The 288,358-nt window shown below is 44.0% G+C and overlaps 1 protein-coding gene across 3 annotated transcripts; it reads right to left on the minus strand.

Moving 5' to 3' along the window:
* Positions 1-49,776: 49,776 nt before the first annotated feature.
* usp25 (ubiquitin specific peptidase 25) lies at positions 49,777-239,534 on the minus strand. Of its 3 annotated transcripts, XM_084320123.1 has the most exons (26): positions 239,341-239,534; positions 211,182-211,259; positions 207,838-207,982; positions 203,953-204,085; positions 201,002-201,164; positions 198,496-198,582; positions 192,944-193,084; positions 191,350-191,423; positions 178,145-178,218; positions 164,108-164,259; positions 161,386-161,513; positions 144,982-145,077; positions 138,758-138,922; positions 113,670-113,905; positions 109,605-109,675; positions 107,493-107,721; positions 103,558-103,791; positions 92,618-92,757; positions 90,483-90,644; positions 87,028-87,123; positions 81,078-81,256; positions 76,145-76,223; positions 75,429-75,508; positions 73,198-73,321; positions 62,923-63,115; positions 49,777-52,085 (listed from the first exon to the last, which is right to left on the minus strand). In XM_084320123.1, exons 1-26 carry the CDS (start codon positions 239,380-239,382, stop codon positions 51,904-51,906), a joined length of 3,483 nt encoding a protein of 1,160 aa, XP_084176249.1. In that variant the 5' UTR covers positions 239,383-239,534; the 3' UTR covers positions 49,777-51,903. The 3 variants fall into 3 exon arrangements, with proteins under 3 accessions (XP_084176249.1, XP_084176248.1, XP_084176247.1); XM_084320122.1 differs by lacking the exons at positions 87,028-87,123; positions 90,483-90,644; XM_084320121.1 differs by lacking the exons at positions 87,028-87,123; positions 90,483-90,644 and having other exon boundaries at positions 191,350-191,426.
* Between the last annotated feature and the right edge of the window lie 48,824 nt (positions 239,535-288,358).

Consider the following 288,358-nt stretch of genomic DNA (forward strand, 5'->3'; position numbering starts at 1 on the left):
TGGAACCCAGGTAGGTAATTTCATCTTTCCTTGTGATAATATTGTCACCCACTGTAACCGAGAAGCCGTCGGTCTTGCTGAGTTTGTTATTTGAACCGAAGAGAATGGACTCTGTTTTGCTCTCGGGGCCGCCTAACTATGGAATGTGAAAGGTGTCGTTTCCTTTGACCAGCAGGGGAAACTGGCCTATGGCCGTCACACTTCCCTGCACGGCTGCGGGGGTGAAAGTCAAGATCCCTGTAACATTTCCTTCCTCCTGCTGCCTACACTCAATCTCCTCCTCCTCATCCTGCAAAGTCTTACTGTGGCCGCATGCCCTGTGTTTCCCTGACGTTTGCTGGGACACATTCAGTCTGCTCCCTTCCTCTCTGTCCTTAGTTACTTCCTCTAACTCCTCCTCCTATCTGTCAAGGTCTTCTATCTTTTCTTCCTCTGCAGTCAACTTCTTATCTGTGGCATCGTTGTATGCTGTGGGTATCTTTGGATAGAGGGGGTGGGTGCTCAGCTTGGGGTATGTTGTGCCTGATCTCAGGGAGGTCCCTGGGTCTGTTTCCTCACAGTCACCTCTTATCTCCAGTCTGCCCACAGGTAGCTGCATGATATAAGGTGGAGGTGCTGTTTTCTCTACCTCCTTTTCTCTCTGATTGTTTGCCAAAACTCTCTGCCTGTATGCCTTTCCCCTGTCTGTGAATAGTTTCAATATTCCCAACTCCTCTGACCTATTTTTTAGTCTCGCTTTGCTTGTCTGGCCTGCTTTATGGTTACGAATAATAACCTTCATTTCATCACACAGGCAAAGGTCAAACGTGCCTCCGGGAGGCCATCTTGTCTAGAGTTCTTTGTGCGTTTCTGCCAGCGGACACCTATTGAGAGAATTAGATCTTTCAACAACGGGTTCAATTCTGTCAATATGTCCTCTGCTGTAAACTTAGCCGCCATCTTGTTTATTTCAGCTGGTGGGCCAGCCCTATTTATCTCAAACAGTTTTGACAAGCTTGTGTGTGTATGTCGTCAATGTATCTGTGTGTGTGGTTGTGTGTTTGTACATGTATATTGTGTGTGTGTGTTGTATTATATGCTTATTATGTCCGCGGGGTACAGTAAACGTTTCTCCCGGTACATTCTGAAGAGCACACCGCTGTATGTTGGAGAACCAGCGGTCTTCCGCTCCTCCTCACTCGAGTGAGAGCAAAGCCGCGCGAGGGGGCGGCACAGCTCAGCCCTGTATGACACGAGCAGGAAGGAGGAGATGGGAGTCCTTCCAATCGGAATATGTTGTTTCTTTACACAATGACATTGACTGCACTGCACTAGTCCGTACTGGATCTCTGCACACTTCACTTTATATATATATATATGTATTTTATTTATTGATTAATCCCCCACTGCACTGTTTTCGTTTCTTGTCTGTGTTGGTGTTTGTTTACTGTGAAAAAAGAAAGAATGCATACACTGTATTGCTGCAACAATTACCAATGTGTTTTACACAAATGGCTCAATAAAGGAATCTGAATCTGAATCTGAATATGTTGGATTATGAATATGTCTTTATAACTACAAATTAATGACTAATTCGGTCAGAAAGCAGTAACACAACAGTTGCAATGTTGTGTTACTGCTTCTCGGCATAAGCCCCATAATAAGACCATCTCTGGTTTGCTCCAGCGGACACCAGAGCTCAGCGATGCCGCTCGCGGGAGCATATTCTCCCCGCTGGCGATCGCAGCACGGAGGGTCGCGGACCAGCCTGGCAGCAGAGGGCAGAGAGGCTTGTCGCGGCTCATGCGCATGCGCGCGCTCGGCCAATCAGAGCGCAAAACGGTTACGCGGAAACCGAACGGCGTTGTATTTGGCATAGACGCGGTGGGGGCCTAATGGTTAGAGAAAACGGGTCTGTGACCGGAAGGTCGCTGGTTCGATTCCCGCCGCTGAAGTGCCCTTGTGCAAAGCACTCAACCCCCAATTGATCCAGTGGAGTTGCTCAGTGGCCAACGGTGTCAGACTGTGGTTGTACTGGGCAGCTCCCAGGTATGAATGGAAAAGTATATTTATATCAAATGTATTCAAGAATATATCTCATGTACGTTGTTCTGTTAAAAACAAACAGAACAGGGGCGGTCAGGTGGCATAACGGAGATTGCGTTCGTCACCAAACCCCGGAGCGGCTAGATTCGCCTGTTCGAATCCAGCTCACAGCTACGGGGTTGTCACCAGCTTGGCTGGCCGTTCACACTAATACAATTGGCAGTATTAGAGGGTGGGAGAAGCTGGCGGGTTGGGTCCGGGTCGTTGTGACGTGTCTTTTCTAATCGTATAGTGGATCTCTTTCTAGTACTCGGCTGTTTGTACTCACACGTTCTGTTCAATTGTCTTATAAATGATTTGGAGTCGGAGCCAGGCGCTTAAGGTACAAAGACAGTCTGGCCGTCGTTTATTGGAAGATCCAAACAGCTTAAAGTTCTTGTCAACTTTTCTATGTCTAAATCAGCGTCTGCAGCACGTCTCGATTGGATAGTTTTCAGCGTAGGTTTTGGGGGTCGTCTTAAGATGCTCTCTCCGTTTCGTCCTCGTGATCTGCTCCTGGCCTCCGTGGTGGTTTTTTATGTCTCGAACCTGTGGTAGATTTATAGGACTCAAAACCCCTCCCCCAGTGGTCGAGTCTCCGCTCCGTGATGTCACAGAAGGAGACTATTTTTCATTGGTTTAACACGATCTCTAACCAAATAAGGAAGGGACATCTATTTCAACCGTTTTCCTTCCTTCTACTGAAACGGACTAAACCTTTATTATTTGATTGACTGAATGAATAATTTGCTCACAGATTTGCAGAATGGGTACAACACAGCACAAGCACACCACTTTGCCAAAGGGATTTAGATTTGCAAAATCCCTTTTTCAAAAGTTTACATCAGGATCACCCATTTTCATTTCATAGTATTTAGCATTTTTACTAAATGAACACACTCTACTTTGCTAAAAGCTTTTTACTGTTTTACTGTTCCATTCCAGATTGTGCTAGACTATCTAAATCTTATATTATAATTCAGATTTAGATCATTTTGGCCACAGTTTCCTTATATAATGTTTGATGCACAACTCTATTATCTAATTAATGTTTTAGGAGAAAGGATAACAGTTTGTTTTAATCTTACTTTGTCTTATTTTAAGTTTCTAAATCCTGTGTTATTTAATTTAGTCTCTCGCTGGAAATGGTCTTTAACTATTATTTCCTAAATTAACTAGAATTAACAATGTTATGTTTTCTCCAAATTTGAGAGGAACCTCTGTGGTTTTTCCCTTTAACAGTGATCAATTAGTCTCCTCTTTAGTGTCATTGTGCTTGTACTGTCTTGATTTGTTCTCTACTTTATCTTTTAATTAATAATTCTTTATAGTTTCTGGAGTTTAGTCTTTTGCTTCTTAATCTAAATACTTAATCTCTACACAGCTGCGCTCAGCTATTTCCTCTTACGGCCCTGCTGACGGCCCTAAACGCCCTCCGACCTTCCTGTCTGTTGGTGCTTGTTACGTAATGTGACCAGAAGGTTCCAACTGTAACAGGGGGGGGGGGAAGGTTTGCACAAATGCTCTGGTCTATCTTTTGAACTGATCACCCACAACCTTCAGTTCTATCATTAGCATATAGTGGAGGGACTTCGTTTATGACTTTAGCAAACCACTTTGTTGGATGTCCCAAGTCTATTATTAACCAGACTGTTTGCACACTGAATCCTATTTCCCTTAGAGATGCTGTCTCTTAAATTCATTACTTAGCACTATTGTACATTTTTGATTCAATTAATTTACGACAATCCCTTCTCTGAGGGGTCTACCCTCATTATGTAACCAGTAAATTTCCAAAATCAAAAATGATATAATTTTCATAAAATATAAACAATTTTTCAAAATTCTCAAAAATTCAAAAAATCCAAAATTTCACTTACCTCTTCTTCTTGCACAGTTATACACATTATCAGTTATTATTATGACATCCAGTCTAGGTCCGTCTCTCTATGCAAAGAGATGATCGTACCATTCTCAGTTTCTTTTTGTTTACGACTATATTTTATCCATGTCCTTACTTACCACCTGTGTCTATTTGTGTAATGGCCTCTGCAAGAAAAGATTCTACTTCACACAAAAATAGAAGACTAATATTTCTAATAAACCCCCGAAGGAGACTTAAACCATAAACATATAAAAACTAAATTTCTCCTTCGCAAAAGACCTTCTGAGGTCTATTTCCTCTTAGCTGCAATTCTACCAGTTATCCTCACTGAAACCTCTGAGGTCTATTAATAACCCTTTTTGGCCGTCTCTCTTTCGTTGCAGTTGCGCTAATCGCTCTCTCCTCCAACGTCCTTGGTTCCGCTGTTGGTACTCCGCCAAAATCCACAGAGGAAAAATCATCATTTTCCAATTCCAATTCATGATCTCCTCTGTCTGGTTCCTGCAAAAATCCTTCATTTCCCCTAGAGGGACCATCATGTTCACCTCGGTCTGGTTCCCCATAATCGTCTTCATTCTCCCCTTCGTCGTGCCTTTCCTCCTGTTCTTGATCAATGAACAGGGGTTCGGATTCCAATTCTTGCCCATCTTGCAGGGCTTTTACGCAATGCGAAAGATGAAACCACATTGATGATCCTTTTACCTGTAGCGCTCTTTCCGTAGCTCTTACGACCTCGTACGGTCCTTCCCGCCGCGCTCCATACCACTTGCGTCTGAACACTTTAACATAAACGTAGTCCCCTGGTACTATCTGGGGAACATTCCGCCTATCCTCCTCCTCCTCTGTCTCTCGTTTACTAGAGACATAATCATAGATTGCCCCGTGGAGCTTTGACATGTACTTCACGTACTCACGCATCTCGTGGTCTAGAATATCCAAACTCGGACCTTTTCCTGCTGCGCGCAATCCGGGCACAACCATACATCGGCCAAACAACATTTCGTGCGGAGTTAAACGCAGGCCCCGGATCTCGCTAGATCTACAAGCCATCAATGCTAACGGTAACGCGCTCAGCCAGCTTAGACCGGTGTGTTGACAGATCTTAACCAATTTGTTCTTTAGTACCCCGTTCATGCGTTCCACAGCCCCCTGGCTCTGAGGGTGGTAAACGGACCCGAAACGCTGTTTTATCCCCATCTGTTGGAGTACTAAACGCACTGTTTTGTCCACAAACTCTTTTCCATTATCCGACGCGATTTTATCGGGAATTCCGTAACGGCTTATTATCTCACGGCATAAGAACTTAGCCACTGAGGCAGCATCCTTATGTTTTGTCGCACAAGCCTCCACCCACTTTGAAAATCGACACACCACGACAAGAATGTACCTTTTCTGGTTAATCGGTTTTATCATGTCTACATAGTCAATCACAAGTTCTCTCATTGGGCCATTTGGGGTGGGGATGTGTCCCGGAGACACAACGATCCCTCTGCGTGCATTGTTCTTCAAGCAAATTGCACATCTACTTATTACACAATCAATCTGCCGTAGCAGGTTTGGCGCCCAAAACCCATACTCCTCAATTTTCCTACTCACCTCTCTCCGGTGGGCATGACAGAACTCATGCGCAGTTTGGATCAGCAGTCCGACCAGGCCAGTTGGTGCAACCACAAGTCCCTCATGGTTCCGCCACAAACCTGTCCCATCCCTACTAGCCCCTCTTGCTGACCAGAGATTTCTCTCCACCTGACTCGCCTCTTCCTGAAAGGTCAAAACATCTTTGTAAGTAATCTTATCTTCCAACTCCACCTCATGTGTGATAACCAATACCTTACCTGCTCTGTCCGCACCTGTCACTTGCTTGGCAGCGACATCCGCCATGTTGTTACCTCTGGTCACTTTAGACTCATCAGACTGATGGGCAGCACATTTGATAATCGCAATTTGTTTGGGTTTCATTATGGCTTGCAACAAATCGGTTATCTGACTACAGTGTCTTATGGCGGTACCATCTGCTCTCTTAAAACCTCGCCCTTTCCACACCGCTCCGTAGAGAAAACTGATATTCTGTGCATAGCTACTATCCGTGTAGATATTACAGCTCTTTCCTTCTGCCATTTTGCACGCTTCAGTCAGAGCGACTAGTTCCGCCAGCTGAGCTGAACAGGGTTGTGTCAAGGCTTCGGCCTTTGCTACGACAAACCCATCACCTTGTGATTTTACTACAGAGTAACCTGCTTTTAGGTCCTCTCCAACTCTGTAACATGAGCCATCTGTCCAAAGTTCCAAATCAGGACTGCTAAACGGGAAAGCCTGCAAGTCAGCTCTAAGTCTGGAGTACCTCTCAGCTTGTTCCACACAGTCGTGAGGTTCTCCATCCTCAGGCTTAGGAAGGGTCTGCGCTGGGTTCACTGTGGAACACCTAGTCAAAGTAACATCTTCCTGTTCCAAAATCCTGTAATAGTTTTTCAGACGGGGTATCGTTAGTGCAGATTTACCAGATTCCAACAAATTTTGGATCGCATGTCCTACCATAATATTGACTGGATACCCCATCATGATACTTGCAGCTTTCTCGTACATCAGGAAGACTCCGGCGCAATCTCGGTAGCACGGAGGCATTCCCATTTCCACCTCTGAATAGGCGATGGAGTAGTATCCTATTGGTTGTGGATGGATCCCCACTCCGGTGTTTTGTGCCAGTACTGCGCATGCATACCTCTGATCTGAAGAGGAAGAGACATACAGTATGAACTGCTTGGTATAATCAGGCAAAGTCAAGGCCGGGGCAGCTAACATACGGGTCTTTATGGTCTCAAATGCCCTTAGGCCCTCCTCAGTCCAGGTTACTTTAGCACTCAACTTATCATTTCCGCAAACTTTGATCATAGCTCTTAAAGGCCCTACTAGTTCTGTATAATTCTCCACCCAAGTGGAACTATACCCGACGATTCCCAAAAACATCATCATCTGTCTTACAGTCACTGGCTTTGGAGCTTTCTTAATAGCCTCCAAATGTTCCTCTGTAATAGCTCGATGGCCTTTTGAAATCGTTTGACCTAGATATGCTACTTTAGGTTGACAGTACTGCAATTTCTTCAAAGACACCTTGTGTCCCTTCTCTGCTAGTAGTTGCAATAGTTCAATAGATTCCTTGTGACATGTTGTCTGATCGTCGGCACACAAGATAATATCATCCATATACTGAATGACTCTGGATTTTAATCTCAGGTCCAACCCGTCCAGATCCTCTCTCAAGATCTTGTTAAAGATGTGTGGGGAATGCTTTAATCCCTGTGGGAGCCTAGTGTACTCATAATGCTCATTCTTATAGGTAAAACCAAAAAAATGCTGGCACTCTTTGCTCAACGGTACGCTAAAATAGGCGCTACACAAATCTATAACTGTAAAATACTCAGCTTGCGGCGGGATGAATGTCAGTAGTGTGTGGGGATCTGGGACATCGGCGGGATAGTCAATTAAAACCTCATTGACGGCCCTCAAGTCGTGTACCAGACGGTACGAGGTGTCAGGTTTCTCCACTGGCAGCAACGGTGTGTTGCTCTTGGGGCTCTTTGTCTTTCGTAGTACTCCAGCTTCTAGAAGTCCTTTGATTTGTGGCTCAATTCCGGCCACCGCTTTTTCCTTCAGTGGGTACTGACTTTTCCAGGGCAGGGTTGCTCCTGGTCTAAGCTCCACCCTCACTGGTTGAGCAGATTTGATCAGTCCAATGTCGGTGCTATGTTTTGACCACAGCACTTCTGGTATGGCCCCCATCATCTCCTCCTGGAGGCTCAATTTCTGGGGGGTTTCTTCTACTGTCTCCTGTGACAGCTGCACCGTCTGGGGACGTCCCATCCCTGTGCCTTGAATCATTATCTTGATGAACCGTTTGTCTGGGCTTATCCATATGAGTCGGTTCTCCGTCGTCTGTTCGAACTTTATTCCTTCTGCCTCTTTCATCATCCTTCCGATGTGTTGTTGGTCGCACGAGTCGGTCACTTTTAGCGTTACGTGGGGAACACTGTCTGTGATCTCGTGTTCCTTTTGTAGATAGTTGCTTCGTGCAAGCCGTATTGCTGCTCCTTGGGGACCCATCACTATGCTGGTGGCGTTGAGCTGCACCTCCTCTGGTTGATTTCTCATCCACTCCTCGGCTTGTCTTTCATCCGCATCTTTATAGTATTGTAGAGTGCAGTGGTATGGTGTCTCTGGGTTCCTCGCCGATGGCATATTGGCGGTGATGAAGGTCTCCCATTCCAACGCTGGTCCGAGCAACTCCTGGCTTAGGTTCCCCAACCAGTATACTTCCGGGGGTCGGGGGTCTGTTCTTTGCATCATTTCGTAGTATTGGTCTTCTGGGACGTCGATCACACAACCATCCGGCGTGCATAGAATGTTCATCCCCAACATACCAAGGCCGTCTCTGCCCAGTAAGCCAATGGGTGCGGTGTCGGAGACCAAGATGGAAACCGTCGCCTCTTTGCCTCTGTACTTCAGGGTGACAGGCTCTGTCACTGGAATCAGCTTCTTTATCCCTTCAAATCCAATGGTCCGTACATATCGACTGGACATGGGCAGGTGTGTCGCATCTTTAGGTTGGACCACAGTGTACGCCGCCCCGGTGTCTGCCATCATCCTGACAGATTTATTATTCACCGCTACGTGCACTATCGGTTCCTCCCTTAAGTGTGACAATGACAGCTGGCACCCCCCCATTGAACTCTCTGGGCCTCGTCAGAATTCCTGTTCCGGCCCTCTGGACGGATTCACTGGGCCCCTGTTCTGTTGCTGGTTCTGGTCTTGCATCTGGTCCTGGTTCTGGTATTGGTTCTGGTATTGGTTCTGGTATTGGTTGGGTCCGTACCACTGCCCCTGGGATCGGCCAGAACCTCTTCGACCACCTCCTCTATTATTTCCTCGCCCCCTGCTGCTGGGTCCTTGGCTTCGCCAATCAGCCGTCGGACAGTTCCGGGCGAAATGTCCGATTTCTCCACAATGCCAACACTCCGCTGACGCTGGCCATTCCAGGGGTCCACTTCTTTGCTGTCCATTTCCTCGTCGTAACTGCCCGTTTGATCCCCTCTGATTTGGTTGTTGAGTGGGTGCCGGTGCTTCCTGTTTGGTGGGCTGTGCTGTTTCCTGGTTGTTCAGTTGTCCACTATTCCCCGTCTCGGCTCTGGGTGGTGTGGCTTGTACCAGGGCTTGGAGGTACTCTACCATCTTGACTGCCTCGACCGGCTGTTGGTACATGAGCTTTCGCTGACTTGCCGTTTCTTTGTCTTTGGCCTGTTGTTCCTTCTTCCTGTGCAGCTCCACTTGATGGCTCACGTTCTCCAGGTATGCATTTAACGGAAGGCTTCCCAGGCACACCACTTCGTTCAGTTTCTGTCTCACCTCATTGGAGAGGCCCTTCTGTATTTTCTCTCTTAGCATCGCCTCTCCCATTGGATTTTGTGCAGGGTCTTGGCCGGTCATGTCTCTCCAGGTGGCGTAGGCTTGTGCCACATACTCTCTGGGGGGGGTATCAGGTCCCAACGCACCAATGTGGATCTTATCTGGATGCATCAGGGTGTGATAGGTCTCTCGCAGGACCCGCCACAGTGCTCCTCGGTGAGCGGCGAAGAGGTCCTGGTCGTGGGCTCCAGACACCACATACCGCACCAAGGCAGCCTTGGTTAGTAGTTCTTCCATGCCAGCGACTCCTATTTTGTGAGAGAGTAGTCGCTTGACATCGCCGATAGCCAGCTGTTGGCCTACCATTATTTCCTCCAGCTTGGCAATCCATGGAAAAGCCCCATTCTGGAGGGAGGGCAACTTCTCCGATATTTGGGACATGTCTGAAGCATTCCATGGCTGGTACTCCAATCCCTGATGTCTTATCATCAAGGGTTGTATGTTGACCGTAGACTCTCGGGTAGTGGATCTGGTCACTCTTTTTTCTTCCGCCTTTTTCAACATTTTGATTTCATCTCTTGCTTCTCTCATTTGGTCTTCCAATTCTGTTCGTGCGTCGGTGCCCCTTCTCCAGCGTTCGCCGATTGCTCGGTATCCCTCGGAATCAGTGTCTTTTGCCTCTTGGTAGGCCTGTATCTGTGCTTCCAGCTCTCGGTTTTCCTTACTCATCCCATGATGTCGTCGCTTTAATTCCTCCATGGTAGCCGTCAGTTTCATCCGCCGATTGCTTCCTTCGAGGGAAGGTGAGGGCACGGAGAGTGTTGTAGAGTATCTTGGAGCAGGTAAGGTCTTCGGCGTCACTACTTTGATGAGTCTCTCCCTTCTCTCCTCTTCCTCTCGTTCTCTGTCTTTCTCCTGATACTTGGTCTGGGGCTCCCATGTCTGGTCCTCGTCCTCTGTGTCTTCCCAGTATTCACGGCCTTCGGGGGAATAGGACCGGCGATAGCTGGGAGCTTGTCTTGACCTCTCCCGGGGATAGTCTCCTCTGTGGCTGCGACTCCTGACGTACAGACTATCTATTTTGTCGTCTATCTCCCTGATGTCATCGCTTCGACGTCCCTCTCCTTCTGCCCAGAGAATTTCTTTGGCTGCGGAACTGAGTGGTGTGTATATGCCTCGATGTCTCTCTTCGTCTCGATATCTCTCCTCGTCTCGATATCTCTCCGCCGCCCTGGGATAAGGAATACTGTGGGACTGAACGTCTCGCTCCCTTCTTCTCTCCTGGTCCGTTTCGTCTACTTCAGGTGTTAGGGTGATTGTGGTCACTGCCCGTCCCATCTCTGTTCTACTGCCGCTATTATTGGTTATCTCGTATTGGCTCTCCATGTCTATTACAGGCAGGATAGGGTAGATTGGTTCCCTATTCCTGCTGGCATATGGTGGAGGTGCTATAATTACCTCAGGTGCTTTTTGGGAGATGACTATTGTCCTTTTAGGGGCCAGGGGAGTGATCAGAATGGGAGCTAGCTCCTCTATTGGCAGGGCCTCCTTATTGACAGTCAAACTGTCCTCAACCATACTCTTCCTTCTCTCAGCTTCCCGAGCGAATTTTGATAAGGTGTCCATTTCTAACATGCGTTTTTTCCCTCTCTTTGTCAGCTTTCCCACTTTTTCCTCTTCCGTTCTATATGTCCTAATTAGAGCATTCAGATCTGATATTATTTCTAAATCAAAAGAGCCCTCAATAGGCCAGGGTTTGGTGATGTGTGGCCATCTTTTATTCCATTTTTCTGATAATTTAATAAGTTTTTTCTCATAGTAAGGATTGTCCTCTGTGTAAGGATTATTTTTAGCAAGCACTTGTATCGGGGTATCCTCCATCCAACCAATTGGTGTACTCGCATCTTTATTTGCCTCTGTTGTCATTTTTCTATATCCGTTTCTTCTTCTCATGTACTTTATTTTATTTATTAAAAAATGGCAGCAGGCAAGAGTGATCTTTGTATTCCCTGTCTAAGTGTAGGTGTCTATGCTTGTGTGACTATCTCCTACTCGAACAACCGCTAACGGTGCCTGTAGCCCTGTCTATTCTCTCCTTTCCCTTTTCACTGGTGATCTGTAGTCTTACCTGACTTGTGGTGCCCTTGTTGCCTGGCAGAACTGCTGAAAAAATAGAGCACAAAATACAACAGTTCTTTTTAATTTTTCAACTGGAATTTCACTTTACTCCGTTTTTCCAGTATGAATATATCTTCTATCTAATATTCATACCACATCTAATTTTTGAGAGATTGGTTATCAACAGTATGAATAATCATTTACTTAATTCATACAATTTTTTTTTTTTTTTTTTCAAATTTCTGAGAGATGTTGTGATTGACAGTGGTGTTTGCGTTTTCGGTGTCTACTCCCTTATTTCCGCTTCTATGTTGACTCCTCCTTCGTTGAATATCCGCTTTCCGATGTTTTCCCCGTTCTCCCGCTCCAATGTTCTGTTTTACCTCGAAAATCACAAAGTTTTTGATTAGTGTCTCAGCCCTTATTACATTTCATTCAATCATCTTGTTCCCATTTTTCAATACTACTTCCCCCCAGTGGACATTTGTCCTCCTCAGACACGTGTCCACTAACTTTGTTCATACGCACCTTCCGACATCACTCCCTGCACGCCGCGAGGCCCCACCCTCTGTTTTTCGAAGCGTCCATTACAGACTCCCCACAGAGGACAGGATTACCTCACCACAGGTACAAGGTAGTTAACGCCCAGGCACCCCTTCTTGTCACTCACCCCAGGAAGCCCAGTGCCCTGCTAAACGATCATGCATAACCGTACAGACTCAGCACCAGACCCCGGAGACCTAACAAATCAACACAGTCCTCCTCCTTGTACCTACTTATGGAAACAAAACTCATTCACAAAAACAACATTACCTTTACAATATCCCCAGGCACGTCCCCCAACATCATACCCCATGCACACCCCATCCCTCACCCCTCGACCCAGACTGTCCAGCAGCCCAGATCAAAAAGCGACAGACAGGGCGTACTCATGGTACCTTTGCACCAACGGAACGCCCACCCCCGCTCGGCCCCCTTCGTCATCCTCCTTCACCGCCATTATCCTAGTCATAACAGGTGCAGCCGAGCGGAGTGACTTCTCCACCGCCGGACCGGCTGCGCAGAGAGTCCTAATCAGATACCCAAAGCATGCTCTAATCACTGACACACACACGACCAATATCACAAATATCACTACTGCACAGAGAACGTACTTAACTATCACCCAACCTATATACCCCAACTGCTCCTGACCCCAATCTTCCCACGATGTCTCCCGAGTCTCATGGAGATCCCTCGTAATGTTCTTCAAATGTTCTATCACATCTGGCATCCCTATCTCATCATTTGCTGGCACATAAGTACAGCATTCCTGACCAATCAACGCACACGTACCCCCTGAAGCTGACAACAAAAAATCCATTGCCGCCCTTGTCTGCATCTCCATTAATCTCAACGACCGCATCTCCTCATTCTCTAGGCTAAACCCCTTAGTTGTTGTGATCGTCATCTCTTCAAACAATGCAGCCAAGTGATCAATCTCCTGCCAATTAGCATATGTCCCATACGCCGGAAGTGCCACCCTAAAAAAATGATCCGCACTCACAGCTCGCGCCTTCCTAGCCCTAGGGTGCGTCGGCAAAACATCAGTTATCCTCATCGCCGGTACCAGATATCCCAACGCACACCTTCCTTTCCAACCTGCCGGTAACGCTGCATATGCATTGTCCCCACAAATCCAATACGTACCTGGGGGTGCCCGTGCCGCCACCTTCGCAGCCCCCAGGCTCACCCCTCCTACACAATTTCCCAGCGTGCCCATATATTTACCATTTTCGCCGTCTTCACACCTCGTAAACTCTTCTGGCCTAACTGCCACTGGAATAGGCGTAACATCCAACACAGCCTGCTCCGCCATTGCCCCTAACAAACCCTTTGCCTTATGATACCCCTCCTGTCTCTCCTCACTCACACCCTTACATAGGAAAGGTAGATTAAAACCCCTCAGCACAGAGTTATGACACTCAGTGATAGGGTGGGCCATCAACGGCAAACCGGCTGCAGACGACTCTGGCGCTAGGCCACACACATAACAATCAGTTTTATTTGCACTTTTCGCCACCTCCCTTGCTATTTTTATAAACATATTCGTGTGAGGCTCACGCAAGTCTCGCCTGTCCACGTCTATATTTATAAGTTCGGGTGCCTGGGGCCAAAAATAAAACAAAACTCCCGCCACAACAAGCAACCAACACGTTACCAGAGCGCCCAAAACCAACACGCACTCCGCACGCCCAGACAAACCAAGCATCCTTGGACCGGCCTGCACTCCTCTGCGTTATCTCTGCTTCCCTCCTCCTGCTGCGCGTCTCCCCACTCTCCCTGCAACGCCCCACAGACAACAACCAACAACATCCCTTATTACAAACTGTTCACTATACAACATTTGACCCCTTCCTACTTTTCCCCCTAACCAACCCTCCGATATATCCCTAATAGGAGAGTGGAAGAGGGGGGGTGGAAAGGCGCCCCCGGGCCGGGGATGGGGACACACACTGGGAAAGGCCCGGGAGGGAGGGAGCACACCCAATTCCCCCAGAGGAGAGGAGACCCGGTCTAGACCAGAGCACGTTTATGCTAGACCGGAAGGGAGGGAACGCCCCGTGAGGGAGTACACCACTAGGGAAGGAGTGACGCACCTCGGAAAGGAGCTAGGACAGGAGGGGAGGGGGAAGAAATATCTGACAAGAGGGGGGGCGAAACAACAATACCACCACATACCACAACACTACCTATGTCTAAATGGCGGTCGGCGTTGCCTCCTAACCTTCCGACTTTGGTGGAGATCTCCAGCCAAACCTATCATGGGTCTCCACCAGTGTTTTAAAAGCTGCCTCTGCCTCTTTCTGACTCAAAGACGCCCCTCCCGCTCCCTCTCCCCCCTTAACCATGCGACTCTGACCCATCACTAGACTAGTCGCAAATTGCCTTACGACCGCCTCCATGGTATAAGCGCTAGACCAACCACTTGGTGTCAATAATTCCATACATATGACCCCACCCTTGCTCACATAACCATGTTCTAACTTCGGGGAGAGTACCCTCATAAAAGGTGGAGAGAACGGAAAATCCTGTGGAAAAGAGACACCCAACAATATAAACTCCGTCTTAGCCTCCTTCATATCCTGCCACAACAAGGAGTCCACATCCAACTGAAACAACCTAATCTCCCAGCTAAACAGATCATCCCCAACCAATTCTGCTGTAATAAAACTGCCACCCAGACGTCTGACCTCCTGAAGTTCCCTCATAAGTCTTTTTGACCTGACCAGGGCACCCCGAGTCATCTGTGTTGATGCAGATGGCGCACTGGTTCCCCTCATTCTTGCGATTGTCCGTGCGAACCAGCCCTGTGGTGCAGACCGCCGTTCCACCGTCTGGCCTTTCACCATCTTTAACTGGTCAGATTAGTCATGCATTAGACAACCTTAATTGCCCAATTAATCCCCACATTCAACACCCCAACCCTGTTAGCACCCTAGACCCTGCCTACAGCGTCACAGAACCCAGACCGGATCCCCCCAAAAGGGACCCAGAGATAAGGAAGGGACGGGGGGACGGGGGGGGCAAAAAGCGCACCATTTCCGCACGGGGTCTCACCCCTCTGGCGGAGAGAACTGATATCTCAATCCTACAGCGGGGCGGGGGGCACATACCATAGCATAAACGGAAATGAGGGAACTATACATTAGGGAGGGAGGGGAGGGAGGCGTCCAGGGAAAGGGGGGGGAAGGGTGCATCACTGTAGGGGGGGCACTCCTGGGGAAAGAAGGGAAAGGGAGGGATGAAAGGAGAGAGGGAGGAATGGAGAGGAAGGGAGAGGGAGGGAGAAGAGGGGGGTTCAAGGGAGAGGGAGGGAGGAAGGGAGGGGGAAGAGGGAAGGAGGGAGGGAAGGGGGGGGGGGGGGGGGAGAAAGGAGGGATCGGGGAGGAGAGGATGGAGGGGAGGCGGGATTGGAAGGGAGAGAGAAGTTAAGGAGACAGGGAAGGAAAGGAAAGGAGAAGGGAGAAGAAGGGAGGGAGGAGGGAGGGAGGGAGGAAGGGAGAGAAGAGGGAGGGAGGAGGGAGGGAGGGGGAAGAGGGAGGGAAGGGGGGGAGGAGGGGAGGGAGAAGAGGGAGAAGGAGGGAAGAGGGAGGGAGGGGGAAGGAAAGGAGGGAGGAAGGGAGGGAAGGAAAGGAGAGAGGAGAGGAAAGGAGAGGAGAGGAGAGGAAAGGAGAGGAGAGGAGAGGAGAGGAGAGGAGAGGAGAGGAGAGGAAGGGAGGAGGGAGGAAGGGAGAGAAGAGGAAAGGGAGGGAGGAGGGAGGGAGGGAAGGGGGGGGGGGGAGGGGGGGGAAGAAGAGGGAAGGAGGGAGAGGAGAGGGAGGAGGGAGGGAGGGAGAAGGAGGGAGGGAGGGAGATTTACAAGCACCCCTCACAGCAGAGGGGACCGTGGCACAACAGAAGCTATTTTAATTCCTATGATAACACCGCCCCCTGCTGTATTTTTCCACACATCACTTCTATTGCACCACAGTACCCCCAAACATCCTGCAGGAGGCGCCCTCAACCTTCTAACAACACGTGCACCATTACGTAGCACGCCAGCCCACGTGCCCTCTCAATTTTAACCCCAACACCCAGAATCCCCCGCACCGAATTGTAGTTCGTCTTGCAGGCCGGCATCCTGCAGACGTCATCCCCGAAACTACGTCACGTCCGCCATTCCTGAGATCTCGTTGGACACCAGAATAGCAACACGCGAGGTTTCGTCACGGGACTTCATTTGTTTACAAAATTATCTGTTTCTTTCATTCATTCCTAACCTTCTAAACAACTCATCCCCATTTTCTTTCATACAACGCCACAATCACACACATACTCTCATCCAATATTATAATAACCTTCAGCCCTGGGCAGCTCAACACAGCACGTAGCCCCGCCCGGTAGCTTTCCAGCCACCCGACACGATGCTTATAAGCTCCACCGGCTCCCAGCATCACACTAGCCCACGGGTTCCAACGGTAACTTTCTATCACGGTTCCCGCCGCACCTCGTGACGCTAAATGTTAAGCTGGCGCATCAGTGTTATATCACATCGAATTAATGCATATCTCAATTTACATCCCTTACCCATTTTTTTATACATTTCTACACAGGTCTCTATTAGCCCCGCTACTAAACAGTGCTTTATATACTAACTCATAATGCTTCTAAGTGCCCTTCTTTTAATTTTATTTTAAGCGCAGTTTTAATAAGTGCTCCATCCCACGGCTTACTTTCTACTTTTTACCCCTCATCAAACCTCTTCTCAGCCTCTCTATCTTTGACATCCAAGCATCGTTGAGGAAACTATACGTCTCGCACCAATCGACCAAATGCCTTCCTATGAATCCGTACAAATTTGCGAATTCTATAAGCAGATAACGTCGGGCCACCATATCAGATCCGTCTCAAAACGTCTTTTTAAACTCGTCCGTACATGCGTGCCGATTCTAAGAGTGAAGTTCGTGATTGATTAGCACGGAAAAAGCAATTTACCTTTCTGACGATGCGGCCGAACGAACACAATCTAGTCTATTACATTTATGATTGAGTCCTGTTCCAACTGCCCGCGTCCTTCCTCCGACTCCCAGCATCTAACTCTTCATCACAACAGCCGACGCCAGACCAGTCATGTGAGAACTGGAGCCAAACGACGGCTGTTTTGATGTCATCAGATGCCTATTCACAACCCCTAGTTCATGGCTGTCCACCCAGCATCTCCCTAAACCCATCTCTCAATGACGCAACTTACCGTCTATTTTCCGCCGGCGTTTTGGATGTCCGTAGAGTAGAATGTAGAGTAGACAGTCGTTGAAAACGTCGATGCTCTGCCAATGAGAGATTTGTCTTTGAAGGATGGTATAGTGGATTTTCAGCTCAGGAAAACGGCTCCAAATTGACGTGTCTTTTCTAATCGTATAGTGGATCTCTTTCTAGTACTCGGCTGTTTGTACTCACACGTTCTGTTCAATTGTCTTATAAATGATTTGGAGTCGGAGCCAGGCGCTTAAGGTACAAAGACAGTCTGGCCGTCGTTTATTGGAAGATCCAAACAGCTTAAAGTTCTTGTCAACTTTTCTATGTCTAAATCAGCGTCTGCAGCACGTCTCGATTGGATAGTTTTCAGCGTAGGTTTTGGGGGTCGTCTTAAGATGCTCTCTCCGTTTCGTCCTCGTGATCTGCTCCTGGCCTCCGTGGTGGTTTTTTATGTCTCGAACCTGTGGTAGATTTATAGGACTCAAAACCCCTCCCCCAGTGGTCGAGTCTCCGCTCCGTGATGTCACAGAAGGAGACTCCGATCCCTATTTTTCATTGGTTTAACACGATCTCTAACCAAATAAGGAAGGGACATCTATTTCAACCGTTTTCCTTCCTTCTACTGAAACGGACTAAACCTTTATTATTTGATTGACTGAATGAATAATTTGCTCACAGATTTGCAGAATGGGTACAACACAGCACAAGCACACCACTTTGCCAAAGGGATTTAGATTTGCAAAATCCCTTTTTCAAAAGTTTACATCAGGATCACCCATTTTCATTTCATAGTATTTAGCATTTTTACTAAATGAACACACTCTACTTTGCTAAAAGCTTTTTACTGTTTTACTGTTCCATTCCAGATTGTGCTAGACTATCTAAATCTTATATTATAATTCAGATTTAGATCATTTTGGCCACAGTTTCCTTATATAATGTTTGATGCACAACTCTATTATCTAATTAATGTTTTAGGAGAAAGGATAACAGTTTGTTTTAATCTTACTTTGTCTTATTTTAAGTTTCTAAATCCTGTGTTATTTAATTTAGTCTCTCGCTGGAAATGGTCTTTAACTATTATTTCCTAAATTAACTAGAATTAACAATGTTATGTTTTCTCCAAATTTGAGAGGAACCTCTGTGGTTTTTCCCTTTAACAGTGATCAATTAGTCTCCTCTTTAGTGTCATTGTGCTTGTACTGTCTTGATTTGTTCTCTACTTTATCTTTTAATTAATAATTCTTTATAGTTTCTGGAGTTTAGTCTTTTGCTTCTTAATCTAAATACTTAATCTCTACACAGCTGCGCTCAGCTATTTCCTCTTACGGCCCTGCTGACGGCCCTAAACGCCCTCCGACCTTCCTGTCTGTTGGTGCTTGTTACGTAATGTGACCAGAAGGTTCCAACTGTAACAGGGGGGGGGGAAGGTTTGCACAAATGCTCTGGTCTATCTTTTGAACTGATCACCCACAACCTTCAGTTCTATCATTAGCATATAGTGGAGGGACTTCGTTTATGACTTTAGCAAACCACTTTGTTGGATGTCCCAAGTCTATTATTAACCAGACTGTTTGCACACTGAATCCTATTTCCCTTAGAGATGCTGTCTCTTAAATTCATTACTTAGCACTATTGTACATTTTTGATTCAATTAATTTACGACAGTTGTAAACAGCGACTCCTACAGTTCGGTCGGGGCGCCTGCTAAGCGCGGATAGGACTTGAGTGGGATCCTTCCACACGCTACGCCCTCTCAATGAGAATCCGCGCTGCCAGGTGAAAAGTGTCGGAGGAAGCACGTGATAGCCTCCACTCTCCCAGACCGACTGTGGGGGGTAAGTGCGCAGCGACCAGGAAGGGGATTGGGAATTGGCATAACGACTAACATTGGGATGGGAGAAAATCAGAGAAAAAAAAAAAAAAAAAAAAAAGAAAAAACAGAACAGGGGCTTGTTCCTCAATCCATCGACTATATCTTTATACATGTTATTCTTCTATTAGTTAAGAAACGGCGTATAGGCTTTACCTGGTAGGCGTCTTGTATCGGACTCGTGATTTTCCACAGTAGCCAGGGGCTATTCCCTTATTCAACAACAAAAAAGAAGTTTCCAGTTTACATCAGTTCAATTAATAACTATTCGATTAACTGACGTTTTCATCTAAGACACTAAACTGTATTTAATTTCTGTCTCCACAAAGACACCCAACAGTGCAGTGCAGCTGCTCTATGATCCCTGATTAAGGGATCCAAACAGCTCCTTCATTCTATGTTCGTTCTATGGTAAGCACCCAAACTATAGACCTAACTGCTCTATGAACACTGGTTAAGTGATCCAATCAGCTGGTTTGTTAAATAGATTTGTTCTATGGTAAGCAACCCAAACAAAAAAACCTAACTGCTCTATGATCACTGGTTAAGTGGTCCAATCAGCTGGTTCGTTAAATAGTTTTACTTCTATGGTAAGCAACCCAAACAAAAAACCTGACTGCTCTATGATCACTGATCAAGTGATCCAAACAGCTGGTTCATCCTAGGTTCGTTCTAGGGTAAACAACCCAAACAAAAAAAAAACCTGACTGCTCTATGATCACTGGTTAAGTGGTCCAAACAGCTGGTTCATCCTAGGTTCGTTCTATGGTAAACAACCCAAACAACAACAAAAAACCTGACTGCCCTATGATCACTGGTTAAGTGTTCCAAACAGCTGGTTCATCCTAGGTTCGTTCTATGGTAAACAACCCAAACAAAAAAAACTAACTGCTCTATGATCACTGGTTAAGTGGTCCAAACAGCTGGTTTGTTAAATAGCTAAATAACGATTATGACTTGTGAAGAAACACACTCCTCAATGTCAGTTTCAGAATTTAATAACAGACAAAGATGAAGACACCCTGAAACAGACACAGACAGCACAGTCAGCTGACAAGGTATATCTTGAATACACAATCACACTATAGTGACACATAAATATATATATCTATATAATGCATATATAATATAATATATAATATGTATGAACAGTAGAGCATCTCACATGAATGATGAACGAACGTCTCTGCAGGAGGCGAAGTGAAGAATGACAACTAAAATGGCCGGCGATAAACTCTTCAACTTGTATGTATACAATACAATGATAGAATAAACAAATGACTTATCTAGAATAAAAGGGAAAGAGAGTGAGAGAGAGCAGCAGAGATAGAAGGATATACAGAAAAAGAAGGTAATGCTTAAACCAATTCAAGAAGCAGATCAATCGCCTTTCAAATATAGATTTGGCTTTTAAAGGATACACTTTTAGTGCCAGCCCCCCATCGTCTCCATTCTTACGTGTTATTTTAGCTGCTAAACTGAGCTAGTCAGTCGGCCAGGCTCAGCAGCTCTCTCGCAGAATTACTATATCAGCAGATAATTTCTTCTAAAAGCCAAGCGCTTACCTCTGGGTTGTCGACCTGTCTGCCGATTTTTCTGCGAGAGAGTTATCCGCGAGCCGGACCGGCCGAGGAGCCCAGGACAACAGCCAGGTCAGGGGTCACCAAAATGAAGGAGAATGGAGCTTCTTAAGGAAAGCAGACGAGGCTGGTCTTAATTATTATCGACAGAAGTTTATTCAACTTAAAGCATTGGTCTAAGACAGAACAGAATTGATACAGAACAGAATTGATACAGAACAGAATTGATACAGAACAGAATTGATACAGAACCGGTGCCGGTAGAGAAGGAGGAAGAGAGCGGTCCCTCCCCTTGCCTTGGTATTTATACATTCCAGAACAGTTGATCACATGACAACATGACAGGTTTAAACAGATGTGTCCTCCCCTAACATCATACAATCTCCTGATCATGACCTTGCTTCAATGTTTCTGGTGTATGTCATCATGTAAGATAAGATAAGATAAGATATTCCTTTATTAATCCCCTTGGGGAAATTCCAGCGACACACACATACAGCTCATCGTCTCATTAATAATAATAACAACATCACAATCATTACATTTTTTACAGTAACAATGGCACAGCATAAATTCAAACAGACATGTACATTTGTTGACACATGTCATCTACAGAATGCCTGAGACGCCATATGTCCTCCTTTGATTGTTTGGTGAGGATCAACACATCCCCACAGAGGTCTGTTAAAGTTAATATATTACAGAGTTCTGTGGGAGGCTGATTTGTAGATCACTATAGTAATTATGCAATTATGATCTTTCATGATATAGAAACTATACATTTTCCACTACAGTATTCGGATTTCAGCCGTGTTTTTAGATAGTTTAGTCATTTAGCACCGGGAGCATGGTGCGAGTTGCCTACTGCACGGCCGCCATCTTGAAGTCAGAACATGACAAATTAGTGTGACATCTTATTTAGTAGTGTCAATATGGGTACAAGGCCACCAAGAGAAAGCGGCATGGGACGAGTTAACAGGTGACGTTAACGTGGTGTCAGGAGAGGAGAGTTAACAGGTGAGGTTAACATGTTGTCAGGAGAGGAGCGCACAGCGGCTGAAGTGAAAAATGAATGGGCTCATGTGAAATCAGAGTCCAAAACAAGATTCAGCAGTCCGATGTTGTGCTCGACTTTGGAACGACTGCGCTGCGCGCTTGGCTCTCAAGGCCACCTCCTGCTCTGTCTGGGGGTTGGTGATTGTGGTCATGAACCAGGGGGGCAGCACATATACGCAATCTCCTAATAAAACAAGTCATTCGAATAATAGAAGCCTACTGTTGCTGTGCACACCCACAGAGCTGTTTTGTAAGATGTAGGAGTTATGTCCACCTCCTGGGAAGTGTGAGACCACGTAGAGCAGGTGGTTGATGTGCACCATTCTGATTGACAAGCTAAAAGCAATTGGTTTTGATAGTCTATCAGTGAGCTGGATGCAATCCTACCTGGAGGGGAGAGAACAGATGGTGGAGGTAAACGGTACCCTATCCCCCCCCCCCTCACAGTGAGCTGTGGTGTTCCACAAGGAAGCATACTAGGACCGCTACTGTTCCTAATTTATGCAAATGTGACTGCAACTTGTTCCTGTTTGCGGACGACTCAGCCCTGCTGGTCTCTGACAAGAACAAGTTACAGGTTGAAAAAACCCTCAGCTCGGAACTAGGCAAAATCTGCATATGGCTCGCTGATAACAAACTATCATTACACATGGGCAAAACAGAGTCCATTCTCTTCGGTTCAAATAACAAACTCAGCAAGACCGACGGCTTCTCAGTTTCAGTGGGTGACAATATTGTCACAAGGAAAGAAGAAATTACCTACCTGGGTTCCATCCTAGAGGCAAATCTTTCCTGTGACAAAATGGCATCCAATGTAATAAAAAAAGTCAACCAACAAACTCGATTCTTGTACCGGATCTCCTCTCTGGTAAACAAGAATACCCTGAAGAGTCTGGCAGGAGCACTCATTCAAGGGTAAACTAAATTACAAACATCTCAAAACAAACTGGTCAGACTACTGCTTGACCTTACTCCTAGAACCCACCTCACCCCTGCCCACTTTGACAACCTAGGATGGCTTAGAGTAGACGACAGAGTACAGCAACTTGCAATGGGCCTGGTCTACAAGATACACTACACGACCAAGGTACCCATGTACATGTCAAAATACTTCCCAAAGGTCAGTGAATACCACGATCACAACACCAGAGGGAGCTCCACAAATCATGTTAAACCCAGATTCCGCTCAAACAAGGGACTAAACACGTTTCGCAATTATGCCACATCAATGTGGAACGCCCTACCCAAAGCTGTAAAGGAATGTGAATCACTACCCACTTTCAAAACCACTCTCAAAGAACACCTAAGGGAGACTGCAATTCGAAACTGGCCCCTGTATATGTCCTAACCCAACCCCCTCCAATGTACAGTAAATGACCAAGTATGGTTTTGTCAATATTCCAATGTACAGTTTTGCTTGTACAGTTGTACAGTGTTCCCCCCCCCCCCCCTCCTACCACTCATGGACTACACCCACCTTTTTTTGTGAACAATTGGTACTGTTCTTTTCTCTCTCCTGTCTGTCTTTTCGCTTTTGGAAGCCACATTTCTTCTTTAGGAAGCTGCTGATACACGATGCTCCACTATACTGTTCGCGCCAGGTTTGGGGGCAGGACCGAACCATTTCATGTAAATAGAGTAGGGGTGTTGGGTCTGGATGTTTATTTAATTTTTTTGCCAAAAGACAAGAAAATAAGCATTATTTGTGTATTGTAAATAGAATATGATATTAATGATGATAGGTTCATTGGTAATTTATGCCTTGTCCAGCCTGGCTGGGGTTAGCCCTGGTACACAAGCTAAACCATGATGATACAACAGTCCCAGCCAGGTGAATGGATGAATGAATGAAAATTTTATTTAACAGATTGCAGAATGGGTACAATACAGTACGGCTCAATACACACAATTGTTAAGGGGATGCAGACCAGAGAAAGACGTTTGTCTTGTTTACATCAGGGAGACTGCAATTCGAAACTGGCCCCTGTAAATGTCCTAACCCAACCCCCTCCAATGTACAGTAAATTACCAAGTATGGTTTTGTCAATATTCCAATGTACAGTTTTGCTTGTACAGTTGTACAGTGTGTCCCCCCCACCCACCTCCAATGTACAGTCCCCCCCCCCCACCCACCCAACCCCACCTACCCAACCTCCTCCAAATGTACAGTTTCTACGTCAAATGTATATACTCTCTTTTCTTGACTCTTTTTGTATCACAAACAGTACTGTATTTGCAAATCTGGTATGTCATAAATGTATAGATGTAGCAGTACTGTCTATCTGTATGTCGTGTATGTCATATATGTTATGATGAATTGAAAATGGGGGACCCTGATGTAAACAAGACGAAAGTCTTTCTCTGGTCTGCATCCCCTTAACACTTGTATGTATTGAGCTGTACTGTACTGTACCCATTCTGCAATCTGTTAATAAAGTTTTCAATCAATCAATCAATCAATCACATGCCCAAAGTGGACAGTACCCGGACGTGTGGTGGCACAGTGTTACGTCCCCCCCTGTGGTCACTCAGTGGAAGGGCGCAACCGCAACGTAAGGCAACAGACATGGTCGGTGAGGGAGCAGCGACACAAAACCAAGAACAGATTATAAAACAATAATGTTTATTTACAAAAAAAGGCAACACAAGGATCAAGGAGGACTATCGGTGGCACCAAATTAAATAATAACCCACTTCCCTTGACAGGTGCTAAGCACCCATAAATCCAGTGGGTGGTGCTCACTCTAACCTAGGGTTGTAACAACAGCTAAACCTACGTGATGCTAGACCCCAGGGTATCTTCCTATCCTCACTTGTCCCTGTGTGCAAAAACAAGAGTGAATACACAGAAATATAACTACAGTAGGCTGGGTAACATGAAGGCCAAACAAATATACAAATGTTAGCTTAAAACAATAATGAGTAAATGGATAACAAACAGACAGAAGCTTCACCTAAATAACACAGCACAAATAATCACAACGGGGGAAAAAACAGAGCTCTGCCACCAGCTTTACACACACAACCCCAAAAGGAAGAGAGAGAACTGAACACAAAGGGGACTATGTATAAGGTGTGGGAATGCATGATTGCTGATAGGGAACAGGTGGTGGACAGGGCCGTAGCCAGGGTTTAGAAATTAGGGAGGTCCATTTATTTTTTTGGCCCAGACCGGCGCACCATAATTGGTCAGACACCACCCACCAGTACACCATCCTTGCGGTCCCCTTAAATATGAGTACCTACTGTACTATTCCCCCAAACCACTACAAAGCTGGGTAGTACTGTAAGTGCCATGGACCAGTGGACCAGTGCACGTGGACCAGTGTACTCACTCTCTCTTGGCTGAATCTTGTTTTGGGTGGTGATGTAAAATCACCTGCATCATAGCAGGCTCAGGATGGGCAAAGTAGTCTATAGCCTGTTCATCCCTGTCTCTCTCCTCCACAACCTGGCTTGACTAGACATAATGAGAGAGATGATTACAATTAACTGGTAGATTCAGGTCCAGCATTGTTGGAATTCCCTGACAAAGATGTGCAAAAAGCTGTACAATTTAAACAATACCATACTGGTAATGAGCAAATAGTTGTTTATTCAATTAATGCATGGAGCTGTTCCATCTTATTTCATTTGATACTAACTACTCAGTTCATACAGATTTCAAGTATTCAAATATCAATGATGAATATTGCATAAGGTTTACACAGTTAATAGATCACCTTTTTGTTTTATATTCATGTTCAGAGAGGAGTAAGTTAGATCTTTGTATGTGATTTATATGGCAATTAAATCAATGGTGTGCTTGTTTGTTTGGGAGTTTGACCTACAGTTAATGTGCCTACCACGTGAAGGTGCATGCTCAATGGACAGCACAAAAACTATTTGTGTAGGTGGAGACTAGAGCTACCACAGATAGTAATAAGTTATAACAGTAAGTAATCCAGCGGGAGGGGAGTCGATGGGGTGGTAGTCTGGTCGTTGTAAACAGCAACTCCTACAGGTCGGTCAGGGCGCCTGCACAGCAAAGACATGAAATGGCGGGGGCAGTGTGAGCCTCCCACACGTTACACCTCGCCAATGAGAGTCCACGCTGGCAGGTGAAAAGAAGTGACTGGCTGCCTCCACATGTATCGGAGGGGACATGTGATGGGCTTCTATCCTCCCTACAACCGGCCAGTGGGGGGCACATGCAAGCAACAATCAGGACAGGGGAGGGAGAATTGGCACGAGAGGAAATTGGGATGGGAGAAAAATCACAGAAAAAATTAGGAGAAAAAGTAGATAAAAAAAAAAAACAGTAAGTAATCCATACCATATATATCCTAATAGTTACCTTACCACACGATGACCATACTTGGCTGAAAATAAACGTTGCTGCCTGTTGTGAATGTGTTTTTCCCCTGTAGGCTAATACATAAGTAGGCATACATTTTTGCAGTTGAGCAAAATGCTCTGTTTTTATGTCTTCCATCGAGGACCCCCTTGGAAATAAGTGTTTTAATTAATGCTTTTATATGTGATATCCTCAGGAATAAAAATTGGTCATGATAATTAGTTTTTATGATGTGTTTGTAATTTCCAAATAAAAATGTAATCAAATAAAAGGAAACTACCGCCGGCCACTAGGGGGCAGCGTCTCGTTAGTAGTGCTCAGGCTGCTGTGATTTTATTACATTTTGCAGCATCCACCTCTAGATTTTAGTTTTTTTTGCCCGCAATTTCTCCGCACCCCCTTTACGCTTCTTCTGTTTGTCAATTTTTTTTTGCTCTAAACCGCATCTGTTCTTCTCACACGAGAAACAGGTGAGAGAGGAGGGGGGGGCTTATGTAAGAGATGCACTGGCGGACTCAGGGGGGGGCTTATGTAAGAGATGCACTGGCGGACTCAGGGGGGGGCAATCGCCCCCCCCTGGTGCCCCCACGGTTGAAAAACATGCGCTAAAGTGCCCTTTTGAGTGGCAAAAGATTTGAGGGTGTGCCCTATTGGTGCTTTTCCAATGGTCTAAACTTGACCATGTGCCCCACGGTCAGGGGCGTAGCTGGGGGGGGGGGGGGGGGGTAGGTTAGGATGATTCCAAGGGCCCAGGACTGCGGGGGGGGGGGCCCAGAGAACACTATTATTATCTTTTTATTAATATGGTTTTATTATTATCCTAAAGTAAGTTAATGTAGTTGACTCAAAAGTATAATTGCCTGTATTAAAGAAAAACATCACAAAATAAACAAACAAGTGCTTGTTACTCTGTTTGACAGAATGAGCACCCCTCCCTTCATTCAATGCATGATGGTTCAGTCAAATAACTATGTACAAATACCGTGATGTCCCACTATGTTACCTGTTTATTGTACAATGTTGTCTATTGGATTCTATTATATGTTGTACTACTGTATTGCACATCGTTGCGGGCAAGACCACCCGCATTTCATTGTATACTTGTATGCCGTGACAAATAAAACTCTTGACTTGACTTGACTAGTCCATGCACAGCACCGCGCCAGCAGCTTGCAGCGTGAACAGTCAGACTGACAGGAAAATGTCCTCTCTACAGCTCATGAATCAGGAGCTCAGAAACTAAAGAAAAAACGTCAGCATTGCAAGAGGAAAATTATAAAAGAGGTCGACAGTCACCAAGTATTTTCACAAGAAAGGTATTTATTCACAGAACTTGTTTTGAAGCCCATAACAGCTTGGCCAACATTTTGTGGCTGACGTTAGCTACCTGTTGCTATAAAAAATTAGATGAGTGTAGATGAGCCCAGTGAATTTGTATCCAGCAGCTATGCCCTTTTGCTATGGCTAGCTAACCTAACCTGTATAATGTTACATGCTAATAACATCTGCTCTAATGCACAGATGTGGTTTCAGGATCAGTACCCCTTGTCCCCTTCCCTCAGGCCAGCTCCCAGTTGAAGGCGAGGGAGGTAAGCAGCAGAGCTTGGTTAACACACAGATTTTAAATATGCTTACCATGCATTGAATACAACTTTAGGTAATATTCACATTTAGTTACTCTAGTTCTTCCAGTAATTGCAATACCATTGACCACTGGCACATTACATTGAGGTTGTTACAGTAGCTATAGCTAGATTTGAGCAATTGGAAAAGATCTATACAAATTATTATTATTATTATAACAATTAAGAGATAGCTCGAGCTGTACTGTGTTATTACTATTATAGGGCATTTTATAAATTATGTACACTATGGATACTCTAGAGCCAGGGCCCTCGAGCAAGGCAGCCAACGAGTAGAGCAGAGGTGAAGAGGCAGAAGTACCAGTACAAGAAGAAGTTGAGGACCATGAAAGCAGCACAGATGAGGAGGAAGCAGCTATGGACAGTCAATGTCAGGGACAACGTGAGGCTCTGACACAGGATTCCACAGATACTGAGCCACCTCACTGTAGTGGTGTCTGAGGTAGAAGATCTGCTATTGAATTCAATTGAAAACCTTTATTTATCCCAGAGGGGAGATTCAGATGTTCATTACAGCATAACAGAAATTTAAAAACAGTTAGTGGAAACAGTTAATACATAACATACACTTATTAGTATGTGTTAAAAACAAGATGGACAAATACATAGGGATAAAAAGAGCTAAAATAGGGCTAAAATAGAGCTAAAAGTGGTGAAAATTAAAAGAAACAAGTCCAATCATGATTGTAACTGAGGGGTTACAAAACCCGGACTGTATTAAAGATTGTTTAGATTAAACCACTACTAAATATTATTACTTGCCAGACAGTACAGTTAAATATGGCAGACACTCAATTGACGGCACGGGACAAAGAGATCACGTTTACAGTATTTTAATAGCAATATCAATATACAACTGAATTAGTACGTTGCTCTTTTAATAGTGAAATGATAGTAGAATGTCAGAGTATCAAAGTCAAGGGGAATGAATAATTCCTAGGTTAAGAATACTCGACCGGAGCTCTGCATGGAGTGAGAAGGCGATACAGGGCAAAGCGAGGGGTATAGCTGGAGACAATGATTTCCCCCACGGAGTGGTAAGCTCCAGAGGAATTGAAGAATAGTCGGATACTCCTGCGGTCACTGAAGAAAAGGGGTTCTCGTACGGATCCAGTCCTTGTAATCCAAGTGCCCGATGGCAGGGTAATAGCTCTTAATCCAAAGCCCGACGGCAGTGATGATAGTTAGCTAGCTTCGTCGGTCCTAGAAGCTAGCCCGATGAAGGTCTTCAGGTGTAGTTAGATCCAAGCGCAGATGGTCTTAACTATGCTCTTCTCCATGTTACTTCGCTTACACAAGTCACTATAATACACCAAGAATGGTTCTACAATATTAGGGTCGTATCTAAGTAGCTACTAGCTATCCGTAACGATACACAGCGGGTAGGCTTCCACTGCTCACATGTCCACTCGTTCTGCTGTTAGGTTACTTCTCGGTTCACTGCTTTCACTTCACGTGTTTAGGTTTCACTGCTGTTCACACACACCGGCTGCTTGCGCCATCTACAATATATATACTCAGAGTGATTTTTAAGGCGCCACCGAATTACTTGTCCGGAATCAATGCGCCTGCTTAGGGCATGTCTGAACTTGCCCGGACACGTCTTTGAACTTGTCTGGGGGGCGCGACTGCTGGCGCCGCCAATGTCAAGGGCGGGGCCCAATGAGGCGAGCGAATAATACTATGATTCAAACGGAAGCTTAAAGGTATATAGCTTATATATATAAATAATATACAAGTTATACAAAATAATAAACGTAGATTCTCAGTGTTAATCTGGCCCTTCAGAACAGCCGCCTCCTAATTAGTCCGCACCTAATTAGTAAATAAATGGGCACAGATTAATATTAATGTCAAGTCAACTTCTCCATACTGTGTTATGGGGAGTTGGAAACACAATCTACAAAGTCAGTGGGTCATAATCGTCATCAGGGGAGTCAGGGATCTCCGGCAGCTCTATCAACTTAGCCACAGGTCTGGTGTAGGTCCGCCCTTGGACGATGACTTCTGCCGCTCTGACCTTCCCATCGGAACCAGTAATCACTCTGCTCACACGGCCGGCCGGCCACGTAGCTCGGGGTAGTGACTGATCTATTATCATTACGACGGTATTCACTTTCAGGTTGTCCCTGTCCTTTACCCACTTCTGACGGGCTTGAAGGGATGGTAGATAGTGTAGGAGGAAGCGGGTCCAAAACTGGTCGGCCAGTACTTGGCTGTGTCTCCACATTCTCCGGCCGTTCATCTCGTCTTGTCTGTACACCGCCTGAGGAAGGGCAGGGTCCAGCCGCCCCATCAAGATGTAGTTTGGGGTGACGGGGTCGATGTCCGCTACGTCGCTTGAAACGTAACCGAGGGGCTTAGAGTTCAAGACGCCCTCGATCTCCGTGAGGACAGTCATCAGGACTTCCTCGCCCACGGTCTGGGCCCCAAGTACGGTGTACATAGCAGTCTTTATGGAACGGACCTCTCTCTCCCACATTCCCCCGAAATGGGGGGCGTTCGGTGGGTTGAACTGGAAGGTGACCTGAGCAGGAGCGAGGCGGGTCTTGAGTTCTTCACCGATAGCCAGGAAGCTCTCTCTCAGTTCTGTATCTCCTCCTCTGAAGTTTGTCCCTTGGTCGGACAACAGCACTGATGGGGTTCCTCTCCTAGCTTGGAATCTCCGGAAGGACATGAGGAATGAGTCCGTACTCATGGTCTGGAGGATTTCAATGTGAACAGCTCGGGTGGTCATGCACTTGTACACGATGCCCCACCTCTTCTCTGTCCCTCTTCCTTTCTTGACGTTGAATGGGCCGAAGCAGTCCACGCCCGTGGAGTGGAAGGCCCGCTCGCCGAGTCGGAGGCGGCAGGGAGGCAGGTCGGCCATCATCGGAATACTAGGCTGTGCCCTCCACTTGCGACAGGTTGGGCAAGTCCGTTGGAATCGACGTACAGCTTCTCTCCCTTGGAGTATCCAGAAGCGCCGTCGGATCTCCGCAAAGACTCTCTCGGCCCCCGCGTGGTGCACCACCTCGTCGTACTTCTGGATGATCAGCTTGGTTATCTTGTGTCGGCTGTTGAGGATGATGGGATGCTTCGCATCTTCGGTCACGTCCGGGGCCCGTCTCAATCGACCACCCACCCTGATGAGGTGCTGGGCGTCGAGCTCTGGGGCCAAGGTGAGGAGTCGACTGTCTGAGGGGACTGGCTTTTTCCCTGTCAGGCAATCTAGTTCTTCTGGGAATGAGTCTCTTTGGGCTCTCTTTAGCAGAAGAAGTTCGGCTTCTTTGTAGTTCGATGCGTCGAGGTCTGTGGTGGGGGTGAGCTCCGGGTGGTGCCATAAGAATGTCCTTTTCTGAGCACTCTCAAAAGTTAAACAGTCGTCTAGGTTCGGGTCCGTTGGAGCCGGGGCTTGCGTCAGCCCGCAGAACATAGACTTCTTGATCTCTGACTCATCTTGGTTGGCCTCCCGTGGTGTGGGGGTAGGCCACTTCTCCTCCGGGAGCTTGAGGAACTCAGGACCGTCACTGTAAGGGTTAGGACGTGTGAGGTCGTCTAAGGACATCCCCCGTGTGATGACATCCGCTGGGTTCTGCTTGGTGTCAACGTATCTCCAACATGCTGCTCCTACCAGGTCTTGGATCTCGGTGACTCGGACTCAGACGAAAACCTTGTACCGACAGGAGTCGGACTGGATCCAGGTGAGCACGGTCATAGAGTCTGACCATAGGATGGTCTCACGCACCGGTATGGTGAGTTCACTTTGTATCATCGTTGCGAGTTGCGCGCCTACCAGAGCTGCGCAGAGCTCTAGTCGCGGGATCGACTGCTGCTTGCGGGGATCTATCCTCGAGCGGGCCAGGACGAAGGCTACATGGACTTCTCCTCACTCTTCTCGGGCTCTCAGGTAAGCCACCGATCCGTACGCCACTTCAGAGGCATCGCTGAAGACGTGCAGGTCTATCTGGCACGTCTCCAGCCGCACTGTAGGAGGGAAGTAACTCCGTTGGATGGTCACATCTCGGAGTGAGTCGAGTTCTTCCTCCCATTCTCTCCAGGTGGAAGCCAGGTGCTCGGGTATGGTGTCGTCCCAGCCCTGCTCCTTGTCCCACAGTTCTCTCACCAGCATCTTTGCCCGAGTGGTGTAAGGGAGGATACATCCCATTAGGTCGTACTGGCTGGCGAGTGTTCGGTACACACTCCGCCGAGTGGTCGGTAGAGTCTTGGACCTTCCCTGATCCGTGGTCAGGGGTGTGTGTTTGTAATGAAGCAAGTCCGTTTTGAAACGCCAGACGAGGCCCAGTGTCATTTCTTGCGCTTCACCTGGGGTGTGCGCCATCCAGGTCTCGCTGCTCGCGGCCTTGGTCTCTGGGGGGAGGCTTCGGAGGACTTGAGGGTCACTGCTGGCCCATTGCCTGAGGTCGAATCCACCTTTGGCCAGTGAGGCTCGTAGCTTCAGTAGGATGCTCTCGGCTTCTTCTGGCGTAGGTACGCTCTGTAGGCAGTTGTCCTCGTAGAAACTCTTTTCCACGCTGTGTCGGACCTCCTCGTCGGCTCCGGGGTCTTCGGCCACGTGCTTCTGTAACGCGAACGTGGCGCAGCACGGGCTGCAGGTGGTGCCGAATGGGAGTACCTCCCATTGGTATATCGAGGGTTGTTCGTCGTCGGGCCTCTCTCTCCACAGGAACCTCAGCAGAGGCTTGTCTTCCTCCATCAGTCGTACTTGTAGGAACATTCCCTTGATGTCGCCGCTGATGGCCACTTTGTCCTGGCGGAAACGTAGCAGTACGCCGAGGAGGGAGGGGCCGAGTGTCGGGCCGGGCAGGAGCAGGTTATTCAGATTCTGTAGTCCAATCTGATAACTGCAATTGAACACGATGCGGTTCTTTCCGTTGTGGGTGACCTTATTCTGTAGTCCAATCTGATAACTGCAATTGAACACGATGCGGTTCTTTCCGTTGTGGGTGACCTTGTGGTGGGGCACGTACCAAGACTCGTCGTCTTGTCTGCCTTGTGGTCATCGATTTTCTTTATATGGCCAGCCGTGATTAGCTTTTCGATCTCGGCGCGATATATCGTGGCTTGGGGGGGGTCTTTGGCGAGACGCCGCTCAGTGTTCTGTAGATAGCGTTGTGTCACTTCCTTCGACGCGTGCAGAGTGGGCATCCCTTCCCGCCTCAAGAGTGGGGTCGCGTATCTTAGCACTCCGTCGACCTCGACCCTCGTGGTCTTCTGCTCGAGTAGAACTATGGCATACTTGTCCTCCTTTGACCGAACCATTTTGCGTTCGTTCTTGAATGGCAGCGAGTCTAGTGTCCATAGTCTCTCAACGTGCTGCAAGAGGGTAGTGTCTTGGTCGCTCACCTTGGTGTAAAGGCAGCGTGTGGACGTTGGTCGGTTGGAAGGCCCGGAGAGAGGGCCCTGGAGCGTCCAGCCTAGTCGGGTCTTAACCGCGGCTGGGCAGCCTCTGGGTCCGATGTGGACCGCGTCCGTTGGGACGATAAGGTCTGCGTGGTCGGAGCCTATGAGCAGGGTCGGTGTAGCGCCATCGATGAGCGGTATGGGCAGTCGCCGTAGGTGTGCGTACTTCTCCCTCAGCTGTGGGATGGGGTAGTCATAGCGTGACAGACCTATGTCGTGGCTTGTGAACGCCTTGTTGATGCTGTACCGCTTCTCGGGCTGATCGATCGCTGCTATGGTGAACGAGACGTTTTCACCCTTTATTGTCTTTAAGTCTCGACGAATGGTACGGATTGTCATGGTCTCCTCTGGACCCCGCAGGCCTAACTGGGTCGCGGCGGAAGCGAGGAGGAGAGTCTTCTCCGACCCGTCGTCGAGGACGGCGTAGGTGTCGAGTACCTTGTCCCCGTAACTGAGGAGTACTCGTACCACCTTGAGGAGCACCCGGGAGCTCCCGCTCTTCGCAGGGTCTATGTAGAGTACTTCTGCTCTCGAGCTGCTTTGTGGGGCGGGTCTCCGTTTGTTGCTCTCGTGCAGGGCTTCGAGGTGGGCGCCGTCACACTTGCCGCACTTCTTCTTAAGGCGGCACTCAGCTGCCATGTGGCTGCGCGCGCAGCGGAAGCAGCGGCAGTTGGCTTTAATCCACTGACTCACGTCTTCGGCGGTCAGTTTCTTAAATGCGTCGCACTGTGACAGCCAGTGTTCGTTGTCGCAATATTGGCATGCGATCTTCCATTTTCCCTTAGCGGGGGGGGGGTTATGACTCTTCTGTCGTGGCACCGACTCGGCCTGGTGCATCACGGTGATGGGCCTGCTTTGGTCTTTAAACCTTCTCGGTCCCTCTTTAATGTTCGAGCCACCCCACGCGAAGGTGTCGATCCTTAGGCTGCTGACCTCCCTGGCTAGGAAGTCAGCAAGGTCCAGGAGTGATTGTTCTGGGCCATTGGGGTCACAGTGATTTCTTTGCCGCCGAAAACGTTCTTGGCGGGCTGGGGGGAGCTTCTCTAATATACGCTCCACGTTTGGAGTTGGCGTACAACTCGTACATCCCCTTCTCTCGTTGTGACCCGAGCATCCCTACCAGGGATTGTACTTTGATGGATAGGTCGTCCAGGGCTTGATTGTCTTTAGCAGGGGGGAGACGTTCAATCTCACGTATCTCCTGAATGACATAGTCCCATGTACGTCCGTAACGTGCGTCGAGGGCCACCAGGGCATCAGAATAGGGAGTCTGTGAATTAGAGTATGCCAGCGCTATGTTGTGCGCTCTGGTTACCTTGAGGTGCTTAAGGAGGATGGCATACTTGTAAGACTCGTCCTGTACTCCGGACATAATTGTCTCTAGGCACATGCGCAGTTCGGTATACTGCGCTCTGTCTTCTCGCGTGAAGTCCGGGAATGTGGGTGTCCCAATGTAGGATGCCATGGATGGGTGTGACACTGATGCGCGTAGGGGGAGAGGCCTCCTTGGCGAGTCTCCCCGTACGTGGGGTCGTGGGTTTGTGCTGGGAGGGAACCAGAGGCCGGGCCCCCAGGTACTACTCCTTGGTGCTGTCTGTTGCTCAAACTCCCCCCTGGGACGGGTTGGGGGTTCATAACGCAGCGTGTCGGGGCTGAGATCGGGGCTGCACTGTTCCTCCTGGTCTGAGATGTGTTCGTGCGTGTGGGCTTTCTGTCCTCCCTCGTCCTCCGCTAGGCTTTGTAGTCGCTTGGTTAGTTTCTCTGCAACGTAAGCAGGTTCTTCCGGTAGGCTGGGTCCCGTGTAGCTTGGTCGGGGAGGGGAAGGTGCCCTCGACCCTTGTCGTGATGATCTCCGGGAGCTCCGGGTGGAGGAGTGGGGAGTCACCCTCTGGAGCGCTTGCTCCATCATTTGCGCTTGTAGACGGTCTCGTTCCGCTTCGCGCTGTGCATTGGCGGCGTCGCGCTGTGCATTGGCGCAGTCTCGCTCCATGGTTTCTTGAGCCTGGAGGCACCTCTCTTCCAGTCTGGAATGTTCACGCTCACTCTCTCGTTGCGCTTGGAGACGTTCTCTTTCTGTTGAAACGGTCAGCGTGGCGATCAGGACTTGTGCTAACCTCTGGTCGGCCTCGCTTGGGGATGACACTGATGATGGTGATCTGGAGTTGACAGGGCTTGGCGGTGACCTGGTCTCTTTACGCGCTCCGAGGTCCATCTCGGGGGCGCTGTATTTTATCTTCTCCCGCGCTCCGAGGTCCATCTCGGGGGCGCGGTGCTCTTTTCTCTGGTGCGCGCCGAGGTCCATCTCGGGGGCGCATTCTTTATCCTCTTGCGCTCCGAGGTCCATCTCGGGGGCGCGTTCTGTACCTTCTTGCGCTCCGAGGTCCATCTCGGAGGCGCAGTCTTTATCTTCTTGCGCTCCGAGGTCCATCTCGGGGGCGCGGTGGTCTTTGGGCATAGTCAAGTCATGTCCCGCTTGTCCCCCCCCCGTGAGCTAAGTCAGTTTCACTTAAACTAGCTTGGGTCTCTACCGGTGGGGTTGACAGGTCGTTAAGGTTGGGCATACTTAAGCTACTAATTTTATCCTTGCTTAACGTCCTTTTAGATAAGCTAGGAGGTAGATCTACAGCGTAGTTCTCCAAGTGTGGAGGGGGCTGACGCGGGCGCCTAGGGCGCTCTAGTGGGGGAGAGCCGATTGGAGAGTGTCCGCCGCTGGCCATATTATTATTAATATGATTATTATTACTGATACCATCCGGCTCGAAGGACCAATTGTAACTGAGGGGTTACAAAACCCGGACTGTATTAAAGATTGTTTAGATTAAACCACTACTAAATATTATTACTTGCCAGACAGTACAGTTAGTTAAATATGGCAGACACTCAATTGACGGCACGGGACAAAGAGATCACGTTTACAGTATTTTAATAGCAATATCAATATACAACTGAATTAGTACGTTGCTCTTTTAATAGTGAAATGATAGTAGAATGTCAGAGTATCAAAGTCAAGGGGAATGAATAATTCGTAGGTTAAGAATACTCGACCGGAGCTCTGCATGGAGTGAGAAGGCGATACAGGGCAAAGCGAGGGGTATAGCTGGAGACAATGATTTCCCCCACGGAGTGGTAAGCTCCAGAGGAATTGAAGAATAGTCGGATACTCCTGCGGTCACTGAAGAAAAGGGGTTCTCGTACGGATCCAGTCCTTGTAATCCAAGTGCCCGATGGCAGGGTAATAGCTCTTAATCCAAAGCCCGACGGCAGTGATGATAGCTAGCTAGCTTCGTCGGTCCTAGAAGCTAGCCCGATGAAGGTCTTCAGGTGTAGTTAGATCCAAGCGCCGATGGTCTTAACTATGCTCTTCTTCACGTTACTTCGCTTACACAAGTCACTATAATACACCAAGAATGGTTCTACAATATTAGGGTCGTATCTAAGTAGCTACTAGCTATCCGTAACGATACACCGCGGGTAGGCTTCCACTGCTCACATGTCCACTCGTTCTGCTGTTAGGTTACTTCTCGGTTCACTGCTTTCACTTCACGTGTTTAGGTTTCACTGCTGTTCACACACACCGGCTGCTTGCGCCATCTACAATATATATACTCAGAGTGATTTCTAAGGCGCCACCGAATTACTTGTCCGGAATCAATGCGCCTGCTTAGGGCATGTCTGAACTTGCCCGGACACGTCTTTGAACTTGTCTGGGGGGCGCGACTGCTGGCGCCGCCAATGTCAAGGGCGGGGCCCAATGAGGCGAGCGAATAATACTATGATTCAAACGGAAGCTTAAAGGTATATAGCTTATATATATAAATAATATACAAGTTATACAAAATAATAAACGTAGATTCTCAGTGTTAATCTGGCCCTTCAGAACAATAATGTTAAATAATTAAATTAATTGGTTACAGTCCACAACCCAGCTCCTCCAGTCCACGGCAGTTGGCCTGTCCTGGCCCTGCCTGGTTGTGGAGCCTGATTGCCACCGGCACAAAGGACTGCCCGAAGCGCTTTGTGGTATGTCGGGGGGAGGGATAAGTCTGTGGCTAAACGTGGACCGCATTGCGGTCAGCTCATCATGGAGGGGGTGGCAGGGGTTCTCAAGGATAGCATACAGCTTCCTCCTCGTCCTCCCCTCTGCCACCACCTCCAGACTGTCCAGGTCCGCTCCCACCACAGAGCTTGCTTTTTTGACCAGTTTGTTTATTTTGTCTGTGTTGGTGTCAGAGCATGTGAGTGGCGCGGCGCGGGAGCGGCTCGGGGAGTGGAGCGGTGGTTTTGAAGTGAGCGACGGAGTGGGTTTTAAAATGGGTCGGTGCGACTTCCGGAGCGAGAGCTCTCCTCCGCTCCAATCCGCTCCGGGCCGCTCAGTGCACACGATCACACAGAAACTGATGTAATATACATGTATTACAATGCCAAAGCAACAGGTGGCAATGTACAAACATTCCACCATTGTGGGGCAAGGACTGATAATAGGCGGCTTCTCTTTGATGACCCTCCCGGGGCTTGGATAGGAGTAGGTCTGAGGCGGCCAGAAGATGCAGAGCGTAGGGGTCTTGAGGGTGTGTAGTTAGAGACCATTGACCGAAGGTAGGCGGGAGCGGTTCCCTTTGCCGCACGGTATGCTAGGTCGAGGGCCTTGAAGCGGATTCGTGCAGCAATGGGGAGCCAGTGCAGGTCCCTAAGAAGTGGGGTGACATGGGCCGACTTCGGTAGGTTTGAGATCAGGTGGGCCGCTGCGTTCTGAATGAGTTGAAGAGGCTTAGTGGCAGTGGCCGGGAGGCCAGCGAGCAGTGCGTTGCAGCAGTCGAGGCGGGAGATGACTGTTGATTGGACGAGGAGTTGGGTGGCTTCTTTTGTCAGGAAGGGGCAGATCCTTCTGACGTTGCTCAGGAGGAATCGGCAGGTTCTGGTTGTCGCTGCGATGTGAGCAGAGAAGTTCAGCTGGTCGTTGAGGACAACACCAAGGTTCTTGGCGGTCGGGGAAGCGGTCACAGCTGCATTCTCGATTGTGATGGAAAGGTCGGTCAGGGCGGAGGATTTGGCCGGCAGGTGGAGCAATTCTGTTTTGCTTAGGTTCAGTTTGAGGTGGTTGGTCGTCATCCAGGCGGAGATGTCGGACAGACAGGCCGAGATCCGCTCAGAGACGTGGATATCTGAGGGAGGGAAGGAGAGGAAGAGTTGAGTATCGTCGGCATAACTATGGTAGGAGAAGCCATGAGACGTGATAATGTTACCCAGTGATTTAGTGTAGAGGGAGAAGAGAAGGGGTCCTAAAACCGAGCCCTGGGGGACACCCGTCCGCAGGGGGCGGGTGGCCGACAGGGTCCCTCTCCATGACACTTGGTAGGAGCGGTCATTGAGGTATGATGACAGCCATGTCAGCGCAGAGCCAGCCACTCCCATTCCTGCGAGGGCCGCGAGGAGGATCTGGTGGTTGACTGTGTCGAAAGCTGCAGATAGATCTAGGAGAATCAGGACAGAGGAGAGGCCTTTCGCTTTTGCTAAGTGAAGTGCATCTGTGACCGCAATGAGGGCTGTCTCTGTGGAGTGACCAGTCCTGAAGCCTGACTGATTAGGGTCTAGGAGGTCATTCTGTAAGAGATAAGCAGTAAGTTGGTTGGATACAGCACGTTCAAGTGTTTTAGAAAGGAAGGAGAGAAGAGAGACAGGACGGTAGTTGCCTATGACGGTAGGGTTCAGGGTTGGTTTTTTTATGAGCGGCGTGACGCTGGCTTGTTTTAGGGAGGTGGGGACCACCCCCGAGTTGAGTGAGGAGTTGATGGTTGCAGTTAGGAATGGGAGGATGTCTGGTGCTATGGTCTGGAGGAGTGGGGAGGGTAGCTGGTCCAGCTGGCATGTAGTCGGACGGTTCGACGTTACCAGTGTCAGGGTCTCGGCTTCTGTAATGGGAGAGAAATATGACAGATTGAAGGATGAGGTTCTCGATTCAGCATTTGGAATGGGTGGGGGTTGGGAGAAGGAGCTGCGGATGTTCTCCACTTTTTCCTCAAAGAAGATCGCAAGGTCTTCGGCAGAGAAAGATGAGGGGGGGGGGTGGGGGGGGAGTGAGGAGGGAGGACATGGTAGCATGCAGTTTGTGAAGATTCTTGGCAGAGGCCTCGATCCTATGGTGAAAGAAAGAAGCTTTGGCATTAGTAATGGTTTTGGAGAATGTTAACAAGAGGTTGTGATATGTGTCGATGTCAGCAGTGAGGCGTGACTTTCTATACTTCCTTTCAGCTGCTCTCAGGACCTGTCTTTGTTCTCTCACTGGATCTGTCAGCATGTCTGGCAAAAGGGGGCGTGGCATTTTGCACACATACCGTTTATACCGTATACCGTTTATACCGTCCACCCCTAAGCAGGACCTGTAACTCACGGATACATCTCTCGGCCAATAAGAAAACACGAAGCCTGTGACGTCTTCAATGGCCAGGGATCCCCCAGTTCCACCCTCCAATTCGGTGTGGGCTAAACGGGGAATCCCCCCCCCCCCCCCCCCTGCGACGAGCGAGGATATAAACACGTCGAGGAGACCGACAGGACAAGCCCTGCTTCCAGCAAGAGAAAGGGGCGTTCGATTTTCGAACCACAACCTCCCGGTCCAAAGTCAGTTTTGTAAAGGATAATCATATCCATGGGGGGATTATTCTCCACCCCTCATTAACTACCCCACATTTGATACGAAACAGCAAGCAAATGAAGACAGAGACGCGGCCGCCAGCCGTATGGCGTGTCATACATGAAAAGCACATACAAGCGTATCCGCCTCACATTTGCACGCCAAGTACAGCCGTTAACCCAGTCTGTGTAAGAGACGGTTCTACCCACGGCTCTGAATCAACCACGTAAAGTGAAAAACACAGGTGAAATAAAGAGAGGGATTTACATGCCATATGTACAAGCTCTGCAAGCCAACAAATAGCAACACCAGTTGCAGATTTCAGAGGCTACGTTTATAACCACATGAAATGCACAACACTCTCTTGATACAAGGAACACGTCGCCTGTCAGTACTTTAGCTGCAGGCCTATATTGCTTATTTCGCACCCCCACCCCAAAATACAGTGAACAATCACACGTTTTGTTACAACAAACAAAAGTTGCCTCAAAGGAGGGACCTTTATTTCAACAAATGTATTGGGGGGGGGGGGGGGGGGGGGGGGCGGTAGGAGGGGAGAAATAATAGAGTGTTAAACAGTCGGAGCCTCGCGTAAAATACAAATGTATGAGGCCTCTTTTTTGGAAGCACGGAGCGGCGCTTAGTAGCCGCGAGTTGCATCTTACAATGAAAAGACATCATGAACAAACATAGCAGCCAGCAACCGTGAGCACAGAAATTGCGCCTGTTCAAAAGGCGTGTTTCCCGAAGCCCCATGTTCTCTGTGTCACCTGCGAAAGACTTGTCGAGTCATGCCTTTTCACATTAACACGTGAAAAAATACACAGACTGAATGAAAAAGAGAGGGGCAAAGCCCTTGCCATGTGCTATGTACCTTGCTTGCAAGTTAACATAAATAGCAATGTCAATTGCGAATTCAGAGTCTACGCCTGTTTTAAAAGGCGCATTCTCAATGAATCCCAAACGTTCTCACACACAAGAGAACGCCACCCGTCAATTTGAGCTGTTATCAACAGAAAAAACAACGGGCCCTCATTACTCATTTCATACGAGAGCTACCTCAAAATACACAGTGAATAAACACACGCACGTTAACAACTCGTCGCTCCTTTAGAGGGACCGGAGGGCCGATATAGTCAAGCATTAGGTCACACAGGTCATCAGGTCAGAGTATTTCTGGGTTGGTCACTCGATCCATTGGCACAGTGGGTGAGATTATGCTCTCACCAGAGCTAGATCTTAGATCTAAGGATCTGTAATCCTTCAGTGAAATATTAATGAATATACATTACAATGTACCCTTCCTCCTATTGCCGACCACCTTACTCGTCGGGGGTCCGTTTGATGTTGACGCCGGAGCCGACGGCTTCTGAGCAGTACCACACTCTGCGCCGTTCGCCATAGCTGGGAGAAGGAAATGCTGGTGAAAACCACCCGACCACCAGTCACAGCTGCTCACCGAATGACGGGAGCAAGCAGCGACGGGGGGCTTGCGCCGTAAGTCAACCCCGGAGGGGACACCGGAGTCGGAGAGCCTCTCACTGAAGAGGGGCGCTCAACGGCCTCTGGCTCGCACCCAGCTCTGAGCGCCGCCGAAGCTCACCCTCTCACCACGAAAGTGGAGTCAGGGAACCTCCGCGGCCCATAGAGGTCGGTGGTGATGTCGTCTTAACTTTTTCTTTAAAGGCAAAAAGAAGGGGAGCTCCAGTAGCTCACCACGTACCGCGAGTGCTATTTCAGCGCCGTGGACAACCGTGCTCGTCACGGATCTGGGGCTGAGCGAGTTCGAATCCCGGACTGCAGCCGTGCCTTTCCCAGAGTGTCTTCCCCCCCATCTGAACCCTTTCAGCCTGCTTCTGTCGGTCGAACTTGACCAAGTATAAATGCGATAAACGTATAAAAGAGCCAGGGAAATGGCCAAAGTTTTAAAAAAAAAAAGGCAAAAAGAAAAGACAGCTACATAAATGACTAACTAACTAACTCACTACTTTCAACAGCTGAAGAAGGTGCAAGTCACAGACTTCCATGTGGTGAAAGAAGGGAAGGAGCTTGAGTGCGGCCATGCCCCTCGCTTATATTCGTGGGCGGATGTGGGCGTGGCCGGACAGATGTAGGTGCATGGTTGCTGAAAGTTTTCAAAATCATATATGATAGGGAATATTCCAAAAGTGAGCGGAGCATGAACCAATACGCTATATAACACATGGATTGGGGAGAATCAAGCAGCGCCGATTAATGTTCTTTGGTGGATTATGTTGGCAATACGATCGACATCAATACTTGGAATGACGATCAGATCATTGGAATATTCTTTTTGCAGTACATCCCAGTCAAGGTAAGTGCTATATGGTATCAATCTTGCGTTGATCCAATAATTCCTTCCCCGTGATCGGAGCGTGTCTGTAATGTACTGTGTAACGTATTCTGTTGGTGACAATCGAAGCATAGAACCCCCCCCCCTTTCATGAAACATAATACCGATAATATAGCGTTGATTTCAGATTGATTGTTGATCCAGGCGAGAAATGGCACGGTTTCTAGTGAATGCACTAAACGCTGCTTAGCGGCGTTTCCTGGGATTACACAGAATTACTCTAAAACTATACTCATATTCACCACGGTATAAAACGGGAAAGTATGGATGGAATTTTTTTTTTTCACAAATTGAATGATAGATACTCGATGTCAAATGGGCAATAGTTTTATATCCATAGCTATGATATTTAAAGGGGACATGCATTATAAATGGCTTTTTTCTGTGTTTAGCATGGTTTTATAGTAATACGGGTTAGTATCAATGGGTCTGTGTCTCTAATTACCATATTGACTCATCAGTCTAGTCTCGAGTTCACGAGATCCTCCCTCACTCAACTAAGCTGTTCTGATTTGAAGGTTTTGCTGACATTAATATAGCACTGATTTGCAGTAACGCCCCCTCTATGGTTGTAGTGCAGTGTAACTCGACACTTCCTCAAACGGGTTTTCACAGGCAGAGAACGAGCGAGAGGAGAGAGAGAGAGAGAGAGAGAGAGAGAGAGAGAGAGAGAGAGAGAGAGAGAGAGAGAGAGAGAGAGAGAGGGAGAGAGAGAGAGAGATTGACGGCGGGAGGGACTGCAGAAGTGTGTGTAAATGTGTGTGCGCCATCTCTCTCCCTCGTCGGACACACACACAAACTTGACTGCGTGTGTGTCGGGGACGTAGGCATAGTGTAACCCGACACTTCCTCAAACAGGGTTTGACAGGCAGAGAACGAGCGAGGAGAGGGAGGGAGAGAGAGAGATAGAGAGAGAGGGACGGTGGGAGGGACTGCAGAAGTGTGTGTAAATGTGTGTGTGCCATCTCTCTCCCTCGTCGGGGACACACACACACACAAACTTGACTGTGTGTGTGTCGGGACGCATCTCTCCTCTCGCTCTCCCTCGTCGGAGCATTACACACAAACTTGACTGCGTGTGTGTCGGGACGCATCTCTCCTCTCTCTCTCTCCCTTTCTCTCTCGTATGTATCACGCTGTGTGGGTGACTGTCACTGAAAGCGCTTATGGGCGGAGCCCATCCAATAACAAGCTGAAATCCTGAGGAAAATGATGCTTTTGAGTACTCCATTAGAAATATAAAACAATGATTTTTTTTTTTTTTAAATAAACCTTACAGATGTGTTCAATAGACTCACAGGAATTGTGTAAAGTTGCCCAAATAGTGCAAGGAATAGCAATGCATGTCCCCTTTAATATAGTTTTAGCCCTGCAAACACCGGCATGTATCCCCATTCATTAAAGCGCTGGCACACACGGCCCACAGCGACCTCTGACGCTGAATGTGTTAAAAGTAGTAGTATACTTACTGGTCACAGGAGGCTTCAATAACGTTTGGATGGTAATCCATTTTGTGGATACATTTGTTGAAACATCTTTGTTGGCTGACGGCTCCTGCCATCTTAACGTTAAAAGCTAAACGTGCATAGCTTAACACTTTGATTGCCACACAGTATGCCCATCCTTATACCCAGTCTGCCACCGCTGTAAGCCTATGGAGATGTTTACCTTCTTTGCAGGGCTATAACTTTTAAAATATTATAGCTATATTGACATTACTATGGCCCATTCAACATCGGGTATCTATCGTTCCGGATGTGGGAACGTTATATTTTTTCATTGATACATTGTTGTGTTAATACCGTCGAGAATATAAGTATGTTTTAAGCTTTTCTGCTGTAATTCCAAAAACACAAGTTATAGGCCCTGAAGCATATGATAGATTATCGATTGGCGTTTCTTTCCTATACACGCTATATTAAAATATTCAAATGTATATGATCGGTATACATTATGCTTCATCATGCGTGAAGGAAAGGGGGGGTCGTTTATAATTCCTTGATCGTCAGTAACGGCTTTATTTAGTATGGGTTGATACATTGATTAGATGGATTGCAAACAAAGAAATGGACAATCAAGCTGAAAATAACGTTATATTCCTCTTACCGTTCGCCGATGAGACTGGAGGAAAGATATTCCAATTATTTGACGTCTATCTGCTAGACCCATTTCCCGTTTGTATGATGCAATAAACGCCGAAATCATATAGATTATTGCATTTCGAAAGCGATCCCAATGCACTCGAGTCGATTGTGTCTCTTGATTAGGCTGACCAGGTCAAAATGGTCGCAGGACAGCAGCACTGCTCTTGCGGGACAATGCGGGACACGTATGGGGGGGGGGGGGGGAGATATATATTTTTTCTTTTGCTAATTAAAATTAAAGAAATGTATTTATTATTTAAATGCCTTTATTTCATATTCGACACAGACGGTAGGCTATATATAGCACATTTTGTTATTAATCTCACCTTCTCAGCCGCTATGTCTATGTCACCAACATCTTTATTTAATCACACTTTCATCATTAAGCAGGTAACCATCAATCTTGGTAAGCTGATAAAATCACTCCATTAATAGAAAGAGCAGGAGCTAAGTCTTTTCAGCCATCTGTTCCTGAGCATTATTAGCAGTGAAGTGTAGAAGAGAGGAGACGGAATGTGATGGTTGATCTTCACAATATAATAATGTTTTTATTAATGATTTTAAAACAATAAAGCCATAACCATGTATAAAAATACTTAACATATGTTAACTTAACTGTTAATCAATTACAACGAATACTGCAGATTAATTATCTATTGAATGGTGGTGGTGGTCTCTCTCTCTCTCTCTCTCTCTCTCGATTATGCCGTGCGCAACCAATATGAGTCTATCTGACCGGTTTAATGTTGGCATTATTTTTACGGAACGACAGCTCCGTAATAAACTATCAATTTATATGCAATTATTGTGTCTTGGCTCCTTTCAACAAGACGAAAGCAATTGTTTGTATTGAGCCGTACTGTATTGTAGTACCCATTCAAATCTGTTAATTAATAAAGTTTACAATAAAAAAAATCACCTGTATTTCACTTTTGATGAGCTCAACGCTGCAGCGGTTCCTTTGGTCCACGCGTCCAGGCCCCCACCATCAATGAGAACAGTCTCTCGACAAAAGCGTTGGTGACCGGGATGCTTAATGCAAAGGATACCAACATAGTCGTGTTCGGGGTAATTGCATTCTTGAGCAGCGCCGTCCACTTTTTACAGGATCTCCTGTCGCTGCGACTTCGGTCACCCGTGGCAACAGAACACAGAACTCATCGTACAATTGGTCCATGTCCAGTTTGCTGCTGATGTTAAGAGCTTCAGCTGCTTCGCGAAGCTCTTGTGACTGACGTCAGTCACGTACTCACGTCACACACACAGCTGCCACGGCCTCGCGGCTCGCTCGGACAGGTGACAGGCAGCGCTGCGCTACTCGCGAGACTCGAGTGAGCTGCTCTGGCTGCGCAAATGCATTGGTTTGTGATGCCGCCCGATTTTTTTATTTTAAATATAAGAGGGTATTGGAACGAGGCATTAAATTAACAACATTTAAAAAAATATTGAAATAATAATCTTTGAACGATTTTTTTTTATAAAAAAATTAAAATTATAATAAGACAGGTGGTCACCCTATGATCCACATTACAAGATATTACTGCCGGAGGAATTTCCTCGATGCACCAGCGCCACTTCCGGTTTGGCTTGGAGTGTAACTCGCCCGATCATCCACCAGGCGGCGGTATTGAGGCGTTGCAATATCAGACAGGGTGCAGCTGCAGTCCCGCAGGGAGGCTGGATGAATTATGAATGCCATGGCAAAAAAATTAAATATTGATCCCAACAACGAATTATCACGTTGTTGGCGTTCAACGCATGGCGGGCAATAACGAATTATGACGTTGTTGGCGACCAATGTGTTAACGAGCATAACATAACTGTGTAACGTTAAGTAACTTGTGTTCCGCTGGGAAAGTTCAGCATCACTGCATACACTTGGTTTAATCCAAACGTCCATTCGGAAATGTTTTATTATGAAACAAGATGGGTGAGTGTGAGTGAGTCACTCTCCCTCTTTTTTGCATAATTGATTAATTTCCTGATAATGTATGACGGACCGGTGACCCTCATCTCGACTCGACTGTCGTGTCTGTGTTCGTGCGTGACTTTCATGATTGTAAACACAACATAGTACTGTGATATTCTGATATCACATTCTGATATATGTTTTGTGTAAAATAAATAAATCAAAAACGAAACATTTTAAAAAGCGGAGGTTTGAACCCATTAATTATGATTAGTGCCAAGTAACGAACAAAGGTCGATTGAATGTTTGGGCTCAGCCCCATTAGGGATAGCCTTAACACTAGCACAGCCATGGAGAAAATGCCACTAATTCCGGCCAGAAACGGGTCAGATGAACCGACAGCTTATATGAGAAAAATAAACAGTGTAAACTATATAATTACCTCTGAATATAAAAATATGAGGTTTACCACAATGAAATGTAGGTTTGAGTGACATAAAAGAAAAAGAAAAAATATATATATTTTTTTTATCCACTTTTTCTATTTTTCTCCCATCCCAATTCCAGTGTGCCAATTCTCCCCTCCCCTGTCTTGAACGTTGCTCGCATATGCCCCACACTGGCCGGTTGTAGGGAGGATAGAAGCCTTGCATCACGTGTCCCCTCCGATACACGAGGAGGCAGCCTGTCACATCTTTTCACCTGCCAGCGCAGACTCTCATTGGCGAGGTGTAACGTGTGGGAGGCTCACACTACCCCCGCCATTTCCTGTCTCTGCTGTGCAGGCGTCCCCAACCGACCTGTAGGAGTCGCTGTCCACAACGTCCAGATTACCACCCATTGACTTCCACCCGCTAACTCTGCCAATTGAGTTAGTATGACGGCTGGCCCAAGCCGGAGGCAAGCCGACAGCTGAAGTCGAACCCGGTGTCTCTTGCATTAGTGAATGAATGAATGAATGAATGAAAACTTTATTTAACAGATTGCAGAATGGGTACAATACAGTACGGCTCAATACATACAATTGTTAAGGGGATGCAGACCTGAGAAAGACGTTTGTCTTGTTTCCATCAGGGTCCCCCATTTTCAATTCATATAGACATTTATGACATACACAACATACATGACATTTATGGCATAGGGACATATAGGTATTTAGTACTGATACATTTGTGACATAGGCGGTATTCAAATATACAGTACTGTTACCCCTAGATCCTGACAGAGTATATACATATGATGGGGAGGGGACTGTACATTAGGAGGGGGTGGGTGGGTGGGAGGGAAATATACATACGGCGGGGAGGGAATATATACATGCGGTGGGGACAAGACTGTCTATTAGGAGGTGGTGGTGGGGGTTTTGGGCATTTACGGTGGCCAGTTTCGAATTGCAGCCTCCCGTAGGTGCTCTTTAAGAGCGGTTTTGAATGTGGGCAGGGATTCACATTCCTTTACAGCTTTGGGTAGGGCGTTCCACATTGTTGTGGCATAATTGCGAAACGTGTTTAGTCCCTTGTTTGAGCCGAATCTGGGTTTCACATGATTTGTTGAGCTTCCTCTGGTGTAGTGGTTGTGGTATTCACTGACCTTTGGGAAGTATTTTGACATGTACATGGGCACCCCGGTCGTATAGTGTATAGTGACGAGCGCAATGTCCGCTGTGCCACCCATATTTATAAATATATTATAATATTTCTTTTTTTTGGATGGAAGAGCCACACATTGACGGGGAAAGAGCCACATGGAGCTCGCGAGCCACGGGTTGGCCACCCCTGTGCTAGACGCTCGCAAAGTGCTGTGACTTTCGTCTGTTCCAACGGCCCATATGTGGAATAACGTTCTAATTACATTTTCCTGAAGTCATTTTGAAATTTCCGAAACCGTGCCAGATAAAACGGGTACTTTTAGGAAAAGTCATTGAGTGACAGAGCTGGAGCTCGACCGAGTGACGAGGATATTTATTGAAAATGCCTAGGGGTCATTTGACCCCTTGTCGGCTGTGCTAGTGTTAACCAGGACCTCTAATATTGCATAGTGCACCTTTAACTCATTGACCACCGGGAATTAGTCAGGCCCCGTTCTAGCACTGCCACGCTTTAAGATAGGAGTGCGTCACCTTGTTTGTAGAGCTATAACTATATTCTATATTATAGCTATGGATACAATACTATGGCCCATTTGACATCACCTATCGTTCAATATGTGAAAAAGAATAAATGTTTCCATCCATACGTTCCCGTGTTATACCGTGGTGAATATAAGTAAGGGATAATGTATAGCTACGAGGTCATTGTGGCAAAATAATTGACCGACACGGAGTTTAAAATACAGAGGCGCCTCGGCGAGGTGTTTTAAACGTCAGTGAAGGTCAATTATTTTGCAATGATGACCGAGTATAGCTATACATTATGCCGCTTATTACATGGCTAACTTACTAACAATATACCTAATTCATTTTACAAAATCGACAAGACGAGATCAAATGCAGACGCAGTTGTTCTGTGGCTCTGTCAGCCCAAATAAAGTGATTATTATTATCGCAGGCAGCCCGGCACGTGTGTCTGATTGCACTGAAACAGTGTGTCAGTGGGGCTTGATTACTCCAGCTGCGAAAAACAATAATCACCGGTGGTTATCGAAAAATTATTCACCGGTCGGGGGCTATTGACCAATCACAATCAAGCATTTCGGCGAATGTTAAAACGCCATGTAATAATTATCGTTATATCGTGGTCTGGGATAATTCCCGAAAGGCTGAGTAATAGGCTTATACATCAATTCTACTATAAACGTTGCCGTTTCTTGCCTGTACACGCTATTATTCCCAAATCACATCTATGTCATAGGTATTATGTTCCATCATGAATCCATGAAAGGGGGGGTCATTTCTGATTATTTGATTGGCAGTAACGGCATTCGTATTGAACACTAAAAACGCTTATCAGCCCGATCGGTATAAAAGCATCGCACGATCAAGCTAAAATTGACGTCAGATAGTCCTTACCCGTGATCGGGAGTATTCCAAAAATAATATTCCAATTGTTTGATCGCCATCTGGTACATCCGATGTCCATTTGGTCCACGGCATAACCCACCACAACATATGGATCGGGGATATTTGACACGCTTCAATGGAACCGGGAGAACCACTCCATTCGCCCGACAAGGAAAAGTGAGACCGGAGACATTTGGCCGTTACACAGGCCAAGATATAAGGTTCCAAAGGGTGCTCGATACCGCCCTCTAGCTTTGGCGATCTCACTCATTCCCTATGGTAACAACGAGGTCCCCGGATGAATAATAATCTGAGAAAAAAAATTAAATATATCAAATATCAAATAACGTATATACGTGGTTGGCGTTCATTGTCGGCCAAACACGTATATAAACGTTGTTGGCAGGGATTGAGTTAAGGACAGCATTAACCAGGGCAGTTAATACAGGAGGCTGACTATTCATGATACTTGCCAAAATATACAAAGTGAAATATTACACAACAAAACTTTAGAAAGTTAGTGTAAGGCTGGATACATTGAAATATTGTTAAACTGAAGGAATAACAACAGATAGACAAAACAATTACTTGCCATACATTTTATTAATTCAATTTAATTCCCTCAGTTAAGGATAACACTGGTCTAATTTTACCTTTGGCTCATTGCCAGCATCAGACTGCACTAGTTGTGGTGACTTTCACATAAATACTGCGCATTCTTTATCAATTTCTCATCCATTATGTTTCCATAAATTAAGACTTCCCATCATATTCCTAACTCAACCAAAAACAACTTGCAGACATAATGTAACCCATTAATTTGTTGCAAAAACAAGGAATAGGGTGTTACATGAACTTTCTAATGCTAATATTATTTTATTTTTAAATGGCACACTTCTGGAAACATGGCAGAGGGGAAACGGGAGAAAGGAGGTATGTAAAAGTCACCTTCAATGGTTTACACTAGAGCGGTCTGATAAAGTAGATAGTTATCTAAAACCACAGATAAAGTTATACCGGCATTATCATTTAAACAAGCCCACCATATCACTTCAGTATGTGTCTCTCTCTCTTTTTCTTCTTCAGTCCAAAAAAGACACGAGACGGACATACTTAAAAGCGGCTGATAAAATCTCAAGGCTCTCCTTTCCTCACTTCCTTTAGAAAAATAAAACAACAACTTCAATAATACTTGTACCAAACCGCTGGCAGACGCAGAGAAGGGGAAGTCGAGGAAGGGCTTATATGAGGGGTGGGGTTTATACCAGAAGAAAAACAACAATAAAACATTTAAATAATTTTTTTTAACTCTAACCTCGTTTTGCCAAAGCTGAAGCAGAAATGCGCCGGCTTTCAAATCAAGGATGCAGAAGTTGGTTCAGGCAGTCGACTCGAGTGGTGACGTGTCAGCTAGCCAGGGTTTCCAGACAGTCAAATATATTTCACGGACTTTCAAGTACTTTTCCAAGCACCTTTTCATTTTAAAAGGGCATTTAAAAAGGATACAATTCACTTTTAAATGCCGTTTTATAGAAAAAAAAATCAGATCCAATAATTATGGCTTAAAACCAATTTCCGACAATTAGTTACACTTGATTAAAATATTATATTTCTTGATTCAGAACTTTTTATCATGGATGAACAAAACTTTCAATGCGAATGGTTGATTTGAATTCCAAGGACTTTTTAAGCACCTTGTTAAAAAATGGGCTGTTTTCAAGGAATTCCAGGCATGGACTTTTTTTTGTAAAAAAATCAAGCACTTTAAGGACCGTGTGCGAACCCTGGCTAGCCTATCACACCAGTCTGCAAGCTCCGGGTTTCATTCTCTGCTGCTTGCTTTACCTGCTGCCTCCACCCTGCCCCTTCATGCTTGCTGCTGCTTGCTCATGCTTTTTTCTCCCACCACCACCACCACCTCAACATCCACCTGTGGGCTCCGTTTCTCTATAGTCCCAAGTAGAACATGGCTTTATATGGTTCCCTCTAGGTTATTTTTTTTGTAATCGATCACTCCCTGCTCTTGGCCCGGCTCTAAACTATGCTTAGCAAGGGAGTGATTTAGAAACAGAAGCTTGACGCCAAAATGAAACATGTTTACAGTCACTCAAATTAAATTCTTATTTCAATAGCGTGAGTTGTTTTGACTGAACTGCCTTTTTTTCCTTCCTCTGTTGCATTTTGCATAAAGCTGCACTATGTAGTTTTGTTTAAAATTAAATAAAGTTATTACATAATAATCAAGTGCACACACCTAAACACCTAGAACCTGTTTAGAATCTCATCACATACCCAAATTATTGAAACTTTTAAAGTGAACCAATGTTAAAACATGGGTGATTGTAATGTAAAGGTGGTGGGAGGTCAGGACCACCACGGCCAAACAGCTACTTCTAGCTTCAAACAATCTTCCACACAGATCCAGTTTTCCTCCAACAACACTTCCTTTATTTAGTATTAAATCATATACCGTAAAGTTTTTTGTGACATTCTAGGAGGTTAAAAACTTCATAGAGCAGCTTTAATAAAGTATAACTGAAATAATAATATGTAGTAATAATAAACCCTATAGCAGCAAAAGATAAACAGAGGAATGACAGCTATAGCGAGTGACCCCTGGTTTATAAGGAAGGCGTGGGGGGAAGAGAGGTTCATGGGTTGGGTTTGTGCCCACAGCTGGAACTGTGATGAAAAGGGGCTGTTGCTCCGTCTCATCGCTGGCTCGTCCCCTCTGTGTTCACTCTGTGCAAGGAGGCCATGACGCGGTGGTATCTGTCGCACAGCTCCAGGGTGGAGAAGGTGGGCACCTTGGGGGGGTCATGAAAGCTTTTTATCTCTATGGAGCAGTCCAGTAACTTGGGGAGGAAGTCCGTCAGCTTCTCCTGGAGGTTGGCTATAGCACCACAGAGAGAGGGAAGATAAGAGGACGAGTGATTAGATTCAAGAGATTTATTCTTCACATACATACACGAGACGTAGTGAAATGAAGGTGGCCATGCCCGCCTTGATTGTGCAAACAAATACAAATAATTATAGAATAGATAATAAAGGTACTAAGATAAAATACTATACAATGCTAAGCTTACAAATAAAAGGTAATGAGTCCTATATACACTACTATACAATATACTATATACTATACAATATACAGTTATGCTATATGTACCTATACAAAAACATACATTTATGTATTTTTTAAAGTGACCTTTGCTTTTTCCTAAAGTGACCTGTAGTGTGTTTGTGTGTGAGAGTGCAGGATGTGTGTGTGTGTGTGTGTGTGAGTGAGTGAGTGAGTGAGTGAGTGAGTGAGTGAGTGAGTGAGTGAGTGAGTGAGTGAGTGAGTGAGTGAGTGAGTGAGTGAGTGAGTGAGTGAGTGTGTGAGTGTGTGAGTGTGTGAGTGAGTGAGTGAGTGAGTGAGTGAGTGAGTGAGTGAGTGAGTGAGTGAGTGTGTGTGTGTTCATTGTGTGTGGAGAGATCAGTGTTCTGATGGCCTGGACTCATCTCAAACCCTGCCTTCTTGATCCTCCCAATCACAATTGTTACTTGCAGAGGATCAAGAAAATAGGGCGGGGGTTTGAGATCGGTAAATTATTGTGACCTTTTCTTTTTTACAGTACTGGAAATCCAGTTAACCAAACAAGACATTAGAAGCTAAATATGTTTGCTGTGCTCCAGGAGAGGACAAACATGTTTTAAAATGAAAGGAGTCAGGGAGGGCCGGTAATAGTTCCTGTTACGAAGGATCAGATTAAACCGAATATATATATATTTATTTATGGATATATATTGAATAGTATTTGTATGTCGTTTGATATCCCTTGTATATTCCTTGTACATATGCACGGAATATCCCTTTAGCCTACTATAGCCCATAATAGTTCATTCTCTTATTGGACAAAGGACCAGGCGCCAGGGGACCAGCCCCTGGCGTCAAGTTCAAAGGTACCGACGAGACATGTCCGTACTAGCCCCGGCTCCGCTCAGGGATACGGCTACCGAAATGAGAGTGGCACTATTTGTTCACCGTGCATATAAATATGGCGCAAGTAAATGTAGAAGTCCCTTACCCTTCTTCCCAACTTAGTAACAGAACGTGAAGCCTCACCCACGATACAACGTGCGTGAAGTATGGCCTGTTTGGCCTTAGAATAGCATTGAGACCTCGTGCAAATTAATAACTGAATTGTCAGAGTTTGGCACTGTACCGTCGAGTGCGACGTATTTCTATCAAGTAATAATAGTCTATCGTGTATGGTGCATCGTGCGGTTAGAGTTCTAAAGTGACCAGCATCTCCAACGCTTCCTCGTGTTATCTAGAGTCTTATCCAGGTTGGGCCGACCACATGGCGCTTTCATCCGAGGAGATCTAGGCGAGGACCGAGGGACATGTACACTGGATTACCTACCCGACGACTGCTGAGCCCTATGCGGCTGGAATATATATTTGCTTTGGTACTGTGATTTGTGGAGCGGATAATCGCCGACGCCTGTGAGTGTTGGATTTACCCCCGAGAGGAGTCAAGTTGAGTCGGCGCTCAGAGAGACTGAGGTCGCCTAGCTTCTTCTTCATTGTGGAGCTACAGCCTACAAGAGAACCAAGGTGTATTCATCTGCGGATCAAGAGTCTATTGCACTGTCTTCTGTACTTGAAGTCTCCATAGATATCGTTGACCAGACGGTCTACTACCGACGGCTCTCCTACCCCCCCTACCGGCTTACAACCGGGAGGACCCCCTCCAGAATATCCCGCTATATCATTAAGTGTACCATAGATATAATTCCCTAAGAGCCAGGTTGTATACTTGCTTCCTGCGTAACCAGAGATTGGACATTCAGTGTTGATTTGCCTACGAGTACTCCTTTGCCTTACAAGTGCATTCAAATGATAAATGTAAGATAAATATTCTATGTACCTTTTGCTCCATTAAATATTTGATTATTACCTTTGACTGGAACCGATTTCATTGTGGAAAGTGTTCATCATATTTAGATATCGTGTACTGTATGGCCAGTAGTTAAAGTACATAAAGCGGTAGTGGTTTAATGATACCATACTTATCAATACAGTCAGGGAATTGTACCCCTCAGTTACAATTGGTCCTTCGAGCCGGAGAATAACTAGTGTAATATTAATATAGTGGTATTAATATTGAAATGGCCTATGATGAACACTCCACAAAACGGTCCTCCTAAAGTAGATCGCCCGCAGCGTAGACGGCAGCCACCTCAGTACTTAGAGGATTACGCTGCCAGTATACTACCTAGCCTTCTACAAACGGTAAACGCGGTTAAAGTAGAAAGTAAAATTATGTCCGACCCTATCAACCAGGATACCCCGACCACAGAGGCCCTAGTGGGTTCTAATGTAACTGACCAAGCTCACGGTGGGGACCAGGAGGGAACTGACACGACTTTACCCCCCGCCAAGACCGAAGAAGTAGTCCCCGGAGAGCTCCGGGAGGAAGACAACCCTCCAGAGATGGAACTCTGCACGGAACAAGATGAGGAGAGCGCCGAGGAGATAGAGCTCCAGGACTCCCCGCAGGAGAACGCATCCCCAACGAGTACTGCCAGGAGCGGATCACCTCAACCAGCGTCTTCCCCCAGCGAGGCGGACAAGATGCTGGCACAGGCGTTCCTCGCCAGCCTAGCAGCCTCCACAGAGCGCGATCGGCTCTAAGCACAGACGCTTAGTGAGCGCGAACATTCTACCATGGAAAGAGAACGCATTCAAGCGCAGCAACGGAGCGACGAAGATCGTATACGTCTAGAGATTAGACGCCTTCAGACGGAAGAGAATATGGTAAGAGACCACGCCGAAGCCCAGCGCGCCGCCGCCGAAGCGCAGCGCGCCGCTGCCGGTGCCCAAAGAGAAGCAGAGCGCGACATCGCTCTCACCAAGCGCGAAGCCGAGCGCGACCGATTACAAGCGCAGCTAATGGAGCAGCTGATCGCCAGGGCAACACCCCCTCCCTCGACACGGGGTTCCAGGGCCTCGTCAAGACACGGGTCAAGGGCACCCTCCCCTAACCGATTAAGCGACCCTGAGCCCGACCACCAGAGAGAGCCTATACCCCCCTCCGAACTCCTTCCCCGACTGGTCCCAGTGAGACCCAGCTACAAGGAAGGAACGGCGTACACCGCGGAGAGGCTAAATAGACGACTACAGGATCTAGATGACCTGACAGAGGAAGAAGAGGGAGAGGAGGAGAGTCAAGCCCGACAGCAGCACAGTACTCCACAGGACCAGGAGGTCCAGTACAGCCCAGGCTATACCCCCGCGGCTCTGCGCTACAGACCCCCGACTCTATTCACGGGTGAGCATGACGCACGACCAGTCCCGAGGAATAGCACCTGGACCAGCGGGCCATGGTACCCTGCCGGTACCAGCCCACCGAGAGGCGTAAGAGGAGACTCGCCTGGGAGGCCTCTCTTCCAACGCTCACCGATGTGCCAGCCATCCACGGCATCATACATTGGCACACCGACGTTTCCAGACTTCACCCATGAGAACCGAGCACAGTACACGGAGCTACGGATGTGCTTAGAGACAATGATGGTGGATGTAGCTGATGAACGCCACAAGTATGCTATCCTATTGAAGCGCCTGAAAGTGCCCAGAGCGCACAACATAGCGCTAGCTTATGCCACCTCTACGACCCCATACACCGCGGCTCTAGCAGCACTAGACCAAAGATATGGACGTATATGGGATTACGTAATACAAGAGATAAGGCATATTGACCGCCTACCCCCAGCAACAGACAATCGCTCACTAGACGACCTGTCTATCAAAGTACAATCCCTGGTAGGGATGCTGGGGGCGCAACGAGAAAAGGGTATGCACGAACTATACGCAAACTCGAATGTCGAGAGGATTTTAGAGAAGCTGCCGCCCGCCCGACAGGAGCGCTTCAGGCGGCAAAGAGACCACCGTGATCCTAACGGTCCCGAGCCATCCCTCCTAGACCTAGCCGACTTCCTGGCGAGAGAAGTCAGCAGCCTACGGTTGGATACGTTCGTGCGGAGCACGCCAAGCTCCAGAGAGGGACCTAGGAGAGCAAACGATGGCCGAAGATTGGTGACTGTCATGCACCAATCAGAATCAGTACCGAGCAGCAAGAACCACAGTACCCCCTCGATGAAAGAGAAGTGGAAGATGGTGTGCCCGTACTGCGAAAAGGAACACTGGTTGTCACAATGTGACCTGTTCAAGAAGATGACCGCTGAAGGAGTGAGTCACTGGATAAAGTCCAACAGGCGCTGTTACCGATGTGCGCGCAGTCACATGGCAGCCGAGTGCCGCCTAAAGAAGAGGTGTAGTCGGTGTGACGGAGCCCACCTAGATGTCCTACACGACAGTAACAGAAGAAAGCCTGCACCATCCAGCAGCACAAAGGCAAGTGTTATGTACATTGACCCCGCTAGCAGCGGGGGCGCCCAGGTGCTCTTAAAGGTGGTCCGCGTAACACTGAGTTACCAAGATAAGGTCATGGACACTTACGCCGTCCTTGATGACGGGTCAGAGAAGACCCTTCTCCTCGCGTCCGCTGCGGCCCAGCTGGGGCTGCGGGGGAGCGAAAACCAGATGACGATTCGGACAATAAGAAGAGATCTAAAGACGATAAAGGGCGAGAATGTCTCCTTCACTATCGCAGCAAGCGGGCAGCCAGAGAAACGGTATAGGATTACTAATGCTTTCACCAGCCAAGAAATAGGACTATCGCAGTACACCTACCCCATCGCCAAGCTGATGGATAAATATGTGCACCTGCGTCAACTACCTATCCCGCTCATAGACGGTGCCACCCCGACCCTGCTGATAGGCTCCGACCATGCAGACCTCATAGTCCCGATAGACCGGGTCCATACAGGACCCAGAGGTTGTCCTGCAGCAGCCGAGACCCGCCTAGGATGGACATTACAAGGCCCCCTCGCCAAGTCTCTTAACCGAACAGCAGCCACTAGCTGCCTCCACTCCAGAGTGACAGAAGAAGACACCACTCTCCTGCAGCATGTCGAGAGGCTATGGACACTAGAGACAATGCCCTTTAAGAACGAAAAGAAAGACATTCGTTCTAAGGAAGATATTTACGCTATAGCCCTCCTCGAGCAAGGGACAAAGAGAGTCACAGTCAACGGAGTGATGAGATACGCAACTCCACTCCTGAGGCGAGAGGGAATGCCCACCTTTCACGCCATAAAAGAAGCGACGGAGCGGTATCTATTGAACACAGAGCGGCGCCTAGCCAAAGACCCCGCTCAAGAGACTGTGTACCGCGCTGAGATTAACAAGCTAATCACAGCGGGACACAAAGAAAATTGACATTAAAGAGGCCGATCAGACGACCGAATCATGGTACGTGCCGCACCACAAGGTCCACCACAACGGCAAGGATCGTATTGTGTTTAACTGCAGCTACCAGATCGGATCACAAAATCTGAATAAAGAGCTCTTGCCCGGCCCAACACTCTGCCCCTCTCTACTAGGCGTGCTACTACGCTTCCGCCAGGACAAGGTGGCTATCAGCGGCGACATCAAAGGGATGTTCCTGCAGGTGAGACTAGTGGAGGAGGACAAGCCCCTGCTGCGGTTCCTATGGAGAGAGAGGATCGGAGATGAGCACCCAGCCATCTATCAAAGGGAAGTCCTCCCTTTCGGAACCACATGCAGCCCATGCTGTGCTACGTTTGCACTACAAAAACACGTCGCAGAGGACCCAGCAGCAGATGAAGAGGTCCGACAAAGTGTGACAAATAGTTTCTACGTGGACAACTGTTTACAAAGCGTCTCGACGCCAGAAGAAGCCGAGGCTCTTCTACTCAAGCTCCGCGCCTCCCTGATCAAAGGCGGCTTTGATCTCAGGCAGTGGGCCAGCAGCGACCCGCAAGTATTGCGCAGCCTCTCCCCCGAGGACAAGGCAGCGAGCAGCGAGACCTGGATGGCGACCATCCCAGGAGAAGCCCAAGAAATGACACTAGGACTAGTCTGGCGCTTCAAAACAGACTCGCTCCATTATAGACACAAACCCCTGACCAAGGAGCAGGGAAGGTCGACGGCAATACCGACCACCAGACGGAGTGTATACAGAACACTCGCCAGACAATATGACCCGTTGGGATGTATTCTACCTTACACCACCAGGGCAAAGATGATTGTAAGAGCGCTATGGGACAAGGACCAGGGCTGGGACGATCCCATACCCGAACACCTTGCATCCACATGGAGAGAGTGGGAGACGGAACTCCGCTCACTCCCAGGTGTTAACATACGCCGCAGCTACTTCCCACCCACAGTGAGGCCAGAGACATGCAAGATGGACCTGCACGTATTCAGCGACGCCTCCGAAGTAGCCTACGGTTCGGTGGCCTACTTGCGTGCCCGAGAGGAGGGAGGAGAAATACATACTGCTTTCATCCTGGCTCGCTCAAGAATAGCCCCACGAAAGCAACAATCTATCCCGCGTCTAGAGCTCTGCGCAGCCCTAGCAGGAGCGCAGCTCGCCACGTTAATCCAACGTGAACTCACCATCCCGGTGCAAAGAACAATCTTGTGGTCAGACTCCACGACAGTACTCACATGGATCCGGTCTGATTCGTGCAGATACAAGGTCTTCGTGGGAGTCAGAGTCACCGAGATTCAAGAGTTAACAGAAGTAGCGAGCTGGAGGTATGTGGACACCAAACACAACCCAGCTGACGTCATCACCCGGGGAATGTCCCTGGATGACCTCACCCGTCACCACCTCTACAGTGACGGACCAGAGTTTCTCAAGCTCCCCGAAGAAGAGTGGCCTACACCCACCCCAGGCGAGTAAAGAGGAGGCCGAAAACAAGAAACCTATGTTCTGTGGATTGAACACACTCGTCTCCACAGACCCCGACATAGACGATTGCCTCACCCTACAGAGTGCGCAGCTAAAGACATTTCTGTGGCACCACCCAGAGGTTCAGCCCACGACTGACATTTCAGCAGCTGACTACGAAGAAGCAGAACTTCTTCTACTACAACGAGCCCAGAGAGACTCGTTCCCCGATGAGCTAGACTGTCTACAGGGAGCAAAGCCCGTCCCATCAGACAGCAGACTGCTCCACCTAGCCCCCGAGAGCGACGCCCATAGTCTCATCAGAGTGGGTGGTCGTCTGCGGAGAGCCCTAGACTTACCGGATGACGTCAAGTACCCGATAGTCTTGAACAGCCGACACAAGGTCACAGAGCTGATCATAAAGAAATACGACGAGGATGTGCACCACGCAGGGGCAGAGAGAGTCTTCGCGGAGATCAGACGTCGTTATTGGATACTGCAAGGGAGAGAAGCAGTGCGGCGCTTCCAGCGAACCTGTCTAGACTGTCGTAAGTGGCGAGCCCAGCCCAGTATACCCCGGATGGCTGACCTACCTCCCTGTCGCCTCCGACTCGGCGACAAGCCTTTTCACTCCACCGGTATGGACTGTTTCGGCCCGCTGTATATAAAGAAAGGAAGAGGAACCGAGAAGCGGTGGGGTATTGTATTCAAATGCATGACCACCAGAGCGATACATATCGAACTCCTTCCAACCATGAGCACAGACTCATTCCTTATGGCCTTCCGAAGATTCACATCACGGAAAGGAAAACCGTCTACATTATTGTCTGATCACGGGACAAACTTCAAAGGCGGAGAAAGAGAGCTGAGAGAGAGCTTCCAAGCTATGGGCCCAGAACTTAAGACCCACCTCGCTCCATCCCAGATTGACTTCCAGTTTAATCCCCCGAACGCACCTCACTTCGGTGGAACTTGGGAACGAGAAGTACGTTCTATAAAGACAGCCCTGTACGCCGTGCTTGGGGGCCCAGACCGTGGCGGAAGAAGTCTTAATGACAGTCCTCACGGAGATCGGGGGAGTATTGAACTCAAAGCCCCTCGGTTACGTCTCAAGTGATGTAGCAGATGTCGACCCAGTCACCCCCAACACACTCTTGATGGGGCGGCTGGACCCCGCGCTACCCCAGACAATGTACAGGCCTGAAGAAGCGAACGGCCGAAGAATGTGGAGGTACAGTCAAGTATTGGCTGACAAGTTTTGGAACAGCTTCCTACTCCACTACCTACCGTCTCTACAGACCCGCCAGAAATGGGTGAAAGAGAGAGACAATTTGACAGAAGGAACAGTCGTCATGATTATCGACCAGTCACTACCCCGAGCTATGTGGCCGGCTGGCCGCGTAAGCAAAGTGATCACCGGTGCCGATGGAAAGGTCCGAGCAGCTGAAGTGCTCGTCCAAGGGCGGACCTACACCCGACCCGTGGCGAGGCTAATAGAACTGCCAAGGCTCCCCGATACTATCGATGACGACCATGACCCCATGATTTTGTGAACTGACTGACCCTCACAGCGGACATTGAGTAGTGGACAGTGCGGTTAATCTGTCTCTGCTTAGCTAATTAGGTGGGACTAATTAGGGGGCGGCTGTTACGAAGGATCAGATTAAACCGAATATATATATTTATTTATGGATATATATTGAATAGTATTTGTATGTCGTTTGATATCCCTTGTATATTCCTTGTACATATGCACGGAATATCCCTTTAGCCTACTATAGCCCATAATAGTTCATTCTCTTATTGGACAAAGGACCAGGCGCCAGGGGACCAGCCCCTGGCGTCAAGTTCAAAGGTACCAACGAGACATGTCCGTACTAGCCCCGGCTCCGCTCAGGGATACGGCTACCGAAATGAGAGTGGCACTATTTGTTCACCGTGCATATAAATATGGCGCAAGTAAATGTAGAAGTCCCTTACCCTTCTTCCCAACTTAGTAACAGAACGTGAAGCCTCACCCACGATATGACGTGCGGTGAAGTATGGCCTGTTTGGCCTTAGAATAGCATTGAGACCTCGTGCGAATTAATAACTGAATTGTCAGAGTTTGGCACTGTACCGTCGAGTGCGACGTATTTCTATCAAGTAATAATAGTCTATCGTGTATGGTGCATCGTGCGGTTAGAGTTCTAAAGTGACCAGCATCTCCAACGCTTCCTCGTGTTATCTAGAGTCTTATCCAGGTTGGGCCGACCACATGGCGCTTTCATCCGAGGAGATCTAGGCGAGGACCGAGGGACATGTACACTGGATTACCTACCCGACGACTGCTGAGCCCTATGCGGCTGGAATATATATTTGCTTTGGTACTGTGATTTGTGGAGCGGATAATCGCCGACGCCTGTGAGTGTTGGATTTACCCCCGAGAGGAGTCAAGTTGAGTCGGCGCTCAGAGAGACTGAGGTCGCCTAGCTTCTTCTTCATTGTGGAGCTACAGCCTACAAGAGAACCAAGGTGTATTCATCTGCGGATCAAGAGTCTATTGCACTGTCTTCTGTACTTGAAGTCTCCATAGATATCGTTGACCAGACGGTCTACTACCGACGGCTCTCCTACCCCCCCTACCGGCTTACAACCGGGAGGACCCCCTCCAGAATATCCCGCTATATCATTAAGTGTACCATAGATATAATTCCCTAAGAGCCAGGTTGTATACTTGCTTCCTGCGTAACCAGAGATTGGACATTCAGTGTTGATTTGCCTACGAGTACTCCTTTGCCTTACAAGTGCATTCAAATGATAAATGTAAGATAAATATTCTATGTACCTTTTGCTCCATTAAATATTTGATTATTACCTTTGACTGGAACCGATTTCATTGTGGAAAGTGTTCATCATATTTAGATATCGTGTACTGTATGGCCAGTAGTTAAAGTACATAAAGCGGTAGTGGTTTAATGATACCATACTTATCAATACAGTCAGGGAATTGTACCCCTCAGTTACAGTTCCCTTAGGTTAATAGTCCGGCACAATCTGTTTTTCTATAATAAATTTAAAAAAAAATCCGGAATGGAGATAAACTACATACTTTTCTCAGATGGCATCTCAGTAATTGGTCTCCAAGTGGTCTGACGACCTCAACGTTTGGTACGACTAAAAAGGGATGCACTACTAGATGACCCCCCCCCCCCCCGTCATCCTCTCAAACCATACGTCATATCTAATAGGATCATCTAATTCAGGGGTTCTCAAACTTTTTTATACCACGACGACCCCATTTTATTTAGGAACTTTTTTTTGGCGACCCCCACACCTAATGTATCACGTAATTTCAACGTGGAATTAAGGAATATCAAAATAAAAGCACACATCGTTGAACTTGATCATGCATATTTATTAGACATTTTTATTATAGCACTATGTTATCAATACACATTTATAAAACGAGGCATATTTAGCCAAAATATGTTGCCAGAATCATTCTTTTACTTGCCAATGCACTGTCACCTATCCAGGTCAAGTCAAGAGTTTTATTTGTCACGGCATACAAGTATACAATGAAATGCGGGTGGTCTTGCCCGCAACGATGTGCAATACAGTGGTACAACATATAATAGAATCCAATAAAAACAACATTGTGCAATAAACAGGTAACAGGTAACATGGTGTGACATCTCGGTATCTGTACATAGTTATTTACAGAGCATATAACATAGTGCAATACACTGTTACTGTTGTTATACTAATTTAAAGTGGCCTTTCCTTTTGGCCATAAGTGGGTGTGTGCGGCATGAGTGTGTGCCCGCTCATGTTAAAGTGTTAAAGTGGCTGCTAGTGTGTGAGCGTGCACAGCGTGCGTGTCGTGTGTGTGCTTGTAGTTTGAGAACCGCTGATTTAATTGTTTTCCCCGACATGACTCACGTTCCATCTCCTGGCCCAGGTAGGAGCACCAGTGGCTCCTCATGTCCTCCACAGCGAGCAGGTCCTTCTCCGTGTCGTGGGCCGTCAGCAGGGGGATGCAGGGAACCACCAGCTCGTTCATGACGCTCAGCCCCGTGGTCACCTCCGGCTCCTCCCCGGACTCGAACATGCCGGCCGCCTGCTCGTTCAGTTTCTGCACGGGGGTGGGGGGGGGGGGGGGGGGCATGAAGACCAGTTTATATATGACCCTACTTGTTCTCATTACAGGGTTCCCACAAAATGAAATTCAAGGACTTTGAAGTACTTATTTTTTTTATTATTACATTTTTTTAGCATTTTTACAGCTTTTTATTGGTCACGCAGGACCGACAGAGGAGTGGGCGAACGGGAGGAGAGGTGGGGAGGACATGCGACAAATAACGACGGGAGCTGGGATCGAACCCGGGTCGGCCGCGTAGGTGCGCTATGGTATCCCCCACGAGGGCGCCCCTGAAGTACTTTTCTAAGCACTATTTTCCATTTTAAAAGGGCATTTAAAGGGATACGGTTAGAATATTTATGGCTTAAAACCAATTTCCGACTATTCGTTACACTTTAGATAAAAAAAAATTATATTTCTTGATTCAGAAATATTTTATCATGGATGAACAAAACTTTCAATGTGAATGGTTGATTTGAATTTCAAGGACTTTTTAACCACCTTGTTAAAACATTTGCTGTTTAAGGAATTCCAGGCCTAGACTTTTTTTTTCTTTTTTTTTTTACAAAAATCAAGCACTTTAACACTTTGGTTGCCTTGGGTTAAATTAATGATATACCATACAGTAGGTTGCCGGCTCTATTTGTCTATGGAGAAGTACCCCTTCTTTGCATGGCTATAACTTTTTAAATTCTATTGCTACATTGCCATTATTAGGGCCCATTCAAAGTCCTATATGTATTGTTCATTGTGTAGCAACGTTAAACTTTTTCATTCACATATTCATAGTAAAGTATGGTCTAATGTATAAGTATGTTTTCATCTCTTTCTGCAGCTTTCTCCAGAACGTGATCTATAGCCCCAAATGCATTATATTGATGATGCAATACAGTTTTATGGCAATCAGCGCGATATAAAAAATTCCAACTAGACGTACTTCTAGAAGTTACTACACGTCATCTGATGTTGACCGGATGGGCTAGGGGGCGTTTATAATTCCGTGGGCAGCGTTATACCAATCATCTAATGTGGGTCAAATGTTGATAATAGCAGTTAGTATCGAAGACGGTAACGTTACACGCTGAAACTCACCCCAGTCTCTGCGCGCCGTTGGGCGATCATCGTCGAGTTGAAATCTTATCATTATGGGATGTAAATTTACCCGGTCCATCTCCAGCTTGTATAATGGTATATACGTCCAAATCATGTTGTTTATCGAGTTATTGGCAATCGATCACTGTGTAGTGTGACGAGCCAGAGTCGCGGGACCTATAGCGAGCGCCGGAAGTACTACGGTCGTCTAGGACAACCTCTATTCAACATCCTGTTTGGTGATTGCGCCGATCGGCCACCAGATGGCGCTCCTGAACCGCCAGAGAGCTCAGTGGGTCCTGCTGGTGGATCTCAGGCCAGCGGAGGGGACATATGAATCCGATCGCAGATTTTTGAAATATTGATATAAGGACGCTGTACAGCGTCCCCCGGCAACTTGAGCATGGCCAGCAATGACGTGAAAAGATGTTTCATGGCAGTCAAAGTGTTAAGCACTTCAAGGACCTTGTGCGAACCCTGTTATTAACTATACAAATCCTGTCAAAGTGTGGTCGCGGACTGTACGCTGAACGTGACGTTAGAACTGTGTCTGTACAACAAACGGTTTGTGAGATATGAAAGGGGGGCATGGCAGTGTGTGAGTTGAGCAGAGACAGACTGCAGTGTGTGAGTTGAGCAGAGACGGACTGCAGTGTGTGAATTGAGCAGAGACAGACTGCAGTGTGTGAATTGAGCAGAGACAGACTGCAGTGTGTGAATTGAGCAGAGACAGACTGCAGTGTGTGAATTGAGCAGTGTGTGTCTGTGCCTTTAAATGTGCTTCTGATCTGCCTGTGATCTCGCTTGGTCGCTGAGGGTCGCTAACTCTCACTCTGGCCTGCAGAGACGACGCAGCAGCACACATGTCCAACTAATGCAGACTGTGGGAGAACGAAACGCGTCAGAGAATTTTTTTTTATCTTGCGAGTGAGTTGAGAAGTGTATAAACTAGAGGTAGGCATAGATAATTTTTTTTAATCTAGATTAATCTATCTGCAATCCTGGAGTTAATCTAGATTAAAATGGCTCATTTGAAGTCTGCCGAAGGCATTCAAAATGTCTGTTCTATGCAGTGTTGTGCTAGTTACTGAAAAATAGTAACTCAGTTACTTTACTAGTTACCCAAATACGACATGAGGCCTTTATGTAAGAGGATAACATTAAATCAAAGATGGCAATGAAGAACCCACAGAGACAGAGAGAGAGAGAGAGCGAGCACTTAGGTTCTAGGTTGAAAATAAAACAAGTGCACGCTAGGTTGAATGAATTGATGAACAATTCATGTCGCCGTTGGAACGTTTCATTATAAGCGGCTTGCAAGTTGCAATGTTGGTTAAAGGAAATCTCCAACATTTTGGGAAATTAGCTTATTTAACATCTTCCCTGGAGTTAGACAAGAAGATACATACCTTTTTGTGTCTCTGTGCATGCATTTATCTTAGGGAACAGTCGCTCCGTTAGCGTAGCTTAGCTTCATCACTGGAAGTGGGGGGGGGTTTAGAGCCTGACGTTCCCTAGTGCCCTACAGTCACCAAATACACTCCAAATACAACTCCAAAACGTTCCTGTAAACATGTTGTGACCTGTGTATTTACCACGTGGAGAAATAAAAAATTATTGAATTCGACAATTACGTTTTCTAAGCAGATATTACTCTGAACAATTTTTTGCCTAACGACTCCTCTCTGAGCGCAGTCAGTGATTTCTATGTGGAAGCCGTGTTTGTTTACATTCTCATTCATTCAAAGGATCCGAACCGATTGAAGTTTATGGATACCATGACTAAATGATTAAAATCCTCTTACCTTGACGATTAAAAGCCTCCCCAATTTAGAAAACAGTAATCCAATGGCTGGTATTGATAATATACTACTAACTACTGCACGCTCGGAGCTAACCGGAGCTAACACTAAAGCTAATATAATGACTTCCTTTCTGGGGGGTTTCAAAATAAAAGAGCGACGTCTATAGCAGCGGAATACGTTTATTTTGTACATTATCTAACGTTAACACAAACCTAAACTAACTTTAGGTTAGTTGTAACCTAAACACGGCTTCCACGTAGAAATCACTGACTGCACTCAGAGAGGAGTCGTTCGGCAAAAAATAGTTCCGAGTATATCTGCTTAGAAAACGTAATTGTCGAATTCAATTATTTTTTATTTCTCCACGTGGTAAATACACAGGTCACAACATGTTTACAGGAATGTTTTTGGAGTTGTATTTGGAGTGTATTTGGTGACTGTAGGACACTGTAGGGAACTTCAGGCTCTAACCCCCCCCCACTTACAGTGATGAAGCTAAGCTACGCTAACGGAGCGACTGTTCCCTAAGCTAAATGCATGCACAGAGACAAAAAAGGTATGTATCTTCTTGTCTAACTCCAGGGAAGATGTTAAATAAGCTAATTTCCCAAAATGTTGGAGTTTTCCTTTAAGATATGATAGCTAGCTTACTTACAGAGACTTGTGGTGGAGGTTCTAGCTGTGTTCAACTTCGAACGAGCCTGCCAGCTTGATTTGAGCCAGGCAGAAAACGGGTCCAGAAACGAACGTTTTAATCCACACCACAATATGTAAACAAAGGTTTTAAACTTTTAACCATCCACAACAGAATACTGCAGTCCAAATGTATTTCCGATGCTTGATTCTTCTCTCAGACCGACGCAATGTCTTGAACTATTATGTTTATTGGCGACACGAGTGTAGTAGCAGTGTGTAAATAAACACGCCCACAACGTGTCTCCGCACACAGGAGTTCTACGCACACACAGAGTAATTCGACCAGGTATACATCAGCTAATGTAATTGGCTCCCAGACCCAATTTTGAGAATAGATTAACGGCGGCAATTCTTTTATCGCGCGATAATAGTCTGCCGTTAACTTAGCCCGGTAAATGCGGTAACGGCCCGGCCTTAGTATAAACGTTTTGAGCCAAAAAGGTCAGAGATTGAGGGTATGGTGGCAAAACTTCGACAAGAAGCATCTCTCTCTCCCCCATCAAGCCGGTCACGTTGACACCCTTCTGGTTTCTGTGCCGCACATACTTTGGGTGGAGTAGGACACCAACATTAGATTTTGGGAAATAAAGTACTGTGGTTGCCTTGAGGAAGCCCCACTAAAATAGGAAATTATGTTTAGTAATATATCTTATTAAAACGTGAAAAAATGCTATTTTCTCAGTACAGGTATTGATTGTTATCGATTGGTACTCTATCGATTGCCAGTTAGTCCACAACAGCTGGAGGAGACTGACTCCACACCACACACACACCAATGTCAAAGCATTGTCCTACAGCCCCTGGAGCGGATGTCGGCAGTGACGTACTTAGCAGCGTTTCCGTTAGCCGGTAATTACCGGTATTTGACCGGCAAAATCTGTTGAAGTCCGACATATTTAATCTCTCCGGTCTTAATGTCCGGTGAAAATAATTCCCTGAGTCTAAGCACAATTTGATTATTTGAATTGTATTAAAATAGGCTAAAATTAAATAGCCTATGCGATGAACGAAACAATCATTACATTTGTTTCATTGTTGCTTCACCAAGCAGGTATAATAATGTTGTCAGCGAGAGCTTAGTGCTGGGTTTTGCGAGTGCATGTGTAGCTGCAGAGCCGGAGCAGCAGCGGCCATTACAGCGGCCATTGCAGTACTCCAATTCAGCCATTGGCAATTCAATGTTGGGTGGGGGGCGCTGCTGTGCGGTCCCCAGATAGAGCCAGAAAAGAGCCAATAACAGCTGAATCTGCTGCTCTGCATCGACATACTCTCGCAAATAAGTCGTTGGGAGGTGGAGAGAGAGAGAGTCTTCACGCAAACCCACGATAATGTTGCCGTCTCTCTCTGCCAAATTTCTCAGTTCTTCGCTTGATATAATTAATACAAATGTCCAATATAACGAAATTCGTTAGCTCATAAAAATGTGATTATAACAGACTGCTGTTTATTATTGTCGGGCGACTGCCCACAGACACCTATTTGATTTAAAGTCGGCAGCAGCATGGAGTCTCGGGACTTATTTTATTTGGAATATAATGGCTTTATACGCAAAAGTAGCCTAGTTTTAAGTAAAAATATTATAAATCTACATGCCTTGATGATGTCATTCTTTTGTTTTGTTGTCATTCTTTTGCCTATCAATTGTTTTTAAGCTCGATAAACTCTGACCGGAATTTCTCTCATTTGACCGGTAGATTGAAATCTACCGACACTGAGGCCGGCAACAATTTTTTCTAACGGAAACCCTGGTACTTAGTGATGCATGTGGAAAGACACTGTATCGCCCCCCCCCCCCCCACACACACTCCCCCGTTCTTGGCCACACCACCTTGCTGCCTGTCACAGACAAACTCTGTGACCTAGTAGTGGAAAACACCTCTCATCGCGGAGCCACAACAGCATTAAGCGACGACAGGGTGGATTTGAAACACATACAAAATTGTGTTTAATGTTAAGAGCAGAGCAGAAGGTAGACAGCTAAGCAGGTCTAGAGATTCTGGCCAGAGATCTTAGATGGCCATTTTAGCTGCAGAGAGTGCTTGAGGTTAGCTGAGGACGTGCTTGTGATTCATGGTGATGTGTTTCTCCCTGGGCCTCCTGCTTCCTATTCCCACTCCAGTGATTACATTATGAACACAATGTTGGGTGTAAGGTTACAGAGTGCAGCAACAACAGCACCGCTACAGAACACTTCCAAGCTGCGTGCGCCAAAAACAACCCCAGACCACAAATGGTACCAGAGCACAGCTTGAAATGAAAGCAGGGCTCTCTGATCAGAATACTGAAGAGATTTTGATCTGCCAGGCTGAGGGAGTATTGGCTGAAAAAGGCTAAGGAAGCCAATGTACAGGGGCGCAGCATCCTATAAGCGACATAGGTGGTTGCCTAGAACGCCACCCAGAGGGGGTCGCCAAAAAATGCACCCAGCAAAAAAAAATTATAAAAAAATTACATTTACATTTCTTCTTAACACTATGGGTGCCGGCCAGAAATCCGGAAAATGACTGTGGATTGCCAGCGCTATTTGTCTATGGAGAAATTCCCCTTCTTTGCATGGCTATAACTTTTTAAATTCTATTGCTACATTGCCATTATTAGGGCCCATTCAAAGTCCTATATGTATTGTTCATTGTGTAGCAACGTTAAACTTTTTCATTCACATATTCATAGTAAAGTATGGTCTAATGTATAAGTATGTTTTCATCTCTTTCTGCAGCTTTCTCCAGAACGTGATATATAGCCCCAAATGCATTATATTGATGATGAAATACAGTTTGATGGCAATCGGGGCGATATAAAAAATTTCAATTGGACGTACTTCTAGAATGATCTACGTATGATCTGATGATGACCGGATGGGCGGGGGATCGTTTATAATTCCGTGGGCAGCGTTATATCATTCATCTAGTGTGGGTGATATGTTCATCATAACAGTTTATATGGAATACGATAAAAAATAACGCTGAATCTTACCGTATCCTCCTCGCGCCGTTGGGCGATGAGCGTGGAACAGTCATTTACCTATTATGGTATGTAGAAATATCGGGTCCATTTCCAGCTTGTATAATAGTATATATGTCCAAATCATGTTGTTTATCGAGTTATTGGCAATCGATCGCTATGTATTGTGTCGAGATCGAGTCCCGTGAGCCAAACAGAGTGCCCGGAAGTAATATGGTCGACCAGCACAACCTCCATAGCACTTCCTGTTTGGCGATTGCGCCGATCGGCCACCAGATGGCGCTCCTGAACCGCCAGAGAGCTCAGTGGGTCCTCGTGGTGGATCTCAGGCCAGCGGAGGGGAAATATGAATCCGATCGCAGATTTTTGAAATATTGATATAAGGACGCTGTACAGCGTCCTCCGGCAACTTGAGCATGGCCGGGAATGACGCTTTAAAGCGTTTTCCGGCAGTCAAAGTGTTAACACTTTAATCGCAGAAGACGCTGGGCAGCGTCTTTCCCCGCCATGCTTATTCTGCCGAAGACGCTGGGCAGCGTCTTTGATATCAATATTTCAAAAATCTGTGATCGAAATCATATTTCTCCCCCGGAGACATGATATGTACTGTTGAGCCCCTCTCAACTCTCCAACGGTTCAAGAGCGCCATCTGGTGGCCGATCAGCGGATCGCCAGGGCGGAAACAGGAAATGAAAGCTGGTGCTCATTTCAATTCGGTCCGATCACTCTGTAATAGTCTCAGGACTCAAGCTGATCACAACGGATAGCAATCCGTTACCAATAACTCGATAAACAACATGATTTGGACGTATATACTATTATACAACCTGGAAATGGATCGGATATTTCTACATCCCATAATAGGAATATTTCAGTTCCACGCTCATCATCCAACGGCGCGAGGAAGATACGGTAAGATCCAGCGTTATTTTTCAACGCGTTCGATACTAACTGCTCTAATGATCATATCACCCACACTAGATGAATGATATAACGTTGGCCACGGAATTATAAACGACCCCCCGCCCATCCGGTCAACATCAGATCATACTTAGTAACTCCTAGAAGCACGTCCAGTTGAAATTTTTTATCTCGCACAGATTCCTATCAAACTGTATTTCATCATCAATATAATGCATTTGGGGCTATAAATCAAGTTCTGGAGAAAGCTGCAGAAAACGATAAAAACATACTTATACTTTAGACCGTATTTTAGTATGAATATGTGAATGAAAAAGTATGACGTTGCTACACCCTGAACAATAGATATAAGACGTTGAATGGGCCATAGTAATGTCAATTTAGCAATACAATTTAAAAAGTTATAGCCCTGCAAAGAAGGGGAACTTCTCCATGTTAAATAGGGCTGGCGAGGGATGGTAAATTATGAATTTAACCCTGGCGATCAAAGTGTTAATTTTCTTTGAAAGCAAATTTGCACACTCTTTTATCGTTTGTTATTGTTATTATTAATATTATTATTATAATTGTTTGTTAGCAACGTTGTTTATTTGTTTTAATTCTTTAGTGTGCAATTTACATTTATTCTTAGCTCTTGTTCTTGTTTGTAATAAATAAAGGTGCAGTACTTTACTGTATAACTGTTAACACTTTAAGTGCCGAAAACGTGTTTAGGCGTCTTTCCTAGCCATGCTAAAGTTGCCGAGGACGCCCTAACTCGTCTTTAATATCAATATTTCAAAAATCTGTGATCGGAATCATATTTCCCCTCTGCAGCCTTCACACACAGTTCTGAGCTCCTCTCAATCCTCTAGCGGTTCAAGAGCGCCATCTGGTGGCCGATCGGCAGAAGCGCCAAACAGGAAGTCATGTGGATGAAGTGGTGATCACCCATATTACTTACGGGCACTCGCTATAGGTCCCGGGACTCGAGCTCGACACAATACATAGCGATCCGTTGCCAATAACTCGATAAACAACATGATTTGGACGTATATACTATTATACAACCAGGAAATGGACCGGGTATTTCGACATCCCATAATGGAAAACTGTCTACCCCACGCTGATCGCCCAATGGCCCGAGGAGACTGGGGTGAGTTTTAGCGTGTAATATTACCGTGTTCGATACTAACTGATCTGATGAACATATGACCCACATTAGATGAATGGTATAACGCTGCCCACGGAATTATAAACGCCCCCTCGCCCATCCGGTCAACATCAGATGACGTGTAGTAACTTCCAGAAGTCCGTCCAGTTGGAATTTTTTATATCGCGCCGATTGCTATCAAACTGTATTTCATCATCAATATAATGCATTTGGGGCTATAAATCACGTTCTGGAGAAAGCTGCAGAAAGAGATGAAAACATACTTATACCTTAGACCATATTTTAGTATGAATATGTGAATGAAAAAGTTTAACGTTGCTACACCATGAACAATACATATAGGACCTTGAATGGGCCCTAATAATGGCAATCTAGCAATAGAATTTAAAAAGTTATAGCCCTGCAAAGAAGGGGAACTTCTCCATGTTAAATAGAGCTGGCAACGGATGGTATATCATGAATTTAGCCTTAGGCAATCAAAGTGTTAAGATGTTTTGATTGGGGGGGGGGGGGGGGCAGTGGTGAAGCTTGCCTAGGGCGCCAAATGTGCTAAGTCAGGCCCTGCCAATGTAATATCTCAGCAAACTCAAGTTGATTATAACATCTTAGCTCAGTCGAGGCTAAGGTTCTAGTAGAAGAAGTCTGATACAAGGGAAGGGAGTGTATATATATATACAAAGAGATTTGGGTTGCAGAGAAGAACTGCTGTGAACTGAGGTTTCTAGTTTTATTTAATTGTAGACATAATATGACCATGGATGGAAAAAAGTATCTACTTTCAATGTCTCCCGTATTACAGCGCATATATGTCCATCAGTTACAGTTACAAGACTTAAGATGAAGGTTTGAATAAAATGAGGGGACATTTTGGGGGATTTGGTTTGTTTTATGGGGGAAGTGTAAAAAGTACCCAGAAATTAAAGTATGGGTACCGTCTCAAAATCGTACTCAAGTAAAAGTCAGAGTATCTGGCTAAAAACACACTTGAGTAAAAGTAAAAAAGTTTCTACTTTTAAATGTACTTCAAGTTAAAACTTTTTTTTTTATTCCGGGGCAATGAAATGTTCTGTTTCGTCCTCGTACTATCGTTTGTGGCCATCTTCTGTAGCTTGTCACTCTGACTGTCTATTCTTCTGATAGCAGGTGTTTAATCAAAGATCCCCACTTTCTAGTTCTGCACAAGGACCAATCAGCATGGGTATGGGCGGGTTCATTTTCCATTGATGGGGATTTGATTGGCTGTAGGATTAATAACGTTAACGTTAGTTCGGCCAGAGAAACAAATATACTAATTAAAATAGTTGGACCTGCGAGATTTGTACTTTGTAGATGTAATTGAGTAAAAGTACAAGTATACAAAGCTAATAATACCCGTACAAGTACAAATCCCCAAAAACAGTACTTAAGTATTGTAACTCAAGTACTTTCCACCCCTGATGGTGTCTCACCAGTAAGCACTCTCTGCGGTAGTGGCTGAGCAGCGCCTCGTCGTGGCCCCTGAACGGCCCCTTGGCCAACAGCTCCCTGTTGTTCTGGTACGAGGAGATCAGGTACATCAGGGCCTCCTCGTAACTGGAGAGAGGGAGAGTAGAGGTATGAGACACAGGGTTCCCACAGATATTGCAACATTTAATTCAAGAACTTTCAAGTACTTTTCTAAGCACTATTTATTTTTATTTTAAAAGGGCATTTAACAGGATACAATTCACTTTTAAATGCGTTTTTCTTTTGGAAAGAAATCGGATCCAATATTTATGGCTTAAAACCAATTTCCGACAATTAGTTACACTTTAAATAAAAAAAAATCTATTTCTTGATTCAGAACAATTTGATCATAGATGAACAAAACTTTCAATGCGAATGGTTGATTTGAATTTCAAGGACTTTTTAAGCACCTTGTTAAAAAATGGGCTGTTTAAGGAATTCCAAGCCTTGACCTTTTTTTGGTAAAAAACCAAGCACTTTAAGCACTTCAAGGACCTTGTGCGAACCCTGTATGAGACATAATACTAGTCGATGGCTTGGTGCACTGAATTACTCACGTGGTGCCCATGAATCTACCTCAGGCAGTTACACACTGTGTCAAAAAGCAACAATACGGTTTAACACTAAATATCTATATCTAAAAAGGGGGCGTAAACACAAAGTGTTGGACAATGTTATGAACAAAATGAAATTCAAAAGGTTCTCCAAGTACATTGTGTATCCCAGAGTAAGATGCAGAAAGGCACAGGAATTCTACATCATTTGCTGCCCTCTGCTGGTCACTTTTTGAAGGTTCACTGGTTTGCCATATGGCTATAGGCTACTCAATAACATACTACCATTTGAACGAGAGTAAAAAACATCTCACACAAATCTGAGAGACAGAACACAGGCGAGCCATCATCAGCATAGACGCCTACATAATGGAGCAGTCGAAGCAAGTGCCCCACCAGTATTGAGCTTGGGGGGGCAAACATCTGATTTTGCACCCCCACTTTTTGATCATATGAAAAATATGATATACCCCCCCCCCCCCCCCAATATATAAATCTAACCATAACTACGTAATTTCAATCAAATTAATAATACGCAATGACACTTAATAACAAGTTTTTAAGTTTCCAAAGATTGCGAACCCCCCCCCCCCCCCCCCCTGCCCCATTATGGTTTGATCCAGTGCCTCCCATCTCCAGCGCTTAGACCTTGGTGCAGCCTGCAGGTAGGCTGAGTGTAAATATCAAAGCCCACAGAGTGTGTCATAATATTGGTGGCAGGCAGGCAGGCTTTTCCAGTAAGTTGTTCAAATAAAAGGATTATGTTAGACATGTCTTTACTATTGATTGGTAGAACTTCTACGGTTCTACCACGCAATACAATAAAAGTGTTTCACGGTCCCGAAATGCGATCTGGTCATACGGTTTCCTCTAATAAATAATAATAACGTTTCCCTCTCTGGTTGGCGTTAGCTTTAGTGCTAGCCGCTAGCTAACGTTATCTAGATATGTGGTGTGAGCTGGATGACGTTGACTTCATTTGCAAACGTTAACGCTATCTATATGGCAGACGAGCAGGGCCGGATTAACGACGGCCGCGGCCCGTGGGCCTTTAGTGACGAGGGGCCTCCATTTTTTTTTTTTTTTTTTATTTTTTACTTTTTTTTTGGAGATCGGTGTCATGACTGTGCACTGCAGACTCAGGGAGGAGGCAGAGAAGGAGAGAAAGAGACACAAGAGTTACAGGTAATGGAAATATATCTTTTTCTCTTTCTTATTAAAAACTTGGCCTATTTGAAAGGAGATTGATTTAATAAAAATAAATGAGCGAAAAATCAATATACAGTGTATATACAGTATATATATATTAATATATTATTATTATAGTAATTGGCCATCATACTGCAATATAAACTGAGTTTTATAGTGAAAAGAGCAGCTTTATTGGTCAAGATTGAAGGCTCTATATTGCAGGAAATTGCACGTACAGGTTCATTAAATTATAAAAAAAAAAATCTGCCATGGAGGGGGTCGTGCCGGACCCCCTCCAAACCACCCCTTGCCTGTCCAAAGAAATTATTAAAAAAAAAGAAAAAATTAATGAAAAAAAAAATCTTGCACCCCCACTTTCAACTATAACTAGGCGGCCATGATCATCAGTATGGCACGGACACTAGGAATAACACAAGGTGTTACTGTACTTAGCCTTCTGGAACAGCTCCAAGCCAATCATCAGCAAGATGCTTGTCTCACGGAAATTCCTGTAGTCCTGATGCCACATCTGATCAAAGTAGAGAATGGGAGAAGGTTACTGACAATGAGTTCTAAAGGATGGATATTTTTTTTATATATTCTTTAATTTTTCTATTTATTTATGGTCTTTCTGTATTTTTTACCCATCCCAATTTAGTCGTTATGCCTATTCCCTTCCTGGTCGTTGCGCGCATTGCCCCACTGTCAGCCTGGGGAGGGTGTAGAACTACCACATGCCTCCTCCGATACATTGTGGAGTCGCCAGACGCTTCTTTTCACCTGATAGCAAGGGGTTTCACTGGGGGAACGTAACTCGTGCATAGGTTCATGCCATTTCCCCCAGATCCCCTCCCTGCTGAACAGGCGCCCTGACCGACCAGTAGGAGTCGCCGTTTACAACGACCAGGACACATACCCCACCGGCTTCCCACCTGCTAACACTGCCAATTGTGTTAGTAGGGACGACTGACCAAGCCGGACGTACCGCTGACAGCTGGATTCGATCCCAGAGTCTCTGCGGTGGTAGGCGAGTTTAAAACTGGATAGGGATCTTTTAAAACTGATTTGATCTATTCAATAGGAACTTGTTTCTTTTATTTCATTTTAAAAGCACATTCTAATGAGAGCTCAGGGGCCAGGGCCCAGAACTGCAGTCATCGCTGACCTCATACTCGTCCAGGTTGACCTCCTCCGGCTCAATCAGGTCTAGTTTGGCACGTGCCACGTTCATAATACTCTTACATCTGGACAGAGAGATAGAGAGAGGAGAGAGAGAGACAGACAGACACAGACATAGACATAGAGAGAGAGAGAGACACACAGACAGAGACAGACCGACAGAGAGATAGAGGCAGATAGAGAGACATAGACAGACAGAGAGGAGAGATAGAGATACAGAGACACAGACAGACAGTGAGAGAGAGAGAAGAAAAGAAAAGAAAGAATTATAGAAAAAAAGGACAAAAGAAAGACAGGAATAGAGAGAGCGATGGATAAAGAGAGACAGAGAAAGCATTAGTGTTGTGCTGGTGAGTCACTGGGTTCTCCAGGAGAGATGGTGCTCCCTGCCCCCAGGCCTCAGCCTCCGGAGGGCTGCTATTGAGGCCACATGCACACAAATCTAATTATCCCGCTCAAAATAGAGGAAGGGAGAAAATCAATGTTTCACTTGAGAATATGTTATCGAGGCCAACATGCACATTTGAAAACTTTTAGGAGGTAGAAAAAATATATGAATAAAAAAAATACAACTCGACACCCTGATAATTAGAAAGGATCAGGATATGATGGAAGATGGAAGGCTGCCTCCATGTCTGATGACCAGACTATTGTGTTGTTGTTGGGAAGTGTCTCTTAAAATTAGGGCTGTCAGTTTATCGCGTTAATTAGATTCATTAATTACACAGCAAATTATCGCGTTATGAAAATTAACACAAAATTAATTATAACTATATATATATATTTATTTTTTAATATATATTTTCTTTTTTTATCTCATTCATTCCATAAGAACGTAGAATACACATTTACAGACTTTTTTTTTATATGGTCCATTTGCATGTTCTTGGTATCTGATTCTAGGGACATCTATGGATCTCAGGGAATGTATTCCCAGTGTCAGAAATACTGTGTCTGTTACTAGGCCTGAGTAAATTTTAATGAACCAAAGGAGAATATCAATAACATTTTTTTTTATCTTTGACTGTGAATAACACTATGCTCAAATTGACCAGACCTGAAAAATCTAAGCAAATTAATAGATGGAAGATGATTAAACAGAAGGTTTTGTAGATACAGTACTGAATTCTGCCATCCGGACACATGCAATTTGAAATATGATTATAGAATATAGAATATCAGGCATAAAATGGTTATGCGATTAAAATGCGATTCATTAGATTAATTAATTACAAATCCTATAATTAATTAGATAACTTTTTTTAAATCGCCTGACAGCACTACTTAAAATATATGTTTCTGTGAAGGTGGACGTCTTATATGTTGCTGTGAAGGTGGAGGTCCTATATGTTGCTGTGAAGGTGGAGGTGTTATATGTTGTTGTGGAGGTGTTATATGTTGCTGTGAAGGTGGAGGTCCTATATGTTGCTGTGAAGGTGGAGGTGTTATATGTTGCTGTGAAGGTGGAGGTCCTATATGTTGCTGTGAAGGTGGAGGTGTTACATGTTGCTGTGAGGTGTTATATGTTGCTGTGAAGGTGGAGGTCCTATATGTTGCTGTGAAGGTGGAGGTGTTATGTTGCTGTGAAGGTGGAGGTGTTATGTTGCTGTGAAGGTGGAGGTGTTATATGTTGCTGTGAAGGTGGATTTCCTATATGTTGCTGTGAAGGTGGAGGTGTTATATGTTGCTGTGGAGGTGTTATATGTTGCTGTGAAGGTGGAGGTCCTATATGTTGCTGTGAAGGTGGAGGTGTTATATGTTGCTGTGGAGGTGTTATATGTTGCTGTGAAGGTGGAGGTCCTATATGTTGCTGTGAAGGTGGATGTCCTATATGTTGCTGTGAGTCGAGTATCATCCCAGACTACATTATATAGTCAAATGTTTTGCTCCCCTCTGCTGGTGATTCATGGAGGTTCAACAAAAAAGCCCCAAGCAGTTCTCTCTGCACTGATGGGCGTTGTCACACAAAGCAGGTGGGAGGTGAGAATGGCCCATCAAGTCTGAGCAATATGGACAACATGTCCTTTCAGTACTGTATTGTAAGCACACATTTACCTGCAGCATTATGTAACTTCAGTGCTGTATTGTGAGCACACATTTACCTGCAGCATTATGTAACTTCAGTGCTGTATTGTGAGCACACATTTACCTGCAGCATTATGTAACTTCAGTGCTGTATTGTTAGCACACATTTACCTGCAGCATTACACAGTCTCCCATTGGAATTCACAGTGATGACCAATCTCGTTCTACAGGGTTCCCACAGACATTGCAAAACTAAATTCAAGGACTTTAAAGTACTTTCCCAATCACTATTTTTCATTTTAAAAGGGCATTTAAAAGGATACAATTAACTTTTAAATGCGGTTTTGGGGGGGGGGGGGGGTCGGATTCAATGTTTATGGCTTAAAATCAATTTCCGACAATTAGTTACACTTTAGATAAAACAAATGTTTTTTTTTATCATGGATGAACAAAACTTTCAATGCGAATGGTTGATTTGAATTCCAAGGACTTTTTAACTCTTTGGACGCCAGACTCTAAGATAGTTGGGTTATCACGCCGACCGTTCAGCACCAGACCCGAGTATACGGGTTTTCATCGTTATTTCTTTTATTCGATATGTCCCTTCATTACAGGCACACAGACTCGGGGTTAACATGGGGAATCATCCTGAGAATGCCAAAGTGCAATACCGGCCGCATCCACCCAGGTGGCAGCATCGAGCACCCTTTGAAACATTATATCTTGGCCTGTGCATTGATCAAATGTCTCAGGCCCACTTTTCTTTGTCGGGCGAGGCGGGCGGGTATCCCAATCCCATTGAGAAGAGTCAAATGCCTCCGATGCATCTGTTGTGGTGGATTATGTTGGCGACACGATGGACACCGGTACTTGGACTCGCGATCAGACAATTGGAATATTCTTTTTGGGGTACCTCCTAGTGAAGGTAAGGATTAAATTATATCAATCCTGCTTTGATCCAACCATGATTTCACCTCGATCGCAACGTGCGTCTGTAACATTACTCCACAACGTATGTTGTTGGTGATGATCAAAGCATCAAAAAACGACCCCCCCCCCTTTCATGCATTCATGATGAAACATAATACCTATTTTATATATTTGATTTGGAAATAGTAGCGTGTCCAGGCGAGAAACGGCAACGCTTTTAGTGAAAATCACATTTGACTGTATATCGTCGTTTTCTGGGATTAGACAGGATCACTCTAAAACTGTATTCATATTCACCAGGGTTGGGCATCGTTTGGATTTGAACGATTCCGGTTCCGATTCCGATTCTCCATTTCGATTCCTGTTCTAAACGATTCTCGATTCCGATTCTTTGAGGTGTAGGTCAAAACAGGTCACAGCTTATTTCGCAGGAGATTTTTTTTTTTTATCTTAAAAAAATGTCAGTTGACTTGATACAGTTTAATTTGGTTGCTGTACTGTAACTAGGGTATTAATGAACAAAGTAAAACATTTTTATTTTTTTAAGAATCGAAATTAAGAATCGAAATGTTAAGTTAGGAACCGGTTCCTATTAGAACCGGTTCTCGGTGCCCAACCCTATTCACCACGGTATAACACGTGAACGTATTGACGAAAACATTTATAATTTTTCATATATTGAACGATGGATACTGATAGGTGATGTCAAATGGGCCATAGTATTGTATCCATAGCTATAATATAGAATATATATATAGCCCTGAAAACACCACCACTTATTCCTATCTTTTAGACCGTTGGCGTGGTAGGAACAAATATGCTCTAGGCTTCCGGCGCTGATTGAGTTAAGCACCTTGTTAAAAAATTTGCTGTTTTCAAGGAATTCCAGGCCTCGAAATTTCTTTGTAAAAAATCAAGCACTTTAACACTTCCAGTGCCACTGGTTAACATGGTAAAACGTGGTTGAATGCCACCACCCACTTCAATGATAGCGTTGTGAATGCATAATCTCTGTCTTAAATTATGGCTATGTGTCTAATCTGCCCGTCGCTTATCAATGACTTGTTTGCAGTCAACATTGTCGAAACGGATTTTTTTTTTTTTAATCGCTTCATTTCCGTTTTATAGCATTTTGAAAAGCCCTCGTTTTCATGGAAAATATAAAGATTGCGTGATAATCTGCATTTACTGGAATATTTTGACATAGACAAAAACGTTGTCATTTTTCTGCCTATTTATGAATTGTTTTCAAATAAATGCTAGATTATCGATCGTATATGTGTACTTATGCACGCTATAGAAGCGGGCTGAAATATCTATTCTCTCATTTCCTGATCAGCGATCACAGCCACACACACACATACATAGGGCAAACGCTGATATCTCTGTGAAAACAGCTCTGATTATCCTAAGATTGGTAAAATAAATTCCTTACCTCAGATCAGATGTTATCCAAAAAGATTATTCCAATTCCTGATCGCCATTCCAAATATCGATTGCGTTTATTGATTCAGCGTTGGGTACTGTAAATACATAATCCACGCATTTTCCGGGCCGGCGATCACAATGGATTCTTCAGTTGGCTTGACGGAAAAGTTAAATGAGGAAACTGGCCCCCCGCCCCCCCCTTCATCAGTCTAAAGTAATGGGGTGCAGTTACACAGGGAGAGACGATAGGGGCAATATCTTCCCAATTGAGCTCAGAGAGAGTCTGCAACACGAGGCTCGATTGATGAAATATGAATTCAAATCACCAATAAAAAAAAATACGACAAACAAACGCTATATAGCATTGGCGGCACTCGACGGTCGGCATGAACTAACGACAAAACGCGTGGCTGGCACTCAAAGTGTTAAGCACTTCAAGGACCTTGTGCGAACCCTGCTTCTATTCTATGGACAGAGTATTTCTAGACGTGAGTAAAGCAGAACAGCTGCAGAGCACAGCGGCGTGCCCATCGTACCTCTCGTCGAAGGCCAGGTTCCTGTTGGTGAACTGCATGAGGAGGGTCCTCTCCACGATCTTCTTGGGGGTCTGGTTCTGGATGAAGTAGACGATGACGTGCTGCAGCCGGTAGTCGTTCCCCGGATCCGTGTCCTCCTGGGCACACCTCAGGAGACGAGCGTACTCCACCTTTATGGCCTGGGGGGGGGGGGGGGGGGGATAGGGAGAAAGAGAGAGGGGGAGAGAAAGAGAGGAGGGGACAGAGACACGGAGAGAGAGACGCAGAGAGAGAGGGGGCAGAGAGAGAGAGAGAGGGGGCAGAGAGAGATAGAGAGAGGGGGAGAGATAGAGAGGGAGAAAGAGAGGGGGAGAGAGAGGGGGAGAGAGTGAGAGAGAGAGAGGGGGGGAGGGAGGGAGAGAGAGATGGAGAGAAAGGGGGGGGGGGGAGAGAGGTCTGATTGAGGATGAGGCATAATGGACATGCTTACTTTAACACTTGATGATTTTACACCTGAGCCAAGCACTGAATAATAAAAGGTAAGTTGTGTAGGATTTTCTACAAACTCATTCCTGTCAAATTAATTGTGATAATGTAGTTGCTTTTTAACTGCTGTATTTCATTATTTGCTCTTGTGGTCGACTGACATTATTTTCTTCTTCATCTGATAAAATAATAATAACAAATAAGAAACAAAATTGCGGAACTTAAGTTCACTAATGTTAGCCATATTAGCTAGCTAGCCTAGCTGGTTGATGACGGCTAGGTTTGCACTCACCAACATTAGCCTAAATAAACATGGAGTTCGCTTAAATTTAGCCTGACAAAATATTGATAACCTTTGGATATAAAATAGTGCAGAAAATATTGATTATAATATTTGTACCCTTCAAAATATTGGTGAACTTCGTAGCCAAATGTAGCCCCTTTCCAGAGAAGCTAGCATGACCAATGGATTCATTGTGATCTCTAGTTTCATATGATACAATAACTTTAACTCTAGCATTAATATTGAGACCGTCGCACAAGATGGTATTCGATATCAATCGACCGTCTGCACATATCCGCCCGATATATCGGCTGACAATTAATTTTCCCTCCCGCTGCTTTTGATGTGTAATTTAGCAATGTGTTGAAGGGACATTGCAGGGAACAGAGCAGCCTGAAAACGACTGTGCTGCGCAGATTATCAAGGCTACCGTTTGCAATAGCCAGTTACTTTTTCAGATAGTATTCAAATGTTTCACAATTAATTTCACAGAAATATATGGATGAAAAAGAAATCCTACATGTTACATTACAAGTATAATTTCAGATTGATGGTGTAAATGGAAACAAAGAAATATCAGCCTTCACATGGAAAATACATGGTAGACGGATAACTATAAGCGTATTTACTAAAATGGTAAAATAAGTATCAAAACAGAAATATTCCGATTATGTACTTGACAAAATGTGATTTCACAAGATCCAGATGGCTTGCATTGCACTTTTTTTCCTTATTGCTAGGTTTTTAGTGAGTTTTTCCTTACCTTCGCGTGGGGTATGTGTGAGAGTGTTGCATTAATTTAAATTTGTTTGGACATCATGGTGTTTTTGTTTTGTTCTTGATTTATTGTGATGTTTCTTCTTGACTTGTTTAAAGAAGACGTGTCCGGCCCATGGGGACATTAACCCATTCAGTGCCAACCACGAGATTAGTCGGGTTAACTCGCCATGTGTTGTGTGCCAATCATGAGTATACTCGGGTTTTAATCGTTATTTCTTTTATTAGCGATATCTATACATTTTTCATCCATCCAGCCTGACGTTATCATTGGGAATGGGTCTGAGCTTGCAAAGGGCAAATACCGCCGGCTATTGTCTCCCGGATGGTATTGCACATCATTGGATTGGATTGGCTGGGACTGTGCACCAGAAAAAAAACTCCGGTCCGGGGTTTCCCTTCTTGGGCAAGCAGTATCGTGTTACCACGTTCACTGGCAAGGCTGGGAGCAGGGTCGATTATGTGTTTTGGACTAGAACGTTGGATCAATAAACGCCATCAATATTTGGAATGGCGATCAGGAATTGGATTAATCTTTTTGCAGAACATCTGATTCTATTTTACCAGTCTTGGATTAATCAGATGTTTTTTTCTCCGCCATCGGAGCGTGTGTGTGTGTGTGTGTGCGTGACGTTAGCGCTGACCAAGTCATGGATAATCGATTTTTCAGCCTGTTTCTCTAGCGTGCATAAGGACACATATACTATCGATAATCTAGCGTTCATTTGAAAATTATTCATAAATCAGCCGAAAAATGACAACGTGTTTTGTGTATTCCACTAAAGGGCTATTATCGCGGATTTCTCTGGAATTACTAGAAATCTCCAAAACTATACTCGTATTCAAAACGGTATAAAACGGAAATGTACCAATGAAAAAACAATCCGTTTCGTACATGTTGACTGCAAGCAAGTCATTGATAAGAGACAGGTGTATTAGACCCATAGCCTAATTGACTTCAGCGCTGGCACGCTAGACCTAATTTGGTCATATGGGCGTGGCCCGGAATGAGTTAACGTGTGTTGGCGGGCCTTACAAATACATTTGATTTGATTTGCATGATTCTCAAGACCATGCATATGTAGCCTAGACATACAAGTCAATGTATCATATTAACACATCCTTCATAGCTTGTGTATATATATATATATATCAAAAGCAGGTAGGAACACAATGTCATAAATAGACTAAATTACTGTTAAGTAAATAAGCTAATGATCAACCACAGTCAAACAATAATTTGCCTGTGCAATAACAACTAAAAACATATCCTTGTGAAAAGAACTCAGTTTTGTTTCCTTGTAGTTCTGCATGCTAGTTTAGTTTAGTTACAGTGTGTCCAGTTCCTAACGCATCTTTTAAAGACTGGGGAGTGTTCTGTCCTTGAAGCATTTGTAATTGAAAAGACACTACAGTAGTGACATCAAGGTGTGCGTTAGGAACCAGAGACTACAGTAGTGACATCAAGGTGTGTGTTAGGAACCAGACTACAGTAGTGACATCAAGGTGTGCGTTAGGAACTGGCGACTACAGCATGGACCGCGGAACCGGTATGGCCAGTAGGGCCGCGGCCCTACCAACTTTTGGGGTGTAAAAAAAAAAGTTTTTAATTTTTTTTATTTTATTTTTTATTTGTTTTGCTCTGCGCAGTTTTGGCGCCCTCTATATCGGCAACCATTATTTTTACATAAAAAATATTCTAACATGAGGGAAAATGAGCCAAAAATCTAAAACGGTCGGTCGATCTGAGCCTCAGCTTTAAGTGTTCACAGTCTTTCTTTCTTCTTAATTTTCTTTGAAAGCAAATTTGCACATTCTTTTATTGTTTGTTATTGTTATTATTATTATTGTGTGTTAGCTAAGTTGTTTATTTGTTTTAATTCTTTAGTGTGCATTTTACATTTATTCTTAGCTCTTGTTCTTGCTTGTAAAAAATAAAGGTGCAGTACTTTACTGTATAACTGTTAACCCTTTCACTGCCACACGACGGAGGGTTAAACCTTTATTATCACACAACCGACGGTCGTGAAAGGGTTAACCTTCTGTGTATTGTCGCAGTGAAAAGGGTTAACCGGTTGGTAGCGCAGTGGTGAACCTCGCCTAGGGCGCCAAATGTGCTAGGTCCGCCCCTGGGTGTATCAAACTCAAACATTATGTAAACATTAATAACTTTAATAATAATAATAATAATAATAATAATAATAATAATAATAATAATAATAATAATACTAATAATAATAATAACATTAATTAACATTAACAGTCAAATGTATATCAGCAAATACATTTACGTCCGCGCAGTGTGCAGTGTGAGTGCTGCAGGGATCTATCAAAGTCCAATCAACCAGATGACCCCGCTGTTCTTGCAGGTACAAAACGGATACTCATTCCAAATGGTTCAAGGACCACAGATGGCTAACGTTTTGCCAAACAAGAGCAAAACTGTTCTGTACACAATGTCATCTTTGGACAATGAAAGGACTCGGTTCTGGTTTACACTCCAACTTTTGGTGTAAAAAAAAAAGAATAATAATAATAATTTTTTATTTAATTTTTTTTAATTAATTAATTAATTGGCCATACCTATTCCAAATGCGTTCCGCGGTCCATGGACTACAGTAGTGACTAGGGATGCACGATATTGATTTTTTGACACCGATATCGATAACTTTATGCTCCTCAAGCCGATAACCGATATTTATTGTATTATAATATTTTTTTTTAAATGTATATATATATATATATATTTTTTATCAATTTTATTTTTTTTAGTATTTATAAGCTCCGACGTCATCGGTACTGCTATCGGTACCACACACACACACACACACACACACACACACACAGGTGCTGCGCTGCCGAGTACAGACAGCTCTGCTCTCATAATGGCGGACAGAACGAAACGTTCAAAAGTCTGGGTCTATTTTACTAAAGTCGATGCTGACAACGCTCGTTGCCACAAGTGCAACAAGACATTTGCCAGTAATGTATAAGCGCTGGTACTTGTCAATGTGGCTGGCGGGGAGATAACGTTAGCTCCGAGTAGAGTAATGGCTGACAATCCGGAGGTAAATAAACGAACGAGAGCTTCTGATTGGTGGTAAGAAGAAGAGGTGGGTGCAAGCGGTGGGACGTCATTGGCAGATCGACTGTCTGTCTCCGAATGTAACGCAACTACGTCACAGCCAAGAAAGGGAGCGCTGGATTTGTGAAAAACTCCATGTTCCTAAACCACACGCTATCAGTTTTACCACAGTACTGGCAAAACGGGAGGAGGCTATAATAAAAACAAGCGCCCTTTATCCAAATCCACCCACACCGGATTTCTTTTAACCAAAAAATGTATTATATGTTATCGGAGCTATCAATAACGTTATCGGGTTTATCGGGATGACATCATAATTGCTGATATCGGCCCGATAATTATCGGCCCGATAATTATCGTGCATCCCTAGTAGTGACATCAATGTGTGTTAGGAACTGGAGACTACAGTAGTGACATCAATGTGTACGTTAGGAACTGAAGACTACAGAAGTGACATCAAGGTGTGCGTTAGGAACTGGAGACTACAGTAGTGACATCAAGGTGTGCGTTAGGAACTGGAGACTACTGTAGTGACATCAAGGTGTGCGTTAGGAACTGGAGACTACAGTAGTGACATCAAGGTGTGCGTTAGGAACTGGAGATACAGTAGTGACATCAAGGTGTGCGTTAGGAACTAGAGACTACAGTAGTGACATCAATGTGTGTTAGGAACTGGAGACTACAGTAGTGACATCAATGTGTGCATTAGGAACTGGAGACTACAGTAGTAACATCAAGGTGTGCGTTAGGAACTGGCAACTACAGTAGTGACATCAAGGTGTACGTTAGGAACTGAAGACTGCAGTAGTGACATCAAGGTGTGCGTTAGGAACTGGAGACTACAGTAGTGACATCAAGGTGTGCGTTAGGAACTGGAGACTGCCGTAGTGACATCAAGGTGTGCGTTAGGAACTGGAGACTGCCGTAGTGACATCAAGGTGTGCGTTAGGAACTGGAGACTGCAGTAGTGACATCAAAGTGTGCATTAGGAACTGGAGACTACTGTAGTGACATCAATGTGTGCATTAGGAACTGGAGACTACAATAGTGACATCAAGGTGTGGGTTAGGAACTGGAGACTACTGTAGTGACATCAAGGTGTGCGTTAGGAACTGGAGACTACTGTAGTGACATCAATGTGTGTGTTAGGAACTGAAGACTACTGTAAATGCTTCAGACCCCAACACTGGGTTATATTACCAGTTTAAACAAATCCATTCCACTAAGAATAAAAAGGATAAGAACGAAAGGGGGAGGGGGTGACGTAAAAAGGAAGAGAGAAAGGGATGGAATGTTTTGAGAAGTAGAGAAAAGGAGGAGATATAGAGAAGGAGATGTACCTGAAAGAAGGCTGCCTCAGGCCCAATCTTTTCATACACACTGTTGGATTTGCCAATGGCCATAACAATACCCTGCATATTTGGAGTCATCATTGCCTGCCCGAGAAGTGAGGGGGGGGGGGGGGGTTAATCATGAGGATACATCCCTGGGAAAACCATCTACACACTATAGTGGTAACACACTGCAACAGGGCAAGCTAAGGCATGCCGTACACCACTCCATGCGCAAGCTAGGAGTCACATGACTGTAGGGGAGACACAGGCAGCTGAAGGCCATGCCGATACTCAGGGGTGTAAAGTACTTGAGTAATTGTACTTCGTTACAATACTTAAGTACTGTTTTTGGGGATTTGTACTTTACTCGAGTATAGTATTATTAGGTTTGTATACTTGTACTCAATTAAATTTCAGAGATTTTTTTTTGTTTTTTTACTCCTTACTCCTTAAAATGCAGACATACAAAGTACAAATCTCACAGGTCATACTATTTTAATTAGTTATTTGTTTCTCTGGCCGAACTAACGTTAACGTTATTAATCCTGTGGCCACACTTAATTTAAAAACAGCCCATCAAATCCCCATCAATGGAAAATTAACCCGCCCATATATACCCATGCTGATTGGTCCTTGTCCAAGACTAGAAAGCGGGGATCTTTGATTAAACACCTGCTATCAGAAGAATAGACAGTCTGAGTGACAAGCTACAGAAGATGGCCACAAAGAGTGACGAAGAGGATGAAACGGAACATTTCATTGCCCCGGAATAAAAAAAAAAAATTTACTTTTACTTTTTAGTACTTAAGGACATTTAAAAGTAGAAACCTTTTTTAGCCAGATACAGTCTTTGACTTGAGTACAATTTTGAGACTGTACCCATACTTTCACTTAAGTATAATTTCTGGGTACTTTTTATACCCCTGGCAATATACTATAAAACACACAAGGATAGGATAGTCTGTGAAAACCAAGGCAGCCAAATAGGACCCAACAGCAAGCTGATGGCGTGAGAGGAGAGGCTAAGGCCCAGGTTACACGAGGGGAAAACAGGAACGTTGTATTTTCTAATGATTCCATTTGCATGTCCAAGTTAAATGGCAATGGCGTTTTAGCGGGCATTTTCGTTTTCCTAGCGGCAACGCGCCATGGGGGTTTTCGTTCTCAAAGTCCCTTGGAATGGTGCCATGTAACCTTGTGCGAGCCGGAGCTGTTGCTGTTCACGTCCAACACCCATGCGCACTACACCGACGTCCACGTGCCCTCACCAACTTCCGGTGAGAACAGGATCCAGCCATATTTTTCCAGCACTGGATTAGTCAACATGAACGACCAAGTAGCTCAGGTGTTTGCGGCCTTTATTAGTTTTAACTTCTTTAATTCACATTTTCTTTAGTTTGCAATAATGCAACTGCAAGCCGATGTTCCGAGACATATTGCCTTTTATTTATTTTTTTTATCCACTTTTTCTCCCATTTTCTATTTTTCTCCCATCCCAATTTTCGTATCATCCAATTCAACCCTCCCCTGTCTTTGAACGCTGTTTCATGCCTCGCACATGCCGGCTGCAATGTGGACTAAGTCATACATAGCACGAGTCCCCTCCGATACTCGAGGTAACGGCAGTGGCATCTTTCCACCTGCACGGCTCGATCTTTCAGCGTCAGGGGTCTGGGCTTTGGAGGGGCCCCGCCCCCGTCGCTTCCTGATTCTACTGCGCAGGCGCACCAACCGACCTGTAGGAGTCGCTGTCCACAACGCCCGATCCCCACCCATCAGTTTCCCTCCCCCTAATACTGCCAATGTGTATTAGTGCGGACGACCAGCTAAACTGAAAGCAATGTGGAGCGCTGGGCTCGAACAGGGAGGCGTTCCTGTTCGAGCCCAGTCTCCAGTATTCGTGGTGAGCGCCTTGCCCACTGCACCACGTAGCCGCCCACATATTGCCTTTTATTTGTAATTGTTAGGCTATTTGAATCCACCATTTAGGGCTAAACGGTGTATTCAAATAGCCTAACAAATAAAAGGTAATATGTCTCGGAACATAACATTGATCAAGAAGTAAAATATGCTGTAAAAGATAGCCACTTATACGTTATTCTGAGGTGATAATTCATCTGGATAACCAAGGCACGGATTTTGTCGAGGCAGGTAGCGTTATGTCGGGAAAATTGATATCTATAGACTGGTGGTATTTCTTTTGTCCACGAAAAATGGAGCCTCTAATAAATATTATTACTCGAGACGTAAAAGATAGCCACTTATGTTATTCTGAGATGATAATTCATCTGTATCTGGATAACCAAGGCACGGATTTTGTCGAGGCAGGTAGCGTTGTCGGGAAAATTGATATCTATAGACTGGTGTATTTTTCGTCCACGAAAAATGGAGCCTCTAATAAATATTATTGCTCGAGACGTTAAAGACGCTGTAAAAGATAGCCACTTGCCCTGATGCCTGGCAGTGTATAGGCAGTGTAAAAAGGTCATGGTGCAAGATGAGGGTATATATGTCCTCTGTTATATTTGCCCTATAAATATATATATATATATATATATATATATATATATATATATATATATATGCGGTAAATATATAAATGTAAATATTATTAATAACATAAATATATATATTTAATTAAACTGAAGCATTTCATTTAAACATTTTAATGGCTAGGCTATTTAAACACAAATGGAAATCGTAATTTAATTCTCTGCTTATTTAATGCTTCAATTCATTCAGAAACGTTGCAGCAAACAATCCATATGTGCATTTGTTTACAATGATAACGTACATAAATAACATATTATTGAGGGAAGAAAAAAAGGAAACTGATAGCCTAACACCCCTTCCTGACGGGCAGCGACGCGAGCGAGCGTGATTGCGAAAATGATTAAAATGTATTCGTTTCAATCAGACTATCCTGACCTGCCGCGAGCGACAGCGAACTGAGCGGCGATGTCGTTCCCCCCTCAAATATTCGCTCGCTGTGTCTCTAGTTGAGCGATTACGCGGCCGAGTCCCGCCCCTAAACACTTTTTATTGGTCAAGAATCGCAGGCTGCTTTGCCCCCGTGTGCTTCCAGGTAACACACACAGACACACTCGGACACGTGCCGCCTCATATCAGGACAGTGTTGTGCGCGATTTCGTCTCCAGTTCGCTCGCTCGCTGCCTGTCAGGAACCGGTGTAATGTTTCACCCTGTTAGTCATGTTGAACAAGTTGAAACTTTATCTCTGGTGCATATAGATTAAAGTTGCAATGCTACAGTAAAGGCCTTTATCTCTGGTGCATATAGACTAAAGTTTCAATGCTACAGTAAAGGCCTTTATCTCTGGTGCGTATAGACTAAAGTTTCAATGCTACAGTAAAGGCCTTTATTTCTAGTGCATATAGACTAAAGTTTCAATGCTACAGTGTCCATGAACAGAGAGAAGACCTGTTACAGACGAGAGCTAACCTCGTCGTCGTAACCCCCGGCCTCCCACTCAATGACAAAGGTTCCCACGTGAGGGATGGCCACCTCTACGGTGCGCTGGGCAGGGGACTCATCCTCCACTGGGGGGTGAGGAGGAGGAGGAGGGGTGACAGGGGCTTGGACCTCAGGCTGGGGGGAGGGGGAAGAGGGGTAAAGGGGAGGAGACTGTGGAGAGAGAGGTAGAGAGGTGGAATGGAGAGAATAGGCATGGACTGTTAAAGGTGGTGTAGTGATAGTTTTAAGACTTCATAGTCTTAATGGCTTTCAGTTATTTAGAGCAACATGGATGAATGGTTACCTAATGGAGATAAACAAATAAACATGTGTTTTTGAGATTTCTTAAAACAGCGTTTGAATTGCATTGAGCAGGCATTGGCATTTCCTTTCACCGAATTATGCAACTAAGGCTGAGACCACTTATCGATTTATCGATAATTATTGATAACTGCGTGAAATCGATAAGTGGCGTAATTCTTTTGCATGTATAAAAAAGAAATACCTTTTTTTAATACTTTATACTATACTAAAATACTAGGTATTGTGGCATGTTTTAGTTAAAACATCCCCATTTCATGTAAATTCAGTTGAATTGCAACTCTGCATTCAATATGCAGTGCACTCCTCCATCACATCCAGAGACCACCGACTATAAAATGAGAAGGATCACTGTGGTAGTTTTGAATGGGGAAATCTGTAACACTAAAGATGGCGGCAACGACAAAGAATTGCTGCAAAATAAACATACATTTGTTGTTTAAATAATAATACAAAAAAAAAATATATATATATATTAAGGCCGGGCCGTTAACGCCGGTAAGTTAACGGCGGACTCTTATCGCGCGATAAAAAAAAATTACCGCCGTTAATCTATAGACCACCGCAACACTTCCGGGATTCTGAAATCAGGGAGGAGATAGCGGGGGGAGCCAGCCTGTTTGTGTCCCCTGCTCTCAGCGCATCAAGGCTCTCAGCCACATTCATTAATTTGCTCCCCCCGCTATCTCCTCCCTGATTTCATTGTAACGCGGAAGTGCAGTGGTCTATTCTCAAAGTTGAGACTGGGAGCCAATTACATTAGCTGATGTACCGTAAATCCTCTAATAGTGGAGGGTATTCAAATGTTTCCCTCTCGTTGGCGTTAGCATTAGCGTTAGCTAACGTTGTCATAGCTAAATCTGTGGTGTCGGCTGGATGACGTTGGCTTTGTTTGCAAACGTTAGTTAACGTTCGCTATCTATATGGCGTTGGCAGGCGGGGCTGGCGTTATCCAGTTGACATTACAGATCATGATTCTATGATAGCGTTAGCTAAAGCTATTGCCTGCATGTTATGGCTCTGGACTCAGGTAGAGTCAAGAAGGTACCACACGCAAAATTGGCCGTGCGGGCCCCGCAACCTAGTATAAACAGTTCCAACTTCAGTGTGTGAATTACGTTAATCCACCACAGTTTCACAATTACTCAACTGCACTCAATATTTAAATACCAATGTCAGTCTAAATAAATGTAGACAGACAATGTACGTATTAAAAAATAGAATGGATTATGTCCATGAGTGTCATTTTTAGAAATTAAGGCCTGCCTCTTATATAAGCCTCTCTCTAATAAAGGCCTGGTGCTCTTTGCAGCTGAGGTAAATACAAGACCGTCCAATATTAGAGGATTTAAATTGTAAAACAATTTATTAAACACAAGTACATCTTATTGAACGTTATTTTGATATTTCATTACCAATTATCATAGCAAAACAGCTTTTTCAAACAGTCTGTAATGCATTTTGGAAACGGGAGATGGGCCCATGGTGTAATGGGCCACCTGGCCTGAGAAACGTAAAGAGGAAAGAAAAAGTAAGGACTTACTTCTGGTCATTATTTGGGTAGAACACACATATTTTGAATGCCTTCGGCAGACTTCAAATGAGCCATTTTAATCTAGATTAACTCCAGGATTGCAGATAGATTAATCTAGATTAAAAAGAATTATCTATGCCCACCTCTAATATACTAATAAAAATATCGATATTTATCGATAATTTTGACCTGATCCCAAATGAATGGCATATCGTCTCAGCCTTACTCACTACCCTGTGTCTGTGTGTGTGTCTGTGTGTCTCTTTACAGCGCTCAGCAGGGCCTCTGGGCTCCTCTCCTCCTGATCTGCAGCAGCCTTGGAGATGGCTCTCTCCATGTCCTCCTGGAGGTGCTTGGAGTCGTCTGTGGGTGATGGCTGTTCCATGTACTCTGGCTCATCCTGGGGTGCTGGAAGGGGTTAAAAAAGAATTAAATTAAAAAATAAAACATTGTAATTGATCATATCAACACACCGGCCATTTTGCTCCTATATGGTAAATGGCTACATTTATATAGCCCTTTTATCCATAGCGCTTTACAATTTGTTAAAGGACACTTCGACCAGGGATTAAAGCAAAAAGAAATCTCCTGACTGAACTTATTTTAACCTCCACTGTATTTTTTTTTAATAGCGTTATTGCCTACTTGTTTCGGTTTCGTCGATAATCCAATGTAGTAATTCTGTGTTTAAAAAAGGCTGTTTTTGAAACAGTTTGTTCCTCTCCACAGAGGAGAGGTGGGGGCTGGGTTTATTTTTGCATCTGAATAGAGCTGCGTGTTAGGATTCAGATTCACTGAGCCAGGTAAAGGCATTCACACAGAGAGAGTCATTAACGTTAACAATGGATGCATTCAGGTGAGGGTAGTTGTCCACGCCCCCCCCCCCCCCCCCTCCCCAAACTAGCTGAAGTGTGGACATCTTTGAGAGGCGTTTTCTCCCCTTGAGTGTTTTAGACAACAGACTGAGTTACAAGATTTAAATGAATATATGATATTCAAAACATTCTCAGATTTCAAAGTATGACACATCATTTGAAAGCTTACATTCTGTACTTTCACAATCTGGAAAAATCTGGAAAATGAAAATGGAGACATGTAGGCACAAACCCTGGACTCGGTCACATATGTTATGATGAATTGAAAATGGGGGACCCTGATGTAAACAAGATGAAAGTCTTTCTCTGGTCTGCATCCCCTTAACAATTGTGTGTATTGAACTGTACTGTATTGTACCCATTCTGCAATCTGTTAATAAAGTTTTCAATCAATCAATCAGACAAATGTATAGAAAAGCTTTTATTATAACCATATGTAGCCACCTGGAAAATATATCTATTATCCAGATGTGCTGACTTGCCTTTCTATCTCCCCTGATGCACCAAGACATTCTAATTAGTCTCAGCTAATATTCTCTCGAACAATGATGCTCGCCCCTCCTTGCTCTACTCACTGGAATATGGATTATAAACGGCATTACTGGATTCTATTCTACCATCCTTTTCCCTGTGTGGCTAGTTGGTGGCCAGCAGGGGGCGGTGGCAGGCAGAGAGCATACGTGAGAGACGGAGAAGGAAGTGGACGGGAGTGAGAGGAAGCAGCCTCTTCGAGATTGAACTTGGACCGGAGCGGTCGTGTCTGGAGAGCCCCGTATTGAACCTGAGGATATTACGGGTTATCCTATGAATGTACTCGTAGTGGAGCCTTGCATGTTTCTCCCTGAATATCCCTAGTGATATACCACGAGTTATCCTAGAATAAGAACGGTATAGCCGAGTTGGGCTAACCCTTAGGAGTCAATGGGGCGTATTGCTCCCGTGGGCGGAGAACAAAAGAATTAGAATGTCTTCTAAATGCTCTAAACGTACATATTTTCAGAAATCGATAAAAATAGAAAAATGACAATTTCGAGTGCTTTGAGATGTGCTATATATGTCTCATTACTTGCTAAACATAATACGACTTGTAAATACATTTAATTCTTGCTAGATGGTATGCTTGTAATTATTTCCGTTTGCGAGAGAACTACAGCGCGTCACGAAACACACATACACGCACGCGCGCACACACACAAGAGAAGCGTGTGCGCTGTGAATAGGTGTTAGACCCCCGCGCAGAGGTGAGAGGTATCAGAGACTCGCTACCCCCCATCCAAATTCTAAACAACAGATCGGCATCGGCTTTTCATAATATGTATGAATTATCTCTTGCAATAATATCCACGGGACACTGAGCTGCTTCGCAGAATAATGTGGTGTGCGTGTATGTGTGTGTGCGCTGAGACGCAGCGTCGAGACGAAACTTGTCGAGTCTGCTTCTATGTATGCTTCTTCAGCGCGTCCTGCATTATTATTATTATTATTATTATCATTCTCTAGAATACACGGGACCCGACGGAACGTTAATGTCGAGTCTGCTTCTATGTATGCTTCTTCAGCGCGTCCTGCATTATTATTATTATTATTATCATTCTCTAGAATACACGGGACCCGACGGAACGTTAATTTATGTATTAAAAGTAGTCTAACATGCTTTTCATCAACATAACTGGCAGAGACAGAGTGCGTGTGTGTACGAGTTATGAGTTATCTCGCAGTTCATTCAAGCGCGCATCACGGTGATGACAGCTCTCTAGAGAAAGGTGCGCTCACAGGGGCGTAGCTGGAGATTCTGGGCCCCATGAAAATAATCAATTTGTGGGCCCCCAATCTATTAAAAAAATGTGGGGCCCCCAATCTATAAAAAAATTTGGGGCATTTGCTGGGCCCTTGGAATCATCCTAACCCCCCCCCCCCCCCAGCTACTCCCCTGCACACACACACACTCTCTCTCTCTCTCTCTCTCTCTCTCTCTCTCTCTCTCTCTCTCTCTCTCTCTCTCTCTCTCAAAAAGCGATATATAGGGTTGTTCATTGTACAATACAATTGATACAGTTGATGTTTCTTGTTGATTATTATTCTCTATGTGTATATGAGCATTTTTTCAATACCCAACTATGTAGTGGCCGCTTGTCGCTAGGCTAGGCCTCCTGCTGGGTCCATTCACTGGAATAACAAAGGAAATAAGGAATGACTGGGCCTTTGCTCCAGGTGTGAAATGGTTCTAGTGACAATGATCACATTGAATTCTGGGAGTGTAGTTCTCTCATCAGATAGCTGAATGAACTTGGATCTAGTTCAAGTCCTATACTGAAAAGTTGTTAGGATTTTACCAGAATGTTTGATAGGACATTGATTGAAAACTATCGTCTCAAATTTGACAATTGATGGCTTATTTTGAAGGTATGAATCTGTAATTTTACATTATGTAACAAAAAAAAAGAGAATATTCTGAGAAGGTGGAGCTAGAAACTTTAGATAGTTATTCCCTCTAGCGAGGCGTCCCCGCCAGCGTGGCGCGAAGAGAACCGGTGCTTAGGAGCACCCTGCGTTATGATATATCCCGTCTAGCAGAAGGGCTGTTTGGGACCCAGAGTTTAGCTGCAGTGTGAGTGAGGGCAAGGTAGATCCGCGTGTCGACCCAGCACCAACTCTACAACCAGATCTGCCCCGGCTGCCTTCAGAGACCAGATCTGCACCCGGCTGCCTTCAGAGACCGACAGAGGTCGCTATCCCCCAGCACACGCTCTCAGCCCAACACTGCCCTCTGCTCCAACTCCCCCGAGGGCGTTCGACGCCATCTTGCCTCCCGGACGACGGTGGCGCGGCGAGGCCGCCATTTTGGATGAGTATAAATGAGCATCGATGCTTCGGAGCCTTACACCATACACAGTGTGGTGCAGCCTGCGGGCGAAGTCAGCGTTGCTATTACAGTTCATAAGGGGAACCCCAAACAATATATGCCGGCATTAAGATAGGACTTTTGGTAAGGTATTAGTGGGCCCACCCTTTTGCTTTCTTTTCATTTCCTTTGAGTGTGATACCGTGTTGGTGGTTAATAATATTTTCCCATCTAGTTAACCCTTTCTCTGTGGAGAAGTTACAGACCTGGTGTTATAATTAAAGCCTTTCGAGGTATTATACAGAGTGAAGACCCAGACGTGGGCGATGAGTCCAACACAATGAAGTATATTATCCCTGACAGTAACCCAGAAGTGGGTGTATAATATACGTGTTCATGAGGTATGGAGTTACAAGCAGCACTGTAGTGAGACTTCAGTCCAATTGGTCACTTATATTAAATCATTGTAACAAACCAGCATGTAAGTAACATTAAAGAACTAGAGGGGAGATTTGTGTGTGTGTCTATCCATGAGCCGTTTGACAACCCTTTTGGTGTGGGTAACGTTAATATAATTAACCCCTTCCTATTCCACCTTTCCCTTTTCATTGTAAGGTTTCTAGGGTCATTGAGGGAGGGTACTGCTTGCGGGGGGAACCCAGGGTATTTATTTACAATTCAGTCACTAGGTGTGGGAGGGTTTAAGGAGCCACCGGGGGAAGTGGGAGCGTGCTGGGGAGTACTGCTGACCGCCCTGCTGCAGGGGAGGAAGACCAGCGTACCAGACCAGGTTGGTAAATCCCGGGCCCCATCCACTCACACTACCAGCCTCCAGTCGACGCTCCAGGCCCAAAGACGAGGGTGCAGTCAGACGGAGCTCTACTGTGTCCAGTTACCTTGTGACTGCCAGCAACCGTTCCCACGAAGCAGGGATAATCCACCCTGCTACACATAACAAAAAATTATATTATTGTTTATGAAAATGTTTTAGCCCTATGCTTGACTATTATTTTAGGCATGGCAACAAATAAAATAATAATAATAAAATGAATAAATAAAATATTAAATAAATAAATAGGCTACACGTCTCTTTTTGTGTTACAAATTGTGCTCACCGATATGAACATAGGCCTCTTTACTTACTTATGGTACTTTATGGTATTCCACCATGCCATGTGTGTTTTTATTTTATAATGCTCATAAGTCATGATTATTGCTGAAGTCTGAGTCATACAATACTCACTGGCTTTCATAACCTAACAGACTGACTTGCATTGAAACCCCAGCTCATCCGGTTGAGTGAGCTAGGAGATGGCAGCATAGGAAAACATGCTCTCGACCAATTAAGTTAAAAGTAGCCCAATACGACTCAAATCAACTAAAAGTTTTGAGACAACTGGATGCAAGATTGGGCGCCTTGAGAATGCCTAGAAAGACGAAGAATTCAACGCAGATTGAAATACGTTAGGCAGAACGAGAAGACCAGTTAGCTCCCGAGGCTAGCAGGGCTATGGAGGGGAATGACCCACCGGCCAGCAGTGACACGGAGGATAATGATACGCTGGACGGCGACGGAGAACAAACAGACCTCATACTGAAAGAATTGAGAGAGTTCAGGAAAGACAACAGCCAGCAGCTGAAGAGGATTCGGGAAGAAATAAAGAAAACTAACACGAGAATCGAGGTGGCGAAAGAGAGAATAGAGACGGCTGAGACACGGATACAAGCGGCGGAGGGGGCGGTATCTGAACTGTTGAAACTCCAGATACAAATGCACGCTAAACTGACTGACTTGGAGGGTCGCTCCAGGCGTGAAAACATTAGAATCCACGGAGTTAAAGAGGGAGCAGAAGACGGTTCTCCGTTAATGGTTTCCTATGTAGAAAGCCTGTTTAGAGAACACCTGGAACTCCCGGTCTCGTTCGAAATACGAGTTGAAAGAGCGCACCGCGCCATGATGCAGAAGCCGCCCCCAGAAGCGTCTCCGAGGTCCATAGTAGTCAAACTGGCCAGCTATGGCAGAAGCGGGGATTTCAACTTTTCGGGAGAAGGGTAAACCTCGACCATGACTATGCCCCTGATGTCTTGACAAGGCGAAGGGAATACGGCGAAGCGAAATCGGTGCTGAAGGAGAAGAATATTCGTTTTCAAACTCCGTTCCCGGCCAGGCTGAGAGTTTTCTACCAGGAGGGGACAGTGCTATATGGATCAGCGGAGGATGCGACCAGCGACATGGCCAAGAGGGGGCTCCAAGTGACCGTCATCAAACAACCAGAGTCTCTGTTGGAGCAGGTCCAGCGCTTATCGTGGAGCACGAGCAGGAAAACAGGGAACAAGGAAGCTGCTGACGGGAGGGGAAACTACAAAGATAAACTCCAGGCTTTCAGGCGATAGGACCAGGACTCGGAGTGACTGTAAGTAAAATGGAAAGTGATGGAAATTGACGTTTACTGGTGAGCCCACTGAAGAGAGGGTGAGTTTCAATATAAAAAAAGCGAGCTGAGCTCAGGACATTCGGGACAGACTGTGAATAATTACTGCAAATGAGAAGAGTACTTTGTTGGCAATAACTAACGAATATACATGTGTGGTCGGGGCTGTTTCCTTAGCCTGCACATAACCTAATGGACAGCAGCATGGACTGGAAAATGCTGACAAGTGAAGGCCCTCTCCCACCTATAGGGGGGAGAGGTTATCCCTCAAAGCCCTCTTACAGTCGGGGCTCAATTAGGGTCATAAGGAAGACCCCACACATGGAAGTCATTTTTGTTGTTAATGTTTGTATTGTGATTTTGCCCATTTACGTTTTTTTTGTGGCTGCTGTTCTTTGCAGCCCCAGGGGGGTTAACTTTGATAAAGTGAGTTCACTATCGATAATTGTGTTTAATTCTATTGGACAATATGCAAGCAGTTAAAATTGTAATGTATAATGTGAACGGTTTACTCAATCCAATCAAAAGAAGCAAGATATTAACTAAATTGAAAAGGGATAAAGTGGAAGTGGCCTTTTTGCAGGAAACGCATCTTACAGACATAGAGCATGCAAAATTGAAGAGAATGGGCTTTAAATACCAGTTTTCATCCTCATATCCGGCGGGCCACAGGAGGGGAGTGGCGATACTAATTTCCAGCAAACTTTGTTTTTAACTCACATTTGAAAAAAAAGATACGGAGGGGAGATATGTTTTGATAAGAGGAAATTTAGGCGGGACATTGATAACTTTACTAAACATTTATGCCCCACCTAACTCGAAATGGGAATTTTATAGGATTCTATTTGATTTGATAATAGCAGAGACTCAGGGGGTCCTGATTTGCGGGGGGGACTTCAACATTAGATTAAATCCTAATCTTGATACATCCAAAACACGCATAACTCAGCCAAAACTGACAAACAAGAAAATAAATACTGCAATGAAGGATATTGGGTTAATAGATGTTTGGAGAGAGTTGAATCCACAAAGGAGGGACTACACATTTTTCTCCAACCCACATTCGATGTACTCAAGAATTGATTACTTCTTTGCTTTTGGTAAAGACTTACACATGATTGGTGGCTGTGAAATAGGCACTATGGACCTTTCGGATCACAGCCCTGTTTATTTAAAAATGAATCTAGTACAGGATCAGAGAAATACTCTGTGGAGTAGCGACACTACATAGCTTAACTACAATTCTCAGTAGCATGATGGTAGCGTCACTACTTTTGAACCAAGTAGCGGTGTCTGTAGCGCAGCTATTTTTAGAACGAAGTAGTGACGTAGCGACGAGGAAACGCTACACGCTACTGTCGGGAGAAACAGTCTAGACTATGAAGATTTGTGAGGAGAAAAAAAAACTCCCTGTGGAAAACCCACTATGATTAGTTGGTTGGTTTAGATATGAGTATGACGACTCACGATTGGGTATGGTTAGGCCAAAACATTACGGGTAGGCCAATCAGAGGCAGGATAGGGCGGGACTCCAACCCGCAAATCAGGAAGTGAAAATCGAAACGCAGACCTCTGAATGAGAATGATAACAGATTACATGAACCAGTCCGCGCGAAATAATGGCAGAAGGATTCGATGTTTCCACTGATGGCATTGATGAAGATGATGATGTCAACAATGCCTCTCCATGGCCCTATCTGGACACATTTATGAGTTTGACTGAAAAAACGCCTAAAACATATGCTGCTCTCAACTTCCCACATGGCCAGCACTAACTTGAGAACACATTCAGGTGAGCTGATGAAAATCAACTGTTCCCAAACAGCACACAAGTCAGTACACATTTTGTCAACAGCTTTAACTAACAGATAGCTGCTATCATGATGATGTTTCACTGTAGGCAGAAAATGAACAATATTATGGGGGTGGAGAAAAGAAAAAAAGAGGGAAAAGATCACCTAGAGCAGTGGTTCTCAACCTGTGGGTCAGGACCCCCAGGGGGGGGTCCCCACATGATTTTGGGGCCATGGAATGTTTTGTGAGTTACATATTTAAATACATTTGGTCATTTAGCTGACGCTTTCATTCAAAGCAACTTACAAATTGTGTACAACAAGTCAGCAGGAGTGGTACATATCTAGCAGCCAAGGATGAGTAGTATTGTTTGTCAGTGTCAAGCTTGAGTGTTATACTCTGAGTACATACTGTAGTAGTATAGACATATTAGCATAGTTGGTACTGGTAGTAGTATATACATGGTAGCATAATACTAGTAAAATGAAGTAAAACAGTTACAATTCAGATATTGAAGAAGTGTGTTTTTGGTTGATAAAGTGGGCAGGTTTCAGAAGATGCAGAGTTTAGGGATAAATAATACATAAAGATAGAATAGAAAAGAAAAAGACCATTACTGCACCAAAAGTAATCAACAAACTATACTATAAAAACTGATCAAACCAAATGGTCTCTTTCTTTTCTTTTATAGAGGCTGCACCCAGCTAAACTTGCCTTCCTGGATTTTGTACATAATACAAGTTCATGTTAAAAGGATGACACAAAAAGCCAGACCGAGGGCTTGTTTCAGTTTTATAATAAACAATCAAACTGAGCATTTCTTTTGCCTGCCTATTTGTTTGGTGGAAACTTGATCACGAAGTAAAAAAAAAAAAAAAAAAAAAAAGTGCCTATGTAGCTAGCTATTTTTGCCATGTTCTTGTAGTGTAGCTTGCTACATTTCTCTGGGGATAGCTTCCATTGTAGTTGAGCTATATTTAAAATCGAGAGTAACTTGTAGTGTAGCTTGCTAGATTTTCCAAGTAGCTTGCCCATCACTGCCGATACCGATATACCGATATTGTCCAACTCTTAATTTCCGATACCGATATCAACCGATATCAACCGATACCGATATATGCAGGGTTTCCCCCCCCCCAAAAAATGGAATAATTTCAGGTAATTAACATTACATATCTCTTGTTGTGGAATTAACACAACATTATGCATACTTTTGACAATAAATAAAATCTGAATTTGTTCTTACTTGCTTGCCTGGGTAAATAAAGGTTATAGAAATGTAAAAAAAAAAAAAGAAAAAAAGAATTGAAAACAGATACCGATATTTTCTGATATCACATTTTAATGCCGATATCGGCCGATAATATCGGTAGGCCGATAATATCGGACATCCCTAGTTTCAAGTATTCCAAAAAAAAGTACAACTTATCCAATCTTCTCAATCTTTAGCAATAACATTTCAGAATGGGAGCTCATAAAGTGCGTAAAATTGGCTATAGCCATTCTACAACAATTTAATAGGCTGAATCGTTTTTTCAAACTGTTATTCGTTTTAATAAGGGATATGTACATGTACATTTAGTCATTTAGCTGACGCTTTTATCCAAAGCGACTTACAAGTTCAGAAAGTTACTGAATTTGCTCATTTTCTCCAGAATAAACTTTTAATTCATAACGTTCGGGTCCCTGAGGAGCTGGAAACACGGCGTGTATTCTCGAGAATGATAATGCAGGTTATATTATCCTGACTAAACTTGGAATACCAGAAAATAGATCTTATAGACGGTATGATTTGTTGGAGAAATATGCAGCCCCATGGCGAGATATCCTCGCGAGTGAGAGAGCTTTTCAGCTGAGAGCAGTGAGTTCAACGACAGACAGCGACAATGTGAGAAACACAATCCCTCCCCCCTCTCGCTCTGAAGAATGATATGCATATTGCTATCACTTAGTGATTTAACAGCTATCAGCGCACACGCCGCTGTTTGTGTGTGCGCGCGTGCATGTACGTGCCGCGTTGTAGTGCCATGAATACGGGGATAATTTAGAGCTATCAAGTCAAGTCAAGTCAAGAGTTTTATTTGTCACGGCATACGAGTATACAATGAAATGCGGGTGGTCTTGCCCGCAACGATGTGCAATACAGTGGGTACAACATATAATAGAATCCAATACAAAAAAAATTGTGCAGTAACAGGTAACATGGTGTGACATCAAAAACGGTATCTGTACATAGTTATTTACAGAGCATATAGGACATGCTAGGTAGCTTTGGTAGTGCAATACACTGTTACTGTTGCTAATACTGATTTAAAGTGGCTTTTCCTTGAGTATACAATACAATACAATTTAGCAAGAATTAAACATATTTACAAGTCGTATTACGTTTAGCAAGTAAGGAGACATATAGATTACATCTCAAAGCACTCGAAATTGTTTATTTTTACCGATTTCTGAAAATATGTACTTTTTGAGGTTCAAAAAGCCCCTTGGGCTCTCAAGGGTTAAAAGTTAAAACGGAACAAAAAAAATACTATTTCTTGATTCAGAACAATTTGATCATGGATGCACTAAACATTCAATGCGAATGGTTGATTTGAATTTCAAGGACTTTTTAAGCACCATGTTAACACTTTGGGTGCCATAGGTTGCCGGCTCTATTTGTCTATGGAGAAGTACCCCTTCTTTGCATGGCTATAACTTTTTAAATTCTATTGCTACATTGCCATTATTAGGGCCCATTCAAAGTCCTATATGTATTGTTCATTGTGTAGCAACGTTAAACATTCACATATTCATAGTAAAGTATGGTCTAATGTATAAGTATGTTTTCATCTCTTTCTGCAGCTTTCTCCAGAACGTGATATATAGCCCCAAATGCATTATATTGATGATGAAATACAGTTTGATGGCAATCGGGGCGATATAAAAAATTTCAATTGGACGTACTTCTAGAATGATCTACGTATGATCTGATGATGACCGGATGGGCGGGGGATCGTTTATAATTATATAATAATAGTTTTCCGGCAGTCAAAGTGTTAAAAAATTTGCTGTTTAAGGAATTCCAGGCCTCGACTCTTTTTTGTAAAAAAAATCAGGCACTTTAAGCACTTCAAGGACCTTGTGCGAACCCTGGATTCTACCTTTAAGGTCATTGAAGTGTTTCTACCTCAGTGTAAATCTGCCTACAAACCATTGATTGGCAATTGAACATTCTACTCTGCATCCCTCCAGTGTGCCCTTGAATAGAGTGGTATCTAACCTGTGTTGTCAGGTGGACCGGACAGTGTGGTCGCAGGCGGCGGGGGGGAGGAGTAGGAGGCGCTGGAGGTGACCAGGCCCAGCTTCACCTGCTGAGCCTTGCGGAGCTGCAGGGCGTCCCACTCCTCCATCTCCTTCTCAAACAGCTGGTTGTCCTCCTTCACGTACTGCCGCAGGTCCGGAGGCAGCTTGTCCAAACCACTCAGCATCTGGCCTGTCTCCTTGTCGAACTCCTCTGTGGAGAGACAAGGGACCCACAAAATGGCTGCATTTATATACAGGGTTCACACAGACATTGCAAAATGAAATTCAAGGACTTAAGTATTTTTCCAAGCACTCTTTTATTTTAAAAGGGCATTAACCTGTTAAGCTGTAGCCCTATTTTCAGAGATTTCACCTAAAGGTACATGCCCAAGTAAATGGAAAATTGCTCCACTTCTACACGGTCTGTGTAGAGACATGGGGGACATAACAGACACACTGTCAAACACCTCTGTGTAGAGACATGGGGGACACACACAACAGACACACAGTAAAACTCCTCTGTGTAGAGACAAGGGAAACACAACAGACACTGTCAAATTGGATACTGGGCAGTGATTCCCATAGGCGGCCCACCACAATATCAGACAGACCACCACAATATCAGACAGACCACCACAATATCAGACAGGCCCACCACAATATCAGATAGACCACCACAATATCAGACAGGCGCACCACAATATCAGACAGACCACCACAATATCAGACAGGCCCACCACAATATCAGAGACCACCACAATATCAGACAGACCACCACAATATCAGACCACCACAATATCAGATATACCACCACAATATCAGACAGGCCCACCACAATATCAGACAGACCCACCACAATATCAGAGAGACCACCACAATATCAGACAGACCACCACAATATCAGACAGACCACCACAATATCAGACAGGCCCACCACAGTGATGCAGTAAATTATAAACAGTGCCTTGCTTGTTGCATATAGCCTGCTATTCCATAGTGTTTATTGTATTGTAGCGGTTTGACTATTTGTGCATACCAGGCAGCCTCATACCAGGCAGACTCATTTCTGACAAGGTTAACTTAGTCAGGATCGTGTCATTTGTCAAACCGACAAAACATACACGCCCATAACCCTGGAAGTTCATATTAGAACTTAAACCTCTAAAGAGACCCTCAACATAGAATATGAATATAATAAATAACATATGGAAACAAACACACTCAACACAAGATTTCCAGCAAGAATTGTATTAGAAAGAAAATAATCAAGAAAACAAAAATAATACGAGTTCAACTTCAGTTCAAATTAAATCCATTCCAGGTTTTCCAGAATCAAAACAAAACAAGGAAGCGAGTCAAAATTCACCTCAGGTTTTGCAGGAATCCCAAAATAAAAACCAAAACAAGTCATTGATACATTTCAACGATCCCGTTGTCTTCTCAATATAATAATCTCCAGGTTTCGATTGATCTGTCAATCCATAATAATACTCTCAATACTAGTTTTTTTTGTCCCGTCAGACTAGCAGTAGCATTAGTCACGAATCCACTCTCCACACAATTCACACAGACTCCTGTCATAATGAAAAACGGAGTGGGCTGAGCTCAGTCAGAGGGGTGAAACTGAAGTCCTTTTTCTGGCTGTGAGGAGAGCTGTGGGTGGAGGTGTGGGAGAAAGAAGCATGGTTATTATTAGCTCTATTGACGACCTTTGTATGCTTTACATACAAACCCCTATAACAAACGGCAGCGGATTCTGAGGGTTAAGTCAAAACTCGTCCTACTAATTCATCTAATTATTGTTCACATTGTGTTTTTGAAGGGATCAACAGAAAGCTCAAAGAGTCTCGACAAAGACCGGTGGGGTGAAAACACAATCAAACACATTTCTATCACCATTAACCTGTCAGGTCACGGTGCTGATCTGTAACTGCACTGTATAATAATAAAAAAAAAAAAAAAAAAAAAAAAAAAAAGATTTTATATGTCTGCACTCACTTTGTGTGCTCATTTCATATCTATTCTATTCTACTACTTATTGCACTATTTTACTCTGTCTATTCTATCTTACTCTTTTTTATTATTGTCTATTTTTAAAACTGAATCAAACCATACAAGGTGGCCTGTTGGGATGTTAGATCCTAATGTGAAAAACTGTAATTTTATATTTTCCTGTCTTTTTCTGTAATTCAGTCCTCCTAGTCTAGCCCAGTGTTTTTAGTGCAAAACACCATTATGGGTTAGCAAACATTAGAATTGATAAATGCTAGCTAACATTACAGTGAACGCTAGCCAACGTTATCAAAGACGGTGATGTTACCAAGCTTAAGCTAATGTTACTTTACCAGTTTTAGCCCTTCTTATTTTTATTTTTTTTTAACTATTTTACTAGTTTTAGTCTTGCTTATTTTATATATATATATATTTTTTTAACTCTTGCTAGATTTTATGTTCTTTTACAATGTAGCACTTTGAGATTTGCTCCACAACTATAAAGCGCCCTACAAATCAAATATATTATTATTATTACTAGGGATGCACGATAATTATCGGGCCGATATCAGCAATTATGACGTCATCCCGATAAACCCGATAACGTTATTAATAGCTCCGATAATATAATATATTTTTTGGTAAAAAAAAATGCGGTGTGGGTGAATTTGGATGAAGTGCGTTTGTTTTGACTGTGGGCTCCTCCCGTTTTGCCAGTACTGTGGTACGACTGATAGCGTGTGGTTTAGGAACAGGGCGTTTTACACAAATCCAGCGCTCCCTTTCTTGGCTGTGACGTAGCCACGTAAGTTTCTTGAAGCAGCGCGGATGTCAACAAAGATGGCGATGCTAGTGGGGATTGTTTCAGAGGGAAAAAGTTTGCTTGCTATTTGTAATAAATGCAATGCAGAAGTTCCACGAGGAGGGAAAAGGGCAGCGGCTTGTGATACATCCAACCTAGCCGGTCACCTGCGGCATCACCACCGCTGCGATGGTGTGTTATTGTGTTAACTTAAAAGCCTGCGACGACGCGGGGAGCTAAGCAAAGCTAGCCCCTTTCATGGCTGTGATGCAACCCTTGATTGAATTCACAGTCACTTATTGCTCCGTAGTAGCCAGGTTCATTTGCACCACCAAGGACTGCTTAAAAGCTAGCGGCTTGAGCCCTTGGGTCATTTCTGTCAAACTTCTTTAATTTAGCAAACGACTCGTCAATAGGTACAAGCGTGCTCGCGCCGTCGTCGTAGGCTTCTAACACCATCGCAGCGGTGGTTATGCCGCAGGCGACCTGCTAGGCTATGTGTCCACTCAAAGCCTTTCTTTCAAGGCGGACAGCTTTGAAAAAAGAAGAAAAAAAAGCGTTGAGCATCTTAGGTTGGATGTATTATAAGTTGTTGACGGATTGTGAATTTTCATTTGGAAAAATAAATATGGTCACTTTATCAGTCAAAACTGTTGTCTTGGCTATTGTTTCTGTTGTCTGGTTAGGTCAAAACTAGTTTCAAGTTTCAAGTTTCTTTAATAGTTGTCATACAGAAGTACAGAATACTTTCATACAACTACAGGAATATACATTTAAGTTGGTGTTAAGTTATTGTCCTGGGAAGTCTTTTTATGTATTATTATTATTGTATTGTGATATGTTTTGTTTCATGTTGGAAAAAAAAAGAAAAAAAAATTGATAAAATATATATATATATACATTAAAAAAAAATATTGTAATACAATAAATAGCGGTTATCGGTATCGGTATCGGTATCGGCCTTGAGGAGCATAAAGTTATCGGTATCGGTGTCAAAAAATCAATATCGTGCACCCCTAATTATTACTATTACATTTTCTCACAGAATTATCTGAAAAACGGGGGAAGACATGATTAGCACCACTGGCCGTCTGTGACACTCTGCACCACGTTTGTACCTTCGATGAGGAAGGGCTTCTTGTCGTTGATGTACATGAGGCAGTAGGCACTAGCGTTGCGGTAGCCTCCGAACGAGTCTCTGACCAGCTCCTCCCAGGAGGACTTGGTGACGGAGATGTCGTTGTATTTCATCCAGCGCCGCTGGTGCGGGTCATAGATGTAGGCCCAGTAGTGGCCGGCGTTGGCCTGGCCCTCATGCACCAGCACGGCATGCAGCCGGTATGGAACCTAAAGCGACGGAAATAACATTTTAAAATGTTGAAAAGTATACAGATTACTAGGGCTGACCTCAAAATAGTCGACTAAACGATCGAAAGGAGCCGTAGTCGACTGCCAACCTCTTAGTCGAATGCAAAACTATTTTAAATAAAAGAAAGTATAATATATATATTTTTTAATCATTCTTTCCAAAAGCAAGAGGCCTAGAAGCATGGCTAACGCTAAAGAAACGGGGCACAGAGGCACTGAAAGAGGATTTCCCCCGCCTAAGGAACACACTAGACTAGAGAAATATCAAGATGTATCCATCAGTGGACCAATTGCATGCTTTCGCAGAGGACAAGAAGCCTTCAGTCGACTCCTTCAGACATTAAGCACCCCCCACAGCCCAAATGGAATGATAAAAATATATACGTATATATTAGAGCTGGGCATAGATTACATTTTTTTATCTAGATTAATCGACCTGCAATCCTGGAATTAATCTAGATTAATCTAGATTAAAATGGCTCAACATTTTTTTTAAAGTCTGCCGAAGGCATTCAAAATATGTGTGTTCTACCCAAATAATGACCAAGTAAGTCCTTACTTTTTCTTTCCTCCTTACGTTTCTCAGGCCAGGTGGCCCATTACACCATGAGCCCATCTCCCGTTTCCAAAATGCATTACAGACCGTTTGAAAAAGCTGTTTTGCTATGATAATTGGTAATGAAATATCAAAATAATGTTCAATAAGATGTACTTGTTTAATAAATTGTTTTATTCAGAAGTTAACACAAATAAATAATATTACCAGTACAGTACACACTCAGGAGCAAAACAGAAAGAAGCATTTCAAACTTGAACTTGAACTATGTGACATGGCTTGACTCAATCAGTCCAATCTCTATTTCTCCTTCTTCCACCAGTCACTCAGGCAGACCAGCTTGTTCACATTGGCTGGTGACAAACTAGCTCTCCTCTTCTGCACAATATGGCCTGATAAAGAGAACAGTCTCTCGCAGACTGGCTACTCACACACACTGCTGCAGAAGCAGGTTTCTCAACAAATTAAATGTCCCGGGCCCAATTACAGTCAGAAATGTGGGAACTACTTTGTCCTCTTCAATTCCATTAGCTATAATGAAGTAATCAAAACGCTCAGTGTAACAGTTCCATAACTCCACATTGTCATCAAACGGTCCAATATTTCCAATAACCCAAGCCATTTCTGTTGTAAACACTCACGATAGTCCAGTCGATCCTTCCTTTAGTGTGTAAAGTGGATTTCCTCTTCTTGTAGATGTTTCCAAGTGCCGGGCCACAACGTGAGCTAACATGCTAACTCGCTAAGCTAACATGGTAAACAAAGGTCCCGACGGACTTCTCTTGCATTGCGCAGATTCAGACGTCCTCATCGCCGAATTGTGTTATATCCTGAGGACTTCTTAACCTCACCTGTATAACAATGATTACCGGACCACTACTTTAGTTTGACACATTATTCAGACTACAGCTCATGTACATACGTGCAATCACTTCCGGGTACCACAGCACTACGGCAAGTATTTAAGGACAATACATCACACTCCCAGACCCAACTTTGAGAATTAGATTAACGGCGTCAATTATATTATCGCGCGATACTAGTCTCGCGTTAACGCAGCACGTTAACACCGTTAACGGCCCAGCTCTAGTATATATACCGTATATATATAATTTTTTAAATTGCATATCCAGTCAAATTGCATATCCAGTCAAGTATCGGCAAATTTGGGCCAATCAAAGTCGACTATACAAATCCTTAGTCGGGGACAGGCCTACAGATTACAAAGAAGAAGAGGTGGCTTTTTCCACCTTACAACCTATGTGTATTTGAAGGTGCATTGTAGATATTCAAAAGTATTGCATACCTGCACCATGGACTTGTCAGAGTACATCAGTTCAATAGTTCTGTGGATTCTGGATATACTGCCCTGGAGATCTGGAAGGAAAATTTACTTTTACTAATCGTTACAAAGTGACATTCTACACATTGTCGATTCCATCTCTACCGATTCAAAAATGTATTTGCAAATTCCAAAACTCGATTCATACTCAAATTTCTTTCAGTCTTGAAATTACTTATTTTGGAAAAAGTCCAACTGGAAGTTTTATTGTTGTTGTTGTTGTGGAACACACAGGCTGCTTGATGAAGGCAAGTGTTGACAGAGTCAGCTATGGGGCAACAATAATATGTTCATCTTGGTTTCTATCTTTAGCCATTAAACGGCGTGGTTTATTTCACATTGGTACACAGCAGTACATGAGACATCCTTCTCTTAGGAGAGCGACGGTGGAAGAGACAGAGGGGGAGTCGGCATCTCCTTATATACCCTCTACCTGGCAGCATTAACGCTCCGCCTATAGCGCCCTCTAGTGGAAACAGTTATACACAGTTAGACAGTTACTCAGTTACTTGCAATCATACATAACCTCTAACTTTAACAGCAAGCGTTCAATGAAAGACACACTTCAGTACCACCTCCCTGAGAAGGAGGAGCTTAAAAACGATGGTGAAATGTTTTGGGAATACTACAAGCCCCACTCACATCTAATGCTTAATGCAGTCATCATGCAGTGCAGGGAGTCAGAACCCCGGTAGAAGTCCTTTCTGTGTGGAGCATGTTCTCCCTGTGTTTGTGTGGGTTTCCTCCCACAGCATTCATGCTAGGTACAAACATTGTAGCTGGAGTTGATCCCCGGGTGCAGAACTGCTGCCCACTGCTCCTAACTAGTTCCTAATGATCTGGGATGGATTAAATGCAGAGAACGAATTTTGGGTATATGTAAAAATGGGCTTGATAAATAAAATATATTCTATTCTATCATCCAGAGACGAAAGACTGGAGTAACAAGAAACATTCCAGTCAACAAAACGTACCCTGCACCACTTTTATGAACTTCCAAGCAAACTCTGAATGAGTGAAGAAAATAGCCTATTTCATTTAACCCCCTGAGGTCTAAAGTTTCTAGCTCCACCTTCTCAGAATATTCTCTTTTTTTTGTTACATAATGTAAAATTACAGATTCATACCTTCAAAATAAGCCATCAATTGTCAAATTTGAGACGATAGTTTTCAATCAATGTCTTATCAAACATTCTGGTAAAATCCTAACTATTTTTCAGGATAGGACTTGAACTTGATCCAAGTTCATTCAGCTATCTGATGAGAGAACTACACTCCCATAATTCAATGTGATCATTGTCACTAGAACCATTTCACACCTGGAGCAAAGGCCCAGTAATTCCTTTGTTATTCCAGTGAATGGACCCAGCAGGAGGCCTAGCCTAGCGACAAGCGGCCACTACATAGTTGGGTATTGAAAAAATGCTCATATACACATAGAGAATAATAATCAACAAGAAACATCAACTGTATCAATTGTATTGTACAATGAACAACCCTATATATCACTTTTGGATTACAATAGTAATACAAGGTAATGTACTGATTTCTTTTGATTTCTCTGTTTGAGAGAGAGAGAGAGAGAGAGAGAGAGAGAGAGTGTGTGTGTGTGTGTGTGTGTGTGTGTGTGTGCAGGGGAGTAGCTGGGGGGGGGGGGGGGTTAGGATGATTCCAAGGGCCCAGCAAATGCCCCAATTTTTTTTATAGATTGGGGGCCCCACATTTTTTAATAGATTGGGGGCCTACAATTTGATTCTTTCATGGGGCCCAGAATATCCAGCTACGCCCCTGTGAGCGCACCTTTCTACTCTAGAGAGCTGTCATCACCGTGATGCGCGCTTGAATGAACTGCGAGATAACTCATAACTCGTACACACACGCACTCTGTCTCTGCCAGTTATGTTGATGAAAAGCATGTTAGACTACTTTTAATACATAAATTAACGTTCCGTCGGGTCCCGTGTATTCTCGAGAATGATAATAATAATAATAATAATAATGCAGGACCTCTTCAGATTATATTATCAACGACAGACAGTGAGAAACACCCCCTCTCGCGCTGAAGAAGCATACATAGAAGCAGACTCGACACAAGTTTCGTCTCGACGCTGCGTCTCAGCGCACACACACACATACACCACATTATTCTGCGAAGCAGCTCAGTGTCCCGTGGATATTATTGCAAGAGATAATTCATACATATTATGAAAAGCCGATGCCGATCTGTGGTTTAGAATTTGGATGGGGGGTAGCGAGTCTCTGATACCTCTCACCTTTGCGCGGGGGTCTAACACCTATTCACAGCGCACACGCTTCTCTTGTGTGTGTGCGCGCGTGTGTGTATGTGCGTTTCGTGACGCGCTGTAGTTCTCTCGCAAACGGAAATAATAAGCAAGTAATGAGACATATATAGTACATCTCAAAGCACTCGAAATTGTCATTTTTCAATTTTTATCGATTTCTGAAAATATGTACGTTTAGAGCATTTAGAAGACATTCTAATTATTTTGTTCTCCGCCCACGGGAGTAATACGCCCCGTTGACTCCTGGTTAAGACAACCTGCTCCCCTAGAGCGCAGGGCTCTACAGTGCGACCATATTGCTCGCATTTGCCCCTAGAAATATGTGTGCGAGAACCGGAAAAATCAATTACTCGCACGGTGTGCGAGTGAAGATTACAGCCTCAGTCGTGCTTTTTTCTCTCCGCTGATAATCGTTAAAAAACTACAAGCAAATAACGAGGGTAACTTCCGGTCGGGGGGTTCCAAAATAAAAGAGCGACGTCTATAGCACCGGAAATACGTTTATTTTGTACATTATCTAACGTTAACACAAACCTAAACTAACAATCGGTATCGGTGGCAAATTTTCATATCGGTGCATCCCTAGCTATATCCATTCATAATTCATCCATCCAGCCTGATGTTATCATTGGGAATGGGTCTGAGCTCGCAAAAGGCCAATACCGCCGCCTAACGCCTTCCGGCACATCATTGGAATCCCTCCCCCTTGAGCTGTACGCTGATCTAAGAAGTCCGGTCCAGGTTTTCCTTCTCGGGCATGCAGTATCGTTATAACACATGGACTGGGGAGACTGGGAGCAGCGTGGATTATGCGTTTTGGTGGAGAAACGTTGGATAAATAAACGCGATCAATATTTGGAATGGCGATCAGGAATTGGATAATTTTCATAATCAGATGTGAGGTAAGGACTCTATGTTACCAATCTTGGGTTAATCCGATGTTTCTTTCGTAACGATCACGCATGTGTGTGTATGTGTGTGTGTGTGTGCGTGCGGTTGGCGCTGACCAAGGCACGGAGAATCGACTTTTCAGCCCCCGCTTCTGTTCGTGCATGAGGACACATAATACCGATAATCTATTTTCAGAACGATTCATAGATCAAGCAACAAATGGCAAGATTTCTAAGGAAATGCATTGAAGCGCGGTTTGCTTGAGTTCCTTGAGATTAGACAGAATCGCTCTGGAACTATACTCATTTACCAAGGTATAAAACGGAAATGTATGTATGAAAAAAGTATCTGTTTTTTGCATGTTGACTGGAAGAAACTCACTGACAATCGACGTGTTTATTAGATCCCTAGATATAATATTTAATATAGTTTTAGCACTCGCAAACACGACATTCTCCCCATTGCATTACAGCGATGGCATTCTAACCAGAAGGTAAACAGCGACCCCTTGGCGTCCATTGAGTTAAAAGGATACAATTCACTTTTCACTTATAGAAAACATTATCTGATCCAATATTTATGGCTTAAAACCAATTTCCGACAATTAGTAAATTTCTTGATTCAGAACAATTGTATCATGGATGAACAAAACTTTCAATGTGAATGGTTGATTTGAATTTCAAGGACTTTTTAAGCACCTTGTTAAATTTTTAGCTGTTTTCAAGGAATTCCAGGCCTTGACTTTCTTTTGTCAAAAAGCAAGCACTTTAAGCACTTCAAGGAAATTGTGCGAACCCTGGCCCCATCAATAACACTAAACATATAAAGGTCATACCACGGGTGTCATTCTCCACCTCGCTCCTCCAGCGATGCAGGCAGCCCTCCAGCACCCTCAGCTCATCCTCCGTGATGTGGCGCGGGGCAGGGTGCATGGGCAGGTCGTGGGGCAGCCGGGACTGGGTGAAGGGCTTGTGGAGGGGCATCCTCTGCTGCAGGGCCGTGGGGGCAGCGCTGGGGGCTGCGCTGGGAGCCTGGGCTGTGGCGGAGCCCTCCTGAGAAACCTCGTCTGTGCTGAAGCCGTTAAGGGACAGAACAAATAATTTAAATAAATAAAACTTAATTTCTAAATAAAAATGTATCCATCTATCGCTGCTTAAAACGCACCTCTTTTCCCTGGCCTTTGATCAGAGTTAGCCTGCCACCTGTACACTACGTTTTGCTGTTACTCTGGACTTTTTTAACAACATTTAACAACGTTGCTGACAGACAATATATAACAGTTTACAGACAATAAAAGAGACATGGTTGAATATAAAATCAGTCACACATCAACCATCAAGTCCAGAACACTTAGTGAAAACAATGGCAGCCTGATGAGTCTGCCTCCAGTGTATTCAGAATGGATTTAATTGCACCTAATGAGACCAACTCACAGGGTTCCCACAGACAGCAAAATGAAATTCAAGTTTCAAGTTTCAAGTTTCTTTAATAGTTGTCATACAGAAGTACAGAATACATTTATACAAAATGCTTCTTACTGTTTCGCTCCAGAGACTGTGTTAGACAAGATAAGTATGAAATAAAATAGTATAGCATGTAAAATAGAAGTAAAAATAGAGGTCACAGTGTTCAGTATAGACATGTACAATGTTCAATGCAGAATAGAAGTAACTGAGTTACCATACAATATACAATACTATGCAATGTACTAATATACAATACTATATAGTGCAGAGCAGAAATGGGATGAGGTACAATTTAGGTACAATTTACAGTAAGGTGTACGAGTTGTAGTGCAAATCCTTTACGAATAAATATAAAGTGTGGCTTTCAAGGACTTTCAAGTACTTTTCCAAGCACTATTTTTCATTTTAAAAGGATACAATTCACTTTAAATACTGTTTTTTATAGAAAAGAAATCTGATCCAATATTTATGGCTTAACACTTTCAGTGCCCACCACGTGATAACACGTGTTATCAGCCCGACGCCTGAATGCCCACCACGACAATTATCGTTTTTTATATATATTTTTTTTAATTCGCTTTTCAGGAACTAGAGACCAATGGCCCTCTTGCTACCAAGATTTTGAACGTCTAGAGGAAGAGGCAGATGAGGAGGATGTCCCTTCCTTTTTTTTTTTTTTTTTATTGATCTTTTCCCCCCTCCTTTTTCCTCCGATTTTCTCCCATCCCAATGTTAGTCGTTATGCCAATTCCCAATCCCCTTCCTGGTCGCTGCGCACTTACCCCCCACAGTCGGTCTGGGAGAGTGGAGGCTACCACGACCACGTGCTTCCTCCGACACACGTCCAGCCAATCAACCGCTTCTTTTCACCTGGCAGCGCGGATTCTCACTGAGAGGGCGTAGCGTGTGGAAGGATCACACTATCCCACTTAGATCCTATCCACGCTTAGCAGGCGCCCCGACCGAACTGTAGGAGTCGCTGTTTACAACGACCCGGACCCACCCCGCCAGCTTCTCCCACCCTCTAATACTGCCAATTGTATTAGTGTGAACGGCCAGCCAAGCTGGTGACAACCCCGGAGGTGTGAGCTGGATTCGAACAGGCGAATCCAGCCGCTCCCGGGTTGGTGACGAACGCAATCTCCATTACGCCACCTGACCGCCCTAGGAGGATGTCCCTTCTAATTAGAGGGGTAAGTTAGGCATCACTATCTCACACTGACTCATTCACTCACACACGTTTCTAACTATGTATTATATGAATGTGTCTACAGTATAGAGTGTACATGTACATGGTATGCTAGTTAGTTATTGTAATATTTTCATAATTTACAGGCCGGGGCAAAGGTCGGGGCAAAGGCCGGGGCAGAGGCCGTAGAAGCAGGTCAGCTCCTCGTGGGAGCCAGGATGAATGGAGCTCTGGCAATTTTGTGCCAACAAAGATTGCCTTCGATGCAGAGCCAGGACCACTCCAAGATGCGGCCACCATCGCATCAACATTTACATTTACATTTAGTCATTTAGCTGACGCTTTTATCCAAAGCGACTTACAAGTTCTGTACGACAAGACAGCAAGAAGGGTACAACTCTATCAGCTGAGTAACAATGTTCATCAAGTGTTGCGTGTTACAGTGTAGGTTAGTTTATTAGGACAAGTGCATGACAGTAAGGTTAGTCAGGGTTAGATTTTTTATTTTTATTTTTATTTTTTTTCATTTCAGATAATGGTTGAAGAAGTGAGTCTTTAGTCGACGGCGAAAGATTGGACGGGATTCGGCTGTCCTAACTGGGATGGGTAGTTCATTCCACCATTGTGGGGCAAGGACTGAGAATAGGCGGCTTCTCTTTGATGACCCTCCGGGAGCTTGGATAGGAGTAGGTCTGAGGCGGCCAGAAGATGCAGAGCGTAGGGGTCTTGAGGGTGTGTAGTTAGAGACCATTGACCGGAGGTAGGCGGGAGCGGTTCCCTTTGCTGCACGGTATGCTAGGTCGAGGGCCTTGAAGCGGATACGTGCAGCAATGGGGAGCCAGTGCAGGTCCCTAAGAAGTGGGGTGACATGGGCCGACTTCGGTAGGTTTGATATCAGGCGGGCCGCTGCGTTTTGAATGAGTTGAAGAGGCTTGGTGGCAGTGGCCGGGAGGCCAGCTAGCAGTGCGTTGCAGTAGTCGAGGCGGGAGATGACTGTTGATTGGATGAGGAGTTGGGTGGCTTCTTTTGTCAGGAAGGGGCGTATCCTTCTGACGTTGCTCAGGAGGAATCAGCAGGTTCTGGTTGTCGCTGCGATGTGAGCAGAGAAGTTCAACTGGTCGTCGAGGACAACACCGAGGTTCTTGGCGGTCGGGGACGCGGTCACAGCTGCATTCTCGACTGTGATGGAGAGGTCGGTCAGGGGGGAGGATTTGGCCGGCAGGTGGAGCAATTCTGTTTTGCTTAGGTTCAGTTTGAGGTGGTTGGTCGTCATCCAGGCGGAGATGTCGGACAGACAGGCCGAGATCCGCTCAGAGACGTGGATATCTGAGGGAGGGAAGGAGAGGAAGAGTTGAGTATCATCGGCATAACAATGATATGAGAGGCCATGAGACGTGATAATGTTACCCAGTGATTTAGTGTAGAGGGAGAAGAGAAGGGGTCCTAGGACCGAGCCCTGGGGGACACCCGTCCGGAGGGGGCGGGTGGCCGACAGAGTCCCTCTCCATGACACTTGGTAGGAGCGGTCGTTGAGGTATGATGTCAGCCATGTCAGCGCAGATCCAGCCACTCCCATTCCTGCGAGGGCCGCGAGGAGGATCTGATGGTTGACTGTGTCGAAGGCTGCAGATAGATCTAGGAGAATCAGGACAGAGGAGAGGCCTTTCGCTTTTGCTAAGTGAAGTGCCTCTGTGGAATGGCCAGTCCGGAAGCCAGACTGATTGGGGTCTAGGAGGTCATTCTGTAAGAGATAAGCAGTAAGTTGGTTGGATACAGCACGTTCAAGTGTTTTAGAAAGAAAGGAGAGAAGAGAGACAGGACGATAGTTGGCTATGACGGTGGGGTTCAGGGTTGGTTTTTTTATGAGGGGCGTGACTCTGGCTTGTTTTAGGGAGGTGGGGACCACCCCCGAGTTGAGTGAGGAGTTGATGGTTGCAGTTAGGAATGGGAGGATGTCCGGTGCTATGGTCTGGAGGAGTGGGGAGGGTAGCCGGTCCAGCTGGCATGTAGTCGGACGGTTCGACGTTACTAGTGTCAGGGTCTCGGCTTCTGTAATGGGAGAGAAAGATGACAGAGTGAAGGATGAGGTTCTCGATTCAGCGTTTGGAATGGGTGGGGGTTGGGAGAAGGAGCTGCGGATGTTCTCCACTTTTTCCTCAAAGAAGATCGCAAAGTCTTCGGCAGAAAAAGATGAGGGAGGAGGGGGTGGGGGGGGAGTGAGGAGGGAGGACATGGTAGCATGCAGTTTGCGAAGATTCTTGGCAGAGGCCTCGATCCTATGGTGAAAGAAAGCCCCCTTGCCTTTCTGCGTCTGTTCCTCACAGACGAACTCATGGGTAACATTGTACAGCAAACTAACTTGTACGCCCAACAGACAATGACCCTCATTGATCCCGACCGGGTGAGTAACAGGCTACGAAGGTGGAAGCCTGTCACCGTTGCAGAGTTATGGAAGTTCTTGGGAATACTCTTCCTGACGGGGATCGATCACAAGCCATCACTGTATATGTACTGGTCAACTGTAAAATATTTCTATTGCCCCCATTTTTCAAACACAATGTCACGCAACAGATATCAGCTAATTTGGAGGTTCCTACATTTAAGTGACAACCAGACTATAGACATTGCTGATAAACTTTACAAAGTGCGCCCAGTCCTAGACTACCTTGTGAACCGATTCCAGGAGCTCTATCAGCCCAGCCAGGATATTAGCATAGATGAGGGGATGCTGGCCTAGCGTGGACGCTTAGTGTTCAAAGTATATAACCCCCTGAAGCCCACGAAATATGGCATCAAGTCATATGTGCTCTGTGAATCTCGCACTGGTTACTGCTTTGCACTGCAGCCATATTGTGGGAACCCAGGGAACCTCAAGGACACGGTCGTGGCGCTCCTAGGACGTTTGGCAGATTGTGGCTATCGATTGTTCATGGATAATTTGTACAACTCAATGGCCCTGTCTGACATACTCCTACAGTTGAGGACCCACGTCTGCGGTACCTTGAGGAAGAACCGTGGAGAACCGGAGCAGCTAAAGCAGCTAACCAATGCTGACCTTGCGGTGGGCGAGACCATGGCCCTGCACAACAAATGGGTCATGGTTCTCGCCTGGAGAGACAAGAGGATTGTCAAAATGATCAGCAGCTTTCACCAGGGCACTCTAGTGGAAACACGCGTCTGGCGGAAAGGTGCAAGTGAGAGGGAAAAGGTAATGAAGCCGGACTGCGTGCTTGCATATAATTTGTCGATGAACGGAGTGGACAAGTTGGATCAACATATCGCAAACTATCCTTTCATTAGGAAGACTGCAAAGTGGACCAAGAAGTTCGTAGTCTATTTGATTCAAATAGCCATGGCCAATGCCTTTGTTCTGTACAGAGCCAGACACCCAACAGGACCCTGCAAGACACTCATGCAGTTCCAAATCGGTGTAATCGCTGACTTGAGTGATGAGGCAGAGGCAGGTCACAAAGTGGCAGGTGTAGCATGTGCCGGTGAGGCAGACGAGGAAGATGAGGCAGATGAGGAAGATGAGGCAGATGAGGCAGATGCAGGTGCCGCAGGTGGGAGGGAGTGTGATCCCAAGGCCCCAAGGACAGATCCGCAGTGCAGGTTGGATGGCAACATAAAAGCACATACTATGCTGAAGTACGCATGTTGTGAAGGGCCAGATTAAACCGAATATATATATTTATTTATATATATATATTTAATTGTATTTGTATATTCTCTAATATTCCCTGATATCCCTTGTATATTCCTTGTACAATATGCATTGAATATCCATTCTAGCCTACTGAACATCCCATAATAGTCTCCATTCTACTATTGGTCGAGACCTTGGTGCCAGGCTGCCATACCCCCCAGACCCAGTTCAAACGTACCGCTCAACATGTACGAACAAGTCCTAGTTCCGCGTAGGAATCTGGCTACCGCACCACTAATGGTACTATTTGTTCATAGTGCGTATATATACTGCGCTACTAAAGTAGGACTTCCCTTTTTAGTCCAGTTTCTTACCCTCCAATAGAGTGACAGACGTAAAGCCTCCCCGTGACGCGACGTGTGGGAGTAAGGCCAAGTTCGGCCTACCATCGGTATTGAGACATCGTGTATATTAATATGTGAATAGTCATATTTGGCACTATATCGTCGAGTTGGACGTAGTCTATTAAGCTAATAATAGTCTATTCATATGTAGTGCTTCGTGCGGTCAGAATACTATCGTAGTCAGTACCCCCATCGTTTCGGGTAGAACTGGCTGCTTATCCAGGGTGGCCGACCCCATGTGAGGCTGCACCCGAGGAGCCCCAGAGCCGACGAGCGAGTGGACCTGCATACCGGATTATTCTACCGACGACAGCCCGCCTTCCCAGGCACGGATTATGCTTTGTATACAGTGATTATTCTATGGATAAAGACCAACACTGCCGTGTGTTGGAAAACCCCCCCCCCCCGGAGAGGACGACAGGTGAGGAGACGCTCTACACGACGAGGTCGCTTCACGTCTCTCCATCGTGGACCGGAGGAAGCTGGCCCACAGAGAGTCCAACTGCTTTCATCTGTGGATCGAGGATCGCTGAGGCACCGAGCCGCACAACCGTGGGTTCTCCCAGGATACCCTCGGCCAGACGGATACAGCCAGACTCTACCCCCCCCCCCTTCTCCAGTTGTCTTACAAGCGACCGGAATTCCCCCCTAGTGTATCCAGTTCTATAATCATTAAAGTATCATTGCTATTATTCCTTAAATATTCCAGGTTGTATATTTACCGCCTGCGCCACCAGAGATTGGACGTTCTCTATTGATATACCAACGAATACTCATTTGCCATAAAAGTGCATCCTATTTCAAATCATAAATGTAATTAAGTGATTGCTCTACATACCTTTTGCTATGTATTAATTATTATTAAACGCAGACTTTCGACTTGGTACATTTGTGTTGGATCGTTTCATCTACGTGGGAGTGTTTACCATAATTATTTATGCCTAGTACTGGGTGGCCAGAGTCTAAAGTACAAGAGGTAGTGGTAGTAAGTATCATATCTAACAATACAGTCAGGGAATTGTACCCCTCAGTTACAATTGGTCCTTCGAGCCGGATGGTAATTAGTGTAATATTAATATAGTGTTATTAATATTGAAATGGCCTATGATGAACACTCCACGAAACGATCCTCCTAACCAACGCCCGCAGCGCGAACGACGGCTCCCTCAGTACTTAGAGGCTTACGCTGTCAGTCAACAACCTAGTCTTCTACTAACAGTAAACGCGGTAAAACTAGAAAGTAAAAGTATGTCTAACCCCAACGCCCAGACTACCCCGACCATAGAGGCCCCTACGGGTTCTAATGTAACTGACCAAGCTCACGGTGGGGACCAGTGGGAACCAGACATGACTTCACACCCCGCCAGTACTGAAGAAGTAGTCCCCGATGAGTCCCGGGAGGAATACAACGCTACCGAGAGAGAACTCGGCACGGAAGAAGACGGGGAGAGCACCGTGGAGATAGAGCTCCAAGGCTCCGCAAGGAGTACCCCGAGGGAAGGCTCCCCTATACAACCGCCTTCTCCCAGCGAGGCAGAGAGGACCCTACAGCAGGCCTTCCTCATCAGCCTGAACGCCGCTGCTGAACGCGACCGACTGCAGATCCAGCAGCGGAGCGAAGAAGAGCATATACGTCTAGAAATAAGACGCATTCAGATGGAAGAGAATGTGGCCCGAGACCGAGCAGACAACCAGCGAGCAGCTGCTGGTGCTCTACGGGACGCAGAGCGCGACTGACAGCAAGCGCAACTAATAGAACAGCTGATCAGACGGACAACACCCTCTCCCTCCGCCAGAGGCTCCAGGAACTCGTCTAGACACACCTCCAGGGCGGCATCCCCTAGCCGAGTAAACAACCCTGAACTTGACCAACAGACGAGGTCTATACCCCCCACAGACCACCTCCCCCCACCGGTCCAAGCGAGACCTAGCAACCGGGAAGGAGCAGCATATCCTGTGGAGAGGCTAAACCAGAGACTACAAGCACTGGATGACCTAACTGAAGACGAAGAGGAAGAGGAGGAGAACCGCGCCCGACGACAGCACAGTACTCTACCGGACCAGGAGGTCCGGTACAGCCCAGGCTATACTCCCGCGGAGCTGCGCTACAGACCCCCGACTCTATACACGGGTGAGCACGACGCACGACCCGCACCGAGGAACAGCACCTGGACAAGCGGGCCATGGTACACTGCCGGTACCAGCCCATACCAAGGAGCGGGAGGAGACTCGCCTAGGAGGCCTCTCCCCCAACGCTCGCCGATGTATCCACAGTCAGCGTCATACAATGGCACGCCTATGGTACCCGACTTCACCCAAGAGAACCGGGCCCAGTATACAGAACTCCGCATGTGTCTGGAGACCATGTTGGTGGATGTATTGGATGAACGCCATAAATACGACTTCCACCACCCCATACACAGCAGCGCTGGTAGCATTGGACCAGAGGTATGGGCGCATATGGGATTACGTGATCCAGGAGATCCGACACATCGACCGCTTACCCCCAGCAATAGACAATCGAGCACTGGACGACCTGTCCATCAGAGTGCAGTCCCTGGTAGGGATGTTGGGAGCGCAGAGAGAGAAGGGGAGGCATGAACTTTACGCCAACTCAAATGTGGAAAGGATCTTGGAGAAGCTGCCGCCCGCTCGACAGGAGCGTTTTAGGCGGCAGAGAGACCACCGAGACCCGAATGGCCCCGAACCGAACCTCCTCGATCTAGCAGACTTCCTGGCGAGAGAAGTCAGCAGCCTACGGCTAGATACATTCGGACGGAGCACCCCTGGCTCCAGAGAAGGAACCAGACGACTAAATGATGGAAGAAGATCGGTGACTGTGATGCACCAATCGGAGTCAGTACCGAGCAGCAGGAGCCACAGTACCCCCTCCAGAACGGAGAAGTGGAAGATAGTGTGCCCCTACTGTGAGAAAGAACACTGGCTAGCGCAATGTGACTCCTTCCCCAAGCTGAACGCGGAGGAAGCAAGTCAATGGATAAAGTCCAACAAGCGCTGTTTTCGCTGTGCGCGCTCACACATGGCAGCCGAATGCCGCTTAAAGAAAAGGTGCACCAAGTGCGATGGAGCCCATCTGGACATACTTCACGACAGTAACAGACGGCGCCCTTCACCCGCACCATCCAGCAGCAAAGCGAGCGTCATGTACATCGATCCCGCCAGCAGCAGTGGAGCCCGAGTACTCCTAAAAGTAGTGCGTGTGACACTAAGCTACCAGAATAAAGTCCTGGACACTTACGCCGTCCTCGATGACGGGTCAGAGAAGACCCTTCTGCTCGCCTCCGCTGCGGCCCAGCTAGGGCTGCGGGGAAGCGAAACCCAAATGACAATTCGGACAATAAGACGAGATTTGAAGACGATAAAGGGCGAGAATGTCTCATTCTCTATCGCAGCAAGCGGCCAGCCTGAGCGACGGTACCAGATTACAGACGCTTTCACCAGCCAAGAAATAGGACTGTCGCGGTACACATACCCCGTCGCCAAGCTGATGGAGAAATATGCACATCTGCGCAAGTTACCGATCCCGCTCATAGACAATGCTATGCCGACCCTGTTGATAGGCTCCGACCATGCAGACCTCATTGTCCCGATAGACCGGGTTCATACCGGACCCCGAGGCTGTCCTGCAGCAGTCGAGACCCGTTTGGGATGGACTCTCCAAGGCCCGCTCGCCAAATCTCTCAACCGAAGTACAGCCACTAGATGTCTCCACTCCCGAGTCACAGAGGGAGAAACCGGACTCCTGCAACACGTAGAGCGGCTATGGACCTTGGAACAAATGCCCTTTAAGAACGGAAAGAAAGACATTCGCTCTAAAGATGACATTTACGCCATTCACCTCCTCGAGACAGGGACCAAGAGAGTCCCGGTCAACGGCGTGTTGAGATACGCCACGCCACTCCTGCGGCGAGAAGGAATGCCTACTTTCCACGCCAAGACAGACGCCACAGAACGGTACCTGCTGAACACGGAGCGGCGCTTAGCCAAGAACCCCGCCCAAGAGAGTGTATACCGCGCCGAGATTGAGAAGCTCATCATAGCGGGACACGTCACAAAGATGGACATTAAAGAGGCTGACCAGACCACTGAATCGTGGTACGTGCCTCACCACAAGGTCCATCACAACGGTAAAGACCGCATAGTATTTAACTGCAGCTACCAGATCGGATCCCAAAATCTGAATAAAGAGTTACTGCCCGGTCCCACACTCGGCCCCTCCCTACTCGGCGTTCTACTCCGCTTCCGCCAGGAAAAGGTGGCCATCAGCGGGGACATTAAAGGAATGTTCCTGCAGGTGAGATTAGTAGAGGAGGACAAGCCCCTGTTACGGTTCCTATGGAGAGAGAAGCCAGGAGATGAGCACCCAGCCATCTACCAATGGGAAGTCCTCCCCTTCGGAACGACGTGCAGCCCCTGCTGTGATACATTTGCACTACAGAAACATGTAGCAGAGGACCCAGCAGCGGACGAAGAGGTCCGACACAGCGTAAAGAACAGCTTCTACGTAGACAACTGTCTACAAAGCCTTTCAACCCAGGAAGAAGCCGAGGCTCTCCTGATTAAACTCTGCGCCTCATTGATCAAAGGCGGCTTTGATCTCAGGCAGTGGGCCAGCAGCGATCCGCAAGTACTGCGCAGCCTCTCCTCCGAGGACAAGGCAGCCAGCAGCGAGACCTGGATGGCTACAATCCCGGGAGAAGCCCATGAGATGACCCTGGGATTGGTGTGGCGATTCAAAACAGATTCGCTTCACTACAGACACAAGCCCCTGACTACGGAGCAGGGAAGGCCGGCGGCGGCGCCGACCACCAGACGGAGTGTGTACACAACACTCGCCCGACAATATGACCCGCTAGGATGTATTCTACCGTACACCACCAGGGCAAAAATGATTGTACGAGCATTGTGGGACAAGGACCAGGGCTGGGACGACCCCATTCCCGCACACCTTGCATCCACCTGGAGAGAGTGGGAGATGGAGCTCCACTCACTCCCAGGCGTTAACATGCGCCGAAGCTACTTCCCACCCACGGTGAGGCCAGAGACATGTAAAATGGACTTACACGTCTTCAGTGACGCCTCAGAGGTCGCATACGGATCAGTAGCCTACTTGCGGGCCCAAGAAGAGGGGGGAGAGATCTACACAGCATTTGTCCTCGCCCGCTCGGGAATAGCCCCACGCAAGCAACAATCTATCCCACGTCTAGAGCTCTGCGCAGCCCTAGCCGGAGCGCACCTAGCCACGCTCATCCAACGTGAGCTCACCATACCGGTGTCTAGAACAATCCTGTGGTCAGATTCCACGACAGTACTCGCCCGGATCAAATCGGACTCATGCAAGTACAAAGTCTTCGTGGGAGTCAGAGTCACCGAGATTCAAGACTTAACCGAAGAGTTAACCGGAGAAACAGAGTGGCGCTACGTTGATACAAAACAGAACCCAGCTGACGTCATCACCCGGGGAATGCCCCTAGATGACCTCACGCGTCGCAATGTCTACAGTGACGGCCCAGCATTCCTAAAGCTCCCGGAAGGAGAGTGGCCCACGCCTATCCCGAGGGAAGCAAGTCAAGAGGAGGCTGAGAATAAGAAACCTATGTTCTGTGGATTGAGCACTGTTATCTCCGCAGACCCCAACATAGATGATTGCACTACCATAGAGAGTGCACAACAAAGGACAAACTTCAAAGGCGGCGAAAGAGAGCTGAGAGAGAGCTTCCAAGCTATGGGCCCAGAACTTAAGACCCACCTCGCTCCAGCACAGATTGACTTCCAATTCAACCCCCCAAACGCACCCCACTTCGGTGGTACTTGGGAACGGGAAGTGCGTTCCATAAAGACAGCCCTGTACGCAGTACTTGGGGCCCAGACTGTGGCGGAAGAAGTCCTAATGACAGTCCTCACGGAGATTGAGGGAGTATTGAACTCTAAGCCCCTCGGCTACGTCTCCAGCGATGTGGCGGATATCGACCCAGTTACCCCCAACACACTCCTGATGGGGCGGCTAGATCCCGCGTTACCCCAGACAATGTACTGGCCTGAAGAAGCGAACGGCCGACGAATGTGGAGGTACAGCCAAGTATTAGCCGACAAGTTTTGGAGCAGTTTCCTACTGCACTACCTACCGTCTCTACAGACCCGCCAGAAGTGGGTAAAGGAGAGAGACAATTTGACAGAAGGAACAGTCGTCATGATTATTGATCAATCACTGCCCAGAGCTATGTGGCCGGCCGGCCGCGTAAGCAAAGTGATCACCGGTGCCGACGGCAAGGTCCGAGCAGCTGAAGTGCTTGTCCAGGGTCGCACTTACACCCGTCCCGTGGCGAGGCTCATAGAACTGCCCCGACTCCCAGACACAATCGATGATGACCATGACCCTATAACCCTATGACTTTGTGAAGTTGACTGACCCCTACAGCAAACCCTTATGTGTAAATAGACAACGCGATTAATCTGTCTCTGCTTAACTGATTAGGTCTGGGACCAATCAGGGGGTGGCTGTTGTGAAGGGCCAGATTAAACCGAATATATATATTTATTTATATATATATATTTAATTGTATTTGTATATTCTCTAATATTCCCTGATATCCCTTGTATATTCCTTGTACAATATGCATTGAATATCCATTCTAGCCTACTGAACATCCCATAATAGTCTCCATTCTACTATTGGTCGAGACCTTGGTGCCAGGCTGCCATACCCCCCAGACCCAGTTCAAACGTACCGCTCAACATGTACGAACAAGTCCTAGTTCCGCGTAGGAATCTGGCTACCGCACCACTAATGGTACTATTTGTTCATAGTGCGTATATATACTGCGCTACTAAAGTAGGACTTCCCTTTTTAGTCCAGTTTCTTACCCTCCAATAGAGTGACAGACGTAAAGCCTCCCCGCGACGCCACGTGTGGGAGTAAGGCCAAGTTCGGCCTACCATCGGTATTGAGACATCGTGTATATTAATATGTGAATAGTCATATTTGGCACTATATCGTCGAGTTGGACGTAGTCTATTAAGCTAATAATAGTCTATTCATATGTAGTGCTTCGTGCGGTCAGAATACTATCGTAGTCAGTACCCCCATCGTTTCGGGTAGAACTGGCTGCTTATCCAGGGTGGCCGACCCCATGTGAGGCTGCACCCGAGGAGCCCCAGAGCCGACGAGCGAGTGGACCTGCATACCGGATTATTCTACCGACGACAGCCCGCCTTCCCAGGCACGGATTATGCTTTGTATACAGTGATTATTCTATGGATAAAGACCAACACTGCCGTGTGTTGGAAACCCCCCCCCCCGGAGAGGACGACAGGTGAGGAGACGCTCTACACGACGAGGTCGCTTCACGTCTCTCCATCGTGGACCGGAGGAAGCCGGCCCACAGAGAGTCCAACTGCTTTCATCTGTGGATCGAGGATCGCTGAGGCACCGAGCCGCACAACCGTGGGTTCTCCCAGGATACCCTCGGCCAGACGGATACAGCCAGACTCTACCCCCCCCCCTTCTCCAGTTGTCTTACAAGCGACCGGAATTCCCCCCTAGTGTATCCAGTTCTATAATCATTAAAGTATCATTGCTATTATTCCTTAAATATTCCAGGTTGTATATTTACCGCCTGCGCCACCAGAGATTGGACGTTCTCTATTGATATACCAACGAATACTCATTTGCCATAAAAGTGCATCCTATTTCAAATCATAAATGTAATTAAGTGATTGCTCTACATACCTTTTGCTATGTATTAATTATTATTAAACGCAGACTTTCGACTTGGTACATTTGTGTTGGATCGTTTCATCTACGTGGGAGTGTTTACCATAATTATTTATGCCTAGTACTGGGTGGCCAGAGTCTAAAGTACAAGAGGTAGTGGTAGTAAGTATCATATCTAACAATACAGTCAGGGAATTGTACCCCTCAGTTACAACGCACCCACCCCAAAGAAGAAGCATCCCATGAGAGTGTGCCGGGTCTGTACGAAAAACGGCACTAGGCGGGAAACCAGATCATACTGCTCAAAGTGTGGAGTCCCCCTGCATCAAGAGTGTTTCACACTCTACCACACAAAGAGAGATTATGCTAGCTGAGCATTATCTCTAGCATAATCTCTCTTTGTGTGCTAGAGTGGAAACACTCCATGAAATATATATATATATGGATGGATGCGTACTTCCCTGTAGTATGTGTTATGATATCCGAGTGTATACATTTACATTTAGTCATTTAGCTGACGCTTTTATCCAAAGCGACTTACAAGTTCTGTACGACAAGTCATCAGGAAGGGCACAACTCTATCAGCTGAGTAACAATGTTTGTCTGAGGCGGCCAGAAGATGCAGAGCGTAGGGCTCTTGAGGGTGTATAGTGTATAGTGTCTTGTAAATAGTGTAAGTATTTCACAATATAGGTATTACTGGTTGTACAGAACAAAGGTGTTGGCACATGGATATATTTGGAACACTATTCTTGGTCCACTTTCAGAGTAGCAATGTTGGTCTCACTTGTCAATGCCGTTCATCAGTGTCCTGGTGTTAGCTGCTGATCATTTTCAGAGTACATATGGCTCACTTTACTAACTAACACACTTTACATGTACATATGTGTTCTGATGCACAAACACAATGGTTATCGGCCATTTTGCCAGGTCGAAACTAATGCACTTGAATACATTTACTGTGAATGTTCTAAATGCACAAACTGGTTATCTGCCATTTTGTCAGGTCAAAACTAACATACTTTACATGTAAATATGTGCATCTGCCATTTTGCCAGGTCGAACCTAATGCACTTGAATACATTTACTGTGAATGTTCTAAATGCACAAACTGGTTATCTGCCATTTTGTCAGGTCAAAACTAACATACTTTACATGTAAATATGTTCATCTGCCATTTTGCCAGGTCGAAACTAATGCACTTTACTGTGAATGTTCTAAATGCACACATTCAATGGTTATCTGTCATTGGGCTAGGTCAGTGCTTCTCAAACTTTTTCTGTCAGGCCCCCCTTTGGCGGACCAAAATATTTTGGGCCCCCCCCCCTCGCCCCAACAAAATAGTAATGAAATGGGCCATGTTTAAATTTATTGAAATAACACCAATATCGTGACCTTTCAAATTGTGCAACCACTTTACAACTGTGCAATTGTGCAACAACATAACAATACAGTCCAATACACACTCAAAGACTGTGCTTTTTAAAAAATAGAGACATCTTGTAACATTGCAATACAATTCAATTGACACTCAAGACAGCTTTTTCAAAAATAGAGACATCTTGTAACATTGCAATACAATTCAAGGACACTGCTTTAAAAAAAATAAAAATAGATAGAAAACTTTGTGAAAAAAACTTGTGAAAGAACTTTGCAATTTGTGCAAAAAAAGAGAAAATGTAAGTAAATTATGTGAGTCATCACAGCATTAGTGGCTGCAATGAGCCTGTTTTGCCTGCGCACCGTCAGAGCAAAAGCCCACACAGTTCTCCCATTTCAGTCCATGTTCTGTCAGGTAACTGTCAATCATTTTGAAGAGCTCATCAGCGGTCGCTCTGTTTTTGACATATTTGCAAAACAGCAGATCTTCACTCAGTGACTGGGAATTTACAAAGCGAACATAGGAAATAAGCAAACAGTCTTTATTGCTGTCAGTCTTTGACAAGGCAACACGCATGTCATCCTCAAGGCTCAACTTGGCCCTATATTTTGTTTTCAGAGCGGTCATGGATGAAAAGCCAGCTTCACACAGATACTGTATGTGGTGCTGAATGGTATCAACACCTCAACTGCTGCATCATGAGATACTTGGTACTCAGCACCACACTCTGAAACTAGCTCTCCAGGTGGTATCAGATGAGATTTCAAAGAGTTCTTCCAAGAGTTTGGATGGAGATGCGTCAGGAAGCTTTGTCTCAATGTTGTCTGTAAAGTTTTTTTTTATCCAGAGTAACTTGGTGATCCTTTTCTGTGTTTTATTAAATAATGATTTTCAGATTTTGAGAAATGGTATTTTCATGGAGAACAGTGCAGCTGCAACAGATAGCACTTTAGTGATAATTTTCTGTAATAAAAAAAAAAAAAAAAAAAAAACGCTAGGCCAGCATCCCCTCATCTATGCTAATATCCTGGCTGGGCTGATAGAGCTCCTGGAATCGGTTCACAAGGTAGTCTAGGACTGGGCGCACTTTGTAAAGTTTATCAGCAATGTCTATAGTCTGGTTGTCACTTAAATGTAGGAACCTCCAAAAATAAATCTCAAGGCCCCCCCTGTCATGCCTCTGCGCCCCCCCTGGGGGGCGCGCCCCCCACTTTGAGAAACACTGCGCTAGGTCAAAACTAGAGATGTTCCGATACAATTTTTTCCTTTCCGATCCGATTCCGATACCTAAGCTTTGGGTATCGGCCGATACCGATACTTATCCGATACCAGTGCATACATTAAAAAAATTAAAAAATATTATATAAATTATAAAACTTTTTTTTTTTTTTTTTTAAATACAACTACTGTTTATATACTGTTTTTTTTTTAGTAATAACTATAAAGTTTTATTCAACAACAGGTGATTGTATAGATTAGTATTAGTATCAGTAATTGAAAACTATCTCAATGAGTTCACCCACGGAAAGGTTGTTGGCACATTAGTTCCACACGGACATTATTCGTTGCTGCACTTGCTTCCACAAGAAGGCTCCGTTTAGTAGCAGATGCTCTGTTGTTGTGATTTTTGCACAATAAATATTCAACATTCTCTTTTGAGACTCCGCCTCAGACTCTTATCATTTGGCACTAAAAGCTAAACATTGTCGCCGATATGGCTGTCCGCAACATGTCATTAATTGTGTACGCGACGTGCAATTGTGCAATGACGACGTTACCGTGAGCTAGGTTAGCTAGCATCAGAGCTACCGGTATATGGAAAAACTAACGTTACTGGTGACATTGTGATTTAACTTGGAATACTCCTTTGCCAACCTGCTGTACTTTGCTTGCAGGTCTGCAGCCATTATTGTTGGATTATGAATAGCCCCAACTTTAGCCAAGGTAACGTTATGGCTAAACCTTTAACGTTAGTTAATGCTAGCTTTCAGTTAGCTGTTCAGCTAATGCTAATAACATCAGAACTCCCCGTCAACAGCGCTCTGCCGGGACGATGGCATTTTAAGAAAGTATCTGCTCTGCTGTTAAAATGGCAATTGACACTTTAATTCACGGTCGATTAAGCACACGTTTGTTTTATAATGCTCACTCAGCGAGTAGGGTATATCTACAGAGCCCAACGTCCGCAGTGTTGCTGATAAATTACGTCATATGGTATCGGAGCGCAACATACCGATACCGATACCAGCATTTTAGGCAGTATCGGCGGCACTCTAGTCAAAACGAATGCACTTTACATGGTGCACCCAATGGTGCTTTATCTGAAGTGAAGACATCTTTTCCACTTCAAGTGTCAAGTGTTTATATACAGAATACATTATTATGCAATGCTTTTTTATAACGTGTGTGCCGAGTATGGGTTGAACACATGGTGCACTTGCTAAATGTAATGCACACAACTAACAGTACATGAATGGTTATATATTGTATGTCGTTTTTGCTAATTTATATATTGTATATATTTCCAGGTCAAAACGAATGCTCTTTACATGTGAGTTCTGAGGCACAAACTCAATGGCGTTTTATCTGAAGTGAAGACATCTTTTCCACTGCATCAAGTGTCAAGTGTTTATTATATACAGAATACATTATATAATTCAATGCTTTTTTATAACTTGTGTGCCGAGTGAACCTATGGTGCACTTGCTAAATGTAATGCACACAAGCTAACAGTACATGAATGGTTATATATTGTATGTCGTTTTTGCTCATTTATATATTGTGTGTATATATATATATATATATATATATATATATATATATATATATATATATATATTTCCAGGTCAAAACGAATGTTGTTTACATGCGTGTTCTGAGGCACAAACTCAATGACGTTTTATCTGAAGTAAATACATTTCCAAGTGTCAAGTGTTTATTATATACAGAATACAATGCAATGCTTTTTTATAACTTGTGTGTCTTAGATTAGAATATACAGAATACATTATAATGCAATGCAAAAATAAGATAAGATATTCCTTTATTGATCCCCTTGGGGAAATTCAGGCATCATAGCAGCATAGGAAAGGGGGGGGGGGTACAGGTAGTGTCAGAATACCTGTCGGACGACTACACCATGATACGCAGGTAAATTCATCACAAACAGCTGAGTATGGGTTATATATTGTATACTGTCAAAAATGTTGTTGTAGTTGTCGTAGTTGTTAGGGTCAAATCGTAATTTAGGTAGTTTCTGCTCATTTCTATATTGCATATAGATATTTCTATATTGTATACATTGCATATATATATATGCAATTATACAATATAGAAATGAGCAAATAACGACAACCACCTATTGTTTATGATTTATGAAATGCAGTAAAGCTTATATGGACATTTTGGTAAATGGCTGCTTTTTATATAGATATTTTGATTTATGTTGAATATGCCTATATATAGTATTGCTATGTAGCCCCTTTCGTGACTGCGTGTAGCCTGGGGCTGTACCGCAGTCACTCTCACGTAGACCGCAACCAGTGTCATAATAAGGTACCAAGCGTGGACGGGGGGCTCGCAGTGGGTCAAAAATATATCAGATATGAATTTCAAAGATACCCAGCGTACAAAAGTGGTACTCACAGAGCGAGCCGTGTATTTCCGTCTGTAATGCCTGGACCTGGCAGCGAAATGCCTGGTGCGCATGCGCGGTGACCCCAATGGCGGAAATACGCGGTTCGCTCTGTGAGAACCACTCGTGGAATAACAATGTTTTAAACTGTTTATTAGCAACTCCGAGCTTCCAGACCACACTGTAAAGATGTGTTAAACCCATATTGTACGCTGGGTATCTTTGAAATTCATATCTGATATATTTTTGACCCACCGCAAGCCCCTCGTCCACGTTTGGTACCTTATTATGACACTGGTTGCGGTCTACGTGAGAGTGACTGCGGTACAGCCCCAGGCTACACGCAGTCACGAAAGGGGCTAATTGCTATGTTGAGATATGTATGCAGTAAGTGTGTGACATTGAGGCTATATATATATACAGTAATTGTAAAAATAAATATAGGCATACAACGTAATCGATAAAAATATCCCTATATAATATCGGTTGCATTTAATGAATGATAAACAACACTATGTGGTGTGTGTACAGTGTGTGAAATTATGCACTTGGAATAGTGTGTTTATGATTTATGAAATACAGTAAATCTTATGGACATTTTGGTAAATGGCTGCTTTTTATATAGATATTTTGATTTACGTTGAATATGCCTATATATAGTATTGCTATGTTGAGATATGTATGCAGTAAGTTTGTGACATTGAGGCTATATATATACAGTAATTGTAAAAATAAATAGGCATACAACATAATCGATAACAATATCCCTATATAATATCTGTTGCATTTCATGAATGATAAACAACACTATGTGGTGTGTGTACAGTGTGTGAAATTATGCACTTGGAATAGTGTGTCTCAGACGAGAAAATATGATTTGCGCTCCCCGCAGAAAACCCTTCATATCTCCGCTTCCAGGAAATCCGCTTCGATTTCGGCTAGTGTTTACCTTTTTTGGCGTGGAATTGTGAACGAACGACGGCATGTATAAACAAACGGCTTTTGGCGTATTGTACAGCAACTCGTCTTTTGTCAAATGAGCCCAACCATTTCCACATAGCTAAAATATAGAAAGCGCTCCGCGGAAATCATGAAATATCGCTAAATGCCGGCACTCAAGGGGGTAATTACGGCACCCCCTGGTGGATCTGAAAGTGTTAAAACCAATTTCCGACAATTAGTTACACTTTGATTCAGAACAATTTGATCATGGATGAACACAACTTTCAATGTGAATGGTTGATTTGAATTTCAATTACTTTTTAAGCACCTTGTTAAAAATTTTGCTGTTTAAGGAATTCCAAGACTTGATTTTTTTGGTAAAAAATCGAGCACTTTAAGCACTTCAAGGACCTTGTGCGAACCGAACCCTGAACTCATCAAATCATTCTGAAGTAGATTTGAAGCAGAGGGAGCAACATACATTAACACATTGGGTGCCAATGACGAGAAATCTCGTTATTTAATCGTTATTTCTTTTATTAGCGGTATCCATTCATTTTTCATCCATCCAGCCTCACGTTATCATTGGGACTGGCTCTGACCTCGAAAAGGGCAAATACTGCCCCCTATCGTCTCCCAGATGGTATTGCGATCGATATTTGGAATGGCGATCAGGAATTGGAATAATCTTTTTGCAGAACATCTGAACTGAGGTAAGGAATCTATTTTACCAGTATTGGGTTAATCAGAGTTTTTTTCACAGCGTTCACAATATGTCCCCTATGTGTGTATGTGTGTATATGATGTTAGCGCTGACCAGGTCATGGATAATCGATTTTTCAGCCCGCTTCTCTAGCGTGCATAAGTGCACATATACTATCGATAATCTAGCGTTTATTTGAAAACGATTCATAAATACGTGTTTTGTGTATTCCACTAAAGAGCTATTATCGTGGATTTTTCTGGAATCACTAGAAATCTTCAAAACTATACTCGTATTCAAAACGGTATAAAACGGAAATGTACTGATGAAAAAACTATCCGTTTCGTACATGTTGACTGCAAGCAAGTCATTGATAAGCGACGGGCGTATTAGACACACATCATTTAAGATATAGTTCATGCGTTCGCAAATGTGCTCGCCCTCTCATTGATTAGAGTGGTGGCATCCAAGCGATAAATCGTGCTGGCAACCAAAGTGTTAAAAGCAGGGGTGTAAGAAGTACCCAGAAATTATACTTAAGAGTGAAAGTATGGGTACCGTCTCAAAATCATACTCAAGTCAAAGTCTGAGTATTTGGCTAAAAACACACTTGAGTCAAAGTAAAAAAGTTTCTACTTTTAAATATACTTAAGTACTAACAAGTTAAAGTAAAAAAAAAAAGTCTGACTGTCTATTCTTCTGATAGCAGGTGTTTAATCAAAGATCCCCGCTTTCTAGTCTTGCACAAGGACCAATCAGCATGGGTATGGATTGGGCGGGTTCATTTTCCATTGATGGGGATTTGATTGGCTGTTTTTAAATAAAGTGCGGCCACAGGATTAATAGCATTAACATTAGTTCGGCCAGAGAAAGAAATATACTAATTGTTGGACCTGTGAGATTTGTACTTTGTAGGTCGGCATTTTAAATGTAAATGACAAATGGCTGCTTTTTTACATAGCGCTTTTTTACATCAATTTGTTACTCACATTTTTACCCATTCACTCACACATTCACACACCGACAGCGGTGGCAACCATGCAAGGTGCCAACCTGCTCATCGGGAGCAATTAGGAGTTAAGTGTCTTGCTCAAGGACACATCGACACGCTGCCCGGGAGGAGCGGGAATCGAACCGGGAACCTCCGGATTGCCAGACAACTGCTCTACCTCTCGAGCCACTGTCGCCCCAAATGTAAGAAGTAAAATGTATGTTTTTTTTCTCTGAAATGTAATTGAGTAAAAGTACAAGTATACAAACTAGTAATAATACTTGAGTAAAGTACAAATACCCAAAAACAGTACTTAAGTATTGTAACGAAGTATTGTAACACCCTTGATTAAAAGCCCCTTTCCCCAATTCAGTACAGCAGGGATCGGCAATAGGCGGCCCGCGGGCCGACATTGGCCCGCCAGCAATAATTTCTGGCCCGTCAGATTATTTTGAGAATATGATATTTATTTTACGCGCGGGAAATATTCACTCGGGACGCCAGGGTGTCTTTTATTGTGAAGCTGTATCTATCTACCGGTAGTCATCAAAAGCATGTCTGTCACTATAGCCAATTGAAATGCTAGAAATGGTCACGTGGACTGGGAGAACCAATGGAATAGTCCCACCGGGCCACGTGTATATTTCCCTAACGCACTTTCACTTCCGCGTTCGAGATGGAGCGAGTAACAAAATGTGTTAAAAAAACAAAAATAAACATCTTTGGATAGCTTCTTATATAAAGCTTCTTTTAATAAACAGGAGCCATACTTAAAATACGGGTTTATCGCAACAGGTCGGTGATTCTTGCGTGCCGAGCCGACGTCCTCTCTGCATAATATGTGGCGACAACAACAACAACAACGAGGAAATTATGACAACTGTGTTCAAGTTGGCAGATAAAGTAGCTGCATTCAACGCCAATCTGGAATTGGAGGGCGGCGAGTGGATATGTGACATGTTTCAAACATTAGCAGGGATTTTGGAGGACTTAACAACAAACAAGGTATGGTGAGTCGTGTTTTCATGCATTCTGTCTTCTGATCTGTTCATCACGCGCCGCGGTGATCTGCAACAGCTGATCTGCTGTTCATGAATGAATGAATGAAAACTTTATTTAACAGATTGCAGAATGGGTACAATACAGTACGGCGCAATACACACAATTGTTAAGGGGGTGCAGACCAGAGAAAAATGTTTGTCTTTTTTCACTATATTAAATTAGCCATTGTTTTTGATCCTGGCCCGCCAAGCAATGGCGTGGGGAAAATCTGGCCCGTGGCCAAACCTAATTGCCGACCCCTGCAGTACAGGCTTTAGGGACTGGTAGCGAGAGAAATCCTTAATTTCCCCCCCATTACCTACTTCCTCCATCTATGACTCACACACCGATGGCGGAGGCAACCATGCAAGGTGCCGATCTGCTCATCAGGAGCAATTAGGGGTTAAGTGTCTTGCTCAAGGATAGTTTTGACACGGAGGAGCAGGAATCTAACTGGGAACCTTTCTATTAGACCAGTGGTTCTCAACTGGTCTAGCCTCGGGACCCAACATTTTCCTTAGTCATTAAGTCGTGACCCCAAATTTTTAACCACTATGATTTATTTCAATTTTTTTTTGCAGTAATACACAATCTTTCATGCACTGTTAAAAACATTAATAAACACAAAAAGTGCAACAAAAGTGCAACTAGGGCTAAAAACCCAATGAAATAAAATAATAATAAATAATATATGCTTCTTAGCAGATTTCTTAGCTTAACATAACAAGTTTGGGGGAACTGCGGTTGCAACAAAAGTGCAGCTAGGGCTAAAAACCCAATGAAATAAAATAAAATAATAATAATAATAATAATAATAATAATAATAATAATAATAATAATAATAATAATAATAATAATAAATAATAAATAATAAATAATATATGCTTTTTAGCAAACTTCTTAGATTAACATAACAGACCTACAGTAAATTTGGGGAAACTAATGGGATAACTGGGGTTGCAACAAAAGTGCAACTAGGGCTAAAAACACAATGAAATAAAATAATAATAATAATAAATAATATATCCTTCTTAGCAGACTTCTTAGCTTAACATCCCAGGGAACTAATGGGATAACTGGGGATGTTGTTTGCTCCTGACAAGAGTCTCAGGGCGCGTTCACACCTACCCTGTTTGGTCCACTTTAAGTGGACCATGGTCCCTTTAGATCAATAGTCCGTTTCGTTTGTACAGGTGTGAACACAAACCGAACTATTTTGAGGACCAAACAACCGAACCATGGTCCTCTTGAAAAGTTGGGACTCGGTTTGTTTCAAAGTGGACCATGGTGCGTTTGCTGTTGATGTGAACACGATCAAACTTTATATAGTACCTAATGTAGAGCAAATTAGTGACAGACGCCTAGTGGTGGCTGGCGCGCGACCCAACTTGACAGCGCCAAGTGACAGCTTGCGCGCGACCCAACTCAAATGAATGACGGGCGCGCGGACAGTCTCTCTCTTTCTTTCTCTCTCTCTCTCTCCTCTCTAGACTCGCGCTGCGCGCGGACAATCTCTCTTCCTCTCTCTCTCTACTCTAGACTCGCGCCGCGCGCGGACAGTCTCTCTCTTCCTCTCTCTCTCTCTCTCTCTCTAGTCGACTTGCGCCGTGCTCGTAATAGTATCTGTCTCATTGCGCTGTCGGCAACTGTTTACGTTTGTGAGTGCTATAGTGCAATAGATGAACGACTTGGCGACTGTATGTTCTTTGTTTACAAATTAGATCCGCACCAAAAAGGGTAGTGTGAACGCAGACCAAAATCAAACAATGTATAATTTTCACATTTGGTCCACCAGAAAGTCCGGACTATCCGCGGATAGTCCGGACTATCTGCGGACTTTCAGGTGTGAACACGCCCTCAAAGTCTGGGGTGATGGTAGACAAAGCAACTCTGAGGTCATGCTCAATGTCCAATCTGTTCCTCTGCTTTGTCTTCAGCTGGACCAGAGCTGAGAAGCCACTTTCACAAAGATAGGTAGTGCAAAAAAAAAAAGTTAAAATATATACCGTACTTTTCGGACTATAAGCCGCGGCTTTTTCCCCCATTTTTCGACCCTGCGGCTTATATAACGGTGCGGCTTATATGTGGACAAAACCCGAAAATCGAAATATTGCTTTTTTTACTGCATTGAAATGTTATTTATCTGTTACCTTATTTGCTTAATACAACTTGTAAATGAGTTAATTCTTGTTATTTGTCCGACAGTATTGTGTCCCAATGGGAGTCATTCTCTGTAGAGGTGGGAGTCATTCTCTGTAGAGGTGGGAACTTAAAGCTCAATATAAGATTGCACCACCACCCACAGAATCGAGAAAGAGCCATCAATCTGTCAATCCTTTCCGTGTCCGGGCCGGGTGAGGTTTCCCATGTTGAGTCAAATTAAGCCGCAGGCTCCACTCCTTACATATGGTAATTAAACATTAAAACACATGCGGCTTATAGTCCAGTGCGGCTTATATATGTACACATCATTCAATTTAGCTGCTGCGGTTTATAGTCAGGTGCGGCTTATAGTGCGAAAAGTACGGTATATATATATTTTTTTTTTACACACATCCGCGACCCACTCAAAATGGCCCCGTGACCCACTTTTGGGTCGTGACCCACCAGTTGAGAAACACTGTATTAAACGACGCTCTACCTCCTCAGCCACTGTTACACAAGGCTCTTGCTATTTAATTTTTACTACTGGATAAATTCCGATACAGAATCCTATATTGGTATCAATGCATTCATAGTGAAAATATTAAGTTATGCATTCGACAAAATAAACAATTTATTTGCCACTTGCCTTGTGGTGGGCGACTGTTGCCCTGTCGTGCCACCGGGGGGCGCTGATGTGTCTATGTCATCCACAGGAGAGGTGCACACTGGTTCGCTGGAGGCAAACTCCATGGCGTACTGGAGGACATCTGCCAGAGGAAACCTCTTGGGGCCTGAGCCGTAACTCACATACCTGGGGGGAAGGGAGAGGGAGAGAGCCAGAAAAGGGTGAGAGAGAGGCAGATGTAGCGGCACGGTGGTGTAGTGGTTAACACTGTCGCCTCACAGCAAGAAGGTCCAGGGTTCGATTCCCGCTTGGGGACCAGGTTTCCATGATGCCAGGTAGGGGTGGACGGTATAAACGGTATACGGTATAAACGGTATGAATTTGCTCTACGGTATGGATTTTTACTATACCGTGTAACCGGTAGGGCAGCTCTAAAATAGCAATGACGTCATGTAACCACAGCGCGACTATTTCAATCGCATTTGCCCCTAAAAATAGATCGAATTAGTCATAGATAATAGATATGTGCAAACTGGAAAAAGTTATTTAGGAGGCTTCGCGCAGTGGGCGCACTGGGCGTGTCAACACGCAATTGTCATTTCATAATAAACACATATCACCGCGGCACACAGCAAGTTTCAATTTCAGTTCCTGGCATTTTTAACCAGTGGAGAAAGGTAAGAGATCGTACCTATCGTTTTTCTTATATGAATTATTCTACGTTAATAAAACATACCTGGTGATCAACTACAGTTTGCTGTAAACATTATGATATGTGTGTAGTGTTATGATAACGACGGGAGGACGGCTGCTGCAGCAGTGGATTTGCGAAATAGCATGCAGCTGCAGAGCCGCAGAGCCAGTGGCTCTTTCAGGTCTGGTCACAGGCCCGCTCAACAGCGCCCCCCCACCAAACGGCTGAACGACCTGAAAGAGCCACTGGCTCTGCGGCTCTGCAGCTACATATGCTTCTAGCAAAATCCAGCCCTGCTGTTTGCAATGGGAGCAGCACGGAGTCTCGACTCGGGACTTATTTTATTTGGAATATAATGACTTTATACGCAAAAGTAGCCTAGTTTTAAGTTAAAATATTATAAATCTACATGCCTTGAGTATGTCATTCTTTATATAGCCTGCCTATCAGGCAAAAAAAATTATTCTAACGGAAACACTGATACCGTGATATATACCGTTACCGTCTATGCTTCAAATTATACCGTGATATAAATTTTAGACCATACCGTCCACCCCTAATGCCAGGTACCCAGGTGGGGTATCTCCCAGGCCTTTCTGTGTGGAGTTTGCATGTTCTCCCCGTGCTCGCAAGGGTTTCCCCCCCGATAAGATAAACCCAATGGAAAAACATGCACAACAACAGATCGCTAACGCTGTGGCGTCCTTGACAAAGACGGGCAGGAGCACTTGGATTGGTCCCCGGGCGCGGCCCTCGCAGACGCCTGTCTGCTCCCGGATGCCCTTGGGGGGAAGGACGACGGGATGGGTTAAGCACAGAGACTAATCTCATCGGCGATCGTACAAAGACAATGCATGCGTGTGTGTTCCGGTGTGTGTGTCAGGGTTAAAAAAAAATAAATAAAAAATCAAGGGCTTTTTTTGCCCCCCTTAATTGATTTTCGGGGGCTTTTTTTTGTATTTCGGGGGCACAACATTTTTATAATGAAAATTAACACTTTGAGTGCCGGGACCCGTCTTTAGACGTCTTTGCTGGCCATGCTAAAGTTGCCGGAGGACGCGTTACGTCGTCCTTATATCAATATTTCAAAAATCTGCGATCGGATTCATATGTCCCCTCCATGAGATCCACCAGCAGGACCCACTGAGCTCTCTGGCGGTTCAGGAGCGCCATCTGGTGGCCGATCGGCGCAATCGCCAAACAGGATGTTGAATAGAGGTTGTCATGACGACCGTAGTACTTCCGGGCGCTCGCTATAGTTCATGGGACTCTGGCTCGTCACGCTACACGGTGATCGATTGGCAATAACTCGATAAACAACATGATTTGGACGTATATACCATTATACAAGCTGGAGATGGACCGGGTAAAAATATATCCCATAATGATAAGATTTCTACTCGACGATGATCGCCCAACGGCGCGCGGAGACTGGGGTGAGTTTCAGCGTGTAACGTTACCGTCTTCGATACTAACTGCTATTATCAACATTTGACCCACATTAGATGATTGGTATAACGCTGCCCACGGAATTATAAATGCCCCCTCGCCCATCCGGTCAACATCAGATGACGTGTAGTAACTTCTAGAAGTACGTCTAGTTGGAATTTTTTATATCGCGCTGATTGCCATCAAACTGTATTTCATCATCAATATAATGCATTTGGGGCTATATATCACATTCTGGAGAAAGCTGCAGAAAGAGATGAAAACATACTTATACATTAGACCATACTTTACTATGAATATGTGAATGAAAAAGTTTAACGTTGCTACACAATGAACAATACATATAGGACTTTGAATGGGCCCTAATAATGGCAATGTAGCAATAGAATTTAAAAAGTTATAGCCCTGCAAAGAAGGGGACTTTCTCCATAGACAAATAGCGCTGGCAATCTATGGTATATCATGAATTTAACCTTAGGCAGCCAAAGTGTTAACATAAAGATTATAAAACATTGTTGACACTTTTTTTTTACAGTCTTCGTCCCTATGTTTGATAACGTAATGTTAATGTATCCATATATAGGGCTCTATGCTAATCTTTTTCCCAAGGAGCACATGTGCTCCTAAATAAAATGTTAATAAATAAAATCTAAATACAAATTTAGGAGCACACAAAGAAATTTAAGAGCACAGTGACAATTGTTCAACTAACACACACACACACACAATGTGTGACATGGCTTGGTTTCATGTTTTGAGGTACCTTCAATTATCTGTAAATAATACATACTCTATCTAAATAGATTAAATATGATTGTCCCTGTGGGCAAGTTGTGTTGTTGTCTTAGTTGATATATCTACAAATAGCAGACGATTATTTCATAATACAAGTTTTGAATGGACGTTTGGATTAAAATCATCCCGAAGACAGCACTGGAACGTTTGTGAGTATAGGCTCTGGCCAGATCTATCAATGAGATACCGATACGTTGCACGCTCAGCGCTGTGGAATGAAGGAAATGCGCATCGGGATCAGATTTGGATGTTATTCTTTGAAGTTGTGTTACAAATGGAACGGTCTTTCCCCGCTGAACACAAGTTACTTAACGTTACACAGGTCGCGCTATGCAGATGCTTAGCTTGCTAACGTTAAGATAGCAGTGTAACTTAATGTTACACTATGCATGCTTGATGAAAGCAGAGCTCTCCGTCTGTCTGCGTTCGCACCTCTCAAGTACCCTGTAACACGCAGCGGGCCCCGCCTCCCTCCCTCCTTGCAACAAACCTTGCATTCCACCCAAAAACTGAATTTCAGTCCAGTTTCTGAACTATTAACAGCGGAGCCGTTTTGTAATCTTCACTCGTCTCGCACACTGCAAGTAAATGATTTTTCCGGTTCGCACACACACATATTATTAGGGGCAAATACGAGGGAAATGCTCGCACTGTAGAGCATATATATAATTATATATATAATTAGTAAACTGTCGGGAGCTTTTCTTGCTCCCCTTAACTGATTTTCGAGGGCATTTGGTAAATTTTCGAGGGCATTTTTGCCCCAAGCCCCCGTTAATTTCTAACCCTGGTGTGTGCGCTAACCGTGTGTGCTAGCCGCTAAAACATTGAGGATAATTGCATGCCAATTAAAGACCTCTGAACAGGTCCTGCATTATTATTATATATAGCGAGAGAGAGAGAGAGAGAGAGAGAGAGAGAGAGAGAGAGAGAGAGAGAGAGAGAGGCAGAGGTAGAGAGAGAGATATGTAGAGAGAGAGAGAGGCAAAGAGGAGAGAGATATGTAGAGAGATAAAGAGATGTAGAGGAGAGAGAGAGAGAGAGATAGATGTAGAGAGAGGAGGTAGAGATAGAGAGAGCAAGAGAGAGAGAGGCAGAGGTAGAGATAGAGAACGAGAGAGCAAGAAAATGGTGAGAGGTAGAGATAGTGAGACAGAAAGAGACAGGGAGAGTATGAGACGGGATGAGAGAGAAAGAGGATGAGAGAGAAAGGGGGATTCACGTTAGATCAATCGTTGCCACATTTTGGTACCTTGAGAGCTGATAGATTAACACTTTAATTTTCCAAAAACGACTTAAGTCGTTCAGTGCCAAAAACAACTTTTCTGTCGTTTCTGGGTCGATTTTTTCGATATTTTATTCATTATCCACCCAGGGAGCCTGTTGATACCATATGGAATGAGTCTGAGGTCCCCAACGTGCAATAACGGCTGCATCCCGCTAGACGGCGGTATCGAGCACCCTTTCTAACCTTGTATCTTCCCCTGTGGGAATTTTGGGATAATAGCGTATAAAGGCAAGAAAGGCAACATCTATAGTGGAATCGATGTGTAGGGCTATAACTCAGCATTTCATGAATTACCCTAGACCGCTCTAAAACCATACTTATATTCACCACGGTATAACACTAACATATGGATGGAAAAATGTATTCTTTTTCACATATTGAACGATAGATAGGTGATGTCAAATGGGCCATAGTATTGTATCCATAGCTATAATATAGAATATAGTTATAGCTCTACAAACAAGGTGACTGATCCCTATCTATTTAGTGGTGGCGTCACAACAGACGGCTTCGTCTAATGGCTGGCACTCAAAAGTGTTAAGACCCGCCCAGTTAGAAAACAAACCCAATTTCAATGACGCGCAATTGTCATTTCATAATAGACACAGACCAGTGCGGACTAGGGCTGTCCCCGACTAAGGATTTGTATAGTCGACTTGTAGTCGACTAAATTAGCCATAATAGTCTACTATGAAAAAAAAAAAATATATATATATATATTTTTTTCCCCCAATTTGGGCTGTGGGGGTGCTTAATGTCTGAAGGAGTCGACGGAAGGCTTCTTGTTCTCTGCGGAAGCATGCAATTGGTCCACTGATGGATACATCTTGATATTTGTCTAGTCTAGTGTGTTCATTAGATGGGTGAAATCCTCTTTCAGTGCCTCTGTGCCTGTTTTCTTAGGCAGTTAGCCTCTGGTATGCGTGCCATTAGCATTAGCCACGCTTCTAGGCCTCTTTTATTTTGGAAAGAATGATAAAAAAAACGATTTACAAAAAAACAAAAAATAAAATAAAAATGTATAATTTATATATATAATATTTTTTTTTTCATTCGACTAAGAGGTTGGCAGTCGACTACGGCTCCTTTCGATCGATTAGTCGACTATTCGACTAATAGGGGTCAGCCCTAGTGCGGACCTTCAATTTTCGTTCGACAGCCCTGTGACAACTCCTCTCGTGAGTCGTGCTGTTTCTATGTGCAGTGAAAACTCCTTCCAATATTGAGGAAAAGGGAAGTGCTGAGTGGGTCTCTTTGGAGAGACCAGATGAGGTCAGAGGAAGTTGATAGTATTTACTGAGGATGGCCAGATAATGTTGACATTTAAACGTAAAAAATAATACTCATGCTACATAAAAAAGAATGGTTGTAGAGGAACGGTTTGGGAGAGGGAGGGAGGGAGGGGTTTTAGTTTGTCTGGTGTGAAATTGGGAAGTTTAGCCTTAGTTTACAGAGAGAGTGAAGTACCGAAAAAAGGTTAGATTCCCAGGTACCGGTTCCCAACCCTACTTTACTGGCTGAATCAACAGGTGTAGTACAGGGTGTAGTAGTACAGGGTGTAGTAGTACAGGGTGTAGTACAAGGTGTAGTACAGGGTGTAGTACTGTACAGGGTGTAGTAGTACAGGGTGTAGTACAGGGTGTAGTAGTACAGGGTGTAGTACAAGGTGTAGTACAAGGTGTAGTACAGGGTGTAGTAGTACAGGGTGTAATAGTACAGGGTGTTAGTAGTACAGGGTGTAGTAGTACAGGGTGTTAGTAGTACAGGGTGTAGTAGTACAGGGTGGTGTAGTACAGGGTGTAGTAGTACAGGGTGTAGTACAGGGTGTAGTACAGGGTGTAGTAGTACAGGGTGTAGTACAGGGTGTAGTAGTACAGGGTGTAGTAGTACAGGGTGCAGTAGTACAGGGTGCAGTAGTACAGGGTGTAGTAGTACAGGGTGTAGTACAGGGTGGTGTAGTACAGGGTGTAGTAGTACAGGGTGTAGTACAGGGTGTAATACAGGGTGTAGTAGTAGTACCTCTCCAGCCGCTGTTGGAGCAGAGTCAGGTGCTCCTTAAGCCTCCTGATCTCCTCCCTTTTGATTCTGGTGATATCTCTGTTCCTGTCCATGTACCTGGTAATACACACATACACCACAGCATGAGCTCAGGGTTATGTGTGCTTCATTCGTTCAATTAATTTAAAAACCAGGGTTCCCACAAACGTTGCAAAATGAAATTTAAGGACTTCAATTACTTTTCCAAGCACTATTTTCCATTTTAAAAGGGCATTTAAAAGGATACAATTCACTTTTAAATGCAGTTTTTTTATTGAAAAAATAAATCTTGATTCAGAACTATTTTATCATGGATGAAAAAAACATTCAATGCGAATGGTTGATTTTAATTTCAATTACTTTTTAAGCACCTTGTTAAAAAATAATTGGCCGTTTTCAAGGAATTCCAGGCCTTGACTTTTTTTTGGTCAAAAATCTAGCACTTTAACCCTTTCACTGCCACACAACAGCAGGTTAACCCTTTCACTGCCACACTACAGAAGGTTAACCCTTTACTATCACACTACCGACGGTAACCAAAGTCGACTATACAAATCCTTAGTCGGGGACAGGAGTAATATTTTGTGATAATGTCTGAACCAGAATTAAAACCTGATTTGGGCGCAAGAGCCTCGTAAAACCAGAGCCCCATTCATTGTCTCTGGAGCAGCCCCAGATTTGACATCCCAGTTTGTAGGATTCAGAGAGGGCTCTCTCAGATTTCTAGCTTCTAGGAGAGTGGTGCGTGTTCACAAATACAGACTCAAGTGTCCTCAACATATGTGAATTCAATTCAATTAGTTATTCCCCTTTTATCTCCACACCATAATGCCACTTTAAGATATAAAGCATGTTAACCTCAAGCCCTAGCCATATTTTCTGAAAATTTGCCTAAAAGTACATACCCAAGTAAATGGAAGATTGCTCCACTTCTACAAGGTCCATGTTGCATGTTCTTTGTATCTAGGGACATCTATGGACCTCAGGGAATGTATTCCCAGTGTCAGAAATATTGTGTCTGTTATGCCTGAGTAAATTGTAATGAACCATGGGGGATATAAATTATTATTAGTTTTTTCATCTTTGACGGTGAATAACACCATGCTAACATTGACCAAAAGTTAAACTGAGCTCTGGCTCATTCAGCACCTTCCTGAGATCAAGTGTACTAAAAATCTAAGCAAATGAACAAAGGGAAGATGATTTACAGGTTTTTTGTAGATACAGTACAGAATTTTGCCATCCAGACATATGCAATTTGAAATATGAATATAGAATATCAGGCCTATAAATGGATCGGGCCAAATCTCCTCTTTCCAATAGCAGAGTTAAATCTGGATTTTAGTACCACCAGGTGCCCATTACAGCAAAAATAGTTTTGTATAATGTCCATAGCTCCGCCTTCTTTTTCCGGATTGCGGCGCAGTTTTTTTTCTAGATGTTCACAGAAGGGTAAAGAAACAATATATGTTGTATTTTATAGCAGAGTTAAATCTGGATTTTAGTACCACCAGGTGCCCATTACAGCAAAAATAGTTTTGTATAATGTCCATAGCTCCGCCTTCTTTTTCCGGATTGCGGCGCAGTTTTTTTTCTAGACGTTCACAGAAGGGTAAAGAAACAATAGTTGTATTTTATGGCAATAACGTTGAGGTTTGTTTGACCCGTGAGATATTAACACTTTAATCGCCAAAAACACTGGGACACATGCTTATTCTGCCAAAGACGCTGGACCACGTCTTTGATATCAATATTTCAAAAATCTGTGATCGAAATCATATTTCTCCCCCGGAGACCTGAGATCTACTGTTGAGCCCCTCTCAACTCTCCAACGGTTCAAGAGCGCCATCTGGTGGCCGATCGGCGGATCGCCCAAACAGGAAGTGATGCGCCGGATGTGGTGCTCTCCCATATTTTGTCCGGGCACTCGCTATCGTTAGCGGGACTCCATCTTGATACACTGGACATCGATCGGTTGCAAATAACTCGATAAACAACATGATTTGGACGTATATACTATTATACAACCTGGAAATGGATCGCATATTTGTACATCCCATAATAGGAAAATGTTCCACGGTCATCGCCCAACGGCGCGAGGAAGCTACGGTGAGTTTCAACGTTATTTTTCAATGTGTTCGATACTAACTGCTCTAATGATCATATCACCCACACTAGATGAATCATATAACGTTGGCCAGGGAATTATAAACGACCCCCCCCCCCCCCATCCGGTCATCATCAGATCATACGTAGTAACTTCTAGAAGCATGTCCATTTGAAATTTTTTATCTCGCGCAGATTCCTATCAAACTGTATTTCATCATCAATATAATGCATTTGGAGCTATAAATCACTTTCTGGAGAAAGCTGCAGAAAACGATAAAAACATACTTTAGACCGTATTTTAGTATGAATATGTGAATGAAAAAGTATAACGTTGCTACACCCTGAGCAATAGATATAGGACGTTGAATGGGCCATAGTAATGTCAATTTAGCAATACAATTTAAAAAGTTATAGCCCTGCAAAGAAGGGGAACTTCTCCATATTAAATAGGGCTGGCGGAGGATGGTAAATTATGAATTTAAGCATGGCGATCAAAGTGTTAATACGAAAATCACATCAATATTTGGAAGAGAAAAATGGTTGTACTTCCGTTTATTATTATATTTATATTTATTTATTGCTTATTACCGTTGGCTGCGGTGGCTGGTGTGAGCTGGGGTAGTGTAGTTTTATGAAATTTAGATGTCCATCGAAAGCCCTGGGTCTCCCATTTCTTAGGACTACAATGATTTCATGAGTGCTTCTTCTCGCGTCTAAATCGTCCGTTTTCCCGTGCAATGCGCAGATATTTTTATAAGCTCATATTTCACTAATAACACTTAAAATTAGGGCTGGGCGATTCTTGCTCAAATGTGAATCACGATTTTTCTCTCTAAGAATTGAGATCACGATTCTCTCACACGATTCTTATTTTTTCAATAAAATCATTTATTGCACTCTCTTTTTTTTTCTTATTGGTCTTTTTCCCCCTCCATTTTCCTCCGATTTTCTCCCATCCCAATGTTAGTCGTATGCCAATTCCCAGTCCCTTCCTGGTCGCTGCGCTTTACCCCCCACAGTCAGATCATTTGGGAGAGTGGAGGCTACCACGTGCTTCCTCCGACACACGTCCAGCCAATCACCGCTTCTTTTCACCTGGCAGCGCGGATTCTCATTGAGAGGGCTTAGCAGGCGCCCCGACCGAACTGTAGGAGTCGCTGTTTACAACGACCCGGACCCACCCCGCCAGCTTCTCCCACCCTCTGATACAGCCAATTGTATCAGTGCAGACGGCCAGCCAAGCTGGTGACAACCCCGGAGCTGTGAGCTGGATTCGAACAGGTGAACCAAGCTCACAGCTCCGGGGCTGGTGACGAACGCAATCTCTGCTCGACCACCTAACCGCTATTGCACTCTTTCTTAACACATTGACCGCCACAGCAAGGGGTGCTAATACCCCATTAATTGCCAGGTCTTTTTTCAATGGATATAGTTTTAGACTGGCATTTGCGAGTGCTTAAAATATATCTTATATTATATCTATGGGTCTAATAACGCCGTCGGGTCTCAGTGAGCTGCTTCTAGTCAACATTGCAGAGACAGATTGTTTTTTTATTCGTACATTTCCGCTTTATACCGTTTTGAATAGAGTATGGTTTGGGTGTTTTTCAGTAATTCCAGGAAAAGGCGAGAAAAATGCATTTTTACTGTAATCCAGTCCACTGATTATCTAATCATCCTGAAATCAACGCTAGATTATCACTATTATGTCTCCTCATCCATACATGAAATGACCGTCGTAGCGGGGCGCCCCCCCCACCCCCAAACTCGTTATTGGCGCTATTCGATTGGCGGCCAGAATGTATATATATTAGTGCTGTCAGGCGATTAAAAGAATTGATCTAATTAATTACAGGATTTGTAATTAATTAATCTAATTAAAAATAGATTCATAAAAGGGAGACAGGGATTTCACAATGTCAGACGGGTCATCAACATCCTATACAACCAAAAAGGAGAGAGGGACACAGGTCTTCTCTCGCTCGATGTGGAGAAGGCCTTCGATAGGGTGGAATGGGCTTATCTTTTTGATGTTATTGATCGATTTGGATTTGGAAATTACTTTTGTAACTGGATCAAATTACTACACCTAAACTCTGTAGCTGAGATACTAACAAACTCTAGGCGCGGCCAAACACATATACTATCACTTTATGCAGAAGACCTGATCCTGTACCTGTCCGATCCCCATGTTTCCATCCCGAAGGCACTGGATATTATCTCAAACTTTGGCAAGTTCTCAGGATACAAAATTAACGTCTCTAAGAGCCTGTTGTTTCCGGTTAATGATTTAGCTCGAAAGATGTTGTTCGGGGCATACCCACTGTTGTGAAGGATCAGATTAAACCGAATATGTATATTTATTTATATATATATATTTAATTGTATTTGTATATCGTTTGATATCCCCTGTATATTCCTTGTACAATATGCATTGAATATCCCCGTTTCTACTAAACAGCCCATAATAGTTTCATTCTACCATTGGACTAGAACCTGGCGCCAGGTTGCCATACCCCTAGGTTCAAGTTCAATCGTGCCGCCTAACATGTCGAGGCAGCCCCCGGTTCCGCGCAGTAATATGCCGGGCGAAATACGTGTGGTACTATTTGTTCATAGCGCATATATATATGACGCTCGTAAAGTAGAACTTTCTTTTTAGTCCAGTTCTTTACCCTCCAACAGAGTGACAGACGCAAAAGCCTCCCCACGAAGCACGTGCGGTGTAGTAGGGCCTACTTGGCCCAGAATAGGCATTGAGATATCGTGTAGATTAATAGTTGAATGGTCATAGTTTGGCACCATACCGTCGAGTTGGACGTATTCTATTAAGCTAATAATAGTCTATTTATGTATGGTGCATCGTTCGGTTCGAGTTCTACAGTTATCAGTACCCCCATCGTTCCTGACGTTATCTGGACGCTTATCCAGGCTGGTCAGACCCCTAGTGGTGATTGCATCCGAGGAGCTCCGGGTCAAGAGCGACTGGACCTGTATATTGGATTACTCTACCCGACGACGGCGAGCCTTCCACGGCTCTTGGATTATGCTTTATGTGCTTTGATTATTCCATGGATAAAGGCCAACACTGTCGAGTGTTGGAATTACCCCCCGGAGAGGACTACAGGTGAGGCGGCGCTCTACACGTGAGGTCGCACCACGTCTCTCCGTTGTGGACCGGCAGATACCGTTCCACAGAGGGTCCAGCTGTGTTCGTCTACGGCCCGAGGTTCTGTGGGCACTGGGTCTAAGACTTTGGATTCTCCCAAGACACCGTCGGCCAGATGGGATACCGCCAGCGACTTCTCTAACCCCCCCCCTCCTACTGTCTTACAACCAGCGGGACCCCCCCCCCCCCCTTAGTGTATCCAGCTATAATTATTTAAGTACTATCGCTATCGTTTCCTAAATATTCCAGGTTGTATACTTACTCCCTGCGCAACCAGAGATTGGACATTCAATGTTGATTTACCTACGAATACTCATTTGCCATAAAAGTGCATACTTAACATTTCAAATCATAAATGTAATTAAGTGAATATTGTGTACACCCTTTGCTGTATTAAATATTCGATTTGGTCCATTTGTGTTGGTTCGTTTCATCAGGTGGGAAAGTGTTCATCATACTTATATCTTGTACTGGGTGGCCAGAAGTTAAAGTACATGAGGTAGTGGTATTAAATATCATATCTAACAATACAGTCAGGGAATTGTACCCCTCAGCTACACCCACTGAAGATAATATCTGAGTCTTTTACATACCTGGGAGTGACTGTGACACGCAAGTATAGGGATTTATTTAAGCTAAACCTTAAACCAGCCCTGGATAAGGCTAAACAAGATCTTGCTCGCTGGGCAACACTTCCCCTATCACTAGCCGGCAGGATTAACTCAATTAAGATGACAATTATGCCCAGGTTCCTATTTTTGTTTCAAACAGTGCCCGTCTTTATCCCAAAATCCTTTTTCAAATAATTAGACACATTTATTACAACCTTTATCTGGAATAAGACCACCCAGCGTATTAGAAGGGCATTCCTGGAAAGACCGAAAGAGGATGGAGGATTAGCACTCCCAAATTTTCTACAATTCTATTGGGCGGCAAACATCCATAAATTGACATATTGGATGGCTGCATCACATGGGGGAGGCGGAATGGTGTGTGTAGCTGAGGGGTACAATTCCCTGACTGTATTGTTAGATATGATATTTAATACCACTACCTCATGTACTTTAACTTCTGGCCACCCAGTACAAGATATAAGTATGATGAACACTTTCCCACCTGATGAAACGAACCAACACAAATGGACCAAATCGAATATTTTATACAGCAAAGGGTGTACACAATATTCACTTAATTACATTTATGATTTGAAATGGTAAGTATGCACTTTTATGGCAAATGAGTATTCGTAGGTAAATCAACATTGAATGTCCAATCTCTGGTTGCGCAGGGAGTAAGTATACAACCTAGAATATTTAGGAAACGATAGCGATAGTACTTAAATAATTATAGCTGGATACACTAAGGGGGGGGGGGGGTCCCGCTGGTTGTAAGACAGTAGGAGGGGGGGGTTAGAGAAGTCGCTGGCGGTATCCCATCTGGCCGACGGTGTCTTGGGAGAATCCAAAGTCTTAGACCCAGTGCCCACAGAACCTCGGGCCGTAGACGAACACAGCTGGACCCTCTGTGGAACGGTATCTGCCGGTCCACAACGGAGAGACGTGGTGCGACCTCACGTGTAGAGCGCCGCCTCACCTGTAGTCCTCTCCGGGGGGTAATTCCAACACTCGACAGTGTTGGCCTTTATCCATGGAATAATCAAAGCACATAAAGCATAATCCCAAGAGCCGTGGAAGGCTCGCCGTCGTCGGGTAGAGTAATCCAATATACAGGTCCAGTCGCTCTTGACCCGGAGCTCCTCGGATGCAATCACCACTAGGGGTCTGACCAGCCTGGATAAGCGTCCAGATAACGTCAGGAACGATGGGGGTACTGATAACTGTAGAACTCGAACCGAACGATGCACCATACATAAATAGACTATTATTGGCTTAATAGAATACGTCCAACTCGACGGTATGGTGCCAAACTATGACCATTCAACTATTAATCTACACAATATCTCAATGCCTATTCTGGGCCAAGTAGGCCCTACTACACCGCACGTGCTTCGTGGGGAGGCTTTTGCGTCTGTCACTCTGTTGGAGGGTAAATAACTGGACTAAAAGAAAGTTCTACTTTACGAGCGTCATATATATATGCGCTATGAACAAATAGTACCACACGTATTTCGCCCGGCATATTACTGCGCGGAACCGGGGGCTGCCTCGACATGTTAGGCGGCACGATTGAACTTGAACCTAGGGGTATGGCAACCTGGCGCCAGGTTCTAGTCCAATGGTAGAATGAAACTATTATGGGCTGTTTAGTAGAAACGGGGATATTCAATGCATATTGTACAAGGAATATACAGGGGATATCAAACGATATACAAATACAATTAAATATATATATATAAATAAATATACATATTCGGTTTAATCTGATCCTTCACAACAGTGTGGGTTGACATGGAACAACACTCCGCCCACCCGGTATCGCTATCCTCACTAGTGTGTGCTCCACTGCCACTCAGTAAAAAGCGCCTCACAAATAACCCCATGGTGATTGGCTCACTCCGTGTATGGGCACAGTTTAGGACTCACTTTAAATATAAACAAGCCTCACCCTATCTCCCAATTGCATCTAATGCACTTTTTACGCCCTCACTCATGGATGCAGCATTCAAAACATGGGCCGGAAAGGGGCTAAAGAAGGTGAAGGACCTGTTTAAAGAAGGGCTTTTCATGTCCTTTGAACAGTTGGTAGGTGGGTATGACATCCCCCGCTCACATTTCTTTAGATATCTACAGGTGCAGGGTTTTGTAAAGAAATATTTCGCTTCTTTTCCTGTACTTCAACCAGACAGGTGGCTGGATAAGTGGCTGGAGGGAGACCCAAAACAAAAGAGGATAGTGAGTTCACTATACAGGGATATCCAAGAGATGGCATCCCCATCACTGGACCGTATTAGGGAGTCATGGGGTAAGGATATGGGACTTGAAATCCCTGAAGATTCTTGGCAATTGGCAATTAAAAGAATACATTCATCATCTGTCTGCATCAGACATGGATTACTCCAATTTAAGGTATTTCATAGACTACACCTCTCTAAGAGCAGACTTGCCGAGATCTACCCGGATGTGGATCCGACCTGCCCCAGGTGCCATCAGGCTCCAGCCACTCTCTGCCATATGTTCTGGTCATGCCCATCACTATCCCGATTCTGGCTTTCTGTTTTTGAAACATTTTCATTCACGTGTGACAGGGAGATCAGCACCAACCACTTGGTTGCAGTTTTTGGAGTGCTCCCTGGCGAAATCAGGGTATCTGTCGCTCAAACAGATGCGGTGGCCTTCTCCTCTTTGTTGGCTAGACGCCTTATTTTGCTTAATTGGAAGTCAGCCATCCCTCCATCACATCGACGCTGGGTCGAAGATGTGATGGCACACCTAAAACTTGAGAGACTTAAATACTCCACCAGGGGCTCTACCCAGAAATTCTTCCAAGTTTGGCAGCCATTTCTGGATTATTTCAATCTAAAATTCCCGGCAGAGGATGCTCAGGCATAGGATAGGCAATTTCTATATGGCAAGTGACAACCTCTATGGGAACAATGCAATTTTCTTTGATTATTTTTACTATTTTTATTTTATTTTTGTCTACTTTATTTTTCATTTATTTTAGGTATTGTGCGGTTATATGTAGTCATGTATTGTATGTATGTGTGTACGTATGTATATAATGTTGTTGAATGTTTAAAAAACCAATAAAAAACCATTTAAATAGAGATACTAACAAACGAAGTGACATCTAAACCCTTTAATATCACCAGGGGTTGCCCTCAAGGCTCGCCTTTATCACCGCTTTTGTTCATTTTAGCTATCGAACCGTTAGCAATAGCAATCAGGGCTAACAGACTGCTACATGGGATTGAAATCGGGAATAACGATCACAGAATAGCCCTTTTTGCGGACAATGTAATTTTGTTCCTAAAAAACCTAGATACATCGATACCCGCACTGCTTGACATAATTGATCAGTTCGGTAGTATCTCCGGATATAAACTGAACGCCTCAAAATCATCACTTATGCTGCTTAATGACAATGAGAGACAAACCGCTGACCAACAAGAATTCCCTTTCAAGCTCTCGAACAGTTTCACCTATCTGGGCATCAAAATAATACCGCAAATAGAAAATATAGCATCAATAAACTATGAACCTATGATAGACTCTGTATTCAAATCCATAGAGAGATGATGTTCTTGCCCATCTCTGCGATAGGGAGGATAAACATACTAAAGATGTCCATACTACCAAAGTTCCTATACTTATTTCAAAACATCCCTCTGGCACCACCGGTAGGAATGTTCGGAAAGATTGCGTCTCTCATCTCAAAATGTATATGGCGTAAGAAATGTCCTAGAGTCCGCCTATCTCTGTTGTACCTTCCATTTGATGCAGGGGGGTTGACCTGTCCTAACCTTCATTGGTATTACCTGGCTGCACAATTGAGAACTGTAATGTTTTATTTTTCTAAGGAAGACCCACCATCATGGATGGAAGTGGAAGCATACCCAATGCAACTACCACTACATTTATACATGTATTCAGCTGAGCCAAAATATTTAAGAAAACATACTACACACCCCATAGTGCTTAAAGTGGAGATGAAGCAGTGAACAATGTGATCCTAGTTTGTTTGTTGTGTACCTTGTGTAAGGCAGGGTTTTATAATAAAATGTGAAATCTATCTTATTTGTCTGAAAAATCAAATATAATATCCCTGTTTTCAACATGGGCGCCGCCATTTTGTTGCTGACGTCATGGCTGACGTCATGGGGCTTGTTTGGTGTATACACTGCTGGTTAGCTGCCTATAGTGAATGGGTCAGTCAGTAAATAAAATGTTGCCTACAAAACAACGGGACCGCGGTGGTTCTGTTTGTATTGCTCCTGGCTGTTCAAACTAATTTTACCATGTGAGAGAGAGGAAAGTTGGTTAATTTCCACAAACTACCAGTGAAAAAAACAGTGTTGTTGGCACGTTGGCTCAGGCTGGCTGCACTCAGGCGGCGCGACCAGCCTGTTGGACAGGGAAGGAGGATCTGCAGCTGACAGACAGACCGGCCCAGGCAGTTCAGCGTTGCGGAGCATTCAGCCTGCTGGCTACCTAGATCCACTTCAACCAGCCGAGCGTCGGGAGCTCCAGCAGCTCGTCGATGTGCTAATAGCCTGGAGCCAGCTACCGTTAGCTTGCCGAGGCTCCAGCACACCGACAAGCTGTGTAGCCAGCTACCGTTAGCTTGCCGAGGCTCCAGCACACCGACAAGCTGTGTAGCCAGCTACCGTTAGCTTGCCGAGGCTATTAGCACACCGACAAGCTGTGTAGCCAGCTACCGTTAGCTTGCCGAGGCTATTAGCACACCGACAAGCTGTGTAGCCAGCTACCGTTAGCTTGCCGAGGCTATTAGCACACCGACAAGCTGTGTAGCCAGCTACCGTTAGCTTGCCGAGGCTATTAGCAGACCGACAAGCTGTGTAGCCAGCAGGCTGAATGCTCCGCGACGCTGGTTGAAGTGGATCTAGGTAGCCAGCAGGCTGAATGCTCCGCGACGCTGAACTGCCTGGGCCGGTCTGTCTGTCGAAGACTGAGGGAACCGCGTCCGGCTTCAGCTGATTAGTGGTCTTCTGGACAAACATCCCACCCCAACAACATAATCCGAGGCAATGAAGTGTTCGCTGCAGATCCTCCTTCCCTGTCCAACAGGCTGGTCGCGCCGCCTGAGTGCAGCCAGCCTGAGCCAACGTGCCAACAACACTTTTTTTCACTGGTAGTTTGTGGAAATTAACCAACTTTCCTCTCTCTCACATGGTAAAATTAGTTTGAACAGCCAGGAGCAATACAAACAGAACCACCGCGGTCCAGTTGTTTTGTAGGCAACATTTTATTTACTGACTGACCCATTCACTATAGGCAGCTAACCAGCAGTGTATACACCAAACAAACCCCATGACGTCAGCAACAAAATGGCCGCGCCCATAATGATAAATGCTTCAAAAATGCACATAACAAATCGTTTTTCTTAGAAACTGCTTATTTTTATAACGTGATTTTTTCTGTGGCTTATCTAAATACTAATGTGATGCTATGAATATGTATTTATCGCACTGCTTCATCTCCACTTTAACATGATTAATGTATGGTATGAGGTAAAGAAATGTATGAAAATAAACAACTCCATGTCGCAATTCAGCCCAATCTGGGGAGGCAAACTAGATGCCGGATTCAATCTATGGACAAAAGAAGGAATAAGTAAAATATCTGACCTTTACAAAGAGGGGGTCTTTATGTCTTTTGAGGAACCATCAATAAAATACAGCATCCCAAGGAAGCATTTTTTTTTTTAAATACTTGCAACTGAGAAGTTTCATTTCCTCTCTGCAAAACCAATCACTGGCAATTCCTACAATTTCATCTTTAGAAAAAATTATCATCAAGAACTGCAATAACAAAGGCCTGTTATCAATGTTCTATAACTGGCTTGTATCTGGTTCAGATGAGACGTCAATATCTAGATTGGAGTCATGGAGGCTGGACTTGGGAGAGGAGATCTCAAACAAGGACTGGAACAGAGCATGCGAGGAGGCTCAGACACAAACAGCCAACACTAGCTTAAAACTACTTCAATACAAATGGCTGATGCAGACTTATATAACCCCTGTCAAACTGAATAAATACAACAGCAACACACCAGACAGTTGCTTTAAATGTACAGAGGATCGGGGTACTTTTATACATTGTATTTGGGAATGTGACAAAATCAAGAAGTTCTGGGGGGAGGTGGTGAATAAAATCAAAGATATCCTGTCAGTGAATATCCCACTAGACTCAAATGATATTGCTACATTTATATCCAATAAATCTGAACCTGAGAACCAAACAATTAAAATGTATTGATGTTGCTATATTGCAGGCAAAAAGAACAATAGCTTTCAATTGGAAGAAAATAGACGCACCCACAATCGGTGCTTGGATTAACACTTTGGTTGCCTAAGGTTAAATTAATGATATACCATAGATTGCCAGCGCTATTTGTCTATGGAGAAAGTCCCCTTCTTTGCAGGGCTATAACTTTTTAAATTCTATTGCTACATTGCCATTATTAGGGCCCATTCAAAGTCCTATATGTATTGTTCATTGTGTAGCAACGTTAAACTTTTTCATTCACATATTCATAGTAAAGTATGGTCTAATGTATAAGTATGTTTTCATCTCTTTCTGCAGCTTTCTCCAGAACGTGATATATAGCCCCAAATGCATTATATTGATGATGAAATACAGTTTGATGGCAATCAGCGCGATATAAAAAATTCCAACTAGACGTACTTCTAGAAGTTACTACACGTCATCTGATGTTGACCGGATGGGCGAGGGGGCGTTTATAATTCCGTGGGCAGCGTTATACCAATCATCTAATGTGGGTCAAATGTTGATAATATCAGTTATTATCGAAGACGGTAACGTTACACGCTGAAACTCACCCCAGTCTCCGCGCGCCGTTGGGCGATCATCGTCGAGTAGAAATGTTATCATTATGGGATATATTATTACCCGGTCCATCTCCAGCTTGTATAATGGTATATACGTCCAAATCATGTTGTTTATCGAGTTATTGGCAATCGATCGCTATGTAGAGTGACGAGCTAGAGTCACGGGACATGTACCGAGTGGCCGGAAGCAATACGGACGTCTAGCAAAACCTCTAGTGCGCTTCCTGTTAAGCGCTTGCGCCGATCGGCCACCAGATGGCGCTCCTGAACCGCCAGAGAGCTCAGTGGGTCCTGCTGGTGGATCTCAGGCCAGCGGAGGGACATTATGAATCCGATCGCAGATTTTTGAAATATTGATATAAAGACGACGTACAGCGTCCCCCGGCAACTTTAGCATGGCCAGCAAAGACGTCTAAAGACGGCTCCCGGCACCCAAAGTGTTAAGAACATGGCACAATGCATGTCTATGGAGAGAATAACATATATCCTGGCACAATGCAGGTCTATGGAGAGAATAACATATATCCTCAGGAACAATATAGAGGTTTACGAGGATATATGGAAACCATTTAATGAATATCTGAGAGGGGAAGATATAGGAGGGCTGCTATAGGATGAGTCCCCCCGCTCTCTCCCGCGGTCAGTCGTGACCCAGACCCCGGGAAAGAGCGGAGGCACGTCAGTGAAGGTGTTATAAAGATGTCATTTATTTATATTTATTTTTTATTTACATTTTCTTTTCTTCTTTTCAATTATTTTTATTTATGTACGAGCTATTCTAATGGAGGTACCAATGAATGTACGTATTATTTCTGTATGACAACAGTAAAAACAAACTAAAATACGGTCTAAAGTATAAGTATGTTTTTATCGTTTTCTGCAGCTTTCTCCAGAACGTGATTTATAGCCCTAAATGCATTATATTGATGATTGTATACAGTTTGATAGCAATCAGCGCGAGATAAAAAATTTCAAATGGACGGGCTTCTAGAAGTTACTTTATCATTTGATATCGACCGGATGGGGGGGGGGGGGGGGGGGGTCGTTTATAATTCCGTGGCCAACGTTAGATGATTCATCTAGTGTGGGTGATATGATGATCAGAGCAGTTTATATCGAACACGTTAAAAAATAACGCTGAATCTTACCCCAGTCTCCTCGGGCCGTTGGGCGATGAGCGTGGAGCAGAAATATTCCTATTATGGGATGTAGAAATATGCGATCCATCTCCAGGTTGTATAATAGTATATACGTCCAAATCATGTTGTTTATCGAGTTATTGGTAACGGATTGCTATCCATTGCGTCTAGCTCGAGTCCTGGGACTATTAGCGAGTGATCGGACCGAATTGGAATGAGCACCAGCTTCCATTTCCTGTTTCCGGTCTGGGCGATCCGCCGATCCGCCACCAGATGGCGGTCTTGAACCGTTGGAGAGTTGAGAGGGGATCAACAGTAGATCTCAAGTCTCCGGGGGAGAAATATGATTGCGATCACAGATTTTTGAAATATTGATATCAAAGACGTGGTACGGCGTCTTTGGCAGAAAGAGCATGGCGAGGAATGACGTGGTAAGGCGTTTTTGGCGACCATAGTGTTAATCGCATTTTTATCGCATAACCATTTTTGGCCTGATATTCTATAATCATATTTCAAATGGCATGTGTCCGGATGCCAGAATTCAGTACTGTATCTACAAAACCTTCTGTTTAATCTTCTTCCATTTATTCATTGGCTTAGATTTTTCGGGTCTGGTCAATTTTAGCATGGTGTTATTCAGTCAAAGCTAAATATTTTTTTATTAATATTCTCATTTGGTTCATTACAATTTACTCATGCCTAGTAACAGACACAGTATTTCTGACACTGGGAATACATTCCCTGAGATCCATAGATGTCCCTAGAATCAGATACCAAGAAAATGCTAATTGCCATATTTAAAAAAAAAAAAAAAGTCTGTAAATGTGTATTCTACGTTCTTATGGAATGAATGAAATAAAAAAAAATAAAAAGGATTATTGTTTTTTTTGTTTTTTTGTTAACCCATTCTCCGCCAATTACGTGTGTTAAGGCGGGTTTCTCCGCCATGCGTTGTCTGCCAATCACGCCGTAAGGCGTGTTTGAGGTCAATATTTCATATTTTCGTCATGGTATTCATATTTCACCCACGGAGTCTTGGCTGATGCTGTCTGAGCCATCACAACTCTGCAACGCTTCAATACCGCCACCTGGTGGCGGATCGGCGAGTTGCCAAACCGGAAGTGCCCATTGTAGCTCGGTCCGTCCCCTATTTTCGTCCGGCCACTCGTTTATCGTCCCGGCTCAATACAGACTAGTGCACTGCAACCTTGCCCAGGCCCGACGGGGCCCGGCCCGGCCCGGCGGGTTCAGGCTGGGTAGGGCTTTTTTTTTTATAAATAATTCGGGCTCGGCCGGGCCCGGGCACCGCCGTTTTTTTTTTTTTGTGTTTTTTTTTCTTCATATAACTAGGGTTATATGATAACCTTCGTTTTAAGATTCGCTTTCTCTTTTGCGCCAGAGAAACATTTGGATGTAATTACTGCAGCGCGCAGAGAGAACTCAGGGGACAAGTTCAACTTGATTGGTTGTGTTGGAATATAGCCAGTTGGCGAACGTTTTAATTTGTTCTTGGGATGTATGTAGCCGGTTTTGTTAACGGTGTTCAATTTTTAATATAGCATGGATCGGTATCAAACTGCATTTGATAATCTAATATATGCATTTATGCCTATATCTCACGTTCTATGAAATACTGCAGAAAACGATAAAAACATATTTATACTCTAGACGGTATTTTAGTATGAATGTGTGAATGAAAAAGTAAAACGTTCCTACATCCTGAACGATAGATAATTGATGTTGAATGGGCCATAGTAATGTCAATTTAGCAATACAATTTAAAAAGTTATAGCCCTGCAAAGAAGGTGAACATCTCCATAGACAAATAGAGCTGGCAGAGGATGGTATAAGAAGGGTACAATGCCTGGCGAAGAATGGGTTAACGCCACAATTTATTTTTAACTCACGATTAACTTTTAGAATTTTGTGTGTGTGTGTGAGAGATATGGCTTATTTTGAAGGTATGAACCTGTAGTTTCATATTATGTAAAAAAAAAAGTGAAAATTCTGAGGGAGGAGGGGCCCAACAGCCCAGACTCTAGAGGGTTATTAAAGAGCTCTTCCATGTCAAAGAGCCCTTCCATGTTAAAGAACTAGGGGTGTAAATATTTGGCCCCAGAACGATTCAATTAGATTAGGATTCTTCAGGCAACGATTCAAAGCATCATGAAATCTCTTCATTTGACCACGATTCGATTCATTCGATACATTTTCGATCAGTTAATTCCCCCCAAAAATGTGGATACACAAATGTGGCTGGGGGAACTGATTCACTTAGCATGAATGGACTATAGGTCAATAAAAAAGTCAAAAAATAATAATCTATAATAATAAAAAAAATATATATATAATCGATTCTAACATTTTCAAATCGATGCATTTGAATAGTCACCTTAGGATCGATGCATTGCGATGCATTGTTACACCCCTATAAAGAACCCTTCCATCCTGACTAACAACGCTACATTTCATTTTACCTGTCCATATACAGCATAGAGGGGAACTCCAACTTATTGTGGATCTTCTCAGGCCGCCCCAGTGCTTGGTTGAACTCAAATCTGGACAGTTCAAAGGTCAACACAGGAGGCAGCTCAGTGAACCAATGCTGGAAGAAATATGAATGGTGATATTCAGTTTAATTTATTAGTAATTATAACAAAAATGTACACAAACATTCCCCTAAAGTAAGTGCCTATTTCTCAAATGTCAAAATAAGTCTTGTGCTCCAAACTTCACTGACTTAGCAAAACGGTTTTCAGCACAATACTTTTATTTTGATATAGAGCTATGCAGTTGACTCCACCACTTTCCCCGACTGGTCCCAGAAAACAACCGGAAGATACGAATTTTCTCGATTAGGCTTTTGTCAGTCACCCTCTGAGGATATCGTAGTTCTCTTGCTCATCACGGATATCGGAGTTATCTTAACCCTTTCACTGCCACGCGACAAAGGGTTGACCCTTTCACTACCACACTATAGAAGGTTACCGTCTGTAGTGTGGCAGTGAAAGGTTAACTGTCTGTAGTGTTGTAGTGAAAGGTTAACCGTCTATAGTGTGGTAGTGAAAGGTTAACCTTCTGTAGTGTGGTAGTGAAAGGGTTAAGATATCCGCGATGAGCAAGATAACTATGATACCCAGAACCCCCTGGTGCATCAGGTCATGCTCGCATGCAGTAGCTTCTCAACTCAATTCATCTCACACTAAGATTACTTTGAGCCAATGTTCCACTGCAATTCTCTTTCAGACAAGGACAGTTCCTTTCCGAGTACCCAAATGATGAGTTAATTTAGCTTTTATTTGTTTTATTTCTTTAACACGCTCTTGTTGGTTATTTGTTTATAAATTATTATCACCATTATTTTATAATTTGATAAAAAAAAAACACATTGGATGTTTTGAATGTTAACTTGGTCAAATGAAATTACTTATTGAGCCCATAGCCCGGCCATGAAAATGAAAATCTGAAAAGTGAGACCAGCGGTGCATCACCAAATATGGCAGGACTGTGGAGCTCTATTTGACATACAGCTGGAGACCAGCCATCATTGTGCTCCACCCCACCCCAGCTAGTAGTTGGAACTAATGCAAAAGGGCTCGGTCCCATCTGTGTAGGTGCCTGGTTAATTAGCTGCTCCCAGCTGCTGGCTGCTGTGGGACAGCCTGGGCATGGAGGCTAACACCTAACTGGAGGTCAAAGCTAGACTAGTGGGGTTGTAGACCAGGTCAGTACCACAAAAAACCTGTTTCAAGACCATGCTGTTTTCTACAGTAAGCACTCTTAAGTTCTCCCAGGCTCTGGGACTGGTGAATGTTTTTGTTTTTAATCCTCGTCTCGGGGGCCAACAAGCTATGGTATACACTGTATGACCTAAGGCTGAGACCATTCATCGATTTATCGATAACTGCGTGAAACCAATGAGTGATTATTTTGCATGTGTAAAAAAAAAAAGGGTCTTGTGGCATGTTTTAGTTAAAACATCCCCATTTCATGTAAATTCAGTTGAATTGCAACTCAGCACTATGCATTCAATATGCAGTGCACTCCTGGCTGCTGAGTGGCGCAGTGGGCAAGGCGCTCGCCACTAACGCAGGATATGCTGGTATCGAGCCCAGCTCTCTGCGTTCATACTAACACAATTGGCAGTGTTAGGGGTGGGAAAGCCAGTGGGTGGGGATTGGACGTTGTGGACAGCGACTCGTACAGGTCGGTTGGTGTGCCTGTACAGCAGAATCAGGAAGTATCGGGGGCAGCGTGAGCCTCCCACGCGTTACTCCTCGCCACTGAGAGATTGCGCTGTTCAGGTGAAAAGATTAGACAGCTGCCTCCTTGTGTACCGGAGGGGATACGTAATGCAAGGCTTGGTCCTCACTGCAGCCGACCAGTGGGAGGCATAGTCTAGCAACGTTCGAGACAGGGGAGGGGAGAATTGAAGGGAGAATTGGCGAGGTGAAATTGGGATGGGAGAAAAATAGAAAATAAGGAGAACAAGTGGATAAAAAAAGAAATATGCAGTGCACTCCTCCATCACATCCAGAGACTAGAAAATGAGAAGGATCACTGTGGTAGTTTTGAATGGGGAAATCTGTAACACTAAAGATGGCGGCAACGACAAAATTGCTGCAAAATTCTTGGAGAATCAACTAGAATTAAATATAATTATATATACATTGCCCTGCCTCCCCCCCCCCCCAAACAGTTAATTTCCCCTGTGCTATGATACAATAATTTTCACTACATGCCCATAGTGACAATTAAGGATGTTTTTATTTATTTTTTGATTATATGTTAGATTAGATTTAGATGATTAGATTATATATTTTAACTATATTTATTGTAGGGCAAAATAACAGAGGGCATACATACCCTCATCTCGCACCTTGTTGCCCATATGTGCATGTCCAGAGTTAATTATATTGTATATTGTTTACACTGCCTTTTAATTCCATTTCTATTTTCTTTTACTTCTCCACTGTACTATAATTCTGTGACCTGTACCTGTATGTCTTTTACTACCTGTACCCCCCCCCCCTCCCCCATGCTGCTATGATACCGAATTTCCCCAAGGGGATCAATAAAGGAATATATTATCTTATGTAGATTTATATCATGTTACACATTTCTTGGTATATGGGATTTTAATATTGGGAAAATTCTCCAATTAACAATCTATTTTAGCAAAAGACAAGTCACACTGACCTCCTGACCAGACCTGGCAGGGTTCTCTGCTGAATGCAAGGACTCGATCTCTCCCTCGATCATCGCTGCCTCAAGACACTCATGGAGGTCCTTGAAGCCGTCCACCTGCAGTGGGTACTGCCCGAACATCTCTGTGTTCTCAAACTTCTCCCCTAGGAGGAATCACACACACACACACACACAGGGTTCCCACAAACATTGCTAAATGAAATTCAAGGACTTTCAAGTACTTTTCCAAGCACTATTTTTCATTTTAACTCGATTAGCGCCAGACCCGAGGATAGTCGGGTTATCCCGCCATGCGTTGAGCCAGGACGCTTGAAGCCTTTTTACAACGCATCCGCGTTTCCAGGTTCCCGTTTTGCGCTCTGATTGGCCAGGTCATGTGACATGAGCGCCAATCGTGGGATGGCAAGTTTCTACACTGGTTAAGCTTAGGCACTCTTCGAAGTTGGTTAAGGTTAGAGTTTGTCTTAGAGCGTGACGGCAAGTTCTTTCGCCGGTTAAGCTTAGGCACTCTTTCGAAGTTGGTTAAGGTTAGAGTTTGTCTTAGAGCATGGCGATAGAACGCCAGGTAGTTTGCAGGCTGTTCGACGCGGAAATGGGCAAACACGCTATTGGGCGCACATGTCACATGACCTGGCCAATCAGAGCGCCGGAAACGCGGATGCGTTGTAAAAAGGCTACACGCCGCCAGGACCCCCGAAAACCTGAGTATAGTCGGGTTTTCATCGTTATTTCTTTTATTCAATATTTTTTTTTTTTTTTTTTTATTTATCTTTTTTCCCCTCCATTTTCCTCCGATTTTCTCCCATCCCAATGTTAGTCGTATGCCAATTCCCAGTCCCTTCCTGGTCGCTGCGCACTTACCCCCCACAGTCAGATCATCTGGGAGAGTGGAGGCTACCACGTGCTTCCTCCGACACACGTCCAGCCAATCACCGCTTCTTTTCACCTGGCAGCGCGGATTCTCATCGAGAGGGCGTAGCGTGTGGGAGGACCACACTATCCCCCTCAAGTCCTATCCGCGCTTAGCAGGCGCCCCGACCGAACTGTAGGAGTCGCTGTTTACAACGACCCGGACCCACCCCGCCAGCTTCTCCCACCCTCTAATACAGCCAATTGTATTAGTGCAGACGGCCAGCCAAGCTGGTGACAACCCCGGAGCTGTGAGCTGGATTCGAACAGGCGAATCCAGCTCACAGCTCCTGGGTTGGTGACGAACGCAATCTCCGCTCGGCCACCTAACCGCTGCTTTATTCGATATTTCTATTCATTACAGGCACACGGACTCTGGGTTAACATGGGGAATCATCCTGAGAATGCCAAAGTGCAATACCGGCCACATCCTCCCAGGTGGCAGTATCGAGCACCCTTTGAAACCGTCCAATGCGTTAACACTTTGAGTGCCAGCCACAGCATTAGTTATTTCATGCCAACCGTTGAGTGCCAGAAACGAGATATGCCGTATTTTTTATCGTTATTTTTTTTATTAGCGATTTTCATTCATATTTCATCAATCTAGCCTCACGTTACCACTGGCACTCTCTCTGATCTCGAATTGGGAAAATACCGCCCCCTATCGTCTCTCCGGATGGTACTGCACCCCATTGGATTAGACTGAATGAAACGCATGGGGGAAAAAAGTCCGGATTCCACATTTTACTTGTCAGGCAAGTAACCGGAGATGATCCCAGTCATTGCCCACCATCAGAACAGCGTGGAATATATGTTTCCAGTACCCAGCGTTGGATCAATAAACACGATCGATATTTGGAATGGCGATCAGGAATTGGAATAATATTTTTGGAGAACATCTGATCTGAGGTAAGGAATCTATTTAACCAGTATTGGGATAATCAGAGCTGTTTTCACCTATATATCAATGTGTCCCATATGTGTGTGTGTGGCTGTGAGTATGTGTAGCTGATCAGGAAATAAGAGAATCGATTTTTCAGCCCGCTTCTATAGCGTGCATAAGTACACATATACTATCGATAATCTAGCGTTTATTTGAAAACTATTCATAAATAGGCCGAAAAATTACAACGTGTTTGTGTATTACAGTAAAGCGCGATTCCTGCAGAATAATTTTTTTTGACAGTTTCAAAAAACGAGCGTTTTTCAAAATGGTATAAAACGGAAATGAACCGATTAAAAAACAATCCGTTTCGACAATGTTGACTGCAAACAAGTCATTGATAAGCGACGGTCGTATTAGACACATAGCCATAATTTAAAAAAAATTGAAATTTCGCCCCGCCCCCTCCCCCTCCCAATGTAGTCTCCTCCCCCTCGTTAAATTAAATTAATCAGATACCTGGTTGAAAGTGAAATGCTGTGAACATCCCTGCATTAAATGAATGCAAGTGTAAGACAAATTCAGTATAAATTCACTTTATGTAGTAGTATAGCATTAACATGTTCATATTTATTGAAATCTTACAATGTACCGTACTTTTCGGACTATAAGCCGCGGCTTTTTTCCCCATTTTTCGACCCTGCGGCTTATATAACGGTGCGGCTTATATGTGGACAAAACCCGAAAATCGAAATATTGTTTTTTTTACTGCATTGAAATGTTATTTATCTGTTCCCTTATTTGCTAAACTTAATACAAATGAGTTAATTCTTGTTATTTGTCCGACAGTATTGTGTCCCAATGGGAGTCATTCTCTGTAGAGGTGGGAGTCATTCTCTGTAGAGGTGGGAACTTAAAGCTCAATATAAGAACGGCCATGCACCACCACCCACAGAATCGAGAAAGAGCAATCAATCTGTCAATCCTTTCCGTGTCCGGGTGAGGTTTCCCGTGTTGAGTCAAATTAAGCCACAGGGTCCACTCCTTACATATGGTAATTAAACATTAAAACACATGCGGCTTATAGTCCAGTGCGGCTTATATATGTACACACCATTCAATTTAGCTGCTGCGGCTTATAGTCAGGTGCGGCTTATAGTGCGAAAAGTACGGTATACATAAATGTTATGATTAATTGAAAATGGGGGAAGAAGTCCTTCTCTGGTCTGCATCCCCTTAACAATTGTGTATTGCGCCATACTGTATTGTACCCATTCTGCAATCTGTTAAAGTTAGCAATCAATCAATGTATTACCATAGTGTCTTTATACCTTCATCACTGTAGGCTACCATAATACACCATAGTGTCTTTATACCTTCATCACTGTACATATTAATACTACAACTCAAGAAGAATCAAGAGGTTTATTTTTCACATACATAGTGAAATGCTGATTGATTGTGCAAAATACAATAAAAAGGCATAGAAAAAAGAATAGGTAACACAAGATATGCATGATAAAAAAAGACATGCCAAGTTCATGAAAAACTGGTTCCTATGTACATTACAATACAATTGTAACTCTTAATGTATCTAAACTATACAATACCTCCTTCCTTTAAAGTTTTTTTTGTTTTGTTTAAAGTGATCTGTACTGTACATACATCTGATTAGTATTGTATATTACTATTGCACTTTACTGTTACATTTGCACTCTGGTTGGATGCCAAATGTCTTCGTTGTACTGTATAATGACAATACATTTTATTCTAATCTAATTAGACTGTTTTATCACTCTGGAATGGATGGGGGATACCACTTCATTCCCTGTGGGGGTCTCTTGCATCGACCAGGGACCTGTTGTAGGTATAGGTTGCAGACCTCGCATTTCTCAACACCTTCTGAGAAGGAGTGTATTTGTGAAAAATTTTCATAGCCTCTATGCCTCGCCGATTGGTCATGATGACTGACGTCGCTTTTTCCTCCGTGTGAGACATTGAAATCAGCGCGGCATAATTTACAAAAAGCATTGTGTTGAAACGTTGCTTTTCGTGAGGTACGGGAACGTCTCCTCCCACATGGCGAGATATTTGCAGCTCTTATTGGCTTTCTTAGCCACACAATCCTCTCTCAAGTCCATCGTAGAATGTAATACATTTCGAGCTAAACCCCTCCTTTATCCGGATTCCGGTCGCTGTTCTTCTTCTTCGGGTCGCAACAGTCTTCCGGTCTGACTTCCTGTGCTAACGTTCTAATCTACACTGCTGCCACCTGTCGTCACGGAGGGGAATTGCAGCCATTTTGTAAAAACGTATAAACATTTTTAAAAACGGGAAAAATCCGGGAACGGGATGACGGCGGGAAGGAAGGTTGAAATTCGGGACAATCCCGGGAAAATCGGGATGGTTGACAGCTATGGCCCTATGTGTCTGTGTGTCTGTGTGTGCGCGCTGATCAGGAAATGAGAATATATTTTAGATCGCTTCTCTAGCGTGCATAAGTACACATATACTATCGATAATCTAGCGTTTATTTGAAAACGATTCATAAATAGGCCGAAAAATGACAACGTTTTTTGTGTATGACAGAATATTCCAGTAAAGGGCGATTATCACGGAATCTATATATTTTCCTGAAAAACGAGGGCTTTTTAAAATGCTATAAAACGGAAATGAACCGATTAAAAAACAATCCGTCTCGACAATGTTGACTGCAAACAAGTCATTGATAAACGACAGGCAGATTAGACACATAGCCATAATTTAAGACAGAGATTATGCGTTTAGAGCGCCATCATTGAAGTGGGTGGTGGCATCCAACGATAAATAGTGCACGCCACGCTGGCAATCAAAGTGTTAAGCACTTCAAGGACCTTGTGCGAACCCTGGGAATCGCACACACACAATATAGAGAAGTACCAACACAGTAACAGTGACACACATCATATTTGGTGACCTACTTATATAAAGAGACTATGAGAACAAGCACAGTATATTCATAAAGGCAGTTGTGTGTCCTATATTATGCAATCTATTCCTCAGAGGTGTGCCCCAATAGCTGTGTGTGTGTGTGTGTGTGTGTGTGTGTGTGTGTGTGTGTGTGTGTGTGTGTGTGTGTGTGTGTGTGTGTGTGTGTGTGTGTGTGTGTGCGCACCATATGTGTAGCCCTAGGAAGAAGTGGGTCAGGCATGAGGGAGGGTAGGAAAAAAGAGAGAGAGGAATGATGGGAGTAATTTCACACTAGTTTGCATCCAAGCTGTCATTCACTCTTCATAACCACTTTGAACAGCAGTGCAGAACTCTCCGTCTGCAGAGCAGCCAACACAAGTACTGTGTTTTACAAGCAGTTAGTGGTGAAAGGGTAAGGGTGTGTGTGTGTGTGTGTGTGTGCGTGTGCGTGTGCGCGTGTGTATGTGTGTGTGTGTGTGTAGGGGGGCTAAGCGGACATGCAAATGAGGCATTAAGGTCATTTAACGAGCAGAAGTGTCCGTCCGCCAGCCCAGCGCTTTTTCTTTAGGTCTGGTGGCTCTGGGCCAGTATTGTCTGCATAATAAGCACAATGTCAATCAGTCGTCAAGGTCCTCCGGATCAATGACGCCGCCCTAGTCCACTTTTACATGGGCCACATCTCATTAAAACAAGGTCACCTTTCATTACTGGGGGCAAGGACTCGCATGCTTTCTGGCTGCTGTGTCGGACTCAGGCTTATAGCCTTTATCTCTCTCTCTCTCTCTCTCTTAAACTCTCTCATTGTAAAGTATCATTGTATAATACTTTACAATGCATCACTGTGCCTGCCTCACTGCATCACTGAGCACAGGGTGACAGTTACCATCTTCCTGGACTTTTAAAACAACATTGTTCAATATTACACTTACTGTAGATTTCTGCATATTTTATATTAGAATGTATATACATAACATAGGAAATGTAAATCCCGGACCATATTTTATTGTTATTATTTTATTCTTAGGCTTATATTTTATTCTTATTCGTGACTAATTGTTTTGTGTACCTTGACTTATGTACCTTGTGTACCCTTGACTTATTGTTAAGTTTCTTCTTGACTTGTTTAAAGAAGACGTGTCCGGCCCATGGGGACATTAACGTGTGTTGTCGGGCCTTACAAATAAATTTGATTTGATTTACCTAAATGTTTACTGTGAGCAATTTGTAGTGCCAAATTTCCCTCGGGATGATTAAAATATTTCTATTCTATTCTCTCCTTCTTATGAGGGCCATTTTAAAAGACTGATCTGCAATTGAAATGCAACGTAACACTAGCACAGCCGGACAAGGGGTCAAATTACCCCTAGGCATTTTCAATAAATGTATCCTCGTCACTCGGTCGAGCTCCAGCTCTGTGACTCAATGACTTTTCCTAAAAGTACCCGTTTTATCTGGCACGATTATTGAAATTTCTAAATGACTTCAGGGAAATGTAATTAGAACGTTATTCCACATATATGAAATATATATGTGGAAAGTCACAGCACTTTGCGAGCGTCTAGCGCAGGGGTGGCCAACCCATGGCTTGCGAGCCGCATGTGGCTCTTTGCCTGTCAATGTGTGGCTCTTCCATAAAAAAAAAAAGAATAATAATAATTATAATATTTTTTTTAATTATTATTATTATTATTATATATATATATTTTGTCACTCAAACCTGTGGTAAACCTCATATTTTTATATTAAGAGGTAATTATATAGTTTACACTGTTTATTTTTCTCATATTCTCCTATAAGCTGTGGGGTAGGGCTGTAACGATTACTCGACATAATCGATGACGTCGATCATAAAAACTCGTTGACGCAGAATTTTTGCGTCGATTCGTTTTTTTTTTTTTTGCACTACCTATCTTTGTGAAAGTGGCTTCTCAGCTCTGGTCCAGCTGAAGACAAAGCAGAGGAACAGATTGGACATTGAGCATGACCTCAGAGTTGCTTTGTCTACCATCACCCCAGACTTTGAGACTCTTGTCAGGAGCAAACAACATCCCCAGTTATCCCATTAGTTCCCTGGGATGTTAAGCTAAGAAGTCTGCTATATATTTTTTTTAGTTATTTAAACACTTCCACTTTAATTTGTATTATTTAATTTATTCATCTTGTTATGAGTGATTGTTGTATTATTCAAATACATTTTGATTTAAAGTTGCTTAAGATCCAAATTCAAATGTTTCATGAGTAATTATTTAAATTAGCTATGGGATCATCATGTTATGTTAAAGTGGAGATGAAGCATAGCGATAAACACATAGTCATAGCATCAAATTAGTATTTAGATAAACCACAGAAAAAAATAACGTTATAAAAATAAGGCGTTTCTAAGAAAAAACTATTTGTAATGTCCATTTATGTAGCATTTATGAACATGTGCGCTGCCATTTTGTTGCTGACATCACGGTGTTGGTTTGGTGTATACACTGCTGGGTAGCTGCATAGTAAACATGGACTGTCGGGTCAGTCAAATGTTGCCTACCAAACAACGGGACCGCAGTGGTTCTTTTTGTATTGCTCCTGGTTGTTCAAACTAATTTTACCGTGTGAAAGAGAGAGGAAAGCGGGGTGCTCCAGTAGCACACCATGTACCGCGCTGCGTCGCGGAATACCGTGCTGCGTCACGGATCTGGTTGACTCCGAGTTCGATTCCCGGACTCGCCGTCATTTGCCGAATGTCTTCCCCTGCTCTCTCTCCCGTTTCACCCTACAACTGTCGGTCATGCTTGACCAGAAAAGCGATAAACGCAAAAAAAAAATTAAGTTTAAAAAAAAGAAGAAAAAAAAGAGAGGAAAGTTGGTTCATTTCCACAAACTACCAGTGAAAAAAACAGTGTTGTTTGCACGTTGGCTGGCTGCACTCAGGTGACGCAATCAGCCTGTTGGACAGGGAATGAAGATCTCCAGCGAACACTTCATTGCCTCGTATTATGTTGTTGGGGTGGGAGGTTTGTCCAGAAGACCACTAATCAGCTGAAGCCCGATGCGGTTCCCTCGGTCTTCGACAGACAGATGCAGGCAGTTCAGCGTTGGGATCATTTAGCCTGCTGGCTACCTAGCTCCACTTCAACCAGCGCTGGGAGCTCCAACGTTAGCTTGCCGATGCTACCAGCACATCGACAAGCTGCTGGAGCCAGCTAACGTTAGCTTGCTGATGCTACCAGCACATCGACAAGCTGCTGGAGCCAGCTAACGTTAGCTTGCTGATGCTACCAGCACATCGACAAGCTGCTGGAGAGCCCAACGCTGGTTGAAGTGGAGCTAGGTAGCCAGCAGGCTAAATGCTCCCGACGACATCGACAAGCTGCTGGAGCCAGCTAACGTTAGCTTGACTGGTTGCTGGCTAACTAACGTGGCTACTCGTCCCGGGAGATAACGGCGCTGCCTGGCTGGTTGCTGGCTAACTAATGTGGCTACTCGTCCCGGGAGATAACGGCACTGCCTGGCTGGTTGCTGGCTAACTAATGTAGCTACTCGTCCCGGGAGATAACGGCGCTGCCTGGCTGGTTAGCGTTAGTTAGCCAGCAACCAGCCAGGCAGCGCCGTTATCTCCCGGGACGAGTAGCTACATTAGTTAGCCAGCAACCAGCCAGGCAGCGCCGTTATCTCCCGGGACGAGTAGCTACATTAGTTAGCCAACAACCGCCAGGCAGCGCAGTTATCTCCCGGGATGAGTAGCTACATTAGTTAGCCAACAACCAGCCAGGCAGCGCCGTTATCTCCCGGGACGAGTAGCTACATTAGTTAGCCAACAACCAGCCAGGCAGCGCGGTTCGAGTTTTCCCGAACCAGAAACCGTGGGTTGACAAATCTATCCGAGTGGCCCTGAATGCTCGCACCACCACTGCTTATAACCTGGGCAGAGCATCAGGAAATATGGATGAGTACATATGAGGCTACAGTCTATACTCTGCGCAAGGCCGTAAAGCTTGCTAAGAGGACATACGCTGGCAAGATGGAGGCACAAATGGCCCAGAACGACACAAGAGGTTTATGGCGAGGACTACGGGCGATAACTGACTACAAAGTCAGCGCCCCCTCAATCGGGAGTGCCGACGCCTCTCTCGCGGATCAACTCAACTCCTTTTACGCGCGGTTCAGTGCAAACAGTGGCGACACTAGCTCACCGGCTAACGACGTCACTGACGCGCCGGCCGTCGTGGAGGGGGGGGGGGGGGCATCCGGGGGGGGGGGGGGGGGGGGTGGGGGGAGCACTCTCTCTTTGACGGAACACCGTGTGAGAAGAGCATTAATGAGGGTGAACACCAGAAAAGCAGCTGGCCCAGATGGGATAACAGGACGTATACTTAAGTCCTGTGCTAACCAGCTAGCCCCAGAGTTCACCAGCATATTCAATCTATCCCTGGCTGGTACCCGCCTGCTTCAAAGTGTCCACCATAATCCCGGTACCAAAAAAAATCCTCTCCAGCAGGCCTCAACACATCCACCGCCGGAAACTGCTTACGACGTGTTTCAAGGTCATGCGAATTCTGCCATTCCACGGCGTACAACGTTATTGAGATCATATTTAATTTTTTCGCCATTGTATTTATAATACCCTCACCGAGCCTGGTCTGATACAGTGGGAGCCTGCACAACAGTGCAACACTTCAATACCGCCGCCTGGTGGATGATCGGGCGAGTTACAACCGGAAATGGATCGAGTCGATCTCCGTGCATCTGGGAAATGCGTCCGGCAGGCACATATTGTTGCGGGACTCTAGACACACATCCGTGTATATGGATCGCTGCCATAACTCAATAATCGATATGATTTGGGCGTTTATTTCACAATACAAACCGGAAATGGATCTAGTAGATCGCCGTCAAATAAGTGGGATCTTTTTCCTCCAGTCTCATCTGCGAACGGTAAGAGGACAGTAACGCTACTTTCAGCGCGATTGTTTAATTATTATTAATGCACTCTGCTCTGATCAATATATCACCCATACTACATAAAGCATTTACTGACGATCGCGGAATTATAAACGACCCCCCCCCCCGTTCATCCGCGCATGATGAGTCATAACGTTTAGGATCAGTACAGTTGACATTTTTAATATAGCGTGTATCGGCAACAAACGGCAGTTGATAATCTATATATGCGTTTATGCCTATAACTCACGTTCTAGGAATTACTGCAGAAAACGATAAAAACATATTTATATTCTAGACGGTTTTTTCGTATGAATCTATGAATGAAAAAGTATAACGTTCCTACATCCTGAACGATAGATAATCGATGTTGAATGGGCCATAGTAATGTCAATTTAGCAATACAATTTAAAAAGTTATAGCCCTGCAAAGTAGGTGAACATCTCCATAGACAAATAGAGCTGGCAGACTGGCTACAAGGATGGATATAAGCGTGGCAGAGAAAGGGTTCAAATAAAAAAATAAAAATAAAATTCAAAGTTTCAATATATATATATATATATATTTTTTTTTTAATATATCCTCAAACTAAATCCTCAATTTGAATAAAGTGATTCATCTAATTAAATTAGTCTCTTTTTTTATTAAATCAACTTTCTTTTAAGAATACATTTTTTTTTTAATACTATAATATTAGTGTAGCCTAATCTTTATCTGCAACTGTGAAGAAAAACCACATTGGTTCAAACAGAATGAATAGACACATAAAAAATAATAATAATAATAATAATAATAATTATAAAAAATTTAACATTTGAATTTTGATTTAGAATTAGAATGTTAACATAACGAATGAACGTTCGAACGTTCGGGCTCAGCCTTAATGTATACGCTCACACACTAACAGTCACTTTAGCATGAACACACACGGTCACTTTACACAATGAAAAGGTCACTTTAAAAAATAAAAAAAATAATGCGAGTGGTTCTTAGTAATAGATGGATATAGCAAGATAGCATAAGGATATATAGTATAACTGTATATTGTATAGTATTATATAGTAGTGTACATAAGACCCAGTGCCTCATCCGTAGCTTAACACTGTATTGCACTATCGCAGGACCTTAGCATGTCTTTTACCATGCATTTTTTTTACTTTATGTACATTATACCCGTTATGTCTTATTCTTATTACTTGTATTATTGCACAATCGCTGCGGGCATGACCACCCGCATTTCCCTGTATGCCTTGTATGCAGTGACAAATAAAACTCTTGACTTGACTTGACTTGTAAGGACGTGATACACAGACAAAAGTGCTATCTCACTGTATACTTACCGGTAATGTGAAAAGTGATGAGGAATTGTCTAGTGTCCTAGCGAGTTAGCTAGTTGCCAAACTGAATGAGTAGGAGCCAAACTTCAAAACGAACCATGGTCTTATCAGCAAACATTAAATACGTTTGCTCGCTGCAATATCCCGTTGACAACATCCAAACAGAAATAGAAAGATGTTAGTGTCATGCTAATTGAAATCAGTTAGCGGTCATGATTTCATCTGAATGTCATGCTGATGATTCCCTGGTTTGTGAAAGCCTTTGTACAAAACATGTAACCTAAACATTCAAAAGAACGTCACTCCTCTACACTGTTAACACTTTGAGTGCCAGCCACGAGAAACTCGTTAGTTCATGCCATACGTTGAGTGCCAATGACGAGAAATCTCGTTATTTAATCGTTATTTTTTTTATTATTTCCATTAATTTTTCATCAATCTAGCCTCCCGTTACCATTGGGACTGGCTTTGAGCTCGAACAGGGAAAATACCGCCCCCTATCGTCTGCCGGATGGTAATGCACCCTTTGGAATAGACAATGAAAATGCATGGGGAAAAGAAAATCCGGAATCCACATTTTACTTGTCAAGCATGTAACCCGAGCCGATTGCAGTCATCGTGGTCCCTCAGAACAGCGTGGAATATGTGTTTCGAGCACCCAGCGTTGGATCAATAAACGATCGATATTTGGAATGGCGATCAGGAATTGGAATAATCTTTTTGGAGAACATCTGATCTGAGGTAAGGAATCTATTTTACCAGTCTTGGGGTAATCAGAGTTTTTTTCACATATATCAACGTGTCCCCTATATGTGTATGTGTGTGCGTGTGTGTGCTGATCAGGAAATAAATAGATTTTTCAGCCCGCTTCTCTAGCGTGCATAAGTATATACTATCGATAATTTAGCGTTTATTTGAAAACGATTCATAAATAGGCCGAAAAATTACAAAGTTTTTTGTGTATTCCACTAAAGGGCGTCTTTTTAATTTTCTGGACATTTTAAAAAAACAAGCGTTTTTCAATATGGTATAAAACGGAAATGTACTGATGAAAAAACAATCCGTTTCGTACATGTTGACTGCAAGCAAGTCATTGATAAGCGATGGGCGTATTAGACACATAGCCATAATTTAAGATATAGTTTATGCGTTCGTAAATGTGCTTGCCCTCCCATTGACTACAGCGCTGGCACTCAAGCGCTAAATCGTGCGCCCCCTGCTGGCACTCAAAAGTGTTAATGGTGTATGAATGATGCGACAATAGAATCTGAATCCAGGGTTCCCACAGGCATTGGAACATTTTATTCAAGGACTTTTAAGTACTTTTCCAAGCACGTCATTTTAAAAAGGGCATTTAAAGGGATACAATGTGCAGTTTTTTGTAGAAAATAAATCCAATATTTATGGCTTAAACCCAATTTCTGACAATTAGTTACACTTGAATTAAATAAAAATAAGTATATTTCTTGATTCAGAACTCTTTTTTTTATCTCTCTTTCTCCGATTTTTCTGTTTTCTCCCCGTCCCAATTTAATCGTTGTGCCAATTCCCCCCCTCCCCTACCTGGTTGTTGTGCTCATGTTCTCCTACTGGTCGGTACAAGGGAACCCTGAAGTATCCGCACGCTTCCTCCGACACGTGCGGCGACAGCCAGTGGCTCTCTTCTTACCTGGCAGCGAGGGCTCTCATTGGTGAAGTGTAACGCGTGGGAGGTTATGCTGCCTTCCTCAAGTCCTGCCTCCGCTGAGCAAGCGCCCAGACCTGACCTGTAGGCGTCGCTGTCCACAACGCCAGTTTCCCACCCACGGCTTCCCTCCCCCTAACCCAGCAAAACGAGTTAGTATAGCGATCAGCCCAAGCCAAGGCAATGCTGACTCCGGGAGTCAAGACCGCAGCCTCTTGCATTGGTGACGAGCGCAATCTCTGCTACGCCACCTGACCGCCCCGATTCAGAACAATTTGATCATGGATGAACAAAACTTTCAATGCGAATGGTTGATTTGAATTTCAATTACTTTTTAAGCGCCTTGTTAAAAAAAATCTATTTAAGGAATTCCAGGCCTCGACTTCTTTTGGTAAAAAAAAAACAAGCACTTTAAGCACTTCAAGGACCTTGTGCGAGCCCCCTGTGAATCACTGGCTATGCTAACCTTCACCCACTTCTGTTCTCAAAGAGGATCTAAGCTCCTGGTGAATGTAGCTTTGATTCTGATAATTGTCAAGACAAGACAAGACAACAGGTCGTGTGTTTTTTAAGTTCTATTTGCTGTATTTTGTGTCTGTGATTAACTCATTGGACGCCAGACCCGAGTATAGTCTGGTTTTAATCGTTATTTCTTTTATTAGCGATATCCATTCATTTTCATCCATCCAACCTGATGTTATCATTGGGAATGGGTCTGAGCTCGCAAAAGGGCAAATACCGCCGCCCATCGTCTCCCGGATGGTATTGCACATCATTGGAATCCCTCTGGCTGGGGCGCGCCGGTTTAAACAACATTGCATGCGTGCACGATGAAGGACAATAATGATGATCTAGCGTTTATTTCAGGAAGATTCGATAATCAGCCGGAAAATGACAACGTGTTTTGTGTATTCCACTAAAGGGCTATTATCGCGTCTTTCTCTGGAATTACTAGAAATCACCAAAACTATACTCGTATTCAAAACGGTATAAAACGGAAATGTACCGATGAAAAAAATATCCGTTTTGTACATGTTGACTGCAAGCAACTCACTGATAATCGACGAGTGTATTAGACCGATAGCCATAATTTAAGATATATTTTAAGCACTCGCAAATCTCCCACTCCTCCCATTGATTAAAGCGGTGGTGCTCTACCGCCCTCAGGCACACTTAAGCGGTGGCGTCCAATGAGTTAAAAGGTTTGTTTACATCGGAAATGTTTGTGATCACTGGAGTACAAACACACATACTGGGTTTAAGAGAGTTCCAGAAGGTTCATAGTCTACAAAGCAAAAACCTGGACCAGAGCTTTTAACATGGTTCCACCTGGTCTTTACCTTCCAAAACGCCCACTGCCAGGAAGCGACCGTAGAACAGCTCCACCATGGGGTTCTTGGGCTTCTCCCCCTCCCTGCCAAAGATATAAACACACACACTGGGGTGAGTCACTGTTCACACATAGCCTACAAACCAGTGGCGGCTGCTGACCAATTTTTTTGGTGAAGCACAAATTATTATATTATATTATATTTATAAAACATCCCCCAATGTGTGTGTCAGTAGTGGCTAGTGAGTTAAAAAATTGGGGAGGACGGGAGAAATAAAATAAAAAATGTAATAAAGAAGTACAGACACAGTGTGGTTATGAAGACAGCACAGACACTACAGTTAAAGACAACAGGCACTAGTAATAAATACCTTGGAGTAACTCTTGACACACACCTCACTTACACACATCACAACAATAGCTTAGTCAAGAAGGCAAATCAAAAACAATTTGTTTACAGCAAGATCAGACCATTTCTCATCCTCACTGTTTCAAACAAATCTACATGCAATTTGTTTGCAATTTCATGCAAAAAGAGCTTATAAAATGCATGGTAAATGTCCATCATGGACTCACCACTGTACTGCACTCTCACACTTCCCTGCTACAACCTTTCAGAACTACACAAAAAACACTTCCCCAACACTCACAGCTTTACTGCCAAGACACAATAGGCTACAAGTCAAGAAGTATCACCACATCAATCCCACATGCACTCATTCCAGTACCGGCTTACACAAATAATTATGGACTAAGATCATTCTTCCACACAAACCGCAAACCTCCATCTCACACTTCAAACAGGCCTACAAACAACATCTGCACTCACTGGTGTCATTTAGCCCAGACCCAATAGCATTGATTACTACAGCACACATACACACACGGCCACAGCGGGCCAACAAATCGCAGCAGCTATTTACAATGCAATACACAAATATACAAAATAATGCTCAAAATATGCACACTTTCTACCTTATTTATACATGAAGTCCATCCTCCGATCATTCTTTGTGAATTCGGCGATGACTGTCATAAAAGCTGTCGGATGTCTTCATTCTAATCTGTGCAGCATCTGTGCAGTCAAACGCCGCTGTCCAACAACAAGTTCGGGAGTTGGACGTCCTCTTGCAATAATAATCCTTTTCTCTTCAAAAGTCATAATTGCATGCTTAATCAGCGCTGGTCTCCTCCGTCGTAAGTCTGGTCTCCTCCGTAAACTGGATGCTTGCAGACTGCAGAGGGGAATTCCTTGCGTCACGCATATATGGACCAAGTTGCCAACTAAGATAGTCTCGAAATGTCCGCAGAAAGCAGTAGCACTCACTCACCAAAGCTGTGTGCTGCTCACATGAAGAGGAAGGCAGCACAGCGGTTCTTCCTCTGGGCGAACGTTTCGATGACTTTGGGAACAAAAATTGAGAAAGACAGGATAGGAGCTTACTAAACTACTAGCTTGCTAAGCTAGTAGCTAGCTACAACAAGTTAGCTTACTACAGAGTCCAAGACGGCACGCTCACGTGAACTACACTACTGTCTTCAACTGAGATAAAAAAAAATATATATATATATCATCAAACGATGCAGTGCACAATAAGTTGATGAAGTTCAACAATTGAATAAAGATCTTAAAATATGAATTATTATTAAGGCGGTTAGGTGGTCGAGCGGAGATTGCGTTCGTCACCAGCCCCGGAGCTGTGAGCTTGGTTCGCCTGTTCGAATCCAGCTCACAGCTCCGGGGTTGTCACCAGCTTGGCTGGCCGTCTGCACTGATACAATTGGCTGTATCAGAGGGTGGGAGAAGTTGGCGGGGTGGGTCCGGGTCGTTGTAAACAGCGACTCCTACAGTTCGGTCGGGGCGCCTGCTAAGCGCGGATTGGACGTGAGGGGGATAGTGTGGTCCTCCCACACGCTACGCCCTCTCAATGAGAATCCGCGCTGCCAGGTGAAAAGAAGCGGTGATTGGCTGGACGTGTGTCGGAGGAAGCACGTGGTAGCCTCCACTCTCCCAAATGATCTGACTGTGGGGGGTAAAGCGCAGCGACCAGGAAGGGACTGGGAATTGGCATACGACTAACATTGGGATGGGAGAAAATCGGAGGAAAATGGAGGGGGAAAAAGACCAATAAAAAAAAATATATATATATATGAATTATTATATTAGGCAAATGAATCTCTCCTTTTCTATGTCAGTCTCTTTCAAGGCAAATTGCACACAGTCAACAATAGGGTCCAGCCGCAGCGCCGTCTCATTAGTTGGCGCCAATCTGTGATTGGATCTTAAGTTTGTCAACACAATGTGGCACGGCATGAACGCCAATCAATCAAGTGCGCTAAACCTCACTACCTGCCTTTTTTAAACTCAAATACCCTATTTTGATTGGATAATTATTAGGGATGGGTACCGAATTCGGTACTTTTGAGGTACCGAACCGAAACACGTCGGTACTACCGAGTATCGAATCAAGTGAGATACCAAAAAAAAAAAAAAAAAATTACTTTTTTTTTTTTACTTTTTTCTTTTCATGTCAACGTTCACACGCACAATATATGCTTACCTAGGATTTGACTTGATTCAACAACAAAGCAGTCGGAGCAATGGCAAGCCGAAAACTGTAGAAATTGTAGTTATTTGAAGTTTGGATTATTTTTTTTCACGACTCAGGTAGGTAAATTACATTTCTTGAGACTAAAGTACCAAAAAAAGGTACCGTTGGGTACCGGTATCAATTCACAGGTACCGGTATCGGTTCAAATGTGAAAGGTACCCATCCCTAATAATTATATTCTTAAGCCAAGCCTGTGCACTCTTTTTGCAGTGAGTGATTGACAGCTGGCCATCAAATGTGTTATGGGATCAGGCCAGGTCAGAGAGCTCAGAGCTGTCACTTGGACATTTTTGAAGGAAAAAAAATGCACTTGCATTGTTTTTTTCACAGAGGAAAACATTTCTAATAAAAAAAAATATATATATATATAATAATAAAGAAATATATATGTATATTAACACTATGGTCACCGAAAACGCCTTTGGACGTCTTTCCTAGCCATGCTCATTCTGCCGAAGACGCCGTAACTCGTCTTTGATATCAATATTTCAAAAATCTGTGATCGAAATCATATTTCTCCTCCGGGGACCTGAGATGTACAGCTGAGCTCCACTCAACTCTCTAGCGGTTCAAGAGTGCCATCTGGTGGCCGATCGGCAGATCGCCAACAGGAAGTGACTCGTCAAACAGGAAGTGCTCATCCATATTTCGTCCGGGCACTCGCGATCATTAGCAGGACTCTATCTCAACACACTGGATAATCAATTGCTCGCCCTAACTCAATAAACAACGTTATTTGGACGTATATAGTATTATACAACCTGGAAATGGTTCATCAGGATCAACATCCCATAATCGAAAACTGTCTACTCCACGCTGATCGCCCAACAGCCCGAGGAGACTGGGGTGAGTTTTAGCGTGTATTATTACCGTGTTCGATATAAACTGCTATGATGATCATATGACCCACACTAGATGAATCATCTAACGCTGCCCACGGAATTATAAACGACCCCCCGCCCATCCGGTCAATATCAGATGATACGTAGTAACTTCTAGAAGTACCTCCAGTTGAAATTTTTCATCTGGCACCGATCGCTACCAAACTGTATTTGATCATCAATATAATGCATTTGGGGCTATAAATCAAGTTCGATAAAAACATACTTATACTTTAGACCATATTTTAGTATGAATATGTGAATGAAAAAGTTTAACGTTGCTACACCCTGAACAATGGATATAGGACATTGTGGGCCATAATAATGTCAATTTAGCAATAGAATTTCAAAAGTTATAGCCCTGCAAAGAAGGGGAACTTCTCCATAGACAAATAGAGCTGGCTAGGGATGGTAAATTATGAATTTAACCATGGCGATCAAAGTGTTAACAATTTAAAAAAAAATTGGCTATATATTACTAGTGAAGCACTGCCTCACTAGTTGTCATGAAATAACCTCCACTGCTACAAACCATGTACCATGAGAAAAACATTTAGTTTCACCTCCAATGTTGCCCTAAAAACCATCAAACACAGACTATGAGGAGTTACCTTTCCTCTAAAAACCATCAGACAGACTATGAGGAGTTACCTTTCCTCTAAAAACCATCACACACAGACTATGAGGAGTTACCTTCCCTCTAAAAACCATCACATCATCATCATTAGGTGGCTTCTTCGTTCCGAAGGTTGCCTATCACTCTCCAACCCATTCTGTCCCCACTTCTTCTCTCCAACTCCGTGACTCCGCCTCTCACTCCACTCCAATCACAGACATCGTCTACCCAGCCTCTTCTTGGTCTTCCACTTCCTCTCTTTCCATCCACCTTCCCCATCACCACCTTCTTGAACATCTCCCCGCTGGATCCTCTCAGAACATGCCCGCACAACTCCATCTTTCTCTTTTTCAACCTCTCCAGCAGCTGTCCTCCTTGCATATCCGCTCTTCTCAGTACCTCCTCATTCTTGATCTTATCCTTCCATGTTATCTTCAGCATCTTCCTCAGTGTCCACATTTCAAAGGAGTCTATCATCCTCTTTGCCTCTTCATTCAGCGTCCATGCTTCTGCTCCGTATGAAAAGACTGACATAACATACGTTTCCAAAATCCTGGTCTTCGTTTTCCAACTTATGTTTCTTCTCAATAATTCTTTATGGTTCCAGAATGCGCCCTTTGCAATTCCGGTTCTTCTCTTAATGTCCATGTTAGCTCTTCCACCTTCACTGATCCAGCTTCCAAGGTACATGTACTCCTTCACTTGTTCAAGTTTTTCTCCATCCACCTGTATTTTACAAACAGTTCCTGGTGTTTTTTCAATGATCATTACTTTAGTTTTCTTTGTGTTTAGTGACATTCCATAGTTTTTGCATTCGACATTCAGCTTATTCATCATGTCCTGTAGATCTTCTTGACAGTTACAGACTATAGCAGTGTCATCCGCGTATCTTATATTGGTGATGTTCTCTTCGCCAAGTTTTACTTTTTTCCCTCCTCTCAGACCTTTTTTCATCAGTGATTCACTGTACATATTTAAGAGTACAGGGGACAAGATGCATCCTTGTCTTACACCCTTCTCCACCGAGAAGTCTCTTGATTTCTCCTTTCCTATTCTAACATTAGCCTTCTGCCTCCAGTATAAGTTGGCAATTATTCTTCGGTCAGAAACTGGTATTTTGAATTCTTCCATTGTTCTCATCAATGTTGTATGTTCAACTCTGTCGAAGGCCTTCGTGAAATCGATGAAGCAAATATACAGCTTCTTCTGTTGGTCTATCGATTTTTCACCAATGATTCTGAGTTGGCAGATTGCATCTCTTGTTCCTTTTCCTTTGCGAAACACATGATATAAATATGATAAATATAAAATATATAAAAATAAATTAACAGATACTATAAAAAAACGTAAGAAAGATTATTATAAATAACTTACTAGAAATGTATTAAAATGATATTAAAGGAACATGGAAAATTATAAACACAATAATTTGAAAATCAAATAACAAACCAGGCTATGTTGATCATTTTTCTGTAAATGGAACGGAAATAACCAACATGCATAATTTTTGTAAATGTTGGCCCAGATCCTGCAAGGGAGATCAAGCCTCCACAAGGGGGAGCCATTGCAGAACAATACATTGATAGGAATCCATCCACAATCCTTTTGTATGACGTATCTAGTATGGAAATAATTGATATTGTAAACAATCTCAAGAATAAAACATCTAGATGTGAATGGGATAGACATGTCTCTTATTAAAAAAAAATCAAAGAAATTGTAGATCCCATTACTTTCATTATGTAATCTATCTTTTAGGATGGGGAACTTTCCAACTAAAATGAAAACAGCCAAAGTAATTCCAATACATAAAGCAGGAGAAAAAAAATTATTTACAAATTATACTTCCTCAATTTTCAAAGATTCTGGAAAAAAGATGTGTTGCACGTCTGGACAGTTTTATTGATAAGAATGAGATATTGATTGATAGCCTGTATGGATTCAGAACTAACAGATCCACATCAATGGCTCTCATGCAGGTAGCAGAAGAGTTAACAAATTCAATCGATAATAAACAGTATGCAGTTGGAGTTTTTATTGATCTGAAAAAAGCTTTCGATACCATTGATCATGACATCTTACTCAGGAAACTTGAAAAGTATGGAATTAGAGGGGTAGGGCTCAGTTGGATAAAAAGTTACATAGAAAATAGGAAACAACGTGTGCAGATGGAGAGACCAGATCATCATGCAAAGAGATAACATGTGGGGTACCGCAAAGATCCATTTTAGGCCCGAAATTATTCATATTGTATATCAATGATATCCTTGCTGTTTCTGATAAACTTACATTTGTAATTTTTGCAGATGATACTAAACATTTTTGTTCAGGTGCAGACCTTCAACAGTTGCTAACAAATATTACAGGTGAACTGGGGAAGCTGAAATGTTGGCTTGATACTAACAAACTCTCCTTAACACTTTGAATGCCCATCACGACAACTCTCGTGTTATCAGCCCGACCCCTGAATACCCATCACGAGAATTCTCGTGATATTTTTTTTATTAGGGATCTGAATTCATAACTCATCAACCGAGTCTACCGTTGGGAAACCAGCTCCACCAGGAGCTCAGATGTGAAAAAAGCGCCCCCTATCGTCTCCCAGATGGTAATACACCCTTTTGGAATGGACTCAATGAAAATGGATGAGAAAAAAAAACTCCGGAATCCACATTTTACTTCTCACGCATGTAACCGGAGATGATCCCAGTCATTGTGGAGCCTCAGCACAGCGTGTAATATGTGTTTTACAGTATACGCGTTGGATCAATAAAATTATCGATTTTTGGAATGACGATCAGGAATTGGAATAATCCATTTGGATACCATCTGATCTCAGGTAAGGAATCTATTTTACCAGTCTTAGGATAATCAGACCTGTTTTCACGGAGATATAAGCTTTTCCTCTATGTTGTGAAGGGCCAGATTAAACTGAATATATATATGTATCGTTTGATATACTTTGTATATTATTTATATATATACACAGAATATCCCTTTACCTGCGTACAGACCAGAGTAATATTCGCTCTCCTATTGGACAGCGCCCCCAGGCGCCAACGCGCAAGCCCCCAACGGCAAGTTCAAAGACAACTGCAGGCATGTCAGAACATGCCCAGAGTCAGCGTAGTAATACGAGACAAGGACTGAGGTTGGGACTAGATATTCACTTAAGTATAAATACGGCGCAGGTGTAAACAGCAGTAACTTACCTAAACCTTACCCACCTTCACCACGAGTCAACGTGAGCAACCTTGCGTCTAAATAGAGCATTGAGAACCGCGTGCGAATAGAATGTTAAAGTGTCAGAGTTTAATGAAGTAACGTTGAGTTCGACTTAATCTAATGTGAAGTCAATAGTCGATCATTTATTGTATATCGTGCGGCCACAGTTCTTCCGTGTGTAGCATTACCCATCGGTTCGTCGTGTCTTTAGCTAGTGCACTTATCCAGGCTGTGTGGCCTAAATACGTCGCCCACACCCGAGGAGTCCTAGGCGAGAACCGTTGGACATGTACACAGGAGAATCGGCGCCGGCGATTGCAGAACCATTCCTGGTTGGATTATATTGATTTGGGACGTGACTACCGGAGAAGAGCACCGTTGATTTCCACTATCGTTTGGGATTTAACCTCGTGAGGATTACCACTCGGGCCTGCCTCGTGGACGGGGCTGGCTAGCTGTCGTCAATGCTGTCGAGCATCTTGGATTACAACTATTGCTTTTGTCTGCTGATCAAGGGAGTACAAGCACCGACTCCTGTACCTGGAGTCTCTTTATTCCCCGTTGACTCAGACGGAGTACCCGAACATTCTTCTACCCTCCAGGCCTTACACCCCGGAGGGAACCCATTGTCTCCAGTTGGTACCGGTGTTGCCCTATATAATTGCTACTATACAACAGGTGGCGTCAGCTTAGACCCATCGTAGGATTCCTGCTATTCTTAGTGACTTATGCTCTTGACTGACTTTACGTATATTCTTCGCCATACAAGCGCGACCCTAATTCTCATTCTGTAACCGAACGTTGCCTAATAATAATAAATTACCCTCCAATAGTATTTCTGTGTCAATGCCGTGTTCTTGTGGGTGTTCACCATCTATATTTGATGTACTGTTTGGCCAGTAATTAAAGTACATAACTAGCAGTGGTTTAATCTATCACAATCTTTAATACAGTCAGGGTTTTGTAACCCCTCAGTTACACTCTATATGTGATATGGCTGTTTGACTGTGCGAGCGATCAGGAACTAAGAGAATCTATTTTCAGCTCGCGGCACCAGCGTGCATACGTACACATACTATCGATAATCTAGCGACTATCTACTATCTAGATAATCTTATTTGAAAACGATTCATAAATAGGCAGAAAAATGACAACGTTCTAGAATATTACAGTACAGGGCGTTTATCACGGATTATTTTTTCCCCCTTGAAAACGAGGGCTTTTCAAAATGCTATAAACGGAAATGAACCGATAAAAAAAACAATCCGCTTCGACAATGTTGACTGGAAAATGAGTCATTGATAAGCGATGGGCAGATTAGACACATAGCCATAATTTAAAACATAGATTAGGCGATATTAATGCTAACATTGAAGTGGATGGTGGGCATTCAAGCACTAAATGTGCACCCCCTGCTGGGCACTGAAAGTGTTAAATATAAGTAAGTCTAAATTTATTTAGTTTGGTAATACAAAAATACATCCGGATACTCGAGTAGTGATATGCATAGATAATGTTCATCTTGAAATAGTAAATTAATATACTTTTTTTGGGTGTCGTGATAGACCAAAACCTCTGCTGGAAAACTCATATTACCGGTAACTATGTAAATAAAAAAAACAGCGCATATCTTAACCCATTCTTCGCCATTGACGGATTAAGCCGTCATTCCTCGCCATGCTTAATCTGCCAATGACGGATTACGCCGTCATCGAGATCAATATTTCAAATTTTCGTCATGGTATTCATATTTCACAGACGGATCCTTGACGGGTGCTTTGGATCTCCACTAAACTCTCCAACGGTTCAATATCGCCACCTGGTGGCCGATCGGCCAACCAGAAGTGGGGAAATGGGGCCGGAAGTGCTTAGTGTCCCCCCTATTCCGTCCGCCACTCGCTATCGCTCCCGGGGCTCCATCTCGACACACTGGATAATCGATCGGTTGCCATAACTCAATAAACAACGTTATTTGGACGTATATAGTATAAAGGCCTCTGCATGCTACAGAGACTGCAACGCAACTGCAACACAACATCAGCACGACTTCAACGCAACATGTTGTAGAGGGTGTTGTAGAGTGTGTTGTGAGGATGTTGCGTACCTCTCCCCAAAATCTAATCTGAACAACCTTGCGTTGATGTTGCATAGCAGTGATTGGTTGGTTAGCGAATGGGGGCGGGGCTGTCATAGAATAATATTGGTCCCGCAGCAAGGAATACCACCCTCCATTGTTGTAGCCAGCCAGCTAGCGTCGTTGATGCTATTCAATGCTCTATCATACCCAACTAACGTTAATGCCATTCAGAATTTATTAACATAGCTACAACAACACAGTAACGTTAATATAATTACATGCATCATTGTTTACAATGAACGGTGGGGCAGTTCGAAAGGACTGGACACGGACAAGTTGTTAAACAGCAATCAATTAATTTAATATAACAGGTCGTTCGAGCTGCATTTTCGTGCCTACAACCACAGGGATATATCCAGCTTTGACGAGCTCTCTCTCCTCCTGCCGATTAAATTCAGCAGCTCTTCCTCGACCTCGAGTGCCTGTAGCTGCCTGCATTTGTACAAAGGCGTCCATCCCTGCTGCTAGCTAACGTTAAAACTAACCTAAAGTTACACAAGCAGAATACATCACAAATACTTCCGGTCGGGGGATTTCAAAATAAAAGACAGACGTCTAAAAGCACCGGAAAGACGTTTATTTTGTACATTATCTAACGTTAACACGAACCTAAACTAACTTTAGATTAGTTTAGGTTCGTGTTAACGTTAGATAATGTACAAAATAAACGTATTTACGGTGCTTTTAGACGTCGCTCTTTTATTTTGAAATCCCCCGACCGGAAGTAAAAATAATGCTTCTTTTTCTGCTTGTTATCAATGGGTTGGTTGAGAAGGGAAATTTCATCTATCTAGGGAACCTAGCTACATCCGGGGTACAATGTTGCATAGGCTGCACATCCATGTTGTCACACACAACGGTGTCTGCAACACCGTTGCTTTGTCGATGTTGTGTGGCAGTTGCTTTGCAGTTTCTGTAGCATGCAGAGCCCTTTATACAACCCGGAAATGGTTCATCTAGATCAACATCCCATAATAGCGATCTTTTTGCTCCATGCTGATCACCCAACGGTAAGAGGAAGCTGCGGTGAGTTTCAGCGTTTTTGATTATTATTATCCATACAAACTGCTATGATCAATATATCACCCATACTACATGATTCATTTAACATCGGTCATTGCATTGTAAACGACCCTCCCCCCCTCCGGTCACCAGCAGATGATGAGTCATGACGTTTAGGACCTTGTACAATTGAAATTTTTTATCTGACGTCAATCGCTAGCAAACTGCATTTGATGATGTAATATATGCATAAATGGCTATAACTCACGTTCTATGAATTACTGCAGAAAACGATAAAAACATATTTATACTCTGGACGGTATTTTAGTATGAATGTGTGAATGAAAAAGTAAAACGTTCCTACACCCTGAACAATAGCTAATCGATGTTGAATGGGCCATAGTAATGTCAATTTAGCAATACAATTTAAAAAGTTATAGCCCTGCAAAGTAGGTGAACATCTCCATAGACAAATAGAGCTGGCAGAGGATGGTATAAGAAGGGTACAATGCCTGGCGAAGAATGGGTTAAGAAAAACCAGACACTAGGGATGTCCGATATTATCGGCCTACCGATATTATCGGCCGATATTGGCATTAAAATGTGATATCGGAAATTATCGGTATCGGTTTAAAAAAAATATATATATATATATTATAATTTCTTCTTCTTTTTTTTTTACATCTATTTAACCTTTATTTACCCATGCAAGCAAGTAAGAACAAATTCTGATTTTATTTGTCAAAAGTATGCATAATGTTGTGTTAATTCCACAACAAGAGATATGTAATGTTAATTACCTGAAATTATTCCGTTTTTTTGGGGGGGGGAACCCTGCATATATCGGTATTGGTTGATATCGGTATCGGAAATTAAGAGTTGGACAATATCGGTATAGGTAAAAAATCCAATATCGAACATCCCTACCAGACACATATTAAATTTGAGATTATACACAATTTATTGTACTCTTTTATTACCATATCTAATAGGGGTGTAAGGGTACACAAAAACCACGGTTCGGTACATACCTCGGTTTTGAAGTCACGGTTCGGTACGGGTTTTCGGTACAGTGGGGGAAAGTTTGGCTTTCCATGTTCCACCCAGGGGTGATGTAGTGTGCAGGAACTAATTGTACTTGTAGGGCTCTATTCTATATTGAAATTAATAATCGATTTGTTAAATAATTTTTTTTTATAAGATTGTGAAAAAAACAGCCCCCGGTGGGCGGTTGTTAGTGGTTAACATACCGCTGTATTCGTTCGGTATACAGCCATACTGAACGGTTCGGTACAGTTTGGTACGGTTCGGTACGGATACGTGTACCTTTACACCCCTAATATCTAACTTACTGTATAGAAACACATACAAAACTCATCTAAATCCTATTATTATCTTATAGAAAAAGGCAATAAGGGTTGTGAACAATGTTAGTTATCTCCATCCTACAAACACTGTTTTTTTAACTAAGGGCATTAAAGTTCCTTGACTTAGTTGACCTTAAAACAGCAGAGATCGTTTTTAAAGCTAGAAGTTATCAACTGCCAAGTAACTTACAAATTTAGTTTAAAGAACGAGAGGCGAGGTATAATTTAAGAAGAGCACTCAATTTCAAACAGCCTAGAGCTACAAAAACCACACTTAAAGTATGTCTGTCAGTTAAAGGAGTGAAACTCTGGAACAATCTACCGGATGAAATAAAAAACAGCAGGAGTATTTTTAAGTTTAAAAATATGTTTAAAAACAGGGTTCTAGAATCTTAGTCAAATTTAACGTAGAATCTGTTTTCTATCCATCACACAGACTATGAGGAGTTAACTTTCCTCTAAAAACCATCACACAGACTATGAGGAGTTACCTTTCCTCTAAAAACCGTCACACAGACTATGAGGAGTTACCTTTCCTCTAAAAACCATCACACAGACTATGAGGAGTTACCTTTCCTCTAAAAACCACCACACAGACTATGAGGAGTTACCTTTCCTCTAAAAACCATCACACAGACTATGATGAGTTATCTTTCCTCTAAAAACCATCACAGACTATAAGGAGTTACCTTTCCTCTAAAAACCATCACACAGACTGATGAGTTACCTTTCCTCTAAAAACCATCACACAGACTATGCAGAGTTACCTTTCCTCTAAAAACCATCAGACAGACTATGAGGAGTTACCTTTCCTCTACAAACCATCACAGTCACAGACTATGAGGAGTTACCTTTCCTCTAAAAACCATCACACAGACTATGAGGAGTTACCTTTCCTCTAAAAACCATAACACAGACTATGAGGAGTTACCTTTCCTCTAAAAACCATCACACAGACTATGAGGAGTTACCTTTCCTCTAAAAACCATCACAGACTATAAGGAGTTACCTTTCCTCTAAAAACCATCACACAGACTGATGAGTTACCTTTCCTCTAAAAACCATCACACAGACTATGCAGAGTTACCTTTCCTCTAAAAACCATCAGACAGACTATGAGGAGTTACCTTTCCTCTACAAACCATCACAGTCACAGACTATGAGGAGTTACCTTTCCTCTAAAAACCATCACACAGACTATGAGGAGTTACCTTTCCTCTAAAAACCATAACACAGACTATGAGGAGTTACCTTTCCTCTAAAAACCATCACACAGACTATGAGGAGTTACCTTTCCTCTAAAAACCATCACAGTCACAGACTATGAGGAGTTACCTTTCCTCTAAAAACCATCACACAGACTATGAGGAGTTACCTTTCCTCCTCGGCCTTCATCTGGAAGGCGTCTTCCAGCCAGTCCAGCAGCTTGTGGGTGAACTCACTCACATCCTGCTGGTCGGGACACAGACAAAACACAACAGACACACAGGCAAGTAAGACCAATTACCAGGCTGCTTTTGGGACAGAGCAGCACGGGGCAGCTGAGGTCAGGAGAGTTAAACAGGCTTTAACTAGGCCTGGGAGAAAAACCGACGCAAGACTGTCAAATCAATCGGGGGAGCTCCCGTAGCTCACCGCATATCTCGGCGCTATTTCTGCGTCGGGGAAAACCGTGCTTGTCACGGATCTGGGGGACACGAGTTCGATTCCCGGACCCGCCGTCATTTCTCAGAATGTCTTCCCCTGCTCTACATCCCATTTCAACCTGTTTCTGTCGGTCATGCTTGACCAGAAAAGCGATAAACGATAAAAAAATAAAGTTTTAAAAAAAAGACTGTCAAATCAGTGGGAAAATGTGTAACCTGGGGGACATGACCGAGTTTTGGAAAACGGGCTGACTCATCCGAGCAAACGAGTTCAGTGGTGGTTGAAACCTCCTAGAGGCGGTGAATAGACGCAGAGGGCACTCCATCACACAAATCAATGCCACCTCCTCTAATGCGGCTCACTAACCTGGCTGATACACAAAGCAGAGACCTGACCGATGAGTACAGTGGTGGTCACAGGGTTAACCTCTGGGCGACCTTCACAGAAACATTAGCTTAGCGTTATTGCTATCTGGTAGAGGAGGGAGTGGGTGAGGGGGTTGGGCATTTTGTACATTTGTCATATTAACATTACTGCACATTAGCATACGTAGGCTAATCCCAGGGCGATAATATTTCTTTGCATAGTTCAGTGGGAGCGTTGTGGGTTCTGGGGATTAACGTTTATAGACAAGCGAGGTTAAGCGTCTAAGCGTGGGAAGAGCCAGGGATAGAAGAGACACCCTGCTGAGTCAGTAGAAAAGTGATGGAACTGAGGGGAGGTCACATCATCAGACAAGAGGACAAGTCACAATAGAATCAAGTCTTTCAGATGCAGACAAAGCAGAAGGTTAAACAGAATACAAATGGCACAGACACAGTTCAAGTCATAAAGGTGATCTATTTGAATCCTTTACATTCCCTGCTCAGAAGCACACCAGCGGTAATAAATGTTATTAATAATGAACTGATAATGAATTGGTAATGAATTGATCTGATTGTAATTGATCATTAGACAATGGAAAACAGGAGTGGAACTGATGATCCAATCAGACAATGGATTACAGTTCTTCGGGCAAAGATTTGAGGCATCGTAAAACATGTTAAACCACAGTTATCTTCAGTTTGATTAATTTTTAAAGGTGATAAGTATACAAATGTGTTATGATTAATTTAGTTAGGCATGAATATTAAATATAATAATTGAATAATTATTTTACATTTATTTTACATGAATAAACATTTTGAATGTCGGTTTTGCAGATCAATGTACTAGTTGTATTTCCACACTCATATTGCTGCTTTCCGCCACATATTGTAAATGTTGGGTGAATGTTATAGCCTCTAGTATAGGCCAGTAGGTTATGGATGAAGATCGCTTACCTGCTGCTGAGACTCACTGGACTTGAAGGCATCTTTGAGGATCTCCACGGCTCTGGACGGGTCTGCATACTTTCTCTTGGAACCCACCATGAGGGAGAAAAGGTGCCTCAATTCCTGCATGAAGGGCAGGTTCCTGTGCTCCTGTTTGGAGAAACACAAACGGCGGCTCTACCATAACCAATAGGAACTGTGTTTGAGCAACAGAAAATATATTCAAAATTGTTGTTATGATGAAGTTCGCCATGAAGTTCGCCTTTTCCCCATATAAATAATTAGGCTGTTTGCAATTTCCTCCGTCTAAAAGCAGAAATGAGGAAGCATATTTCTGGTGCCGTGTAGTGGTGCAGGGTAGATGGGATGGAAACATTGAGAGAGCAAAGAAAATGGCAACATTGCAAAGCTTATATGAAGTAGAAAATGTATTCAGCTCGTAGACTATAGAACAGAACAGCGAACAATTTAAAAGGTTAAAGGCATAATATTTAACATGTTATATATTTTGTTGAGTTGTGTAGTTACATTATCCAAAATGTTTCCAACAATGTTCAAACCTAGAGAAATACGTAATTAGAATAAAAATAATTGAGCCTTTAGTTTGGTCACCTGTAAATGGCGTACATAATTTTTGCTATGCTACACCTTTGAGCTACTCAGCAACTGTGATTAATACAGATGTGGGTGATGAGCAGAGTCTTTTGTTATTGTTTTGATTGAGAGAAACATACTGACCCCTAGCAGCAGAAATTACATACTGTGCGTTTAACACAAACATACCAGTATACATAGTGATTTATAATGCGTCATATCCAGTACAGTGACCCACTAATAAAGATCACAATGAGACACAGGACATATGATGGTAAAGTAAACATTTACAACCAAAGCCCAGACTTGTTGAACACAGACGTTGTTTTTCTGTGCTACGGAGAGAGAGCGGGATATTGATGTCAGATTAGGAACTAAGCCCTGGAAGTGTCCCACTGTTGGTGGAGTAGTATAGTAACATTAAGACTGAGAGGGACTAAAGCCAAAAGATGACTGGTGCAGGCTCCACAGCCTCGACAGAAGGCTTAGACCAGCTTAGTGAATGGGTGCTAACCCTACGGTGAGCTCACTTTAGAGACGAGGAAGGGAAAGCCCCTCTTTTTGAGAACTACACTGACAACGCAACCCAGGGAGGCTTGGCTTAGCTAAGATGCTCAAAGTCGCAGGATCACTGCAGCTATGATGAGAGATGCCCACTATGTGTGTGTGTGTGTGTGTGTGTGTGTGTGTATTGGTGGAGAAATCCCATGGCTCCAGTAAAACATTTCACAACATTGGAGATTTATTGGCTTGCAAGCACTGAACTGCCTGGGTTGTGTGGGAGAACATTCTGTGACCTGAACAGGAAGGGAGATGACCTAGCAGCTGAAACGCTCCCAACAACATCCTGCACTATTTGATCCTGGGGGCTCCCAAAAGTCTTTTGAGAAGAGTTGCCCAAAGTAGGGACTGCGGGCAAAATTCTGTTCGCCACAATATTATTTCTGGCCCTCCAAAAGGGTACCAGAGAATGATAAAAGATATTCTGGTTGGTCTATTTTGATGCAATGTATCTACTTGAGGGGATTTTCTTTAAACTAGCTTGACTAGTTTAAACACACTGACATTAGACCACAGACAATGTTATTTACTTCTTACACAAATTAGATTATCAACGTCCAGTGCATTATTTGGCCCACAACCCATGTCAAATTTCATCCCTTGGCCCTCTGTGTCAAAAGGTTTGGGCACCCCTTTACCCTTTAGTGGGTTAAGCTGCTTTAACGGGTCATGCTTTCAGGGCGAAAACTCTGCTGACCCTGGCGGGCTAACGAGCCATTACAAAGTAGCTAGGGCATTGTATAGTAACGGCGGACATAGTTAAAACGTTTCACTTTCAACACATTTTAGTCAGAGATTAAACAATCGCCAGTGCCCTGTAACACTCAGTGTATGCTGCTTACTGTATTCAGTGTTAACTACCTCAACACAGGGTTCCCACCGATTTTGCTGAATTTAATTCAAGGACTTTTCCAAGCACTATTTTTCATTTTAAAGGGGCATTTAAAGGGATACAATTCACTTTTAAATGCTGTTTTTTTATAGGGAAAAAAATATCCAATCCAATATTTATGGCTTAAAACCAATTTCCAACAATTAGTTACACTAATGAACCATCAGTGCCACTGGTTAACATGGTTGAATGCCAGCACCCACTTCAATGATAGCGTTGTGAACGCATAATCTATGTCTTAAATTATGGCTATGTGTCTAATCTGCCCGTCGCTTATCAATGACTTGTTTGCAGTCAACATTGTCTAAACGTTTTTTTTTTTTTTTTTTTTTTTTTTTAAATAATCGGTTCATTTCCATTTGATAGCATCTTGAAAAGCCCTCGTTTTCTTGAAAGTTTCAGGAAAATATAAAGATTCCGTGATAAGCGGCATTTACTGGAATATTCTGGAATACACAACATTTTTTGTAATTTTTCTGCCTATTTATGAATAGTTTTCAAATAAACGCTAGATTATCGATAGTATATGTGTACTTATGCACGCTAAAGAAGCAAGCTGAAAAACCTATTCTCTCATTTCCTGATCAGCGCGCACACACACACACACACACACACACACACTAGGGTTGGGCACCGAGAACCGGTTATAATAGGAACCGGTTCCTAACTGCCGGTTCTGGAACCGGAAGTAACATATTTGCATTTCGATTCTTAATTTCGATTCTTAAAAAAAAATTACTTTGTTAATTAATACCCTAGTTACAGTACAGCAACCAAATTAAACTGTATCAAGTCAACTGACAATGTGAAAGTATGAAAAAAATTTAAGATTAAAAAAATATATATATAAAATCTCCTGCGAAATAAGCTGTGAGCTGTTTTGACCTGCACCTCAAAGAATCGGAATCGAGAATCGTTTAGAACAGGAATCGAAATGGAGAATCGGAACCGGAATCGTTCAAATCCAAATGATGCCCAACCCTAACACACACACACACACACACACACATGGGGCAAACGCTGATATCTTTGTGAAAACAGATCCGATTACCCCAAGACTGGTAAAATAGATTCCTTACATCAGATCAGATGTTCTCCAAAAATATTATTCCAATTCCTGATCGCCATTCCAAATATCGAATGGTTTATTGATTCAGCGCTGGTTTTCCGGCTGGGCAATCACTTCGATCCTTCAGATGGCTTGCCGGAAAAGTAAAATGAGGAAACTGGACCCCCCCCCCCACCAGTCTAATCCAATGGGGTGCAGTTACACAGGGAGAGACGATAGGGGGCGGTATTTTCCCAATGGAGCCAAGAGAGTTTGGAGCACTAGCGTGAGGCTCGATTAATGAAATATTCATTCAAATCGCTAATTTAAAAAAAAGACAAACAAACGCTATATAGCGTTGCTGGCATTCAACGGGCGGCATGAACTAACGACATAAAGCGTCCGTGTTAAATAAAAATAAAAATGTATTTCTTGATTCAGAACAATTTTATTATGGATGAACAAAACTTTCAATGTGAATGGTTGATTTGAATTTCAATTACTTTTTAAGCACCTTGTTAAAAATTGGCTGTTTTCAAGGAATTCCAGGCCTTTGAAAAAAATCAAGCACTTTAACTCATTGACCGCCGGGGATTAGACAGGGCCCCGTTCTAGCAATGCCACGCTTTAAAGGGGAACTATTTTACTATTTCTTTCACTATTTGGGCACTTTTACACAATTTCTGTGAGTTTATGGAACACCTCTGTAATTTTGTATTTTTTTTTAATTCATTGTTTTGTATTTCTAATGAAGTCCTCAAAAACAGCATTTTTCTACCTCAAGATCTTAAGCCGTTTTGAGCCTGGGCTCCAACCACGGTGGGAACTGTGTGGAGTGTGTGAGAGTCTCAGCAGAGTCTCATGCAGCTGAGTCTCTCTGACATCACAAATCAGCACATTTTCAGATGACTCAGTTCAGTGAGGGTGAATATTGTGAGAGAATTGGAAGAATGCGGCAATATGAGAATTAGAGACCTAGATCATATTAATATAAGTCCACATAGCTAGGAAACAATGCTAAACACTGAAAAAGGCCATTCATAAGATAGTTCCCCTTTAAAAGATAGGAGTGCGTCACCTTGTTTGTAGAGCTATAACTATATTCTATATTATAGCTATGGATACAATACTATGGCCCATTTGACATCACCTATCTATCGTTCAATATGTGAAAAAGAATACATTTTCCATCCATACGTAAGTATTGTTATAGTGTGGTTTGGCGATCTCAGACTCATTCCCTATGGCAGTGTTTCTCAAAGTGGGGGGGGCGCCCCCCAGGGGGGGCGCAGAAGCATGACAGGGGGGGGCCTTGAAATTTATTAAAAAAAGAAAAGAAAAAAAGTTTTTTTTTTTTTTTTTTTTATTCCAGAAAATTATCACTAAAGTGCTATCTGTTGCAGCTGCACTGTTCTCCATGAAAATACCATTTCTCAAAATCTGAAAACCATTATTTAATAAAACACAGAAAAGGATCACCAAGTTACTCTGGATAAAAAAAAACCTTTACAGACAACATTGAGACAAAGCATCCTGACACATCTCCATCCAAACTCTTGGAAGAACTCTTTGAAATCTCATCTGATACCACCTGGAGAGCTAGTTTCAGAGTGTGGTGCTGAGTACCAAGTATCTCATCTCATGGCCCACCAAGTATCTCATGATGCAGCAGTTAAGGTGTTGATACCATTCAGCACCACATACAGTATCTGTGTGAAGCTGGCTTTCCATCCATGACAGCTCTGAAAACAAAATATAGGGCCAATTTGAAAGGTCGCGATATTGGTGTTATTTCGATAAATTTAAACATGGCCCATTTCATGACTATTTTGTTGGGGGGGGGGGGGGGGGGGCAAAATATTTTGGTCCGCCAAAGGGGGGCCTGACAGAAAAAGTTTGAGAAGCACTGCCCTATGGTAACACCGAGGTCCCCGGATGAATAATGAATAAAAATATTGAAAAAAAGGAAAAACTAAAACTATCAAATAACGTATATACGTGGTTGGCATTCAAAGGATGACGCCCAATAACGTATATAAAAGTTGTTGGCGGTGAATGAGTTAATCACTTCAAGGACCTTGTGTGAACCCTGTGTACCACGTGTGCGTCATATTGAGGAACTTCTTACACTGTTGATTTGCGTTTTGCACCACTGACACTGTCTCCAACATCAAATCCTGTACATTTATTGCATGTCAAAATGTACCTCTTTTCTTGATCCTCCAATCACACAACTGTTGCTTTGTCGAAAGGGAAGCAACGGTTGTGATTAGAGGATCGAGGAAAGAGGGCAGGGTTTGAGATGGGTGAAATTAGGTATTTCAGATTCAGATTCTAATCTGCTTCCAAAGAGACTTTCTAAACTTGAAAGACTTTCTAACTTGGCATCGACTAAGGTCACACTATCTATACTGCATCCACCCTTCTATGGAGACCTAGGGATGGAGATGGGAGGGTGTCACGTACCTTCTGGTTGCGAGGCAGGGCCTGAACCCTGGCCGGGGGGGAGTAGTGCAACACCAGCCTCTGGAACTCCAGAAGGTTGAACAGAGACTGAGGGAGACATGTGGAGGAGTTCAGTCAAATAAAAAGGAGCTCAACATTATTCAACACACATTCACAATTTCACATTCAAACATTTCCCTAACTGTAGCAACAAGACTGGTTTATGGCCTTCATGACTGCAGCCTTTTAAAAAGTGAAATAAGTCGTTGTCATACGGATTTTATGGTCATATTTCACTCAATAGTATATTCGCCGGATGAGAGCGCGAAACGGACACAGTGGTGAAAAGCGCCATGCTTCGCGGGGGCGAGGAGGCTTGGAGGTTCGTTTTGGAGGAAGATTTACTTATCTTTGTAGGGAGAAGAAAGTTGTTTACTTGTTTTCATTGCCTGCCTTAAATCTCCCCGAGGGCACAGTACTACGGGCAGGGACTGTGCCTCCTACAGGGGGTTGCATTACACACAGGCACCATGTGATGCTGTATCCAGTGTTCAGACAAACATCAGCTTAGTTTACATCCTACCAATGACTCAATGTTTTCATACTCTTCCTACCACTTGCAACTCATGTGGGGGGGGGGGGGGGGTGTAGCTTTAACCGTTTAAAGTGTCCCCATGAAGTGGCTTCTTGGGGATACAACTAACTACTAGTGTTACAAAGGATCAGATTAAACCGAATATATATATTTATTGATTGATATATATTGCATAATATTTGTATATCGTTTGATATCCCTTGTATATTCCTTGTACATATACACGGAATATCCCTTTAGCCTAGTACAGACCATAATATTTCATTCTCCTATTGGACAGCGGTCCACAGGCGCCAAGGCCATGCCTCCAGAGTCAGGTTCAAAGCCACCGTCAAGACATGTCTGTACATGCCCGGCCTTGCCCAAGAATACGAGACAGAAATGAGGTTGGCACTAGATTGTTCGCCGTGCATATAAATATGGCGCAGGTGAATACAGAAGTATGTTACCCAATAAGTTGAAGCCTCACCCACGATACTCTGTGCGGTGAAGTATGGCCTGTTTGGCCCCAAATAAGAGCATTGAGACCGCGTGCGAATTAATAACTGAATTGTCAGAGTTTGGCGCTATACCGTCGAGTGCGACATATTTCTATTAAGTCAGTAATAGTCTATTTGTGTATAGTGTATCGTGCGGCTAAAGTTCTACAGTGACCAGCATCACCAACGCTTCCTCGTATCAGCTAGAGAGCTTATCCAGGCTGGGCTGCTTTCATGGCGCTTTCACCCGAGGAGCCCTAGACGAGAACCGTGTGGACATGTACACTGGATTAATCTACCCGACGACTACATAGCCCTTTGCGGCTGGATTATATTTGCTTTTAGTCCTGTGATTAATGGAGCGGAGAATCGCCGACGCCTACACGTGTGTGGGATTTACCCTGTGAGGAGCCACGTCGAGTCTGCGCCTCAGAGAGCCTGAGGCAGGCTAGCTTTCTTCCCTGTGGATCTACAGGCTACAGAGAACAGCTGTATTCGTCTGTGGATCAAGATCTTATTGCACCGTCTCCCGTACTCGGAGTCTCCTTATCATCGTTGACCCAGACTCTACTACCGACAGATCCTCTACCCCTGCTGGCTTACAACCGGGGGGACCCTTCCAGTATCTCCCGCTATATATTACTAGTGTACCATAGATATAATTCCCTAAGATTCAGGTTGTATAATTACCTCCTGCGTAACCAGAGAATGGACATTCATTATTGATTTGCCTACGCACATTCCTTTGCCTTATAAGCGCATCCAAAGTAAAATAGAGAAATATATTATGTACCTTTTGCTGCAATAAATACTTAATTACAACTTTGTGTGGAACCGATTCATTGTGGGAAGTGTTCATCATATTTATATATCATGTACTGTATGGCCAGTAATTAAAGTACATAAGACGGTAGTGGTTTAATGATACCATACTTATCAATACAGTCAGGGAATTGTACCCCTCAGTTACAACTAGGGTTGACCTCGATTAGTCGAATAGTGGGCTAATCGATCGAAAGGAGCCGTAGTCGACTGCCAACCTCTTAGTCGAATGCAAAAAATTTATTAAAAAAAATAGTATAATTATTTAAAATTTTTTGTTATCATTCTTTCCAAAAGCAAAGACGCTAATGGCGCTGAGGCTAAATGCGTAAGAAAACGGGCACAGAGGCACTGGAAGAGGATTTCACACACTAGACATATCAAGATGTATTCATCAGTGGACCAATTGCATGCTTTCGCAGAGGACAAGAAGCCTTCAGTAGACTCCTTCAGACATTAAGCACCCCCCACAGCCCAAATGGAATGATCCCCCAAAAAGAAATTGCATGCGGTAGTCGACTCTCTGCAAATTTCGGTCAATCAAAGTCGACTATACAAATCCTTAGTCTGGGACAGGCCTACTAACTACTAGCGTGCGTGCGTGCGTGTATGCACCCGCACGTATATCCACCTGAATGACAGCACTGAACCAGCATGTATTGCCCACATTCTTGAGTCCCACAGGGCAGTTGTCCATCCTCTTCCTGTCATGGGGGTTGGGGCAGTCGCTCCATACCTTTGTGTGGGTACGCTTAAGGCACGCCTTGTTCTCCGCTATGCTGGCTTCCAGGACTCTGAAAAGGCACATCACAAGCCCTAAAACGGTGGAACCTAGATACCCCGTAAGAAGTAGGGCTGTCAAAATTGGCAAAAAATTACATTTGAATATTCCTTGAAAAAAAGGTGATATTCGACGATATTCGAATATCTATTGTTGGGCAAATATATATATATTTTATTAATAAAAAGAAATTTGTAATAATTTTTTTTATTATCGTGTGTTATTTCCGTTGTAGTTATTGTTGTTGTTGTTGTTACTATGTCCTGTGAAGTCCTGTTTCTTGTTGTTATTACTGTATTGTGTGGTCTTGTTTAACTCATTCAGCGCCGGAGCGATATGCCCGATATAGGTCTAGAACGCCACCGCTTTAATCAATGGGGGGACAGAGATTTGCGAGTGCTTAAAATATATCTTAAATTATAGCTATGGGTCTAATACACCCGTCGATTAACAGTGAGTTGCTTCCAGTCAACATGTACAAAACGGATTGTTTTTTCATCTGTACATTTCCGTTTTATACCGTTTTGAATATGAATATAGTTTGTGATTCTTAGTAATCCCAGGAAAAGACACGATAATAGCCCTTTAGTGGAATACACTAAACACTAGGGCTGTCTTAAATACTTCGAAGCTTCGTTGGATGGTACAAGCTTCGAACATAAAAAAAGCGAAGTAAAACAAAATATATATATATTTGCCTCCAAAATCTTGCGCCTCCATTCCAATGAAACGAAAGTAAGCAGCGCTTCGACTCCACCTCTCTACAACAAGCACGTGGAGATTATCCGTGTTGAAAACAACAAGGACATGTGCAGCAGACATGTCGACGAAGAAGTCATCAGACGTGTGGTTACTCTTTAAAATATGCAAAGACAATGCCCAAAAAGCCGAGTGCCAGATATGCCAGAAGAAAATGGCATATCACAACTCTACAACAACTTTGTCAAATCACCTAAAAAACGTAAGTATCGTTGTACACGATGGCGACGCCACACAAAACATTAATAAGGCTATGCTTATGCTGCTATGACTAATGTGTTACCAAGTTGGCTAATTTAATTGTAATCATCTGCTTTTGTAGGTGCATTGTCTGATATAATTATAAATAATAAATTAAATATAATATAATTGTTTGCTTGATAGACGAAGGTTGCAACATAATTATGTAATGTCATGTCGTTGGCTGAGAGCAGCCCTCTGCACCCAAGCAGCGCAGCCGAGTGAAACCTTGTTGGCTGCGTCAGTCACGAAAGGGGCTACTTAATTAATTAATCCAATCCACTTTATTTATAGAGCACATTTAAAAACAACAAAGTTTACCAAAGTGCTGTACATGTCCTACAACATAAGATAAAAAAAAGAAGAAAAAAATATTATAATTTATATATATATATTTTTTTTTCTCTCGAAGCTTCGAATTAAAATCGAAGCTCGGCCCCGAAGCTTCGATTGCCAAAAAAAGCTTTGAAGGTCAGCCCTACTAAACACGTTGTCATTTTTCGCCTGATTATCGAATCTTCCTGAAATCAACGCTAGATCATTATTATTATCCTTCCTTGGGCAAGAATGAAAAGAGCCTCGTAGCACGAGGCTCCCCCCGTCCCCTCCTGCACTCAACGGCACACAGCCACACACACACAGAGACAGCGTTGATCGGGGTACGAAATAAATATCAGATCAACCATCAAATCTATAGTGTTCTTACCTTGTATCTGATGTAATGCAAAAGAAATAATCCAATTATCTGATCCGATTATAAAATGTAACGTAATCTAATTCAACTTCGTGGTCCCAGCGTTCTGATGGTGAAACACACTTGTATGTGGCATCAGCTGTTGACTTTGAACCCCCACCCCCCCCTAAGATCCCCTGTCCCCAACGCGTCTACCTTAATGATAAGCAAGCAGTGCAAAAATGCGGAAGCATTCGTCACCGCACGCCACTACGGTAAAGCGCCTTTCTTTTCAGGCCCGCTTTGGGAGCTGTCGCGCGGAAATAGGCTGTCTATTGCCATTCTCTTTGACAAACTCTAACCTTAACCAGCTCCTTAATAGCGCCTAAACTTAACCGTTCTAACCTTAACCAACTCCGAAACAATGCCTAACATTAACCTTAACCATGCCTAACCTTAACCATAGAAATTATATTGCCATTCTCTTTGACAAACTCTAACCTTAACCAGCTCCTTAACAGCGCCTAAACTTAACCGTTCTAACCTTAACCAACTCCGAAACAATGCCTAACCTTAACCTTAACCTTAACCATGCCTAACCTTAACCGGCGAAAGAATACACGTTAAAAAAAAAATCACGTTAAAAAAAAAATATATTAGATGGGATTCGAACTCGCCAGCAAACGAGCCATAGGATCCACAGCCATGTAGTCTTGCCAATTGAGCTATTTCTAGATACTGAATAAGGGGCGGTGACTTATATATATTGAGCTCCGCTCGGATCTCATGCGCATGCGCGGGCACCTCGTGCGAGCACGCCGGCGCACGCACGCACCTGAGCGAGCACGCCGCCGCCGGTGCACGCACGGGCGCTGGGCGGCGGAAAATGAAAGGCGCATTACCGCACGCCACTACGGTAGAATGCTTCCGCATTCTTGCACTGCTTGCTTATCATTAAGGAAAAGGCGTCCCCAACAACCACGTCAAAAGGGGCTTAGGTTTCTGAGAGTTAAGGCAAAATAAGCATGAATTAAAAATATTATAAATATATATATATTTTTTTTTTATTAAAAGAAATGTCTTCCCATTTTTTATTTTTCCTGTGAACATACTAGTGTGTCAGTTTCACCTGCTGATGTCCTGCTCCTCATCAGTGATGCCCGTTTCCCTGAAGGCCCGGTTGGACTCCTCCAGGCTGAGAGCGATGGCTCTCTGCAGGTCATCCTTGTCATCCCCTGTCAGGTCAATGGAGTCTGCAACAACTGGTACCAACATGTTCCTCAATGGTTTAAAAGAGATTTTGTACCAGCAGTGGTTCATTGTTCAATACATTGTGTATGTATTGTGTGTTGTGCGTGTGTACGTGGAGGATGGCTATCTCAGTTTCCTCCTTGGTAGGATCATTAAAATGCATATCTTCTCTTAACACATTCGGGGCCAACCACGTATATATACGTGTTTGGGAGCCGACGCTTGAAGGCCAACCACGTATATATACACGTGTTAAACTCGCTTTTAGCTTTTATTCCATTTTAATATCCTACTCAATGTCACAGAGCTGTATGTTGGCTGGAAAATGCCTTTGGGATTCGGAAAAGTGCATTACCGGCCAGATCCTGGTAGTGGCGCTGTCTCAAGAATGGAGTAATCCTTGTTTCAGGCCTGGTGTCACTTTTTTTCATTCCGGGGTAAATTTTCTGTTAGCCTGAAGCTATCAGCTTCAACCGATCGCCTGGAATACTTATTGCGACACCGAATTCAGTATGCAGTAAAGGAATATAGCATCAGCCAATGGACATATCGATCTACCAGATGGTGATCAATAACTGGGAAATTCTTTTTGGAATCCAACCGGCCACAGGTAAGAGCAATTTGACGTAAATTTCAGCCTGATCGGGCCTTGTTCTTTTATAATATTTTATTTTCAGCTTTTATAGTTTCACAAACACACATCAAGACAAATCACAAACACAAAGAAAATAAAAAATAAATAAAAAGAACACAAACAGTATGTTGCCAGACACTGTCACATCAATGAACAAACATACACCATGTCATATGCTATACACTAAGGACGCAAGGGGCTGATTCTCTGACATATATACACACATTACATATATACACATACATATACACATACATATATATATACATACATATATATATACACACATACATAGTAGTGTTGTCAAAAATATCGAAAAATCGATTCTGAATACCCAAAACTGTTTCAATACTAATTTCCAGAAATATCGACACCTAATCATTCATAAAAAAAATTAAAAAAGGGAAGTTCAGCCCGTCAGGCACATGCAACACAGACCACAGTGTTTACATCTGTCTGCCTGAGAAAACACCATGTTCTGCAACAAAAACGATTGAAGTGAGATGAACAGTTATTTCCAAATGTGTGATCTAAAGATAAACAAAGGGTTTCAAAAGTGCCATATCTATCCTCTCCTACAGTACCAGAAAGAAGCTGAGGAGAACCAACCAGCAACAGAAGCAAAACGTATCAAAAAAATAAAAATTAAGATTGAACCTTTTCCCCGTGGTATCGAAAATGGTATCGAACATCGATACTCCCCAAGGTATCGCATCGAAGCTCGAAATTCCAGTATCGTGACAACACCAATACATAGTACAGAAAATACACAGGAAGACATTGAGAAGCACTTATGTTCTAGCTAAGCATTCCAAAAAGGGACCCCCTATCATTTCAAATTTGTTCGAGGTCTCAGACCTACTGTGACGGATGCTTTCCAGCTGCAGAGAGGAGACCATCTCAGTGAGCCATCTTTTAAAACTTGGAGACGACGTGTCTTTCCATTCCTTAAGGATAATTCTTTTGGCCACAGCCATACCAAACATCAGGGCCTCCTGCTCATTGTAAGGTAATTCTGCAGTGTTAGCTGAACAGCCGAGTAGAGCTAGAAGGCAGTCTGAGGCAATCTCTCTTTTATACGCCTTGGTGTACCAGTAAAAAAATTCTACCCAGTACTTAAATAGCTTGGGACAAAACCAAAACATATGTGAAAGATTACCCTCTGCGGACATGCAACAATCACAGAGAGGCGATACAGAGGGATAGATTCTATGCAGTTTGGTTTTAGAGTAATGTAGTCTATGAATGACCTTAAACTGTATAAGTTGGACTCTGGCAATAGAACATTGTTCTTATAGCCAACCCCCCCCCGATCAGCGCATGTTGTTGTAATAATGAATGCCGTTATTGGTAATCAATAATCAGAAACGACTTCCCCCGTCCACCCCATTTCATGCATTCATGGTGGACCATGATACCGATCATATGCATTTTGATTTTTAACTGTAGCTTGTGTAGGGCCGAAACGCCAATCGATTTAACGTTATTAGCTTAGCGCCCTATAACTAGCTTTGCAGGAATTACCCTAGACCAATGTGTTATAACGTTCATATTCACAACGCTATAAAATGGCAACGTATTGATGAAAAAAATATTTCTTTATGGCATATTGAAGGGAAGGTTTATACTGTCAATTGACAATGACAATGGACACATAGCAATAATATAAAATATAGATTTAGCTCTACAAACAACCTCACGCACAGTGAAACGTTATTTGAAGCTGGCCTCATAGAGTGAGATTAGACGGATCCCAATGGCCGGGAATGTGTTAAAAGGTAGCCTAGCATAAACTTCGGGAGAGGTGTTAGTTGGCCAACACCTAGGCTAACCGGTACTGACCGCTTCCATTCATTGTGCAGCCGGATAGCTTTCTACTGAACGCACAGAGAGAAAACTGGTATCCATGTTCTTGTCTCACTCTGGAGAAGACGGTAAGCTCACACAGGGGGTCCCCCAAGGCTCAGTCCTTGGCCCCCTGCTCTTCATCTGCTACATTCTCCCCCTTGGTCACATCATCCGTAAATACCACCTCAACTTCCACTGCTACGCTGATGACACCCAAATCTACATCAGTACACAATCCCCCCACAGCCCACCCCTCAGTCACATCGAATCCTGCATTACCGAACTCCCAATACCTGACTGATCTCCTTCTTCCCTACCGCCCCACCCGTTCCCTCCGGTCCTCCTCCACTGCCTCCCTCACTGTCCCGACATCCAAGCTTAAAAACTTTGGAGATCGGGCCTTCTCTCGTACTGCACCCCGACTCTGGAACTCCCTCCCCCAGTCCATCAGAGACTCCCCTACACTCTCCACCTTCAAAGCTCGCCTCAAACCCCACCTGTTCTCCCTTTCCTTCAACCCCCCCCCCCCCCCCCCCCCAACCTGATTGATGTCGGTCTCCAGTCTTTTTGTGCTATCATGCTGTCTTCCCTGTTCCCCCCATGGTCTCATGTTCCTTTTGTTTTTGTTCCTTTGTTGTTTCTTTGTTTTTGTTTCTTTGCTTTTGTTTCTTTGTTTTTACTTTTGCTCCCAACTATTGTCAGCGACTTCGGGTTATTGAGAAGCGCTATATAAATTAAATGAATTATTATTATTATTTCCCATAATTGTGGTGAGTTCCTTTAATACACAACCATGATGATCTCTCTGACACACATGATGCAGGGTTCCCACAGACATTGCAAAATGATTGCACAATTCACTTTTAAATGCTGTTAAGCATCTTCTTGGCCTGCTTGCCAGCTAGAGCAAGGTAGAGCATCACACGTGAAGAAATGAGGAAGAGCAGTTGGAGCGCACGAGACAGCGACTCGTCAGATTTGGTTAAAACAGAAGAAAAATAAACAGTTCTTGATTCAGAACAATTTGATCATGGAAAACAAAACATTCAATGCAAATGGTTGATTTGAATTTCAATTACTTTTTAAGCACCTTGTTTTAAAATGGGTTGTTTAATAAGGAATTCCAGGCCTTGACTTTTGTTTTTTTAAACAAATCAAGCACTTTAAGCATTTCAATGACCTTGTGCGAACCCAGATGATGTCAATGAAAAGGTCCAGTAAAGCAGGCTACATGGGTCTGCAAAAGGACCAGTTGAATGAGTCCAGTAGGCTGTTACTCACCCTGGTCCGCCTGGGTGCCAACGCTGATGTATCGGTCGTTGGCCACTTGGGATGTCTGGTAGTAGGTGGCTTCATCTTGCTGAGGAACCTTAGCGTTCTTCTCCGTCAGGAAGGCCACCGCCTCCGCCAGGTCTCCATTGCTCACCTGGGACAGAAGAAAAGACAGGTAAGACAACAAGAACAGGGGGTGAACTAAGTGTCAGGACTCCCTAAGATGTGACAAAATATCTAAGCTAGCATTTCTACACAATGATTTTGGTTGGATAAGAACACAGAGTGGACTGAAAGTGTGTGTGTGTGTGTGTGTGTGTGTGTGTGTGTGTGTGTGTGTGTGTGTGTGTGTGTGTGTGTTACATTTTATTTGTATAGTTCCTTCCTGATGACTTGTCGTACAGAACTTGTAAGTCGCTTTGGATAAAAGCGTCAGCTAAATGACTAAATGTAAATGTATAGTGCTTTTCTAGATTAAAATCACAAAGTGCTTTACAGGCAGTAAAAATGTAATCAAAATAACATAACCACACACGTTACATCTAGGGCTGGGCGATATGACGATATTATATAAATATCGGGTACAGTTCATTAACGATACACTTTTTAAACGTATCGTGGATATCGTGATGTTTTGCCCAAGAGGCTTGTGTCGCGTCAATCTGGTCCACACGTTGACACTTTTGAACAGCGCCGCCCCCACACACACACTACTGCATCAAAAGTTACTACTTATGATAACAAAGGCATTCGTTGTGGCATTAACGTTATATAGTTACACTTTCAATAACATCAGCGTATTTACATAGCAACGTCCGAGGTCGACCTAGATATAGCAAGCATTAGTCGTTCATATCTCAGCCCGTGCTGACTCAGTTGTGCCCATTCTGCGGTCTGTTAATAAAGTTTTCAATCAGACAGATGTATGGAAAGGCTTTTATTATAACATCCGTTGCAGTAAAATCATTATGCCTCCAGTCGTTTAGTCATTCTGCGGACCTAAAAGCTAAACGTCGGCCGCGGCGAGCTACCGCTGCCATTGTTGTTGTCATTGAGCTCTCCAATGGCGGAAGTAGAAAATGAATACGCGCTTGCCGATTGGTGCTAAGAACAGCAGGGCGGGTGCAAGCGGTGTGACGTAATTGGCAGACGCGACTGTCAATCAAAATGATTCTGTTTGCCGTCTGGATAAATGAAAACGTTATTAACAGATTGCAGCATGGGTACAATACAGTACAGCTCAATACAACAACAGTCAACAGTGGACTGGAGGATGCAGACCAGAGAAAGACTTTCGTCTTGTTTACATCAGGGTCCCCCATTTTCAATTCATCATATTTCATATCTAAATCATATAATATCTCATTGCTAAATATATGCAATATATAATCTAATAATCCAATAATCTAAATCTAATATATAATATAAAAATGCTAAATGCATGGGTATTTTATTTTGTCTTTAATGTTAGCTTGCAAACTCAAATACTGTCTTGGTAAGCCTCATAATGAATTGTTTGGGGAAAAAAAGAAAAACATCGTGATGCGTATCGTGTATCGCCGAAAGGTCAGAAAATATCGTGATATCATATTTAGGCCATATCGCCCAGCCCTAGTTACATCACATAAATTAAAAGTTTGTCAAATACTTTACAAAAAAAAGTTAATTCAAATAACAACCACATACACAAATGTTACACCGCATACATGATCAATTAAAAGCCTGACTGTATAGAAAGGCTTTAACCTGTTCCACCCGTGGAATATTTTCTGAAAGTCCGCCTAAAATATATACCTAGGTAAATGGAATATTGCTTCACTTCTACAAGTCCATTTGCATATTCTTGGTATCTAGGGACATCTATGGACAGAATGTCTATTACTAGGCTTGCTTAAATTTTTATGAAACAATGGAGAATATGAATGATTTTTCTTTGCATTTTTGACAGTGAACAACACCATGCTAATAATGACCAAACATTAAAAACTGCCACTGATCTCGTTCAGTACTTTCTTGAGATCATGTGTACAAAAAAATCTAAGGAAATTAATAAAGGGAAGATGATTAAACAGAAGGTTCTGTAGATACAGTACTGAATTCTCCCATCCGGACGAATGAAATTTGAAATATTATTATAGAATATAGAATAGGAGGCTTATAAATTACCTTATTATAGCTAATTCGCACATTTATATATATACTGTATATACATATATTATCTTTCAAATGCCCAAGTTCAATTTGGATTTAGTATCACCAGGCGTGCATAAGAACAGATAATGAAATCTACTGTAATCTACTGTACTTTTTTTATTTTCACCACAGTGCAACCATTTTGAAACTAATTTCAGATCTAATTGTTGCTACATGTCTCTTTTGTCTCTTTTATTGCACTTTGCCCTTGCTTTCTTATATGTACTGTACTCTTTTTTGTAATTCTAGTGTATTTTTATTGCATTGTATGTGTTTTTACCATGTTGTGAAGCACTTTGGTTTGGCTGTTACTCATTTGTAAATGTGCTATATAAATAAAACTGATTTAACATGCTAACAATAGGGAGGAGAAACTAACTGTGTTTCAATATTTGTCAAACTTTACCTTTTGTGGTAGAATTATCCAGAATATTAACAGTTATTGAAATAATCCATACAGAACTTTGAACCCCATAGAAATTTACAGGAAGTGTCGTTTTGAAAAATGCCAACGCTGATCAACAGATAGCGATGTCTATTACAAAATGGCTGCAAAAAGACTACAATTCCCATGGTTAAAAATGTCCAAAATGGTCGCCCTCTCGGAATAGACTTGACCAAATCGAAAAGTTAAATCTATCTAATGACACTTTTAACCTATTGCTAAACTAACGTATTGATGATAATATACATTCTACATGCTGTTGTGACATGTTTATGATGTTAATACTTGAATACGTTTGAAATAAAAACTTTTATACAACAGTCTAAAAAATATTGATTTATGACCAGATGTCATTTCGGGACCGGTATCGGCCCCGTCGGGTGGAAGAGGTTAAGACCCTGTTTAAAGGACCCCACACTATCAGCAGACCTGATTTCACAGGGTAGCTGATTCCATAATTTAGGTGCTACGACTGAAAAAGCTCGGTCACCTTTGGTCTTAAGTTTGGTCCGGGGGACGATGAGCACCCCTTGGTCGGAGGAGCGGAGAGCCCTACTGGGGCAGCAGGGGGTTATGAGCTCACTAATGTAGCTTGGGGCTTCACCCTTTAAAGCCTTGTAGATGGTGAGCGCAATTTTTAAATCAATCCTGTATTTTACAGGTAGCCAATGTGTGTTATGTATAGTGTGTCAGTGATATGTTGGCAGCACTGTACCTGCAGGGCCTTTTTGAGGAGTTGGAGGTCGGTGGTGCCGGTGATCTCGCTCAACTGGTTCAATAGAGTCTGCAGGTGCTACAGGGGAGAGAAACAAAGGGTTAACATATTACGTTTCGAGTGTAGCAGAGGAGCAACAGAGAGGAGAGTGTGAATGAGTTAACAGAGCAAAAACAGTAGGGCTGTACCGAATAGTTCGAAGCTTCATTCATAACGTTGACATTCGAATTCTAAATCAATTTTATAAATGTTTTGTCTATTCATTCCGTTTAAACCAATGGGGTTTTTCTTCACAGTTGCAGATAAAGATTAGGCTACACTAATATTATAGTATTATACTATAATATAGTATATGACTCGTCATCATTTTTTTTATAAAACATTTATCATAAATGATGTAGACTATGTGCATCCGCTTGGTGCTCCATCAAGACGTCACCATCACTTTCGTACCAACCGTGCCCTTATTGGATTATTTATGTTGACGAAACTGACGAGTTATATTCATTAAAGAAAGTTGATTTAATAAAAAAAAAAAGACAAATTTAATAAGATGATGGGTCACAGTCCCAACATTCTCACCGAAGTTTAAAGAAATGTAGTTGGCTTCATGAGAGCATTATCAGCATGGCCTGCTGTTGCATGTCAAGTCCAGTTGGTGTGCATCATGGGCTTACCCAGCACAATACCAGAGTCTAACCAACAATGGCCCAGTGCATCACCCAGATGGAGTGTATGTGTATACTACATACAATAAGGGACTGCACTTACTGTCAGCAGCACCCAGGGCACAAAGGACACTTTTCATTAGGCTAGTATTGTAAAAATGGGTCCATGCTTTTACAAGCAGTGTGCAATAGACTGGATTAGGCATGGGCAGTATGACGGTATTAAGGTATACCGGGGTATTTAGAGATACCGACGGTATTGAAAATCAATACCGTCAAAATCACAGATCCATTTCAGTTTATATTACAGTGAAACAGAGTTTTAACAGTGGTTGGTTGTAGTGCACTGCACACATGCGCCAGCAGAGGGCGAGACCAGTCCTCGAGTCACTAGTGGAGCGAGGCAGCGAGCCGCAGAGCTGGTTGTCTATACACAGGAGGAGGAGGGAAAACCCCGCTTCACTGGAAATTAAATGAGAGTCGAGACACGCTTACCGTTGCTGCCTGGTGCTGCGGGCTAACTGGCTGTTCTGAGAGCTAACTGTTGTGTATCACAACTAGGGATGGGTACCGAATTCGGTACTTTTGAGGTACCGAACCGAAACACGTCGGTACTACCGAGTATCGAATCAAGTGAGAAACAGAAAAAAAAAAAAAAAAAAAAGATTATTATTTGATTAATTTTTTTTCTTTCATGTCAACGTTCACACGCACAATATATGCTTACCTAGGATTTGACTTGATTCAACAACAAAGCAGTCGGAGCAATGACAAGCCGAAAACTGTCGAAATTGTAGTTATTTGTGAAGTTTGGATTTTTTTTTAGACTGAGGTAGGTAAATAAAATGTCTTGACTAAAGTACCGAAAAAAGGTACCGTTGGGTACCGGTATCGATTCACAAGTACCGGTATCGGTTCAAATGTGAAAGGTACCCATCCCTAATCACAATGGTGGTCACTAGGCCTGCCACGATAACACATTTTGCTGGGCGATTAATTACCCCCGAAAATATCGCGATAAGCGATATTATTGCGACCGGTTAGAGAATATTTTTTTGGAGAAATTTATTTCCCAAAACTTTTATTTTGAAGCCCACCGCTCCGTCTTTTCCGGTGTTTTAGACTTTTATTTTGAAGCCCACCAACCGGACCGGAAGTATTGTTGTGATTATCAGGTACTTTTTGGGTACTTTTTTAGTCCCTGCTCTGTCGTGGTTCCAAGCGAGTAGAAGTGGTACCAGAAAAGTCACGTGAAACACTGCAGACCACTGATTGGTCAGAATAGAAACGCGTCACTCGTTGGAGAGTCTGAACGAAAACAGAAAGCCGCCATCTTTAATGTCTCGCATAGGATTTCATAATCATTATGTTTGCAGCAGGCACAAGTGCAATAAACAAAGGATACAGTCACTGTGTATTCTGCCTCATTTATTGATTAAACAAAACCGACATCAACACAATTTGCCACCGAGCGGAGAGTTTAGTCTCGCAAAAAGATCGCTGACTTGTTAAGGCTTGTTGTTAGGTTAGGTGCTAATGTTGTGCTAGCGTTTTAGCATGGCTATCGTACATAGCGTGATCAATATAACTCGCTATTGATTGTTTGTATGAGTAACGTTAATGCTAGTAGAATAGACACAATGAGGGGTGACGTTAGCCCCACGGAGCTCCTGTGCTGTGCTCTGTAGTAAAGCCAGCGGCCCGCCTCCCAACACGGACAGTGACTGACAAGGGGCACTGGTTCCGCCTCATTAAAACAAACGCGCAAATAGCAATTAATCGCGCCCGTCAAAATCATTGCATTCATTTTAATTATCGCGGCAATTAATCGATTTATTGCTTATCGCGGCAGGCCTAGTGGTCACGCTTTACGGTAATGTTGCGACAGTGCTGTGAAAATACCGTAAAACGTTGTGGTAACGAGAGTGTGTGTGGTTGTGGACTGGTGGAACAAGCAAATAAACGGTAAAACGTTACGTCGCAGTCCGGTGTGTTTTTGAATACACAATACTAACGTTACTAGTACTAGGGTGCTGCGGGGCTCTTGGCTACCATTCTGAGAGTTAACGTTAGTATTACTAGAATGCTGCGGGCTTCTGGCTAGTGGCTCCATTCTGAGAGCTAATGATAGTAGCACTCGGATGCTGCGGGCTAACTGGCCATATCCGCGATTTGTTTACTTGGTAACACGGGTTGCCCCCCCCCCCCCCCCCCCCGCGCTGATGAAAATGAAAGTCATACCGTTCAATACCGTACACCGGGGTATTAAATCAAGGTATAACGGTATGAAAAAAGTGATACCGCCCAAGCCTAGACTGGATAAGTGACATTTCTAGGGGTCTTGGCTGGATTAAAAAAAAGTGTGTGTGAGCGAGGGGGGATTCATTAGTAAACAGTCTATTATGAAAATAAGAAAAATCTAGATTCAAATTGTGAAACAAGAAAAGTTTTTTGCCATATGGCCCAGCCCTACCCTGGCCCAGCCTTACCCTACCCTAGCCCAGCCCTACACTGGCCCGGCCCAGCCATAGCCCATTCAGCCTCCTTTCTCATCCTCTCTGTATTTTACAGGTAGCCAATGTGTGTTATGTATAGTGTGTCAGTGATATGTTGGCAGCACTGTACCTGCAGGGCCTTTTTGAGGAGTTGGAGGTCGGTAATCCAGTTATCATGTTGTCATTTTTCGGCTGATTATCTATTCTAATCATCCTGAAATCAATGCTAGATTATTGGTATTATGTCTCCTCGTGTATATATGCAATGTTGCTTCGACCGCAGGAATATGGATTCCGGATTTCCGGCAGCGTGCGCACAGCACCGCTGTTGAATTTTTTTTCAGGGGAAACACTGAAATAGATTTACCAAACTGAAACAATAAGACTTTGTTTAATTTCAAATCCATTGTGGTGGTGTACAGAGCCAAAATTATGTAAATTGTGTTGATGTCCAAATATTTATGGTCCAGACTGCATATGCAGAAGGGGGACGTCATTGAAGCTTGTAGGCCTAATATTTACTCACATACAAGCTCCTAAATAATATTTCTGCACACATCTATTTTTAGTTGCAAATGAGTGAAACGCTTGCACTCTCGAGTCCTGAGCTGTCCGCATGTTCAAAGTTAATTTACTATTGACCAGAGTCAAAGTATTTTCCTTATCAATTGAAACCCAGCTGTATGACCTCTAAGCTAAGCGGGGGGACTTCGCTTAGCATGAGAGCATTAAAATGGCTATAGGGCAATACACTCATCAACAGTAGTTTATTGGGCCATCTTTAATGCTTCAGTGATGTTGAAATTGGAGCTGTCACCAAACTCGTCAAAATCTTTAATTAGTGGCACTGTTCTGTAGCATTGTTTGCATACAGTATGGACTTGCTGGAATCCTTTTCCTTTCCTTGTTCATTAGCCTCAAAGTATTTCCTGACGTTTTCTTTGTCAATTAAAACCGGTTGCGGGGGCTCCGCACTTTAGTAATCAAGTTACTGGTAAAGCCCTAGAGTAAAGTCAACCAACATACCATGGTGACTGAGGTTGTGTCTCGTCTCTCATCCCGTAGTGAATTCCTGCTGCTGTAATCACATTCAAGTATAGACGATTTCTCTGTTTATCTGTGTGTTACCAAGGCAACGGGCTGTCATTGTGTGCATAGAAGAATTTATATTGAAGTTTAGGTCCAGGTGTGAAAGTTTGATTCACAGTGGGGAGAACTGTTGGCTAGTACAGAGAGTAGGGTTGCCATAGTGATGTGGAATTTCCCATGACTAATAAACTCATGACACCGGACAATGACATTTTACAAAATGATGTTCAATCTGTGGAGTACTTTGATCTTTAACGTTAGGGCTCGTGTCCAAGTCGAGTTCTCTTTCTGGGTGACAGTGTCTTTTTTTCAATTGTTCCCAATGAGGAGTGAGAACATGCAGCCACCTAGAGGAAAGGTGCTGCACCCAGCTTAGTTTTTCAGAGTGCTCCTCCTTATTTGTGTGGCAAACTCGAAGTGTTTCTAGTTGAAAATAGGGATGCACCAATCCAACTTTCAGTCCCAATACGGATACCTGGGCTTTGGGTGGCTGTGGCTAGCGTCATATATAGCAAACGTTAACTTACATTTGCAAACAAAGCTAACGTTATCCAGTTGACATTACAGATCATAACTATAATAACGTTAATGAAGTGAGAGTAGTGGAAACAAAAAAAGGGAGTCTATGGCATTAGTTATAGAGGCTAGCTATCTGTGACGTTGGCTATGGGCTAACGTTAGCCATCTGTGGCGTTGGCTATGGGCTAACGTTAGCTATCTGTGATGTTGGCTATGGGCTAACGTTAGCTATCTGTGACGTTGGCTATGGGCTAACGTTAGCTATCTGTGGCATTGGCTATGGGCTAACGTTAGCGATCTGTGGCGTTGGCTATGGGCTAACGTTAGCTATCTGTGGCGTTGGCTATGGGCTAACGTTAGCTATCTGTGACGTTGGTATGTGGTCCCGAGTGAGGAGGGGACGGCAGAGAGGCAGCACCCAATCTGCATGTAACGTTAATCAATAAGAATAGAGAGCTGCAAACGGAAATTAATGCCCAGTTATTGAGAGAACTGTTTACTGGTCTACTGTCACCACCTTACAGAGGGAATTACCCCGAAGTCCGGCTACTTTATAACAAGCAAGTTACATGACCGGCGCTCCCCTGTACTCTACTGCGGTTCAGATTAATACAGGAAAGGTACATTGGGGGCTGGTTTCTGGGATATGAAAATAAATCCTGATTTCATCTGTGAGTTGTAAACTGTATGGAAACTAGGGCTGTCTTAAATACTTCGAAGCTTCGTTTGATGGGCATGGGATTAGAATATGAAAATAAAATTCTATACTAAAAAAAATAAAAATATATGATTTATTTTTTGTGCAAAATCAACTCTGCCTCTCTTTGTTAACTACAACAAGCAATGCTGTTTGTTATTTAAGATGAGGTCGGACTCGGCACTGACAGATGTGTTCATTGTGCTGCTTTTATAAAGCCTCAAATGACGGCTTACAATATTTCATGAAAGCAAAGTGTTTTGTTTGTCTAATATTTAAAAAAGGTTTAAACTTTACAGCACTGACAAAGTTGAACAAAGTGCTGTACAAGTCCCACAACATAAAAAAAAATTAAAATAATAATAATAATTTATAAAATAAAAATATTTATCTCGAAGCTTCGAATTAACACTTTGACTGCCGGAAAACGCTGTACAGCGTCATTCCCGGCCATGCTCAAGTTGCCGGAGGACGCTGTACAGCGTCCTTATATCAATATTTCAAAAATCTGCGATCGGATTCATATTTCCCCTCCGCTGGCCTGAGATCCACCAGGAGGACCCACTGAGCTCTCTGGCGGTTCAGGAGCGCCATCTGGTGGCCGATCGGCGCAATCGCCAAACAGGAAGTGCTATGGAGGTTGTGCTGGTCGACCATATTACTTCCGGGCACTCTGTTTGGCTCACGGAACTCGATCTCGACACAATACATAGCGATCGATTGCCAATAACTCGATAAACAACATGATTTGGACATATATACTATTATACAAGCTGGAAATGGACCCGATATTTCTACATACCATAATAGGTAAATGACTGTTCCACGCTCATCGCCCAACGGCGCGAGGAGGATACGGTAAGATTCAGCGTTATTTTTGATCGTATTCCATATAAACTGTTATGATGAACATATCACCCACACTAGATGAATGATATAACGCTGCCCACGGAATTATAAACGATCCCCCGCCCATCCGGTCATCATCAGATCATATGTAGATCATTCTAGAAGTACGTCCAATTGAAATTTTTTATATCGCCCCGATTGCCATCAAACTGTATTTCATCATCAATATAATGCATTTGGGGCTATATATCACGTTCTGGAGAAAGCTGCAGAAAGAGATGAAAACATACTTATACATTAGACCATACTTTACTATGAATATGTGAATGAAAAAGTTTAACGTTGCTACACAATGAACAATACATATAGGACTTTGAATGGGCCCTAATAATGGCAATGTAGCAATAGAATTTAAAAAGTTATAGCCATGCAAAGAAGGGGTACTTCTCCATAGACAAATAGAGCCGGCAACCTATGGTATATAATGAATTTAACCCATGGCACCCAAAGTGTTAAAAACGAATCTCAGCCCCGAACTTTCGAATTCCAAAAAAAAATCTAAGGTCAGCCCTAATGGAAACGTGAAGTTAGCTCATGCACTTTAGTTTAATACATGAGGCATTGTCTAACGTTATCTAGCTGGCTAGCTACTGATAGCTCCTGATATCAACGTCTGATATCATTTTGGCATGTTTTCGCAGTAGTTGGCTAGTGTTGGCTAACTAGCTATCGTTGTTCCGTGAGCTAACTAGCTAACGTTACTGTTTAAACAAAATGACCCAGTCAACTATTCACTTTAGTTTAATACATGAGGCATTGTCTAACGTTATCTTGCTGGCTAGCTACTGATAGCTCCTGATATCAATGTCTTATAACATCATTCGTTTTTGCAGCTGTTGGCTAATTAGTTATCGTGTTTCATAGCTGTAACTGAACACTGAGAACATCTTATAAGTTTCAGTTCATAGGAAAATACTTTGACTATAATGGTCAGAAGTAAATTAACTTAGATACTGTTATGCTTAACACCCAGTACCAGGGCACGAAATTAACTTTGACTCACCGGCCAGTGGCGGGTAGATGGGAAAAATCTACCCGCCAAGCATATTTCTTACCAGCCATTTTTTTTTAATAAAATATATATAATCATACTTGTAGTTGTATTATCTGCGAGACATCGCCACCACGCAACAAGTCAAAATGCTCGCTATCTGCAAACAGCTCCACTGTCTGTGTGTATACTCGAGTAGCCTCCAGCTCCAGCAAGGATTCTCCGGCGCTGCAGCTGGACCCTAGGTCAAATCACATTCAGCATGCCCTCATGCGATGGAAGCCAGGGGCTCGAATACGCATCGAATCAATGTTATAAGACATTGATATCAGGAGCTATCTGTAGCTACTGCTAGCCGGCTAGATAACGTTAAGACAACGCCTCAGTGAACTATTTAGTTTACTGGGACATTTCATAGTGAGCTAACGTGAGCTACCTAGCCAACGGAGGTATCATGCACTACTAGACTATTGCTGGAGCATTTGTTGATATCAGGAGCTATCAGTAGCTAGTAGGGCTGTCTTAAATACTTCGAAGCTTCGTTCGATGGCACAAGCTTCGAACATTAAAAAAAAATCAAAGTTTAAAAAATATATATATATATATATTAATTTTTTTTCAAAAAAATATTCAAAAAAAATTTTACTTCGATTTGTGTGTGTGTGTGTGTGTGTGTGTGTGTGTGTGTGTGTGTGTGTGTGTGTGTGTGTGTGTGTGTGTGTGTGTGTGTGTGTGTGTGTGTGTGTGTGTGTGTGTGTGTGTGTGTGTGTGTGTGTGTGTGTGTGTGTGTGTGTGCACGCGCATGGGGCCATTGGGTGGGGCCGGGGGACAAATACACTGGAGGAAAGTAACCCAGCTCAACACTGCCCAAATTATATCATCACTATTGCCTGTTTGAAGGATATCATCCTCAAACACATATACTCTACATGCAGGGAGCGAAATTAACTTTTTGACTCACCGGCCAATCTACCCGCCAAGCATATTTCTTACCTGCCAACTTCTTTTTGATAAAAAAAAATGTATTATTATTTTATATAGATTTTTTTTTAATAAAATATATATATTATATAATCATACTTGTGATTGTGTTATCTGCGAGACATGGCCACCTCGCTGTCTGCAAACAGCTCCACTGTCTGTGTGTATACTCGAGTGGCCTCCAGCAAGGATTCTCCGGCGCTGCAGCTGGGCCCTAAACGCTACATTCAGCATGCAAAAGGATTCTCCTGCGCTGCACCTGGACCCTATTCAGCAGCCCTCACTCATGCGATGTAAGCCAGGGACTCGAATACGCATGTTGTTGTTGTAGGACATTGATGTCAGGAGCTTTCTGTAGCTACTGCTGGATGGCGTTGGGACAACGCCTCAGTGAACTATTTAGTTTACTGCGACCAGGGTTTCCGTTAGAAAAAATTGTTGCCGGTCTCCGTGACCTGCAAGATTTCAATCTACCGGACAAATGAGATTAATTCCGGTCATAGTTTATTGAGCTTTAAAACAATTGATAGGCAGGCTATATAAAGAATGTCATGTAGATTTATAATATTATTACTTAAAACTAGACTACTTTTGCGTATACAGTCATTAATATATTCCAAATAAAATAAGTCCCTCGATACTCCGTGCTGCTGCTGACTTGAAATAAAATAGACCGTGTATGTGGGCAGTCGGTCCGACACTAAACAGCAGTCTGTTATAATCACATTTTTATGAGCTAACAAATTCCGTTATATTGGACATTTGTATTAATTATATCAAGCGAAGAACTGAGAAATTTGGCAGAGACGGCAACATTATCGTGGGTTTGCGTGATGTATATCTCCACCTCCCAACGACTTGGTGCTGGTCATAATGTCCGGTGAAAACAACTCCCTCCAAGCACAACTTGACCACCCGAACCGTACCAAAACAGGCCAAAATTAAATAGCCCATGCGACGAACGATTCATTACATTCGTTTCATCGTTGCTCCACCAAGCAGCCGGTCCAACAATATCAGCGCGAGCCGGCCGCAGTTAGTTTGCAAGAAGCATCCAGCTGCAGACCCGCAGAGCAGCTTTCCAGGTCTGGGGACCGCACTGTGCCAGCAAAGCTGGTGGGTTATGTGGGTCTGCAGCTGCATGCCTTCCGCAAATCCAGCAGCAAGCTCTCACTGACACAGCGTCGTCATTACCAGACCGGCTGCTTGGCGATGCAACGACAACAAACGCAATGATTGTTTCGTTCATCGCATAGGCCACCCAACTCCAGCCCATCCAAATACAATTCAAATAATCAAACTGTGCCCAGAGGGAACTATTTTCACCGGACACTATGACCGGAGAGATTAAATTTGTCGGACTTCAACAGATTTTGCCAGTCAAATACCGGTAATTACCGGCTAACGGAAACGCTGACTGCGACATTTCGTAGTGACTAGTGAGCTACCTAGCCAACGGAGGTATTATGCACTGGACTATTGCTGGAGCAGTTTTTGATGTCGGGAGCTATCCGTAGCTAGCCGGCTGGATACCGTTACACAATGCCTCATGTATTAAACTAAGTGAATAGTTGACTGGGTCATTTTGTAACGGTAGCTAACGTTATCTCACGAAGGTCCCACACTGACTAGACTAATGTCACAGTGACTGTCGGAGGCAATAGCCTCTGTTTACATGCAGGCATACAGAAACAGGTGGGGAGGGGTAGCAGCAGCAGCAGCAGCAGCAGCAGCAGCAGCAGCAGCAGCAGCAGTGCGCGGTGCGCTGTATGTCTGTGCTGAGACAGCGAGTGAGAACTCCGCTAAAGAATTGGATCATGATTTTCGGTTTTCACATGACTATTTGATTGCCCGCCACACGGCGGTCAGACCTCTCAGTGGGAGGCGCCAAAAGTAAAAACTGAGCGCAAATGGCGGGTGGCGCTCTCTAGTTTCGGTCCCTGTCTACATGCCTTGTAGAATTCCACACATAAGAAAGAAAGATACTGGGATGAATAAACAAAATAGGAAATAAAATGTAGAAATGCATGCAATACATAAATAAATATGAATCTCCATATGAAATAGAACATTTAGATAAGGTGCTACTGAGATGTTTTGGTGAGTTCTTTGTTTTTTTGTGGAAGTAGCTAGTGATGCACGATATATCGGCAGCCGATATAATATCGGCCGATATGGCCGTTTTTTTACACATCGGTATCGGTCCGATATCAAGATAGGGCCGATATAAAAAAAATAAATAAATAAAAAAATCTTTTTACATGTTTTGGCCTTAAATAGTTTCAAAATATCAGTCATTTCTGAAAATAAGTTACAAAAGTAAAAAAATTATGCGTTTTGGAAAATAGCTCTTTATTTGATTATCATAAAAAAGTGTTTTCTATACAGAGATATCGACATCTGTAAATATCGGTATCGGCCAGAACAGCAATATTAATATCGGTTATCGGTATCGGCCACAATTTTCACATCGGTGCATCACTAGAAGTAGCCCTTCTTAAAAATGCATAAACATTCACTGATAATTGGTCTGTAGTGGAGTCTACAAGGTCTACATTGCCGGACCATGTAGAATCCGGACCTTGTAGACAGACATAATTCTGTGCATAGTTTAGTCTACACAGGCCATATTTCAAATAATCAAAATCTTACTTCATTCATCTTAAACATTCTTGATTTGGGGGATTGGTAGTTCCCATGAAATCTGAAGTTGTTCAAACGACAACAGCGATCCACCTTGAATTAAATCACACAGCCGAGTGAAACCTTGTTGGCTGCGTCACAGTCACGAAAGGGGCTACTTAATTCATTAATCCAATCCACTTTATTTATAGAGCACATTTAAAAACAACAAAGTTTACCAAAGTGCTGTACAAGTCCCACAACATAAGATAAAAAAAATAAAATAAAAATCCGAAGCTTCAAATTAAAATCGAAGCTCGGCCCTGAAGCTTCGATTGCCAAAAAAAGCTTCGAAGGTCAGCCCTAGTAGCTAGCCGGCTAGATAACATTAGACAATGCCTCATGTATTAAACTAAAAGTGAATAGTTGACTGGGTCATTTTGTAACGGTAGGTAACGTTAGCTCACAGAGGTCCCACTAGACTAGAGCAGTCAGCAGACTGTCCGAGGCAATAGCCTCTGTGTTTACACGGGTTTGGGAGGGGCAGGAGGAGGAGGAGCATTGCGCTGCAGGTCTGTGTGCTTGAGACAGAAATCAGCGAGTGAGAACTCCGCTAAGAATTGGATCATGTTTTTCGATCGGTTTTCACATGACTATTTGGTTGCACGCCACATGGCGGACAGACCTCTCAGTCTCACTCGCCAAACCTAAAATCTGCCCGGCAATGGCGGGTGGCGGGCTCTAATTTCGTGCCCTGCCCAGTACTATTCACTTTACTTAATTTCTAAGATTAGATTAGATAATTTAGACAGGACTTTGAAAATGCCTGTGTTAGACCTACAGTATAATACTGCCAGCTGCTATAAGAAAACCAAAAACGATCGGTATCGGCAGTGTATCGGCCGATATGACTCAGACGATCGGTATCGGTGGCAAAAAACGTGATCGGGGCATCCCTAGTCATTTCGATTATGTATTTAATGTGTGTCTGACCAAAAGCTCTTTGTCACTTTGTACAACATGTCTCTGATTATAAACTGACCACGCTCACTTTCTGGTCAAACGTTAGCATGTCTGATTATAACCTGAGCTCTGTTAATAAACTATGTTTCTATATTTTTATAACAGCTGACTCTATCTCAATTTCTACAGCTTACAGTCATGGCTCGTTTTAAATATTCCACAACAGAACTATTCGGTACTAGGGATGCGTGGGTGAATTCGAATGAAGTGCGTTTGTTTTGACTGTAGGCTCATCCCGTTTTGCCAGTACTGTGGTACGACTGACGGCCTGTGGTTTAGGAACAGGGCGTTTTACACAAATCCAGCGCTCCCTGGCTGTGACGTAGGCACGTAAGTTTCTGAATCAGCGTGGACGTTAAAAACAAAGATGGCCGCGTCGGTACTCGGAATTTCAGAGGAAAAAGATCGCTTGCGATTTGTAATAAATGCAATGCAGAAGTTCCACAAGGAGGGAAAAGGGCAACAACTTGTAATACATCCAGCCTGACGGGTCACCTGCGGCATCACCACCGCTACGATGGTGTGTTATTGTGTTAACTTAAGGTGCTCCCATAGTCGAGCAGACTGTACACAGAGCAGACTCCGCGGAGGTCCGCGCGGCTCTTTGAGCTTTCATAGTCGAGCAGATCTCAGCGGACGTCCGCGGTCTATTTCCTACATTTCTCGCACCAGTTTTACTACATTTCCCACAAAAAAAGTTTTACGCACTTGAATAACAGGTAGCGAGATGCAATGTACCGTATAGGCTTGAGGTGGACAGCGCGTGGTGCTGAAATGAAACAGCATTGCATGAAATAAAAGCACCAGTTTTATTTAAAAATATTGGAAACGGAGATAACATTCTATGTTATCTCCGTTTCCAATATTTCGAAATAAAACTGGCAATTTTACACACTTCATTTAGAAAAGCCATTCAAACATCTCTCTTGGCACGGAGCGAGTGGTCAGAGTAAAATGCAGATCGGCGTCACATTAAATGCAGTTCGATGTCAACCAAAACGCCGAGCAGCGTTTTGTGTGACACCAAGTCAGCGGCGCGGATGTCCGCGCGTCAGAAAATAGTAGCTTCGCACCTGTGGGTCTGCTGTCCGCTGAGATCAAAGCTCAAAGAGCCGTGCGGACCTCCGCGGAGTCTGCTCTGTGTACAGTCTGCTCGACTATGGGAGGGCCTTTAGAAGCCTACGACGATGCGAGGAGCTAAGCAAAGCTAGCCCCTTCCATGACTGTGATGCAACCCTCGGCTGAACGCAGTCACTTATTGCTCCATAGTAGCCAGGTTAATTTGCACCACCAAGGACTGCTTAAAAGCTAGCGGCTTGAGCCCTTGGGTCATTTCTGTCAAACTTCTTTAATTTAGCAAACGACTCGTCAATAGCTGGCTTTGGATTCACAGCAGCTTCTAGCTTCTAGCTTCTAGCTTCTAGGTTCTAGCTTCTAGCTTGTTGCAGGTGACTTGTTGTGGTGGTGGTGTCCACTCAAAGCCTTTTTTTCAAGGCTCCGCTTTGAAAAAAGAAGAACAAAAAGCTTTGAGCGTCTTAGGTTGGATGTATTATAAGTTGTTGACGGATTGTGAATTTTCATTTGGAAAAATAAATATGGTCACTTTATCAGTCAAAACTGTTGTCTTGGCTTTTGTTTCTGTTGTCTGGTTAGGTCACATTTAAGTTGGTGTTAAGTTATTGTCCTGGGAAGTCTTTTTATGTATTATTATTGTATTGTGATATGTTTTGTTTCATATTGAAAAAAAAGATAAAAAGAAATATATACATTAAAAGAAAAATGTATAATACAATAAATATCGGTTATCGATATCGGTTATCGGCCTGAGGAGCATAAAGTTATCGGTATCGGTGTCAAAAAATCAATATCATGCATCCCTATTCGGTACAGCCCTAGCATGTTTTGATATTGTCAATTATCTCACTTTTACTAGGTGACCAACTCAAATATGCCACCAGAAAAAAAAGGAAAATGGACACAGGGAAGTTTTTTAGTCAAAGGGCACTAGGGCAGCAGAGACAAGTGATACAGGGACACAGGTATGGTCTTACAATGGCTTAGTGATTATAACAGTGCAGTTCAGCATTCTGTAACCCATACTTTTTGTGAACGTGTTTTTGATATTACATTCTGTTGAACACACACCTCAGAACCGTACCTAATTAAAATTGTCTCAATTGCAAGAAATATAATAGACAGTTATGATATTACATTCTGCTCAGCATAATTTGTATGCAAAATATTGTGGTTCCCTGCTTTAGTCTGTTGACACATTTCTATACTACCATAATTTTCGCACTATAAGCCGCACCTGAATATAAGCCGCAGCAGCTAAATTGAATGATGTGTACATATATAAGCCGCACTGGACTATAAGCCGCAGGTGTTTTAATGTTTAATTACCATATGTAATTAGCATTGGGACACAATACTGTCGGACAAATAACAAGAATTAACTCATTTACAAGTTGTATTAAATTTAGCAAATAAGGGAACAGATAAATAACATTTCAATGCAGTCAAAAAAGCAATATTTAGATTTTTACATTTTCGGGTTTGGTCACGTCGAGTCACATATAAGCCGCACCATTATATAAGCCGCAGGGTCGAAAAATGGGGAAAAAAGGCGCGGCTTATAGTCTGAAAATTACGGTAAATGCTTTTTTGTCCTCTGGTGTGGTCCCGGCACTTTTTAAACATGCGGTTGTGCAGCCCCTGATCAAGAAGCCTGGGCTTGATCCTGCAGCCATGTCAAATTTTAGGCCCATCTCTAAACTGCCATTTTTATCAAAGATCCTTGAGAAAATTGTCTATACTCAGCTAATGAATTTTTTAAACGAGCACAATATTCGAGGTTTTCCAATCTGGTTTTAAATCCCTGCACAGCACTGAGTCGGCACTTTTAAGAGTTTTTAATGACATCTTTTTAGCTACTGATTCCAGTGACTGTGTTGTCCTGGTCCTTTTAGACTTGTCGGCCGCTTTTGACACAGTGGACCATGACATTTTAATTGCCCGCCTTGAACAGTGGGTGGGCATCAGAGGCATAGCCCTTGAATGGTTCATGTCCTACCTGGCAGATCGATCCTTTTGTGTCAAGCTCGAGGACTCCGTGTCCTCTACTGCCCCCCTATTGTACGGTGTACCCCAGGGCTCGATACTTGGCGCCGTCCTGTTCTCTATTTATTTATTGCCCCTTGGTTCCATCCTCAGAAAGCACGGCATTCCTTTTCACTGCTACGCTGATGACAGCCAGATCTATATGCCACTAAAAAAGTCTGGCTCTTTTTCCATAGAACCGCTGACCAAATGCCTCGATGACATTAAATCCTGGATGGCATTGAATTTTTTTAATTTTAATGACAAAAAGACGGAGGTCATGGTTTTTGGTGGCCCCTCTGTGACCTCACTGCTAGATCTGGGTTCGCTGGCACAACATGTCAAACCAATAGTAAAGAACCTAGGTGTAAAGATCGACCCAGACCTTAAATTTGACAGCCAGATCAAGGCCGTGGTTAAAACGAGTTTTTTCCAGTTGAGGCAGCTGGCCAAAATTAAGCCCATCCTACACTCCCAGCATTTTGAAGCAGTAATCCATGCATTTGTGACTACCAGGCTGGATTACTGCAATGCACTTTATATAGGGGTGAGTGGATCCTCAGTGGCTCGCCTTCAGATGGTGCAGAACGCCGCTGCTCGTCTTTTAACTGGCACTCGTAAATACGACCACATCTCACCGATTTTATTTTCACTCCACTGGCTCCCAGTGCACTTTAGGATTAATTTTAAAATTATTTTATTTGCTTTTAAAGCTCTTCATGACCTTGCTCCACCCTACCTCTCTGAGCTGTTGCAGGTCTATACACCTTCTCGCTCTCTCAGGTCAGCTGACCAGCTGCTCCTAGTAGTGCCTACAACTAGGCGTAAGCTCAGGGGGGACCGTGCTTTCTCTGTTGTCGCCCCCAAAATGTGGATTGAGCTGCCACTGCAGATTAGGCAGGCCTCATCACTGCCTCGTTTCAAAGGCCTCCTTAAGACCCACCTTTTCTCTCTGGCTTTCGACACCATGTAGCTTGTTGATTTTATGATCTTATTGTCTTACTGTTTTGTTGTTGTATCGTTTTGTTACTGTGTCCTTTGCTTTTAAATATATATATATATTTTTTAAGTACTCTGATCTATTTAAATTTGTATTGCTGCCTATATTTACCTAATGTTTTTTATCTCTGTTTTGGTACTCTTGTTTTTTTAATCTATTTTTAGTGCTGCTAATAGTTTTTAATATGATCCCCCTGTACAGCACTTTGTGCCCCTGTGGCTGTTAAAGCGCTTTATAAATAAAGTTGGATTGGATTGGTTTGTAGTCCTGTGTCATACCTAAATGTCACCCCCCCACCACCCCTTGCTTATTTTAAAAGCCCAATGTTGACAGCTATGGTCTGATTAGAACAGAATATATGTACTGGGATGTAGTAATAGGAAACATGGATTGAAATCATGAATAATATATTATATCTATATAGATTTGAGACCAGCAGAAATCGGGTCAGGACCAGCTTGATTCTGACTTTGGAAAAAAGTTCCTAATGTACATAACCACACACCCCACCGAGAGCTGTGCCATCAGCTGAGTACTGAATCATTTTCACAACTAACGTTAGCTAGTTCATAATAACTAGCTAGCTAGCTAGTACAACCACAACCTGAATAAAGACACCAATTGTTGCAGTAATTAAATAAATGTAGCAGTACTGCTACATCTATACATTTATGACATATCAGATTTGCAAATACAGTACTGTTTGTGATACAAAAGTGTCCAGAAAAGGAGTGTATATACATTTGGCGTAGAAACTGTACATTGGAGGAGGTTGGATGGGTGGGGTGGGGTTGGGTGGGTTGGGTGAGGGCTGTACATTGGAGGTGGGGGGGGGGGGGGGGTTGGGTAGGGGACACACACATTTTACACTGTACATTGGAATACTGACAAAGCCTTACTTGGTAATTTACTGTACAACTAGGTTAGGACATTTGTAGGGGCCAGTTTCGAATTGCAGTCTCACGTAGGTGTTTTTTGAGAGTGTTTTTGAAAGTGGGTAGTGATTCACATTCCTTTACAGCTTTAGGTAGGGGCCAGGGGGCGAAATTAAAGCCCGCCGCCCGCCAGGGGCGCTCAGTTTTTACCTTTGGCGCTTGCCACTGAGAGCCCTGCCCGCCGTGTGGCGTGTAGACGTGTAGTTCATAATGATACTCTTATTTTGAAGATCTGTGCGGGTCTCATTTCCGGCCCAAGCGCAGCTAGAGTCATAATATCGATGGCTCCGGCAGTTAGCAGCATTCGGTTCGTATGATATTCTTATTTTGAAAAAAAACGTGGCAACGAGTCATATCCGCCCAGCCGGGCCAGCCCCCTGCAGCGGGATACTATTGGCTTCTGCTCGTATCAACACAGAGCGGCCCGCGCCCCGCAGCTCTAGTGCCACTGCTAACGTTAAGCTCTCAGAATGGTAGCAGCTCGCCTGCAGCATCTAGTGCTAACGTTAAGCTCCCAGAATGGTAGCAGCTCGCCCGCAGCATCTAGTGCTAACGCATTGTCTAACGGTATCTAGCTCAGGGTTTCCGTTAGAATTTTTCTTTGCAGGTCTGAGTGTCCGGTAGATTTCAATCTACCGGACAAATGGGAATAATTCCGGTCAGAGTTTATTGAGCTTAAAAACAATTGATAGGCCTATATAAAGAATGACATCATCAAGGCATTTATAATATTTTAACTTAAAACTAGGCTAGTCATTAATATATTCCAAATAAAATAAGTCCCTCGAGACTTCGTGCTGCTGCCGACTTGAGGTGTCGGTGGGCAGTCTGCCCGACCTTAATAAACAGCAGTCTGTTATAATCACATTTTTATGAGCTAACGAATTCCGTTATATTGGACATTTGTATTAATTATATCAAGCGAAGAACTGAGAAATTTGGCAGAGAGAGACGGCAACATTATCGTGGGTTTGCGTGATGTATATCTCCACCCCCCAATGACTTGGTGCTGGTCATAATGTCCTGTGAAAATAATTCCCTCTAAACACAATTAGATTATTTGAATTGTATTAAAATAGGCTAAAATTAAATAGCCTATGCGATGAACGAAACAATCATTTGTTTCATCGTTGCTTCACCAAGCAGCCGGTCTAATAATGATATCCTGTTGTCAGCGCGAGCTGGCTGCTGATATATTTACGTGAAGCATGGAGCAGCAGTGTTTTTAGGTCCGGTCTGGAAACCGCTCAGCAGCACCCCCACCCAACAGCTGAATTGCCAATGGCTGAATTGGAGTACTGCACCCTGCCGGCCAGCAGATGGATGCTTCTCGCAAATATATCAGCAGCCAGCTCGCGCTGACAGGATGTCATTATTAGACCGGCTGCTTGGTGAAGCAACGATGAAACAAATGTAATGATTGTTTGTTTCGTTCATCGCATAGGCTATTTAATTTTAGCCTATTTTAATACAATTCAAATAATCTAATTGTGTTTAGAGGGAATTATTTTCACCGGACATTATGACCGGAGAGATTAAATATGTCGGACTTCAACAGATTTTGCCGGTCAAATACCGGTAATTACCGGCTAACGGAAACGCTGATCTAGCTGGCTAGCTACTGATATCAACAAATGCTCCAGCAATAGTCTACTCGAGTGCATAAAACCTCCGTTCCCTCGTTAGCTAGCTCGCGTTAGCTAGCTCACGCTAGATAGATCTGTCCCAGTAAACTAAATTGTCTTAACGTTATCTACCGGGCTAGCAGTAGCTACAGATAGCTCCTGATATCAATGTCTTATAACATTGATTGAATGCGTATTCTAGCTGAGGGCATGTTGAATGTGATTTGACAAAAGAACGGTAACGTTATAAATATGTCCAGCTGCATCGCCGGAGAATCCTTGCATGCTGAATGTAGGGGCTAGCTGAATATAGGGTCTAGCTGCAGGGCCGGAGAATCCTTGCTGGAGCTGGAGGCTACTCAAGTATACACACAGACAGTGGAGCTGTTTGCAGATAGCAAGCATTTTGACTTATTGCGTGGTGGCGATGTCTCGCAGATAATACAACTACAAGTATGATTATATAATATATATTTTATTTTAAAAAAATAATTTTATATAAAATATATATATATATTTTTTTTAATCAAAGACATTTTGGCAGGTAAGAAATATGCTTGGCGGGTAGACTCTTCCCATCTACCCGCCACTGGCCGGTGAGTCAAAAAGTTAATTTCGCTCCCTGGGTAGGGCGTTCCACATTGATGTGGCATAATTGCGAAACGTGTTTAGTCCCTTGTTTGAGTCGAATCTGGGTTTTACATGATTTGTGGAGCTCCCTCTGGTGTTGTGATCGTGGTATTCACTGACCTTTGGGAAGTATTTTGACATGTACATGGGTACCTTGGTCGCGTAGTGTATCTTGTAGACCAGGCCCATTGCAAGTTGCTGTACTCTGTCGTCTACTCTAAGCCATCCTAGGTTAGAGTTAGGGGTGGGAATCACCAGTTTCATCATGATACGATACGATATCGATTCTTTGGACAACGATACGATATTTGCCGATATCACAAAGTCTCTCACGATACAATACAATACGATTAGATTCAGGTGCCTGCGATCGATATGAGATGATATCATATGCCCATTTAACACAATCAGTAACATTTAGATCAACAAAAAAAAGGTAATGAAAATATCATTTGACATTTGTATTTTTGAGCTCTTCCAGACATTTAAAGGAAAATCAATCTATTGTTTTTAATACAAATAGACCTCCTGTTCACTGTAAAGTGCCACGTTTTTATATATTGAGCTTTAAACTTTAAGCTACATTTTTTGGAACTCAAAACTCACAACCTCCCTCTCCCAAACCGTTCCTACAACAATTTGTTGATGTTGCATGATCATGTATAGGCCTACATTTATTATGTATTATATTGTTTATGTTTAAATAACATTTAAACATCAAACTCCTCTGACCTCATCTGGTCTTTCCAAAGACGCGCGCACACACACACACACAGAAAGGGAGAATGCTATGCTGTAACATCTACACACACGGAGCTACTGCTGTTGTTCTTGGGCGGATATGAGACTCGCCACAGGATTTTCAAAATAAGAGTATCGATATGAATCGATCTTATTACATCGCATCGATCCGATTCGATTGTTGATAATTACATCGATGTATCGATCTGGATCGATGTATCGTCCCACCCCTAGTTAGAGTATGTTGTTACAAGAGAATGGGATGTTGTGTTATGGGTTGGGATTCAATACAGATGCACAGTGGATACGCTCTAGTCTCCTGTCTCGTTATTTAACACAAACATGGTGTCAGAAGTGGCTATAATTACGTGAGTAATTATACGGATATGGTGCGCTACGGCACAGGAAATCGAGGAAAAGGAGAAGTCGGGGAGTGAAGCAGTGAGCGTTTGCGGCGAGCTAAGCTACAAACAAAAACACAGCATCACCATGGCAACAGCAATACCGCCACCAGAGGAGATGAAGATGAGCGGCGATCTCGCAAGTAACTGGGATAATTTCCGATCGGAATTTGAGGACTACATACTGGCAGCGGGATTGGAGGACAAGGTAAAAGAAGTGCAAGCAGCAATCTTGCAACGGGTGATGGGCAGTGAATGTCGCCATATATACAGACATAATTTAGGACTTACGGCGGACCAGGGGAAGGACGTGGCGGTCATCATTCCTGCTTTAGAGGCATATTTTAAGCCAACAAGGAACATTATTTTTGAAAGATATGTGTTTGGGAAATGCAATCAAGATGAAGGGGAACCCATAGATTAATTCATAACAAGGCTGAAGGAGAAGGCGTCTTCTTGTGATTATGGGCAACTCAGAGAGCAGTTGATAAGAGACAAAGTAGTGCTGGGGGTGTGTGATGAGAGTGTGCGCCGTCGTCTACTCAGAGAGAAAGATCTTACACTGGAATCAGCCATTGAGATATGCCGGGCTGCAGAAATGACTGATATTAGAATAAAGGCAATGACACAGGATAGACATCAGACATCAGCAATGATACCAGAAACTGTACATGCGTCAGATGGCCGGCGGCCACGAGTTCTACCCAGGCAGGAACGATCTGACAGGTCTCAATATCAACCTAGGCAGGAACCCTCTGACAGGTCGCAATATCAACCTAGGCAGGAACGTTCTGACAGGTCGCAATATCCACCTAGGCAGGAACGTTCTGACAGGCCTCAATATTACGCGCCAGGCGCGAATTCAAGCGCTGCGTGTAGGTTCTGCGGCACTGCGCACAGGCGCGGACGGGAACAGTGCCCAGCCTATGGCAAGACCTGCCGTATTTGCGCAAAACTCAATCACTTTGCTGTAGTATGCATGCAGAGAGGCCAGGCCACCAGACAGCTACATACAGCAGACATTGACACTGAATACCTTGAGAATATGTACAGTGGAGAGGCAGAGGCTCACATATACACGGCAGAGAGCATAGGGGCAGTTCAGGGAGGTGGAAAAAAATGGTTTGCACATTTAAAGATTAACGGAGGGTTGCAGAGGTGCCAGTTAGATTCAGGGGCAACCTGTGATGTGATGAGCATAAAAGACATGAGGAGGCTGGGCCCTGGAGCAAGGCTATTGCCCAGCCAAACAAGGTTGGTGCTGTATTCAGGTCAATCAATTCCCTCATTTGGCTTATTCAAAACCGAGTGTGTAGTGAGAGGGAAGACACACAAGCTGACCTTCGAGGTAGTAAGAAGCAGCCAGAGACCCCTTTTGTCAGGTGAAACCAGTGAGCGCCTAGGCTTAATGCGCTTCACCATCCCTGAGGAGCTGTTGATGGTAGGACATAGCAGCTCAGTCCCACTAACCAGGCAGCAGCTTGTCTGTACGTACGATGAGGTTTTCAACGCCCCTGTGGAATCAGTCCCAGGTGAAGTTCATTTTGAGTTGGACAGTAATGTAGCCCCAGTGCAAGCTGCTCCACGTAATGTTCCAGTGGCACTTAGGGAGGCAGTGAAGGCACAATTAGATAAATATGAGAAAGATGGCCACTTGGTTTCAGTGTCGGAGCCAACAGAATGGATCAGCAATATGGTGATTGTCAGACGGCCAGAGAAGCCGATCAGGATATGTATAGACCCAAAGTCATTAAATGTGGCTTTAAGGAGATCTCACTACTTAATGCCGACGCTGGAGGATGTCCTATACAAGCTGCCCAGGGCTCGCATTTTCACTCTAGTGGATGCACGGGATGCTTTCCTACAGTGCAGGCTAGACGAGGAAAGTAGTTACACCACCACATTTTGGACACCTTGGGGCAGGAAGCGTTGGTTAAAGCTGCCATTTGGGGTGTCTGTGGCCCCAGAGATATACCAGCGAAAGCAGCATGAGCTTTTAGCAGGGCTCAGTGGAGTAGAGCCCATCGCAGACGATATACTGGTAGTGGGCTGTGGGGAGACAGAAGAGGAGGCTATACAGGACCATGACACTAAACTGATAGCACTCATGGAGAGGTGCAGAGAGGTTAGGTTGAGGCTAAGTTTGAAGAAACTGCAGTTCAGGCTCAGAGAAGTCAAGTTTCATGGACACATCCTGTCAGCAGAGGGGCTCAGGGCAGACCCAGAGAAGGTCAGGGCGGTCCAAGACATGCCACACCCCACGGACGCCAAGGCGGTGCAGCGGTTTATTGGGTTTGTGACATACCTCGCAAGGTTCATGCCCCGCCTCTCTGAGATATGCGAGCCACTGAGGAGGCTGTTGGACAAGGCCGTCCCATGGCACTGGCTTCCCAAACATGGTGCGGCGATCGAGGAGATCAAGCGTCTGATCACAGTGGCCCCGATCCTGAAATATTACGACGTGACCAAGCCGGTCACCATCCAGAGTGATGCAAGTCAGAAAGGACTTGGCTGCTGTCTGTTCCAGGAGGGTCAGCCAGTAGGGTACGCATCGCGGGCACTGACTCAGACAGAACAGAACTATGCACAGATTGAGAAGGAGTGTCCGAGTATTGTGTTTGCGTGCCAACGCTTTCACTATTATCTGTATGCACGGGGGGAGATTGTGGCGGAAACGGACCACAAGCCACTCATTTCGATATTCAACAAACCCCTCCTCACTGCACCCAAACGGCTCCAGAGCATGCTGCTCACGCTGCAGAACTACAACCTCAAGGTCACATACAAGCCAGGCCCGGACATGCACATCAGTGACACATTGAGCAGGGCCACGGCTCCACCACAGAGGACTGACACGGGATACATGAAACACACAGTCTGCAACCTGCAGAGGGCACAAGAGGACACTGAACAGATTAATCAGGCTGATTATCTGAATGTCACCAGCCAGCGGTTGAATCAGATCAGGCAACACACTGGGGGAGATGAAACCCTTCAGTTGCTCAAAGCGGCAGTGCTCCAGGGATGGCCAGATCACCGGGAGGAGACTCCCCTGGCGATCAGAGAGTATTGGTCAATCAGGGACGAGATCAGCGCACAAGATGGGGTGCTCTTCAAAAGTCAGCGAGTCATAGTGCCGAAAACGTTACGGGCAGAAATGTTGAAACGCATACACGCCAGCCATGTAGGAGGAGATGCCTGCTACAGACAGGCCAAAGACACACTGTACTGGCCCAACATGCAGGGTGAAATCAAGGATTACGTGAGCCAGTGTTCAGCGTGTAATGAATATTCTCATGAGCAGCAGCGGGAGACAATGATGTCGCATGCACTCCCAACACGGCCATGGCAGATTGTCAGTATGGATTTGTTCAGACAAGCGGGCAAGGACTTCCTACTCATGGTTGATCACTATTCAGATTTCTGGGAAATAGAGCTACTCCCTGACCTCTCAGCAGACACCGCGGTGTTAAGGTGTAAGGCCCAGTTTGCACGCCACGGGCAGCCTGACCGGGTGGTAACAGACTGTGGATCTCAGTTTGACTGTGAGAAATTTAGAAAGTTTGCAAAAGAATGGGATTTCGACCATGTCATGTCCTCGCCCAGGCACCCAAGGTCTAATGGAAAGGCTGAATCGGCAGTGAAAGTTGTGAAAAACCTGTGCAAGAAAGCAGCTAGTGCAGGTAACGACCCATGGTTGGCAATCTTGCAGTGGAGGAACACGCCCACAGAGGGCATGCTCAGCAGCCCAGCGCAGAGACTGATGTCCCGGAGACTGAAGACCCCACTTCCGGTCGCTGACTCGCTCCTGGGCCCCAGCGTGGTCACGGGGGTTCCTGAGAAGCTGCGGGTTAAGCATCAAACGGCCAAGCTGGGTTACGACAAGTCGGCCAGAGATCTGCCCGAGTTGTGTATCGGCCAGGACATAAGAATGAAGCCCCTGCCTGGAGACAGGACGGGCAAGTGGAGGAGAGGAGTGTGCCTGCAACCGGTGGCCCCCAGATCGTACTTGGTGGATGTCGAGGGGACATTCTACCGGCGGAATCGGGTGGACCTGCGACCAGCGGAGGGGGATGTGACTGGACGCCGCCCGGAGCAACACAGAGTGCAGCACAGCGGCCCACCTGAGGAGCCACACAGCAGTCCGCCCAGCAAAGGGATGGACAGCAGCGTTTCCGTTAGCCGGTAATTACCGGTATTTGACCGGCAAAATCTGTTGAAGTCCGACATATTTAATCTCTCAGGTCTTAATGTCCGGTGAAAATAATTCCCTGAGTCTAAGCACAATTTGATTATTTGAATTGTATTAAAATAGGCTAAAATTAAATAGCCTATGCGATGAACGAAACGATCATTACATTTGTTTCCTCATTGCTTCTAATAATGACAACGACGTTGTCAGCGAGAGCTTAGTGCTGGGTGTGCGAACTTTTGTGAAGCTGCAGAGCCAGAGCAACATCAGCACAATGCAGTATTCCAGCAGTACTCCAATTCAGCCATTTTCAGCCAATGTTGGGTGGGGGGCGCTGCTGTGCGGTTCCCAGAAAAGAGCCAATAACAACTAAATCAGCTGCTCTGCAGCGCCATACTCTTTGCAAATAAGTCAAGTCAAGTCAAGTCAAGTCAAGAGTTTTAATTGTCACGGCATACAGGTATACAATGAAATGCGGCTGGTCTTGCCCGCGACGATGTGCAATACAGTGGTACAACATATAATAGAATCCAATAAAATACAGTGGTACAACATATTAATAGAATCCAATAAAACAGTGCAATAAACAGGTACATGGTGTGCCATCTCGGTATCTGTACATTAGTATTTACAGAGCATATAGGACATGCTAGGTAGCTTTAGTAGTGCAATACACTGTTCCTGATGCTATACTACTTTAACACTTTGGTTGCCTAAGGTTAAATTAATGATATACCATAGATTGCCAGCGCTATTTGTCTATGGAGAAAGTCCCCTTCTTTGCAGGGCTATAACTTTTTAAATTCTATTGCTACATTGCCATTATTAGGGCCCATTCAAAGTCCTATATGTATTGTTCATTGTGTAGCAACGTTAAACTTTTTCATTCACATATTCATAGTAAAGTATGGTCTAATGTATAAGTATGTTTTCATCTCTTTCTGCAGCTTTCTCCAGAACGTGATATATAGCCCCAAATGCATTATATTGATGATGAAATACAGTTTGATGGCAATCAGCGCGATATAAAAAATTCCAACTAGACGTACTTCTAGAAGTTACTACACGTCATCTGATGTTGACCGGATGGGCGAGGGGGCGTTTATAATTCCGTGGGCAGCGTTATACCAATCATCTAATGTGGGTCAAATGTTGATAATATCAGTTATTATCGAAGACGGTAACGTTACACGCTGAAACTCACCCCAGTCTCCGCGCGCCGTTGGGCGATCATCGTCGAGTAGAAATTTTATCATTAAGGGATATATTATTACCCGGTCCATCTCCAGCTTGTATAATGGTATATACGTCCAAATCATGTTGTTTATCGAGTTATTGGCAATCGATCGCTATGTAGTGTGACGAGCTAGAGTGCCGGAACCTATCCCGAGTGCCCGGAAGTAATATGGCCGACCAGCAAAACCTCTACTGCGCTTCCTGTTAAGCGGTTGCGCCGATCGGCCACCAGATGGCGCTCCTGAACCGCCAGAGAGCTCAGTGGGTCCTGCTGGTGGATCTCAGGCCAGCGGAGGGACATTATGAATCCGATCGCAGATTTTTGAAATATTGATATAAGGACGCTGTACAGCGTCCCCCGGCAACTTTAGCATGGCCAGGAAAGACGTCTAAAGACGGGTCCCGGCAGTCAAAGTGTTAAGTGGCCTTTCCTCTGGCCATAAGTGTGCGTGTGTGCGGCATGAGTGTTAAAGTGGCTGCTAGTGTGTAAGTCGTTGCGAGGTGGAGAGAGTCGTCACGCAAACCACGATAATGTTGCCGTCTCTCTGCTTTCTCAGTTCTTCGCTTGATATAATTAATACAAATGTCCAATATAACGGAATTCGTTAGCTCATAAAAATGTGATTATAACAGACTGCTGTTTAGTGTCGGACCGACTGCCCACATACGCGGTCTATTTTATTTCAAGTCAGCAGCAGCACGGAGTATCGAGGGACTTATTTTATTTGGAATATATTAATGACTGTATACGCAAAAGTAGCCTAGTTTTAAGTAATAATATTATAAATCTACATGCCTTGAGGATGACATTCTTTATATAGCCTGCCTATCAATTGTTTTAAAGCTCAATAAACTATGACCGGAATTAATCTCATTTGTCCGGTAGATTGAAATCTTGCAGGTCACAGAGACCGGCAACAATTTTTTCTAACGGAAACCCTGATGGACAGTAACACGGGCAATGACACTATCACCCAGGAAGTCAGGCCATTCAGGCGGAGCGACCTGTACCAGCCTGTGGTGGACCCTCCACCGGCACCAGAGTACAGGACGGCCAGTGGTAGGCTGGTGAGAGTGCCACAAAGACTGGACTTATAGAGACTGGTTAATGGGTATGGTATGGTGTAAAAAAAAGAAGAAAAAAAAATGGAAGAAAATGCACAGAACAGATGGTTGGGGTTTTAAATAAGGACGTTTATGGGGTTTCTTGTAATAATAATAATGTGCACTAAGGGATGCCGTAACTATTGTTATCTAAAAAAAAAGGAGATGTTACAAGAGAATGGGATTGTTATATAAACCCCCCCTCACAATGGTGTGTGTGTTGGTACGGTCCAGCAGGGACCAGGATGTAAGGTACGCTGTTGTGTTATGGGTTGGGATTCAATACAGATGCACAGTGGATACGCTCTAGTCTCCTGTCTCGTTATTTAACACAAACATATGTCATGTCATATATGTTATGATGAATTGAAAATGGGGGACCCTGATGTAAACCAGACGAAAGTCTTTCTCTGGTCTGCATCCCCTTAACAATTGTATGTATTGAGCTGTACTGTACTGAACCCATTCTGCAATCTGTTAATAAACTTTTCAATCAATCAGACGTTAATGTTATTATTAGCTGTCAGACTTGGCTTGCTAGCTAGCCAGCTCCAGTCATCACCAAGTAATAACAACAAAGCCTAAAGGCACAACGTTACAGTTGCATCATGTCTAGCTGTCGCCGCTGGCTATGACTTGTAAACAAACATATCACATGCGTTGGGAGTCATCTGAGATTGAGAAACGTCTGTAAGCCAGTACCAAGCACACAGCCAAACTTAACTTATGCCAGTGGCTAATCTTGTAACGTTAACATTAGCGAGGAAGGATAAAGCAAAATATTGAACAATTAAATAGTCAGTTAGCATAACATTGCCGTCACGAAACACTAATCTGTTTACCGACCTGCGTGTTTATTTTATTTTGCTTTTTGTTCATTCGAACGTCAGCATTGGCGATTCACTCTAAAGGCGTGCCACACAAAAATGGCAAACTAATGTTTGTGTGCTAACATAAGCTAGCAGTTAGTTAACGCTAGCAAGATAGCAGACAACACAGGCACTCTACAATGTAACATTGACGTTACCCTAACGCTGCCGTTAGCAACATCTACTCATTACCTATTTTAAACAATACTGCAGGCTAGCAAGGTGCCTCTAACGTTAGCAACGAGACTACAAGTCGAGTCTGAAAACATGTTAGCTAGCCCCACAGTTAGCTATAGCTAACCACCAAGTTAACATTAGCTTCTAAGCTCCTACCTTCTGTGAGTGCTGCTGGAGGACATTCTGCTCCACGGTCATGGCCGGTTGAGGGTGGAATAAAGTTAAACTAGACCAGGGTAGCGGAATGCACAATTTTTTTACAGAATTACATAAAATAATAATTACGACGTCCCCCTCTTTACCAGTGAGACAGCGGGCGCCATGGCACCAGTGTCATCATTATGCCAGACAGTGAGTGTCAAAACCAGATAGAATAAGGAACGACTTCCGGTGGCATGTTTTTCAAAATGAAGGTCTTGTGACAACCCATTTTGGTTTTATGTTTGTAAACACGCTGCGCTCAAGCCAATCACCGTACGACCCCGTTGAAACCACTGACTGTTGGAACAGGTGACCGAGCCATTCCTTGAGCTGCTCATCTGTAGCCGGTCTACTGTGCTACAAAAGGTACAACAACAATAATACATTAAAACAAATTGGACATGACTAGGCTACCAATATGTAGATATATCCTGTCAAGATTGTGTGAAGATTCCTTTCAGTTTTTTCCCCAGTGATGCAATGTTCCAACAGGACACATAGGGGAGGCCTACAAAACAGCACATCTCATAACCATGGTTACACTGGGGTTTTTGTTTTTGTTTTTGTTGCTGAATGATTACGTTTGCATGTCCAAGTTAAAAAGAAACGCCGTTTTGGCAGGAAAACGCGTTTCCCTAGCGGGAACGCTGAAAAGGTGTTTTCGTTTTGGAAACTCGCCGACAATGGTGCCATGTAATTTGCGCGAGCCTGATACGGAGCCGTTCTGCCCCATGCGCAGTAGAGACCGACGCCAAATTCTCCCCCTCCCAGACCCATGTCATGTCAACAAACCCTACCACGCAAGAGTCGACTGCATGAGCAACTTAGAGCTCCTCTTTCAACATAACAAGCATTAAACAAAATGGCCCAGTCATCTATTCACTTTTGTTTAATACATGAGGCGTTGTCTAATGTTTAGCTACTGATAGCTCCTGATATCAACGTCTGATATCATCAGTTTGGCAGGTGCTGGCTGGCTAGCGTCGCTCGTGAGCTAATGTTAGCTACCTAGCTAACGTTACTTTCAGACCCTGTTAGTCAAGTTGAACTATCGCTCTGGGGACGCTGATTAATATAACAAGCTACAACAGTCTGCATTCCCTTAACAATTGTTTGTATTGAGCCGTATTGTATTGTACCCATTCTGCAATCTGTTAAATAACGTTTACATCCATTCATTCTGCTAGCATTAACGTTACTTCGCTGCTAGCCACAATGCTATACTGTTATACTGGCATATCCCAATCACGTTAGCACGTAAGCTAACAAACGTCGCTGCTAGCCACAATGCTATACTGTTATACTGGCATATCCCAATCACGTTAGCACGTAAGCTAACAAAATCTGCGATATTTTTGTGAGACTAAACTCCGCTCTTGGTGGTCAATTGTGTTGATGTTAGTTTTGTTTCATCAACAAATCATCAACAAATGAGGCAGAACACACAGTGAATGTATCCGTTTTTGTTTATTGCACTTTATTTCTTGCTGAAAAATAAATGGTATGTGGCTAAATGGCTCATGCGAGGTATAAAGATGGTGGCTTTTGAGATTTTGAGCAGGATGTGGAGTGTCTCGTTCGACCTTTCTGATTGGTTGAAAATGGCCTTCATGTATGAACTACATCGCCACCTACTGCTTTGGCATTGTACTACATGTATATAGTAGACGAGACAAAATGACGTCTAACTTAACTCTTACTTGCCTGCCAATACGCAGCGTTCTGAAAAGCTAAATGAAACGAAAATGAAATGGCCCTAGTGTAACCGCAGCCGACTATACAATGAATGCAACATAATAAGCATATAAAGAACTTGTTGTGATTGTTGCATAGTATAGTTAGTAACAGCAAGTATAGCATAGGGACATAGAAGAAAAACTGCACATTGTATAGGAGTGTACATAGGACCCAGTGCCTTTAAGCGATTTATTAACATGTCTATTTACCATGTCTATTTACCATGTCTATTCTATTCTCTATCTTTTTATTATTATTACTATTACTTGTTTTATTGCATAATCGTAGCGGGCATGGCCAACCGCATTTCACTGTATGCCCTCTGGTATGTATGTGATGAATAAACTCTTGAATCTTGAATAAGCTATGTACACACATACAAAACATTTCTCACCTAAATTATATGCATATAAATATCTCAAAACTCAGTCATTGTGGCCCTGTGGAGCACTATATGTTCAGTCAGGAGCCTTTGTTCAGTTGGCATAGGACCTTGGGTCAGAGGAGAGTACGTCCAAAAAAACTCAGCTGCGAGGGTCCTCACGTGCACCAAACCCTGGCAGCACATCACCCCCACCCTGCAAAAACTCCACTGGCTCCCCATCAACTACCGAAACCCCTACAAGATCCTCCTCCTCACCTACAAATCCCTACACGGGTTGGCCCCTTCCTACCTGACCAACCTACTCCACCCCTACTCCGACCTCCTCACCATCCCCCGCACCAAGTGTTCCACACTGGGAGACCGAGCTTTCTCTGTAGCTGCCCCCAGGCTGTGGAACTCCCTCTCACCCTCCATCCGAGGCTCTGACACCATCAACCTCTTCAAAACCCACCTACAAACACACCTGTTCAAACTTGCCTTCACGCAACACGGCCATGCTCCCAAGTAGCTCACCCCCTGACTCTTTTCTTTTAACTCATTCAGCGCCAGCGTGTATCCCCATCCCTGTGGTCAATGGGCCACGCTTTAAAAGATAGGCATTTTCACGATGCGTCACGATGTTTCCAGAGCTATATCTATATTCTATATTATAGCTATGGAGACAATACTATGGCTCATTTGACAGTCACTATCTCTCGTCCAACATGTAAAAAAGAGTAAAAAGAAATGTCATGTATACATTTGCGTGTTATCCCGTGGTGAATATTGTATAGTTTCAGAGTGATTCGGGCTAATTCCTGGAAGCTGAGTTATGGAGCGCTATGTGCATTTTGCGAAAGTCGTTCGCGTTTCTCGCCTGGACACGATACTATTTCCAAATCAAAGGTATATAATAGGTATTATGTTTCATCATGAAGGCATCAAAGGGAGGGGGTCGTTTTGTGACGCTCTGATCGTCAGCAACGGCATACGTTTTAGAGTACGTAACATATGATCGTTGCGATCGATGTGAAATCATTGTAGGATCAAAGTAGGCTTGATGTCATTTAGTCCTTACCTTTGTTAGGAGGTATTGCAAAAAGAATATTCCAAATGTCTGATCGCGATTTTCAGTATTGATGTCAATCGGGTCCCTGACATGAAATGGGACAAACTATGCATGAAGTGTGCTGGACACGCAGGGGCTCGAATTAAGCCTGTCACTTGCCCGCGTACCATTTATCCGCCCGGACCATATAAAATGTAACACACAGTGTGAAATAAGGTTTCAAAGGGTAGGCGATACTGCCACCTAGCAGTATGCTGTCACAATTGTCACAAATGGTATCCCCAGATGATATTTCATAAAATTAACATATTCTGACAACATTTATTTGTATATTATGATGGAAATATATGTGCAAATGCTTCAGAAGTCAAGGCTCGACAGTCTTGTCCTTGGATGTTTTGACACTTCAGATAGCAGAAAAATTACCAATAACTAAAATGTTTGGTGGAGTTAGAGTGGGTATGTACATGGGGAAGGTATTAGATATACATGTTATCTTTTTATGTATTTTGATTTTCTTAAAGGAAAACTCCAACATTTTGGGAAATTTGCTTATTTGGCATCTACCCTGGAGTTAGACAAGACGATACATACCCTTTTTCTTCTCTGTGCGTGCAGTAGGAAGACACGCACCGTTAGCCTAGCTTAGCGTCAGTCACTGGAAGTAGGTTCCTCCATTAGCCTAGTTCCAAACGTCTTCCTACTCCTACTGCATGCACAGAGAAGAAAAAGGTATGCATGTTCTTGTCTAACTCCAGGGTTCCCAAAATGTTGGAGTGTTAAGATACATACCTTTTTCTTCTCTGTGCATGCAGTAGGAGTAGGAAGACGTGCACCGTTAGCCTAGCTTAGCGTCAGTCACTGGAAGTAGGTTCCTCCATTAGCCTAGTTCCCAACGTCTTCCTACTCCTACTGCATGCACAGAGAAGAAAAAGGTATGTATCTTCTTGTCTAACTCCAGGGTAGATGGCAAATAAGCTAATTTCCCAAAATGTTGGAGTTTTCCTTTAAGGTAAAAAAAAACTCTGTTGGACAGAAAAAGTAGGCTTCATGTCATTGACCCTGTTGTACATATCTGCTTATTTTAGGTATGTATTCATAGGTCTATATTTCCTACATGCATCAAGATATTCACTTCTATTTCCTTTTCTATTATGTAGAGGAATCCTGACTACGAGCATGTCAATTCTGAAAGCTCTCAGAGCTTGTGTTATTATTAATACATTTTGCAGTAAAATAGTTGTATACAAGAATCCATTTCATATATGGGAGACCTTAGAGATGAGAAAAAAGAAGAGATTGTTGTGTTTTGTTTCTACTTCTGGTAGAGGTGTAACGGTTGTGACATCGTCACCACTTCAATGCCCCGAGGGAGTTTCGAACCCGGGTCTCCCACGCCACGGGCAACAACACAGACCGCTATACCAAGAGGTGAATTCACTGCTTTGTAACGTGTATATGTGTCTTTTGAGGATGAGAGTGAGTTTAACCCATAGTACCGCTACTCACCCCAGTCACTTCACAACATCTGAAGTCCTTCGTGACTGCGCTTCGCGGTACCATCCGTTACAGAGGTATCTAAAAAACGATGCCCCTTTTTTTTTTGCTCCCATCCCAATTTTAGTCGTTATGCCAATTCCCTTCCTGGTCGTTGTGCGCATTGCCCCACTGTCGGTCTAGGGAGGGTGTAGAACTACCACATGCCTCCTCCGATACATGTGGAGTCAGCCAGCCGCTTCTTTTCACTTGACAGCGAGGACTCACTGGGGGAATGTAACACGTGCAGAGGTTCACACTATTTCCCCCAGATCCCCTCCCTGCTGAACAGGCGCCCGACCAACCAGTAGGAACCGCAGTTTACAATGACCAGCCAGGACACATACCCCGCCGGCTTCCCACCCGCTAACACTGCCAATTGTGTTAGTAGGGACGACTGACCAAGCCGGAGGTACCGCTGACAGCTGGATTCTAACCCAGAGTCTCTGCGGTGGTAGGCGAGTGCATTCTCCACTGCGCTACCCAGCCGCCCCTACGATGCCCTTTTTGACACAAGGCTATATTACTCCCTGGTCTGTCGCACAGGCTTTGCTTGTTGCTCTTTGGGAAATAAATTATTCTATTTGCATTCATAACACAGAGGGTATGAGTTGTGCTGTAATGTGTTTACTGAAATTGGAACAGGAGTAAACAGGTGTGTATTACACATTACTTTCTATTAATGTGACTACCCAACACTGCTGTAGTTGGGGAACCTGCCTATACTGCAAGGTTGGAGTACCAACATTTATAAAAAGATCATATACCTGGCGGCTAGGTGGTGTAGTGGGCAAGGCACTCGCCACCAGTGTGGAGACGCTAGGATTCGCGTGTTCGAATCCAGCTCTCCACATTGTTTTCAGTTTAGCTGGTCGTCCGCAGTAATACACATTGGCCGTATTACGGGGAGGGAAAACTGAAGGGTGGGGATCGAACGTTGTGAACAAGCGACTCCTACAAGTCGGTTGGTGCGCCTGCGCAGTAGAATCAGGAAGTGTCGGGGGCAGCGTGAGCCTCCCACGCGTTACTCCTCGACACTGAGAGATCGAGCTGCGCAGGTGAAAAGATGCGACTGCTGTTACCTCAAGTACCGGAGGGGACTTGTGCTATGTATGACTTAGTCCACATTGCAGCCGGCTTGTGGGAGGCAAGAAACAGCGTTCGTGACAGGGGAGGGTTGAATTGGATGATACGAAATTGGGATGGGAGCAAATATAGAAAAATGGGAGAAAAAGTGGATAAAAAAAAAAAAAAAAAAAGATCATATACCTAAAAAGATCAATTTAATTGCCCTGATTACAGACCAATCCATCAGCCACCAATCAAGTTGTGCAGTTGAGCAGAGAAGGAAGTTGTGTTTCAGTGCAGAATCATCTACATTTAATATACTAACTATTACTCTATTGGTTTTAACATTTTGAAATGGCATTACATTAGTAAAGAAGGCATTAGGACCTGTTTAGTTTCAGACTTGTGACTTGCTTGAGACGTGCCTGTCCTAACTTGGGACTTGACTTGGTAATTGCCAGTATTTACTTGGGACTTATTGAGTGTAAATACTTGAGACTTACTGTACTTGGGACTTGCAACAATAACTTGGTTCCACCTACTGTATAACATAAGTCAAGGTAGGTTTGCACAATAAAACCTTAACAAAGAGTTATCAGTGGTGTTAGGAAGACAAAACAAGTAATGGGCAGGGCTTTTATAAATCTCTTCAAGTGCGCACCTGACCTACAAGGAAGTGCGCACCTGACCTACAAGGTTCATGCGATAGCTTTGACCAATCTACACCAGTCTCATTCCATATTGTCCCTGGAATATTATTCATCCCAACCACCACGATGTCCTCTGCTTGGTGCAAACCATGGTGTGAAAGTGCTACAATATATATATTTTCTTTTTCACATTTGCGGTGAGCATTCATGACCCTAACTCCTGAGCTTGTCCCGTCGCAGTTGGAGGTCATACTATTCATAACTACATCTCGAAGACACTCTGATGTCACGAGACCGCCGCCATCTTGGTATAGGGGGGCCATATGGATTTCAACCATCAAATGCATGTGTTACAGGTACCAGGATATGGCACCTGATAGCAGATATATGTTTAACCTATGAAACAGGTTGTAGTTAATCATTTGACAAAGGAAGGTGCAGACACGATGTTACTGACTCTGGGTCCTCCCGGTTGTCTTTCAACAACGTTTATTTATTCCACAGAATAATCAATCAATCATTGTATCATCATTGTATCATCATTGTATCATCATTGTATCATCATTGTATCATCATTGTATAATCATCCAGTTCAATTAGTTACATTACTTTAATACATTCAATTATAATCCCATACTTGTTATTAATTCAAAAGCATATTCATCATTGCAACACACATTCTACCCTTTTAGGATACCCTGGTTCACTTCAATAGCATTTTCCTTTTAAATGTAGTTATCCAGTATTATATACTGTACATTGTGATTACTTATGTCTTTATACATATTTGGCGTCTTAAATATAAGCACGTGAGAAGAGAAACATTATCCTGTTAACCTCTGTCTAGACATGTCTAGGCATGTTGGAAGGGACCATCGTATGTCTTTTAACCAACACTGTCATTCTCATTGTCTGTCAAACAATTCCTTAAATCACCAATAAGTGTTACCTTTATCATCAGTCACTTATCATCAGTCATATCCACTATTCTCTAGTATACAGAAATACCTCCACACCTCAGTGTTATCCATAGTTGTTGAGAGAGAGAGAGAGAGAGACACGCTCCGGTGTTTAGCCATCTCCCAGGTAGTGTAAGCTAAAGTAATTTCCCTCTAACCATCTTGTACACAATATACACATTTACTACACAGCAATTCAACCCAAAACAGTATGTATTTCAAAACATAAACCTTTATAATCCCCTTGGAGATACTTAACTTCGACACGTTAGTGCTTAAATGGACAATTGTGTTCCAACACTATTTAAATGTACCACCGAAACGTGGCGCCATCAATAGACGGTCTGCTTCTCAACCACGTTACTTGTCGTCTTAAACTTCTTAAACTTGACTCAAACATCGACAATAGTTACTTAATTTGAACCCTCGACATTGCATGTATCCTTGTTAACCTTTATGTGTGTTTTGTAGTATATTACCCACCTATGAAACAGGTTGTAGTTAATCATTTGACAAAGGAAGGTGCAGACACGATGTTACTGACTCTGGGTCCTCCCGGTTGTGAGGCTGAGATCGCCTCGTGCGTCCCTAAGCACACGGTACGGTTCCCTGGAAGGCGAAGCCACTAAACACCAGTCCTATACCGCCACCTATTGACCAGATTATGTTAATGTCTCCCATTACATATAAATGACTGTTCTACCTTGTTTCTGATGGAGGTAATCCTGTACCAATATGTTCACACTGTTTTGACACATAATCTAAAGATATTAACATGATACCACTTCTAGTGGGCATCACACACTCCCTGACCTTAAAAAAATGGCTCCTGACATTTCCGAAAATCACTAAATACACCCATCCAATATCACCCTCAGGCGTGAACCCCTAACAAACTCCCCATGGGTGGACCGTGGGTGACGGCTGGACGGTAAGCATACTGGCCATGTTGTGGAAGGCTGTAAAAAATTGGATGCAACCATGGCATTACGAAGGGTATCAATTGATGTGGTAGTGGACTGTGGTGTGGTGCGGGCACCATCGGTGCCACTGTACTACTGAATTCACGGTCACCTTGTTCTGCACTGACGGTTCACCTAGCATATCATACGTGAGACATTGTTTAGGCCTTCTGTCACAGGCAGACCTCCTAACCTCTGACTGGACTTGTTCTACCGGCGAGAGTGGAGGGGTTCGGAGATTGAGCTGGGCTACGGGGGAGTGAGCTTGGGGTTGGGGTTGGGCTATTGGAGAGTGAGCTTGGGAGTGGGGTTGGGGTATTGGAGAGTGAGCTTGGGAGTGGGGTTGGGGTATTGAAGAGTGAGCTTGGGGATAGGGTTGGGGTATTGGAGAGTGAGCTCGGGGGGTCTCCCTTTCTTCTTCTTCCCCTGATTCACTAACATCTCCCTCCGGTCTGGCCAAGACAGGCAAATTTCCATCCGTGTTTCCTCCCCTGTCGTCTTCACTCTCAGGGCACAGGCCTGGCATGACTTCAGGTCGTCGTTCACGGTGTCCAAGTGATCTTTCCTCTGTCCTTTCAACAGGTATCCTTAGCCAGTATCCTCTGTCACTGTCATCATCCGAATCACTGTCATTGCTGTCCCTTGTCTCTACTTGTCTTTGTGTGTCTGACATTCTTCCTTGTCTTGGTCTGTCATTCGTTTTCTTCGCAGGGACAGTTCTGGCTGGTGGTGGAGTCATTTCCACGGGCAAATCATTTACCAGCAGTAAGAGATTTCGGTGTAGTGTTCTGGTCTTTTTCTGGTCTCCATGTTCAGGGCAGACAATGTATACTGGACTCTCAGCGAGCTGGCTTTTGACCACGTAGATCGCCTTCTCCCAGTACGATCTCAACTTGCCTGGTCCTCCACGCTGACTGAGGTTTCTCACCAGAACTCTGTCTCCTGACTGCAGTACTACTCCTTTTGTTTTCTTGTCATAAGTTACTTTTCCTCTTGCACTGGACTTTTTGCTATGTTCACAAGCAATCCGATAGGCTTCAGACATCTTCTCAGCCCATTGCTCCGCGTATCCTCTGGGTGAGTACGGTTCCTCTTTCTTCGTTAACCCAAACAACAGGTCAACGGGGAGGTGTGGATGACGACCGTAGAGGAGGAAAAAGGGTGAGTAACCCGTTGATTCATGTTTGGTACAGTTGTACGCGTGTAACACATGCGGGAGGTGGTCCTTCCACCGCAATTTCTCATTTTCAGTCAATGTCCTCAACATCTGTAGTATGGTCCGATTGAGCCGCTCCGCTGGGTTGCTCTGTGGATGGTAGGGTGATGTTCTAGAGTGGCCGACCCCAGACAGCCGTTGCAGTGCTTGGAACAGTTTATTCTCAAATTCTCGACCCTGGTCGTGATGTAATTTCGAGGGATAACCGAATTTGGGTATAAAGTCATTAAAGATACGCTCTGCAGCTGTTTTCCCACTCTTGTTCTTGGTGGGGTATGCCTGGGCGAACCTAGTGAAATGGTCGATCACCACTAGGATATATTCATACCCTCCACGACTGGTTTCCAGATGTAGATAGTCGATACACACAAGTTCTAATGGGAAGTTGGAGGTAATGCTGCCCATGGGAGCTCGGACATGGGTGACCGGCTTCTTAGACTTGATACAAGGACATCTTCGGGTCACATATTCTTCAATCTCTCTGGACATGAAAGGCCAGTAGAATCTTTCACTTGCGAGGTGGATCACTCTTTCTGTTCCAACATGACCCATCTCATTATGTAGATGTTTCAGGGCAAGTGTTCTATACTTTACAGGGAGGACCAACTGTTGGTATTGATTGGTCTTTCTGTAAAGGAGATCATTTTCAATATGTAATCTGCTCCATTCATGAAGTAGCTTTCGGGTTGCTGCGCTTACGGTTCTTCGTACGTCGTCTGACAATTTCGTGTTCGACTCTTTCAACTCCCTGATCGTGTTGATGGCTTGGTCCTCTTTTTGGGCCTTCACCAGTTCATCGTGACTGATTGTTTGTAGGTGTGGGTGAGACTGCTGGTTTGAGTCTGGGGACGCGATGTTGAGCGCCGCAACCCATGCCACGTCTTTCCTTTCAGCTGCTTGGCTTCCTTCCCACGTTGCTCGTACTGCTTCATTAGAGAGCTCTTCTGTGCAGGTCCTTTCATATCTCTCCATATCCAGGGGAAGGCGGGAAAGAGTGTCTGCATCTATGTTGGACTTTCCGGGTCTGTATTTGATGTCAAACCGGAAGTCTGCCAGTTCTCCAACCCACCGATGACCGACTGCATTGAGCTTGGCAGTACTCATTACATAGGTCAGCGGGTTGTTGTCGGTGTAGATAGTAAAGTGTGGGGCATAATACAGGTAGTCACGGAATTTCACACACACAGCCCATTTCAATGCAAGGAACTCCAGTTTCCCACTGTGCATATGGCAATTTCGTTCGGCTGGTGACAATGTTCTTGACCCGTACCCGATGACTCTCAGTTTTCCATCTTGATGTTGATACAGAACAGCTCCCAGGCCTTGGTCGGAGGCATCCGTGTGCAACCTGAAGGGTAGGTTGAAATCAGGATATGCCAAGACAGGGGGGTTTGTGAGAAGGTCAATCAGTTGTTCAAGTGCTCTCTGCTGTTCCGTGGTCCACTCTATGGGCTCTCTGGAGGGCAACTGGGGGCGTTTGATGTTCTTACTCCGCGCTGGGGCTGGGGTCTTTCCTGGCTTGATTTGGAGTAGCTCGTAGATGGGTCTGGCAATTCGGGAAAAATCCTGAATGTATGAACGGAAATATCCCAGGAATCCTGTTATTTTCCTCACTTCGCCGACAGTTCTGGGTGTCTTACTTGACAGGGCTTTCACGGCTTCAATGTCTCGTGGGTCTATCTTGACCCCTTCTGCTGACACAAGGCGACCCACGTATCTGACTTCTTGCTTGAAGAGGTCACACTTCTCAGGTCTCAATTTCACTCTGTGACGTTGAAGGGCTTGGAGAACCTTGCGGAGGGTCTCTACATGTTCTTCAAATGTCTTTGCGTAACAGAGTACGTCGTCAAGATACGGGATACAGCATTCGTCCCTGAGGGGACCTAGCATCTCCTCCATGCTCCGTTGGAACGTTGCAGGGGCATTCGAGAGTCCAAATGGGATGCGCACCCACTCGTAAAGACCCCATGGAGTGATGAAGGCGGTGAAGGGTCGTGAACCCTCGGCGACGAAGCCCTGGTGGTAGGCTTTCCCTTGGTCTAGGATACTAAACCAGGTATAGCCTCCAAGCGTGTCAGTCAGGTCTTGTATTCTAGGTAGTGGATGACGATCGGGCACAGTCTTTTTGTTCAGGAGGCGGTAGTCGATGCATAGCCGTAGGCTGCCGTCCTTCTTTCTGACGCAGACTACTGGGGCAGAATATGGAGACTTTGACTTGACTATCCAACCTTTCATAAACAGTTCCTGTATGTACTCTTTTACTTCTTTAAACAGTGGTTTTGGTACTGATGAGTACGTCTTCTGGACCGGGACAGTATCATGGAGAGCGATTGTCATCTGCAGGCTCGGGATGCACCCAATGTCACCACTGTTTTGTGCAAAGGACCCAGCCTCTTCACAAAGCATCCGGTTGACTATTGTCTGTTGTTCGTCGTCGAGGTGACTGAGATCGACGGGGGGTTTGAACAGGATGGAGCTGGGCACAGCTGTTGTAGCAGCACGGTTGGGGGGTACCGTAGGCTGGGAGATTTCAGGTGAGTAGGTTGGGATGGGGGTTTGCCGTGGGGAGTCTGTCGTGATGACTTTCCCAACACAATGGATGCTGCCCAGAGCTGTCTTCCTGGAGAGAGTGACGTTATGCCTTGTGTTGTTTCCCACAGGCACGGTGAGATACGGCTTCCTGGGGTTTTGCGCTTGCAGCAGGCCTTCTCCAACATCCAGTTCTGCCAGCGCTAAACTGCTGTCATCTGGTTCGAACAGGAAGGTGGGGTCAGACAGGTCCACGTGGGGGGGGATTTGGCACTTGACCCAGGCCACTTGACCGGCGGGGATGACAGTGGCTTGTTTACCTGTTCGTAGGCGACCAACCTGGACAGGGGGTCTTTCAGTCTGGATATAACTCACCAGGAGTTCTGCCTTCTCGGCTGGTATCACCATGGCGTTACAGAGCAGGCTGGTGAGAGTTGGGATCAGTCTTCCAGGTTGTTCCTGTATCATCACTTCCAGCACATTAAAACCCAGTAGGGGTCTCTCAAGGACAAGGCTGCTTACAAGGAAAGGCACAGTGATTGACAGGTTAGGATCTTCATTCCCCTTTAAGTTCACTGTAAGGGCCACCCAACCATCAAATGGAAGGACCTCACCGTTTACCGCGTAGACTTTCAACTCCTCTTCTTCTTCGATGATTTCGCTAAGGGGTCTGACTGGCATGTCAGGTAAGTATCTATTCTTCCAAGTTCTGTCAATCATGCTTACTTGGGCCCCTGTATCAAGCAGGGCTTGGACTGCTAAACCGTTTAGGTTACAATGGGTGAGAGCTCTTCTCCCTACGAGCTTGGCGAGGCATTCACTCCTAGTGTTTGGTAAATTAGGGGGGTCTGTGTGCTTCTGTATCTGGTTTACCGTCTTGGTTCCTGTTCTAGGTGCAGTCTTCTCCTCTCTTACTCTTTCCTTCTCAGGCTCACTAGTACGATGGTTGTCAGTTTGGGACAGTAAAGGGGAACCGGTCAATGGTTGTCCTCCTGCAGTGACCGGCCTCAGTTTCCCTGACGTGGTGGTCTCTTTTGGCAGCCTAACGCTCTATGGCCTTCTTCGCCACAATGGAAACAGTGAGGGCAATTAGGTAAATTCTGTGCTACACATTTGCTACAGCCATATGGCCTGTCCCTCTGCCTATTTATCCTCCCTGTTCTGACCTGGGGCTGTTGTTGCAGGAGATCCACTAGATTGGTAAGTTTCTCTACTTTCTCTGTTAACTGCTGGATCGGGTCTAGTTTAAGTTTCTTTCCTGTATTTTCTTCCCTAGTGGGGGGGGGACACTGTGCTCCCTTCACCTCAGCACCTGCACTATGTACATGGGGGGGTCTATTGCGATTGGTAGGCCCTAACCGTCGCTGTCTTTCACTCTCATCGCTCATGACCTTTTTCATCTGTCTGAGAATGGCCTCATCAGGTACTCTGTCTTCAAGTAAGGGTTTGAGTTCCCTACGAATGTCATCATGTTTGTGTCCTAAACCTTGATATACAGTGTGGAGAAAGACATCCTGAACGGTTCGTTCGTTGTACTTAACGTCAGTAGCAGCATATTTTGATGCTAGTAAAATCTTCTGCTTGAGTCCTATGACTCTATACAAAAACTGCTGTGGTGTTTCACTATCCTTTTGCTTTGTACACATGAGTTCTTGAAACAACTCGGTATTACTTTGTTCACCGAGGTGAGAATGGAGAAAACCCTTCAGCTCATCGATAGTCAAATCGTCTTTTACCATTAACATATCCTTAAAGCTGCCAGCTTTGATCACTCTCAAGACTGCTCTAACAACCTCTGCATCGCTGAATTGCTCCTTCAGACCTTCGTCGATCTGTTTGCAGACACTGTTGTAACTAATGTCTGATCCCTGGTCTCCTATCTGACCTCCCTGGAGCTTAAACTCCCTGCGGTGAAGGTACGACAGTTCTCTTAAAGATATTAGTTTATCTGGCGACACACCAGGGGTTTCCTGTTTACTTTCGGTGTCTGGTACACTCTTATTCAATGGCACAGCCTGAGCTGTGGGTGGTAGTACACTGGGCAGGCACTGTAAAACCTGGTTGCTTACTTTTGGAGTGGGCACACCCTCAATGGTTTCACTTACATCATAAAAGACGCTAATGGGGTCGACTGGTACTGCATCACTTTGACTGGTGGACCGTAGGCCCTCGGTTTTACCCTCTTCTAGACCCAACACCTCACTCTGCATAAGTCCATCAGTCACATCTTTTATCTGTAATAAATAAGACAACCCTGTATCCTCTAACTCCAGTAAAACCTTACTGTACAGGTAGTCGTTGATAAAGTTGAAGCACCCCTCCACGTCGTCTACGGTAAGGTGGGTTCGGTCAGACGTCTCCAGTCCTGGTATCAGTTCCAATGCCTCGGCAATGCGAAACAGTTCATCCGCAGGTAGAGTGAGCAGGCTCTTCTTGATGTCCCACACCAAGCTTTTCCTCTCGCTGTCTCCCATGGCTGCTTCCCGATTCCTCGCACTTGGCTCTCAGTTCAGGATCACTGTGACGACTTTCCGTGGTGGGTGGATCTCCTCTACACGACACCGGTCTTCCTTCTCGTCAGGTAGAGTAGTGGACGCAGCTCTCGTTGTCGTCTGGCATCAGATGAGGCACTTCACCGCTGTCGATACTGAGCAGATCAATCCCTCATTCGACGACCTTTACACCGGGCGTTGGTTCCTGGTTCATCATCCAGGTGTCCAGGTGGTCCAGGTGTCAAGATCTCTGGATCAGCTCCCATCCAGCAGGTGGCGCTGATCCCGGACGAGCCCCCAATAAACTGTTACAGGTACCAGGATATGGCACCTGATAGCAGATATATGTTTAACCTATGAAACAGGTTGTAGTTAATCATTTGACAAAGGAAGGTGCAGACACGATGTTACTGACTCTGGGTCCTCCCGGTTGTCTTTCAACAACGTTTATTTATTCCACAGAATAATCAATCAATCATTGTATCATCATTGTATCATCATTGTATCATCATTGTATCATCATTGTATAATCATCCAGTTCAATTAGTTACATTACTTTAATACATTCAATTATAATACCATACTTGTTATTAATTCAAAAGCATATTCATCATTGCAACACACATTCTACCCTTTTAGGATACCCTGGTTCACTTCAATAGCATTTTCCTTTTAAATGTAGTTATCCAGTATTATATACTGTACATTGTGATTACTTATGTCTTTATACATATTTGGCGTCTTAAATATAAGCACGTGAGAAGAGAAACATTATCCTGTTAACCTCTGTCTAGACATGTCTAGGCATGTTGGAAGGGACCATCGTATGTCTTTTAACCAACACTGTCATTCTCATTGTCTGTCAAACAATTCCTTAAATCACCAATAAGTGTTACCTTTATCATCAGTCACTTATCATCAGTCATATCCACTATTCTCTAGTATACAGAAATACCTCCACACCTCAGTGTTATCCATAGTTGTGTTCCGGTCTCAAGTTCTATTGAAACTCAAATGTGCAATGCAAGTACATTTATATATATATGTATCGGGCCGTTCTCAACCCTACTAGGAATTTGCTAAACCGTGACCATGGTATAACTCAAGGGAATAGATTTATATTTACATTTAACGGAGGGCGCAATAGAGAGAGAGAGAGAGAGAGAGAGAGAGAGAGAGAGAGAGAGAGAGAGAGAGAGAGAGAGAGAGAGAGAGAGAGAGAGAGAGACACGCTCCGGTGTTTAGCCATCTCCCAGGTAGTGTAAGCTAAAGTAATTTCCCTCTAACCATCTTGTACACAATATACACATTTACTACACAGCAATTCAACCCAAAACAGTATGTATTTCAAAACATAAACCTTTATAATCCCCTTGGAGATACTTAACTTTGACTTTTAATGTTAGTGCTTAAATGGACAATTGTGTTCCAACACTATTTAAATGTACCACCGAAACGTGGCGCCATCAATAGACGGTCTGCTTCTCAACCACGTTACTTGTCGTCTTAAACTTCTTAAACTTGACTCAAACATCGACAATAGTTACTTAATTTGAACCCTCGACATTGCATGTATCCTTGTTAACCTTTATGTGTGTTTTGTAGTATATTACCCACCTATGAAACAGGTTGTAGTTAATCATTTGACAAAGGAAGGTGCAGACACGATGTTACTGACTCTGGGTCCTCCCGGTTGTGAGGCTGAGATCGCCTCGTGCGTCCCTAAGCACACGGTACGGTTCCCTGGAAGGCGAAGCCACTAAACACCAGTCCTATACCGCCACCTATTGACCAGATTATGTTAATGTCTCCCATTACATATAAATGACTGTTCTACCTTGTTTCTGATGGAGGTAATCCTGTACCAATATGTTCACACTGTTTTGACACATAATCTAAAGATATTAACATGATACCACTTCTAGTGGGCATCACACATGCGTTGAGGTCCGTTTTTATTACATGTTTTATCACATTCTTGTTCATTTCATAACATTTTCATACGATTTGTTTTGAAAATATTGAGGCCAACATGGCATTTCACTATTTCGAACGCCTTTCTGGTGATTCTAAGGCGAGATATGATTCAAAGAAGCTCCCCCTGATTGACTTGACATAATGTCCATACAAAACACATACAGACATGGCCATCTCTCGAATACCCAAATTGAAGCTGCTATGTTATGTTTTGTACTAATAACAAAACAAACACAGAAATCCAAATCGCAAGTTTTATACCATCACGGAGGAAAAAGTGTCTGGCGGCTAACGTTTGGCTAACTAGCTCTGGTGGTGTGGTCGTGGTAGCTACATGCTAAGCTAATGTTAATCACATCATATCAAACCGATAGGAGCTTATCTTATCTAATCTTACATGGTGGTACCATGTGTGCCACTACCCGATCAAACATCCACGTAATATTAGATAAGATAAGCTCCTATCGGTTCGATATGATGTGATTAACGTTAGCTTAGCATGTAGCTACCACAACAGCAGAGCGAGTTAGCCGAACGTTAGCCACAGCCACTTTTTCCTCCGTGATGGTATAAAACTTGCGATTTGGATTTCTGTTTTTGTCATTAGTACAACGCGTAACACAGCAGCTCTTTGGCATTGTGAAGGACTGAAGAAAATTCCGCTTGATTGTCTTTAATTTGCCGCTTTAACAATCCGTTTCTGCACTAAATGAACCGTACACAATGTACCAGGCTGGGCAGTTTCCCCCCACGCTGCAGTTGCGTAGCAACAACAGGCAGGAAGTTGACTTCGAGAATTAAATCTCCACAAAACCAACCAGCCACCACCAACTGCAAGCCATTTAGTTATTGGCCAATAGGGGGCGACACAAATGAGGAAAATACGTGTGTCAACATGCCAGACCAAATATTGTGACATTTGCTTTAGGTCCAAATATTAGTCAATATATTAAAATGAGGAATGAATGTGTACATGGCCTGTTACACAATGGCTTATAGGTCAGAGGGGCTTCACATCAGTAAACTGAAGCGGGTTTGAAGCGACCACCGCTGAATTGATGTGACTTGCTGTGAATGTCACCAGATAACTTTAACCCTTTCACTACCACACTACAGAAGGTTAACCCCTTCACGACCACACTACAGACAGTTAACCATCTGTAGTGTGGTAGTGAAAGGGTTAACCTTCTGTATTGTCGCAGTGAAAGGGTTAACCCTTTGGTAGTGTGGTAGTGAAAGGGCTAATGCCGTTTCCTGCACAGCTCTCAGAGCCCTGACAACCTTACATGTTTAACAATTCCATGTGTTCTTGAATCCCATATTGGCTCCTTGCAGCTACACTGTTGCTAATTTAATACAACTATGGCAGTGTTCTGTCGGGTCCTATGCTCCCTGGTTCAACATCACACAGTGCTGAACATGTGGTGGCCTGGTTATTCCTTACAGATGGCACAATACCTGCTGGTATGTCAAACACTAGGCATGCTGTCAATCATAAATGGTGGAGGAATCAGAGGAATGAGGAGACCCATCTTCCAATATGTAACTGGGTCATTCATATGATATATATCATATATCATATATCATATATAATAATATATATTATTATTATTATTATTATTATTATTATGGGGCAATACCCACCCACTACGGTCGGCAATACCCACCCACTACCGTCTGACACTGTGATTGTTATTTTGTATATTGTTATTTTGTATATTGTTATTTTGTATATTGTTGTTATTTTGTATATTGTATTGCAACATTGTTTTATTGTATAGTATTTTATGTTTCTGTATAGTATTTTATGTTTCTTGTATAATATTTTATGTTTCTTGTATAGTATTTTATGTTTCTGTATAGTATTTTATGTTTATCTTTTATTACTTATTACCGCACCTTAAGTTTGAGTCCCAAATCTCGTTGTATGTTAATATAATGATAATAAAGTACAATCTAATCTAATCTAATATTAAGGAACAGCCCTGCTGGTGTGATAATAACTGAAGTATTCACCTACTGGCACTAATAATAGTTTTATAGTTGTATCTAACCTCATTCATTGTTTTCTAGCATATTAGGAAGTTTTAGAACACACAATTTTGTTAAGAAAGTACACTTCATCAAGGACTTAAAGATTTCCATTAGGCCCTAAGCAAAGTCCTGGACCTAGGCCTATACACAAAGCCATTCAGTGTTGCAAACATTCACCCTTCGCCCAGCAGATGGCAGTGTAACATTTAATTTGGATGGACAGGTTGCATAATGACAGATCTACATACTGTAGCAGCAGGATACACGAGGAAGAGCAAATGATTCATGAAAATGATGCCACTTTGTAAATCAAAATAGCATGGTAAATCTCAAGAGCCTGGCTTCCAATTTTCAACATTTCTACTTAATCAATATTTTATACTTGTATGTGCTGCTGAAATATTGACTTGACCACCAGAGTGTGTGAAGGTTACCTTGAACACTCAGAAGGCCTCTCGGAACAGATTTCTCGTCTGGCCACACAAACATATTGCACGGTTTGACCTGAGGGCAGGAGGTACAGCCATCAGTCACAATATCTGGGAAGCTATCAGGAAACCAATCAGGGAACAAATTGATGAATCAATTGGCAAGTCAAACTGTGAAAGCTTCTTCCCTAACAGGCTTTTGGCTGAAAGATGGATATAAAGTGATCTGAGTGGTTTGTTCAGGATGAGAGTGGATGCTAAAAGCAAGCCGGAGGGCTGTGGAGGAATCAGCTCTACTCACACCAGGATGTCCAGAGTTCCTCTGTATCCCTGTCTCATTCAGTCTCACTGTGTCACATCGTATGCTGTGGATCATATTATGTCCATTATTTGTCAATGGTAGCAGATATTTGTGTTGCCAGGATCTGAAAGAATTACAATTCAATATAAAAGATCTATCAAGTCATCAGAAAATTAATATAATGTCTTTGAATTATTTATGGGGTCCATCCCCATCGGTGCGTTAGACGATTTTATATTTCTATTGTCTCATTAGGGATTCAAGCCGTGTAGGAGTGGAAACACTCTTCGTGTTGAGTGTTGACTAATGTTATTGTTGGTGCATATGGGGCGTGGCCTGTTACATAATGGCTTAAAACTCAATGTGGGTTTCAGTTCAGTCAATATGCAATGTGATATGTCAGAACCGCTGTTTGGAGCAAGCAAAATTCATGCAAATTCACTCAGAGCTGGCCCAATGGAAATGGCTAGATGTCTTTGGATTTCAGCCAATGAAAAGTGCCCAGCAAACATGATAAAGTCTGTTAGTGGGCAGTTGGGCCATGAGTGGTGTTGAGACTGAATTATTGAAATATAGATTCGGGCTGAAAATACAACTATAAAAAACAGTACAGGCACTCCTAACATCATCTTTACATTTTCAGAGAAAGTCTTTCCTTGTCACAATTTAATTTAGGGTACTTGAATGAGAGGCTATTTATATTATACAAAACTAGACCCGACGTTGTCTGGAAACATAGTTGCATCCTTTGTACAGCCTGCTCCTCTTATTCATCTTACTTTTGGCACCTGATTGCATTGCATCGAGGCTGCATGAAATGGATTGCTGTCACCTCATGAAGTAACTCTGGGAAAAACTATGATGCTCGTGTTCATCACAATGATCAATTATACTGACCAAAGCAAATTGTACGGTGGCCAATATAGGATAGTTCTTACATAAAACTGCTCACAAGTAGGTCTTTGGATCTGAGGATCAGTATCGGCAGTGAAAAACAAGGCAATAGACAACCACAAGACTTGTGTTAGTTTGACAACAACAAGAAGTTAATCTAACTTCAGTCTTCTATCTTTCTACTATTTACTTGTCAAATTTTATTAAATTAATTTATCTTTATTTGTATTTGCCTTTTAGTCTAGTAGATAGAGGGGGGTATCATTTCCATTTCTAGAATTGAAAAAAGGTGGAAAAAAATGATAGGCTATGATGTATCATTTATATGCAAATTAAGGACACAATTATCAAAAAAATCGCAAAAAAAAACTGTTTCATGATTCTCAGCCAATATTGCAGATAACTGAACAAATGAGGTATCTAGACCCATGTTTTGAGGGTCAAAGATCACAATAACACTATCCCTAGAGTGATCACATGTTTCTATGTAATTTTGCCCATGCAAATCTGTGCCGTCAATACAAAATAATCACATTTTTACTAATTAGTTGAGTAGGAAAGTGGATACTATCATGCACCCCCTGGAAATATATTGTTAACCTGTGAGGTTTTGTCCGCTGCTCACCAACTTTCTCTGTTTTCTTTAAGCCTACTGTTAGAAATTCCCTTCTCACTCACTCTCTCTAGCCCCCACCCTCTCGTTCTTTACTCTCGTTTACTCTCAGTGGCCACACCTGGACTATTATCAATTACCTCTCGCACCTGTGGTGGCAGGCTAATTAGTTCCCCTGTGGGCTTTAAATACCAGGGCTCTTCCCCTCGTTTCGGCGTGGGGTCGTGTTGTATTCATGCTGAGTCATATTCTCTAACATCTAGACTCTTTCGGGAGATCCTCTGGTCTACCAATGCTGTATATGGATTTCTCCAGCCTTGAGATGTTTTGCTCCAGCCTTCGTCTGCTGTCGCCGTAGCCTGTGGAGGAGACTGTTCTGCGCTCCCTGTACTTCCACGGGAGGCACCCCAGCGCTCCACTGCAGACCCCAGCAGCTGTTCGTCCTGACGCACATCTAGACCAACGCGCATCTCCCGGACCCTCGGGCTTGGCACGCTCTCCAGTCACCAGCGCGCAACGCGCATCTGCAAGGGCTTGGCACGCTCTCCAGTCACCAGCGCGCAACGCGCATCTTCAAGGGCTTGGCACGCTCTCCAGTCTCCAGCACGCAACGCGCATCTTCCAAGGATCCTCGGGCTTGGCACGCTCTCCAGTCACCAGCGCGCAACGCGCATCTGCAAGGGCTTGGCACGCTCTCCAGTCACCAGCGCGCATCTTCAAGGGCTTGGCACGCTCTCCAGTCTCCAGCGCGCAACGCGCATCTTCCAAGGATCCTCGTGCTTGGCACGCTCTCCAGTCTCCAGCGCGCAATGCGCATCTTCCAAGGATCCTCGTGCTTGGCACGCTCTCCAGTCACCAGCGCGCAACGCGCATCTGCAAGGGCTTGGCACGCTCTCCAGTCACCAGCGCGCAACGCGCATCTTCAAGGGCTTGGCACGCTCTCCAGTCTCCAGCGCGCAACGCGCATCTTCCAAGGATCCTCGTGCTTGGCACACTCCTCCTCGCAGACGCACCCCGAGGCGTCTCTCGGTTCCGACGTGCACACCAAGGTGTGGCGCGCCACTCTGTTCCTCGGCTCCGACAGCGGCTACCCGGTGGACGACACCCTCGCCACCGCCGCTGTTCCAGCACCCTGTTCCTCGGCTCCGACAGCGGCTACCCGGTGGACGACACCCTCGCCACCGCCGCTGTTCCAGCACTCTGTTCCTCGGCTCCGACAGCGGCTACCCGGTTGACGACACCCTCGCCACCGCCGCTGTTCCAGCACTCTGTTCCTCGGCTCGGACAGCCAGCTACCCGGTGGCGACACCCTCGCCGCCGCTGCTGTTCCTGCACCATTACGCATACGCCTGGGTGAGTTTTGATTGTGATGTCACTCACCCAGCGTAATGCCTCTTGCCCCCGTCCCGCTGCGTTTCCTGTACCATTACGCATACGCCTGGGTGAGTTTTGATTGTGATGTCACTCACCCAGCGTAATGCCTCTTGCCCCCGTCCCGCTGCGTTTCCTGTACCATTACGCATACGCCTGGGTGAGTTTTGATTGTGATGTCACTCACCCAGCGTAATGCCTCTTGCCCCCGTCCCGCTGCGTTTCCTGTACCATTACGCATACGCCTGGGTGAGTTTTGATTGTGATGTCACTCACCCAGCGTAATGCCTCTTGCCCTCGTCCCGCTGCGTTTCCTGTACCATTACGCATACGCCTGGGTGAGTTTTGATTGTGATGTCACTCACCCAGCGTAATGCCTCTTGCCCTCGTCCCGCTGCTGTTCCTGTACCATTACGCATACGCTTGGGTGAGTTTTGATTGTTAAGTCACTCACCCAGCGTAATGCCTCCTTTTTTGTTCTCACTTAGTTAGTAGTTTGGACATTTCATCTCCCACTCTGTTTTTGTTCTCACTTAGATAGTATTTTTGGACATTACATCTCCCCCTGTGTGTTTGTCACACGAAGATATTGTTACTTTGTTTATTTGGACTGTTCTGCATCTGCTCTGTTTGTTCCCTTTTGAATATTAACCCTCTCCTCTGTTCTGCAGAGCGGCCCAGATGTTTTCCCACCAGTCCCCAGTTCCTCCCTGTCCCCAGCCCGCCTCCGCGGGCCTCAGTCCCCTCTGTCCCTAGTTCTCCCCTTTCTAGTTCCACCTAGTTCCTGGTCCCAAGTTCTCCCCTTCTAGTTCCACCTAGTTCCTTGTCCCTAGTTCTCCTAGTCCCCAGTTCTCCTGTTCCCTAGCTCTCCTTGTCCCGACATCTCCTAGTCTCTAGTTCCTCTGTTCCTTTAACCTTCCCCTAGCATTTCCTTTAATGTTTCCCCTAGCGTTCATTAACCTTCCCTTAGTGTTCCCTTTTCCTGCCCGCCTCTTAAAGGCACCTAGTTTTTCCCCTCTTGTTATATTCCTGTATTTGTGTTCTCCCTTAAAGGGACAGTGCCCTTTTTTCCCTGTCTCTCAATAAATATCTGTTTCTTGGCAAACCATCATACCTGTCTTGTGTTGTGCGATTGGGGTCGGTTACAAACCATAACATAACCAGTGTTTCTAGATTGGAAACAATGTGTAGACAATGATAGGCTATGTTAAAAATCTGTCAGAGTGTCCCATGTATCATTTATATGCAAATTAAGGACGCGATTATCAAAAAATCGCAAAGATATCAGTTTAATATATCTCAGCCAATATTGCAGATAACTGAACAAATTAGGTCTATACCCATGTTTTGAGGGTCAAAGATCACAATAACACTATCCCTAAAGTGATCACATGTTTCTATGTAAGTAGCCTATGCAAATCTGTGCCGTCAATACAAAATAATCACATTTTTACCAATTAGTTGAGTAGGAAAGCGGATACTATCATGCACCCCCTAGAAATATATTGTTAACCAGTGTTTCTAGATTGCAAAATAATTGTAGAAAATGATAGGCTATGTTAAAAATCTGTCAGAGTGTCCCATGTATCATTTATATGTAAATTAATGATGCCATTGTCAAAAAACGAATGTCGCTATTTCAGCCAATATTGCAAATAACTGAACAAGTAGGTTGTCTAGACCCATATTTTGAGGGTCAAAAATCATAATAAAACTATTGCCAGAATGATCACCTGTTTGTGGCGAGCTAGTATGCAAATTAGTGGCACCTTTACAAAGAATAAAGCATTTTTACCAATAAAGACACATCATATTGTAGATGACTGAACAAAAAAAGATGTGGAGATGTTGAGGGTTAAAGATATACAATTTCTGAAGTGGTCACATATATCTCTGGCATGCTTATATACAAGAGTGCTGCTTTCAATGCCATTTCTTACGTAGGTCTACATGTATGTAATACGGTAAATACGTCCTCTGTTCTGGATATCTTCTTTGTTGACACAACATTCAAGTAATTTTTTCTATTTGTATTTTGTGCCCTAAACTACTAATCATCATCATCACTAAAACAATTGTCAAAGTATATCTCTTCGATCTCCATCTCTTCCTCCGCCTCATCACACTCATACTCTCCATCCTCCTCATCCATGTTATTTGTTGTTATATATATATACTGATGATCCTCCTCTACCAGCATGACCAACCTCTCTATATACTGATGATCCTCCTCTACCATGTCAGCATGACCAACCTCTCCATATACTGATGATCCTCCTCTACCATGTCAGCATGACCAACCTCTATATACTGATGATCCTCCTCTACCATGTCAGCATGACCAACCTCTCTATATACTGATGATCCTCCTCTACCATGTCAGCATGACCAACCTCTATATACTGATGATCCTCTTCTACCATGTCAGCATGACCAACCTCTATATACTGATGATCCTCCTCAACCATGTCAGCATGACCAACATCTATATACTGATGATCCTCCTTTACCAGCATGACCAACCTCGATCTCCACATACTGATGATCCTCCTCTACCATGTCAGCATGACCAACCTCTCCACATGGTGATCCTCCTCTACCAGCATGACCAACCTCTATATACTGAAGATCCTCCTCTACCATGTCAGCATGACCAACCTCTCTATATATTGGTGATCCTCCTCTACCATGTCAGGATGAACAACCTCTCCATATACTGATGATCCTCCTCTACCAGCATGACCAACCTCTATATACTGATGATCCTCATCTACCATGTCAGCATGACCAACATCTATATACTGATGATCCTCCTTTACCAGCATGACCAACCTCTATCTCCACATACTGATGATCCTCCTCTACCATGTCAGCATGACCAACCTCTCCACATGGTGATCCTCCTCTACCAGCATGACCAACCTCTATATACTGATGATCCTCCTCTACCATGTCAGCATGACCAACCTCTCTATATATTGGTGATCCTCCTCTACCATGTCAGGATGAACAACCTCTCCATATACTGATGATCCTCCTCTACCAGCATGACCAACCTCTATATACTGATGATCCTCATCTACCTTGTCAGCATGAACAACCTCTCCATACTGATGATCCTCCTCTACCAGCATGACCAACCTCTATATACTGATGATCCTCATCTACTATGTCAGCATGAACAACCTCTCCATATACTGGTGATCCTCCTCTACCATGTCAGCATGGCCTACCTCTATATACTGATGATCCTCATCTACCATGTCAGCATGACCAACCTCTATATACTGATGAGTGATGATCCTCATCTACCATGTCAGCATGACCAACCTCTCCAGATACCTTGATGATCCTCATCTACCAGCATGACAAACCTCTATATACTGATGATCCTCATCTACCATCTACTTGGGGGGATGCGGACCGGAGGGGGACTTTCGTCTTGTTTGCATCGGGTCCCCCATTTTCAATTCATGATACAGCACAGCTTGAATACATGCACACCCTGATAAATTGTTTTATTTGGTTCTAACTGGATTTCATCTCTTGTTTTTCATCTCCTGTTTTACATTTCTTTTTATTCTATGATACATGTTTTTCTCTATTCTATGATTCATTTTCTTTGTGATATATGCTTTCTTATGTTCTATCAGTGTATATTATCTTGTGTATATGTATGTTGTTGGACCCCAGGAAGACTAGCTGCCGCTAAGGCATCAGCTAATGGGGATCCGTTTAAATAAACAAATCCTCATCTACCATGTTAGCATGACCAACCTCTATATACTGATGATCCTCATCTACCATGTCAGCATGACCAACCTCTCCAGATACCTGGAGCACGGCACTGGCTCCCCGACCACGACACTGGCACTGCAAGCTAATACATGTGTCCGAACTGGCTGAGTCTCTGGGCTCAGAGTACTGCAGCACCCTGCTGGGATACTATGACTTTTCTGGGGATGACTGTGCCAGTGCTTTAAAAGGAAAGAGACAGGTGAATCCGTTGAATAAGCTGCAAAAGAACCCTAGATTCCAGAAGGTTTTTAGTCAGCTTGGCGCATTGTCGTTGGTAACAGATGAGCTCCAACAGGAGATGGAGTCCTTCACATGCATTATGGATGGCCATGGTCGGATGAAGTCAGTTGATGCTGTGTGAGCCAAGATGCTGCAGAAAATGATGGGTGCTGATACTGGATGCAAACTCCAAAGTAGACCTTGAACGCCTGCCTCCTCCCAAGGTCTGTCTCTACCCACATGTACAGCAAGCCAACTTCAGAGTCGCCTGCTACAAAAGAGCAGAATAGCCAATATTCAAGAGGCCCAAAGCCTATGATCAAAGTATGGACTGGGGAAAACAATGGATGAGGAGGTGTTAGAGCCTGTCTGGACGGTTGGACCCATCCTCCGTCCTTCTCTTGTTGAGGTACTGGCCCAGAAAGTGGAGTAAGAAGAGCAAGAAGCTCTTGATAAGGAGGCAGATTATGCAAAAAATAACATGGATGAGGAGTGTGATGAGGCGGAGGAAGAGATGGAGATCAAAGAGATAGACTTTGACAATTATTTTAGTGATGATGATGATGATTAGTAGTTTAGGGCACAAAATACAAATAGAAAAAAAGACTTGAATGTTGTGTCAACAAAGAAGATATCCAGAACATTGGACGTATTTTTACCATATTACATACATGTAGACCTACGTAAGAAATGGCAGTGAAAGCAGCACTCTTGTATATAAGCATGCCAGAGATATATGTGACCACTTCAGAAATTGTATTACCATCTTTAACCCTCAAAACATGAGTCCACATCTTTTTTTGTTCAGTCATCTACAATATGATGTGTCTTTATTGGTAAAAATGCTTTATTCTTTGTAAAGGTTACACTAATTTGCATACTAGCTCGCGACAAACAGGTGATCATTCTGGGAATAGTTTTATTATGATTTTTGACCCTTAAAATATGGGTCTAGACAACCTACTTGTTCAGTTATTTGCAATATTGGCTGAAATAGCGACATTCATTTTTTGATGATGGCGTAATTAATTTGCATATAAATGATACATGGGACACTCTGACAGATTTTTAACATGGCCTATCATTTTCTACAAATTTTTTCCTATCTAGAAACACTGGTTAACAATATATTTCCAGGGGGTGCATGATAGTATCCGCTTTCCTACTCAACTAATTAGTAAAAATATGATTATTTTGTATTGATGGCAGGGCATGTGAGCGGCGCGGTGCGTGAGCGGCGCGGGGAGCGGGTGGTTTTGAAGTGAGCGGCGGAGTGGGTTTTAAAATGGGTCGGCGCGACTTCCGGAGCGAGAGTTCTCCTCCGCTCCAATCCGCTCCGGGCCGCTCACAGTGGTTTAACACTGATGTAATATACATGTAGTACAATGCCAAAGCAACAGGTGGCGATGTACAAACATGAAGGCCATTTTCAACCAATGAGAAGGGTGAACCGTCACTCACATCCTGCTAGACCAAAGTATATTCCACCATTGTTGTTGTTGTTAGCTTACATGCAGAATGGGTACAATTACAATACGGCTCAATACAAACAATTGTTAAGGGGCCCAGGGGGTGTAGACTGTTGTAGTTTGGTCAAATCAAGCTAATTTACATCATGGTCCAAAAAAAAATCTGCCGAGCGAACTGTGGAGCGATGTGGAGCTGGGAGCGCTTGATTCGTAAATGAAGGTGAACGGTGAGCGAGCGGAGAGCGACTTGGGGGCGGGGTCAACATGAACGATTAGCGGAGCGGAACAAGCCGTCTAGAGCGAAGAGCGGATTCCTCGCCCGCGCCGATCCGCTCACATGCCCTTGACGACACAGATTTGCATGGGCAAAATTACATAGAAACATGTGATCACTCTAGGGATAGTGTTATTGTGATCTTTGACCCTCAAAACATGGGTCTAGATTGATTGATTGATTGAATTGAAAACTTTATTAACAGATTGCAGAATGGGTACAGTACAGTACAGCTCAATACATACAATTGTTAAGGGGATGCAGACCAGAGAAAGACTTTCGTCTTGTTTACATCAGGGTCCCCCATTTTCAATTCATCATAACATATATGACATACATGACATACAGATAGACAGTACTGCTACATCTATACATTTATGACATACCAGATTTGCAAATACAGTACTGTTTGTGATATGAAAAGAGTCCAGAAAAGAGAGTATATACATTTGACGTAGAAACTGTACATTGGAGGAGGTTGGGTAGGTGGGGGGGGGGGGGGGGGGGGTGGGGGGGACTGTACATTGGAGGTGGTTGGGTGGGTGGGGGGGAGGTTGGGTAGGAGGGGTGGGTGGGGGACACTGTACAACTGTACAAGCAAAACTGTACATTGGAATATTGACAAGACCATACTTGGTCATTTACTGTACATTGGAGGGGGTTGTGTTAGGACATTTACAGGGGCCAGTTTCGAATTGCAGTCTCCCGTAGGTGTTTTTTGAGAGTGTTTTTGAAAGTGGGTAGTGATTCACATTCCTTTACAGCTTTGGGTAGGGCGCTCCACATTGATGTGGCATAATTGCGAAACGTGTTTAGTCCCTTGTTTGAGCCGAATCTGGGTTTAACATGATTTGTGGAGCTCCCTCTGGTGTTGTGATCGTGGTATTCACTGACCTTTGGGAAGTATTTTGACATGTACATGGGTACCTACCTTGGTCGTGTAGTGTATCTTGTAGACCAGGCCCATTGCAAGTTGATATACTCTGTCGTCTACTCTAAGCCATCCTAGGTTGTCAAAGTGGGCAGGGGTGAGGTGGGTTCTAGGAGTAAGGTCAAGCAGTAGTCTGACCAGTTTGTTTTGAGATGTTTGTAATTTTGTTTTTAGCGCCTTTGACTGAGGTGCTTTGGTACCATGAGGTGCAAGCATAGTCGTAGTACCCTTGAATGAGTGCTCCTGCCAGAGTCTTCAGGGTATTCTTGTTTACCAGTGAGGAGATCCGGTACAAGAATTGAGTTTGTTGGTTGACTTTTTTTATTACATTGGATAGCATTTTTGTCACGATTGATTGAGGATCAATCAGCACGGCTGCAAGGGATTACTTCATCAAGCAGGCTCTATATCATCTGGCAGAGCCTGTCATCCGGCATCGCAGTGTTAAACTGCCTTCCCAGGTACGACGTCTCGACCTGAAGCTCTGCTACCCGCTCTTGTTGACTTCCCTGTTCTAACCTCCCTCTCTTGTCCGTTCCAGTGTCACCCAGGATCTCCGCTCCAGCGTGCCCGTCTGGACCCCTGGTGCCTGACTACGGAGTTCCTGTTATCAACCCCGACACAGCCAGTGTCTACCGTCCTCTCCTACTGCACGAGGAGTGCACCTGCTCAAGGACCATCTCGTACACCTGTGCTACCCCCCCAAGAACATTCATCCCCTCCTGTTATACATTCCTACAGTTGATACTTGTCTGTTTGGGGGGAAACTATTAAAACACCCTAAACCGCTCCATTCTCTCTCCTCCTGTGTTCGCTATTGGGCTCCACCAGAACCCCATCCTCGCTATTTTGTCACAGGAAAGATTTGCCTCTAGGATGGAACCTAGGTAGGTAATATCTTCTTTCCTTGTGACAATATTGTCACCCACTGTAACTGAGAAGCCGTCGGTCTTGCTGAGTTTGTTATTTGAACCGAAGAGAATGGACTCTGTTTTGCCCATGTGTAATGATAGTTTGTTATCAGCGAGCCATCTGCAGATTTTGCCTAGTTCTGAGCTGAGGGTTTTTTCAACCTGTATCTTGTTCTTGTCAGAGACCAGCAGGGCTGAGTCGTCCGCAAACAGGAACAAGTTGCAGTCACAAGCTGACGACATGTCATTTGCATAAATTAGGAACAGTATCGGAACTAGTAAGCTTCCTTGTGGAACACAACAGCTCACTGTGAGGGGGGGGGGTACCGTTTACCTCCACCATCTGCTCTCTCCCCTCCAGGTAGGATTGCATCCAGCTCACTGATAGACACCTCATTTGTTCAGTTATCTGCAATATGAAACAGATTTATTTGCGATTTTTTTGATAATCGCATCCTTAATTTGCATATAAATGATACATGGGACACTCTGACAACTTGTTAACATAGCCTATCATTTTTTTCACCTTTTTTTCATTCTAGAAAGTCTGGTTAGAAGTATATTTCCGGGGGGTGCATGATACCCCCCTCTATCTACTAGACTATTTCTACCTTTTCTCCCATCCGCCAATTTTTGTTATTATGCCAATCCCCCCCTGGTTATTGCACTACCCTACTCTGACAGTCTGGGGCGGGTGTGTGTAGACTACCATATGCCTCCTCCGATACATGTGGAGTCGCCAGCCAGGTTTATGCTATCTCCCCCAGATCCCCTCCCTGCTGAACAGTACTACAGTCGCTACTAGGACTCGTACCCCACCGTCTTCCCACATGCAAACACTGCCAACTGTGTTCGTAGGCATGACTGACCAAACCGGCGGTAGCGCTGACTAGTGATGGGAATTGCGACTCTTTGAAGGAACCAGATCTTTTCTCTCCGTTCCTTTCCTTTCATTGTTCTTTTTTTTTGGGGGCGGGGGGTTACTTTGTTCATCAGTCTTGAATCAAAATTTTTGATTTATCCACAGAATAATCACTAGGATAATGATGAGATACGATTTGGATCAGATTCAAACTTAGATACTTAAAGACCCTGGAAACAAAGCCTCAAATCATTAAAATGTATGTATGATATCCAACATGAGTGTAATATTACCAAAAGTTTGAATAAAAAAGATATAGGCCTTTAAGGTGGCAAGACGTCCCAGATTTTCAGAGATAGTCCCTGAATTAAGTCATCTGTTCTTGACCATATGCGTGTCCCCGAAAACGTCCCTGATTCGTGCATTGTACCTTGTGATACAATGAAATAAGCTGATGCTAGATTGGAAAGCCCAGAAGAAAATGTTTTAACATAGAACATTTTTAGGTAGTGGGAGTGGTTAAGGTCAGGGTTAGGGATAGGTTCATAAACAACTTTTAAAGTTAAATTATGAAGACTTGCGGCTTTGCAGCCAAAAGCTGATGACCCCCAATAAAATGCCAATGACAACCGTCCGATCTGGCACCAGTTGGCCGTCTTCAACTCAAGTTGGATGTCGGACATTGAAGTAAACGATGTTCATAGAGTTGCCCTTCTGGGATCCCCTTCCGGGATGCAACTAAGACATTTACATTTTTACTTAAAACTTCACCAAAAACATGCTGATTTATTTTGCACATAATCTCACACACATCCAAAAACTTTAAACAGTTTTGCACACATCCATTTAGTTAGACAGTTATTGAGTAAATTAATTTGAATATGGCCACCAGTGATGTCATCAGGGACATTGAATCCTTGTGTTGTGTTAATTACAGTCCCTATCCAGTTAGCAGTCCCTATAAGACACGGTATTGCTATTTTTTGCTATTGCTATTATCATTTCAATGAGCTGTAATTAACACAACATAAGTATTCAAGTCCTGGATGACATCACTTGTGACCATATTCAAACTAATTTCCTAGAGGCCTCTGTTTTAATGCTAGAGAATAACTCTTGATGTCATATGAGAATAGCATGGAATTTGTAGCTACTTCATACTAGCTTTCCAGGGAATGGAGTAAATATTGTTACAAGGTTTAGGCATCTTCAAAGGGGCCCATTGACATAATATACAATGACCTTGTTGTAGTATATCAATGATCTGCCTGAATGCTGCACAGGGAATGTTATGTAGCCTACTATAGCTGCATGATATGCTGATACAAGTTATTTTTGGTGTATCTAAAGGAAATAGTTTGATTATTTTTTTTATTCTGCTTCTAGTTACAGTATGCAGGTAGGAATGGAAGTGCATATGACAATTGGGGTTGGTAAAAATGTACAGTATGTATTGGAATTTATATTAAATGGGCTGCGATGGTAGATACACACCAACATTATGGGAAATGTGCTAACTGTCTTCTCCAAAGTCAGACAAGAAGATAGATACCAATTTCCTCTCTGCGTTCAGTAGAAATCTATCTGGCTGCAAGCTAGCCTAGCTTAGCACAAATGAATGGAAGCAGAATGGGATCAGTTAGCCTAGCTGTTGGTTAAAAACAACTCTCCTGGAGCTAGTGGTCCGTATCCACTTCCATTCATTTGTGTTAAGCTAGGCTAGCTTGAAGCCGGATAGCTTTCGGATAGCTTTCCCAGAACCCACCTCACCCCTGCCCACTTTGACAACCTAGGATGGCTTAGAGTAGATGACAGAGTACAGCAACTTGCAATGGGCCTGGTCTACAAGATACACTATACGACCGGGGTGCCCATGTACATGTCAAAATACTTCCCAAAGGTCAGTGAATACCACAACCACTACACCAGAGGAAGCTCAACAAATCATGTTAAACCCAGATTCGGCTCAAACAAGGGACTAAACACGTTTCGCAATTATGCCACAACAATGTGGAACGCCCTACCCAAAGCTGTAAAGGAATGTGAATCCCTGCCCACATTCAAAACCGCTCTTAAAGAGCACCTACGGGAGGCTGCAATTCGAAACTGGCCACCGTAAATGCCCAAAACCCCCACCACCTCCTAATAGACAGTCTCCTCCCCATATATATTCCCTCCCCGCCGTATGTATATTTCTCTCCCACCCACCCACCCCCTCCTAATGTACAGTCCCCTCCCCATCATATGTATATACTCTGTCAGGATCTAGGGGTAACAGTACTGTATATTGGAATACCGTTTATGTCAAAAATGTATCAGTACTAAATACCTATATGTCCCTATGCCATAAATGTCATGTATGTTGTGTATGTCATAAATGTCTATATGAATTGAAAATGGGGGACCCTGATGGAAACAAGACAAACGTCTTTCTCAGGTCTGCATCCCCTTAACAATTGTATGTATTGAGCCGTACTGTATTGTACCCATTCTGCAATCTGTTAAATAAAGTTTTCATTCATTCATTCATTCTACTGAACACACAGAGAGGCAATTGGTATCTATCTTTTTGTATGACTTTGGAGAAGACTGTACACGCATTTCCCATAATGTTCCTTTAACCCTTTCACTGCCACACTACAGAAGGTTAACCCTTTACCATCACACTACCGACGGTTACCGGTGTAAAGGGTTAACCTTATGTAGTGTGGCAGTGAAAGGGTTAACCTGCTGTTGTGTGGCAGTGAAAGGGTTAACCTTCTGTGTATTGTCGCAGTGAAAGGGTTAACCGGTTGGTAGTGCGGCAGTGAAAGGATTAAGACTAGGGATGGGTACCTTTCACATTTGAACCCAACGGTACCTATTTTCGGTACTTTAGTCTCAAGAAATTTAATTTACCTACCTCAGTCACACAAAAAAAATCCAAACTTCAAATAACTACAATTTCGACAGTTTTCGGCTTGCCATTGCTCCGACTGCTTTGTTGTTGAATTAAGTCGAATCCTAGGTAAGCATATATTGTGCGTGTGAACTTTGACATGAAAAAAAAAAAAAAAAAAAAAAAAATGTCTCTCGGTATCGCACTTGAATCGATACTCGGTAGTACCGACGTGTTTCGGTTCGGTACCTCAAAAGTACCGAATTCGGTACCCATCCCTAATTAAGACCAACATAAAGAGGCTCAATAGAAGCTACTACCCACAAGTCATTGAGATCCTAAAACTCACCGACTGCACAGTATAGCCGTATTCCTTTGAGCAATCACTCATTTGCATCCACTCCATCTAATGCTTTACCGTTGTACATTTTACTATTGTAAATGTCCTGCTGCTCAAGCAATTACTCAAAAAGCTGTTTGAATAGAGTTATGACAAGTTTTTCAGGGAGTCTTTCAAGAGTTTTAATGAGTTCCAATTGTATTGAGTCTATTAAGTTCTTTATTGCTTTTGAGACTTAGTGTGTGTTTTTTTTTTTATTATTATTATTATTATTATTATTATTATTATTATTATTATTATTATTATTATTGAAGAGTCTTCTTTTATACCTTTATCTTCCTTTTGTATCTGAAATTGCACTCCCAATTTCTGATGGGGGCATACTTTCTTCACATATTTAACCTGAATGCTTTCTTATAGGCAGGCAAGGCTAGGCTGCCCTCACTGCCCTACTCACTCACTCACTCACTCACTCACTCACTCACTCACTCACTCACTCATTCACTCACCTCACCTCCAGCAGCTCTATGGTTGAGTGATATCTTTCAGTCAGGAGGATACTGCAACGTCACATGGAGATCCTCACAACTGATAGTCACATAATAATCAAGAACAGCCGTGAACATCACATCCGTTTTGAACAGATTATTTTCTACTTAAAACAGAGACAATTTTATTTTTATAAAAAAAACAACAGGGTTAAACAGTTGATCTGACAGAGATCTATTCAACACTGACCCTTTTTTTCCCTGTCTGAGTCTAAGGCCAGCCTTGATTTTACGATAATTAACTAATTACTTAATTACAGCTGGTCATGGACTCAACAAGCCCTGTGTTATGTGAAATTATGCCATACTTGTTTCTAGATTTGTTGGATGCTAACCACCAGTGTTGGGAAAGTTCACTTTCTACATGAACTAGTTCAGTTCACAGTTCACACATTTTAAAATGAACTAGTTAAGTTCATAGTTCATAATAAAAAAAATTGAACAAAAGTTCATGGTTTCAAAAATGAAAACATTTATCGTTTATTGTTATTTTTTCAATACGTTGCTGCGAGCTATTATTTGTCAAATGTATTGCCACAACCCATATAGAACCACAGACGGCAATCAGAATACTGGCATTTCCATAACGCTTTGCTGCCGCCCATTCAGTCCACACTAGTAGCAGCTGCAGCTTTCATCTCTACAGTATATTTTCAAAACATGAGGAAAAACATGCTGCTTGAATGGTCTTTATTACGTATAATAATCTAAATAGACTTAAAGTACCAAAAGTGAAAGTAGTCATTGTGCAAACATATAACATATAAACATGTGCCGACATAACTCTGTACTAACACAACACAAGGTAGGAACCAGGCTGAGGTATGAAACTAAGGTTGTACCTCAAAGTTCAATATTCAAAGGGCAAAACATTTACTGACTTTAACGTAAAACTCTTTTAAATGCTCATACGCAGACCCCGTAGAGTCTGACTCTGAGCGAGTGCTGCTGCAGCTGCTCTCGGCTTCGTCCATACTAATGCTCGCCGGTTTCGCGGTTCCACATTGTTCTTGTTGTGAGGAGTCTGATGACGTATATTTTAGTGCGACAGCCAGGGGTGACAGGCAGCGTACGCATCACAGGCAGCTTGCTGTTGCCAGATTGGGTGGTTTTCCGTATTATTTTGAAGCCTGTTTGTAGTGTGTTTTAACTGGGTTTTCGGCTGAAAGGCATATGAAATCTGGCACACTTTTGAACGCTGTTACTTATAATACAGTGCTGAGAATGAACACACTTTTGAACGCCGTTATTTTTCGTATAGCTTTGCGCTCTGCTCTATTGGAACTGTCCCTTTAATCATATGCTATATGAAAACTTTCAACCACATGCACGCTCCTCACCTGCCTGGCCACGCCCACATCCGCTCATACATAAGCGGGGCCATGGCCATACTACCAGCTCCTTCCCTACTTTCACCACCATGAAGTCCGTGTATAGCACTGCTTCATGTTTAGTGCTTTAAAGTAGTTAGTTTAGTTGTAGGAGCAGTGTGCGAACCATGGGGGAGCTGGGGCAGCCATGGCTCCCCTACTGTATATGAGACATCAGCCCCCCTGAAAACATGATTTGTGAATTTTTGGGGGGTCTCTAAAATACTGACAATAAATGCTATTTTTGCCATGCATTTCAAATGTTTTTGTAATTTTCTGTATCGTCATCATCGTGTATAATAATAAAATTAGGCTATTTTGATGTATGATTAATGATTTGCGCACTAATTCACCGTAATAGACAATAGCATAAATCTATGGGGTTGCGGCACTGCAGATATACCCTACTCGTAATATATGGCAACATGCATGCTATTCTTGCGTTTACCATTCGGAGCGTGGCGGCGCTGCAGCCTGCAGGCACAAATCAAACAAAAAAAATACAGGTATTCAGGATAATGTCGAAAGTTAAACGAAATATCAAGGAAGTAAGCCTTCTAACCAATTTTGGTTTTACAAAGAAGGCGAAGCAGCCTGCTGCGGGGACTATACTTCTGTGACATGCAGATTTTGAGAATTGGGCAGATCTTCACCATCAGGTGGGTGGCGATAATGTTGCATTTGTCTACTATAATAATGTTAGACTCGATGTGTTTATCGTGGACTTGTTGTTCGGTATTGGTTCATCCGTGTGTTTATGTGTAAATAGGACTGTTGTGTGTGAATTTTAGTGTTGGATCAGAGGGATTAATCTGAGCATGTGTATTTCAATATGTGCGTCTTCATCATGCATGCAGACACCTACCGCATATTTTCAGCTGAAAAACGCTGGCGGAGCGCTGGTAGTGCTGGGATGAAGCGCTTACGGCGAGAAAATAAAATTGTATTGTATTTTACTGCCGCGGTTTTGCACATATAGCATATTTTAATACACTTTATTGTATATTAATTATATAGTTATTGCCTGACACCACAGTTCGCCCTTTGCTTTTTATTAGCTTTTTATTAGTGTATTTGTGTAGTTATTAGTGTATTTGTGCTTTGTCGCGAATCGCAATGACCACCAACCAGCAGACGCTTGCCCTCATACTTCTCCTGGCCCGTCTCTTGTGGGTATAGGCAGGCAGGCAACTCCGGTGTCTGGTTACAATCACGAGTGCCACGGTAAATATGATTGGCTGTGATCGGTTGTCTGAAAATATGTCAGCAAGCGTAAAGTCCTCCCTGTGATGCACGCGCAGAACAGCCGGCTCCAAGCGAGGATTCCTCCGTTGCCTCTCCATCGTGGGATGGAGGATATGGGGGTTCTTGTTTGACGCCCCACGAAAACAGAGGCTTTGTTTTCCTGGGAGCCCTGATTCCGAGTCTGGGTTAGAGTCCCAAGTCTCTGAGGAGGGATGCCCTCTGCCAGCCGCACTGGACGTTGGCCCCCGCCTTTAAAGAAGAAAGTGGGCTGGCCTCCCGGCATGAGGGGTGCGAGCTTGCGTGTTTTTTAGCCCAAGCTCAAGGCGGCAGCAGGCAGCATAAAACGGGGCTTCGCTGCCAATGCCACTGTATCTCTGGTAACGCCGTCCTGTGAGGGAGGCGGGTGTTGTCTGCCCTTTTTTTCTTTGGGCTAAAGAAGAGGCAGTCGGAAGTGATCAGGCCTACATCGCTATTCCTCACATTACACAGCTTCAGTAGTAGCCGGTAGCTAACAGTGGGCCTGTGAGAGCTAGCCGTTAGCTTGCTGCTGCGTTAGCCGGTAGCTATCGGTGGGCCTATGAAGGCTAGCCGTTAGCTTGGTGCTAACCGTCAGCCTGGAGTTAGCCGTTAGCTTGTGCTAACCGTTGGTGTTAGCCATGGGGAGGTAGCGGGCCCTGAACACTCTGATTCAGCGTCATCTCTGGCAGAAGATGTCGTCAGCCTGCACCATGGCCGGCCGCAGGATGTGGCCGAAACGCCGGAGCGAGACTCCAGCCGGCGCCACTTCTGGCCCCTCCAGAGAGAGGCCTCGTCAACGAGGTGGACCAGCCATTGTTGGGGCCATTCATCCTGCGTCCGGGGGTCAGGTAGGACACGTTACAGCTATGCCCCACTCTGCCTTCCCCCCTCCAAAATGTTTTTGGTTAATAACAATGTTTTTGTTTAAAAAAACGTGTTTTTACTTCACTGTATTTTGGGGGTTACGACGTGTGCTATGTGAACCCACAGCTACAAATGCTGGGGGCGCCTTCTTGCTTGGAGTTTGTGCAGATTTCTAATATGCTTGGTTGCTGTTGTATAACTTTCAAGGCTGTGTTCTAGCACTTAGCCGGGGCTTGTGTCCTTTCTCTACCTAAGCCGGTGTTTTTCTTACATGGTAAGAGTGAACTTGACGGCTTCATTGTATGATGAGGGTTGTGTGTGTTTCATGAAATACGTTTTTAGGTTAAAACGTAGCTTTTGAGTCCGCAACTGGTGTGCTAGTGTTAGCTTAGTTACAGAGTTATACGTATGCATGTGAATCAAGGACTTTTGGTCCCTCTCTTCAGTCTGTTAATTTTTTCTTTGCTTAAAACCTGTTCCACCCGACAGGACCGGATCCGGTCCCAAAATGGCATCTGGTCATAAATCCATTTTAATATTGCATATAAGTTGCGATTTTTTTGTCAAATGTTTTCAAGTATTAACATCACTAACATGTCACAAAAGCATGTAGAATGTATATTATCATCAATACGTTAGTTTAGCAATAGGTTAAAAGTGCCATTAGATAGTTTTAAGTTTTCTGAAGTCTATTCCAAGACGGCGACCATTTTGGAAAATTTGAACCATGGGAATTGTAGTCTTTTTGCAGCCATTTTGTGGAGGGCATCTATAGCTGTCGTTCAGTGTTGGCATTTTGCCGAACTACACTTCCTGGCAGATACTATGGGGGTTCAAAGTTCAGCGTTCTGAATGAATATCAATAACTGTTATTATTCGCGATAATAAGCCACAAAAGGTAAAGTTTTTGACAAATATTGAAATATAGTTTCTCCTCCCTATTGTTAGCATGTAGCAACAATTAGATCTGAAATTAGTTTCAAAATAGTTGCACTGTGGTGAAAATAAAAAACGACAGTAAATTACAGTAGATCATCATTATCTGTTCTTATGCACGCCTGGTGATACTAAATCCAAATTGAACTCGGGCATTTGAAAGATAATATATGTATATATATATATAAATGTGCGAATTGGCTATAATAAGGTAATTTATAAGCCTCCTATTCTATATTCTATAATAATATTTAAAATTGCATTGGTCCGGATGGGAGAATTCAGTACTGTATCTACAGAACCTTCTGTTTAATCATCTTCCCTTTATTAATTTCCTTAGATTTTTTGTACACATGATCTCAAGAAGGTACTGAACGAGATCAGTGGCAGTTTTTTGTGTTTGGTCATTATTAGCATGGTGTTATTCACTGTCAACGATGCAAAGAAAAATCATAATTCATATTCTACTTTGTTTCATCACAATTTAAGCAAGCCTAGTAATAGACACAATATTTCTGACACTGTGAATACATTCCCTGAGGTCCATAGATGTACCTAGATACCAAGAATATGCAAATAGCCCTTGTAGAAGTGGAGCAATATTCCATTTACCTAGGTATATATTTTAGGCGGATTTTCACCACGGGTGGAACAGGTTGGGTGAAGGTAAAAAATAGCAGGTGGCAAGTTTTTTTTACACAAATGTGGTTGGCGTGCATGATGTAAAGCTTTTACTCTACAGGTATGTGCTTTCATGTAGCGCGCTATGCAACTGGTGTCATGGCTGTGTTTTTTTATGGCGTCGTATCAGGGGTGAGGTGTTGAGGGGGGTGGACAGAATAAACCTCCCCCCGGATATAGTTATATCCTTTACGTAACTGATTGGCCGGGAGGTTGTGCCTTTCTACCTATCAGTTTCTCTGACGAGGGTGTTTTCTCTCTCTCGTCACAGGGAGGGGGTTTCCCTGTTATATTATCGTATAGCTTACGCTCTGCTCGTAGTGGAACCTTATCCCTTTCAATCTAATTCTGAATAAAATTTCTCCACATGTACACACCCATCCACCTGGCCACACCCACATCCGCTCCTCCACATAAGCGGGGACGTGGCCATACTAACAGCTCCTTCCCTATTTTCACCACCGACAAGTGTCTGTATACACCACTTGAGTTTAGTGCCGAAATAGTTGTTGGAAAGGAGCTACGTGGACATTGTATCTTATTTTTCTCTCTCTCGCCAATTTACGAGAAAAGCTAAGACATAATGTTTGCACCTTCGGAGGGTTTGGACGCTCACAACGTCCCCCTTCACCATGATGGCGAGCGGGTCGGTATTGGATGACCATCAGCAATATCTTCACGCCCAGGCGGCTGGAGCCATCCTGCACCTTACCCAGCTGCAGGCGATAGCCGCCGGGAAGGAGCGCGCCCTGGCCACTCTATCCCAGCGCCACCTTTGGCTGAAGCAGGCGCGGGTGCCGGAACAGAAGAGGATTCCCCTGCTCACGGCCCCCCTCTTCGATGCTGGGCTATTCGGGTCGGCCATGCAGCAGATGCCGGCAGCCTGCAGAGAGATGGAGGAGGAGCGCTCTGTGCTCCAACCCCATTTCCCCCGACCCGATGCCACCGGTGATGGCCGGAAAAAGCAACGCCCGGCAGAGGACCGCGACCGTTGCCTCCGCCACCACCGTTGCCGCTACTGGACCTTCGGCGAAGAAGGCCAGGAGTGGAGGGAGTGCCTCGTCCGCCGCAGCCAGCCGCCCCACGCCCGGAGGGAACGGTAGGGATCGACGTGATCAGGCTTCCCAGAACCGTTCCTCCGGGCCGGCTCCCCGTGGGGGCAAACACCGCGCTGCATGCGGCAGGTGCCGCTAGTGACTCCCCTGTTTACCCCTGTCCCCTTCCCCTCCCCAACATATAATTCTTGTTACTAAATAAAAGGTCCCTCCTGGTGGGGGACTGTTTTTTGTTACAAACTGTGTGTTTATTCACTATATACTGGGGATACGATGTATAAACCCTCACCTACCTGTGGGGTTGTGTGTTTGCTTAGAGAGTAGGACAGTTTTCTTGTAAATTGTTCTGGTCGCTATATATATGTGTACTTAGCAAGGCCTGTGGCTAGCACTCGGTCGAAAGACTTGTCTTCCCTCATCATGAAGAAGACTGTGTTCTTCTTGCAGTAGTAAGAGTGAACTTTACCTTTTTTATCTGAGGGGGTTGTGTGTATTCTGTTACGTTTGTGAAACATGGCATCGAGTCCACAACCAGGTTAGAGTGTTAGCCTACAGAAGTAATCATATATGTAGCTTGTACCGAGGTCTTTGACCCTCAATTTAAACGTCTGTGTTTCTCTTTACTTGGTGAAGTACATAAACACGGGTGACGTGTTCGCACATGAGCCTTGTATGTAAAAACCTGTTCGCAAACGAGTTTATCGTCTGTGGCTGGCGTGCAGATGGTTGAGCTTATCCTAGTGGATATACGCTTTTTCATGTAGCATGCTAGGTAAACTGGTATCATCGCTGCTTGTTTGTTTTCATCGTATCTGGGGTATGGGGTCACAAGGGGGTGAACTGATAAACCCTGCCCCCCTTTTTTCTGATTGGCCAGGGGGTTGGACCTCCTGTTCTTCGGTCTTCCTGTCATGCTGTTGGGTCAACGTGTCACAGGGTAGGGAGAGGGGGGGGAGTTCCCTGGTCCCACGCCATATTTGGGCAGGTGGGTCACGGAATTCCCCCCGCCATAGAGTACGTCACTGGGCGCATTTCTATTGGTCGTGGGGCTTCCATGAGTTCTTTTCAGGCTCCATGTTGTGGACCGCTGTTATTGTCAAGATTGAGTTATGCGGTGCGTGGAAACTTTGTTTTCTGCTCTGCGCTCTGTTGCATATGTATTGAGCTTTTGGTCACGTAGCTCAATGTTACATATATCTTTTCAATTATTACTCACGTGGGAGGTCTCTCTGGGGGTTCCCTGTCTCCTCTCTTTTATACAGAGCAGGGTTGACAGGGGTGTTTTCCCTCAGACGTGTGATATGGGACCCATATCTGTGTCTCTTGGCCAGCTTCCTGCCGCTCGTCCCAGGTGGCTTGGAGGGAACGTTATCTGGGTTCTTGTTAGAATTACCATTGATGTGTTTTTGGGTCTCGACGTGTACATAGTGCTGGCCCTGGGTGCTTCTGTGTGGAACCACGCATGGGCTGGCACGCCTTGGTTGCTCATCATGGAAACAGCGTTTTTTATGGAGCAACTAGCATGGAGATTTTATCTCTTCCGAGTGCCAGTGTACTAGGTTAGTCTCGACAAATTCTCGTTCATCTCTGGGGGGAGATGACGGAATAGATCAAAGCATTGGCGGAGGGGTCTCACGCCCATGGGGTGGGCCACCGGGCGCTGTGCATTCATGTTCTGACCGTCTTGGTGGCACCCTCTGTGATGTTTTAGATCGACACGCGTACCTACCCCCCTCTTAGGACTGGGGATGATGGCGTGATTAGGACACAGGACTGGTTCTGGTCGCGCCGGACCAGGTCAGTTAACCCGTTGTCCGCCGGGGCGCAGATCTGCTGTTCTGGTACCCTGAAAGACTTGGCCCAGATTGGCCCGGGCGTCGCAGGGTTTGATGTTATGGAGGTGTGTTTGTGGTTATGTCACTGTGTGTTATCCTTCACTGTTGCTTGGTCCATATTGTGTTGTACCTTGCGCTGTGCTAAGGAGCCTGGTCCTTCTCCATTCTTTTTCGCCCCTCTCTTCCCCTGCTTGGCGGGGCTGGGAGGGGGCTGTCGAGGTGGTTCTATTGTACCCCTCTGGCATCCCTGTGTACGTCCCGGTCCGTCGGGCCCAGGTCCGGACTCGTTCTCGTCGACCTGTTGGCCTGGGTTAACCCCTTCTTGAAAACTGAAACGTTTTGGAAATGATACCCAACGCACTATCAGATCACTGTTATTTACTCCTTAAAGGTACATTTGGTATACTATCCTCCCGAGCCCCAAGATGGCGATTTAACTCGTTGCTGCTTAACAACAAGGAATTCATTACACAACTCAAAGAAGCTCTTATAGTATTCCAACGGGAGAATGCAAACTCGGTGCAAGACCCCAGAATAATATGGATGTCGGTAAAGGGAATGATCAAAGACTTCACGGATAGCTTTTCCTCCAAAATGCGCAAGAATCAAAACACAAAACTGGATGAGCTGGAAACGCTTTACTCAACGTTATTTAATTCTCTGAAATACAACAACTCAACTCGACTAGAAAATCAAGTTAACGTACTAAAAATAGAGATCAATGACATATACAGACAACAATCGGAAATACAAATACGCAGCACAAGACAACAGCAGTACTCTCATGGTTCCAAACCCAGCCACCTATTAGCCATGCGATTAAGAATTAATGCAACATTTGCAGATATAACTACCATTAGAGCACAACAAGTACTTGTAACAGATCCGGTAAAAATAAACGATACATTCAAAGTATTCTACTCCGATTTATATAAATCAGAAATGACCTTCGATCAAAACAAAATGGACACATTTCTTAATCAAATTATTCTCCCTAAACTTTCAGAGGATGACGCTAAACAGTTAGAAATACCGATCACACAGGGCGGCTAGGTGGTGTAGTGGTCTAAGGCACTCGCCACCAGTGTGGAGACGCTAGGATTCGCGTGTTCGAATCCAGCTCTCCACATTGTTTTTCAGTTTGGCTGGTCGTCCGCAGTAATACACATTGGCCGTATTACGGGGAGGGAAAACTGAAGGGTGGGGATCGAACGTTGTGAACAAGCGACTCCTACAAGTCGGTTGGTGCGCCTGCGCAGTAGAATCAGGAAGTGTCGGGGGCAGCGTGAGCCTCCCACGCGTTACTCCTCGACACTGAGAGGTCGAGCTGCGCAGGTGAAAAGATGCGACTGCTGTTACCTCAAGTACCGGAGGGGACTTGTGCTATGTATGACTTAGTCCACATTGCAGCCGGCTTGTGGGAGGCAAGAAACAGCGTTCGTGACAGGGGAGGGTTGAAATTGGATGATACGAAATTGGGATGGGAGAAAAATATAGAAAAAATGGGAGAAAAAGTGGATCAAAAAAAAAGAAATACCGATCACACTAGAGGAACTCAAGATGGCCATAACCGCAATGAAAAGTGGTAAGGCTCCAGGAAGAGACGGTTTCCCATCAGAAATGTACCTTTCTTGTTGGGACATAATTGGCCCCTTATTACTAAATATGATCTTATACTCAGTCAAAGAGGGGAACTTCCATAAAACCGACAATATTGCACTCATAACAGTCCTCCTTAAAAAAGACAAAGACCCCAACGAGTGCGGTAGTTATAGACCTGTAAGCCTCCTCGGAACAGATATCAAACTGTACTCTAAGGTATTAGCCATCAGATTACAAAAGCATATGACGTCTTTAGTTCACCCGGACCAAACTGGCTTCATAGGAGGCCGCCTGATCACTGAGAACATAAGACGTATACTGCACGTACTTGATGCCGACAAAGAGGATACCATACCTAAGGCGATACTGTCCCTGGATGCTATGAAGGCCTTTGACAGGCTGGAATGGTCGTATCTGTGGGCAGTGCTAGAAAGGATGGGGTTAGGAAAAGGATTCATCGATATGATTAAAGTATTATACAAAGACCCATCGGCCATGATTATAACAGGCACAATCATCTCCGATATCTTTCCGGTATCGCGCTCAGCCAGACAAGGTTGCCCTCTTAGTCCCGGTCTGTTCAATCTATCATTAGAGCCGTTAGCACAATATATAAGACAATCCCAATCCATAGAACCTATCGTAATCAAGGGCACACAACAAAAAATTTGTTTATATGCGGACGATGTAATATTGTTCATGAAAAACCCCAACACCACATTGCCTCATCTGCTCAAGTTGATTGAGGACTTTGGTGATTTATCGGGATTTAAGATAAATTGGCCGAAGTCGGCTTTCCTTCCACTTAACACCCCTGCAAAAAAAGATACAACCCTCCCAGGACAGATACCGATGGTAAAACATTTCAGATGCTTGGGAGTGGAAATATTCCCTACCATAAGACAAACGGTGAAGCACAACTACACAAAAATCCAAAACAAAATCAAAGACGACCTTGATAGATGGGCAAAACTTAAGAACACAGTACAAGCACGGATATCAATAGTTAAGATGGATGTACTACCTAAAATCAACTTCTTCTGTTCAATGCTACCGTTACCCCCTCCAGAGGGTTACTGGAAAAGATTATACTCCTCCACATACAAATTTATTTGGAATAACAAACCACCACGTATAAAAAGATCCACCGCACAGAGAAATAAAGCAGATGGTGGCATGGCATTTCCAGATTTTTTCCTATATTTTAAGGCGTACTCATTAAGTCCATTGACAACATGGTTTGACTCCCAAGCATTAGCATCTTGGAGGAAAATAGAAGAAAACATAGTAGCCCCACATAGACTGAAGGACATAGCACACACTAAACTACCAATCAAGCACTGTGAACGAAAATTTGGCCCCATAATTACTCATGCGATCCGGATATGGCGTGAATCACAAAAAAAAAATCCTAACCCACAAGAATGGCACAACCATACTCCCTTATTCAATAACAATGCTCTCTTAATTGGAAAACGACCTATAAGATTCCCTATATGGGAAAAGCAAGGCATACACTCATTAGGGGATATTTTTAACAAACAGGGTTTTTGTAGTGATAAAGAAATACGCAAAAAATTTAATCTCACCAAGTCCACATGGCTTTTTCACAAACAGTTAGAGCTATGTTTGAAGTCTCACGGTGTTCCATTAGACAGACCAATTGAACACCACAGATACCACAAATTCTTCTACTCAAGAGAGACATCGAGAGGTTTTGTTTCAGAATTTTATCATCAATTACTAACGTCCTCGTATGAAACCCTCCAACTTGACTCTGTCTGGAGGAGGGATATACCAGACCTGGAAAATGACTTTGATTGGCAAGGAGCCTGGGCAAATGTCCGACTTACATCAAGGAACCCGGATCATCAACAAATCAATCTTAACTATATTCACAGGACATACTTGACTCCTATAAGACTGTGCCGAATGGGGCTCAAACAAGATTCCAAATGCACCCAATGTACAAATGGGGACGAAGGGACATTTATGCACATGTATTGGGACTGCTCACCAGTTAAGGCATTCTGGAAAGATGTGACCCAACAAATATCAAAACTCGTATCTTGGAATATACCTGTACACCCCTCGGTATTGCTGTTGAATGATGTTTTTGAGTTTGCAGTGAATCCACAGCTAAAGAGATTGGTTTTATCGGGTATCACAGTAGCCAAAAAGCTGATCGCATCACGCTGGTTTCAACCGGAAAAAATGTGCCGTAAAGTTTGGTTTCTTACATATCTCGATGTAATTTACCATGAAATATCTACAGCAAGAATTCTGGGTCTCAATGAATCCAAAATGTCAATGTGGTTAGAAGTGGTGGAGAGAATAAAAGCTAGCTTATAATGGTAGTGTCTGGTTAGGTGCGAGGGATAGTGGAGGTACTTCTCAAGGTGGGGTCCGGGAGGGGGGGTTTCGAGCTGAGCATATGTATGTAGGTTTTTTTTTAGATAACAGGTATTATGGGTATATCTTATATAAAACAACTAACCAAAATGTGATCTCATTGGATGTGCCCTGACAATTAATGCTTGTATATCTTATCGTGTGTTGTCATGTTTGTTTATATGTTTGTTTTAAAAAAGAATAAAAAAATAAAATACAAAAAAAGAAAACTGAAACGTTTGTACTGCTGTATAGCCGGTGTATATGCGCAGTTGTGTTTTCGGAGTTTTTTCTTGGGGGGGTTAAGGGAACAACCGCCTCCTGTTAAACTAAACATAGGGAGGTGGTTGGTTCCCCGGTGTGTTGATAGCGGAGTCAACTCTCGGGTTAGGCCGGGCTTGACCCCATCTGCCTGCGAGTGTGCCCCCGCACTTTTCATGACATCTGCCAATCATGTCAGCCTTCTCTGCCTCGGCCTCTCTAGGGGGTCGGGTTTTTGTGGAGGCTGCGACATTGGTGCACAGCATACCGAATGCCCCTTCCGCCGGGGTGCTGTTCTCAGTAGACCCCTTAGGTGCCTGTCTAGTCCGCAGTGCTCCGGGCACAGGTCGAGTTATGCTTTTGACTTTTTGCCAGGATTGAGGGATCAACCTCTTTGGGGGTTGTCTCCCCGGTGCGCTGCCTGGCCCCACTGTGTTGTGGGGGTGTAGCCTCTGTGGAGTGCTTCAGGGCGGCGTACTGTAGGGGGGAAGGGCCTGCTCTTGGATTGGGCCCTGTCCGATACGCTGGCGATGTGGGGGGTGCTGTCACTAGAGACCGTCTGGTGGGGTCTCGATGCTGCGGCATCGTTGGCCTCACCAGGCCCCCTTTCCGGGGGGTCCTGACCCTCAGGCTGTTCCTGGGGCTGGGTCCTCCTTCAAGGTCGCTGCTACGACCTTGCCACGGGGTTGGGTTCTTGACCTTGACCCTGTGATGTTAGGGATTGTAATGTTTTTTTTTCTTCCTGTTCGTTCCTTAGTGGCATGTGGGATGCGCGCCTGTGTAGTCGCGGGTTCTTCTGTGTGAAGGTAAGTCCCACGATCTGCTCACCCTGTGCGTTTGAGTTGCTAAACCCTCTTCGCACAGTCGGATCCGATTCCCTCCCGTCCCCCTCTAGGGGGGTCCGGGCGCTCGGGTCCTCCCCGGTTCTGATGGTTGTGGGGGGCCTCAGCGGGTACATTTGTCGAGCTTCCGCTCTGCTCAGCTCCTGTGTTCCACTACGAGCAGAGCGTAAGCTATACAATAATATAACATACGGTTATCCTATAACCATAGTTATTTGAGTATAGCGAGCACTCTGCTCGGACTCACTGAGGACCCCGTGGTCTTCGCCTTTGGTGGTGAAAGACTTGGGAAGGAGCTGTTAGTATGGCCACGTCCCTGCTTATGTGGAAGAGCGGATGTGGGTGTGGCCAGGCGGATGGGTGTGTACATGTGGAGAAATTGTATTCAGAATTAGATTGAAAGGGATAAGGTTCCACTACGAGCAGAGTGCTCGCTATACTCATATAACTATGGTTATAGGATAACCGTATGTTTCCCACACCAAATTAGTAGGTGGGACACATTGTAAAGGAGGGGATGCAATGTAGTCGAGACTATTGGTATATTGGGCCGTTTTGAGTTTTCAGAGCCTCCTCAGAGAGTTTCAGAGTCTCCTCCTCAGGGAGTTTCAGAGCCTCCTCAGAGGGTGTCGGAACCTCCTCCTCAGATAGTTTCAGAGCCTCCTCCTCAGGGAGTTTCAGAGCCTCCTCAGAGAGTTTCAGAGCCTCCTCCTCAGAGAGTTTCAGAGCCTCCCTCTCAGTGAGGGAGCCTCCTCAGAGGAGCCTTCTCCTCAGAGTCTTAGTCTACTTAGTCCAATTGTTATGTGAACCTTTTTCAATTGTTTTACTCACATTGAGGTCTCTCTGGGAAAACCGCTGTCTTCCCCTCTTACATAAAGAGCAGAATTGACGCGGTTGTTATTCCCAGGCTCATCGTGTGAGAGCCTGTGTGTCTCTAGACCGGCTTCCTGCTGCTCGTCCCAGACAGCGAGGGGAAACATTGTGGGGCTCTTTCTTGTAAAAAATTTGCCGTCACAGTTCTCTGGTTCTTTACGAGCATACACGCTGTTTCATGAATCAGCATTTGGTCTTACAAGACCGATCAGCGCTGGCCCAGGGTGTTTTTCAATGATTGAATCCGCTTTTGGGACCGGCGCGCCTTGGTTGCCCAACATCATAAAAACAGCGTCTTTTATGCGGTCGGCTGGGAAGGAGATTTTTGTCTCTACCGAGCGCCAGTGCACTAGGTTAGACTTGAGGACTCGCGTACATCTCCGGGGGGAGATGACGGAGTAGATCAAAACATTGGCAGGGGGGTTTCACGCCCGTTAGGTGGGCCACCGGGAGCAGTGCGTTCACATACTGACCGTCTTGGTGGCGCCCTCTGTGATGTTTTGGATCGACACGTGTACCTACCCCCTCTTAGGACTGGGGGCGGCGGCGTAACAAGGGCACGGGACTTGT

Source organism: Notolepis coatsorum, assembly GCF_963971535.1.
Source record: "Notolepis coatsorum genome assembly, chromosome: 8".
Classification (NCBI taxonomy): domain Eukaryota; kingdom Metazoa; phylum Chordata; class Actinopteri; order Aulopiformes; family Paralepididae; genus Notolepis; species Notolepis coatsorum.

Bases quoted from the DNA above. Each gene is read 5' to 3' on its own strand.
- usp25 (XM_084320123.1), bottom strand. From the start codon at position 239,382: ATGACCGTGGAGCAGAATGTCCTCCAGCAGCACTCACAGAAG. The intron at 204,086-207,837 runs GTGAGTAACAGC...TGTTGGTACCAG, and splicing joins TGGCACCCAGGCGGACCAGG to TTGTTGCAGACTCCATTGAC. The intron at 193,085-198,495 runs GTACGTGACACC...TTCTCCAAACAG, and splicing joins CCCTGCCTCGCAACCAGAAG to GAGCACAGGAACCTGCCCTT.